Source organism: Delphinus delphis, chromosome 16 (assembly GCF_949987515.2).
Source record: "Delphinus delphis chromosome 16, mDelDel1.2, whole genome shotgun sequence".
Classification (NCBI taxonomy): Eukaryota; Metazoa; Chordata; class Mammalia; order Artiodactyla; family Delphinidae; genus Delphinus; species Delphinus delphis.
In genome coordinates this window covers 59,211,752-59,454,482 of record NC_082698.1, presented here as the reverse complement: position 1 = coordinate 59,454,482, position 242,731 = coordinate 59,211,752, and the positions used below count along the sequence as shown (strand labels likewise).

The 242,731-nt window shown below is 38.4% G+C and overlaps 8 protein-coding genes and 1 pseudogene across 12 annotated transcripts; 2 read left to right on the top strand and 7 right to left on the bottom strand.

Moving 5' to 3' along the window:
- Positions 1 to 8,984: 8,984 nt before the first annotated feature.
- Positions 8,985 to 12,644, top strand: NUDT13 (nudix hydrolase 13). Its single transcript, XM_060033483.2, is given in 5 exon segments — positions 8,985 to 9,071; positions 10,175 to 10,300; positions 10,465 to 10,571; positions 11,294 to 11,453; positions 12,507 to 12,644. Coding segments are annotated over 5 exon segments (618 nt in total).
- A 2,721-nt stretch (positions 12,645 to 15,365) lies between these two features.
- Positions 15,366 to 41,712, bottom strand: ECD (ecdysoneless cell cycle regulator). Of its 2 annotated transcripts, XR_009522460.1 has the most exons (15): positions 41,481 to 41,712; positions 40,040 to 40,257; positions 36,747 to 36,864; positions 34,506 to 34,593; positions 34,214 to 34,392; positions 33,077 to 33,269; positions 32,368 to 32,496; positions 29,782 to 29,910; positions 27,728 to 27,813; positions 20,230 to 20,336; positions 19,916 to 20,099; positions 18,766 to 18,833; positions 17,319 to 17,533; positions 16,092 to 16,242; positions 15,516 to 15,649 (listed from the first exon to the last, which is right to left on the bottom strand). XR_009522460.1 is itself a non-coding variant. In XM_060034801.1 (14 exons), the coding sequence occupies exons 2-14, from the start codon at positions 40,242 to 40,244 to the stop codon at positions 15,419 to 15,421; spliced, it is 1,932 nt and encodes a 643-aa protein (XP_059890784.1). In that variant the 5' UTR covers positions 40,245 to 40,257; positions 41,481 to 41,704; the 3' UTR covers positions 15,366 to 15,418. The 2 variants fall into 2 exon arrangements, 1 of the variants encoding a protein (XP_059890784.1); XM_060034801.1 differs by lacking the exon at positions 16,092 to 16,242 and having other exon boundaries at positions 15,366 to 15,649; positions 41,481 to 41,704.
- A 98-nt stretch (positions 41,713 to 41,810) lies between these two features.
- FAM149B1 (family with sequence similarity 149 member B1) lies at positions 41,811 to 102,488 on the top strand. Of its 3 annotated transcripts, XM_060034802.1 has the most exons (14): positions 41,811 to 41,987; positions 46,195 to 46,299; positions 47,240 to 47,369; positions 69,268 to 69,410; positions 70,195 to 70,311; positions 77,471 to 77,638; positions 81,136 to 81,323; positions 92,770 to 92,894; positions 94,720 to 94,826; positions 97,211 to 97,435; positions 98,920 to 99,043; positions 99,286 to 99,411; positions 101,207 to 101,285; positions 102,374 to 102,488. In XM_060034802.1, exons 1-14 carry the CDS (start codon positions 41,941 to 41,943, stop codon positions 102,445 to 102,447), a joined length of 1,758 nt encoding a protein of 585 aa, XP_059890785.1. In that variant the 5' UTR covers positions 41,811 to 41,940; the 3' UTR covers positions 102,448 to 102,488. The 3 variants fall into 3 exon arrangements, with proteins under 3 accessions (XP_059890785.1, XP_059890786.1, XP_059890787.1); XM_060034803.1 differs by lacking the exon at positions 97,211 to 97,435; XM_060034804.2 differs by lacking the exons at positions 41,811 to 41,987; positions 46,195 to 46,299 and having other exon boundaries at positions 47,252 to 47,367.
- A 1,981-nt stretch (positions 102,489 to 104,469) lies between these two features.
- On the bottom strand, positions 104,470 to 109,201 carry DNAJC9 (DnaJ heat shock protein family (Hsp40) member C9). The gene is given in 5 exon segments (XM_060034805.1): positions 104,470 to 105,146; positions 105,514 to 105,600; positions 107,462 to 107,716; positions 108,373 to 108,513; positions 108,686 to 109,201. Coding segments are annotated over 5 exon segments (1,098 nt in total). The 5' UTR covers positions 109,181 to 109,201; the 3' UTR covers positions 104,470 to 105,026.
- Positions 109,202 to 111,146: 1,945 nt separating this feature from the next.
- On the bottom strand, positions 111,147 to 112,780 carry MRPS16 (mitochondrial ribosomal protein S16). The gene is made up of 3 exons (XM_060033735.1): positions 112,572 to 112,780; positions 111,877 to 112,137; positions 111,147 to 111,389 (listed from the first exon to the last, which is right to left on the bottom strand). Exons 1-3 carry the CDS (start codon positions 112,582 to 112,584, stop codon positions 111,256 to 111,258), a joined length of 408 nt encoding a protein of 135 aa, XP_059889718.1. The 5' UTR covers positions 112,585 to 112,780; the 3' UTR covers positions 111,147 to 111,255.
- A 1,139-nt stretch (positions 112,781 to 113,919) lies between these two features.
- Positions 113,920 to 203,298, bottom strand: CFAP70 (cilia and flagella associated protein 70). The gene is made up of 28 exons (XM_060034799.1): positions 203,178 to 203,298; positions 201,474 to 201,576; positions 200,135 to 200,321; positions 183,734 to 183,832; positions 183,482 to 183,561; positions 182,105 to 182,284; positions 178,449 to 178,631; positions 176,016 to 176,110; positions 171,579 to 171,678; positions 166,806 to 166,940; positions 159,043 to 159,213; positions 158,042 to 158,122; positions 156,367 to 156,458; positions 153,816 to 153,876; positions 153,299 to 153,493; positions 151,152 to 151,283; positions 146,481 to 146,606; positions 144,292 to 144,425; positions 144,055 to 144,170; positions 143,632 to 143,856; positions 132,828 to 132,986; positions 132,145 to 132,266; positions 130,526 to 130,678; positions 129,847 to 130,008; positions 129,083 to 129,172; positions 124,491 to 124,592; positions 115,556 to 115,603; positions 113,920 to 114,210 (listed from the first exon to the last, which is right to left on the bottom strand). The coding sequence occupies exons 2-28, from the start codon at positions 201,534 to 201,536 to the stop codon at positions 114,130 to 114,132; spliced, it is 3,372 nt and encodes a 1,123-aa protein (XP_059890782.1). The 5' UTR covers positions 201,537 to 201,576; positions 203,178 to 203,298; the 3' UTR covers positions 113,920 to 114,129.
- On the bottom strand, positions 121,372 to 124,313 carry LOC132439627 (ADP-sugar pyrophosphatase pseudogene; annotated as a pseudogene).
- Positions 203,299 to 203,863: 565 nt separating the features above from the next.
- ANXA7 (annexin A7) lies at positions 203,864 to 231,437 on the bottom strand. Of its 2 annotated transcripts, XM_060034798.1 has the most exons (14): positions 231,359 to 231,437; positions 227,833 to 227,887; positions 225,416 to 225,638; positions 224,712 to 224,813; positions 224,039 to 224,103; positions 223,547 to 223,612; positions 219,291 to 219,393; positions 218,981 to 219,075; positions 216,059 to 216,172; positions 215,650 to 215,820; positions 212,561 to 212,731; positions 212,406 to 212,481; positions 211,215 to 211,327; positions 203,864 to 208,761 (listed from the first exon to the last, which is right to left on the bottom strand). In XM_060034798.1, exons 2-14 carry the CDS (start codon positions 227,884 to 227,886, stop codon positions 208,639 to 208,641), a joined length of 1,476 nt encoding a protein of 491 aa, XP_059890781.1. In that variant the 5' UTR covers position 227,887; positions 231,359 to 231,437; the 3' UTR covers positions 203,864 to 208,638. The 2 variants fall into 2 exon arrangements, with proteins under 2 accessions (XP_059890781.1, XP_059890780.1); XM_060034797.1 differs by lacking the exons at positions 223,547 to 223,612; positions 231,359 to 231,437 and having other exon boundaries at positions 227,833 to 227,906.
- Positions 231,438 to 235,147: 3,710 nt separating this feature from the next.
- On the bottom strand, positions 235,148 to 240,559 carry MSS51 (MSS51 mitochondrial translational activator). Its single transcript, XM_060034796.1, is given in 8 exon segments — positions 235,148 to 237,204; positions 237,509 to 237,602; positions 237,914 to 238,141; positions 238,144 to 238,479; positions 238,685 to 238,822; positions 239,641 to 239,783; positions 240,065 to 240,098; positions 240,101 to 240,559. Coding segments are annotated over 8 exon segments (1,377 nt in total). The 5' UTR covers positions 240,285 to 240,559; the 3' UTR covers positions 235,148 to 236,984.
- Positions 240,560 to 242,731: the final 2,172 nt, after the last annotated feature.

Genomic DNA, 242,731 nt, shown 5'->3' with positions numbered 1-242,731 from the left:
GCCCTGGTCCGGGAAGATCCCACATGCCACGGAGCAACTAAGCCCATGAGCCACAACTACTGAAGCCTGTGCACCTAGAGCCCCTGCTGCACAAAAGAAGCCACCGCAATGAGAAGCCCGCGCACCGCAACGAAGAGTAGCCTCCGCTCGCTCGCTGCAACTAGAGAAAGCCCGCGCGCAGCAACAAAGACCCAACGCAGCCAAAAATAAATAAATAAATAAATTTATTTTTTAAAAAAACCCTGCTCCTATGTTATGGGGGTATAAATTAATAAGAAATAAACAGTTTAAGTTTGATAATTTTAGTGTGTTATGGTTTCCAAACTATTATACTTAAAGGTGAAAAATGCATTTGTAAGTTATTTATCTATTTATTATTGAGGTATAGTTGATTTACAATATTATATTAGTTTCAGGTGATTAACACAACGATTCAAAATTTTTATAGATTATATTGCATTAAAAGTTATTATAGAGTCTCTGGGAGGGCTCACGCCAAGGAGTACTTCCCAGAACTTCTGCTGCCAGTGTCCTTGTCCTCACTGTGAGCCACAGCCACCCCCCACCTCTGCAGGAGACCCTCCAACACTAGCAGAGCCTTGGACCCTGAACCTTCAGAGACATGTCTGGTGCCCCTCATTGTCCTATGTTTTTAGAATGAAGAAGTTTAATTTCCGAAAAGTTTTGGATGGCTTAACTGCCTCCTCCCCTGGCAGTAGTAGCAGCAGTGGCAGTAACAGTGGTGGCGGGGCTGGAAGTGGTTCCATGTATCCAGGAGGGACTGCAGGGGTTCTCAGAGAGGAGATTCAGGAAACCTTAACTTCAGACTATTTCCAGATTTGTAAGCTTGTGCAAGTGAAAGCATGCAAGTGAAAGCTTGGAGTCCTAACCACTGGACCACCAGGGAAGTCCCACAATTGATAGTTCTGTTGTTAGTAGTAATACTAGTATTGTAGCTTTGAAACTATTTTACGCATAATATACATTATATATGTATATGTTATGTATATGCATAAGCAAATACGCAATCATGTTAATGTCATTAAAACCAAGATTTTCAGTGTGAAAGCAAAGGGATACAAATATAATAACTGATGATTTAATTGTTCACTTAAATTGGAAATATCCATATGAATGCAAGATTTAGTTTTCTTTCTGAAATTCACATATTTCCTAGCTTTATTTACTGAGAGGGCATAGAAATAATGACAGTCTGGTAGAAGTGAGCATCCCCAGTGCTGATCATAGTCTCTGAAAGCCATTTCCCAACAAAAGGAAGAAGGGCTCCTTGAAAAGAATGGCTGATTCTAGGTCTGGGGCAGGAAATGTACCAGATGAGCTTGATACCTCTTGCTATGCCAGAAAGCAGGAATGCTTTCAATACCACTGGGGTTGTGTGGATACACGGGTCAACTTCAAGGAGTTCACATTGGCCAAATTTGGGACAATTTGAGCCTTGAATACTGCAATGTATAAAGCATAACGTATACAGGCATACCTCATTTTACTGTGTTTTGCTTCATTGCGCTTTGCAGATACTGTGCTTTTTACAAATTGAGAGTTTGTGGCAACCCTGCGTCAAGTAATCCTCTTGGAACAATTTTTCCAACAGCATTTGCTCATTCCATGTCTCTGTGTCACGTTTAGGTAATTCTCACAATAATTCAAACTTTTTCATTATAATTATATTTGTTGTGATCTGTGATCTTTGATGTTACTATTGTAATTGTTTTGGGGCATCACGAACCTGTGCCCATTTTTTTTTTTTTTTTTTTTTTCGGTACTCGGGCCTCTCACTGTTGTGGCCTCTCCCGTTGTGGAGCACAGGCTCCGGACGTGCAGGCTCAGCGGCCATGGCTCACGGGCCCAGCCGCTCCGCGGCATGTGTGATCTTCCTGGACCGGGGCACGAACCCGTATCCCCTGCATCGGCAGGTGGACTCTCAACCACTGCACCACCAGGGAAGCCCCTTTTTTTTTTTTTAACATCTTTATTGGAGTATGATTGCTTAATGGTGTGTTGGTTTCTGCTGTGTGGCAGGGTGAATCAGCTGTACATATACATGTGTCCCCGTGTCTCTTCCTTCTTGTATCTCCCTCCCTCCCACCCTCCCTATCCCATCCCTCTAGGTGGTCACAAAGCACAGAGCTGATCTCCCTGTGCTATGCGGCTGCTTCCCACTAGCTATCTATTTTACGTTTGGTAGTGTATATATGTCCATGCCACTCTCTCACTTTCTCCCAGCTTACCCTTCCCCCTCCCCGTGTCCTCGAGTCCATTCTCTAGTAGGTCTGTGTCTTTGTTTCTGTCCTGCCCCCTAGATTCTTCATGTCCATTTTTTTTTTTTTAATTCCATATATATGTATTGGCATGCGGTGTTTGTTTTTCTCTTTCTGACTTGCTTCGCTGTGCGGCAGACTCTGGGTCCGTCCACCTCACTGCAGGTGGCTCAATTTTGTTTCTTTTTATGGCTGGGTAGTGTTCCATTGTATGTATGCGCCACATCTTTTTTATCCATTCATCTGTCGATGGACACTTGTCTTGCTTCCATGTCCTGGCTATTGTGGATGGAGCTGCAATGAACATTGTGGTACATGACTCTTTTTGAATTATGGTTTTCTCAGGATATATGTCCAGTGGTGGGATTGCTGGGTCGTATGCTAGTTCTATTTTTAGTTTTTTGAGGAGCCTCCATGCTGTTCTCCATGGTGGCTTTATCAATTTACATTCCCACCAACGGTGCAGGAGCGTTCTCTTTTCTCCACACTCTCTCCAGCATTTGTTTGTAGATTTTTTGATGATGGCCATTCTGACGGGTGTGAGGTGATGCCCCATTGTGGTTTTTATTTGCATTTCTCTAATTGATGATGCTGAGTATTCTTTCATGTGTTTGTTTTGCCTGGTCTCTTGAAATCACTTCCTAACTGATTTTGTCACCTCTTGTTTTACCCTATTCCAATTCATTTTGTTATAATAATGGTTATTTCTGAATTATAATGTAATTATGTCATTTTTCCTGCTAAAAATTCTATGTTGGTTTCCCTAGAGCAGTGATGATCTAGAAACAAAAGTCTTATGTAAAATCCCAATAAAATAACACCTATTAAAACAAATAAATATGGTACTTTATTGGTGTACATTTAAAAAAAAGTTATTATAAAATATTGGCTATATTCCCTGTGCTGTAAAATATATCCTTCTAGCTTATTTATTTTTTACTGAAGTATAGTTGATTTACAATGTTTCAGATGTACAGCAAGAAAATGCATTTCTAAAAAAGGTGTTCCAATCAAGAAGAATGCAAGGAACTTTTTGGATCTCAGTCCCAGTTCCAGTGAGGCCCCAGGTTTAAGACCTTAACCTGGATGCTTTTGTAGATGTTTTGCTTTTTAGGATCTTTAGGGCAAAGCACAGGTTGTATCACTGCTACTGTTCTTTTACAAAGTTAGCATTTTGTTCTATTGTTTATATTTGGTAACTTCTGAGTGGCACATAGCTCTCCTTTGACATACATTGAGACTTTGTCCCAGGAGGTTGCAGTCACTCGCAATAAGTATAAAAATATCATGAGTATTCAAATCTCAGAAAACTGTTTCTTTTGTCTTCTGTTTACAAAGCGCTCACTGCAATCGCTTTTATCATACAGTCAAAAATAGGTTCCTATAGATGCCACTAGGGCATGTTTATCATTTTACTTTTTAGTTTCATGTGGAGCTAACTCTACTGGTGTTACAAAAGCTCCCAGATCCTACAGAAAATATCTCTAAACTGTGTTTCCTACTTAAGTGACAAAATATGCCATATACCTGAGAGTCTGTTGTAGGGCTTTCAGCAGTCAAAATCATTATCCCTGGGAGTTCCCTGGTTGCCTAGTGGTTAGGACCATAGGCTTTCACTGCTGGAGCTTGGGTTCAGTCCCTGGTAGGGTAACTGAGATCCTGCAGGCTGCGCGGCAAGGCCAAAAAAAAAATCATTATCCCTAAGGCTGCAGAAGGAGAATCCACATTCAGTCCTCCCTGAATCACGCAGTTCCTGCCCTGATTCCCAAGTCTCTTGAAAGGATAGACTTAGGCCGTCCTTAATGAAGGTACAGAACTTGCTCTATTACGTTTTTTTTTTTAGAGAAACTAATTACAGGATGTTCTCTTTTTCTACATTTTAATTTTGGCTATAGAAAATATTACACTTTGGGGCCTCCCTGGTGGCGCAGTGGTTGGGAGTCTGCCTGCCGATGCAGGGGACATGGATTCGTGCCCGAGTCCGGGAGGATCCCACATGCCGCGGAGCGGCTGGGCCCGTGAGCCATGGCCGCTGAGCCTGCGCGTCCGGAGCCTGTGCTCGGCAGCGGGAGAGGGCACAACGGTGAGAGACCCGCGTAACGCAAAAAAAAAAAAAAAAAAAAAAAAAAAGAAAAGAAATTATTACACTTATTAAATAAGTGTATGTCAAATATGGCTTCACTTTCATCAATGATCCCTTCAGTAGAGATAAGAAGCTAACGGCATCCACCTGGGGGAATAGATGTTTGAAATAAGAGTGCATTGAAGATAAATTTGCTCTTTATCATCCCTAGATTGAATAAGGGTTTCTGAAGGTATACTGTTTGTTCCTTGTCTGCAATAATAAAGTCTGCTCCCATCTCTAGGTGCTCTGTGGTTGATGTTTTATCACTGAACTTGTTTTCCTTTCACTCCACTGCATGTAAATTCTTGCCTCACAGCATAATATTGGCAAAGTACCTTGAGGTTCAATTCAGTAAATATTTATTACCCTTGAAGTTCAATTCAATAAATACTTATTGAATTGAGCCATTCAATATGCTAATTACCCATGATACAGAACTAAGGCAGACCCTGCCCTTAAGAAGATCATAGTCATTTTTGATAAAGGAGGTAAGAATATACAATGGAGAAAAGTCAGCCTCTTCAGTAAGTGGTGCTGGGAAAACTGGACAGCTACATGTAAAAGAATGAAATTAGAACACTCCCTAACACCATACACAAAAATAAACTCAAAATAGATTAAAGACCTAAATGTAAGGCCAGACACTATCAAACTCTTAGAGGAAAACATAGGCAGAACACTCTATGACATCAATCACAGCAAGATCCTTTTTGACCCAACTCCTAGAGAAATGTAAATAAAACCAAAAATAAACAAATGGGACCTAATGAAACTTAAAAGCTTTTGCACAGCAAAGGAAACCATGAACAAGACCAAAAGACAACCCTCAGAATGGGAGAAAATATTTGCAAATGAAGTAACTGACAAAGGATTAATCTCCAAAATATACAAGCAGCTCATGCAGCTCAATATCAAAAAAACAAACAACCCAATTAAAAAATGGGCAGAAGACCTAAATAGACATTTCTCCAAAGAAGATATACAGATTGCCAACAAACACATGAAAGGATGCTCAACATCACTAATCATTAGAGAAATGCAAATCAAAACCACTATGAGGTATCACCTCATACAAGTCAGAATGGCCATCATCAAAAAATCTACAAACAATAAATGCTGGAGAGGGTGTGGAGAAAAGGGAACACTCTTGCACTGTTGGTAGGAATGTAAACTGATACAGCCACTATGGAGAACAGTATGGAGGTTCCTTAAAAAACTACAAATAGAACTACCATATGACCCAGCAATCCCACTCCTGGGCATATACCCTGAGAAAACCATAATTCAAAAAGAGTCATGTACCAAAATGTTCATTGCAGCTCTATTTACAATAGCCAGGAGATGGAAGCAACCTAAGTGTCCATCATCGGATGAATGGATAAAGAAGATGTGGCACATATATACAATGGAATATTACTCAGCCATAAAAAGAAAGGAAATTGAGTTATTTGTAGTAAGGTGGATGGACCTAGAGTCTGTCATACAGAGTGAAGTAAGTCAGAAAGAGAAAAACAAATAACGTACGCTAACACATATATATGGAATCTAAGGGAAAAAAAAAACGGTCATGAAGAACCTAGGGGTAAGACGGGAATAAAGACACAGCCCTACTAGAGCATGGACTTGAGGATATGGGGAGGGGGAAGGGTAAGCTGTGACAAAGTGAGAGAGTGGCATGGACATATATACACTACCAAACGTAAAATAGATAGCTAGTGGGAAGCAGCCGCATAGCACAGGGAGATCAGCTTGGTGCTTTGTGACCACCTAGAGGGGTGGGATAGGGAGGTTGGGAGGGAGGGAGACCCAAGAGGGAAGAGATATGGGGATATATGTATAGCTGATTCACTTTGTTATAAAGCAGAAACTAACACACCATTGTAAAGCAATTATTGTAAAGCAATTATACTCCAATAAAGATGTTAAAAAAAAAAGATCATAGTCTTTCAGGGGAGACACAGATTAACAAATAGCACCATGTAAGTGCAACCACAGAAGTATGGGCAAAGTATACAGTAGGACAAAGGAGGGAATGACCCCCTGTAGCCACCTCAAATCCTTTTTTAAAGAAATTTAGGATGTAAATAAATAAAAGGAATAACCATGGTAGGAGACCAGTGCAGGAACAGAATTCTCAAAGATGAATGCTGTAAAAGAAACTAAGTACGGTTTTGTAATGCTTTGATTATTTCCAAAACACAGGTATTTATCTGAGCTGAAGGAAGATGATGATGCATGTAAAAAAGCCCAGCAGACAGGAGCATTTTACCGCTTTCATAACCTGGCTCCTTTGGTTCAGAAATCAGAACATCAATACCTGGCCCCGCCAGCATAGCCTATTAGGTAAGCCCAGAGTAGACTAGTGAAGTAGACCAGGCTGTGGCCGCTAAGCAGAACTCGGTCCATATCAAATCCCTGAGAAGAATCCTCCGAGTTTAGAGTCCAGATTTTTCAAGCTTCTTCTGCCAATTAATTATTTAACGTATAAACCTGCATTGCCCAATCGAATATTTTTTGGTGATGGTTTGAACCACTATAGCCTTAAACCAAGGGTCAGGAAAACTGCTGTCCAAATTGGAACCCATGTCTGTTTTTTAAATACATTTTTATTGGAACACAGCCTCACTCATTCATTTACATATTGTTTATGACTGCTTTTGCACTACAATGGTAAAACAGAGTATTGTGACAGAGACCGTATGGCTCACAGAACTTGAAATATTTTGCCAACCCCTGCCTTGGACCAGCAATTTCCAGCCTCCAAGAAGCTGTTCACTGTTACACTGTTTAAGATTTGCATCATGACTTAATTTCTCCTTAGAAGGGTCAAAACTAAACGTGAACTAAAATTGTTTTGAGAACTCTTTTAAGGTATATAACTAGAGATATCTAAGCCATTGGGATTTGGCATTCAAGATGCTACCTTGAGTTTTATATGATGCCACTATGCAGAAACTTCTAAATACATTGCCAGGGTCAGATGTTGGAATACTTAGATAGGTAGTTTCTAGCAGTGCATAAGTACATGAGGATATTTATCAGAAGGCACTAAACATTATTTATAGATTAGCAATGTAATTTTGTATTATGAACAAATAAATATGAGCCCTTCATGCACAGGAGGATAGATTTTCTCCCTATACAGCACTTGTCTTTACAGACCAGGGTCTCAGATGAGTAGCCTACCCTGGCCCACAAAAGCAGCATGATCTGAAGAGTAAATTATAGACCTGCTTTGGGCTCTCTACCATTTTAAGTTTGACACTTATTTTTTTTTCAGTGCTTTAATAAGTCAACTATCATGTATCTTTAAAACTAGGGGATATGCTCCTTTCATGATACAATCATAGAGTAATACAGTGTTACACAGAAAGAATTCCTTTAAACTATTCAGACTGCTGATGAGAAAATGGAGGCCTTGAGAGGTTAAGTGATTAGGCCAAGATGATATAGCTAATTAGCTGCAGGGCAGTGACTAGAAGCCAGCTGTACCTACTTCAAGTTGAATTAGATGGTTTCCAATAAGTCTAGTATGGCTCTGATGGTTTAATTAAAACCCTTGTTTTCTTCCCTTCTCCTTCTGTGTTTCTTCGAGTTGGAAAGGCTCCTGGGTAAGTTTGGGCAGGACATGCAAACAACAGAATATTCCATGCTAACTGGATGCTCCGAACAGCAAGCAGCATTGTTTGCTCTGGATCTAGGTCTAAATAGCTCCTCTTCCATAAATGGTACATAACATTATTCCTGATGGGTACTTCCCAGTGGTTCTTAGACTTTGGGATTCCACATAATAGTAAAATTTCAAAGAACATTTTAAGAATACAAAACAATTTCAATTTTTCTTAAGTTAGGACCTTAAAAGATAGTACCATCTACCATCATCGTCACTTAAAGGACATTTTAATACTTTCTTTCTCAGCTAGGCGGTGGTACAAAGATGTTTACTGTATTATTCTCTGTACCTTTATACATTTACACCTTTATATGTCTTAAATATTTCATAAGAAATGTTTTAAAATTCATGACATTATTCTTATTTCTCTTATCAATGCAGGTGAATAAACATGTTACCTTGGAGTAGCTCTGGGTCTTCAGACCTGCATTTGGGAACTGGTTTGCTAGAGGCTCATGGCTCCTGTCAGGCTTTCCTTCTCTCTTTCACGGTGTAGCTGTAAAGGTAATGATGCTGGAATGGAGGTTCAGACAGGAGCTTAGAAGTCCCCTTTCATCTTTTTAGCCAGGGATAGTGTGTGGCTAGTGCGAATGTTCTTATTGCCCCGAAGAGGATCTTGGGAAACACTATGCTCTAATGTTTCCCAAATTTGCCTGAATATAAGAATCTCCTGGTGCTTGTTAAAAAATCAAGATTTCTGGGCCTCACTCACCTGCTATGCAGAATCTCCAGGCAGGGGTTTGAGAACCTGTATATTTTTTTATTCTCCCTAGTTGAGTCATATTAGGTGAGTTTGGGAAACACTGTTCTAACAGAATATACTTGAGAGGGTCCCTGAGGTAAAGCTTGACATTCATTTCATTTTGTTCTCTTTTCTAATTTTTTAGCTTCCTTACAGAAAACTGAAATGGAGACAGAGCTCAAGGGGTCTTTCACTGGGCTGAGGAAGGCTCTCTTTCAGCTGAATGTGAAGGATGCCTCCTTGCTATCCATGGTAGATTGATTTCTTGGTTCTGTAGGAAATTAAGTAAAGTAGTGTATATGGGAAACATTTGATTTTTTTTTTTTTCAGATCATAGTCCTTCCTACAAACCTTGGCAGAAGGACAATGTGCTGTAGGGAGATTGCTTATTCTTCTTTCTTTTACCCTGTTTTTGGCAGGACCGTTGTTAGTACCATTGTCTCCTGAGGGTGTGCAGATATATGGCAATATGATCTATCAGCCTTATAAACATTTTTAATGACCCACAGCATGACATATACATCATGAGGAGTTATTTTATATTGCTTTAACGACTTGTCCTCCAGCTTTAGATTTCACTTGCTAAAGTGCTTTTGACTGCCCATTTAAAGAGGTATCTCTAAACATTTTTAAAATTATTTATTTATTTATTTTTGACTGTGCCAGGTCTTAGTTGCGGCACACAGGATCTTCGTTGTGGCATGCAGACTTCTTTAGTTGCAAAATGCAGACTCTTAGTTGCAGTATCTAGTTCCCTGACCAGGGATGGAACCCAGGCCCCCTGCATTGGGAATGTGGAGTCTTACCCACTGGGCCACCAGGGAAGTCCCTTAACATTTTTTATTTGCAAAAAAATTCCAACTTTATTGGAGAGGAGTACATGTTGGGGTGGTAATTATACTGAAAATGTTTTCTTTTTAAGCTGGCTCATAAGTTCACGGGTGTTCATTATGATATTTTATATATCATATTTTTAAAATAATTCATAATACATTTAAAATATGCTTTTTAAAAATTCATACTTCAGAGAATTCCCTGGCGGTCCAGTGGTTAGGAGTTGGGCTTTCACTGTTGTGGGCCTGGTCAATCCCTGGTCGGGGAACTAAGATCCCGCAAGCCACACAGCACAGCCCCCCAAAATAAAATAAAATAAAATTCGTACTTCAGATGCTAGAGGACTATGTTCAAATAGTTTCCTTATTTTAAAGTTTAAATAGTTAATAAGCATTTAAAGTAGGTGAGCTGTAAAGGGATTGGTGTGTCCCTTTGAGTTGCTCTAAATAGTAGCCCCAGCACCATTATAATGAGCCCCACATACTCTCCAAATGAAACCAAGCTCATCTTTGTATTCCTAGGCTCAGGCTCTTCTCCATTGGCATGATGCTCATCAGTTCTGCAGCAGAAGTGGACAGCCCACCAAGAAGAATGTGGCTGGCAGCAAGCGTGTGTGCCCTTCCAATAAGATCATCTATTATCCACAGGTAATTATCGCTTTAAAAGGTCAGTAATCCAAGAAGGCTGTGCACTACTTTGTCTTGTGGATGGAAGCCTGTACAGCTAAAAGGCTTTCCTTAGTTACCCATTACTTTGTTTCATTAACAGGCCCCAAAGCCCTAGTGCCCAAGTTTCCATCCCCTTTTCCTAGATGACTCCTGTGGTGATCACTCTGGTGTCAGATGGGACTCAATGACTGCTTGCCCGCCAGAGTTCCTTTCCCAAGGGAATGTATTCTGCCTTGGCAGGTTTTTGTGATAATAGGTAAGGAATTTCGGGCATATACAGGTAACATTGAAAGACATGAAATCTTATAGTATGAAATAGTATGTATTTCTTATTCTTGTTGCCATAGTGTCTCAAGCACATTCTTCCCTATTATATCAAGAAAACTACTTTGTGGCATCAATTCTCCAATATTTTATAGGCAAATTTTCAAACATAAGCATAGCTGGAAGATTTATACAGTAAACACCCATGTACTCACCACCTAAATTCCATAATTACTATGTTTACTTTACCACATATCTGTCTATGCATTCCTCTATCCACCCATTAATCCATCTTATTTTTTGATGCACAGATTGCAGACATTAGTACACTTCCTCCTAAATATTTCAACATGCATATTAATATTATATTAACTAGAATTTAATATTTATTTACAGGTTTGTTTGGTTTTTTTGTCAGTCTATTGGGGTAAAATTTGCAAATGGTGAAATGTGGCATTTGAACTTTATTAAAAACCCGAGGGCAGCAGTAGCCTCTCCGACTCTTATTTTGTGTAACTAACCTAGTAGGTTCAAGTATTGTGGTTCAATACCCAACTTCAGACTTGATTCCTAGTGTAGAGACTCAGAGATTTAGGGCTCCCCCAAGAGTATTTCATTGACTTGGGAGCCAGTTTTGCGTTCCTTTCGCCAACAGGCTTCTGTATCACCCTTCCTGCTGCAGGGCTGTCCTGAATTAATCTGTGTGCTTATAGGTGAAAGTCTGGAAGAGGCTATCTGGCGAGAAGCTGCAGGAGAGGTGGGATTGGAGGTGGAAAGACTGCAATACTCTGCATCTCAGCACTGGCCCTTTCCTAATGGTGCACTCATGATTGCTTGTCATGCAACTGTGAAACCAGGGCAGACAGAGGTGAGTTCTGATGCTTCCCTTATGATATATCCTTTGCCTCATCCAAGCTGGTCCATAGGTACTTACTAAGCACCTGTCTAGTCCAGCATTGTTTAGATTATACAAAGACATGTAATATATGATTTATACCTTTAAGGAATTTGCAATCTTATAAACAACTAATCACCATAAAAATTGGGAGTGCCAACACAATCACCATTCTTCCTTGTATATATCTCAATCATGAAACAATTTATCTTTCATCATCAGGAAATTAACAGTCTTGCATAGAATAGGCACACAATAAATATATAAAATTTAATGACTGATTTCAGAATTGGTATTATTGCTCCAGTCAGGATGTTGGGGACTAATAATATAAAATCATAGGAACTTCTGATTGAAAGGGACTTAGATGTTGTCTTATCCCACCTCACCTTGCTCTAACATCCCTGACAGATGGTGTTGTGGTCCCTATGTGCCAAAGTCTATTTTGTGCTTTGGTTTCTATACAATGAATAATATCTAATCTGTCTCAGCTCCCTGTGGATGCAGTTTGCATTTTTGCTTCTTGCAAGGCAGATACTATGCTTTTGACTATCATTAATTAACACATCCTTTGAAGAAGAGTAACATGTATATGTTCTTTTTTTTAGTTATATAATTTTACCTCTCAATGTTAACCACTTTTTTTTTTTTTTTTGGCCACGCCGCATGGCTTGCAGAATCTTAGTTCCCCAACCAGGGATTGAACCTGGGCCACAGTAGTGAAAGTGCCGAGTCCTAACCACTGGACCGCCCGGGAATTCCCAAACCACTCAATATTTTACTATTTGAGCTTCCAGGATTTAAAAATTTTTTTTAATATTTAAAATATATACTTAACTCTCATCTCTTAATTATGGTACTTTTGCTTCTGGACCCTATCTAGAACTGATTATCTCCCAGACTATAGATCCCAGATATTACCTTCTAAGATTGCTCAGTTCTGGAATCATTTTCTCATCTTTGGCTGTCGTATTCTAAGTTTTGTATCTCCTAACCTTATAGCCTGTTTTTCCTTATGTCTTTCAGATCCAGGTGAACTTGAGAGAACTAGAAGCAGCTGCCTGGTTCAGTCATGATGAGGTGGCCACAGCCCTGAGGAAAGACAACCCATATTATCAGCAACAGAATGGGGCTTTCCCATTCTGGTTGCCCCCCCCAAGTTAGCCTTTACCCACCAACTGATAAAAGGAGTGGGTGGAAAAACCGACCTGTTCTATCCTGCCTGCTTAGCTCAGATCAGGCCACCTAATTAGATAAATCCCTCCTATCTCAGAGGGGCACATCAGAGATCAACTGATGAAGAGGTGGTGACGAAAGGTCATCTCCAGGCCAACATCATAAGAAGGCAGAGCAGATGGTGAGCCCCCAGCAAGGCACACCTGCCAGCAGTGTTAATAAAAGAAGTTCCTAATCACAGGCAATCAAAAATGCCAAAACTGATGAGATGACGATTGTCAAAATCAGAGGGAAAGTTGAAGCATTAGTTTGGATATGGGCCCTTGCTCATTCATTTTCTCCTGTGCTTTGGAAGCAAACATCTTTTGGCATGTGGCTTGTCAATGCTGGGTTTATACTAACTGCCAAAATGTGCCTGGTATAATTTTGGTTACAACTTTTATTTTAATATTGAAAATATATAGCAGATCTCAACCCTCTACTGAGTTCCTTTTTATCCTCATACAATTTAAAAAAATAGCACATATTTTTTAAACAAATTTATTTACTTATTTATTTGTGGCTGTGTTGGGTCTTCGTTGCTGTGCGCGAGTTTTCTCTAGTTGCGGCGAGTGGGGGCTGCTCTTTGTTGTGGTGTGCGGGCTTCTCATTGCGGTGGCTTCTCTTGTTGTGGAGCACGGGCTCTAGGCGTGCAGGCTCGGTAGTTGTGGCTTGCGGGTTCTAGAGCGCAGTCTCAGTAGTTGTGGTGCACGGGCTTAATTGCGCCGCAGCATGTGGGATCTTCCTGGACCAGGGCTCGAACCCATGTCCCCTGCACTGGCAGGCGGATTCTAAACCACTGTGCCACCAGGGAAGCCCAGCACAACATTTTTGAATTTGTGTAGAGGTAATTATTTTGTACATTGTAGTTAAATAAAAGTCATATTCCTTTAAGTCCTTCATCCCAGGAAAGTGGAAGTTAAGGTCTTCCTCAAAGTACTCTCTAGTAAATCAGAGGCAGTGATGTTCTATTGAGGTAACTGCATGCCAGTGGGGCTCAAGAGCGTAAGCCTTTTTTGCTGTTACTTGCTCAGTTTGTGACCCAGGGAAAAGATTATCACTTGCCATGCCTGTTTTCCTAAAGGTAAAATGGTTGCTGCCTTTTGCACACCCAGTAAGTGTAACTTCAATGAAGCGATCAGTGAAGATGAACCATTTCTTGAGTTTTATGGGATAAACTAAATTTAGGATTTCTTATCATTCATATATACCATTCTAAACCTTGTCATAGGGAAGAAGCACTTATCTGGAGGAAATGGAATAAATTTCTGTACCTTTGTTCAGATGTATATTTCTGTCTTATGAAGTGAGAAAATTGTAGAAAGTGAGAATTGGGGGTGGGAGTAATCTATTAGTGTGACAAACATTTAAGTCCAGATTCCAAGTCTGTGGAATGACTAAAGCAATATTCAGAAGAAATCCTGTTAGAGGTCTGTTTGAAAAGAGGAATGGCTGGGGAAAGTCTTATCTTCAGGTACTTTTAGGCAACTAACTAGTGATTAAAGACACAAGTGCCAAAGACCCTAAGATTATTCACACATCCAAGTCCCACAGGACTAAGTAAAAGAGATTCTAGAACTAGAAAGATTGAAGTGACTGAATTTCCTTTTGATCCCAAAAGGTTGTTACTCTCACCATTGCCAGCAAAACATCATTGCTTTGGGGAAATCAAACTGCCTTCATCAGGAAATATTGAGGGATAATATGTGATGGGACTTGATTGTCCTGTTAGATTGGCAGCTTGCCCTGACCTGGGCTGAACCTAGCATGTAGAAGGGAAAAGCACTCTCGAAAGAGAGATCCTGAGATTTCTTCATATCTTGCAGTTAGAAGAAAACAGTTCAGGGTCCATGTGTATTACCATCTCCCAATGTTTTCTATCTCTTTGTGGGTGTGTTTGTGAGCACATGTGTACACAGTATTTTCAGACTGGGGAATCTGAAAATACTGATAGAAAGGGGAGTGTGCAGGACTCCTGGTTGTGAGTTTCTCAAACTTACCATGGAGTGTTTACTTTTGGATTAATGTGTTGTGCTGGAAAAGAAAAAATGAGAATGGCTAATAGGAGGAGCTGCAACATTGAACTTTGTTTCCCAGCAGTGAGTGGGAAGAGGGCTTTGCTTCTTAGAACTCCAAGGATAACTGAAAGCAGAGGCCAAAGAGGGCAGGGTTGGGGCACTGAAAAATGGCAGATAAATAAAAGAAACTTTGGTGCGGGGCTCACCTGCCTGGAGAATATTTATGTGGCAATGAATCATGAAGGTGCTAAGGATAAAAAGAACCCAATGGGTCCATGAAGAAGAATAGCAAAAACAGGTAAAACGCTAAAATTATTGGACACCTGAGGGAGACAGACTCAAGGTCATTGGTAACTGGAATAAAAAAGCAACTCATTCATTCCTCATGTTTGCCTATCTACCTTCCTTCCTCTACCCAATATTTAATTCTTGATAAACTTAATGTTCTAAATATGGAGTGTACATCTTATCTCAAGGGCTTGATTCTCTCTCTTCTGCTGATTTCAAAACCTTGTGTGCATCCCAGAGTTGAGATCATAAAGACTTGTGCAGAGAGGGCAACATTTGGGGCTCACAGAGGAGAAGTTAATCTGTGAACTTAAAATGAAGAAAACATTTTTACTAAATGTGTAATCAAAACTAGAAATGAGCATAGACAGACTCAATATTTATTTAAGAAGAAAAAACAGAGGCTAGGTTTGCTGGCTAATCTTTTGTTGGCTTACTTATGGGTCCGTGATCAGCACTGTCAGGCAGCTGCACACCCATGCTTTGTAAAAGGTTGGAAGCAGGTCCTGCCAGTCCAGCTTGGGAACTATAGGATTCCAGTATGTTTGAAACCAGGTTCAGGTCTATATCCACTGGTGTCATAACAGATCCTCCTGCACCAGAATCTTCCTCCTCTGAATTGTTACTGGCAGTCTGGGATAGAGGCTCCTTGTTCATGGAGGGAAAAGAAAATCATGGTACAATATGCTATTAGGTTGGATGGTAGTTACATTAAAAAGCTAAGTAAGCAACAATGTAAAATTGATTTCCATATTAGAAAGGAAATTCCCTTGATAGAAAATAAAAATGAAGTCTAATAATAAACTATGTAATTGAACACACATATTAAAATTTGGTTCTGAAGATTAAAACACACTTCTTCCTAGGATAAGTTTCTGCAGATTAAATGGATTTCTTCCCGATTTTGAAATAGCCCAAGGGAGATAACCAGAATTAAGGAGGTAACTTTATAGCTTGCCTAAGAGTTTTAAAAGAAATAAACAGAAAAATGAACATAAAAAAAAAAGAATCTAAATTTTCTCTACGTGAAAGAAGTGAGATTTCTTCCCTACCCACAATCCCCACCCCAATGAGAAAACAAAATAAAAACCTGAGGCCTGGGCTTCCCTGGTGGCGCAGTGGTTGAGAGTCCGCCTGCCGATGCAGGGGACACGGGTTCATGCCCAGGTCCGGGAGGATCCCACATGCCGTGGAGCAGCTGGGCCAGTGAGCCATTGCCGCTGCGCCTGTGCATCCGGAGCCTGTGCTCCGCAGCGGGAGAGGCCACAGCAGTGAGAGGCCCGCGCACCACAAAATAAATAAATAAATAAATAAACAAAACAAACAAACAAAAAACCTGAGGCCTTGTGGGATCCAACCACAGAGACTGTGAATTGGTACTTGAGCCTCTGATTTCATAGGCTGAGGAAAGAATTTGAGAGATTGCAGCTTGATCTATAGATTTTTATATCTTTGCTACCCAAAGTGTGGTCCATGGACCAGCAGCACATCCATCACTTGGGAACTTGTTAGAAATATAAAATCTCAGGCCCACCCTAGACATACTTAACCAAAATCTATATTTTAACAAGATCTTCAGGTGGTTCATATTCACATTAAAACCTAATGTATGGTTTCTAGTAGGTTTTGGCAATACTAAAAGTGATTAGTTTTAAATGTGGTTAAGATGATCAAAGCAAGGGGAATGACATTAATTAAGGGCTCATTATGGGTTTTACTGTTGTCTCATTTGGTTCTCACGTTCATTCTATGACATGAAAATTATTGGTTAATGGATACATTCACAGTGGATAGCTGAGCTGGATTTCAAACCCCGCCCATGAGACTCCAGGGTCCATTCTCTTTCTATCTGTGGTTAGACAGTGCTGGTATAAAAACTAGGATAAAAACATGAGTGGAAGATAAATTCTAAATTTGGCTCTAAATAAGGGAAACATAAAAAACAAACACTATTAAGACTTGAAAATTACTTGGATATTTAATATCCCTTCTCTTTTTTTAAAATCAATTTAAGCTATTAGTAGGAATATGCAACCACATACTAATTTGAACATATCACATGACTTTAAAAAAAAATCCTGATAGATAACATAGAATAAGTAATATAGTCAAGCTTATGTTTAAGAAAATCAGTAATCTGTCAGCCTACCAGTGTTAGGAAAAAATTAGCATTCTTATTTATTCAAATTAAAAAATTCATCACAGAAAATTATCATGAATCAAATAGAAAAAAAGAAAAGAAAAACTAAGATAAAATATGGTTTTAGCTATCCTTTGTACTAGACTCAAAAGGGAAAGAGGTTGAACACACACATACCATTTGCTTCTGGGTGGTGAAACTTTTGCCAATGCTGGTATGTGCGAGTTCCTGGTCCATCTGGGCCATGTATGACTTGAGATCAGCAAGAGTTCCTTTTACAGATGCTTCTTCCCCAGGCTCCTGTGTTTTAAGATCCAAGTCATCATCACTATCTAAACATTCAGAGTCTTCCTCATCCAGTTCATCAGAGTCTGAGTCATGGGGCCTTGAACCTACATAGACCCCAACACAGAAAGAGCCACTCATTAAATTTTTTTGGAGTGATTACACATCTCAAAAGAATTAGAATGTTATCTAAAATGTTATCAAAAAAGAGTGAATATTAGGCAAACTACTTCAGAAAAATCCCCTCCAGAAAATAGTACTGCTGGCAAACACTTGCAGAAAAGTACACAGCCTGAGCTGAAAGATTCAGCTTTTTCTTTTTAATGTGAATTCAATTAATTAAAATTTTTTACATAAAAAATTTAAAAATTACGTAATCCAGGAATACATTTTGATGTAAACATTCAAGTTATGCAGAATTGTCTCACGCTTCACTCTCTTCCCAGAGTTAAAGATCTTTTCACAGTTCAGTGGGTACCCAGACCTTTATTTATGCAATTCTGTGTGTGTGTGTATATGTACATATATATAAAACACATTTGTTATATATATACATATTGAACTATGGTTTGCTTTTCTACCTTTTTTTTTTGTAAAACTGAACTATAATCCAATTTTTGCTACTACAATGTTGCAATCACCATCTTAGCATATATAACTTTTTCATAAATTAAATTCCTGGAAGTGAAATAGCTCAGTCAAAGTTTATGAACATTCTGGAGTACCAAACTGCCTTGAGAAAAGACAACTTACAATTCTACTCCCACAGTTTGACAGTGCTCATTTCTCCAACTCTTGAGAAAACTGGCTATTATCAATCTTTTAAATTTTTGCCAATATGGTGGGCAAAAAAAAAGTTCTTATTTTTATTGTGTATTTACTTGCTTACTAGAAACAGTTAACTATTTTCAAATATTTATTGATTATATTTATTCTTCAAGGCCTGTTTATATTTATTGATTATATTTATTCTTCAAAGCCTGTTTATATCCTTTGTTGATTTTTTTTAAAACTGGGCTATTTGTGTTTTTATTATTAGTGTATATGTGCAGTATGTCTAAAAGAGAAAAAAAAACAGTGTAATACAGGAGCCCATGTAAAACCCTATCTAAACACACAGCATTCATTCATTCAACAAAGATTTAATGAACAGCTATGTCAGGCACTAAGCAAAGCATCCTCTGCAAAATCATTCAATAGGGCAATAATTAATGGTTGAAAGCAACTCAAAATCATTAAAAAAAAAAAAAAGCAAATGAGATCCAATGCTCCAATGCTCTAGCAATTGCTATACTACTTACACTTGCAAAATGAAAATAAACATCACACTGTAACTCACCTAAGATCTTATCAAAATAATTAAGAAAAGAATCTGCATCAAAAGTGACTGGAGCCTCAGAATGTTCTCTGTAAGATTAAAGGAAAACGACAATTTATCCCAAACAAAACTCTTTGAAACTTTTTCTAAACTGGTGCCATTCTTAGGAACACTCCAGATATATACTCTCAAAAGAGGCACAGAAAGGAAAACTGTAGTTTCAGTTTTAAAAATTATGCTTACTGACAGGGCAACAGAAATGGGAAAGATTGATGAAATAAAAGTAAAAACTGCACTTTGATTATGCACATTTAATTTACGCTGATTTAGGGATCTACCCACCCTCCACCTCCCATAAAATATATCTAACATTAGCAGAAGTTGTTATTTATCCAAGTTCATTTAAATAAAGTTTATCTGGGCTTCCCTGGTGGTACAGTGGTTGAGAGGCCACAACAGTGAGAGGCCCGCGTACCATAAAAAAAAAAAAAAAAAGGCTTAAATAAAGTTTATCTTTTTTAAGAACCAAGTCTTTAAAAATAAGTAAGAACAAACCTTCCCTTATCTCTGCTTTCTCAAAGAGAGAATACTAAACATAAACTTTAATCTTCTCATGAGGCTAACGAGCATCAACATTAATGAAGAGATATTTGCTGTGCAAGTAACAATTCTATCTACCTTTTTTCCCTATTACTTGCCAAATGTAACATCTCATTTCTTCTGTTATTATTTCTTCCTCTGATAAACACTTTTATCCTCCTCTTTTGAGTCTGAAGCTTCCAATCTGCTTGAGGGTGGGAGATCAGAAGTCTGAGCTTGATGAGAACTAGAAGTTAGGAGTCCATAAAATTCTGAGTAAAAATCTAAAGAATAAAGTACATGGTTGCCCTGCACAGCTCTGGGGTGGTGGCCTTTACATCTGCTAAGTGGTCTCTTTGGCTTACTTCAAGGATCATAAGGGATCAGGTTACTAGAAATCTGACTCCAGATAAGTAAGTTATCATAGTACTAGGCACCAAAAGAGGAAAACAGAGCAGTAAAAATCATTTATTTAAAAAAAAAATTTAAACAAAGAAAAAGGAAAAGAAAGAGAGAGAGAACTGGCAATGACTGGATGATGTCAACATATAGGCCATAACCATTTAGGTATTTATACTTTAACACAAATTACCGAGGCAGCTCTGCTCCTTTGTGGGTTGAGACTTTGGATATGAAAGCTTTCATGCTCTCTGAGACTTGAGTTAAGTCATAGTTCTCCTCCTGCCCCTTGGAAACGGGCTCTGGTTCTTTTTTACCAGCAGCTTCCTGCAGCAGCTGCTCCAGCTGATCTGGTGAGAGATCTAACCACTGGTCATCTGAAAAAGAAGCATGACACTGCCATACTATACTCACATGACAGGTACTCTCAGGAAAGGACCCTCTGAGACTTAGTGGAATGTTTCAATTCTCTCTAACCCCTCTGCTCTATCCTGGTCCATCACTCACCATCTTCTGGGGGAAGATTAGCTTCTTCTTTCTTAAGCTCTTCTATATCAAATGGTATTGTCTGTAATAACGTTAAGATTTCTTCACCTGGGCTCATAGCATGAGAGCTATAAAAAATCAAAGACATGGGTATTTAATGAGAGCTTAGAATAATAATCACGAAAACAGAGTATTTTAAAGTTGGAAGGGATTATCTAGTTTAATTTGTTTTTAAACATTTGTTTAGGACACAGAATCCTTTTTCTCAAAATTCCACCAGAAACTCTAAAATATAAAAGTGCTCAAAGAAAAATTGCTCTGGGGAGTTCCCTGGTGGTCCAGTGGTTGCACTTGGCACTTTCGCTGCCGCGGGTTCAATCCCTGATCAGGGAACTAAGATCCCACAAGCTGGGTGATGCAGCCAAAAAAAAGAAAAACTGCTTTGTACAGGAAAAGAAATCATCAACAAAATGAAAAGGCAACCTACAGAATGGGAGAAAATATTCACTAACCATACATATGATTCAGGGTTAATATCTAAAATATATAAAGAACTCATAACAGCAAAAAACCTCCCAAGCAATCTGATTTAAAAATAGGCAGAGGAACTGAACAGACATTTTTCCAAAGAAGACATACAAGACACGAAAAGGTGCTCAACATCAACTAATCATCAGGGAAATGCAAATAAAAACCACAATGAGATACTACTTCACACCTGTCAGAACGGCTATCATCAAAAAGACAAGAGAGATCATGTGTTGGCAAGAATGTGGAGAAAAGGGGACTCCCTGGTGGTCCAGTGGTTAAGATTCCACTCTCCCAATGCAGGGGGCATGGGATAGATCCCTGGTCGGGGAAGATCCCACATGCCACGTGGTGTGGCCAAAAAAAAGAAAGAATGTGGACGAAAGGGAACCCTTGTGCACTGTTGGTGGGAATGCAAACTGATACAGCCACTATGGAATACAGTATGGAGGTTCCTCAAAAAATTAAAAACACAGCCACCATATGACCCAGCAATCCCACTTCTGGGTATTTATCCAAAGAAAATGAAAACAGGATCTCAAAGAGATGTCTGCACACCCGTATTCCCTGCAGCATTATTCACAATAGCTAAGACTGGAAACAAGTGTCCATCAACAGATAAATGGATAAAGATGTGAATAAATAGACGGATAGATAGTGATTACATACACACAATGGAATATTATTCAGCCATGAGAAAGAAAGAAATCCTGCCATTTGCAACAACATGGATGTACCCTAAAGGCATTAGGCTAAATGCAATAAGCTAGACAGAGAAAGTAAAATACTGCATTGTATCACTTATATGTGGAATCTAAAAGAAAAGTCAAACTCATGGAAACAGAATAAAAAAGTGGTTGTCAGGGACTTGGGATGAGGGATATAAGCAGAGGCTGGTAAAAAGACAAACTTTCAGCTATAAGATAAATACAGTCATAGGATCTAATGTAAAACATGGTTACTAGCGTTGATAACACAGTATTACATAATTGAAATCTGCTAAGAGAGCAAAAATTATTCTCACACACATACACAAAAAATAAATATGTGGGGCTTCCCTGGTGGTGCCGTGGTTAAGAATCCACCTGCCAGCACAGGGGACATGGGTTTGAGCCCTGGTCCAGGGAGATCCCACATGCCACGGAGCAACTAAGCCCATGAGCCACAACTACTGAGCCTGTGCTTTAGAGCCCGTGAGCCACAACCACTGAGCCTGTGAGCCACAACTACTGAAGCCTGTGCGCCTAGAGCCCATGCTCCACAACAAGAGAAGCCACTGCAATGAGAAGCCCGCGCACTGCAACGAAGAGTAGACCCCGCTCGCTGCAACTAGAGAAAGCCTGCGCACAGCAACGAAGACCCAATGCAGCCAAAAAAAAAAATAATAATAAATAAATATGTGAGGTGATGAATTTATTAATTAACTCGGTGGTGGGAATCTTTCCATAATGAATAGGTATATCAAATCACTACGATGACACTTTAAATATCTTATAATTTTGTAATTCTGTCAATTACACCTCAGTAAAGCTAAAAAAAAAAAAAAAAACCTGAAAGACTGCTTTGATTGAAATGGACACTGGAGGCTCAGAGACCTGCCCATTCTGCCTTCCCCTTTGGATCTGCAGCAGGCTCCATGGAACACTATCATGAAGCTGATGATTTACTATCACTCTTTCGATTTATATATATCATATATACGAGGAAAAGAAAACCCAGAAGAAAATATGAACAAAAATTAATCTAACATGCATAAAGTATGAACAAAATTTAATCTGTCAGGGCTTCCCTGGTGGCACAGTGGTTAAGAATCCGCCTGCCAATGCAGGGGACATGGGTCCGGGAAGATCCCACATGCCGCGGAGCAAATAAGCCTGTGCGCCACAACTACTGAGGCTGCGCTCTAGAGTCCGCAAGTCACAACTACCGAGCCCGCGTGCCATGACTACTGAAGCCCGTGCACCTAGAACCTGTGCTCCACAACAAGAGAAGCCACCGCAATGAGAAGCGCGCACACTGCAAGGAAGAGTAGCCCCCGCTTGCCGCCACTAGAGAAAGCCTGCGCGCAGCAGCAAAGACCCAATGCAGCCAAAAAATAAACAAAACAAAAATTAATCTATCATATATTAAATGCTAGGCTAGCACTTCAAATACATTTTCTTTATTATTAGATTGCTAGGCTAGCACTTCAAATACATTTTCTTTATTATTAGATTGACTTCCCCACCAGGGAAGTCCTCAAATACACTTTCACATTTAGCCTTCTACTTACTATTATGAGGAGGTAATAATCCTGTTTTACAAATGAGAAAACCAGAGCCCAGTGAATTTCTATAAGTTTTGAAAGGTCATTTAGTTGGACAGAGCAAAGGCTTGAAATCAAGTCTTCTGATACTATTTTGTGCTCCTCCTACTATAAACTGATAATGAAATACACACAGATTATTTACATGATGAGTGAGTTATTTTGTGATGGTGATGTGATTTGTTATATAAGTTCATGGAACCCTGTCTGAACTATTTATAATGGAGCAAATCAAGTTACATAATGGACTTGCATTCATTTAATAAACATTTGCACACCCTGCTAACTCATGTGGGTAACAGGAAACTGTCCCTACTCCATAATATGTAAATATTACTAGGAGAGAGAAAAGAAATATACAAATAATCATAATAAATTACAAACATATAAAGTCACAGACGAATAGCAAATGCTATCAATACAAAGAATCATAGGAGGGATTCCCTGGTGGTGCAGTGGTTAAGAGTCCGCCAGCCAGTGAGGGGAACACAGGTTCGATCCCTGGCCCAGGAAGATCCCACATGCTGCGGAGCAACTAAGCCCATGCGCCACAACTACTGAGCCTGCGCTCTAGAGCCCGCAAGCCACAACTACTGAGCCTACGTGCCAATAACTACTGAGTCTGAGTGCTACAACTACTGAAGCCCACACGCCTAGAGCCTGTGCTCCACAACAAGAGGAGCCACGACAATGAGAAGCCCATGCACCGCAACGAAGAGTAGCCCCCACTTGCCACAACTAGAGAAAGCCCGTGCGCAGCAACGAAGACCCACCACAGCCAAAAATAAAAACAAATAAAAACAAACAAACAAAACAAGAGTCATAGGAGAAGGTAATTATTCACTGGGGTGGAGGCAGAGAAGTTTAAAAAAAAAAGAGAGATAATGGAAGAAGTTGAGTTAGGCCTTAAAGAATCAAGAGGATTTTGACAGGTAAGATAGGGTAGAGAAACTATGCAAGGGGATAAATGAGCATTTGTATAGAGGCAGGGAAGTGAGGAACATGTTCAGAGAGCAAATGGGGTTCAGTTTGGCTTAAGGGTGGAATCCGAGGCTGAATAGATGGGCTGGGATGACAGCACAGCAAGCGTGAAATGGCTAAGTTTAGACTCAATGAAATAAGGAGTGGGTGATCACTGATGGCTTCTTTGTTATTTTTAATTTTTGTTTTATGAGATTTAAATAATATAGACAAGTTGAAAAGGTAATACAATAAATGCCCATATCTCTACCACCCAGAATTATAATATTGTTATACTTATCTCTAGTCTAATTATATGATTGCATTTATACATTTAACATAAAAACCAAACTAGTAATATGTGCGTGTACTTACAAAAAAATATGATAGATAAAGTTAGTTTCCTTTGATGATCAACACTCCCAGTTCCAATCCATTTCTCTGCTACCCAAAGGTGATTGCTCTCACAAGAATCCTCCTGGGCCACTGAGTGTGTGTGTGAGACAGAGAGACAGAGAGATAGAGATCGAGATAGAGATCGAGACAGAGACAGAGAGAGTGTGTGTGTACTATTTGTTGTATTTACTGTTTTGTTCTCTTTACCTGAAATGTTATTCCCTCAAATACCTGTCTGCCTCATTCCCTCACTTCCCTAGATCTCTTCTGAAAGAAAAACTCCTTGGCCAACCTATCTAGAAGAGCAGCCCTTATATCTCTCCCCCCAAACGCTGCTTTTTCTTCAAAGTACTCATTACCATCTAACATCATATAATGGTTTACCATCTTTCTCCTACACTAGTATATAAGCTCCATAAGGGCAGGGAGACTTTGGGTTCACTTGCTGCATTCCCAGTGCCTGGAATAGGGCCTGGCACATAGGAGATAATAAGTATTTATTGAGTGAATATAGATACATGTATCTATACATAATACATGATATTTTGTGTATTTTTACAATTTATATGCATAGCACCCGTATTTTACAAATTTACAACTTGCTTTTTCCCTCAACATTATGTTTCTGAAATCTATTCATTTAGACCAGTGGTTCTCAACTGGGGACAATCTGGCAATGTCTGGTGACATTTTTGGTTGTCACAATTGGCGGGGAGAGGGGAGCCAGTCCTACTGGAATTTACTGGGTAGAGGCCAGGGATGTTGCTTCACCTCATACTAATGCACAGGACAGTCCCCCACAGCAAAGAATTAAGTGGTCCAAAGTGTCAACAGTGTCAAGGTTGAGAAATCCTGAATTAGATTTATGGATATTTAGCTAATCTCTGATTAACTAATGGAAGTAGGCCATCATGTAAATACACTGCAATTCATTTATCTACTATTGATGGACACTTAGATTGTTTGTAATTTTTCACTATTACAATCTCTAATAATTTTTAGGAGACGGGAGTAACATGATTAAAGACATACTTCAAGCAGATTCTCCTGGCTCTAATGGTTGAATTGGAAGAGAAGAGTCTCTAGAGGTTGAGAAACAAGTTTAGGTGTAGCCATAGTTCAAGAATTAAAGTAAGTAGAGTAGCTAGCTGGGCAGTAAGGAAAAAGAATGCAAGACACAAGATAATAGTAGACAGGATCTAAGGACTGGATCCAAGGAGAGAGAGGAGGTCTGGGTGATAAGGAGGATGGTGGTACTATTAAAAGACAGTAGGAAACAGTCTATGATATTAATTCAGCTAATAAAAAAGAACATTGGGAAGTAAAGAGGTCTGGAGGGAGATGTGAGTTTGGTTTCAAACTGTTTAGAAGTTATCCTGGTTTGGTGAATGGGAGCCTCTTCTGCAACACTCATTAAAATGTTGGATATTTAAGCTATTTGCAATAAGTAAATTATGGTCCATTTGCTAAAATGCTGTGTGGTTATTTAAAACTATGCTTATCAAAACTTTTTAAGGTCATGGAAAATGTAAGATCGTAACGAGTAAAAATTATGAACAGGATACAAGATTTCTATATAGTATAAAAAATGTTTAAAAAATCAACCGGTTATGGGGAAAAAAATCCTGGAAGGCAGTAGATTGGAATAATAATAGTGGTTTACTCATGATATAAATTTTTTCCTTCTTACGTCTTTCTGTATTTGCTGTAATGAATGAATATGTTACTTTTATAACAACAAAAAACTTTATTATATTTAAAAAGAACTACCCAACCATCAATCTATCTTATTTTGTGGGAGAAGCCCTAACTCTCCTACATATGAGTCTCCCTCATTTCTTAACTTCTCTTCAACCTAAGACTATAAGGTAACACTTTTCAACAAGGGGAGTGGTCTCCTAGAGGAGACAGGGATCATCATAGGGGGAGATTCTCCTAACTATGAGGGCCACCTCCTTTACTTTCTTTCCCAAATTTTCTTAAAGGATACCCTAAGAAGGCAACACCTTTTCCAATTACTGAGATAAAACTGACGGGAATGGGACAAAGGCACCCCTAGACACTTAAAAAAGAGTAAAGACTGCTGTAAAGTCATTACCACCTCACAGACACTGAGGTTGGAGTTCTCTCAGCATCAACTTTGCTTCATGCAGTCTTCAAAGAACATTTTATTACACAAATATGTGATGTTTGAGATGCTGGCAAAATGACTGGGGTTCAAAACCACATTGGTTTGACCAAAAAAAAAAAAGCCCAATGACAAAACAAAAACCACACCCACGCACAACTCAGGACCTTTTAAACCATAACATATACAAAGTTATTTCTTTCATGTTATTTAATACCTTTATATCTTTCATGTTATTTAATAGCTTTAAGTATCTCAAATTCAATTTTGCAAACATAAACTGAACTTTTTCCAATATTCGAATTCTGACCTTTGATTCTTCAGCTCAATAAGACCTTCTGCAGGAGCTCCAATTTCCTTGAGCCACACTGACTAGAAGTACCCTCAAGGGACAAGTCAGACAAATGTGATTTTCTTCTTTCAATGATCCTATTCCCTCTGATTTTTGCCTGCTTTTGTTGTTTTCCACTGTCTTCAAATAATTGTTTTTTATATTCTGTCCAGGGTTTATCATTGTAATTAGCACAGGGTTACTCTGATATGTTACTCCACCATTACCAGAACTGAAACTCAATTTTATCAAATTTTAAAGGGGAGCCATTTCCTTCCAACCCTGTGTTCATTTCTTTCTTCCCCCAGAAAATGTATGGCAGGTTAGAATGAGATTTGATTTGGAAGGTGAACGCCTGCTTCATCCTGCATTTCAGATCCATCTGAAAAAATCTAAACACAGCCCAGAACTCCCATAGGAATTAAGCACATGGCTCAATACTAGACTGCCTGAGTTTAAATCCTAGGTCTGTCACTTTATTAGCTGTGTAACCTTTGGCAAATTATTTAATCTCTCTTGGCCTCGGCTTCTGAGCTGTAAATAGGGAAAATAATAATTGTACCTATTTCATAGGGCTTTAAGGGGGATTAAACAAGTTAGTGGCCTATGCTTTTAAGTACTCAATAAACGTTAGCCATTATATGATGATGATGATGATGATGATGATGACGGTGATGGTGGTGACAGCTGCCAGTGCCAGCAAACTTCTGTAACAACACTTCCTCTCCCTAACCCCTGCTCCTTCAGTAGTCACGAGCCTGGCCATTAACTGTTTAAATATGGAAACTCCAACATCTGCAACTATCTCAAGAGTAAGTAACTCCTTAACCTCTGGCAAGTAATCAATCTGTTCAGGTAGTGATAAACTCACCTTTCTGGCCGGTTTATGGAGAGTTGGAAGTAGTTCTTTGCCATTTCTAGCCTTTCCTGGTACTGAGCAGAACCTTTCATCAGTCCCTAAAAAAATAATAATGCCCATCAGAACATTATATATATGGTATCATTAAAATAACCTGCTCACCAGCAACTTTCAGGGAGGCAGTGTACGATATAATATATTGTTCAAAAATCATGAGGCCTGGGCTTCCCTGGTGGCGCAGTGGTTGGGAGTCCGCCTGCCGATGCAGGGGACACGGGTTCGTGCCCCGTTCCGGGAAGATCCCACATGCCGCGGAGCGGCTGGGCTCGTGAGCCATGGCCGCTGAGCCTGCGCGTCCGGAGCCTGTGCTCCGCAATGGGGGAGGCCACAACAGTGAGAGGCCCGTGTACCAAAAAAAAAAAAAAAAATCATGAGGCCTGAGTCCTAGTCCCTGTTTTGTCACTGATGTACCTGTTTGGGCTCCAGTTTCTTCAAAAAAGGGACTAGGTTAAATGTAGTGGTCCCTCATCCTTTTCACCATTAAGGGCCTCTTTCCAATTTGGAAGGTTTTCTATCATTTTCTATTATTTAACTCATTATTAAGAAATAATTGATTAACTAGTAATTAATTTATAAAGCAAAGTACAAATTGAGCCAAAAAGTAGCATAATCCCACCTTAACTACCATTTCTATCTTTCACATGCATGTTTATGGTGGCATTCATACTTAATATTTTATATTCTTTAAAAAATATACTGTAATATAAGCAGTTTTCCATACCACTACACAGTCTTTAAAATCATCATATTCTTAAGGACTTTTCTACTTCTTGGATGTTTCCTTAAAGTAGATGATTTATTTTTATTTTTTTAAATTAATTAATTAATTTATTATTTATTTTTGGTTGCATTGGGTCTTTGTTGCTGCGCAGGCTTCTCATTGTGGTGGCTTCTCTTGTGGAGCATGGGCTCTAGGTGCGCGGGCTTGGTAGTTGTGGCTCGTAGGATCTAGAGCACAGACTCAGTAGTTGTGGCACACTGGCTTAGTTGCTCCGTGGCATGTGGGATCCTCCCGGACCAGGACTCAAACCCATGTTCTCTGCATTGGTAGGTGGATTCTGAACCACTGTACCACCAGGGAAGCCCAAAGTAGATGATTTAAATTGAAGGTTCCAAGTTTGAACCTTTCTATAGTTCTTGGAATACACTATCAAATTACTTCCCAGTTAAGGTTCTAACTATTACGATGTTATCAGCAATGTATAGGTGTATTATTTTCACTATATTCTCAACAGCACTGAATATCATTCATATTCTTTTTACACATGTGAAAAACAGTCTTTATTATTATGTTAATATGGTTATCTTTACTACTTGTGAGAGTGAATTTTTTTTTTTCAGTACGCGGGCCTCTCACTGTTGTGGCCTCTCCTGTTGCGGAGCACAGGCTCCGGACGCGCAGGCTCAGCAGCCATGGCTCACGGGTCCAGCGGCTCCGCGGCCTGTGGGATCTTCCCGGACCGGGGCACGAACCCATGTCTCCTGCATCGTCAGGCGGACTCTCAACCACTGCGCCACCGGGGAAGCCCGAGAGTGAATATTTTAAGAGAAATTTAGTAGTTGTCTTTTTGCAATTTTTTTTTTTTTGGAGTATAGCTGCTTTACACTGCTGTGTCAGTTTCTGCTGTACAGCAAAGTGAATCAGCCATACGTATACACATATCCCCTCTTTTTTGGATTTCCTTCCCATTTAGGTCAGGTAAATTTTTAATCCATGTCTCTGCTAACTTTTCTATTTGGTGTCTTCATGTTTGCTTTATAGATTTGTGCAAGTTGTTCATCTGATACAAATAATAACTTATATCACTTTATATAGATGTTATTATTTCTTCTAAAATATTGGAAACAGTTTATAGACACTCCCTCATTACCACCAAGCTAGAATGGTGCCTTTCAACTCTAGTTCCTACAATTATGTCACACGTTAAATATGGACATAGAACTTTAATTCACTGGCTTGACTTACCCTGGATTGTCCAATTTAAAAAATGCATTGCAAGTCCTACCTTAAAGTAATCATTCTTTTTCAGACTTTCAAGGAAGCCAGCCCAGAGCGGTGAGGTAGTCACAAGAGATTTCTTGGCATCAGAAAAATGTGGGCTACATTTGGAGCATAAGATCTCAAATCCATGAGCCTAGATGGAAAAGATAGAATTTTTATTATTAGGTTAATTTCTTTCCATTTAACCACACTCAAGAACTAGGTGATTGGACACATGGGTATGTGGACATTTAAAACACTTTCTGAATTTTAGGAAAAAAAAAATCTGACTTTATTTCCAAGTTTCTTAATCTCTACAGATTAAAAATTATAAAGGGGAAGCAAATAATACAAAACAAAGATTCTTATTCTCCTCAAAGAGATTTCTTTTCTCACTAATTAAAAAACTAGAAATTTAAACTTATTTCTTGTTTGCTTAAAAAAGGCTTGCAAGGCAGAAATAGAGACACAGATGTAGAGAAGAAATGTATGGACACCAAGGGGGGAAAGTGGAGGGGTAAGTGGGGGGGTGGTGGTGGGATGAATTGGGAGATTGGGATTGACATGTATACACTAATATGTTTAAAACAGATAACTAATAAGAACCTGCTGTATAAAAATAAAATAAAATTCACAGAAAAAAGGCTTGCAAAAGGTTTCTTGTCTAACAGAATTATAAATGAATTAAACATAGTCTCAGGCATAGTAAACAGAGGGAATCACTTCATTTTAAGAGTCCTTTGGCTAAAAAATATAATAAATGCACATGGCAAAATAATTCTAATAGGGGGCTTCCCTGATCACTCTAGAGAAAACTGTCACCAATTCCTTACATATCCTTTCAGAAGTAATCTATGCACTCAAGCAGATATGTGTGTGTCTGCATATGTCCATCCTCCTACTCCATCCCTTTTATCACTAAATGGCAACATACACACTGCTCTGAACCCTGCTTCTCACTTAGTGATATACCTTGGAGATCATTTCATATGAGCATATATAAATTTATCCATCCCACTTCATGGACAGACCATAATTTATCCAACTACTCCTCTACTAACAGACATTTCGGTAGTTTCCAATCTTCTGCTACTATAAACAATGCTTTCATGAGTATCCTCGTACGTCTTTGTGCACAAGTAAAATATATGGAGGATAGATTTCTGGAAGTGAAAATGCTGAGAAGGGTTTGTGCATTTTAAATGTTATGGAAAGTGACAAACTGTTCTAAGAGACTGATTCAACTTATATTCCTATCGATAATGTTTGAGGGTACCTCTTTATGTATTTTTACAAACCCAGTATGTATTATCAAACTTATGGATACTTGCCAATCAAATGGTGAAAAATACTATTTTGTAGCTTTAAACTGCATTTCTTTCATTATGAGCAAGTGTCAACATTTTTCATAAAAATCATTTGTATTTCCTTTTCTGTGGACTGTTAATGGTTTCTGATGATTTTTTGATTGATTAGTACTATTTTTTTATATTAAATTGTGGGAATGCTATATATTAGATAAATCAACTTTTGTCATTTACTAGTTTTTTTACTCTTTGTCATTTAAACTGCAAATATAGGGCTTCCCTGGTGGTGCAGTGGTTAAGAATCTGTCTGCCAATGCAGGGGACACAGGTTCGAGCCCTGGTCCAGGAAGATCCCACATGCTGCAGAGCAAATAAGCCCGTGTGCCACGACTACTAAGCCTGGCTCTAGAGCCCGCGAGCCACAACTACTGAAGCCCACGCACCACAACTACTGAAGCCCGTATGCCACAACCACTGAAGCCTGCGCACCTACAGCCCGTGCTCTGCAACAAGAGAAGCCACACCGATGAGAAGTCCATGCACCGCAACGAACAGTAGCCCCTGCTTGCCACAACTAGAGAAAGCCCACACACAGCAATGAAGACCCAATGCAGCCAAAAATAAAATAAATTTAAATAAATAGCAAATATATTTTACACTTTCACCAAGTTTACTGTCTTTTGACTATATTTATGTTTTTTTCATACAGAAATGCTTTTTTTTTTTTTTTTTTTTGCAGTACGCGGGCCTCTCACTGTTGTGGAGCACAGGCTCCGGATGCGCAGGCTCAGCGGCTGTAGCTCACGGGCCCAGCCACTCCGTGCATATGGGATCTTCCCGGACCAGGGCATGAACCCGTGTTCCCTGCATCGGCAGGCGGACTCTCAACCACTGTGCCACCAGGGAAGCCCGCTTAATTTTTATATTATCCAATTTATCAATCTTTTCTTTCACAGTTTCTAGTTTCAAGTCGTGCTTAGAAAGGCCTTTCCTACTCAGATTTTCAAAGTTTTCCTATGTTTTCTTTCAAATTTTATGGTTTCGTTTTTTTCATTTAAATATTTGGCCCAACTGGAATTTATTTTGGCATAGGTGTGAGGTAATCAACTTTAATTTTTCAGATGGCTTCACAGTTTTATCATCACTTACTGAATAATCCACTTTTCCTTCTTATTTGAAATGCTACATTTTACTACATTCTCACATTAATAGGGTATATATCTAGATTTCTAAGCTCTGTCATTATTCTCTTAAGAGCCCTTTGACATAAAGGAAGAAAATAAAATTTTCTGGTTTAACATTACCAACTTCATGCCCAATTCGTGGGCTCGGTATTGCGCATGAGATGGAGGAGGCAGCCTGTATCCACTCCGCAGGTCTGGCACAAACCTTTGTTGCACCAACTGTGCATATAGACATTTAGTGAAAGTGACCTGGACATTGGGGCACAAAATATGTGAGTCTTTTCCTGAAATTAAAAATTTGAATATAATTTCATAGTTAATAATAACTTCATAGTAACTTCATTTATGGGCTTCATATTCATATAAACGCAAAGAAGATCCAACCTATTTACTGCCTACATTTTTTAGTAACAGCTTTACGGAGATATAATTCATATACCCATAAAATTTACCTTCACTTGTCTATATTTAGTTATCACTAAGGTAATTCAAATCATTAGTTACATTACACAGCAATTTTGGTGGGTGGATGATATAGAATAATTCTTAATTCTCTGGAAGAAATGAAATGTTTTATTGTTAAGAGGATATAACTACTCAAATAGGGAAAATATGGTCAGAAATAGCTAGGGAACATTGAAATACAAAATAAGGAGTCAGGTCTCTTACAATCTTCCTCCCCTGGATAGGAGAAAAGAAAAAATTTAAAAATGTATATTAACTTGCTATGAGGAAACAGAATATTTCCAATTTTTTTCTAGTCAACAATTAAAAATGTTCCATTTTATTTCCAGTGAGAGAAACTAAATGAACAAGAGAACTAGCTTACCGAAGTCATTATTCGTGTTTCAGGCAAGAATGTCTTGAATATACGACAGGCTCGCAGGTCAATGGGGTCCCGCAGGTAAAATGCCTGGACTCCTGCAGCCACCAATCTGGGGCGCTGCTTTAGCACTGCTACAATGCCAGCTGGAAGGAAGCAGTGTGCTTGATGAAGGGAGGCTTTAATTTTTTCTGGGTATCTGTGACAGGTAACATAATTATTTTTATTTTATGACATGTAAACATCCAGGATTCTTATACCATTTACTTCCCCCTTAACATTTTCTCTTGTCTTGGTTCACCAAGAGTGAGATGGAAAAAGTGACAAGAGAGGTGAAGATAAAGATACTGTAGGGAATTCCCTGGCAGTCCAGTGGTTAGGATTTGGCACTTTCACTGCCAGCGGCCCAGGATCAATCCCTAGTCGTGGAACTAAGATCCTGCAAGCTGCGTGGCCAAAAAAATTAATTAATTAAAAAAAAAGATACTGTATATACTAAAGACTACAAGACGGAAGAGAGATAGAAAAAGCGGGAAGAAATGAAAAATAAAGAAAAGGGATTAAGGTGGCCCAATAAAAAATAAAATCAGAATTTATTCTCCTAAAAAATGGTACAAAGTGTACTGAAGCGAAGCTAAAAGAAATGTTTAATACTGTTAAGACCTGAATGGTGCTAAACATTTAATAGGCACCCACATTTGAATGGCTGAATTATTATGTTATTAGACTAAGGTATTCTCTTCTGAATAGAGCCTAAGGTGCTCCACCTAGGTCAAAGAATCCCATATATACTCCAAGAACCACAGAAAAAGCCTGAACACAATTGTGCTCACTTAGGTTTCCATTTATAAAGGTCTGAAAATTTCTATCTATGGATCTACATAATACTTAGCCATAATATCTAAGGTAAATAAATGCAAAACTATTGGGCCTATGACACTTTTAAATGGAAATTAAAAGATACATCTGTTTCCTGATTTTAAAACACGTAAGTTTAATTTGTTGGTCAATTTCACGAAGGATGAAGACAGCATGAAAATTAGCATTAATTTAGGTGAAAGAAATTCCAGATTCAACAGAAGACTTGAGCAACATGAAATCAAAAGGCTCCTTGACTAGCAGTGAAAGTGTTATTTTTCTTACCCTCTGATGCGTCTATTCACAGCAGCTCGTATAGATTCTGAAGCCAAAATTTTTTCTGGGTGTGTTGAGATTATATTCAGTGCTTGTGAGATTGTTTGGAGTGTGGTCGGTAACCAGGATACTGCTCCAGGTTTCTTTGGTGCAGGAATAATGCACAACTCCCCATGATGGAAAAACACCTGCAAAATGATGTTTTAATTTTCATACCAGGCAGTGACAAACTCTCGGTGCATATGAAAATGTTGCAACATGATTTCACCTCTGTAGATTTTCCAAACTTGGATATACTTACCCTATTGGCACTATTATCAGGATCCAACCATTTAGGGAGAAAGTCAGCAGCTTCTATTAACAAGAATTCACCGTCATTGTCTTCAATCCTAATGCAAAAGAATTTCTAACTTTATATTCAAAAAAGCACATATTTGCTAATAATCAAACAAATTTGTTCTAATACATTTTCTCTTTCATCTTAGTAAATATATGAGTATGTACCATGTGTAGATTTCTATAATTAAGCAAAATGTTTAAGATACCACTAAGCACTGAAGGAGACTCTAAGATTGTAAGGAGGAATTCCTTAGGTGAGGGTGACAAGGAGAGAAAAATAAGTACATAAATAAATAACAATAGAAAAAATATGGAAAATATATAAAGTACTATGGGGTTTCAAAAGAAAAAAAATCACGTATAGCCAAGATTAGGAAAACCTTTATGGAGGAGGTATTACTGGACCTTGAAAGATAATTTTGTTTTGCCTCATTTGCATGACTTTTAAAAAATTTAAATTTCTGAATAGATAATACAGTCACATGGTTAAAACTTTAAAAAAATACATAAAAAGTTATACAATGAAAAAGTCTCCTTCCTGCTTTTGTATCTATATGCACAACCCCTCCACCATTGTTATTTCTTGTTTATCCTTCTAGAGTTTGCTTATGTGTAATCCATCCAATAGGAATATAAATTCTTTCTTCTCTTGTTGCACAAAAGGTAACATATCATATATACTGTTCTAGATTTTTTTTAACTTTTAATGGGTGGAGATAACAATATACGGAGAAAAGGAGAGATGTTCTTGGGAGAGAGAAGAGCATAAGCAAAATCATGGAGGTAGCAAAGTTAAGGTAGATATTTGAAGAATGACAACGAGTAAAGAACAAGACTAGAAAAGCACAGTTATATAATTTTGTGAAGAGCTTTAAATGTTGGCAGAATCAATGAGAATGAGTTGAATTTTATAGACAAAATGAATGAAAGGTTTTAGAGAAGCGTAGTAAAATGGTTCGAGCTCTACTTTAGGAATATTAATCTGGCAGAGACATACAGGAAAAACTTCTTCCTTTTTCTAATTTTTAAAAAAACCCCAACAAGACAGTAGATGCCTATTAAAGAGATTTAGGGGCCTAGTGTGTAGGTATGAACCATCATTACATGTATAAAAATCAGAATCAGCACATGAAAGGTATTGCCCCCTTCTTATTATCCTAGTAAAGATAGAAACTACTATTTTTGTGTCTGTTCATTTAAAATTCTATCATTCATTAAAAAATTATTGCTATGTATTTGTAGGTATGGTAACAGTAGTGTTTGTTATCTCTTAGATTTACATCCTGAAGTATTTAAAAATCAAATGGCATAATACTGGAGATCTGCTTTAAAATAATCTTGCTATGTGATGGGGGAGTGGGGAAGGAAGTAAATGAAATAAGAATCACCAGGAGTTGATAATTACTGAAGCTGGGTGATGGGTACATGAAGGTACCCATCTCTCTACTTTTATGTATGCCCGAAATTTTGATATAATAACAAGTTTCCAAAATTGTTGTTCTTTTTTTCTTCTTGTTCTGCTGGGGAAAAGACTGGGTGGATAGAAGACCAGAATTTGGGGGCCGATGAGGAAAACTAGGACATATGTTAAATGGGTGGAGCGCCCTCTGCTGGCAAAACTTGGGAATTACAGATAATTATCCATTCCTATTTTTAAAACTGAATTAGAATGCACTATCGTCTACTTTGCTTCCTGTCCATAAAATTGCACACTGATTTATCTTTAAATTTCTTCTGTATATGATTTCTCATAAAATATAGCTATAGTCTAATAGAGGAAGACACAGTAAAGAAATCTGTGAAATATGCATATCTGAGATGAATTTCTTTTTTTAAAGACACAAGAAATTTGACGGTGATTACTTTTGGGAAGTCAGAGCAGTACACCCTTTTGTATTGTTTGAATTTTATTTACCATGTGTATTTGTTCTTTCATAACAAGAAGAAAAAGAGAAAATCTAAAATAAGCAGGTTTTGTTTGAAATTTTTTTGAAGTTGAACTCTCAAATGATTCTTTAATTCTTCTTCAAGAAAAGGAAGTCACAAGAGAAAAGGAAGAAAATACAGAAGTCACGTTTAAAATCTACATCCCAAGTTTGTACAATTTCCACCAGACTACAGAAAAAAATACTACTAAATGGATAAAAATGTAGTCATTTTCAATAATAGAATTCCTTTAGAATTATTAATAAAGCTATAATACCTTGCTACTAACTCTGGAAATTCCTTTGTAATTTGCTTTACTATATAAACAATAAACCATTCATCCTCAATGTTATCTCCAAACTTTGTCATGCCAAATATATGAGCAGGAACACCTCCTAAAAACAAGAGAAAAGCAATCATATAACCAAATAAATATACCAGTGCAAATAAAAGTACAAGTAATCATTCAATTAAACAAACATTTATTGACTGGCTATGCTCCAGGTACTATACTGGGAGCTGGGGTTGCAATCCTGAACAAGATACAAGAAGCTTATTCTTGAGGAGCTTAGGGTCTAGACAACAGGAGATAGACAACCAAGCATCACAAAACAAGATGATGAACAGAGGTATACACTGAGGGCTATGTGAGCATAAAGTATGTGATATCGGAGCTACACTCATCTGGAGGAATGGCCAGAAGTAGGCTTTCCAGAAAGAGAGAACATGTGCATGTGCAAAAACACAGAGGCATGACAGACAATAGCGTGGTTCTGGGAATGTCAGCAGAAATTTTCAAACAAGTGCATTATCCAAAAATATGTAGAACTTAAACAAGACACTCAGACAACCAATGGGTCAAAGAAGAAATCACAAGGGAAATTAGACAATATCTTGAGACAAATGAAAACAAAAACACAACATGCCACAAAGATGCGATGCAGTGAAAGCAGTGCTAAGAGGAAGTTTATAGTTATAAAAGATGTCAAATCAACAACCTAACTTTATACCTTAAGAAACTAGAAAAAGAAGAAAAAACTAAACTCAAAGCTAAAGGAAGGAAATAATGAAGATTAGAGCAGAGATAAATGAAATAGAGAATAGAAAAACAATATTTAAAAAATCAACTAAACAGAGTTGGTTTGTTTAAAAGATCAACAAAATTGACAAAACTTTAGTTAGATTAACTAAGAAAAAAGAGAAAAGACTCAAATAACTAAAATCAGAAATGAAAGAGGGGATATTACAACCTATGCCACAGAAATAAAGAGGACTGTAAGAGAATACCATGAACAATTGTACATCAGCAAACTGGATAACTTAGAAGAAATGCATAAATTCCTGGAAACACACAAATTATCAAGACTGGATTGTGCAGAAATAGAAAATCTGAACAGATCTATAACTAGTAAGGAAATTGAATTAGTAATCAGAAACTTCTGCACAAAGAAAAGCCCAGGACTAGATGACTTCACTGGAGAATTCTACCACACATTTAAAGAAGAATTAACATCAATCCTCCTCAAACTCTTACCAAAAAACTGAAGAGGAGGAAACATTCCCAAACTCATTTTATGAGGCCAGCATTACCCTAATACTAAAGTCAGACAAAGGCAATACAAGAAAACTACAGACCAATACCCCTGATGAATAATGATGCAGAAATCCTCAACAAAACACTAGCAAACTGAATTCAACAACACATTGAAAGGATTGTACACCATGACCCAGTGGGATTTATTCCTGGAATGTAAGGATGATTTGACACAAGAAAACCAACCAATGTAATATACCATATTAACAGAATGAAGGTCAAACAAGTGTAGTGCGGAGTGTCTCAAGAGCTACCACGGCAAAAAGAATCCCCAAACAGGTGGGAAGAACTGCCCAACCAACTCTTCTCCCTACTCCAGATTTCCCAAGTTTCATCAAGTATAGAAGCTCCAGTTAGGGTGTCTATTTTTATCTACCTTACATATTAAACTTCAATTTGAATTTCATCCAGAAGCAATGAGGAACTCCTGAAGGATGTTAGGCAGGAGAGTGACATGATCAAATTTGTGTTTTACAAAGGTAACTGGCAACAGGGTCAGGAACTGCAGACACTGGAACCAGAGAGGTTAGTTAGGTGGCTACTGTAGTCTTCCAGATGAAGAGATCAAGGGGGCCTAGACTGTAGCCAAACAGATGTAGAGAGGGGTCATATTTTAGGAGTAATCACACTAGGATTTAGTGCCTGACTGAACATGGTGAAGTGAGGAGTTGAGGATGATTCTGAATTACTAACAAGCTTGATAACTAGGTGGCTAGCAATCCCATTAAGCAAGACAAGAAAACACTGTGTAAAAATGATTTTCTAGAAAAAAGGTAGGGAATTGGTTTTGGCTGTGCTAATGGGACAGTGTTCTTGCCAATAAATATGACGTGTTTCAGTGAATAGGTGTTTAATAAAATTAACGTTTTGCATTTGGCAACTGCTAGCCAAAAGGAAACAGATAAGCACTAAATTGAGAGCCAGAATGATGGTATCACAAGATGCCACGCTCCTGATCTGAAATAAGACCCCACAGAAGTCACTGCATGAGTAGAGCCTTGGTCACCTATCCATGATTCATTTTAGTAAAGTTATGAGAAATGACAGGACAAAGTACCATATTTGGCCAGAGGTCAGATCTCAAGCACTGACAATACAGGGAAGCAGTGAAGGAACCTCAAAATGCTTCCAAGTGGCAAATAATGGTCATTTAGCTCAATTATTTCTCTTTATAAGCCAAGCAGAGCCACTCTTAGATCCTCACCAAAACAACTATGTGAAAGGCAGCCTAGTAAACATACTATCAAGACTGAGGAATACAGAGTAACAGCTAAAAGAACTATGGTTAAGGAAGCCAGATGCCTGAACCTGTTTAGTATAGGTACCTAGATACATTATGGCATAGTAATTAAAGTTCAAAAGAAGAACCATGGCTTAATAATGTTGAATATATATTAGTTCCTAAGATAATGAGTATTAGAAAGCATTCATCAACATGAATTAAAAAAAATTTTTTTTAAGTTCAAGGGCTTAACTGAATAGAGGCAAACACCATAAAAAGCTCAGGATATAAATCTCCTGACAGGGTTTCCCTGGTGGCACAGTGGTTAAGAATCCGCCTGCCAATGCAGGGGACACGGGTTCAATTCCTGGTCTGGGAAGATCCCACATGCCGTGGAGCAACTAAGCCTGTGCGCCACAACTACTGAGCTTGCACTCCAGAGCCCAGAAGCCACAACTACTGAGCCCGCATGCCACAGCTACCGAAGCCCACGCACCTAGAGCCCATGCTCCACAACGAGAAGCCACCGCAATGAGAAGCCCGCACACCTCAATAAACAGTAGCCCCCGCTCGTTGCAACTAGAGAAAGCCCACACGCAACAACAAAGACCCAACACAGCCAAAAATAAATAAATTAATTAATTAAAAAAAAATCTCCTAACACTGAATGAACTATGGACTATTATACATCACTGTTGCCAGAATGACATTAAAAGTCACACATATCAAAGCAAAATAAGCAAAAGAGCCTTACCTTTCCCAGGTTTATATTTGAGATTGAAAGGCTGATTCTGCCAGATATAGGGGACCAGCATAGGTGCAAACTGGGTCATTATCTTCTCAATGTACTTTTGAAGAATCTCTCTGTGTTCTTCTGGGTCCCTTGGTTCATCTGATATCAGGAACAGGTGGTATTCTACAGTGTCTTCCACTGTAGCAAACTTCATATTTTCCTCCATTCTTCTTTGAAAGCTACATTTAAAGTTTCAATAATATAAACCGTATAGAATAATGTAGAAGTAATATCCCATTCCCTGAACTATGCTAGGCAATTCCATTAATGTTGTTTCCCAAAATTCAGTTATCCACATAATATCGTCATGATTTTTGCCTTGACCACATACCAACTATAATAACATTTATTTAACATACTTTTAATGACATTGTTATACTTACGATTACATTAAAGGAACTTTTGATATAATACAATAAATGGAAATCCAATACCACATTCCCAAACTAATAAGTATGTAAGAATAAAATAAAAACTGTTTGCCCTTGCACTAGCAGTGGTGTGTATAACACACTTTTAGAAACACTGAAATAACATCTTTTGAAACACTATCACAAGTCCCAGTTCTACCAGTAGTCCCAGTTGTGTTATTCTGGGCATTTCACTTTCTTCCTGGGGCTTTTTCCTTAATTGTAGATTAAGGCTGTTACTGTATCGTCTCTATAATCCGTACCTCGTTTAAATTTCTATTATTTAAATTTTCTGAAAAGCAATCTCCCTTACTCTGCAGAATAAAATCTCTCCCGTTGTATGGCATAGAGGAATTCAAAACTACAAAACATTCATGCCCTATCATTTCACCCCCAAATAATCTGCCCATGGCTCTTGATCCTACAACTATCTATCCTAAATTTTCCCCCTTCTCAGGTCTCAAAGGGTATAGCTCTGGTATATTAGGAGGTGGTAAATAACTATTTTCTAAGGGTTCCCTTTACAAACAAAAGTACTAGCTCACTATTGCTTCCAGGTGAGGCTTGGTAAAGGAAGACACTGTTTTGGATTATCCACTTTACGGCTGCAATTCGATTTTTAGACTTGTTTTTCTAACGGAGTAGTAAAACGAGGTCGAGAGGAACTTGCATCTTCTATCCAGACACTCATTCGCTACTTTCTGTTCAAATCATCATTTGGCCTTTTAACCCTGGTAGACAGATGCTAACTACCCACCCGAGGACTATAAGGGGCTTTGAGATCACTCAGGCTGACTCCACACTGTACATATGAGAAAACACTAGAAGGGTCTTTGAGATCACTCAGGCTAATTCCACACTGTACATATGAGACACCGGGAGCACAGCAAGAGAAGCAACCAAGCAGCAGAGGCCTGACTTGGGAGTCTAGAGCTTTCTACTCAGACTAGGCGCTCTCCTTCATCCAACAAAATGAAGCCAATTCCGCTTACGGTTCTAGGGCCTGGGCCTCTCCGGCAAGTCTCTGCTGTGGCACCTTTCCTCAGCCGCCTCTCCTATCACGTGAGCTGGTCGGGAGCTGCCAGCAGCAGCCAAAGCCTGGCTCAGACTGGGTCCACACGCTCCTCTGGGACCAGAAGACAGCAGAAACTCTGAAAGTCAGAAACCGGCTCAGCCTCGGAACCCCGGGCGTCGCCCCTGTTGCGCGTCGGCGAGAGCATTAGGTGGGTGCCCGTGTGCCTTCGTCACTTCCGGCTCCACGGGGAAGCAAGGAGGGCGGAAGACTAGGGAGGTGGGGATCCTGTGGGAGTGACGGCCCGGAGTCTAAGAGACGGGGCGTGACGGGGCCGGAAGGTGGCGGGAGGGAGCCGAACCGGAGCCGGCGGGAGGGCCAGGCCAGAGGCCCCCAACCTGGCTTGCCCGCCCCGGCCGCGGCTGAGGAGGAAGAGGAGGATGATCTCCAGATACACTCGGAAGGCGGTGCCACAGAACTTGGAGCTGTGAGTGGACTGCTCAGCCACCCCAGCCCGGCCCAGACCGAGGCGGGCCGCAGGCGCTTTGCGGACCCTCCCTGACCAGTTCCTTGCTCCTTTTTCCTTTCCCAGGGCGAGGGAAAGAAAATTTTCTTCGGAATTCTCTCCTCCCAGCCTTGCCGGACGTTGCCCCTTCTACCTCCATCTCCAGCTAAGGGCGTGTTACCTGTGCTGTCCCAGGACTTGGCCCTCTTGGGTTGCACTTCTTGAGCTCGGGGACTGGGTTTCCTAAGGCATTTTGTAGTTTCCGCAGTGCTTCGTGCCCCAGTGTCAATGACCATTGACAACTCGTGAAGCTATTAATAGCTGAGTGCTACAATGAAGTTGAATACGTCTAGTGCCAAGCACAGTGCAAAGCTGCTTACATGCATGCATTAGCTCACTTAATCGTGTCAATAAGGAGACCAGATAGGAACTATTATTTTGCCCTTTCTACAGATAAAGATCCCAGACTTAAAGACTGTAGCATGCCAAAGATCACACAGCTAGAGGGTGGTGGTGGAGCTGAAGTACGAACCTGTTGTCAATCTGTTTTTGAAGCTTGTGGTCATAACCATTACACATACTGCCTCTGCACCTCTGCAATTTAGTGTCAGAATCCTTAAGGATCAGTTTTGCTTTTGAGACTTTAGACAGCAAATATTTCCCGCTTGAAGACCCACCTCCCACCCCTAGTGAAGTGTTATAATGTAGGAAGTAATGATAATGTCATTCATTTATTAATGCTTTACACTTTAAAAAAGATTTTCACATTTTGATTCTCTTAACAACTCTGTAAGATGGGTATGATTATCTTTAGTTTTTCAGCAGATGAAAATATCAGAAAGGTACACATCTTAAGATTATATAACCAATAGGTTTTGAGCTTGGGTTTTTCAACCCCAAATACCAATATTTTTCCTCCACTAAACTATGTAATTTTAGCAACCATACATTTATTAATTAAATATTAACTATACAGGGCAATTAACAGGCATGGTATCTTCAGTCACATCTGGGTTTCTGTTTAGACTCTTCTGTAGCCTTGTTAATTTTAGGCAAATTACTAAATCTTTGAGCCTTCATTTCTGTAATATAGGAATAAGACCTTATCTAAAAGCATATCTAAAGTGATGGCATAGGGCTTGACACATAGTAGGTCCTCGGTAAATGGTAATTTCCTTGTCCCTTCCCATCTTTGCTTGGTACAATAGCCATACAAACAAAATCAGTCTATGATCTTTCCTTGCCTTTCAGAAGCTTATTATCTACTAAATAATAGGATAGGACACAGAAGCAGTTCAGTTAATAGGCTTTTTTAGCAAATAGGAAGAAGAAAGTCATTTACCAATAAAGGGAACAGGGCTTAGGCAAAAATCTGCTTTTATAATTAATTCTGACCATTCTGAGAGTGAAAAAAATATCATTTATGGAAAAAATTGTTGATAGCACTTATTGGGCCAGAATTATTGACCCAGTATGGTTATGTTACTTGTTCTCTATTGTTGACTTGATACTCCCTAAAGATAACTCTCCCAAAAGATGATTCTCTAGAAGTGTCAGAATAACGTGAATAATGATGATAATGAAGATTATATGCATCTAAATAACAGTATATATATATATATATATATATATATTTTTTTTTTTTTTCTCAATACACGGGCCTCTCACTGTTGTGGCCTCTCCTGTTGCGGAGCACAGGCTCCGGACACGCAGGCTCAGCGGCCATGGCTCACGGGCCCAGCCGCTTCACGGCATGTGGGATCTTCCCTGACCGGGGCACGAACCCGTGTCCCCTGCATCGGCAGGCGGACTCTCAACTACTGCGCCACCAGGGAAGCCCTAACTAACAGTATATTAAAAGTAATTTTTACTTTAGGTGTTATAATGATAATTTGCTTTGATGAAGTAATTTTAGTTTTCTCCCTAATAGTTCCAAATTATAGATATTGAAAAGAGGTTGGGATAAAATATACAGCTTAACATTTTAAAAATGGTAAATCTCAAGCATAAATGTATAGTGAATAATATAATGACCTACCCATCACCTACATTAAACAGTTATCAAAATTTTAATATATTTGCTTCATCTTTCATCTATATATTTTTTTCAGCCTGTCTGTCATCTGTGAAATAAGGAAGGAAAACCCCAGACACTATCATTTCACCCCATATACTTCAATATGCATTGCTAAAAATTATACACATTTTCATATGTAACCACAAAGCTATGATCAAATTTAATATTTCTTTGGTATTATCTAATTGTCACTTGATAACCAAATTTCTCTGACAGACTAAAATATGTTTTAAGTTTCTATTTCATAGCTGGAATCCACATTTCTGATCCCCGCCACTGTCTCAAAGACAAGCTTTTGGTTGTAAAATCATTGAATGAGAGAAGTACAAATAGCTCTACACAAATCCATGCCCACCATTTGAGAAATAGTTTAAAGTACAAGCTCTGCTGACTAGGTCTTTATATACAAAAATGGTACAATTTACTAAAATCTCAAACTATTCATTTGCTCTGAGAAGCCTCAAACAAACTACTTGGATTTGAATCCTGGCTCCATTACTTACTAGCCATATGACCTTAAGTAGGTTACTTAATCCCTCTGTGCCTCACTTTCCTTTCCTGTGAAACAAGAGTATTAGATTTATAATATACATTTGCATATTAAAAGCCCTGGGAAGACCTCTTGTAAAGAAACCTGTGTAACTTTGTTTAACCTATCATGTTATTTGACTACAGAATTTTGTGGGGAAGGAAAGTCTATTGTGGATGATTAGGACTGGAACATATAATAATTGACCCCATAGTTTATTCTAATGCACATGTTGAACTCTCTAGAACAGTACTGTCCTATAGAAATATAATACAAAACACATATATAATTTAAATTTTTCAGGTAGTCACATTAAAAAAATAGTAGAAACAGGTGAAATTAACTTTTTTACCCTTTTATTTTGAAATAATTATGGACTCACAGGAAGTTACAAAAATAGTACAAAGTCCCATGAACCCTTCACCCAGATTCCCCCAATGATGACAATTTACGTAACTATCATATAATTTCAAAGCCAGGAAACTGACATTGGTACAGAACTGTTAACTAGACTATAAACCTTATTCAGTTTTCATCAGTTTTTATATCTACTCCTTTGTATATATGTATATATAGGTCTATGCAATTTGGTCTCATTTACTGATATATGTAACTACCAATACAATAGAGATACAGAGCTGTTCCATCACCACCAGGAAACATCCTTATATATGCCTTTACAGTCACATCCATTCCGTTCTTCACACCCTGGAACCACTAATCTTTTCTCCACCTCTATAGTTTTGTCATTTGTGAATGTAATATAAATGGAATCATATAGTATATGTAACCTTTTGAGATTGGCTTTTTTCACAAAGTATGATGCCCTTGAAATCCATCCAAGTTGTTGCATGTATCAGTTCACTCCTTTTTTATGCTAAATCATATTCCATTGTGTAGATATACCAAAGTTTAACTATTCAGCTGTCAAAGAACATTTCAGTTGTTCCAACCTTTTTCAATTATAAATAAAGCTGCTGTGAACGTTTGTGTACAGATTTTTGTGTGAACATAAATTTTCATTTCTCTGGGATCAGTGCCCAAGAGTGCAATGGCTAGGTCTCATGATAAACACATGTGTTTAGTTTTATAAGAAACTGAAATTATTCCAGAGTGGCTGCACCATTTTACATTCCTACCAGCAATGTATGAGAAATCCAGTTTCTCCATATCCTTATCTGCGTTTAGTGTTATCACCATATTTTATCTTAGCTGTTCTAATAGGTGTGTGGTTATACCTTATTATATTTTCAATTTGCAGTGAAATTAATTTTAAGAATATATTTTGTTTAACCCAAATATATCCAGAATATTATCATTTTAACATGTAATCAAGATAAAATAATTAATGATACATTGTACATTCTTGTTGTACTAAGACTTCGAAATCCTATGTGTTTTACACTTAAAGTGCATCTCATTTCCAACTGACCACATTTTAACTGCTAGTGATTAATGGCTACTGTATTGTACAGTGCAGTTCCAGAACAGCAAGAAGTAGGTGACGAACTTGTAGATCAAGTTACTGAAAAGTATATATTTTTTCTTTACAGGAAATATAACTTTGTTTTTCTCTTTCACAGGAAAGGAATAACAAAACATCCTCTTAATCATCATCCCCTTCCAGAGCAGCTGGATGCAATTTCCTCTACCAATGACAGCCATGAAAACGACATAAGTTCCCAAAGGTAATAACAAAAATTGTACTTGTTTGCTTATTGCACTTGATAATGGCAAAAGTTTTGTTTTTTTGCCTTAGGATTGGTATCAAGCCTTGTACTAATGAAAGAAAACAAGAATTTTTATCACACTTTTTCAATACCATTCAACTTTCATTCTGGAACAGCTAATGGAAACACACTTATTTTTATAACCTTTGAAAAGCAGTATTATGAAGTAGTTAAAAACAGAGACTCAGGAGGAACCCAAACAGATCTGATTTTTAATCCTGGTTTTGTCATCTATTAGCTGAATAATAGTGGGCAAGTTACTTACCTGGTAATAGTATCTCTTAAAGGGTGTTCTGAATATAAATGAGATAAAATACAGTAAATGCTGAGTAAATATTAGCTGCAGTTATTATTTTAAGAAATAGAGGATACGGTAACTTCACAGAGGGTTCTGAGAAGCAATGTGGTATCATAGAATAATTACAGTCATAAAACCTAGTTTCAACACCTAGTACTAAATCTCAGATTCTTTGTCTTAAAAAAGGGGTTGAGTTCTGCATCACCAGGTCGTTGTGAGGATAAAATGGGGTTAATATCTGTGAAAGTGCTTGGTAAACTAAAAGTGCCATACAAGTTCACATACTATTCTATGTGAATTCCTAGACGTTTCTGAAATGTCTTTAGTTCTCAAGGGTAGATATTATAAGTGGAATGTTAAAGTATTCATTGTAAACTAAGACTAGAATTATTTAGAATGGCTGCCATCAATTCTGTAGGAATTAGATCCGACTTTACTATGATGCTTACATTTCAAGTCCTTCATTTATTTTTACCTCTGTGGATATATTTCTACACATGCTTATCACCTAATAGATTGCTGAGTAGTTAATGCTGCAGAAACTTGAGGAAATATAAGAATTTTTCTATTTTCTCTTCTCCTTCCAAATTGTGCATTTAGTGAGTCTGACATCACACAAGAATCACCTTTTACATCAGCTGACACTGGGAATTCAAGGTCTGCTTTTCCAAGTTATACAGGCACAGGGATCTCTACTGAAGGCAGCTCGGACTTCTCCTGGGGATATGGTGTGAGTTTTATGTTATTGGTCTGATGGATTGCTTGGGAGACTGTTCTGGGAGTTAGCATTTGTCAGTTTGGTCAGTATATTTCATGCCTTCCCTCTCCTACACTGTTTATTTTTAACTTTATTTTATTTTATTTGGCTGTGCCGCGCGGCGTGCAGGACCTTAGTTCCCCAACCAGGGATCGAACCTGTGCCCCCTGCAGTGGAAGCCCGAAGTCTTAACCACTGGACCACCAGGGAAGTCCCTCCTACATTGTTTATTTACTCTTTAAAATAGCTGTAAAGAAGCATCAGCTTCACCCTCTTTCAGTATTGCTCTGTTTTATGGATGTAGTAGTTGATCCTTAGAGATGCTTAGTGTTTGGCTTAAACACTTGCACGTTGGTATGGATCTGAGCTCTGGATCTACTCCTTCTGCTGTGCTCAGTCCACTAGTGTGTCTCTCCACTACTAATATTACCTTGTTGTTTAAAATGTTTTTGAAAGTTTATTACCAAGCCATATAGACTGGGAAAATGTTTATATGACTAAATGAAAAAAAGCACGTTAAAAATAAATGTATAGGGCTTCCCTGGTGGCGCAGTGGTTGAGAGTCCGCCTGCCGAGGCAGGGGACACGGGTTCGTGCCCCGGTCTGGGAAGATCCCACATGCCCTGGAGCGGCTAGGCCCGTGAGCCATGGCCGCTGAGCCTGCGCGTCCGGAGCCTGTGCTCCGCAATGGGAGAGGCCACAACAGTGAGAGGCCCGCTTACCACAAAAAATAAATAAATAAATAAATAAATGTATAGTGTAGTTCTAATTTTATTTTACAGATATTTTTGCTTATATATACTAGAAAAAAAGACTAAAGATATTTACCTAAAATGTTACTCCTTTATTAATTGGGTGTTGAGATAATGAGATTTATTTATTTATTCATTCATGACTATCTGCCATTATAAGTATTATTTTTAAAAGACCAACAACCTTAAAAGAAAATTTAAAAAACAAATTTTATGCATGTTTCTCACCTTGATGCAATAGGTATTTTTATTTCTGTATCCTCTTTCAATCTATATTTAATTTGGCCTAGCTATAGTCATGGTGTACATACAATACTATGCTCTGTTTTCTCACTTACTGTTATTTTGTAAGCACTCTTCCACAATACTGACTTTATACAATATTATTGTTAGCAACCTGCTTTCTTTACAAAAAGCCTGCTAATTGTTACAACCTTTTTGTCACTATGAGTTATTTTCTAGTCATTTTAAGTTGGATGTATATATAGTTGCCTTACATAGTTGTATGATATATGTGCATCCTGATCTGCTTCTTCATTCACCATTATTTCATATAGACATTTTCTTTTACTACTTCCATACTTGTCAATTTGAATAGTTATATATAGTTATATAGCATTTCCTTGTTTTAATATATTATATCATAATTTAGTAATTTCATTATTATCTGATACTTGGGTTTTCAGTTTTTATTTATTCAACAAATATTTATTGAATGCATTTGTTGTCAGACACTGTATTTGGGAATATGGGGTGAATGAGATTTACGTGATTCAATAGTCTAATGAGGGAGATTGACAAAAGCAAATGAACAAAATAACTACAAAAGGTCATAAGTACTATAAGGAAGACAACAGGGAGCTGAAATAGAACACTATAAGGGGGATTCACTTTAGGTAGGGTATCATGTAGGGTAGATCTGAGACTTGAAGACTGAAGAGTTAACCACGTGAAGAATGAGGAAAAGAGCTTCCAGCAGGTAACCAGCAGCATCTGCAAAGGCCCTAAGGAGGAAGAGATCTTCATGTTTCCAAGGGAAAGTGTTTGGTATGTTCTTGGAACTGGAAAAAGGTCAGGGTGGTTGAAGGATGGTGTACCAGGGGAGAAAGCGCTAATGAGACTGGAGAGGTAGGCAGCACTAGATCTTGTAAGGCGTTGTAGGCCATGGTAAAGAATTTAAATTTTATCCTTACGTAATGATTTAATTAATTTGATGACTTATTTTGAGGTTTTAGTGTACTGACTATATATTTCAATCAGTTATCTCTATATTTTAATTAGTATCTCTTTATAAGTTATGAATGTCATACAAATGTTTCCCATTTCCCTTCTTTCCTTTTGGTATTTATTGTGTAACAGATTTTTTTTAAAAAATTCAAATATAACCATTTTACTTTTGACCTTAATTTCTTTGCTAGTCAGGATTTTATCTTTAGAAAGATGGAATATTATAATATTCTTCTTCATAGCTTTTTAATAGAATTTTGCGTGTTTAACTTTTTAACTCACCAGACTTTTAAAATAGTATATGGTGTGAGGATAATTCTTTTACTGTTGAACCTACTTTGTTTGAACAATTTTTCTACATTTGACTTAATATCTTAGGGTTTTCATGATATTTTAAAAATCTTGGAAAATCTATTAGTGTTCATTAAAAAACATGTATTATTTAGTATTTGTGTCCTCTTTGCTCTTTCAGATAAATTTTATTTTCCCTTGTATGAAATTTTATAAAATATTCATGAGGGATTTAATTGATATTGTATTACAACATTATATTAAATTAGGTGCAGGGAGAACTAAAATTTATTGAATATTTAATAGGTGCTAGGCTCTGTACTAATCGCTTTATAAACACATTTCAGTCATTTTGTACCTTGACTGAACTTAGTATTCTACCTAGAAATATAGTTTACTTAGATCTTCCTTTAATTTAATCCACTTTATCATTTCATTATTTATTTTGAGTAAATCTCTTGTTGTAAGATACAACTGATATTAAAATTGAACTTAGTATTTAATTATACATTTTCCTTGCTTTTGAACTTAGGTGTTTTTGAGTTATCACTGGTATATAGGAATACAGTTTTCCCCCCAATTTAACTAATGGCCTACTACTTTGCCAAATATATTTATAATCATGCTGGCGTTTATATTCTTAGGTTTATTTCTTTTAAAATATTGTTTTAAAATTAACAAAGTTGGGGACTTCCCTGGTGGTCCAGTGGTTGAGACTTCGCCTTCCAATGTAGGGGGTGTGGGTTCGATCCCTGGTCGGGGAACTAGGATCCCACATGCCTCGGGGCCAAAAAACCAAAACATAAAACAGAGGCAGTGTTGTAAGAAGTTCAATAAAGACTTTAAAAATGGTCCACATTAAAAAAAAAAAAAGTCTTAAAAAAATTAACAAAGTTATTATAATGATGTGAAGGAAGACTTTCCTTTTTTATTCTAATTATATCTATTATTCAAAGTTTTATAGTCAACAATCATAAAAATATCTAACCCAGTTCTATTCTATTTTAGTTTTATCTAGTTCGGATTGATTTTTTTTTAAATAATCAAATAAGGTTTATTCTAGGAATACAAAGATGGGTCAATATCTGTAAATGTATTAATATGTTTAACATCAGTGAATTAAAGGAAAAAAATATGATCAAGCCAATAGATGTTTAAAGATACTTGATAAAATTCAAAAACCATTCCTTATAAAAATTTTCAATTAGATAGGGAAGGAAACCCTTGAAACTTGATAATGACTATTTGTCAGTTAAATATCAGTTTAAATGGCAAAACACTAAAGCTGTTTCAGTTACAGCAAGGAACCAGACAAGGATTCTCTATTTACAAATTTAATTGATTCCTTTGCTAACTTTGTACATTTTAATTTTTACATAAAGCTTGTCATCATACACTCTATCCAGGGCTATTTGTTTTTCCACTTAACACTATCAATATATTTTGAAGAATATATTACATTATAGTATATTATGTATATTATAGTATATTCAAATATATATATTATTAAAAAACTAACTGCTTTGTTCTTTGATGGCTGCATAGCCATTGCTATTACAAAAAAGTGCTGCATTTATGACTCTGTACATATATTATTTTACATATATATGAACATATCTGAGGATAAGTTTCTAGAGGTTGAATGCTGCTCAAAAGATACATGCTTTTGTAATTTTGAAAGTTGTTACCAAATTGACCTCTGTAAAAGTTATGACAATCTGCAATCTCACCAGGAACATATGAAAGGGCCTATTTTCTTACACTCTTGACCAAAACAGTGAATTATCAAACTTTTTCATCTTTGCCAGAGTTTTAGTTTTTTTTATTTAAAGGTATCTGATGCAATGGGGTTGATTAGAAAAGAAAAGTTGCACACCTTACAGAAAACTGCATAACTTACATATTGGGTGTGCATGTGTGTGTGTGTGTGTGTGTGTGTATGTGTGTATGTGTGAAAACAGTACACAGATCAAGATATAGACAATCAGCATCCCACAAGGCTCCTAGATGCCCTCTCCCAACCCCAAAGATAACTACTGTTCTGACCTCTATCATCAGGTTTACTTGTTCTTGCCCTTCATATAAATGGAATCCTACAGTATGTATTTTTTATATCTGGCTTCTTTTGCCTAGAACTGTTTGAAAAGTTCATACATGATGTTGCACATATTTGTAGTCTGTGAATTGCCTATTAATATTTTCATACTCATTTATTATTTTATTTATCATTTTCATATTAATTAGTAGGAGTTCTTTGTCTTTATTTTTAAATTTATTTTAACTTATTTTTTATTTATTTATATTTTGGCTGTGTTGGGTCTTCGTTGCTGTGCGCGAGCTTTCTCTAGTTGCAGTGAGTGGGGGCTACTCGTTGTTGTGGTGCGCGGGCTTCTCATTGCAGTGGCTTCTGTTGTGGAGCATGGTCTCTAGGCGTGCAGCCTTCAGTAGTTGTGGCATGAGGGCTCAGTAGTTGTGGCACAAGGGCTCAGTAGCTGTGGCTTGTGGGCTCTAGAGCGCAGGCTCAGTAGTTGTGGCGCACAGGCTTAGTTGCTCCACTGCATGTGGGATCTTCCCGGATCAGGGCTCAAACCTGTGTCCCCTGTATTGGCAGGCGGATTCTTAACCCCTGGTACCTCTTTGTCTTTTAGATTAGGGGTGGTGGGTGTACTTTTTGTGTAAAGGGCTAGATAGTAAATATTTCAGGCTCTGCAGACTCTGTCAGGACCCTCAACTCTCACTGAGAAGACAGCCATAAGCAGTGTATAAATACATGGGCATGACAATGTTCCAATAAATTTTATTTACAAAATAGGCTGTGGGCTGGATTTGTCCCACTGGTCATAGTTTGCTGACCCCTGTTCTAAATAGTTATATAATGTCCACTCTCCCTGTACAACTATAGAACTTTTGGTATTGTACCCAGTTGAAAATTTATTTACCAACCTCTGTTACAGGTAGAGGTAGGTAATGAATTGTACAATAAGTCAGGAGATGGGGCTTTCTGGAATGCCGTTTTTTTGAGAAAAAATTCTGGAAAATTCCTAATTCCTAATTCGGAAAATTCCTAATTAGGAATTCTCCTAATTCCTGCCTGGAACATGGAACTATGGCTAAAGGTAAAGCAGCCATCTTGGACCATAAAGCATCACTGAGGATGGAAATGATTGATAGAAGAAACTGAGTCCTTGATAACCATGGAGGCACCATATCGCTTTTAATGCCTACCCCTAGATTTAATTTTTTTGAGAGAGAAATTAAACTTTTATCTTGTTTAAGTCACTGTTGTTTTTATTAGTAGTAACTAAATGCAATTAATCACTGATACACTCATTCTTTGTTAAATGTATTGCAAATATCTTTTCCTGGTCTGTGGCTTTTGTAACTTTCACAATTCCCACGCTTAGGTCTTTAATCCCCCGGAATAGTTTTTTGTATATGGTATATAGCAGGAACATAATTTTAATTTTTTCATATGGATAATGAATTGTTTCAGCACCATTTACTGACTAGTTCGGGATTTCTAAGCAAGGGCATTTTTGGCATTTTGGATATGGCTGTTGTACAGCAATGTCCCATGTATAGCAGGATGTTTAGTATTAATGATCCCTGCCTATTAAATACCTGTAGCAACCTCTAGTCATTGTGATCACTAAAAATGCACATATATATTTCCAGCTTCTTCCATAAAAGGTAGCATTATTTCCGGAGAGTACTGTTGCATCCTTTCTCCATTGATTTGCTATGTTACCTCTGTTATAGATTAAGTTTTAAAATATGAAATGGTCTGTTCCTGGGCTCTCTAAACTGTTCTATTCTAAACTCATGCGAATACAACTGGCTTTTTTTGTTTGTTTGTTTTTTTGCGGTACGCGGGCCTCTCACTGTTGTGGCCTCTCCAGTTGCGGAGCACAGGCTCCGGACGCGCAGGCTCAGCGGCCATGGCTCACGAGCCCAGCCGCTCCGCGGCATATGGGATCTTCCTGAACCGGGGCACAAACCCGTGTCCCCTGCATCGTCAGGCGGACTCTCAACCACTGCGCCACCAGGGAAGCCCAATACAACTGGTTTTCATTAAACTATAGCTTTATAATAATCTATAATATGTGATAGGGAAGCCTTACTACATTATTGATAATTGTCTTGGCCAACCTTTTTTATGTATGTTAGAATCTGATTATTAAATTGCATAGGTCAATTTGGGGAGGACTGCTATCTTTATGATAGTGAGTTTTCCTAATCATGAATTTGATATATAAATCTTTCCATTTATTATCCATTTCTTTAATGTCTTTCAATACATTTTTATAATTTTATCCATAAAAGTAATATATATTTGTTGAAGATTTATTCCTAGGTACCTTGCATGGTATATTAAAAATCATATTTTTAATCTATTTGTTGCTGGTATATAGGTGTAGAGTTCATGTTTTGTTTTGTTTTTTTAAATTAATTTATTTATTTTTGGCTGTGTTGGGTCTTCGTTGCTGTGCGTGGGCTTTCTCTAGTTGCGGTGAGGGGGGGCTACTCTTCATTGTGGTGTGTGGGCTCCTCATTGCAGTGGTTTCTCTTGTTGTGGAGCACGGGCTCTAGGTGTGCGGGCTTCAGTAGTTGTGGCACACGGGCTCAGTAGTTGTGGTGCATGGGCTTAGTTGCTTCGCAGCATGTAGGATCCTCCTGGACCAGGGCTCAAACCCGTGTCCCCTGGATTGGCAGGCGGATTCTTAACCACTGCACCACCAGGGAAGTCCCAGAGTTCATGTTTTCTAAGGGAACTGAGTTCTAGGCTAATGTTGGCTTCTGGCAGAAATTTATATTCTTTGTCATGTGTTTAACTTTTGATATTTCATTTAAATGTTTTAATAGATTTCTCATCTGTTTAATACTAGATTAGACTTTCATTGGATTTATTATTTTTACTTTTTTTTACTGTGATAGTCACATACATAAAATTCACTCTTTTAAAGTGAACAATTAAGTGATTTGCAGTATATTCACAGAGTCGTGCAACCATCCTATCATTTTCATCACCCCAAAAAGAAACCCTGTCTCCATTAGCAATTACTCTCCATTTCTCTCTCCACCCAGCCCCTGGCAACCACTAATCTGCTTTCTGTCTGTATGGATTTGCCTATTCTGATATTTCATATAAATGAATCATACAGTATATCACCTATTGTGTCTGGCTTATTTCACCTAGCATATGTTCACATTTTATCCATGTTACAGCGTGTGTCAGTACTTCTTTTTTATTAATGAATATAATTTAATTGCATGGATATACCAATTTTGTTTATTCATCAGATGATGGACATTTGGATTGTTTCACTTTTTTGCTATTATGAATAATGCTACTATGAACACTTGTGTACAAGTTTTTCTGTGGACATGTTTTGAATATTCTTAGGTATACACCTAGGAGTGGAATTTCTAGGTCATATAAAAACTCTATGTTTAATATTTTGAAGAATACATTTCTCTTTGAAACTTATAGCTATAATTGTGATTGTTTTCAAGGTTCCTGGTTAGTATATAAATAATGTTGATATTTTCCTTGTATTACACAAACATTTCATTGCAGATTTCACATGTATGTCAGAGTAGGTAATTCCTGTGAAATCCATTATTAGTAATGGATTGTGTCTTAATCAAATTCAAGTTTTGTGATCAAAGTTGCAATTACTGCACATTGTGTTTTCTTAATAACTTGGAAACAACCTCAAACTTACAGAAAAGTTGTAAGTATAGTAAAAAGAACAGTTTTCCCTTGGTATCCATGAGGGATTGGTTCCAGGACCCCCTGTGGATACCAAAATCCAGGGATGCTCAAGTCTCACATAAAATGGTGCAGTATTTGCATATTACCTACGCATATCCTACTGTACACTTTAAATCCTTTCTAGATTGCTTATAATACCTAATACAATATAAATGTGTTTTACATTTACAAACCCATGAATATGGAGGCCAACTGTTTTTTTCCTGAATGGTTTGAGAGTAAGTTACTGACATGATACTCCCTTGCACCAAATATTTTAGTGTATATTTCCTTCAAGCAAGGACACACTACATTACTAGAGGGCAAGAATCAAATTCAGGAAATTAACACTGATATATTGCTACCACCTAATCCATAGATCCCATTAAAGTTTCACTAGTTGTCCCAATGATATCCTTTATAGCAAAAGTTTATATCACATTGTCAAGTCTCTTTAGTCTCCCTCAATCTGGAACAGTTCTTGAGTCTATGATACGACAGAAATGAGCTTGTTTTTCTCATTGCATTCTATTAGGTGGCACATAATTCCATTTGTCCCATTATTAATGTTGTTCACTTTGATCACTTAATTAAGGTGATTTTCCTTTGCATTTGAAAGTATTTTATTGGGGATATATGTATACGTATAGCTGATTCACTTTGTTATAAAGCAGAAACTAAAACACCATTGTAAAGCAATTATACTCCAATAAAGATATTTAAAAAAAAGTATTTTACGGGGCGGTACATTGAAATTATGTACCTACTATCCTGTTCCTCCTCAGACTTTCAATTTATGATTTATATCAGTGTAGACTCAAGGATTCCTATTTTGTTCTGTTAGTTATAATATATAATACATCATTATTTATCTTGAAGTTCCAATTGTCCCAGATTTGGCCCACAGAATTCCCTGCAAGCTGCTTCTGTGCCATTTTGACATGTTCCCATCCTTCTTTAAATATTTCCTTACTTTCTGGCACAAGATATCCAGGCTTATTTTGTACTTTCTTTGCCCCAACCCTGGAATCAGCCAATTCTTTAAGAAGCTCTGGTTCCTTTTATGCCATGTTTAGAAACAAAGATTTGGGTGCTAAGCGTGCTCATTGCTTTTTAGGTGTCACTTATTCCCAAACCCTCCCAGTGGACAGAACTAGGGAATATAAGTACTCCTCCTATCCCACTGTGAAATGACAAGGTTCATTCTAGTTTTTTCCTTTTCTAATTTGTAACTTCTTTCTCTGACAGTGATAAACGTGGCTTCCGTTATTCTTAATATATTTACTTATTTGATTAGTCCCCCTGAACATAACCAGTTCCCCACTAATCCACTGCCTCTTAACCTCTGCAAATGCTCTTCTCACTCCACATACGTTTCAACACCCTGTGCTGAGTCACTGACCCTTGCATTCTCGCACCCAATGAATGATCTCCTCATCCCACTCAGAGTCAGACACCCAATGTTGTCCTTGCCTCCGAATAGGCACCTTCCTCAGGCTGCTTGGGCATTACCCTGTGTGGGGCTGCCGACTCCCCACATGGTAACTTTCTTCTCCATTGTTGTTCCAACATTATAAGCTGGCTGCTCTCCCGCAAGGACATCCTCCTCATCTCACTTGTGCTCCATCACCCTGCAACAACCTGCTCCCCATGCAAACACCCACTGTGGCAGATTATATTTTCAAAAGTCATGCCAATATACATCCATCTGACATGCCCTTATTACAAGATACTGATATTCCTCCACTGAAGAGATAGGCTCTATGTTCTTTCCCTTTGAACCTGAATGGACTATTTAACTGCCTTAATCAGTAGAATGCAGTGAAAGTGATGCTGCATGATTTTTTAGGTTAGAAAGCAACACAGCTTCTGCCTGCCTCTTTCTGTTTCTCTCTCTCTGGATGCTTGACCTTGGAATTCAGCCACTATGTTGTGAGGAAGTTCAAACCACATGGAAAAGCCCATATAGAGAGAAACTGAAGCCCCCAGCTGAAAGCCAGCATCAATTGCTAGATATTTGAGTGAATGAACACTCAGATGCTTTCAGCTCTAAGCCTTTGAGCTTTTCAACTGATATCCCAGATGCTGTGGAGAAGAGACAAACCATTCCTGCTGTGAGCTATGTAAATTCCAGACACATGTAAACCTGCAAAGATAATACATGATTATTGCTATTTTGAGCCATTCAGTTTTGGAGTAATCTGGTACACTGCCAAAGTAATTAGAACACCCCTCTCACACTGCTCAGGGTCAGAAAAACTGCTTAGATGTTCTCTTTACCTCTCTTAGGCTCCTATCATACAACAGGCTGTCTTCCTACACAGATGCCGTCATTACTGTGCTTAGGTTCCAATATCTTATAACAGGCTGCCTTCCCAGGTTGATGCCTTCCTTATTCTGTTTTGGCTCTGAAACTCCATGTTGACTGTCTCTTGAGGCATTGGTTAACAGGCAGCCCATATCGATAATCCCTAAGAGAAAAGAAACTCATAAGGTAGGCAGGCCCCTGTTTACCCTGGCTCCCTGCCTGGGAATAATTTTCTGACTATGGAATTGTAAGATAGAGTCCAAACAAAGCACAGTGGTCCCATTTTGCTGAGTAACAGAGATCAGAGTTCGGGGCAGATGAAGCAGTTGGAATCTTTAGGACACAGGGAGATAAAGAACACGAGAAACTAAATAGGTGGGTAAATACAAAGTCTATATTTTTTAGTGATTTCTCTAAAGGATAACTGACTGAATAAAGCAAAACATGTGCAAGATGGAGTTTATATTTGTAGAAGTAAAAGCTGAGACAAACATAGCTCAAAGGATGGGTGAATATAAATGGAATTATACTGTTATACGATTATTACATTTGTGAAGTGTCAGGTATCAAGACAAGTGGGAAGTATGAAGAGGGAGGTGTGAAGTGGTAAAATATTGACTAACTAGACTTTGATAGGTTAAGAATGCACATTATTAGCCCTAGAGCAAGCATTAAAAAATTATAAGAAGAATAAGCTAAGATGCCAATAGGGGAAATAAAATGGAATACTAACAAATATTTGATTAACCTAGAATAAGACAGGAAAGGAAAAGAACAAGAAAGGCTCCCCCCCCCCGCAAAAAAAGGGACAAATGGAAAAGAAACAGCAAGATGGTAGACTACAACCCAACCATGTCAATAATTAAAACAAAAAAAATGGAATGGATAAAAAATGGATAAAACACAGAATGGATTCAAAAAAAAAAAACAAGACTCAACTATATACTATATGGAAGAGACGAACTCTAAATATAAAGACACAGATTGAAATTAAAAGCACAGAGAAAGTTATACTGTGCACACAATAGGCTTATATTAATATGAGACAAAATAAACTTCAAGACACAGAGTTGATTACTAGGAAAGAGGAATATTTTTTACGGATAAAAAGGCAGTTTGGGGGCTTCCCTGGTGGCACAGTGGTTAAGAATCCTCCTGCCAATGCAGGGGACATAGGTTCGAGCCCTGGTCTGGGAAGATCCCACATGCTGTGGAGCAACTAAGCCCATGTGCCACAACTACTGAGCCTGCGCTCTAGAGCTGCTACCCACAACTACTGAGCCCGCGTGCTGAAACTACTGAAGCCTGTGCACCTAGAGCCCATGCTCTGCAACAAAAGAAGCCACCGCAACAAGAAGACCGCACACCACAAGGAAGAGTAGCCCCCGCTCGCCACAACTAGAGAAAAGCCTGCACGCAGCAATGAAGACCCAGCGCAGCCAAAAAAAAAAAAAGGCAGTTTGGGGACATCCCTGGCAGTCCAGTGGTTAACGCTCCACACTTCCACTGCAGGAGGCACGGGTTCGACCCCTGGTCAGGGAACTAAGATCCTATATGCCATGCAGCCAAAAAAAAAAACTTTAAGAAAAAATGCTTGCATTCCTATACACTAATGACGAAAAATCAGCAAGAGAAACTAAGGAAACAATCCCATTTACCACTGCAACAAAAAGAATAAGATACCTAGGAATAAACATACCTAAGGAGGCAAAAGACTTGTACTCAGAAAACTATAAAACACTGATGAAAGAAATCAAAGATGATGTAAACAGATGGAGAAATATACCATGTTCTTGGATTGGAAGAATCAACATTGTGAAAATGACTGTACTACCCAAAGCAATCTACAGATTCAATGTAATCCCTATCAAACTACCAATGGCATTTTTCACAGAACTAGAACAAAAACTTTCACAATTTGTATGGAAACACAAAAGACCCCGAATAGCCAGAGCAATCTTGAGAAAGAAAAACGGAGCTGGAGGAATCAGGCTTCCTGACTTCAGACTATACTACAAAGCTACAGTAATCAAGACAGTATGGTACTGGCACAAATACAGAAATATAGATCATGGAACTGGATAGAAAGCCCAGAGATAAACCCACGCACATATGGTCACCTTATTTTTCATAAAGGAGGCAAGAATATACAATGGAGAAAAGACAGCCTCTTCAATAAGTGGTGCTGGGAAAACTGGACAGCTACATGTAAAAGAATGAAATTAGAACACTCCCTAACACCATACACAAAAATAAACTCAAAATGGATTAAAGACCTAAATGTAAGGCCAGACACTATAAAACTCTTAGAGGAAAACTTGGGCAGAACACTCTATAACATACATCACAGCAAGATCCTTTTTGACCCAACTCCTAGAGAAATGGAAATAAAAACAAAAATAAACAAGTGGGACCTAATGAAACTTAAAAGCTTTTGCACAGCAAGGAAACCATAAACAAGACCAAAAGACAACTCTCAGAATGGGAGAAACTATTTGCAAATGAAGCAACTGACAAAGGATTAATCTCCAAAATTTACAAGCAGCTCATGCAGCTCAATATCAAAAAAACAAACAACCCAATTAAAAAATGGGCAGAAGACCTAAATAGACATTTCTCCAAAGAAGATATACAGATTGCCAACAAACACATGAAAGGATGCTGAACATCACTAATCATTAGAGAAATGCAAATCAAAACCACAACGAGGTATCACCTCACATCAGTCAGAATGGCCGTCATCAAAAAATCTATAAACAATAAATGCTGGAGAGGGTGTGGAGAAAAGGGAACCCTCTTGCAGTGTTGGTGAGAATGTAAACTGATACAGCCACTATGGAGAACAGTATGGAGGTTCCTTAAAAAAACTAAAAATAGAATTACCATATGACCCAGCAATCCCACTACCAGGCATATACCCTGAGCAAACCATAATTCAAATAGAGACATGTACTACAATGTTCATTGCAGCACTATTTACAATAGCCAGGACATGGAAGCAACCTAAGTGTCCATCGACGGATTGAGGCCACTCTTCCTGGCTTACTGTCTCCTCACATGACCTTTCTCCTGGGCACAGGCACAGGTAGAGAGATCTCTGGTGTCTCTTCCTCTTCTTATAAGAACACTAATCCTATCAGATTAGTGCTCCACCCTTATGACCTCATTTTACCTTAATTTCCGACTTAAAGGCTTTATCTCCAAATAGAATCATGTTGCAGATTAGGGCTTCAGCATATGAATTTGAGGAGGACACAATTCAGTCCATAACAACGTATACCAGGAAGATGTAACAATTCTAAATAAGTAAGCATCTAATTGAGTTCAAAATGTATGAAGAAACACTGATGAAACTAAAGAGAGGACTAGGTGAATCCACAATTATTGTTAGAGATTTTAGTTATTAATAAAACAATTAGAAAATCAGTAAAAACGTAAAAGATCTTATGCTATACTGAACAAATGCAGAGTACATATCCTTCTCAAGAACATATGGAACGTTGACAAGGACAGACTGTATGGTGGGCCATAAAATATATCAGTATTGTTCAAAAGATTAAATCTGGGCTTCCCTGGTGGCGCAGTGGTTGAGAGTCCGCCTGCTGATGCAGGGGACACGGGTTTGTGCCCCAGTCCGGGAAGATCCCACATGCCGCGGAGCGGCTGGGTCCGTGAGCCATGGCCGCTGAGCCTGCGTGTCCAGAGCCTGTGCTCTGCAATGGGAGAGGCCACAACAGTGAGAGGCCCGTGTACTGCAAAAAAAAAAAAAAAAATTCAAATTTACGGATGCAGCTAAAGTAGTTCTTATAAAGACATTTATACCTTTAAATACCTATTTAGAAAAAGAAGAAAGCTTTAAAATGAGTAACCTAAGTTTCTACCTTAAGATGCTAGGAAAGAACAGTAAATTAAATCCAAAGTAGAATGAAAGAATTAAAAGCATAATTAATCAAATAGAAAATAGGTAAATAAAAGAGAAAATGAACAAGTCCAAGAGTTGATTCTTTGGAAAGATTAATAATTAATAAGCTCTCTAGTGATACTAGTCAAGGAAAAGCAATAAAATGCAAATTACAAATATCAGGAATGAAAGAGATGTCACTACAAATTCTACAGACATTAAAAGAATATTAACAGAATAATATATACAATTTTATGCCAATAAATTCCATAACTTAGATGAAATGGACAAATTCCTCAAAAATCTGAATAGTTGTAAAACTCTTAAACTAAATCAAGCAACTCTCACAGAGAAAGCTCTAGGCTTAGGTGGAAGAACATACATTTGTGGAAGAAATAACAGTCACACAAACTTTTCCCCAAAACAGGAGCATTTTCAATTCACTTTATGGGTCAGCATAATATTGATGCCAAAACCTGACAAAGAATATAATAAAAGAAAATTATGAGATGGGACTTCTAAATAGTGTGGCAGAGTGAGTAGCTTGACAAATCTTCCCCCAAAGCAACAATAAACTGGATATAATTGTCTAAAGCAATCATTTCAGGATTCTGAAAATTGACTAAAGGTACACAGCAAATGGAGTAGCAGTTATTCATGAAAATCAATAGAACTTTGAGTTAGGAACAATAAGAGTCTGTTCAACTTTAAAGGGACAAACTATGAAAACTAGCAGCTTCACCACCAGAGAGGGCTCAATAGATTTGGAATGGAACTTGGATGAACTCTAAGTTCAATAGCATTGTCAACAACAGTAGCACATTCGGTAGCATATGAACAAGGAAAAACAGTGGCTCAGATAGTCTGAGGTTTCAATACTAGCTAGGGCAAAAAATGGATTGGCAGACTATCCAGAAATTTATTAAGGAGGTCTGGGAAATAAGTCGTAGGAGGCCCTAATAAACTCTCCACATATCCATGCAGGAGAGACCAGAGAGGGCCCAAACTATACACACACAAATGGCTGACTATGAGTCAGCACACAAATGCAAAGGAGATGCGACGGCACAGAAATTAAGAGCCAAGGCAGCCATAAAAACTGCTTGAATTTGAACACAAAGTAAACTTTAAGACATAAAATACTACTAGAAACAAAAGGACATCTCCATAATGATAAAAAGGCCAATTCTTTAGGAAAATAAAGTAGTTATAAATGTATACACATCTAACAACGAAGCCTTAAAGCATATGAAGCAAACTATAGAATTTAAAAGAGAAATGGGAAACATAACAGTTGTAGCTGGAGACTTCAATACCCCACTCTCAATACTTGATAGAACAACTAAACAGAAGATCAGCAAGGATATTGAAGACTTGAACGGTGCTATCAACCAACTTGACCTAATTGATTCTATCCAATGACAGCAGAATATATAATCTTCAAGCATACAAAAAACAAGTTTCATAAATCTAAAAGGATTGAAATTGTACTAGGTATGTTCTCCAACCATGTTGGAATTAAGTTAGAAATCAACAATGGATATAAATTTGGGATATCCCCAAGTATTTGAAAATTAAACACTGTTCTTTTAAATAACTGATGGGTTAAAGAACAATCTACAAGGGAAGTTAGAAAATATTTTCAATTGAATGAAAATGGAAAAGCAGAATATCAAAATTTATAAGACATAACTAAAGTGGTGCTTAGAGGGAAACTTACAGCTTTAAATACCTATAGAAAAAGAAATCAAGCTTATAGACACGGAACAGATTGGTGATGATGGAGGTCGGGTTGCGGGGTTGGGTGAAACGGGTGAAGCATGTCAAAAGGTACAAACTTCCAGTTATAAAATAAATAAATCATGGGGATGTAATGTACAGCATGGTGACTATAGTTAATAATACTGTATTACATATTTGAGAGTTGCTGAGAGAAAAGATCTTAAAAATTCTCATCATAAGGAAAAAACTTCTGTAACTATGTATGGTGATGTGCTATGGAGATCAATTCACCAAATATACAAATATTGAATCATTATGTTATGAAACTAACATAATGTTGTATGTCAATTATACCTCAACAGAACAAAAGTGCCTACAGAAAAATGGAGCATACTGAATCAATAACATAAGCTTCCACCTTAAGAAACTAAAATAGACCAAATTAAATCCAAAGCAAGCAGAAGGAAGGAAATAAAATAATACAGATGAGAGTAGAAATTAATGAAACAGGAAACAGAAAAACAATAGAGAAACTCAATAAAGTTCTTTGAAGAGTCAACAAAATTGATAAGTCTTTAGCTACTTTGACCAAGAAAAAAGATGACATAAATGAACAAGATTAGAAATAAAAGTGAGGACATAACTGTTGACCTTACAGAAAGTAAAAGGACTAGGGAAATATAATAAGCAGCTTCATGTCAAGAAATTAGATAACTTAGATATAACAGGTAAATTTCTAGGAAGACACAATTACCAAACTGACTCAAAAAGACATTAATAATCCATACAGATATATATTAATTAAAGAAATTAAATAAGTAATTTAAAATCTTCCTACAAAGAAAAGCCCAGGCACAGATGGCTTTACTGGTAAATTCTACCAAATATTCAAAGAATAAATAATAACCATCTTTCATAAACCCTTTCAGAAAATAGAGGAAGAGACACTTCCCAACTCATTCAGTGAAGCTAATATTACCCTGATACCAAAGCCAGACAAAGACACCAGAAGAAAAGAATTCTGTATGTAAAAAATTCTCAGGAATTCACAAAATGAACAAACAGAACTGCTTAGCACCAATACATGAGTTTAACAAGGCCACAAGATACAAGGTCAGTATAAAAACGTCAACTGTATTTCTATATATGCTTAAATATTTAAAGAAGAAATAATACCAATCTTTCAGAAAAGAGGGAATGGTTCCTAAATCATCCTATGAGGCCATCCTATAACACCATAGTCAGACAAAGGCATCACATGAAGAGAAAACTACACATTAATATTCCTCTTGAAATTATACAAAAAACTTTAAATTATTAGCAAACCTAATTTAGCAACATAAAGGGATTATTTACCCTGAGTGGGATTTATCCATGAATGCACAGCTGGTTCAACATCAGAAAATTAAATTAATACATTATAGTAATGTGAAAAACTGACATGATTATCTCAATAGACACTTCGAAAAAGCATATGATAAAATCCAACACCCACTCATGATAAAAACTCTCACAAAACTAGAAAATAAAAGGGAACTTCATCAACCTGACAAAAGGCACCTAAAGCTAATAGTGTATGTAATGGGAAAAGACTGAATATTTTCCTCTTCAGATCAGAACAAGATAAAGATGTCCATTCTTGCCACCTTTATTCAGCATTGTATTGGAGGTTCTAGTCAGTGCAATAGACTAAAATAAGGAAGTAAAAGCCATCCACAGTGGAAAGGAATAAGTTAAACTATCTTCATTCACAGATGACATGATGTAGAAAATCCTAAAACTTTCCCTCCGCCCCCACCCCAACTCCATCTACTAGAACTAAGAAATGAGTTCAGGACGGTCACAGTATATCAGATCAATTTACAAAAATCAATTGTAAATGTGGTATATTTATGTAATGTAATATTATTCAGCTATAAAAAGGAAAGAAATACTAATACATGCTACACTATGGATGAACCTTGAAAACATGCTAAGTAAAAGAAGCCAGATACAAAAGGCCACATGTTACATGGTTTCATACATATGAAATATCCAGAGGAGCAAATCTATAGAGACAGAAAGTAGATCAGTAGTGGGCAGGGGCTGGGCAGAGAGAGGAATGGAGAGTGATGGCTAATGGAGCCAGGGTTTCTTTTGGGGTGAAAATGTTCTAGAATTAGATAGTTGTGATGGTTGCACAACTGTGCATATGCTACAAACCACCGGGAATACACTAAAACCACTAAATTTTACACTTTCAAAGGATGAATTTCATCGTATGGGAATTGTATCTAAATTTTTAAAACCTATTGTATTTCTACACATTAGTAATGTATAATCTGAAAGTGAAAATTAAAAATAAATTCAATTCACAAAGAACAAAAAATTGTTAGGGATAAACTTAATGAAAGGAGAACAAGACTTATACACTGAAAAATTTAAAACATTGCTGAGAAAAATGAAATATAAACAAATAAGAGACATTCCATGTTCATGGATTGGACGACTAAATACTGAGATGGCATTTCTCCCCAAATTGATCTATATATCCAATGCATTCCCTATTCAAATCCCATCAGGCTTTTTGTAGAAACTGATAAGCTGATCCATATTGACATGGAATTGCAAAAGACCCAGATTAGTCAAAACAATTTTGAAAAAGAAGACATGGACTTCCCTGGTGGTGCAGTGGTTAAGAATCCACCTGCCAATGCAGGGGACACGGGTTCGAGCCCTGGTCTGGGAAGATCCCACATGCCACAGAGCAACTAAGCCCGTGCGCCACAACTACTGAGCCCGCGAGCCACAACTACTGGAGCCCGCGTGCCTAGAGCCCATGCTCTGAAACGAGAAGCCACCACAATGAGAAGCCCGCGCACCACAATGAAGAGTAGCCCCCGCTCGCCACAACTAGAGAAAGCCTGCACACAGCAACAAAGACCCAACTCAGCCAAAAATAAATAATAAAGTAAATTAATTAATTTATAAAAGAAGACAGAGAACTTACTCTATCACATTTCAAACTTAATGGTACAGTAATCAAAACAGTATGGTAATGGCATAAGGATAGGCCTATAATTCAATGGCACAGAATAGAGAATCTAGAAATAAACTCATATTTATGGTCAATTGACTTTTAGTGATGACAATTCAACAGGGAAAGGATATTTTTTCCAATAAATGTTGCTGGGACAATTGGATATCCATATGCAAATTGGATGAATTCAGACCCTTACCTTACATCATACAGAAAACTTACTCAAATTAATTATAAATTTAAATGTAAGTGCAAAAACTGTCATTCTATTTTTTTTTAATTAATTTATTTATTTTTGGCTGCGTTGGGTCTTTGTTGCTGCGCGTGGGCTTTCTTTTTTAGTTGCGGTGAGCAGGGGCTACTCTTCATTGCCGTGTGCGGGCCTCTCATTGCGGTGGCCTCTCATTGCGGTGGCCTCTCTCGTCACGGAGCACCGGCCCTAGGCGCGCGGGCTCTAGAGCGCAGGCTCAGTAGTTGTGGTGCAGGGGCCTAGCTGCTCTGCAGCATGTGGGATCTTCCCAAACCAGGGCTCGAACCCGTGTCCCCTGCATTGGCAGGCGGATTCCTAACCATTGCGCCACCAGGGAAGCCCCTGTCATTCTTTTAGAAGAAAACGTATGAGAAAACCTGCAAGACTCTGGATTAGGCAACGAATTCATAGATATGACACGACAAAAGCACAAGCCTAAAAAAATGGATAAATTTGACTCCATCAAAATTAAAATCTTTTGTGCTCCCAAATACACTATCAAGAAAATGAAAGAACAAGCCACAGACTGGGAGAGAATATTTGCAATACATATATCTGACAAAGGTCTTGCATCCAAAACTTAAAACTCCATATGAAGGAGATAAATAGACCAGTTGAAAACAAATGAGCAAAAAGCTTGGACACTCTGTAAAAGAAAACATATGAATGGCCAAGTAGCATATAGAAAGATGCTCAATATGATTATCATCAAGGAAATGCAAATTTAAAACGGTCATGATACACACTCACTAAAATAGCTAAAACTAAAAAGACTGACCATACCTAGTATTAGCCAGGATGTGGAGCATATTTAATGCTCACACATTTCTTGTGGGAGTGCTAACCTGTACATTTATTCTGTGATATAGTTTTAGTAGTTTATTTTAACATTAAACATCCACTCATTATAAGACCAGTAATTCTACTGCTAGGTATTTATCTGAGAGAAATAAAAATATATGTCCAGAAAAAGATTTGTGCATGAATGTTCATATATTTACTCATAATAAAAAATATTGTAAATAATGCAAATGTCCCTCAACAGGAGAATGGATAAACAAATCGTGGCATATTCTTACAACGCAATACTATGTAGTGAATGTAATGTAATGAATACTAACACATGCAACAACATCGGTGAACCTCGAAAACATTCTGCTGAAAAACATTCCACCTCTCTCACTGAATCCGTCATCAAGTTTTGTGTATTTTATCCTCACAATGTATCTCATGTCTTTTCTTCTCCTTTTCTTTTTTCTTTTTAAAAATTGAGATATAGTTGACATATAACATTGCATTACTTTTAGGTATACAGAGTAATAATTTGATATATGTATATAATGCAAAACACAAAAAAGTACATCCTGCATGATCCTGGTTATATGAAGTTCTGTAACAGACAAAACTAATTTATAGTGCTATAAATCAGATCAATGGTTTCATGACATGGGGAACAGGAAACTTCAGTTGCACAGGGGTATGAGGGAACATTCTGGGGTATCAGAAATGTTCTTCTACATCTGGAAAACAATGGTGGTTACTTGGGTGAATACCTTTGTCAAATGTCATTGTGCTGTAGATACTTGAAATGTTATTGTATGTAAACTATTCCTCAATAAGGTTTATTAAACTTTCTAAATACTCAAAGAGTTAGGGATAAGATAGCATCCATTAAAATTATTGGAGGTTTTAAAACAAAGCAGGTAGAGATTTTAATTTAAGAAAAGACAGATATGAAAATTCAGTTTAAAATCTTAGGCATGAATAGCATTTGAAATATCTGAGTAGATAACTGGACATAACTACTATATGTAAACTGGACCCAGTGAAACAGAATAGTAGTGAATTGAATGAGAGAACTAAGAAAATCACCTAGGGGCTTCCCTGGTGGCGCAGTGGTTGAGAGTCCGCCTGCCGATGCAGGGGACATGGGTTTGTGCCTCGGTCTGGGAAGACCCCACATGCTGCGGAGCGGCTGGGCCTGTGAGCCATGGCCGCTGAGCCTGCACGTCCGGAGCCTGTGTTCCGCAATGGGAGAGGCTACAACAGTGAGAGGCCCGCGTACCGCAAAAAGAAAAAAAGGTGTAACTTTTCTTCCATCAGAATGTAAAAGGGAACATAAAAACAGATGAAGTAGAGAGTAAGCAGAGAATCAGATAACATGATCAGATTCACATTTTATAGCCATCTTTTGGCTGCTGCAAAAGGATAAATTATAGGGCAAAGATTTAATGTAAACTGTCAGGTGAAAAATGCAGACTACAAAGTAATATATATATGGGATTGACTGTCTACCTTACGCTCTAAAAAGAATACTGGAACCAAGCAACTATAATAAAATTAACAATCATTATCTTTGAGTGGTAGAATTATTGGTAATTTTTATCTTTCTTTATACTTTTCTGGATATTTTTGATGAAGAAAATGTTACTTTAAAAACGTAGATATTTCCACAAATTTTCTTTAAATAGGAATAGGGAGGCCATCTGAATATTGTAAGATCCCAAAACTCACTAACTTAACTTTTCTTTCACACAAGTGTACTAAATATTGAAAATAAAACAGAATCTGATTGCTTTCAACCTTTATGATTATTAACAGAGATTGAAGCTCATCTAAATATTTTGGGGTGATAATTTCTTTTAGGAACTTGATCAAAATGCCACTGAAAAAGTCCACGCAATGTTCACAGCCATTGACGAGCTCTTGTATGAGCAGAAGTTGAGTGTACATATTAAAAGTCTACAAGAAGAGTGCCAACAGTGGACATGTAGCTTTCCTCACCTCAGGTATTGGAGCCCTTGTATATTCATGGCTAATACTAAAATTTGAAGAGCAGATTTCCAAGAAAGCTTGTATTCTGAAATCTCTATGGGCATAGATTTATATAAATGAGGCAATGTGGTATAAAGCCTCAGATGACAGAAAACTCATGTTGATGGAAGTTTCTCAGAGTTTTCATAACTACCTATATTGTCCTAATCAAGTAAAAACAACTTCTATACCAGTAACTGTGATCTGTGTACTATGGCTGTCCAAACAGCCTTGCTTTTGAACAAGAGGGTCAGAAAATGTATTTGATTACACTGTTGTCTATAAGTAAATTCTTATGCATGTATACTTGAAAGCAAACATAGGCTATTAGGAAGCTTTCCTTAGAAACCGCATTAGTGCACTTACTACACATACTTAAAATTTATAAAGCTTCATGTTCTTAAGAATATAATTCAGTTTTCACTAATTTGGCCTGGCTTTCACCCACTTTGGCAAATTTAATGAAGATTGCTATAGGGGATGGAGGGAAAATTACAAATGTTTGCCCAGTTCCCTTGGATTTTTTTCAGTGGGGTGGAAAAGCTTTATCCTCTCTATCTCCATTGTATAGGAGAGAGATATACCTTTAAAAAGGCTCTGGATTCACATTTCTCTCAAGAATCATTCTAAATCAGTAACGGACTAAGTATGTACTAGACTTCTATGTAGAGCCATCAAATTTGTTCCAAAAATACCTACATTTTGTATGTATGCCAGGTGAAGGTGCTTAATTATCTCTTTATGTTCTTCACTTTGAAGGATTCTGGGTAGGCAGATAATCACTCCAAGTGACGGTTATGGACTGTATCCTAGATCCCCTTCTGCTGTTTCAGCTTCACATGAGGCAACAATGTCTCAAGAAAGAGATTCTACTATGTAAGTATTCTAATATGTAAGTACTTATGTATTCTAATGTGCAAGTATTATATTCTACTAGTTATACTAAGGGATTAAAATACTTCTTCCTATTTATTGGTATTTAGTAAAGCACAGCAAATTCTGTAAGATTGACCATAGTCTTTATGCATATTAGAATTTTGTTACTTAGTTTTTTGTTCAAAAGTAAGACATTCTCTAGGATTTAAGGGTTATTCAGATTCATATATATCTACGTCCATCTATAAATCTAGGCACTTCCCTCTTGGAATAAATGTGTAGATAGACTGGTTTAAAGAAATTCAGGGATCTAAGAAACAGACTTTAAAATTTTTTGAAAAAAATTCTGAAAAGTCATTTTCTTAAACATATAATACTAATTAAAACTTAATTTCTTTATAGAAGTTAAACTGGTATTAGTTTATCAGCTTAAAATGGGTAATTAGTACACTAGCTAAAATGGCTAATTCTTTAACACCTCAAACTCTTTATTTTTATTTTTACTTTTTAAAAATATTGGGAATTCCCTGGTGGTCCAGTGGATAAGACTCTGTGCTCCCAATACAGGGGGCCTGGGTTCAATCCCTGGTTGGGGAACTAGATCCTGCATGCATGCTGCAACTAAGAGTCCCCATGCTGCAACTAAGAAGCCCGCATGCCGCAACTAAAGATCCCATGTGCCACAACTAAGACCCAGCACAGCCAAATAAATAAATAAGTAAATAAATAAATTCCTTTACTTTTTCCTAAGACTGTAATTTTACTTATACTGATACCTTCTAAGAGTTGTAGTAATACTTTCTTTTGAGGCCTTTTGGGGCTTGTAGTAATTTCATCAGACCACAAAGTAAAACATTATTGTCTTAGGCCAGTTAAGGTTATGAGATCTGGGTTATCAACTGATTTTTGGTCAGAGAATGGGATTTGTTTACTTCTTTCAAAGTGATTTAAGCTCAAGCTTCTGGTCACTAGGCTGAGCTTTCTTTCTAAATTTAAACCTCATGTATTACATCAATAAGCCTTTTTAAGTTTACTCCTTTTATATAAAGGTCAGACTTTTACAAACTAATGTCTCCCACAGAAATGATGTATCCTTTAATTCTCACTGACCAAAATTACATAACTTATGTCCTGCTATTAAGATATATTTACCTGATCTATTAGTATAAACTTTATATATGCCTTATTATTTTATAACTATAAATAGCAGTTCCATTTAGAGATTCCAAAGAAATAAGGAACAAATCTGAGCAGTTAGCTCCTCCTTTTTTAGGACATCTGGCTAAATCATCATTCTGCAACTTAGTACAGGCAACCTTTCTTTCCTTTTTACTTGCTACCACCACTGCTGCTTGGTGCTTCTTATTTTTCGTTCTGCTTTTCTGGATTATTTGACTTACAGTTTTCAATAATTATCTTTCTTTACTATACAGATGAAACAATTACCTATCTATACTTTATATACAGAGATATTTAAATGAAACAAGTTATTCAGCTATATTAGCACTTCACTACTTATTGAAAATAATAACAAATTAAATATAATCCATATTTATTTTCCTATCACTACCACTTTGTCCATACTTGATACTTTCTATCTTGAGTACCATTAATGAACTCATTGCGTTTCAAAATATTTATATATTTTAATTAACCATAATTATTATTGATGCTCAAATTGTTACAACTTGGCCATGTCAAGCTAGTTCCTTTGTTTTTGTCTTGAATGTTTCCTTGTTTTCTGGTTACAATAGGATGCTCCAGGCCCATCCTGGAAAAAAATTGTTTCTTCCTTTAAGGCATGGTATCAGCTGAAATTCAAGGAAATCTGATTCCTTTGAGAGGCTACTAGTATTTGAGAACAAAATTTGGGTATGTAAGTTGGTGATGATGCTGCAATTCTGCCACTTTTTGTAGTAAGTGGTGTGAAAAAATGTGTCAAGAATTCATTTTGATATTTTTCAGTTTAACAAATCAGTTTTCCATAAAATATGAGGTTGATCATCTACTTTCTACAAAAATAACATTTCAAATTATATCCATTCTTGCCCCTCCACATTACATCAGATTCTCCTTTTAAAGTTCAGCGTTAATCCTTTCTGTCCCCACTTAAAAATCTTCAATAGCTTCCCAGTGAATTTAAGATACAAATCTAAAATTATATCATAAGCTGGCCCCAGCCTACATCTCTACCTTTATCTTCTGTCACTCTCTCTCTCATTCATTCATCCTCCCACACTGGATTTCTTTCAAATCTCAAATGTACTAAACAAGGTATTCGGTCCAGCTTCCATTCTTGAGGAGTTCTTGGGCCAGAGGAGAGTAGTATAATAAACAACACAAAAATACAGTCTCTTCCTTTTTGTATCTCTAACACCTCGTACAATGCGTAGAACATGGTTAGCATCAACTTATTTTTTTTTTACTAAATCATATTTATATGAAAACAAACTCCATGAAAATGAATTAATTGATATTATGGTGGCAAAACAATGTTATCAATCAAGACAAATTAGTGTCTAGGTCAAAATGGAATTCCAGGAACTTTATAACAATAGAAGATGGTGGCAGCATAAGGAGAAAACACAGCCCAGAAAAGGACCATGAAGAAGATGAGTCTGAGGACATTTCCATTTGAAAAGAAACTATGCAGTCATCTGCTTCAAGTTAGCTTAAGGGGCTTACCTACCCTTACTTTAAATACATACCTCAACAAAAATTAACTACAATATCTAATAAGTTGCTAAAGTATATGACTATATGCAGAATTATAACCCTTAAAAAATCATTAAAGAATGGAGAGCTCAGAAATAAACCTCTGCGTATATGAGTAAATAATTTTCAGCAAGGGCGCCAAGACTACACAATGCGAAAGGACAGTCTCTTCAACAAATGGTGCTGGGGAAAGAATGCAAAAGAATGAAGTGGGACCCTTATACCATATACAGAAATTAACTCAAAATGGATTTTATAGACCTAAATGGAAGACCTAAAACTATTAAAACTCCTAGAATAAAACACAGGGGAAAAGCTTCAGGATATTGGATTTGGCAATGATTTATTGGATAGAACACCAAAACCTTAGGCAACAAAAAGCAAAAATAGACAGATGGGACTACATCAAACTCTAAATTTTCTGTGCGTCAACAGAAACAATCATCAGAGTGAAAAGGCAACTTATGGCATGGGGGAGAATATTTGCAAATTGCATGTCTGATAAGGAGCTAGTATCTAGAATATATGAGGAACTTCTACAATTCAACAACAACAACAAAAATAACCCAATTAATAAATGGACAAAGGGGGGCTTCCCTGGTGGCACAGTGGTTAAGAATCTGCCTGCCAATGCAGGGGACACGTGCTGTGGAGCAACTAAGCCCGTGCGCCACAACTACTGAGCCTGCGCTCTAGAGCCAACGAGCCACAACTACTGAGCCTACATGCTACAACTACTGAGGCCCATGCGCCTAGAGCCTGTGTTCTGCAACAAGAGAAGCCACTGCAATGAGAAGCCCATGCACCGCCATGAAGAGTAGCCCTGGCTCGCCACAACTAGAGAAAGCCTGTGCACAGAACAAAGACCCAACGCAACCAAAAGTAAATAAATAAAATACAATAAAAAGAAAGAAAATGTGGTATATACATACGATGGAATATTACAGAAGGAAATCCTGTCACATGCTACAATAGGGATGAACCTCAAAGATATTATGCTAAGTGAAATAAGCCCGTCACAAAAGGACAAATACAATATGATTCCAGCCATCTTTAGTATCTAAAGTAGTCAAATCATAGAAACAGAAAGTACAAGCGGAGTTGCCAAAGGGAGGGGAGGAAGGGGAAGGGGCAATGAGTGTTTAATGGATATCAGAGTTTCAGTTTTGCAATATAAGAAAGTTCAAGAGATCTGTTGAACAATAATGTGAACATACTTAACACTGTTGAACTGTATGGTTTTAAATGCTTATGATGGTGTATTTAATCTTATATTGTTCACCACAGTTTTTAAAATATCATTAAAGTGACATGGTATGGTTTCTCCTAAGCCCACCTCCCTCATGTCACTCATTACAAATTATAGCTTTTGCTTTCATTTTCTTTGATTTTTTTTTTTTTTACAACTGTCCTAAATGCAAGAGCCCAGTCAAGCTAATTACAAATCAGACTTTTTCAGACATAAAGAGCTTTCTGAAGCTCTCCAAAACCATGGAGATGTTCTCTTTCCGTTTTTCTACTGGTGGGGCCATCCACAATCATATTTCCTTTCCTAGTGTACTAAGTTATATTTTCTTCCTTTTGGCATCATGAGATCACAACTTCATGTAACTTTCCTCTATTTTGATCATCGCTAGAGGTCCACTGGAAGATAAGTTGGTCTGAAATGGAGTTGAGAGTGGTTAATTGTACTTTTCAGATCCTAGTCAGGAAGGAGAGAGCTCTTGGCCACTTGTTCCTCCTAGCCAACCTGGAGGGCCTTGCAGTGATCACCTCCATGAAGGCTGCAGAATTCTGCCTCCTAAGGCCTACACCTGAGGGCTGGCTCCAAATTAAACTCTTTGTTTAAATAAGAAACCCAGCAAAGTCATTTTATCCTCCATGCATGTGGGAGAAGAATAAAGTGGCAATGATTTCTTTCCGCTCACAAGAAAACAGATCTGAACTTAAATATTACTATCAGGGCAATACATTATTAGATAAGACCACTGTTATTTTTTTAGTAAGTAAGAGAATTACAAACATTTTAGAAGTTAAAGGTTATTTTCCAGACATGGTAATCTCTGAAGTCTGATGATTTAAAAGATCCCTTTGTTAGAAACAACATTTGCAAAGACAGCTTTATGATGTAGAATACTATCTGTTCTTTGCTGCAGCTTTAGGGGAAATGGGAACACTTTTCCTTCTCATCTAACTGAAAATTTTTTTAACTGACAAAAAGGCCTATACTTTGTTAGAAAAGCCTATTTTTTTTTCAGAGCAAGTAATTCCATTAGTTACCACTGACTAAAAAATGATTGGTTAGTAATACAAATGGAACGATACAGTAGCACAATAACATAAGGAATGCTGGGAGTGCAGTGTTTGACATGGGTTTGACAGCTTTTAATTTTGTCATGTTGTCATGTTGAAAAAAAATACTAACACCACTGTTTTATAAAAGAAATGACATATTAACACAAAAAAGCATGTCTCAAAATAAGGACAGTCCTTTTCAAGAAAGGGCATTTTGTAGTCTTACTGAGCATTGTTCTTATTTTGCTCATTTTGATGTGGATCCGTAAAAATTTTGTCATGGATTGCCATAAATCTGTTGACTAGATTTTGGGTATCACTGTTTAGAATTTCAGAACAGAGACTTAAAAAACCTAAAGTCTCAAGTTTAGAGACTTTTATAAACGATAATACCAGCTGGTTTTGATATATTTGTTCTTCAAACTGTTTTCCCATCTCTTATTGTCTCTCTGTCCCCCATGCCTCCTGCCATGGTCCAGGCTCTACCAGCTCTTGTTTCATCTTTTGCACTAGCCTCCTAACCACATTATCCTCTTCATCACCGCCATAGTCATCTTTTAAAGCAAGGATGCTGTCATTCCCCTTCTTAAAAACTTCAATGCCATTGCTATCAATTAGCCAAAGTTAACAAAGTACTTCACAGTCTGGCCTAATACCCTTCCAACCACTTCCTATGAACAATACACCTTATTTAATGGCTTACATAACAGAGAAATTTCTCTTTTAAAAGAAGTCTGGAGGAAGGGTATCTAAAGATAGTACAGTGGTAGTATGGTGTTTTCAGGGTCCTAGACTCATTTCATCTTTCTGCTACATTGTGCTAGCCCAGGATACTTTTCCTGAGTTTTGGGGTTTTTCTTGGTGGTCCAAGACAGCTGATAGAGTTCCAAACATGACATTCACTTTCCAGGTAGCAGGAAGCAGGAAAGGCAGAAGGGCAAAAGGGCACCCCTTAAAGCTAACCCAGTTCTCTTTAAACAGCCTCCCCAGAGTCCCACATAACAATTCTGCTCATATCTCATTGGTCACATCTGGCTGCAAGGTGGTGGGAAATGTCATCTTTGAGGTGCGTGTATTGCTCTCCTGAATTAAATTGGCATGATGTATTAGGAGAGGCAGGGAGAATCGATATTGGGGGCACCTAGCGTTCTCTGCCACATATGTATAGAGTTTTTTGAAATTACTGTACATATTTTATAATCTTTTTATAATTACCATTTTATTATGGGAATCTTCCATTTTGTCCCCCAACATTAATTTAGTAACCTCATAGAATTCCACTGCATGAATATACCATTATTTAAACAACCAATCCCCTATCCTATATTTTGAAACAGTTGGGCCAGTTTTGAATTTTAGCAATTATAAGCAGTTCTGTGATGATAATTTTTATAGCTAAATCTTATAGGTCATATCCTCAAAGGAAATCCCCTACAAATGAAACCACTGAATCAAAGTTTATTTCTGTTTTAAGGTTTCTAATGCATATTTCCAAAATGTCTTCCAAAAAGATTTTCCCACTAGCCTTGCTGAAAAGTGCCATAGGTTTATTCTTTTTTCATTGTTTAAAAAATACTTAAGGTACAAAAAGGTATAAAGAATAACACAAAGCATACATTGGTTATATTTAATATTTGGTTAAACTGAGAGCCATTTAAAAAATTGTACTGCTCAGATTTGACTGACTTTCTCCAAAGTAAACCTGCTGAAGTGAAGGCGTCATCATATATTCGTTGAATACCTGGGTAGGATAAGAAATTTAAATAGAAGTAAGGGAAGATACTTGCCCTTTAGGAGTATACATTTTGAACAATGACGGAGTTATTGAAATAAGCATATAACCTCCTGAGGTACTTTAAAGAGCTAATTATGAATGTAAATATTATTAGATTTTTAAAAATATTTTATAGCCATAGCTGTTGTATCTGAAAAGATAGCAAGCAGTATTCAATAGTGCATAATATACCTAAGCAGAGTGGGTCTATGGCTAGTATTTATTTATTCCTGTTCTGAGAAATAACAGGTATTAAGGTTTAGAGTAGCCCAGGAAGGTGTCACTAGGGCAAGGGACCTTGAGCTGAAACTTGTGCGAATGAGTTCCTTTGAGAACTGTTTATGTTGAACATAATTAATATTTTTCCTCTTCCAGATTTGGTATTAGGGGAAAGAAGTTACATTTTTCATCTTCATTTGCTCCTAAAGCATCTTCCATTGCCAAATCCCCTAGCTTGTGTTCTATGGAAAGAGAAGAGGAAGACTGTATAATCTTCTCGGAAGGAATAATAGAGGAATACCTAGCATTCGACCACACAGATATGTGAGTATTATGTCTTTTAAACTTTTTACTCCCCTGCTATTTTGTTGTTAATATCTATTTTTTCTAAAGTATACTACCAATACTACCTATAATTAAGTTGATGTATATTTTCTTCCTACACACGCCATTTGCCTCTTCCTGAGATTACACATTTTTTAAATGAATTTTTTTCTCCACATAATTTGATTTTCCTCTTTGTAAAGTATCACCAGTAACTCATGAAAACTTTATTCATCTGATTCTAAATCCAGTGCTCTCCTCACTATTCCATGCTACTTTTCTGATATATTAAACTCTTAAATTATTCCTCTAAGCCTTTAAAAGCTCAGAATTGATAGTCACAGTAGTACATCTAGAAGTGAGAATTTCATTTTAGGCTGTGAGGCTGTGGTTAGGTCTAGTTAGTGTCACATGATTCTGGACTTCTTCCCATATTTCCTACTGAGCCATGTTTACTACATGCTCAAGGTACACAGTCCTAGGGTCAGGTAAACACAACCCAGATTTCCGAACATAACACCGTTGAGCTAGCTCATTGTTCCAAGGGAATCATAAGTATGCTGTTTTGGTTTTGCAGAGATTGCCCCCTTCCCTTTCACTTCATCTGGCCTGAGTCAAATTGTCCATATTTTCTCTTCCTTTTTCCTCAAAGGTCTTTTCCCTTCATTTTAGCTTATAAAAAATACAGTAGATTTAACTAATTTAAAATGTGATGTTCATGGCTCATAGGTGTCCCTGGGGCATCTCTTCCCCTTTCCTGATAGTAAACTGAAATAAATTTTCAGGTAAAATGGAAGATTTTTAGAAAGGCAGTCTTCTCTTTAGAGATATCACTGAGATATTGAGATGTGATGAATGAAAGCATGTAAGTTTGGAAGAAAATGAGATATGAAAGATTTTTTTTAAAATAACTTGGGAATAGGGAAGGTCTTTCTAACCATAGCACAAAATCTACAAGTCATTTAAGAAATTCTTTAAAAAACTACATAAAATAGTATTTCTGCATAGAAAAAATTCATAGAGTCAAAAGACAAATGACAAACTGGCAAAAATATTTGCAGTTCATGCATAGACAGAGGCTTAATTTCCTTAATATGTATATCAGTAAGGAAAAGATTAAAGATGAAACAAAGAACATGAATAGTTCACATTATAAGAAGATGGATTTTAAATATATGAAATGGAATTCATTCACAATTAGAGATACAAATTAAAACTATAATGAGTATTCTTTTACATGTCAGACTATCAAAGAACAAAAGATAAAGGAGGTTAATAATTCCTTGAATGAGAAAAGAGGCATATTCTTTCACTACTGGAGAATTATACCACCTATTTATTTATTTATTTATTTACTTAGGTTTATCAAAAATTTATTCTTCTTTATTGTCAGCACGTTCCATGGTATGGATGTACCACAGTTTGTGCACCTGTGGAAGGACACCTGGGCTATTTCTAGCTTTTGGCTATTATTAATAAAGCTGCTATGAACATTCACACACAGATTTTTATATGAACAAAAATTTTTATGTCTCTGGGATAAATGCCCGAGAGTATACTTTCTGGATCCTATGTATACCACCTCTTTAAATTGAAATGCACATACCCTTTGACTCAATAATTCTATTTATAGGAATTTATCCTACAGATATAATATCCATGTAGCCAAAGAAGTACATACATATTGTTCCCAACTTAAGATGAGTTGACTTATGATTCCTTGATTTTGCGATGGTACAAAAGTGATACATATTCAGTAGCAACTGTACTTTGAATTTTGATTTTTTTTCCCTTGGCTGGCGATATGCAGTATGATACTCTCTCGGGATGCTGGGCAGCGGCAGCAAGCTGTGGCTCCCAGTCAGCCACACAATCATGAGGGTAAACAACCAATATACTTAAAACCATACAACCATTGCTTTTCGCTTTCAGTAGAGTATACAATAAATTACATGAGATATTCAACACTTTATTATAAAATAGTTTTTGCGTTAGATAATTTTGCTTAGCTGTAGGCTAATGTAAGTGTTATGAGCACATTTAAGGTGGGCTACGCTAAGCTATAATGTTCAATAGGTTAGGCCTATTAAATGCATTCTTGACATGATATTTTCATAAGTTCATTGGGCTGTAACCCAATATGTCAGTTGAGGAATATCTGTAGAAGGGTATTAACTGCAGTATTGATTATAAAAGCAAAGGTTAGTTGATCAATAACTGTCTAGTTAGATATATTATGGTATATCCAATGGAATACTCTGCAGTTATTTTTGTTTGTTGCAGTTATTTTTAAAAAGAGGCAGATTTATATACATTGATAGGGATCATGGACAAGATACACTGACAGAAGAGTGAGGTGCAGTACAGTGTATAATGTAACTATCTCTCTGGACCTACGTGTTTGCTTCTGAGAATGGGGACTGGGGGACAGAGATGTAGGAGACTTATTTTTCACTACATACATATATTTCCTTCTATACAATATGAATTTTTATCATATGACTATGTTATCTCCTCTAAAAAGAAATATAAATTGAAATACATTTAATGCTAATCAGCCTCCTCTGCCACTTAATGCCAGGCTAGCTCTTCCTTGGGAAAGGAGAAGCAAAGGGAGTCTGGCTGCCCTGCTTAAATCTCTTAGCATCCTTCTTACCTGCCTACAGTTTCCTATTTCATTCTTGAGCACTTTGTTGCCCCAGGAGTAACTTTCACTGTAAAGGTACTTCTCTCCACCCAAGCCAGTTCCAGAATTTGCTTTGTCTTAGTTTATAATACATCTGTCATAGATAAGCACATCCATCAGGCAAATTTTCTTCCCCCAGAAATCTGGGGCTACTGGCACTCATTGCCAGAGAAGAGACAGACTTGCCTAACTGGAAGTTTCTGGATTATAGATACACAGTCTCCAGAAGAGTCTCAGAGTAGTTTCCTGTGCTGTTGGGCTTCCCTCTTTTTCCTTTACAGCCAATTACCAAATGTTTATTTGGATTAGTAAAAGTATACTAATTTTAATAATCTATGTGGACTACTTCCCTAATGAATCATTGCCTCAAATAATTATGCAGCATAATCACAGTTATATGCGCATCGTTAAATGTGTCAAGTTAATATTAATCTAAATGTTACCCAGTTACAACAAAAAGAGTATTTTTGTGTCCTTAATTGTCATAGGTTGCTTGTTGATCAATTTTAAATGCCCATCTATTTAAAGCTTAAAAAAGTACAATGATTCTGTCTTCTTTTTCTTGTTCTATTTTTTTGGCAGAGTAGGGGGGTGGGGTGGGATGGATGTAAAAAGGGAAATGCAGAGTCTCCTCTGTTGAAAACTCCCTTAGTTCACAAGCCTATTTAATACCTGTGCTATATATGCGGGGAGGAAGGGGGGGGTGGTGGCGGGGAGGAGCGTAAATCACACTCCTAAGCAGCCAAAAGACAGTGGTGAACACCCAGTGAAGAATAACCATGAAGTCTTTCCTTCTTGCTTCTGTTAACAGGGAAGAGGGGTTTCATGGAAAGAAATCAGAAGCAGCTACAGAGAAACAGAAATTAGGGTACCCACCTATTGCTCCATTTTACTGCATGAAAGAGGATGTCCTTGCTTATGTGTTTGACGATGTGTGGAGCAAGGTCCTAAGCTGTATGGAGCAGCTGACACGTAGTCACTGGGAGGGATTTGCTTCTGGTAAGGCTCTTTGTGAAAACAATATAAAAAAATAATTGTTTATGCTTTCCAAACCGTAACCAGTCTATTAAATTATATGTTCATTAGTACTAAAGAATCATATTTGTATTTCTCATAGAAACTAACAGATATTTGGAAAGTATCTGGGAATGAGTGCATAAGTAACAAGGCCTACTCTATGACGACTAGATAGAGATTGTGCTTTCTCTTTGAATATAATTATTTGTGAGAAAAAACATGTGCAAATACATTTAAAAAACTGCTTTATTGAAGAATTGATATACAATAAACCAATCATATTTCAAGTGTATTATCTGATAAATTGACCTATGTATACAGCCATGAAACCATGAGACAATCAATACAGTGAATATATCCATTACCCTCAAAGTTAATAACCTTGTAATCCCTCCCTCCTGCCCCCACCTGACCCACCATCCCCAAATGACAAGTTATCTGCTTAAATGGTACCATGTAGTATTTACTCTTCTTTTGTCGGCTTCTTTCCCTCAGTGTGATCATTTTGACAGTCATCCATGTCACTGTGTGTGTCAGTAATTTATTCCTTTTATTGTTGAGTTGTATTCCATTGTTCCACAACTTGTTTATCCATTTATCTGTTGATGGACATTTGGATTGTTTTCATTTTTGGACTATTAATGCTGTTATGAACACTAATGTACAAGAATTTTGACACATATTTCCTTTTCTCTTGGGTAGATTTCTTCAAGTGAAATCGTTGAATTATATGGTTAAATGTATATTTAACTTCTTAAGAACTGTCTGTATTGATTTTCTATGTTGCACAAAAATTATCACAAACTTAGCAGCTTCAAACAACACACATTTATTATCTCACAGACTTGTGGGTCAGAAGTCCAGGAACAGCCAGCTAGTCATTTACTTAAGATCACACAAGGCTGCAATCAAGGTGTTGGCTAAGGCTGGGTTCTCATGTAGAGGCTCAACTAGGAAAGGATCCACTTCCCCTTTTGTGTGTTTTTGGAAGCATCCAGTTTCTTGTAGCTGTAGCAGTCATGGCAGCTTATTTCTCCAAAGCCAGCAAGAAAGACTGAGAGCTAATCTGCTAGCAAGACAGAAACTTATATAACATAATCATGGGGGTGACATCCCATCACTTTTACCATCATCTTTTGATCTGAAGCAAGTCACAGGTCCTGCCCATGCTCAAAGGGAGGGGTTTAAACGAAGGTGTGAACATCAACAGCTGAGAATCATGGTGGGGGGGGTGGGGGGTGCACCTTGGAATTTGTCCACTAGTCTTCCCACTGGCCCTTAGTGATTCATGTGCTCCCACAGGCAAAGTACATTCAACTCCCTTCAAAGGTTTCCAAGAGAATCATCTATTACAGCATCAGCTCCAAAGACTTTGAATCAGGTCCTGGTATGAATGAAGTTCCTGGATGTAATACAGGAAGTGAAATTACTGGGGCACAATTCCTTTCCATCTATAAACCTATGAAACTAAAGCTTGTATACACAGGTATATAAACATCTAACTATATAATCCAGCCATTCTACTCCTAGAGACAAGTTATTTGACCCCAACACACCCAACATACAATAGTGGGCCAGGAAAAAGATAACCATTATAGACACTCCAGTTAAAAGGCTGGGGTCAGGGAGGTGAGAGTAAAAAAGGGTCCACAGCAATTCTGAAATCCAGCTGTGAAAATACTGGGAGTTCCTTCATTAAGTTTTAATTAAGGCCTGGAAATAATCCTCTCAGCTTTCTGCTCTACCCTCTGAGCTCTTGGTTTTGACCTCTGAGTCATCCTTCCTTTTTCATGAAACATAGCACATGTTTGTAGCTAAGTAATTTTATTAGGCTGCTTCCTGCCAGTAGAATTTTGGGGGTCTGATAGCCTTCCTTTATTTAGAATCTTTTGCCATCTAGAGAGATTGAGAATTTTCAAAATCATCAAGTCCTGGTTTCTTTATGTTTAATAGTTTTTCCCTCAATTTATCTCTCTCATCTCGTGTTTGATTATAAGCAGCAAGAAAAAAATCAGGCCTCACCTTCAACACTTTGACTGGAAATCTCCTTAGCTATACAACCAAGATCATCACTTAAAAGTTCTGCTTTCCATGTGACCACAGGAGACCATTTCACTAAGCTCTCTGCCACAAAATAACAAGCATCTCCCTACTTCCAGTTTCTAATAACATGTTCCTCATTTCCTTCTGAGCCCTCCCCTACAGCTTCCTCCAAATCCAGATTCCTACTAAGTCTGTTCAAGGTAATTTATGTCTTCTCTATCATGCTTCTCAAAGTTCTTCTAGCTTCTACCCATGAACAATCAAAAATGAAATTAAGGAAACAACTCATTTATAATAGCATCAAAAAGAATAAAATACTTAGGAATAAACTGAACCAAGGAAGTGTAAGACTTGTATGCTGAATACTACAAAATATTATTGAAAGAAAATAGAGAAGACCTAAAGAAATAGAAAGACATCCTCTGTTTATGGATTGGAAGACTAAATATCGTTAAGATGGCAATACTCCCTAAATACATCTACAGATTGAGTATAACCTTATCATAATTCTAACTGCCTTTTTTGTAGAAATGATCCTGAAATTCATACAGAAATGCAAGGTATCCTGAATATCCAAAACAATATTGAAAAAGAACAAATTTGGAGGATTCATACTTCTTGGTTTTAAAACATAATACAAAGCTACAGTAATCAAAACAGTGTGGTACTGGCATAAGAACACATACTGATCCAAGGAATAGACTCAAAAGTCCAGAAATAAATCCACACATCTATGGCCAACTGATTTTCAACAGGGGTGCCAAGACCATTCAATGGGGGAAGAATAGTCTCTTTAAGAAATGGTACTGGCAGGGAATATAGCCAATATTTTATAATAACTATAAATGGGGTATAACCTTTTAAAATTGTGAATCACTATGTTGTACAACTGAAACTTACAGAATATTGTAAATCAACTATATGTCAATCAAAAACAAATTCAGATAGGAAAAAAAAAGAAATTGTGCTGGCACAACTGGATAGCCACATGGTAAAGAATGAAGTTAGACTCTTACTTCACACCATATACAAAATATCAACTTGAAGTGGATTGAAGGTACACATTTAAGAGCTAAAACTATAAAACTTAGAAGAAAACATTGGAGTAAATCTTCATGAGCTTGGATTTGGCAGTGGATTCTGATATATGACACCAAGACCACAAACAACAAAAGAAAAAATAAATAAACTGGACTCCATCAAAATAAAAAACTTTAGGGTGTATCAAAGGACATTATCAAGAAACTGAAAAGACCGCCTACAGAATGGGAGGAAATGTACGTAAATCATACACCTGATAAGAATCTAGTACTCACAGTCTATAAAGATCTACAACTCAAAAACAAAAGAAAAAACAACCCAATTTAAAAATGGGAAAATAGGGCTTCCCTGGTGGCACAGTTAAGGATCCGCCTACCAAAGCAGGGGACATGGGTTTGAGCCCCAGTCCAGGAAGATCCCAGATACCGCAGAGCAACTAAACCCATGCGCCACAACAGCCTGCGCTCTAGAGCCCACGAGCCACAGCTACTGAAGCCCACATGCCTAGAGCCCATGCTCTGCAACAAGAGAAACCACCACAATGAGAAGCCCACACACCACAACAAAGAGTAGCCCCCACTTGTCGCAACTAGAGAAAGCCTGTGCGCAGCAACGAAGACCCAATGCAGCCAAAAATAAATAAATAAATTTATTTTTTTAAAAATGGGCAAATAACTCAAACAGACATTTCTCCAAAGAAGATATACAAATAGCCAATAAGCACATGAAAAGATGTTCAACATCATTATTCATTAGGGAAATCAAATCAAAACCAAAACCACAATGAGACACCACTTCAAACCCACTAGGATGGCTGTATTTTTTTAAAAAAAAGAAAAGGACAATAACAACTGTTCATGAGGTTGTGAAACTGGAACCCTCATAAATTGCTGGTGGGAATGTAAAGTGGTACAGCCACTGTGGAAACAGTTTGGCAGTTCCTCAAAAAGTTAAACATAAAATTACCATATGACCTAGCAATTCCACTCAAAGTTATATAATCAAGAGAAATGAAATATATCCACACAAAACCCTGGCATGAATGTTCATAGCAGCATTAGTCATAATAGTCAAAAAGTGGAACCAGGACTTCCCTGGTGGCGCAGTGGTTAAGAATCTGCCTGCCAATGCAGGGGACACGGATTTGAGCCCTGGTCTGGGAAGATCCCACGTGCCGCAGAGCAACTAAGCCCAGGCACCACAACTACTGAGCCTGAGCCTTAGAGCCTGCAAGCCACAACTACTGAGGCCGCATGCCACAACTACTGAAGCCCATGTACCTAGAGCCTGTGCTCCACGACAAGAGAAGCCACCGCAATGAGAAGCCTGCGCACTGCAACGAAGAGTAGCCCTGCTCGCCACAACTAGAGAAAGCCCACTCACAGCAATGAAGACCCAATGCAGCCAAAAATAAATAAGTAAAAAAATTTATTTTTTAAAAAAAGTGGAACCAACCTAGACATCCATCAACTGATGAACGGATAAACAAAATTTGGTATTCAAAACAAAATTTGGTATATCCATGTGTTATGGACTGAATTGTGTCCCCCTCAAAATCCATATGTGGAAGCCCTAACCCCCAATGTGACTAGGTTTGGAAATAGGGCCTTTAGGGAGGTAATTAATGTTAATTGAGTCAGAAGGGTGGGACCCTAATCCTATAGGGTTGGTATCCTTGTAAGAAGAGGAAGAGACATCACAGCTCTCTATTTCTGTGTGTGTAAAGAGAAGAAGTCAGGCAAGGACAGAGGGAAAAGGCAGCTGCATAGGAGCCAGGAAGAGAGATCACACTATAAACCAACCCTGACAGCACCTTGATCATGGACTTCCAGCCTCCAGAACTGTGAGAAAATAGATTTCTGTTATTTAAGCCATCCAGTCTGTCATATTTTATGGCAGCTTGAGTAACTAATACATCATGCAATGGAGTATTATTCATATATTAGAAGGAATTAAGGGACTTCCCTGGTGGCACAGTGGTTAAGAATCTGCCTGCCAATGCAGGGGACATGGGTTCGATCCCTGGTCTGGGAAGATCCCACATGCCACGGAGCAACTAAGCCCCTGCGCCACAACTACTGAGCCTGCGCTCTAGAGCCCTTGAGCCACAGCTACTGAAGCCCACATGCCACAACTACTGAAGCCCATGTGCCTAGAGCCCGTGCTCTGCAACAAGAAGCCACCGCAATGAGAAGCCTGCTCACCACAACTAGAGAAAGGCCGCGCACAGCAACGAAGACCCAACGCAGCCAAAAATAAATAAATTATTTTTTAAAGAAAGGAATTAAGTAATGAAGCATCTTAAAACATGGGTGAACCTTGAAAATATTACGTTAAACGAAAGAAGACATACATAAAGGGCCACATATTGTATGATTCCATTAAGGTGAAATTTCCAGAACAGGCAGGTCCATAGAGAAAGTAGTTTAATGATTGCCAGGGGATGGAGGAAGAGGTGCATTGGGAGGTATGGGGTTTCTTTTTGGAGTGATGGAAATTTTCTGAAATTAGATAGTGGTGGTGGTTACAGAAAATCATGAATATACTAAAAACCACTTAATTGTATACTGTAAAATGGTTAAAAATGGTGACTCATGTTATGCAAATTTTATCTCATTAAAAAATTTTTTTTTAATTCTTGCAACCTGAGAGATGTCCTCTAAAACTTTTTGTATGTGAGTCTGTTGGTGAGAAATGCTTTCTTTTGATATATGAAAATTTCCTTATTTTTCTTTCATTTCTGCAAGATAGTTGTGTGGTGTACTGAATTTTAGGTGGACACTTTTTCTCTTGGTACCTTTTTTTTTTTTAACATTCAGTGTATCTCATTTATTTTTTAAAAAAATTTTTATCATATTGGAGTATAGTTGGTTAACAATGTTGTGTTAGTTTCAGGTGTACAGCATAGTGATTCAGTTATACATATACATGTATTTCCTTTTTTTCAAATTCTTTTCCCATTTAGGTTATTAGAGTATTGAGCAGAGTTCCCTGTGCTATACAGTAGGTCCTTGTTGGTTACCTATTTTATTTTATTGGAGTATAGTTGCTTTACAATATTGTGTTAGTTTCTACTGTACATACAGCAAAGTGAATCAGCTATACATATACATATATCCCCTCTTTTGGATTTCCTTCTTCATACTTTAAAGATGTTGTCCACCGTCTTCTCACTTGCACAAGAAATCTGATGTCATCCTTTTCTTTGTTCCTGCGTTCATGTATTTTTTCTTTGGCTGCTTTTAAGATTTTTCTCATTTTCACTGGTTTTGAGCAATTTGATTATGATGTGCCTTGATGTAATTTTCTTCATGTTACTTCTGCATGGAGTTTGTTGAGCTTCTTGGATCTGTGGGTTTATTGTCTTCATTGTTTGGAAAGTTTTCAGCCATTATTTCTTCAGATATTTCTTCTGGTGCCCACCATCCCTTAGGACACCAGTTACTCATATATATTAGTCCATTTGCTTACTGATCCCTCAAATGTGATGCTTTAATTAAAGAATTTTCTTCTCTGTGTATTTCAATTTGGATGTTTCCTATTGTGCCTTCAAGTTCATTAATATTTTCTTTTACAATGGTGAATCTGCTGTTAAGCTCATCCAGTGTATTTTTCTACTCATTGTTTTCTGTGAAGTATGATTTAGGTGAATTTTATATCTTCCATGTCTCTTTTTGAAAAAGTGGGATAACTCAAACATATGTGTGAATTCTGGGTTGGTTTCAATGATTGATATTCTTCTCATTGTGAGTTGTATTTTCCTGCATGGTATTCTTTGGGTGCCAGACATGGTGAATTTTATCTTATTGGGAGTTTTTTTTTTTTTTTTTTTTTTTGTATGTATCTTCTTTGGTTTTTCCTGGGATGCACTTAAGTTACTTGGAAAAAATTTGATCTCTTCTGGTCTTGCTTTTATGATTTGTTATAGACAGGTCATCAGTCCAACTAATTATCCCCCAGATACTGAGGCAAGATTGTCCTAAGTACTCTGCCCAATGCCCCATTAATTATGAGTTTTTCTAGTATGGCTGGAAGAACCAGGCACTGTTCCTGGTCCCATGTGAGCAGCAGGCACTATTCCCTCTAATTCTTTCAGTTGGTTCTCTTTCCTAGCCTCAGGTGGTTTTTTCTCATACATGCAGTGTTCAATACTCCTTTGAGTACTCAAAGGACACCCCACACTCTACAGATATCCTGGGTTCCCTTTCTGTGCATTTTTCTTCTCTGATACTCTGTCCTATGAACCCTAGCAGTCTTGGTCTCTCTGGACTTTCAAATCAGGGAGTCCACCAGGATCTGCCTTTGTTCTCCCTCTTTGTGTCATGTCTTGGAAACTCTTTCAAGGCAGTTGCAGAGCTAGCATCATTTGTTTACTATCTCATGGTTCACTGTCTTTCATTACCTGATGCCCAGTGTCTTAAAAGCTGTTGTTTCACGGATTTATTGGTTGTTTTAAGCAGGAGGGTAAAGCCAGTCCCTGTTGCTCCATCTTGGCTGGAAGCACAAGTCCAGGAAATACATTAAAAAAAAACACTTCTATTAAAGTGTATCTAGGGGAGAGACTTCCCTGGTGGTCCAGAGGGTAAGATTCCATGCTCCCAATGCAGGGGGCCCAGGTTCGATACCTGGTCAGGGAACTAGAACCCGCATACATGCCGCAACTAAGAGTCCACATGCCACAACCAAGAAGTCCGCATGTCGCAACTAAGATCCCATGTGCCACAACTAAGACCTGGTGCAGCCAAAATAAATTTTAAAAATATATTTAAAAAATATAAAGCATATCTATATAGAATATTGCAAAATAAATTTACATCAAGCTTAATTTTTTTTTTTTTTTTTTTTTTTTGCGGTACGCGGGCCTCTCACTGTTGTGGCCTCTCCCGTTGCGGAGCACAGGCTCCGGACGCATAGGCTCAGCGGCCATGGCTCACAGGCCTAGCCACTCCGCGGTACGTGGGATCTTCCCAGACTGGGGCACGAACCCATGTCCCCTGCATCGGCAGGCAGACTCTCAACCACTGTGCCACCAGGGAAGCCCTTGATTAATTTTTAAAAACTGAGTCGACTTGTATGACCAATGCTCATATCAAGAACAGAACATTACCAACACTTCAGAAGCCCCTTTCATGTTACTAAACTCCTACCCCCCAAAAGTAAACCTATCCTGAGTTACAGCACCACAGATTAGTTTTGCCTGTTTTAAAACTTTTAAGAATGGATTCATATAGTATGTGCCCTTCTGCATTTGGCTTCTTAAACTCAACACTGTTAGATTCAACTGTTTTGAGTGTAACAATAGTTCATTTTCATTGTTATATAGTATTTTATTGTATGAATATATCACATTGTACTGTTGATGGACATTTAGGTAGTTTCCAGTTTATGTCTGCTGGCATATAGTGCTGTTATAAACATTCTTGTATATGTCTTTTGGTGAACATATGTAGTGGGTACATAACAGTGGCACTGCTAGGTCATAGGATATGCTATTCCCACTTCAGTGGATACTGCCAAATTTTTTTCCAAAGTGGATGCATCTATTTACACTTTCTCCAGTATTGTATGAGCATTCCAGTTGCTCCACATGTTTGCCACAGTTGATACTGTCCATGTGAGTTTTTTTTTTTTTTTAAAAGCCACTCTGTTGTATGCATGTTTAAGTTCCCTTTTAAAGCTGGTATTGGAGAAGAGTAGGTCTAAGACCCTTTCAAAACAAACTGCTTTATATTATGTGAGGTTAAGTTTTGGGAGATACAGGACAGATAAAGTCCAGAGACATATCCAAACCCCAATAATAATAAATCCTGGTAATAAAGGAATTACTTCAGTTTTCAGTATCAACCACTGAAAGTTTTCAGAGAAAACTTTCATTTTACCTTTCACAATTTTACCAATGTTAGGCTATGAATTAATATCCTTTTAGTTTATTTTTCCATGCATCCATAAATTTAGGTTATTTCATTGTATAACTATTGTGATTTTGAAACTTAAAGTTTGAAAAAAAGACAATGATCTTATAATGGAGCTGGAAGGTCTCTGACTGGTTTAGTGGGTTGATTGACCTAAAATAGGGATCAGCAAACTTTGTGTATAAAGAGCCAGATGGTAAATGTTTTAGTCTTTGCCAGCCATCCAGTCTCTGTTGCAACTACTCAACTCTGCCCTTGAAAGCAGCCATAAACAATGTGTATATGAGTGGATGTGGCTGCGTATACTACTATATACTCAGTATACATCTTCCCCAAGGACATATATAAGAATATCCATGACAGCATTATATACTGGAAAACATAAACTGGAAACTACCCAAACATCCCTCAACAGCAGAACGTGATATATTCATATGATGGAGTACTATACAGTAATGAGAATAAGCAAATTACTCTTACAGCTTTATTTACAAAAACTGGCAGTGGTAATGGGCATGAGGTTTCACTAGTTGTGTGTGGCTATTTAAATTTTAATTAATTACAATTAGGTAAAATTTAAATTGTTCTCAATCACACCAGCCAAATTTTTTTTTTTTTTACTTAAGTATAGTTGATTTACAATGTTGTGTTAATTTCTGCTGTACAGCAGTGATTCAGTTATATACATATGTACATTCTTTTTTAAATATTCTTTTCCATTGTGATTTATCATAGGATATTGAATATAGTTCTCTGTGCTATACAGTAGGACCTTGTTGTTTATCCATTCTATATATAAAAGCTTACATCTGCTCACCCCAACCTCTCACTCCATCCCTCCCCCAGTGCCCTCCCCCCGGTGACCACCAGTCTGTTCTCTATGTCCATGATTCTGTTTCACAGAATCACAAAGGTTCATTTGTGTCACATTTTTAGATTCCACGAATAAGTGATATCATATGGTATTTGTCTTTCTCTTTCTGACTTACTTCACTTAGTATGATAATCTCTAGTTGCACCCGTGTTGCTGCAAATGGCATTATTTCGTTCTTTTTTACAGAGGAGTAGTATTCCGTTGTATATATAATATATACCATGTTTTCTTTATCCATTCATCTGTTAATGGACATTTCGGTTGTTTCCGTGTCTTGGCCATTGTGAATAGTGCTGCTGTGAACATAGGGGCATCTTTTTCAATTATAGTTTTGTCCAGATATATGCCCAGGAGTGGGACTGCTGGATCATACGGTAATTCTGTTTTTAGTTTTCTGAGGAACCTTGATACTGTTTTCCAGTGGCCACACCAACTTACATTCCCACCAACAGTGTAGGAGGGTTCTCTTTTCTCCACATCCTCTCCAGCATTTGTTATTTGTAGTCTTTTTAAAAAAAATAAATTTATTTTATTTTATTTTTGGCTGCATTGGGTCTTTGTTGCTGCACGCGGGCTTTCTCTACTTGCGGCAAGCGGGGGCTACTCTTCATTGTGGTGCGCGGGCTTCTCATTGCAGTGGCTTCTCTTGTTGCAGAGCACAGGCTCTAGGTGCGTGGGCTTCAGTAGTTGTGGCATGTGGGCTCAGTAGTTGTGATGCACAGGCTCTAGAGCACAGGCTCAGTAGTTGTGGTGCATGGGCTTAGTTGCTCCGCATGTGGGATCTTCCCAGAACAGCGCTCAAACCCATGTCCCCTGCATTGGCAGACAGATTCTTACCCACTGCACTACCAGCGAAGCCCCCTGTAGACTTTTTAATGATGGCCATTCTGACTGGTGTGAGGTGGTACCTCATTGTAGTTTTGATTTGCATTTCTCTAATAATTAGCAGTGTTGAGCATCTTTTCACATCTTTTTCATGGCCATCTGTATGTCTTCTTCGGTAAATGTCTGTTTAGGTCTTCTGCCCATTTTTGGATAGGGTTTTGTTGTTGAGTTGTATGAGCTGTTTGTATATTTTGGAAACTAAGCCCTTTTTGGTTGCATCATTTGCAAATATTTTCTCCCATTCTGTAGGTTGTCTTTTCGTTTTGTTTATGGTTTCCTTTGCTGTGCAAAAGCTTGTAAGTTTGATTAGATCCCACACTAGCCATATTTTAAATGCTCTATAGCCACATGTGGCTAGAGGCCACTATACTGGACAGTGCATATGTAGAACATTTCCTTCAATCTCCAAATGTTCTATTAGACAGCTTTGCTCTAGTAATCTTTGCTTTTCCTTATGCCAGGTACAAACAGGAATCACCAGCCTGGGAAACACTTTAAAATAAATTCATGGTTTAAAGCGTTTTTTTGAACTGTGCAGGTGGTATGAAACTGGGCTGCAAAGCTGTGAAGCCTATCTTGAGATTATGAATTCTCATGAAAGATTTTTTTTCACAGTACTGTTGTTGTGGGTCTGAAGATATTCATGGATAATAGATTCTATTCCTTTGCTCAGATGATGACAGTAATGTTGGAATCACCAGACCTGCTTCAGAAAGCCCCTGTGTGCTGAATGCACCACAACCTTTGGTCTTACCTCGAGTGCCACAGTCTAAGGTGCTGTCCATCACCTCAAATCCGGTAAGTCGCACAGGGGAATGTACTGGAGAACCTAGGACTGTTCTTGTAGACGAAGTTTGCTCAGTTATTTGCCTTAATTGTATCACTATGACTCTTTTCCAGTAAAGTTATGTGTTTATCACAGTAATCCAGTGACTCTTTGCAAAGATAAGTTTAATTTCAGTTTAAAAAATAGCAGCGAATGCACTCATGTCAATGAATTGTACATGTGAAAATGGTTAACACAGTAATATTATGCTATGTATATTCTACCACAATTAAAAAAAATTTAACCTGTTAAAAAATTAATAGAAAATTAGAGTTGATAAGTAATTCTCAATCAGCTCTTTTGAAAAGGCATCTATAAGCTGTGCAATCTAGACTCAACTATATGGTCAACTTAAGTCTGCTTTGGAAAAAATGAAAAATATGAAAAGAGGGACCAATATCAGATCTTCTATGGCCTTAACATTCTGTCCTTTGAATTTCTTTTTGACTTCTTCCCTCTTTTTTCTCTTATCTCAGACTACCTGGTTTTTGTTTTATTTTTAGTATTTGAATCTGTTGACATTTTTGCTTTTTGGATGTTTACTAATCATAACCAGATGTAAAAGGCAAATCAAAGGGAGGAGAAAATGGTTTCAAATAAGTCTGTAGACAAGCATATAAAAATGGCCATTTCTTGCAGAAGGTTGATAAGCCTGGTCTCATCCACGTGTAATGATTTATGTAATCCCACTTCTTACAATGATAGCTTCCCAGTATTACTTGTAGCAAAAGAAGTGTGGGAGCAGGGGAGGGATAAAAAGAAAAAGGATTCTCATCCTTGGCCCATGCTCATCGAGCCTGGGTTTAGTACCACATCTAGTATTTGCTTTGTTCGTGTACTGGCCAGATATTGTGCAGCTATATTTTAAAAAGGGTTATTTAAAAGTAAACTCAGCTTGTGAATCACTATACTGTACACACCTGTAACTTATATAATATGTACATCAACTCTACTTCAATAAAAAAAAGTAAATAAAAATAAACTCAGTAAGGCCCATACCTTATCACACTGGAGTATGACCTAGGTAATAATCTAATATTCCTATGATGGTAATAAAATACTTCTACATGTTGAACTGGCCTGGTTATGACCTAGGTAGCCTAAGCCCTGAAAAGTTAACGTACACAGTTCTGGTTGTTAATGACCAAAGGAAGGAGAAGCAATAATCCAAACATTCTTAAGACAAAGTAGGAGGAAAATGCATACTGTGGCAGAGAAGGAGCTGGCCAGAAAGGGCACTTAACTGACTAACTGAGAGAGAAAATAAACAGGACACTAAGGTGGCGGTGGCAGTTAAGATTAAATCCTGCTAACATTAAAATACAATTAACTCCTTCTAATAAAGTCTTCAGAATTTACGTTATTTTTGAGAGCTGACTGCTCCAGGTGTAGTGAAGGAGAAAGCATTAGTTGATGCAGAGCATAGGATTATGTGATGGTAAAAGAGATAGCGTTTACCCCTATTCTCCCCATTTTTGTTCCATATTTTGTTTTCTAGTATAATGTAAATAATAATAATAAAGGTCCTCTCTCCCCTATGAGAGTGACTATTAATTGCTTTCATCTAAGTTGACCAGGCTTCCCCATTTAGAAATGGAGAGGAAAGCACTCTGATCTTGTCATCTTGACAGTGGACTTGGGGCTCCAGCTGGGGTACTGACCAAGATTTACAAAAGTTAAGGCATAGGAGAAAAATGTATAAATGACCTAATTTGGAAATACTAACTTCTGGCAAAGTTGGGAAACCAAGCTGCTATCTTCACCAACCAATGAGTAACACCTTCTTTTGATATGTAGATGAGTCTCTGTCAAGCAGCAAGTGGTCATCAGCCAAATGTGAATGGTCTCTTGGTTCATGGGATGCCTCTACAGCCAAGAAATCTCTCCCTAATGGACAAGCTCCTGTAAGAAGTATAAAACTTTAAGACTATAGAGTTTAAGTAGATCACTGAGAAATAAAAGGAAAGCAAAGTCAGCCAATCAACATGCATGTATTGAGTACGTACCAAGCAACCAGAGACATCTGGGGAGTAAAAACATATAAGGAAAATGGTCTCCACCTTCAAGGAGCTGATAAAATAACTGTTGAGAAGGCACAAAGGTAAAAAGAGACCTAACCATACAGGGCATTCCTGTGACTGAGGGCGAAGTTTGTGTACTCAGTGTGAGCACTATGGTAGTCCCAAAGAAGGGAAGCATTTTGGTGGGTAAGTGTAGGTTTTGAACGTGTCCTTGAAAGACAGAAGTTTGGATAAGCAGAGAAGAGCAGCAAGGCTATTCTAGGTAGGAGGAATGGTGTGGAAAAAGGTTTGGAAACAGGAAAATACAAATATTTAGAAGAGAAAGCCGTCCATTTTTGCTGTAGTAGGATAGGAAGCAATAGGTTAGAATTTTAATGTTCTGATCAAAGACCACTGACAATCTTCTACAACTAAAATAGACCATGGTGTGATTAGTGGGAAAGAAGACACTATGAAATTAAAGAACTTTGGGACCAGACTATGGAGGGTTTTGAATGTCATGTTTTTGAGATCCATCCATGTTGTTGCATGTGATTCTCTTTTATTGCCAAGTAGTATTCTATTGTAATAGTACACCACAATTTGTTTATCCATTCTTCCGTTAATGAACACTTGGGCTATTTTCCAGGTTGGGGCTGTTATGTATAAAAGGCACTATAAATATTCTTACACATGTCTTTTTTGTGGACCTATGGTCTCATTTTTCAGTATCTAGAAGTGAAAGTGTTACAGAATAGGTTAAGTGTATGCTTAACTTTATAATAAACTGCCATACAATTTTCCAAAGGAATTGTACCATTTTACATTCCCACGTGAGCAATGTGTGAGTCCAGCTGGGGAGCACATATATTTAAAACAGGAATCTGAAAGATAGATTTCACAGCAGTAGGACACAGATTGGATTGATGCAGGAGGAAATGAAAGTAAGGAGTCTAATGCAGGAGTTCAGGCTGCTATGGGTCTGTTCTCAAGTTGTAGCAAGACTAAAAAAAGGAATGAAATATTTTAGGAGATACTGCAAAAGAAATCACATTCTATAAAAATACAGGAATCAAAGTCAACTCAGATTTCAAGCTCAAGGAAAGCTTGTTTGGCAGGGGGAAAATGAGCTTAGGGTGTGTTGAGTTTACAATGATGGGCCATGTAGAAGGTCAGATTTGAAGGCTGATCTAGAAGTGTGGAGGTGATAAATCCAGTTATGAATGAATAGTCCAGAGGAAGAATAAAGATGAACAAAGAGCAGCTAAGGCCTAAACCCCTGTAATTAGAAAGCAGTAGGTTGTGTAAAGAAAAGGCTTAAGTGAATGGTTAGGAAGATCCGAAAGATCTCATATGAGTAATGCTCAAGGTTTAGCCCTATTCTGTGATGGGCATTTTTCCTTCAAAGTTCTCCAAACCCTGAGGCATATTTTGCACTAGAGGACACCAAAGTGGCCTGAAAGATTGAGGAACTTGCTGAAAGCCAAGAGCACATGGCAGAGCTTTATTCTTTCACTTCCCCTCCACATCACAGTGTAAATACTATCTCTTAGGTGCCTTACAATAGAATCAAACATTCTCTCATCTGCTTAAAACACAAAAACAAAGCCGCTGAATCTACAAGGCAGAGTTTAAGCTACTGAACTGTTGAGCATGGTATTTTATCAGAGTACTTACAGGAAAGTGTTATATTTCACAGTTGTTTATGCAAATGGGGATCTACTGCCCTGGGCTGTACAAAGCTCTGGACCCTTTGCCTGTTCCCAGCTTTCCAAGGAACCCCCTATCCCCAGCTAGCTCAGCATTTTAATCTCTGCAGTGGGAGCCACACTAGTGCCACACCACTACTAAGCAGCAATATTGGCCTTTCAACTAAGTCTTTCTGGTGACATTCCTTCAGCACAAAAGAATGCTTCAAACATGGTAGGAAGCACAGACCCTGAGGTAAACTTTTGGGAAGCACTTTGGAGTCGGTACCCTACAGGTTAGTCTTTATCAGTAACTGAAGAAGTGACTGTGATGGCAGGTGAAAAATGGACTTGCTTTCCCAAGTCTCCATTCTAGTAAATTATGTGTAAGATTGAAATGATGTCCTTCTTTTAGGTACACATTCTCATGCCTGAGCTAGATTATGTAACTTCTAAAACTAGGTTATTTATTGTTTTCTCTTTTCACTTTTTTCTCCCTTGAATGTATTTTATAGTCTAAGGCTTTTTACCTTTTGAGTTCTGTCTCCCTGTACAGAGCAATCTTGATCTCACTGTGGGTTTCTGATATTTGGACACTAGAGATCTTGATGACAAGCTACTTATGAGGCCTGGGTCCAGTACCATCCTTTCAACTCGAAATTGGCCAAATCGAGCCCTGGAGCTTAGTACATCATTTCTGTCATATACAGTGCAGTCCGCCAGGAGACGCAATCCCCCACCACGTACCCTTCATCCCATCAGCACAAGCCATTCACGCGCTGGAACACCAAGACCTATGGAAGAAATACTCAGAGGATCCCGAGTGTAGGTTTCAAAAGCAGAATATCTGGAATCTATGGTAAAACTAATGAAGAATTTTACATAGAGAATGAATTTAAATCTAAGATTGAAATATATGCCTAAACAGTAATCATTACATATTCTTATGATGAACTGCACACTGGTGTAAATCTAATACAGAAAAAATGGAGTTAAATTTGAATGAAATATAGATATACTGGATCTTCCTATTGATTTAGCTAAAGATTTATATTTCTACAAATAAAATGTTGGCTAGAATACTTCAGTAGAACTCACCAAAGGAATAAAAGACATATGTATTTTATTAAAACATTTTCCTTAGTGGGAACATCCTCAGTGAAATTCTTCCCCAAATAATAGTTAATTCTCCTTTAATATTTTTCTGTACCAGTAGGATCTACCTATTCCATTGACAATGAAAACTTTAAAACCTCAGATAAGTAGATGCTTATACACCAGGAAATATGTCCCTTGGCATGTCTTAGGAAGTAACACTAAACATGTTCTCTTCCCTTTTCCCACCTTTCATTCACTAGACACTCTGAGCCTCACTGTGCAAAAAATACCAAGCCAAGTCTTTAAAATAAAATTCTTTCATTAGTTGTTGACTTACAAAACATCTTAGGATAGTTAATTTCTAAGACTAAGAACAAGGGTGTGAGATGACAACACCATAACTGTGTTTTGAATTCAGCCTCTAAATCCAGGACGTCACTATACTTCTCTCCCAACACTTCTTGATTTTGACTTTTCAATTTCTTGTTACAATTTATCCCAATAGACTTACTAAAAGAGGTGTCCAAAACCACCAAAAATCTGTTAGGACACCAGGGTTCTCAGCTGCTCTCTATTTTGTTGATATACCTATATCTATACTGATATAGCTATACATTCATTTGAGTATGAGTGGTCTTGATGTATAATTAATCTCTCATCCCTTTGACAGTGCTTTTTTCCAAGTGGAAAAGTAAGCTGCTTTGTTTTTTCTGGGACATGAAAAGTATCATTCAGCTTTTAATTACTATCTTGGGCATGAGTAATACTGCAAACTGCTCCAAATCCCATGGAAGGAAATAAGTTTAGGAACTTTACCTGGAAATTATAGTTTTTAGTGAGAAGGACAACCAGAAAGCCCAGAACTGTGAGTTCCATCAGATGTGAAATTACAAATCCATAACTGTCAGAGAAATACAACACAATATAGGGAAAATTGTTTTATTCCAGTTCTCTGTGGGAGAAAGGGTCAACTTCTGCTGTATGCTCAGGATGAAGTTTCAACGATAAGAAAATACTATGAAGGAAACCCAAAACTTTAATTCTCCAAAATCCTTTCATTGAGATCTCTTCACTTAAAAATGTAGGCAGCTTAAAGCTTTCTGTGCATGAAATTAAACTCATCTGCTCAATTTATTTGATTCTAATCAGTTTGCTTATATTGTTATAACTTTATGCTTTCATGTCTTGGTTTCTGCTGATGGGATCTGCAGCCCAGTGGCGGCCGACTCACTCTCCTCTCCCTCACCACTGCCCCTGAGTCGAAATAATCTGCTGCCACCTATTGGCACAGCTGAAGTGGAACACCTGAGTACTGTGGGGCCACAAAGGCAAACGGTATGTCTTTCCTATTGCCTTTCAATGTGCTTGTAAAACCTCAGGGTCAGTAATTCTGCAGGGTCTGTGCTCTGGTCTTGACTTAACACTATATTTTGTCCAAAGTACACACTGAATTCTGATTCATAACGATGGCATTGGAGCTGCTTGGCCTGCAGTGACCATACCTGTTAGGGTTGATAAAGGACATGCACAGCTCCACTACGAATTAACTGTTTCTGTAATTTTTATCTCTTCTGCAGAAAACCCATGGCGATTCCAGTCGAGCTCGAAGTGCAGCGGTGGATGAGCCTAACCATCAGCAGCCCCACGAGAGGCTCCTTTTACCAGACTTTTTCTCCAGGCCCAACACAACTCAGTCATTTCTGGTAGAGTGACATACTTCCTCTATGGTCTTGATAGTTGAGGAAAGGGGAAAAAAAGAGTTTGGCAGACTTAAGGCTTTACATGGTGGCTTAATCAAACTCTAAGAATAAAAGATGAGGTTCTAATAAAAATAATGTTTTTAAGTTTTAAGTATATTTTGTTGAAACTCTAACTGGTCTCTGTCACTCATTCTTTTAACTTATACATAAATTGCAAGTTCTAAGCAATTTAAAGTTTAGCTATTTCTGAGAATAAGCAAAATGTTAAACCCCAGTGTGTATCAGATTAGCATTAACTTCATTCTCTAACACTGCTCTTAGGGAATTACACAAAAAATGGTATCAGATTATGTATGTGGACTGGTGGATGTGCGAGTTAAGACTTTTGGGGGTTCTTAGTTAATTGGTGTTTGAAATGCTGACAATGCCTTACCACTTAATGTACATTTACTAGCCCTTTTACTTTTAAACAATAGAAAAAAACCTGATTGGGAGACTGGAGATCATGCACTGACCTTGCCCAAAATTGTAAGCCAGGAGCTCAGCCCCACCTCGTTTGCTTTGTGCAAGAGGGCTTGGAGAGCCTAGGAAGTGACTGGGGCTACACTTATGGCCCAGGAACCAGGCACCAGGAACCCACATCCTATACCAGTTTTCAAGACAGTGGTATTTGCAACACACTTATCTCAACTCATAACCCTTAAAACTGTATCAGCCTAAAGCACTGTACGATTCTTCCTCCATTAGAAGAGTGGTGAGAGTAGTAAATGAATGGGACATTGTACTAGTTTCCTAGGGCTGCTATAACAAATTACCACAAACTGGGTGGCTTAAAACAATAGAAATTTATTCTCTCAATTCCAGAGCCTATTAAGTCCAAAATCAAGGTGTCAGCAGAGCCATGTTCCCTCTGCAGGTCCTAGGGAAGAATCTTTTCTTTCCTCTGTCCTAGTTCCTGGGCTGTTCGGCTTACTGCCTGTTTTTGTAAATAAAGTTTTCTTAGAGCAGAGCCACCATGCTCATTCACTGTCTGTGGCTGCTTTCCTACTGTAACAGCAGAACTGAGGAGTTCCACTGACAGTATGTACCACAAAACATAAAACGTTTACTATCTTGCCCTCTACACAAAAAAAAGTTTGCTGATCCCTGATAGAAAACATGGGGCTTCATCAGGAAAGAAAAAAAAAAAATCTCAAATCTCTTAATACCAGTGCTGACAGGAAACTGAGAGGGACGTTTTTATTCTAGAAGTACCAGTAGGATGGTATTGATAGCTTTTTTTAATATCTGCATTTAGGTATTTTAGTTGTATCTTAAAATCTTTAAATCCCTTGAGATAATTTTGAAATGTTTGAGTTCCATATTGAGAGTCACATTTCAAGCATGGAAGTAGTCATGGGTGTTTCAATGTTGCTGAAAAGGTTCTGGTTCTGTTGTTTTTTAAACAGTCAGCAGGCAATGGAAATCAGATAAAAATTCCCTTCACAGCCAATTTTAAGTATTTAGAAATATTAAACCATACGGATTATTTATAAATGCTAAGATTTTCTTAAAGACATATTAATAAAGTTGTAGAACTTGAAATTTTTACAAGTTAACAATGGCTCTGTGGGCTTCTGGCTTGGGATTTTTCTTACTTGGAGCGTAAGAGTACACTTAGCCAACTTGTCCCTCAGAATGTCAGATGATGTCGATTACATTGCTGTCCAACTTCAAGGTTTTCCCTCCTACCAAGTAACACATTATCCTCTGGGAGAAGTCACATCGTAAGAAGTGTCTCATCTTCTCTCTTTTTCAGCCGGACACACAGTATCGTCGTTCATGTGCTACTGAGCATCCTCATCAGGCCCGACCTGGTAGGGGATCTGCAGGAACAGGTCGGGCCATGGCTTTTATTTTACTACTATGTGGTTAAGACCCTGCTGTTTTCCATGTTTATTTTTCCTTCCTCCAGATTTTATTACATTTTGTTTTCCTACATCTTTGTAAATTACCTCAAATTCATTTTGGAATATGGGATATAATAAAAAAATTACAGAACTCCACTGCTCAAAGCCAGAAAGTTCCAGATTTGTTTTCTCATATAAAAATTAACCTCTTGCCATTCCGGCAAACTACTTTTTTTTTTAATCTAAAAAATTTAAGCCAAATTAACATTCAAACACTGCATGGATTTTATTACTTGGCAAACCCCATATTGCTATGGATTAAACTGATCTGGTCAGTTAAGCTGCTAGGCCAAGGTAAGAAAAGAAATTCACAATGTCAAGACACAAGGAGTCTGATTCTATCCCATTAACTTTTTTGTCTTCTAAGTTATATTCTATAGTTTCTATTTTCATGTGAGTGATGAGAGAAAATTTAAGGATGTCTTAATTCTTCCTATAATGGTCTCACCATCAGGGTCATTTTCTCCTTATGTTATAGGTGAAATTTAGAACTATTGGGCAGTTGAAATGTTTCCTGTAAATAATCAGATTAATCAGCAAGTACATTAAAAAGTAATCTGCCTCAAACCTTCTCTGTAATCCAAGTGAATTCTTTTAGTTCAGTTCCTAGTAGCATCATTTGGTAGTCTTTGAATGCTTTCAGTGGATTCGGTTCTTCGATCAGTTCTCAGAGAAGCACTGCTGCCTCTGAGCTAGTTATTACATTTGGCCATGCTGCCGGTCAAGTATAACTAGTATAATATTTAGGTAAGTCCTTTTAAATTAGTGGCTATTTTCTAAAATTAGGTTACTGCTTTCATATCTAAATATAGATTTTGTTTCTTTATTTTTACATTATAAAATACACAAACATGATTTTTATTGCCTTGGTAAATATATACTTTACTATTTAGTCACAGGCTCCAAATTTAAAGTCTAACTGATAACTGGAGCAAAAAAGCCCATACATGAACTTGAGACAATCAAATCTAGAATGTCTACTAATGTTACTCTATGATGTCATCTTTGTCTGACAGGTCCTCAGTTACATGGATCTACAAAATCTCAAAACAGAGGTGGACCTATCACTAGAACCAGGCAGGGACCATAGGGCAAGTGAGAAGAACCTGCCTCATGCTGCAGGGAACATGTGGGAAGATTTCACAAATCAGTGTTCAGTCATCTCGTGATGCAGAGCTTGTAAACAGGAGACAACTTGAAACTATCTTCATGAAGAGTTATTTTGGTACAACAGACTGAGAACAGTATCAGCCAAAGATTACATGGGTACTGCTTCTATCTCCAGTTACTGTCTTCTTTCAGCATAAGTTAACCATTTCACTGGACAGTAAAATTTGTACCCAAAGATGTAACAAAAGAGTAATATCCTCCAAATCACTGTTCATATTGTCTGTTAACAATGATCAGTTCAATTATTACAGGATTCTATCAGACTATACATACACAAAAAGTAGGAAATTGTTTGATAACATTATCACTGGCTTCGGAATACTTCTGCTTGTGTTAATTTTTGGACAGGTGTACTCACTTTTACGTCATTTTTAGGAGACAGTGCTGTCAAAAATCTGAGCTACTCATCAAACAGGTGAGTCGTTCCTAAAGTTTTCTCTTTAGATGTCCAATTCCATAGGCAGACAGATATGGCAGGGGTGAGTAACTAAAGACATAAATGTTGAGCACTGGTGTAAAGTAACCTATGTAATAAACCATAATGGATTTTTTTTTCACATAGGACGACTCAACCTCACAACACCTGCTTGACATCAGGTTACGCTTCTTTTCTTCTTAAAGTACTTTAGTGGTCGTATTTATTTCCAAATATTAAACTCACCTTGCCGATTTTCTCCTGCAGATCTAAGAAAGGCAATTTAAAAATTTATAGAATATTTCTATTAGTGAGCCAGCAAGACACAACTTCTTAAAATTTCAGAAACCCTGCAAATTAGTCCAGTATAAACATATCCTAAGAGCAAAGGAAGAGAACTTGGACATTCTTCCAATTTTCACATGGACCTTTCCTGAGTGCACTCATTAACAATGGTTTTAACTATGGCTTACATTTATTTTATTTAAATTTCACTGAATTTTAATTTTGATGATCATACTGGTTTTAGATCTTACTGTTAATCTTCAGAGTTGATCAATTCAATTGGGGTAATTTTATTATTTCGCACTTATCTAATGCTATCACATGAAGACAGATGCTTCAAACAACCTGCATTAAAATTGTATTTTTGATGCAATTAAAGAGTATTTTTTAACCTGTTTATAATCACAAACTGAAAACGTGTCATGGGCTTACCCCAGATAAATCATGATACATAAATCTCAGTAACAGAAGGCTTGTTTTATGTATATGGTATTGAATATATTAGCTTACAAATCAGAGGTTTTAAGTTGAACAGTCCCTAAAAAATTTCCATATATTCTAATGAGTTCATACCAATTCAACTAAATATAAGTGAAAATCTCTGTACCATTCTCACAAATCAATACCAGGAGTACATAATAACAAGCCACTGGATCAAGACGGCTTGCCTTTCAAGGTTAAAGTTAAGAGTCAGAAGGAGCCTCTAACAAGTCATTTAGCCCAGCTCCCTTACTCTTTTATAGAGGAAAGAAGTTCAGACAAGCTCAGTGACTTAAGGACATTCAGCAGTTACAGGCAGGACTACAACATCTCTTGAGGCAACTTAAACCAGGCTATCTGCTACAATGCTGACTACGACTACTTTTCTTCTCTCTTCTTTATCCTAAGCACCATTCATATCGTTTCTAGATCATCTTTTAAATGATCACACTGGGATCATTTAAAAAGCTCCTGGAACTTAACAGTCATTTTTTTACTTGTTTATTTAATCATGTAAGATGCTTGAAGTTATCTGAACACCTGTTTCTCCTATAAACCTCAAGCAAAGAGTGCAAAACTTAGTTGTAAAACAAAAAGGAGAGGGTCTATGCAAGAACATTAAGAAAGCAGGGGTTTCCCTGGTGGCGCAGTGGTTGAGAGTCCGCCTGCCGATGCAGGGGACATGGGTTCATGCCCCGGTCCGGGAAGATACCACATGCCGCGGAGCAGCTAGGCCCGTGAGCCATGGCCACTGAGCCTGCGCGTCCGGAGCCTGTGCTCTGCAACGGGAAAGGCCACAACAGTGAGAGGCCCGCATACCACAAAAAAAAAAAAAAAAAAAAAAAAAAAAAGACTGAAAGTAAATTGGCAAGTATTTGGAAGACAGATGTCCAGCAAGTGTGTTGAAGGCTAGGTAAAGTACCTGTTCTAATAAACACACACCACTAAATACCCTGCAGCTCACTCCTGTGTGGCAAAATGACAACTGCTAAATGTGGTAGGGATAGATCTGCATTATAGGTACAGTTCCTTGTACAGAAGACCCATAGAAGAGTGCTGTCAGGAAGCATATACCCTTCCGCTCCCTCAATGATCACCACCAAATTCCTTCATAGGAGGACCTCACAGAATGTCATGGTGTTTCCAGGATATACTAACATCAGGTTGAGAGATTCTGTTTGGTTTATGTAGTTGATCTGAATCATTTAGGCTTGAAAGATAACTTTTCTCAAGGGTTAACTTTTGTCTTCAAATCTTGACGGCACCTTGCCTACGATGGCATCAATTAACACCTAAGGAGTTTTGAAGAGAAAATTCCATTATTTCTTTTCTTTCTTGAGAGTTGTTTTTTTCCCCCCTCGTTTGGAAGGTTTGCAGTACTTTGCTTCCATCTGAGCCAGAAAATTGTCCATTTCCTTTTGCCGATCCTTTTGTCTGCTCTGTTTGAGAAGTTAAAACACAAGCTTTCAAAACACAAGACTGTCCACAGAGATAAAAGTACTTAGCAGCTTCCAGGGGCTGGTGGAAAGGGAGAATGGGGAGTGACTGCTAATGGATAAGGGGTTTCTGTTTAGGGTGATGAAAATGTTCTGGAATTACTGCTGATGATTGTAAAACCTAATAAATATACTAAAAACCATTGAACTGTACAATTTAAAAGGATGACTGTATGGTACCTGAATGTCTTAAAAGAAGAAAACAAAATGCCCACAATACTGTACATACACTCCAAAGAAAATATTAGCAGTAAGAATCAGAACATGAAAGAAGTGGTGGCAACCTTCACAGACAACCTGCCAGGTTTACCTGAATGAGTGCTTTCAAGTTATCCACTCCTTCATCAAGCCCCAACTCCTTCCTGCTCATTTCTGCTTCTTTAGCCTCTTCCTGAGCCTAAAACAGAAACTCATGTGAGACGCTATGGCAATCTAGCAAATACTAAAAATATACCCTATTTCCCCAAAGCAAATTTAAGACTCCTTCAATTTGAAGATTATATAAATTAAAAGGATAAAATTGCATAAATATGACACTCACTAAAAGGCAGCATTGCTGACATCAAGCAGTAGATCCTCTGATTCCAATAAGCATTTCTGACTGCTCCCCATTTGTATTTGCTAGGGGTAAGCAGGTAATTTGGTTTCATAAACCACATGGTGACAGGAAGGAAACCAAAATGCTAGAAGAGCTAAGAAAGGTCACTTAGCCAAGGATGCCCTCAAAATTCTGCCAGGATATAGGCACCTCAGATTCCTCCTCTGGAAACCCAATTTACTACATGTGACTTGGGGCAGCCTTGAGAGCAACCCTGGTTTAAAATTTCCCCTGAGTAGTTAGGATAAACTCTAACAAATTCAGTTTTAACCTTTCTTTACCGGATTTCAAAGCCACCTCCTCTTGCCAAATGTTACTAGGGCACTGATTCCAAAATACCACAAGAATACCTTGGGAAAGGTTAATAAGTTCATTCTTTCCTTCAGGGCAACAAGTAAGACTATAAGAGGCCCCAACCCCCAGTGAATTTTCTAAGTAGCAATGAATACTATTAATACTGAGAGTTATGATACATTAGGACCCTGTTATTCCAATAAAGAGACACAGTTTCCATTGTCTACTTTCAGTCCCTGTATTCAATTTATTTCTTTTAATACTGTATTCCCCTCTCCAAGTTTGTGGGAGTCTCACTCAAAAGTATTCCAGCCTCCCGCCCCACTCCCCCAAACTCTAGGGAAGTTTCTCAAGCTAATAGCCTATTACTGAATACAGCTGTGCTCAGTTTCACCTAAAAAATGATTACCAACTTAAGATAAACTGTCAGCTTGAATCTAGACAGATGTAGCCTATGAGCCAAAATGATGATCTTGATACATATTCCACTTCTCTCAACTCAGCACAGGTGTCAGGTTTCTCCTGTCTCTTTACCTAAAAGCTGCAGACCTACCTCCACCCCCATTTCAGCCATACAAAGTAAAGTACCCACCAAAGAGCTACAGTCTTACACTGTTTGCTCTCCGTGGAGCTCCCATTATGAAAGCCAGGTTGAGGCAATGGTGCCTTTTAATACCAAAAGACCAGAGGCACAGATGTTTGTTACCTTGGATCCACTCCCTCCCTGAACCCCAGATATCCTTAAGCTCCTTTCCCCTGCCATCATCCTTACCCTCACCAACTCCACAGTTTAATATGGGTATAAAGGACACACAAGCCACAGTCCTTGATACTCCACAAAAGTGTACCTCAGAGTGTGTTTGGAAAGACACTGTTATCAAAATAAACTAAATTGTTTGTTTAAAAAAATGTATATTCTGGGTCCAACTCAAGAATCAATCTGGCAAGAACAAAGGAATCTGAATTAACAAGACACAGTTTTAAAGGGACAGCCTCTGTCACCCTCCCCGCCACGCCTTAACCAAGTGAGAATCACTGTCTAGCCTGTGTATCTGGACTCCATTATTTTATCTCCTCAGGAATGCCTCAGCAAGGTTACAAGAATTGGCCCATATGAAGAATATTTCAGTGGTACTTTAAAATGATATTATCTAAATAATCCATGCAGTAAAATCCTCTTGAGCACAACACAGTAGAAAAAAAGGTTCTCTTAATGAGCTGATCTGCTCATTTTATTAGATGAAAACTACAAATCAAGTTAAACCTAGTCTTTATTTCAGCAGTCTTGTATATATTTTCATTATTGTAAATATCCTCAAATTCTTTTTGGAAGCAGTCAAGATATAAACAGCATTCAAAATCTTACCCTCCTTTTCCTTGCATTCATCTTTTGCTTTGCTTCTTTGACAAAGGCATTATAGGACGGGACCTCTCTGGCATCAATGGCTTGTTGAATAATGTTCCTTATCCTGGGTTCCTCTGTGTACTGCACACACAGCACAGACTCCATGATCTGATCCATGTCACCCTTGAAGTCCAGATAGGCCTGTTTAATATCAGCCAGCTCTTCTTCTGAACCTTTGTATGTCTTCTCAAAAGCTTGAATGTCTTCTAGAGATATCTGAACAAATGAGAGGCATATGCTTTAACTTTGAGAATTTTATTTTAAATAAAAGAAATACTAGTAAAAAGTATATTTAGGTGTTGAAATGTTTCTCCTCAACTCAGTTACTTGAGTTGAAATTGTTGCAAGGAACCAAAGTTTCTATGCCAAAGATTTTCCAGAGTTCTCCCTAATCCAACCTTTACAACTGCTAAGCTACAGACCAGGAAAATTTAAGTGAAGTTTCCAAGCTAGGAAAAGTTTCAGGACTTACATCGGAATATGTAAAATAAAGCACATCTTGTAAAAAATCAAATGCCCCCATTTCACTACAAGCACTTTACATCAACGGAAAATTAAAGACCCATTTCAGTAAGAGTGTGTGTGTGTGTGTGTGTGTGTGTGTGTGTGTGTATGTAGGTGCATGTGTTATGGATACACACACACGGTTCAAACTAACAGTGAGATATGTCTTCCCTTCTTCAAAGATCGATAAGTAGATAGGTATCTCCTGAGGAACGCCGGTGTGTATGTGTGTGTTTATTGATATTTCGAGGCCAAATAAAATTCCTCATTCTTACACAACACAAAATGCAAGGCCTTAGAGGCATTCAATAAACGTTTGTTGAATGAATGATGAAAACAGTCACAAGGAAATCTCCAGAGTTCTTTACCTTTTTAAACAATAATCTCCAATAGGCCTCCCAGTCCCGATCTTGGCTGAGCACATCAGAATCCTCGTCCACTGTTCCCTGCTCATCGTACACTGCTCTCTGATCTTTGTCACTCAGAACGGAATAGACCTTCCCAAGGATCTGCGGGAAAGAGCATCCAAAAATCAACCCTGCGCCTCTCACTGAAACCGCGCCGCGAGAAATAAAGATTAGAAAACGCCAGGCCGGGTTCGGCTCACTCCACCTGGGCGGGGTCGGGCGGCCAGAAGACGGAGAAAAGCCCGGGCAACCGGCGGACCGGGGTCTAGCGCACCTGGAAGCGGCGGGTGGCGTCCTCCTTGTCGCCCTCGCCCACCCGGTCCGGGTGCACCTGGAGGGACACCTTGTGATAGCCGCGTCGGACCTCGCCGTCTGAGGCCTCGCGCCGCACGCCCAACACTTGGTAAAGGTCGGCGGTGCCGAACACTTCCTCGCACAGCTCCAGAAGGCCCATGGCCGGCAGCGGCGCGGAGCCGGCGGCGACCTCAGCGAAATAAGCCTGACTCCAGTGACGCTAAGCAGACGTGGGCGACACCCTTTTCCCGCGCAAAAAGCCCAGGGCGCCGGCGCCACAAGAGGCGCCGAAATGGGCGGGGCCACGACACCACACTTTACGGCGGTTGCAAAGGGGGGTGTGGCCAAGCTTGCGTCGGCCAGAATTGAGGCGGAGAGTGGAGCCGGCGTCCCTGGTTTCCTCTAGCGCCAGGACCTCCTTCCACCACGCCCTCTCCTCCGCGGCCCTCCTCCCGATGCTCTGGAAATCTCGCATCTACCTTTTCCCCAACGTCCTAGCTCAGTTTATGCAACAATATAAGGAACGTTTATATTAGGCTGAACCTATGCACTGTTTTCTTTTTGCTTTTACAGGGTATCATCGGCATTTGGCAATTTCACATGGTTTAAATTTAACCTGAAGATTAAACAGATTTGTTCTTTTCCAAAGATGATCTGACAAGAGTACATAGAGCTCTGAGGCCCAAATAATTTTGCAACCTACAGGTTGGGACCGCTGGGTAGGGACTTTCCCTTGAGCCCTGCAATTTAAAAACCCTACATTAAACAAAAAGACAAAATACTGGTCTTTTAAAAATTCTTTGTCTGATAGAACTTCTAGATTTGACATTTATTACAGAATCATTGCCATTCACCTTCCAGCTCCTAAATCACCTTCCACTTTGCTGGAGATAACATGGTCCAAATGCTCATCTTATTAAAACCTAAACTTTGGAAGCAAAAGCTTTCTCAAGTGCAGTCCTGGGTTTGAGCATGCTGGACTTGAGTGGGTAGCAAGACAGGCTGATGCAATCATTCAAGACTTGGTGAAAAATCTGGGCCTGGAAATCCAAAGCAAGGCTAGGGCTAGAGAAAACTTTGGAAATCAGGGAGAGGATGAGCTCACATAGGAAGTTTGCGTATATAGATCTTAGACAAAAGATAGACCAGGGCACAAAGTGAATACGTGAGCTGGAAGAAACTCAGTGGCTCAAAATACCCATTTCACATCAGTTCCCCTCACTGGACAATACTTTCCAGAATTACATTCTCCTCTGCTCTACCAATTAAAGCTTCTCCAAAGACCTCAAACTCTCCAGGGTAGATTATTATCTTTTAAACTTTGAAATGGTTTTCAAAACATTTCTCTTTCCTAGTTCCAAGATCAAACCCAGGTAAAGTCAGTTGCTCTCTGCCTGCTGTGCCTTTAAAGTCGCCCCAAAGTAAGTGGAAGCCAACCAGTGACAACCCTGGGAGAGCCTTGATGACCTCAGATTTTGAGATGGCTGGTAACTGTTCTCAGAATATAAAACCCAGAGAATAAAATAGTTTGGTACATTGATAGGGCTATAGAATCTCCTCTATAAATCTCCTATGTTTTAGTTTTATGTCAGATTATGAAATCTGTATTATCCAATGTGCACTAAAACCATCTAATCCTGCTGCACTTCTGGTGGAACAGAGTATGTGCTATTTGGGTTTTGGGGGACACAACCAGTCATCTGTATTACAAAATCATGATACCTAAACCTGATTCTGTCACTGACTTTTTAAATGGATTTTTGTAAAGCCCCTCATCTTAGCTCATTTCCCCGGCTACAGACAATACGACATGTTAGAAAGGGCTCTCCAGGTAGGAACATTGGGGTCTGACTCAGCTCTGCCCAATATTAAAACTATGTGGCCTTGGGCAAGTTTCTACTGCTGAACTTCAGCTTCCACTCCTATAAACGAGATAATCCTACTTAATTTCATGATATCTTATAATTCTCACAAATAACCTTGCACGGAAAAGGCCTAAAATGTATGTGGGTACTTTACAATATTATCTTTCTTCCAGTTATTCCTAAAAAGCAGGTTGTTAGAGCCTAAAAGCTCATAACAAACCTACCTTTGTAAATCTGAAATTTTGCATTTACAAGACAATGTAAATCTGCAATTACAAAAACAGTAAGTGAAGTAACTGTGTTCCTGAGCTGGTGGGATGACCATAAATGACTAAAGTAGGAATTAGTTGGATAGGACACAGACATGCTGGTTGGGGACTTTGAAACACAGGGAAGTCCTGGAAGGTAGCAGGCTGTAAAGTTGTCCAAGAGACCCAGAGTCCAATCCACCCCACAGCCACTGTCTTTCCCCAGATGAAGGCTGAAAAAGCTAATTAGTACCTATACCCAGCTTTATGTCAGTCAAGAACAAACCTCTCCCTGGGCCCTGTTCAGGTCAGGCCAGAATACCATGGATGACTTAAAAAATTCCATTTATTGACCTCTAAATATAATAAAACTAAGAGACCTGCACAAATATTTTAAGAGGACTTCGACCTTGTTCCCAGTGCTATGATCACTGAAGTCAGTTTGCTTTTGTTTCTGTAGCCTCTGTATCTGTTTTCTGAGCCGCTAAGAGGACTTCTCGTGCCCGTTTCCGTCGCAGCCTCTCAGCATTTGTGATCACCATCGGATGCAGAGGGAAAAAGCCAGAAAGACCTAAAAGTAACAGTATTTTCATTCATTATAACAATACAAGCTAATGTTTCCCTGGGAACTCAGCATCACTGAACTGAGGTCTAACAGAGACCTGATCTAGAACATAGATTCAAATCAAGTTCGTCACTCAACAAAATGTTTTACCTCTTCCCCCAACTCACTTCCTTCCGTTTACTGCAAGGTCACAGTGGATGTTGTCTACTTCCTAACACTATTTTCCTTACTTGGAAACAAAAAAGAACTGACAGATAGCCATTCAAGACACACCGTTCCCATTTTTTAGCATAAAATCTCAGTCATCCAGAAAGTCTCATAAAGGAGTCTACAAAAGGAATCGCCAGATTCAAAATGGCAATCAGATCAATTTCAGTTCTCACTCCAGTCCTGATTAGCCTGGAGATAATGAAAATCGTTCTTAATTCCCATCATCTTGGAGCTGATTTCAATTTAAAATCCCCTCAGAGAGGTAAGGCTAGAGCTGAGTTACCGAGAAGCTTTTCCACAGGCTTAGAGAGGTGGGCTCCACAGCCAATCCAATGCCGGATCCGGTCCAGGTTGAGAGCAACGATTTTCTCTCCATGACTGTTGGGCAGTGGATCATAGGAGCCCAGCTGCTCCACGAAACGGCCATCCCTGGGGCACTTGTTGTGAGCAGCCACGATGCGGTAGAAAGGCCGGTTGGTACAGCCACCCAGGGTAAGGCGGATAGTTAAGTGGCCTCCATGGTAAGCCTTGCAGAGCAGAGTACCTGTAGACAAATAAGTGGTTAAGACACAAGAATCGAGGGCACAAAACCGACAAAATGAGATAGATGAAATGAGTCCCCTTCCTCCACTGAAAGGTCCTTACTTCCAACCAATTCTTGTCAATCTGACTTAGATACCGTTTCTTTGTGAAACTCCTCTTATGCACTCCAGCCATCCCCCAACGCACTCAACACTGGCTCTGGACCATGTCGGAGTCCAGCTGCCTCATTTATAAAATTGATGCCGTTTATCTCATAGGGTTTCCGCGAAAACTTAAAAACAAAACAAGAAAACCACTGAGGAGAGGGTCAAAAATGTGCAGTTTCAGGTACTGGTTGCCTCTAGCTCGTCTACGAGAGCGCCGCTCCACCCAGTCCCGCACGCCCCCTACCCCCGGCGACCGCCTTTAAGGTCTCCCGGGGCCCCCATCACTCACTGAGCTGGACCATAGCGCAGCCGGCAGGCGCCGGGGCCTGTGCACCAGCTGCGACGCCTCGGAGCTTCTCGCCTCCCGCGCGGATCCGCTCTACCGCCTCGGTGGCGCGGAGGACAGCCGGGAAAGGTCAGCGTTGAGGAATGGCCGGCCTCCAAGCTCCGCGACCCCAGGCCGGGCGCCTCGGTGCCGGAAGCGAACGGCCCACTCGCCCCGCCTCTTCCGCTTTTCGCCCCTACACTTCCCGTAACGCAACACAGTGGAACCTAACGTACCTCAACTGCCGCAAAGGAGGGGAGCTACAGTTTGGGGCCGGATAAGTGCGAGAAGAGCCCTGTGGGGTCTCCCGGCCCTCACTGGCCTTTGGGTTCCTGCCAGAGGGAGGAGTAGTGGACAGTCCTGGGAGCGGCTAAGAAGTGCTAAAGTGCTCCACAAATCCATCCTTCCAGCAAACTTTCCGAGCACCAGTTAGGGCCAAGGCGAGCTGCCGAGAACGCAAAGATGCGCTGTCCTTGCCCCCAGGAAGCTTGACAGTCTGGTAGGGGAGATGGTGAGGTTACACCAGAGTAACTAGGGGTGGTCAGTACACAGTCCTGGAGTGAGCGGAAGAGAAGGTGAACCTGATAATTCCTTTGTGCCTCAGGAAGACTTCATAAAGGAGGTAGTGTTAGGACTGAGAGTAGAAGGACTATAAATGAATGTAGAGTTGATTTTACCGTTCTGTGTTTACTAATATGCCTCTCACCTTCCCTCCTGCTCTACCTCCCTCCTATTATCTCAACCGCCTCCTTTAAAAAATGAAGGAGGGGAGCCTTTATTTCTGGTTTTGCTGTAAACTGATCCGGAGGACAGGGGTGAGGTATGGTTCCTTTGTCATCTCTAGCCCTAGAATAAATGGCCTCCGTTGTGAGGAGTTTTGCATCTGTTATAGGGTAATGGACTCTTCATGGAGCCCTTGTGATTTAGATCCATGAAGATACCTTCAGCAAAGACCAGTCTATTAAGCTTCTCTGTTCACTGTTGGATCCAAAGGATCTGGCCAACTCATATGCTCTTTGCTCTAATGCAGTGACCCAGCACAGCATTCTTCCTTTCCGCCCACCTTAGAAATGATGCCTTAATTCCCAAGTTCCAGTAAGTGAACCTGGCCAACGACCTTAGCAGTTGACCTCTTTCAGGAGTGATCCTGATAAGCTTTCACCAGAAACCCTAATAATGAAGCTACTATACCTTACTTATATACACACACACACACACACACACACACACACAGAGTTATATTCTTATATATACCTCAGTATACCTTAACTGATGAATTCTGAATCTCTTTTATTTAGATTTTTTTATTGCCATCCAGTTTACTGTCAACCACTAAAACATCCAGTAACATAGACATCCAGTAAGATAGCCAATGGAAATAAGTGAATGGGTTTCAGTTTGTGCTGAAGATCCTTTTTTCTTTATCCCAAGCCCTCATATGGTGAAACATCCAGGGTATAATTTCTCTGGGAAGGAAAGGAGCTCAGTGTCCCATACAGAAAATTCTTCAGGTGGAAGGATGTCAGAAAGATGGATTTCCAAAGCCAACTGTCTCCTGTACCATGTGGATCTCTGCAAGCAGACTCTCATCTTTCAATTTCAGCTGCATGAGAGGAGGAAGGGAAGGACACATGTCATACCTGATATAACTATGTGGAGACCCCACTTTTGCGGAACGACAGCTAAAGAACATAGTTCCTCAGGATGGAATTGACTCTTCCTGTATTCTCTATTTCACAATAACTCCATTAAAAAGACCTCAAAACATCGTGCTGGTTACATGGATGTGTTCACTTTATGAAAATTCATCACGTGGTATGAACACTCACAATTTGTGTATGTTTTTGTAAAATAACTTAAAGTTTATTTTTAAAACTGTTTACCTTATCACCCAATATATCTTAATTAATGAATAATGTTCCTATTTGGCAAGTGAGAGAAAGGAATGAAAGACACAGGAATCAAAGACATTAGACTTTAATTTTAAAATCTAGATGTGTAGTAGACACATCTAGTCGCCTACTGAAAACCCACTCTCTCCCTTCTTTTACTAACAAAATCATTTCTTTCCAGGGCAGCAATGTAACCAACTAAAAAGCCACATTTCTTGCTTCCCTTGCAGCTAGGGGTAATTTCAGTTGTTGCCAATGAAATGTAAGGTAAAGTCATATCTCTTTAAAGGGAGGTGAAATAGCTAGCATGGTCCCTTTGTCCTTTCCCTGCCTTGTTCTTTACTGTGCCTGAAACATGGATATGATAGCTGGACCTACAATGGCTGTCTTGCAACTATGAGGGATGGAAACTGCATGTTATGATTGGTGAAGCAGAAAGAAAGAGGTTGGGGCTCTGATGACACTGTGGTACCAATTCTGGACTTTTCATTAGATGAGAAAAATAAAACTCCTAATTTGTTTAAGCCACTGTCTTCCAAGTCAAATTACTTGCAATCATAACTGATAGACTAGACCAGGGGTTGGCAAGCAATTGCTCATGAGCCAAATCCAGCCTGCTGCCTATTTTGTAAGTAAAATTTTATTTGAAATGCAGCCATGCTCATTAGTTGGTGTATTGTCTATAGCTGTTTTTGCACTACAAGGGAAGAGTAGTAGTTACAATAGAAACCATGTAGCCCACAAAGCCTAAAATATTTCCTGTTTTGCCCTTTACAGAAAAAGTTTGCTGACCCCTGGACTAGAGCAACACCTTCATTTTATATGTGAGGAAAATGAGGCCCAGGGAGGTTAACAAAAGATCCCGCATGGTAATATGTGGGTTTTTATTCCAAACCCAGCAGCCCCATGATAATGGCCAAAGATGGTAAGAAAATCCTCTAGAAAAATATTCATATCATGAAATGCTGTAAAGTCAAGTCCTGAATTAAGCCAGCACCTTCCCTCCAGTTTACCAACCTCAGTACAGTATGAACAGCAGAGGTATCTGCATCATACCTTCATCGTGTACTTGTAGGCCTGCTCAGCTTCCAGTTGCCGTCCAGCCTGAAAAAAAGAGCACCGCCTGGTGATGAGGACATATCATAAATATTATGAAGGGAAAGTACATAAGCAGAGGATTTATACCTTCTTAGTTAAGAACCTCTGAATTCAAAGGGGGAAGCAGGAAAATGAAAGATGGTAGGGAAAAGCAGATGCTCATATATATATAATATATATATCCCTCCTTCATTTCAAAAAGCTTAAAGACAACTTGACCTCTCTTTTTTTTTTTCCTGAAAGCACCATGAGTCATTTGTTACTCTCAGGATTGAAGCTATTCTGTTAATAACAGCTAACACTTACATAGTGCTTGCTTTGTAGTTTACATTGTTTTTAACTGTTTACATTTTTAAAGTGCTTTACTTTCATACATACCACTATTATTTATATTTATATTGTATCAATATACTATTGATATTTACATGCCACTAGTATCTATAGTTCCCAGTTTACAGATAGAGAAACCTGGGCACAGAGAGGATAAATAACTTGCCAGGGTTATGAAGCTAATAAGTGGAAGAGCCAGGTTTTAAAACAATGCAGCTTGGCTCCAGAGTCCAGGTTTTTAACTACTACCATTTATCCTGTCTGTATGCATTAGAAAAAGCAGATACTGCAATTACTTCCATGAAGATCTGGATATGAGGTGAGAACACTACTTCTCCTAGTTATTTCTTGTATGAAGTAATCATGTAGGACTTAAATGAGAATAATATGATTTCACTAGTATATTTCATAAGCTTGTGCATAACAAATTAGCTGCAGTATTGAGTCACTTCAGAAATTTTAAATACATAAATATGAGAACCACAGACTGTTCAGGTTAGAAGGGAATTTAGAGAATATCAAGTCCAATTCTCTGATTAGTGCTAGTCCATGGTAAATTTTTACTAGTTCACAAAACACTTCATTACCGTAAAGACTTTCCTAAAATATTTAAACTTTCAAGTGTTCCTACCTGAAGTTCACTGAATTCCAGGGGCATTTTCCAGTACATCTTCCTTTCCTATCATTATTACTTTTGTTTCACTTCTGTCATAGGGAGGCAGAGACCCAAAGGATGGAATGATCCAGAACAGGCAAAATTTTGAAAAAGAATTTTTTGTTTTGTTATTATGTAAAATGCTGCAGTAAACATCCTTGTTCATGTTTTCTGGTATTTTCCTTAGGAATGTATCTATATATAAAATTGCTAAGTTGTAGATATGAATGTGACTAAATAACGCCATATTGCACTTCAAAGTAGTTGTACCACTTAACATCCACTAGCAATTAGGACAATCCTTATCAATGTTGGTAATATCAAACTAATTTTTCCCAATCTTATGGGTGTGAATTTCTGTCACATAATTATAAATTGCATTTTCATGGTTACTAGTGAAGCAGAACTTCTTTTCTTATATTTATTGACTTTTACAATTTCCACTTCAGCAAATTATATATTCCTATCCTGTGACCATTTTTCAATCAGATTGTGTGTAGGGTTTTTTTCTTATTGTAGGAAATATTTATATATTCTGGATATTAATCCTTTATTAGTTATAAATGCTGCAAGTATTTATAATAAAGTCCTTAAGCTTTATTTTAGTGCCTTTTGTTGTACATGAATTTCCAATTTAAAAGTTGTTAATTTATTGATATTTTTATCTTTGTCTTGTGCTTTTATAGTCATAAGGAAACCATGCACACCCAAGGGCAAAGAGGTATCCTCCATATTTTCTTCTAAAGAGTCTAAAGTTTTAGGATTTAGACCTTTAAACCAGCTGGAATAGTGTGTGTCGGGGGGTGGGGTGGGGGGGTGAAGTAATGACTACTTTTTTTTTCATATGGATAGCCAATGACTCCACCACTATTTATTGAACAGTCACTCCATTTATTCCTCATTTTGGTGGGCTGTTTAATTTTTTTTGTTTTGTTTTGTTTTTTTTTTTGCGGTACGCGGGCCTCTCCCGTTGCGGAGCACAGGCTCCGGACGCGCAGGCTCAGCGGCCGTGGCTCATGGGCCCAGCCGCTCCGCGGCATGTGGGATCTTCCCGGACCAGGGCACGAACTGTGTCCCCTGCATCGGCAGGCGGACTCTCAACCACTGCGCCACCAGGGACACCCTGTTTAATCTTTTTTTTTTTTTTTTTCTGTTTAATCTTTTAAAAATAGATTTATTGAGGTATAATATATGTACCATAAAATTCACTAATTTTAAGGTTCAACTGTGCAACCATCACCACAATCCAGTTTTAGAAGGTTTCTATTACTCCCCAAAAGTTTCTTCGTGCCTGTTTTCAGTCAATCCCCATTCCAACCCTTGGCCCTAGAATCACTGATCTATTTTCATCTCTATAATTTTCCTAATTTCATATAAATGGTATCATATAATATACAGTCTTTTGTGCCTTCTCTTAATTAGCATAATATTTTTGAGGTTCATCCATATTGTTGCATGAATCAGAATTTCATTTTTATTGCTTAATAGTATTCCATTGTATAAATATACCATATTTTGTTTATCCATTCACTGATGGTGTCATTTGGAATGTTTCCAGTCTTTACCGATTATTAAATGCTGTAATGAAATAGAGAAATCTTTGTGTAGACATATGTTTTCACTTTTCTTGACTAGATACCAAGAAGTGGAATTGCTGGGATATATGGTAAGTATGTATTTAACTTTTTAAGAATCTGCGAAACTGTTTTCCAAAGTGGTGTACTAATTTGCAATCCCGCCAGCAATGTATAAGGATTCCGGTTTCTCCACATCCCTGTCAATAATTGCCAGTCTTGGGCTTCCCTGGTGGCACAGTGGTTGGGAGTCTGCCTGCCGGTGTGGGGGACGCGGGTTCGAGCCCTGGTCCGGGAGGATCCCATATGCCGCGGAGCGACTGGGCCCGTGCACCACAACTACTGAGCCCACGGGCCACAGTTACTGAGGCCTGTGCGCCTGGAGCCCGTGCTCCGCAGCAGGAGAGGCCACCGCAGTGGGGGGCCCACGCACCGCAGCGAAGAGTGGCCCCTGCTCACTGCAACTAGAGAAAGCTCACGCGCAGCAACAAGGACCCAATGAAGCCAAAAATAAATAAAATTAAATTTAAAAAATTAAAAAAAAAATTACCAGTCTTTTTGATTTAAGCCATTCTAATGGGTGTGTAGCGTGGTATTAATTTATGTTATCTTAATGAATTATCTTTTAAATTTTGACATAATTTCAGATTAAAGTTACAAGAATAGTTCTCTCCTCTCTGTATATACACACATGCACACATATATACATGTGTACATGATACATAAGTATATATTTTAACTTTTCCTGAACCATTTGAGAGTAAATTGCAAACACGATGCAATTTTAGACTTTAGTATGTGTTTCCTAAAACCAAGGACATTCCCTTACATAAGCACAGTGCAATTATCAAAATCATGAGATTAGTACAAATATAATACTATTATCTAATCTGTAGACTTCATTTAGATTTTTCCAAATGCCCCAGTAATATCTTTTATAGCAAAAGAAAATCCAGGATCATGCCTTTTACTCAGTATTCATGTCTTCAGTTTCTTTTAATTGGGAGTAGTTCTTGATTCTTTTTGTTTCATGGTATTGGAATTTCTCAACATTATAGGGCAGTAATTTTGTAAAATATTCCTCAATTAGTGTTTGATGTATCTTTATGATTATATCAGGTTATGAACTTTTAGCAGGAATACCTCAAAAACACTGTTGTGTTGCCCTCAGTGCGTTCTGTATTAGGAGGCACATGCTGTTTATCCCAATAATGGTGATGGTAACCTTGATTATTTGTTTAGATTGTTATCTGCCAGGTTTTTCTACTATGGCATTACTGTGTTCCCCCTTGTAATTAATAAATATCTTGTTGTGAAATACTTGAGACTATGTAAATATCTTCTTCCTCCTTAAGCATTCATCAGTAGTTTCAGCATACCTTGTTACCATATGACCCAGCAATCCGACTTCTGGGCATATATCTGGAGAAAACTCTAATTTGAAAAGATACATGCACCCCAATGTTCATAGCAGTACTATTTATAGTAGCCAAGACACAGAAGCAACCTAAATGTCTGTCAACAGATGAATGGATAAAGAAGATGTGATATCTATCTATCTCCAATGGAATATTACTCAGCCATAAAAAAATGAAATGATGCCATTTGCAGCAACATGGATGAACCCCAAGGTTATCATACTAAGTGAAGTAAATCAGACAGAGAAAGACAAATATCATATGATATCGCTTATATGTGGAATCTAAAAAATTGTAGAAATGAACTTATTTACAAAACAGACTCACTGACATAGAAAACAAACTTATGGTTACCAAAAGGAAAGATGTGGGTGAGGGATTAGCAGATACACACTACTATATATAAAATAGATAAACAACAATGTCCTCCTGTATAACACAGGGAACTATATTCAATATTTTGTAATAAACTACAATGGAAAAGATTATGAAAAAGAATCACTTTGCTGTACACCAGAAAACAACGCAACACTGTAAATCAACTATACGTCAATTAAAAAAAAAAAAAGTGGCAAGAGTGAGAATCCTTGCCTTATTCCTGAATTTAGCAGGAAGACTTTTAGCTTTTCACCAATGAGTATGATGTTGGCTGTGGGTTTGTCATAAATGGGCTTTATTATGTTGAGATATAGTCCCTCTATACCCACTTTGATGAGAGTTTTTATCATGAATGGATGTTTACTTTTGTCAAATGATTTTTCTGCAACTATTGAGATTATCATGGGAGTTTTAACCTTCCTTTTGTTAATTTGGTATATTACATTGATTGATTTGCAAAAGTTGAACCATCCTTGTGACCTTGGAATAAATCCAACTTGATGGTGGTGTATGATCCTTTTTATACATTGGTGGATTTGGTTTGCTAATATTTTGTTGATGACATTTCCACCTATACTCATCAAAGATACTGGCCTGTAATTTCTTTTTTTGTAATGTCTTTGTCTGGTTTTGATCTCAGGGTAAATGGTGGCCTCACAGAATGAATTTGGGAGTGTTCTGATCTCTTAAATTTTTTGGAATAGTTTGAGAAGGATAGGTATTAGTTCTTCTTTATTTATTTTGTAGAATTCCCTTGTGAAGCTGTCTGGTCCTGGACTTTTATTTGCTGGGAGTTTTTTTTTTAATTTTTGAATTTTATTTTATTTTTTATACAGCAGGTTCTTATTAGTTATCTATTTTATACATTTTAGTGTATATATGTCAATCCCAATCTCCCAATTCATTGCTGGGAGATTTTTAAATTGCAAATTCAATTTCAATTCTAGTTATCAGTCTGTTCCGATTGTCTATTCCATCTGGACTCAGTGTTGGCAGGTTGTATGTTTCTAGAAATTTGCCCATTTCTTCTAGTTTGTCCAGTTTGTTGGCATATAACTGTCCATACTATCCTCTTATGATTTTTTGTATCTCTGTGGTATCAGTTGTTATTTCTCCTTTTTCATTCTTATTTTGTTTATTTGGGTCTTCTCTCTTTTCTTCTTGGTAAGCCTGGCTAAAGGTTTATCAATTTTGTTTATCTTTTCAAAAAACCAACTCTAGGTTTCATTGATTTTTTCTATTATTTTTTATCTCTATTTTATTTACTTCATCTCTGATCTTTTTTTTTTGCATTTGGTGTTGCTTTTATTTTATGAAAAAGCTCATTTCAAATCTACATTAAAACTAAGCTGAATACAAAGTCTTAGCGAAGGGGGTCTGGTGATTCTTTTTACAAAAACATGGCCCTGTCCTTTGGCCTTAAAACTTCAGGAAGGGCACTTCAAATGGCTTCATCTTTGCACGTTTCAATGCCAGAGTATAGGAATAGACCTAGCGTCTACTGTCAGATGTTCATCAGCTACCAGAGCATCAAGTCTCTTCAGCAGGTCATTCTTTGGTAAGGAAATTACTTCCACAAATTCTCCAACTCCTGGCTTTGGCTCAGGCCTTAGGTTTTCAGCATCATCTCCATTGATAGTTACGGTCATGATGTGTGTGGTACAATTTGACAAACCTGGATCCATACATACAGCTGGAGAACATACAGCAACATCTCCTTTATAGCCAGTTTCTTCCTCTAGCTCCCAAAGAGCAGCTGCTTCTAGGCTTTCGCTGTCATCAATGAGACCACGGGGAATTCTAAGCAGTAGCCTCCCAGTGGTGGTCAGAACTGCTTTACCAGAATGATACATTCATAATGAAGGGTTCTTTGAAGCACTGGGATAACCGGCCACACCATCAGCAGACTGTCCTTTCCTAGTTGTCCACCTCACAGTTTCCCAAGTTCTTGTTTTACCAGTAAGATCCCTGTCAGTTGTTTTATCAAGCCTGACCCAGGTTCCTTCTGAAATAATAGCCTGGTGTTTTGAGAAGAATCTGCTGGTTCTAGTTTTCCCATTTTCAAACTAGTTAGTCTTTATAGTCCACAGGCAAGAAGTTCACGCTACTCCCAGGCATGGGACAAAGGGATAGGTACTCCTTTGGGCGGGGGGGGGTGGGGGGAGGTGAAAGCATGGGTCTGAGGCCGTAGTCTGAGGAGATGTGGTGCTACTGCTCTCTCTAATCTTTATTAATTCCTTCCTTCCACTGACTTTGGGCTTTGTTTGTTCTTCTCTTTCTAATTCTTTTAGGTGGTAGGTTTGGTTGTTTATTTGAGACTTTTCTTGTTTCTTGAGGAAGGCCTATATTGCTATGAAATTCCCTCTTAGAACTGCTTTTGCTTCGTCCCATAGATTTTGGAAAGTTGTGTTTCCATTTTCATTTATCTCAAGGTATTTTCTGAATTCCTCTTTGATTTCATCATTGACCCATTGCTTTTTTAGTAGCATGCTGTTTAGTCTACATGTGTTTGTTCTTTTTCCCATTTTTCTTTCTATAGTTGATTTCTAGTTTCATACCACTGTGGTTGGAAAAAATGTTTGATATAATTTCTATCCTCTTAAATTTGCTGGGGCTTGTTTTGTGGTATATTAGTGTTTCAGGAAATAATCTTGGGGGAGGTCATCTTTAGAACTCTACCTACCAAAAGAAATTGTATATGATTTTCTTTTTGATCTATGAATTAATTAGAAACATCTTTTTAAGTTTACAAATGTATGTGAGTCTTTTGGCCTATCTTTTAGTTGTTGATTTATAATTTTACTGAAGTGTGATCTACATGTATTCATTGAAGCTCTCTTTGTGGTCTAGCATATGGTCAACCTTTATGAATAATTCACTTGTGCTTCAAAAGAATATGTATTCTATGAGTAAGTACAGGGCTATATAATTAGTGTTTGAGCTCAACCTTGTTGTTTTATTCAAATCTTACACATCCTTAATTTTTTCCCTATTTGATCTAGCAGTTTCTGAGAGAAGTGTATTAAAATCTTCCATTTTGACCCTTTTAGTTTAAAGATGAAGAAACTGAGGCCCAGCAAGTTTAAGTAACTTCCCCAGTATCCCACAGCTAGTTGTGGCACAGCTGGGGTAAGAACTCAGGTATTTCTCATATTGATATTTACTCCCAAGAGAAAGTCCAGTAATTTTTATTCTGTTAGTTTCTCTTATAATCACAATATTCCCTGTCAGTTCTGTGTTGTATTGGCCAATGGAAAACTGAGGGCCACTCTCTTTATTCCCAATTTGAATCTTAGGCTAATGTGCAAGTTATTGAAGCAAGTTATTTTAATTATGGGAGGGTTACTTTCTATAGGTAAAGCAGCTATCACAAATTCCCACAATTACACACACGCACACAATTTCCCATCTATTTCAAGGATAAGCACCCTCAGCCAGCAGTTCAACAGGATGGAATGATTCAGAAACACTAGTAGAGTATCTCCTTTGCTGGTCTTTGACCTTGTTACATTCTGATACAATATCACTCCCGTTTTAAATTTTTTTAAAAGGAAAACAACTTTAATGAAAAAGGAACTCAGGTCATTAAATATAATTAAATACATTTTAAATATAAATACCATGTCTTTCCTGATTAGTATCAGGTAAATATCTAAACTATGTGTCTGAATAGCTAAACTATCTGTCTGAATTCTGGTCTCAAAGAAAAATCTTAGAGACAATTACAAAGAAGATGCTTCATAGCATCAGGTGCATTTTTTAAATGATGGGACCTTTTGGGAAAATAACTTCAGTCTATTAGATTTCTGTTGTTCCTATTGTTGGTAATTCATTTATGGCTACACCCTTATAGTCTACTTTGCCTTTCTTTTTATCATTAGATTCTTATATAGTTTTCTAGACCATATATGACATTTTTGTAGATCCAGAGCATAAATAGGATGACTATACAATCCCAGACTTGAGGTCCTAAACATGAGAGTGAAGGCAGGCAGAGTGGTGCTGAGGAGGGCAGAAGGAGAATCTCTCACCTTCCCCAAGTCTAATCTGCCATCCCACTGCACAGCCCTTGCACGTCTCCTAACTGCAACCCCAGACCAAGATCTGATCTGTACATGCTCCTTCATCTTGAGTCAGGGCACACACTGGGCTGGGCTTAGTTTGTGTGGTCTGGGCTGAGGCCTGCTGAGCAGCTCAAAAGTGCCACAGGGAGCCCACCCCATCTGAAACCCCCACTGACGGTCAACCCCAATCCACCCCATTACCACTCACCTGAGACCACCAAACCCAAATGCCTCATTCCCATTTTTAGAATCTCCTTTCCAGACAAACACACCTAAGTATATGATTTTCAAGCACATCCTAAGTAGAGGCTTCCCAGACATGAACTCTCCTTCATCATCAGTATAATGACCACATCTGAAGCTCATCAAACCTCAACTATCATGCATTGGTGGCCTTCCCGCTATCTCTTTCTTTACTTGGTCCCTCACCCCTCTGCTCTACAAGGGCATTGTGTAAGGATAATAATCACTCACTTTCAGGCAGACCAGGGCCAGATATGCCCATACTTCAGCATTGTAGTTGTTCAGTGCATTGGCTTCAGAGAGAGCATCCTCAGCCTCTGTGAGCTCATCCAGCTTGATAGAAAAAGAAGATAATGTGATTTGTTAAGTCAAAGTAGTTTTCACTTAAGCCAGCTGGAATCTGTTTAGCTGAAAATGCTATGTCCAAATAATATTGATATATGTGACCCATACTAATAATTTTCAACTTAAAAAATTTTTAGCAACAGAAAAAAAATTTTTAGCAACAGAACTCTTTCTTCAAACAAAATCATATGTGGTGGTGTTCCAATATATGAATGAGTTAAAAGTAGAACTGCTCTGATTAGAAAGTCAGGTACAGGAATCTGGAGCCCTGCCTGCTGGGCTCTCGAGCTACACCCCTCCCTTCTTCCTTCTCTCTATAGCAGGCCCATCAGGGCATCCATGAACCATAGAACTTCAGGTGCCAGGGTTGGAAAACCAGAAGTATTCACTATCATGTGTGCCTCATTCAGTGATTTCCCCATACACAGTGGGCTGTCAGATACATTTGTAGTTTTACATTGTACATCCCTTTCTTAAGTTAAAGTCCTATTAGCCCATCAAAATACTATTGTTTAGAAAGCTGCTCTTTCCCCTAATATTAGTTATTGACAGCACAATCTTGAGCAATCAATACAACATTCAGAGATTCTAGGGCATTCCCTGAGCTCTGGGCACATGGATATCATTGCTGCTCCCTAATACTGTGAGTCTGTTTTGTAAAATCTTCCAAAAGGCCACCTAAGGAAAGGATAAGATACCTCTCTCTCCCCAGTAAAATCGTTCTTCATTTTTCATGTTTTAGAAAATAAAATAACTGGTTTCTAGGCCCAAGACAATATGAAGAATGGCCTTTTGGCAATGCCCATACCTTGGTCCACACTTTAAATGTCTCAGAGATATTGATTCATTATTTAATCAACCTATACTTGCTAAGGATTTATTTTACTCTGTGTCAGGCAGTATGCCAGATATTTAGAATAAAAAGAAAAAATACAACTTTTGCCCAAAGAATTCACTGACAGATACGTAAAAAATTAAGACAAAATGAAAACTCAAACACATAAAGAGTTCTGATAGAAAATAAGCATTTCTATAATAAAAGCATATATATATATATACATATATATACGTGTATATATATACATACATATATATACATAAATAATCTAGTGGAGGGACAAAGGAAAAGAGGAATAATTGTACCCCGAGATTAAGGGATGGCTTCAGAGAAGAAACACTGCTGAAGTCAATCCTGAAGGATAAATAGGAGTTTGTTAGCTATACTTCAAGGCATTCCAGGTAAGAGGAACTTCATATACAGAGGCACAGAGGCTTCAGAGAGCATGGCATGCTCAGGAAACTCTTAATATGCTTGTGTGGCTGGAGAAGGGAGGGAAGGGAGAGACAGAGAGAAAGCGAGAGAGAGAAGAGAGAAAAGAGAGAAAACAAAGGAAGTGATAAGACCAAGGAGTTAGGAAGAGACCAGATCATTCAAAAAAAATCTGAATATTATTCTGAAATAAGGGGTAGTCACTGAGGAGTTTAAATAGGGAAGTAACCTTGTATTTGCATATTTTAAAGACCACTTTGGTAACAATGCAGGAGATGAATTGAGGGAGGACAGGAGAACACCCTAGCAGGTAAAGAAGGCATGAGGCTTGAATTAGAGCAGTAAAAACACAGATGGAGAGGAGACAGTAGACTCAACAGACATTTAGGAGACAAAATCAATAGGATACTTGATGACTAATTAAAAGTAATAGAATTAGACTAGGATAGTTATTAAGTTTCTGGCTTGGTTGACTGGATTCATTATAGTCCCATTTACTAAGACAGGGAATACAGGAGAAGGTACAGGCTTAAGGAATGTGAGAATCCTTCTGAGATAAGTTAGGTTATATTTTGGATATGTACATTTTGAGGTGTCTGGGGGACCATCAAATAGAGCTGTCTATTACATTGTTTGATATAAGGGTCAGAACATGAAAAGTGTTATGAATTGAAGCTTTAGGATTCATTGGGGCACAATTGGTAGTTAAGACCACTGGGGTAGATGATATTTCTTAGGGAGAAGAAGTAAGGTGACAGGAGAAGAGCTGGCTATAGAACCCAGGAGAACCCAACAATTATGATGGGCAAAAGACTAGGAGCCAGCAAAAAAAGGCTGAGAAGGACACCAGAGAGGAAGGCGCGGAACTGGAAGGATGTGAATGCAATATTGTGGAAGTCAAGGGAAGAGAGGGTTTCAAGAAGGAGGCAGTCAGCAGGGTTAAGTGCCACAGAGACTTCATCGGAGGGTCTATTGCATTTGGCAATTAGGATGTTATAGGGGGCCCCCATCAGAGAAGTTTCAGCAAAGCGTTAAGGGGTATACACCTAATTGCAAGGAATTGAAGGATAAATGGTACCTGGGAAAGGAACAGATAATTCACATGATTTCAACTTCATTAGTGATGAAAATGTAAATTAGGATATATATCAAATTGGAAAATGATAGTGCCCATTGTTGATGACTTAACAGTAAAATGGACTCTCACACCTGGCAGAATATACATCAGTTTACAGCCTTTCTAGAAAGTGAGTTGACACTATACTTAAAAATTTTTCTACATTCTTTATGAATGTATCCTAAGGAAATAACAGAATTAAGCACAGAGATTTATGTCTTAAGAATGTTTATTTCTGCTTTATTTATAATATATAGATGTAGAAACTAATGACATGTCCAATAAGTGGTTGGTCAAATAGATATGGTATATCCACACATAGGTATAGCATGACTAAAACATTGACTGAGGGGCAGAGATTACTTGGATACCTTAGCAGTGGGACTTAACCCAAGTTTTTTTGAGTTTCTATATCAATGAAAATATTTTTTATGCTACTTAAAACAAATAGAAGCATGATTGGTTTCTTGTTCTTTTGAAAGTGCTGTTAGGTTTCTAACAGCTACGGATGTTTTACATCCTTTCTGGGAAGGTGGAGTGGGGGCATATGGCTTCTATATAAGTGATCATGTGTCCTGGTTGGCCTGGGACACTACCTGTGTCCCAGTGTAATTATTAATATCACCCTTTTCATTCTCAGAAGTGTCCTGGTTTGTATGATAAATTACATGATAACCTTACTTATGCATCCAAACCAGGGAATACCATGCAGTTATCAAAATTTATGTTTTAGACTATTTGATTATGTGAGAAGGTACCAATGCTATACTGTTAAGTAGAAAAAAAGATTCCAAAGAAGTAAATATATTATTTACAATTTTATACATTAAAATTACTTCCAAGGCTTCTCTGGTGACGCAGTAGCTGGGAATCCGCCTGCCGATGCAGGGGACGCGGGTTCAAGCCCTGGTCCGGGAAGATCCCACATGCCGCAGAGCAACTAAGCCCATGCACCACAACTACTGAGCCTGCATTCTAGAGCCCATAAGCCACAACTACAGAGCCCGAGTCCCACAAGTACTGAAGCCCACGTGCCCAGAGCCCGTGCTCCACAATAAGAGAAGCCACTGCAATGAGAAGCCCGCGCACTGCAACGAAGAGTAGCCCCCGCTCGCCACAACTAGAGAAAGCCCGCATGCATTAACGAAGACCCAATGCAGCCAAAAATAATAAATAAATAAACAAAAGAACTTTAAAAAAAATTACTTTCATATACGTACGAAAAAAGACTGGAGGAAAATGCATTCAAATGTTAATAGTGGTTATCACTTAGTGGTGGGGATTATGGATACTTTTATGTTTTCTTCATATTTTGTATCATCCAAATTTCTATAACTATCATATTTTACCTTTATGGTTAAAAAAACAGCAATGAGGAATAAGAGACAAGGAATGTAAACAATTCTTTTGGTTAAGGGTAACAACCAGGGAGGTTGTTACTGTTGTTATTGTTTAATAAGAAGGGGAAAAGTACAGGGAAAGAGCTGATTGGGAAGGAAAGCTTAAAAATGTAAATCAAAGAGAAAGAAAATATTAAGAAAGTGAGGGATTAGGAGAAAAGGAGAGGGATAGAATCAAGAATACACATGAAGAAGTTAGACAAGAACAGAAGAATGCATGCGTCTTTCAAAGATTAGAGGAAAGGAGGGAAGGGTGACTAAAGAGTTTATGGGGCAGTGGAACAAAAGATCTACCAGAAGCTGTAGCAACTCCTCCTGAATATAGAAGGGACACAGAGCCTAATAAGTATCAATTAGTTTCTTTAATTTAATTGAGTAGATTCTTTATATCTCATATCACTTTTCTCTTCCAGATAACATAATAAAATTACAAGCTTATGTACCAAATAACATGAAATTTTTTATTATATAGCTTCATGCTTCAGTTTTTGTGGGATTTTTAAAGAATGTTTTATTTTTGTAGTTCAGATTGACCTTCAGTTTACTGAACAGCTTTGAAGAGCAACTTTTCATTAGAGAAGACTGCCCTGATAGCCTTCCTACCACCATCCAAACTCCCAGGATGCCTGGAAGGCCAAGGAGTCAAGGTCAGCTGTATGCACAGGCTAGTCTCAAGACCTGATCCTCTTACCTTATAACAGGCGATTCCCAGTCCTAGCCAGGTAAGGCATGAAGGCGATCTCTTACAGACTTGCAGGTAGGTTTTCTTCGCCTTTTCGTACTGTAGAAAGAAAGCACCACTAAGCTATTGATCTGGAAGCTTCAAACACTGCATTTCTAGGATAACCATGAGGCTTCTGTAATTGTACTCCACACCAATCTAAGTTAGATGAGTTCTTGGATTATGTATATATATGTTTATATATATATATATATTTAAATATATTTTATATATATATATTTAAAATATATATATATTTTTTAAGACAACTTTTTAAGAGAAGTTTTATGTTCACAGCAAAATTGAGAGGAAAGAACAGAGATTTTCCATTTACCCACTGTCCCCACACATGCATAGCCTCTCCCATTATCAACATCCCCGACCAGAGTGGTACCTTTCTGTTAGTTAAGTCAAGCTAAGAATGCTTCTACTACTTTTAATAAAAGAAAGCTAAAATAATAGCTAAAATAACACTTACTGAGTTCTTAACAACTTTTTTAGTATCATAATGGTTAAAACCACAGACTCTAGTATTAGACTGCCTGGATTTGAATCCTGCTTCTATTAATTACTGGTTATCTGATGTTGGGCAAGTCACTTTACCTTTGGATGTAAAAGTGTCATCATCATATTACTATTCTTACTCCACAAAGATGGATGTTAATGCTTGAACTGTAATCAGGTCCCAGACAATGACCTGATTTACATAGTTACTCCCTATCTCTATTCCTCACCTCTTTCTCTTCCAGATATATCTGCCCCAGTCGCAGGAAGATGAAGTGCATCTCAGAAGCATCCACTACAAAACTAATGGTTCGCTCATAGCATGCCTTGGCCTCAGCATGATTTCCACTCAGAAAATAGAGATGGCCTTTCACGCCCCAGACGTTAGGGTTCTAAGAAAGTGAAGAACAAGTAGTACATGGGATGAGGTGGTATTTAAAAGTACATTAATGATCTTTGTTTAACATTTAAATTTAGATGAAGTCCATGTTCTTTTGCAAATTAGAAAGAGGGCCATTCAGTTGCACTGGGAGATACTGTTCTAGGACTGCCCTCTCATTTTTTTCTTGCATTCTTCAAAGCCATTTTGTCTTTGGGGAAAATATTAAGAAAAATATTCATGCATAACCATGATGATGTTCACAATGAGAAAGTAGAAGTTCAGGAAACTTGAAATAGATAAAGTGTCTGCTAAAGAGCTGTCCTTATCCTTTCTCTGTCCTTTGTAAAAGTCATGATTGATTAAGAAAAACAAATGGAAGGAAATTAGATAAATGAGTTTACTGACAGCTGATGACCCCCACCTCTGGTAACCAGAAATCTACCTGTGATATGGCATCACCACCTTTAAGAAGGCCTACTTGTCCCTTCTCCAAACTAAACTTAAGACACTCTAGCAAAAGTTATTACCAGGTAGTCCATCTGAGCTGCTTGCTGAAGGTATTCCTCTGCTTTAGCAAAATCCTTCTTGAGTAGGTGTGTCTGGGCCAGCACCAAGTAATACTCACAGCTGGGGCCTCCATGAGGGCATAATAACTCATGTGCAAGCACTCTGTGTACATACTGCAAGGAAAACTCAGATTATAAGAAACATGTAAATGACTGTATGCTGTCAATTCCATAGCTCTCATGGTTGAAGATTATGTCTCTGATAATAAATAATAAGGAACATATTATAGAATGAAATGATTATCAATTTCAAAAGGTTAGAGGTGAATTATAAACATTCAGTATATCATGGTTCCATTACCAGCTATTCATGTAGTAACATTTCCAAGTGAATTATCTACAGTACTGTATAATTCTGGTCTTGCTGGTCATACTAGATGAGTTTTAGCCTATTGTGTAGCAGACAAAAGCATTTCATCAACCACCCCATTTTCATACGAGGTAACATTTTCAGGCATTTGTATTTATACGGAAACTTAGAGTGAGGCAAAACCTCCCTTTCTAAAATTCTAGACTCAGGATCTTAGAAACATAAATGTCTGTTTCTGCCACACTCTCAAGCATTTGTTATGTTCACCAGTTTTATACTTTGGGCTATACTTTGTTTTTAATATGATATAAGGCCTGCAAATTTGACAAAGTCATATGTACTTGCTAAGAAGAGGGGAAACCCTTCTTCTCCCTTTGTTCTCATCTCAGCCTATAATATAGAAACTTCCACTAATAATGAAACCTTCTTAAGAAAATACTGACGGGGAGGCTCTGCAGCTGTTCCCTCTACCTGCATACTGACTCTTGGACATGGGGGAAAAGTGATTTATTTAATTAGGGAGACAGAGAGACTATTTCTCTATTATGAAAGGTTAGTATATTAAAGCCTCCTGTTTAACGTGGCCCACTCCCACCTAGTTCATAATTCTTGCCCTGTCTTGAGTTGCCCACCCTCAAGTGGCACATGCACTCTATAGGTTGAGGGCCAAATCTCTTGCCTCCTGGATCTTGCTCTCTCTCTTACTGCTCACTTCATGGATATGTTTCTCATTTCCTATGTGGTAGGTAGACCTTACAGGATGCTCTTTTTCTCTGAGAGGAGACAGCAATTCTCCAGCTGTTCTACCTGTGACTGCATGGGTAAATCATATCTGGGACCAGTCACATATCCAGCCCAGTTATATCAATAAAAAATTAGTATTTTTATCCCCCCATATAGCACTGTGTATCTGTTTCCAATTGGTTCAGAACCTGGAAGGGAAGAAGGGTGTGCTTAGGCTCCTGTGAACCCCCAACACTCACATAACATGAGTTCCCACAATAAAGTAACATCAGGCTACATATGACTCAGAGTCTGATTTTGCTTTGCTGGTATTCTATAGGGAGCAGACATGCAGTGAGGTCTCCTGATGCTCTCTGCAGAGAGTAGTTCATGTTTGAATGTTTATTCCATTGTGTCTATAGTGTGCTCTCAAAGCATGTTTGATTTCTGCATCATACACAGTTAAGTTTGCGAAGACATCGCTATGACAGAATAAGTAGTTCATTAAAATCTTTCCCTCTACTTGCCCTTTTTCAAATATTCTGACCTGCACAGCATTGACCTTCATCAAGAAGCGTATGGTCTCCATGAAGATGGTGGCAGGAGTTTGGGAAACACTATAAAGGGTGGGATGCAGACAAGTAGATGACTCTTGACATTCTGATGCTTCTGAAAATATGATATTAAAATAATAGACAATTAGATATAAAGGAAAAATTCAGAAGTTCAGACACATAGCAGGGAGAGTATTCTACTCTAATATATGAGAGAAATTATAATCTTGAAAGCAATAGATTATTCTACAGCAATGGCCCCCAAGGAGATCTTAAAGGTTCTTGAGGTTATTCTACTGGTGGTTCCAAATGCAAGCTGAATGAATAAAAGCTTTTTTTAAAAAAAAAAGTATTCAGATCTTCCTGAATGTGAAACAGATTTGTAGATACTTTGAATCTTTAGATACTGTAAAAATGAAAATTCATTGCCAGAAAATCATAGGTCTATAGTTGGTTACTTCTCTGAGCTAAATGTAAATCCTCACTACAGAAAGAGTTGCATTACTGAGACTGGATTTCAGAGTCTAGCCTCACATGAAGGAATTTAGACAATATTACAGATAAATTAATCAACTTCAAACAAGTTAAGATTGCCATTTTGGTCAGCAAAAGAGTTTTCAACATTGTCTAGTTTGTTTATCCCCTTCGTCCAAGTGGAAATCTTTATTCTAATTACCTTTTTTTGATGGTATCTCCTTCATAAATGTGTTGGATGGTTTTTGGCTGGTAGTTGGATCCTGAGACTGTACAGACAAAATGGGTTCATGTGACTCAGACTGCAGGTTAGAGGATTCATCAAGAAATTCATCTAGAATGGATAATGGAGCTCCTAGTCCTAAAAAGATTAAATTTTAATGAGATAAAAACCTACCTTCCTACATTGTATGTTAAAAGGTTATTACAGGAGATAAATACAATTAATTTCCAAAGCATAGGAAACATAACCCCTAAACATTGCATGGAAAGACTTCTTTTGCAGATTTTTTATATTTCTGAATAATTTAAAGAGTGCAAGCTAAACAGACAGCACAGCTCCTGCCACTATGACCCCCCAGTCGAACCCTTCTGCCAGCCCAAGTCATGATAGTGTCAAACAAATACCTATTACAAAAGCTATATGCTAAGCCTAGAATCTCAAGAATCCAGAGGAGAAGATTAATATTTAGATAATATTAAAACCCTTTAAGAACAGGAATTCTATTTTATTTCACTGTTCAAAAATCACATCATCGGGCTTCCCTGGTGGCGCAGTGGTTGAGAGTCCGCCTGCCGATGCAGGGGACACGGGTTCGTGCCCCGGTCCAGGAAGATCCCACATGCTGCGGAGCAGCTGGGCCCGTGAGCCGTGGCCGCTGAGCCTGCGCGTCCGGAGCCTGTGCTCCGCAATGGGAGAGGCCACGGCAGTGAGAGGCCCGCGTACCGAAAAAAAAAAAATCACCATCATCATAAGTAGTTATATATGAACATGGCTATATGCCAGGTATTATATTAAGGATTGTAATGTACAATCTTATTTATTTTTCACAACACTATGAGATATACTTATTATGCTCCATTAAACAAAGTGAACCACAGAAAAGTTAAAAAATTTGCTGAAGCTCTTAAACATTCCAAGCTGCCTCTCACATAAACAAATGTTTTAGGAATAAAAATAAAAAGCAATGCTGGTTAGGAAATGATCAGTGCCAGCTGGTTCTGAATCAGAAGAGGTCACTCTCAACTAGAGAAAAAGATATGGCTTTGAAAAATAGGTAGAAGTTGGATAGGTAGAGAGGTAGGGGCTAAAGCATGGAAGTAGCAAGGTAATTATTTTTATGGGTATTGAGGATTGCATAGTAAAAATTAAGGAAAGGTAGGTTGGGGGCTAGACTGTATTGATATTTGAATGCTAGGAGTTTTCTTCTGTAGGAAAAAGAAGAGGTTTACAATGAAGAGTTTTGAGCAGAAAAATCAGAGGATGAAAGTGGGATTTTATGAAGATTACTCTAGCAGTACTATGCAGCAAGGAGAAAAAAAATGTTGATGGAGACAAAGAAGTCTGTAATAAGGCTGTTATAACATTATGGATATTGGTAATGGAGAGTAGTGTAAATATAAAAGGAAGATGTAGGGAGCATTTTGAAAGAAAACCAAATGGTCTGGGAAATCAACTTGATATTGGGATCGGGGGAAGCTCAAGCAAGCAAGCAAGAAGAAGCAGGGATGACTCTGAGATCATGAGCTTGGGTGCGTAATATAATGATGTAGAGTCAGTTTGAGATATGAGGAGATGAGTTAACTAGTGGAAAAATCCAACTGTTGGATTCTGGAGGGATGTCAAGGTTAAAGATAGAAATCTGGGGCTTCCCTGGTGGCGCAGTGGTTGAGAATCTGCCTGCCAATGCAGGGGACACGGGTTCCAACCCTGGTCTGGGAAGATCCCACATGCCGTGGAGCAACTAGGCCCATGAGCCACAACTACTGAGCCTGCGCATCTGGAGCTTGTGCTCCGCAATAAGAGAGGCCGCGACAGTAAGAGGCCCACGCACTGCGATGAAGAGTGGCCCCCGCTCGCCGCAACTGGAGAAAGACCCAACACAGCCAAAAATAAATAAATAAATAAAAATTATATTAAAAAAAAGATAGAAATCTGACAGTTATCAGAAGTGAAAATAGAAACTGTGAGGGTAGGTGAGCTCCTAGAAAGTACGACAGTATTACTGGGAAATGATTACATCTAATGGGTATGACAAGAAAGTGAAGCAATCAAAGGAAACCCAAACTATTGGAGATGGAGTTAATCCAACATGTATTTCAAGAAAAGAGAATGGTTAAATATGCAGACTGATCATTGAGAAGTGATGATCTTAATGAAAAAAATGAAACTGGAGAGGTGGCCAAAATGGCAGAGTAGGAAGACCCTGAACTCACTGCTTCCCATGGACACACCAAAATTACAACCACTTACAGAACAACTATCTATGAAAATGACACGGAGACTAGAAGAAAATATTTTCCACACCAAAGACTTAAAAAAGGAACCTCAGTGAGATGGTAGGGGGGACAGGGACATGGTATAGTCAGGACCCACACCCTCAGGTTGGTGACTGACATACAAGAGGAATATCACAATCATAGAGGTCCTCCCCAAGGAGTGAGGGGTCATAGTCCTATATCAGGCTCCTCAAACTAGGGATCCTGAACAAGGAAGACAAGCCCCCAGAACATCTGGCTCTGAAAACCACTGGCACTTAGGATCAGGAGAGCTGAAGGACTACAGGAAATACAGACTCCAATTTTAAAGGGAGCGCACAAAATCTCTCATGCTCCCAGTCCCAGTGCAGAGGCAGTAGTTTGAAAGAAGCCTGGGTCAGACCCACTTGCTGATCTTGGAGAGCCTATTGGATGGCAGGAGGCAACTGGTACTCCCTCTGGGGATGGAGACACTGTTGACAGCCATTTGGGGATCATTCTACCATGATAACACTGGTACTGGCAAGTGCCATTTTAGAATCCTCCCGCTAGCTTACTACCACTGGGGACTGAACCCACCCACCAGGGGGTTGGCACAAGCCATGAGCCCTCCTGGAGCTCACAGACAGCTGCACAGGGATACAGCCTAGCCCACCAGTGGGCCAGCACCAGCCCCAATTCCCGCCAGGGCTGCACAGCCAACCACACAGGAAGCCTACTGTGCCCTCCATTGGGCCCTCAGCCACCACATGAGGCACTGCCTCACAGACAACTGGGCCAGGGCCCAGCTCCGCCTACCAGCATGCCCACATTAGTTCACCTTGCCACAAAAGAAGAATGCATGCAGCCTACATACAGGATACCTCTAGAGCACATAGCTCTGGTGACGAGAATCGAGTGCCCTGCTGGGCCCCATTGGACATCTCCTACATAAGGCCATTTCTTCAAGATTGGGAAGTGTAACCAACTTACCTCCCTACCACACAGAAATAAACAGAGAATTGGGCAAAATGAAGAGACAGATGAATATGTTACCAATGAAAGAACAAGACATAACCTCAGTAACAGAACTAAAAAAAGTGGAGATAAGCAATCTTTCCACTTCTTTGAATCATCTTCAGTTGCCTTTATCAGTTTTTTATAGTTCTCAGCAGATAAGTCTCTCACCTCCTTGGTCAGGTTTATTCCTATGTATTTTGTTTTGTTTTCTTTTTTGGATATGATTTTAAAAGGATTGTTTTTTGTTTTGTTTTGTTTTGACTTTCCCTTTCTGATATTTCATTGCTAGTGTAAAGAAATGCAACAGATTTCTGTATGTCAATCTTGTATCCTGCTACCTTGCTGAATTTGTTTATCAGTTCTAGAAGTTTTTGTGTGAAATCTTTAGGGTTTTCTCCATATAGTATCATGTCATGTGCATATAATGACAATTATACCTCTTCCCTTACAATCTGGATACCTTTTATTTCTTTTTCTTGTCTGATTGCTGTGGCTAGGACTTCCAATACCATGTTGAATAGAAGGGGTAAGAGTGGGCATCCTTGTCTTGTTCCAGATTTTAGTGGGAAGGCTTTTAGCTTTTCACCGTTGAGTATTATATTAGCTGTGCGTTTGTTATAAATAGCTTTTATTATGTTGAGATATGTTCCCTGTATACCTACTTTGGTAAGACTTTTTATCATGAATGGATGTTGAATTTTGTCAAATGCTTTTTCTGCATCTATTGAGATGATCATGTAGTTTTTGTCTTTTCTTTTGTTGATGTGGTGTATCACATTGATTGATTTGCATATGTTGAACCGTCCTTGTGAACTTGGGATAAACTTGGTCATACTGTATGATCTTTTTTTACGTGTTGTTGGATTCGGTTTGCTAATATTTTGTTGAGAATTTTTCATTAAATACAAAGTTAAAAGAAAAGATATGATAACTATATAAGCAGAAATCAATAAAATTAAAATTGAAAATTAATAGAGAAGATTAATGAAACCAAAAGTTGGCTCTTTGAAAAGATTAATAAAATCAATAAGTCGTTAGCCAGGCTAACTAAAAAAAAAAAAGAAAGAAAGAAAAAGAGGACATATTACTAATATCAGAAATGAAAGAAGAGACATCACTACAGATCCCATGGACATTAAAAAGATAGTAAAGGGCTTCCCTGGTGGTGCAGTGGTTAAGAATCCACCTGCCAATGCTGGGAACACGGGTTTGAGCCCTGGTCCAGGAAGATCCCACATGCCGCGGAACAACTAAGCCTGTGTGCCACAACTACTGATCCTGCACTCTACAGCCCACGAGCCAAAACTACTGAACCCTCGTGCCACACTACTGAAGTGCACGCACCTAGCGCCCATGCTCTGCAACAAGAGAAGCCACTTCAATGAGAAGCCCACACACAGCAACAAAGAGTAGCCCCCACTCACCGCAACTAGAGAAAGCCCACGTGCAGCAATGAAGACCCAATGCAGCCAAATAAATAAATAAATTTTTTAAAAAGATAGTAAAGGAATATTATGAACACTTATGTGCCCACAAATTTAATAACCTAGATGAAATGGACCAACTTCCTAAAAAACATAATCTTCCAAAACTTACACAAGGAGAAACAGACAATCTGAATAGGACTATATCTGTTAAATATACTGAATCAGTAATTAATAACCTTCCAATACAGAAAATACAAGGGTCAGATGGGTTCACTGGTGAATTCTCCCAAACATTTAAATAAGAGATTATACCATTTCTATACAATATCTTTAAGAGGACAGAAGCAGAAGGAATACTTCCTAAGTCATTCTATGAGGCCAACATTTTCCTAATACCAAAACCAGACAAAGACTTTACAAGACAAGAAAACTACAGACTATTATCTCTCATGAACATAGACTCAAAAATTGTCAACAAAATATTAGCAAATCAAATTCAACAATATATAAAAGAATTATACACCATGGCCAAATAGGATTTAACATAGGTATGCAAGGCTGGTTGAACTTTCAAAGATTGACTAATGTAATCCAGAATATCAACAGGCTAAAGAAGAAAATCATATGATCATATCAATAGATGCAGAAAAAGCATTTGACAAAATCTAACGCCTCTTCAAGATAAAAACTCTCAGTAAACTAGGAATTGAGGGAAACTTCCTGGACTTGATTAAGAATATATACAAAAAACTATAGCTATCATCATACTTAGTGGTAAGAAACTTGAAGTTTTCCCACAAGGTCAGAAACAAGGGAAGGATGTCCCTTCTCACCACTGCTTTTCAACATCATACATTATACTGTAAGTCCTGGCTATGCAACAAGACAAGAAAAAGAAATAAAAGAAATACAAATTGGGAAGGAAGGAATACAAATTGAGAAGGAATAAATACAACTGTCTTTGTTTGCAAAAGATATGATTGTCTATGTAGAAAGTCCAAAAGAAGTGACCAAAAATACTCCTGGAACTAATAAGCAATTATAGCAAAATTGCAGGATACAAGGTTAATATATAAAAGTTAATCTATATACCAGCAACAAATAAGTGCAATTTGAAATTTAAGCACAACACTATCTATATTGGCATCCAAAAAATGAAAAACTTAGGTATAAATCTGACAAAATATATACAAGTTCTGTATAAGGAAAACTACAATCTATGATGAACTAAATCAAAAAAGAACTAAATAAATGGAGAGATAGTTCATGTTAATGGATAGGAAGATTCACTATCATCAGGATGTCAGTTCTTCCCAATTTGATCTATGGATTCAATGCAATCCCAATCAAAGTCCCAGAAAGTTATTCTGTGGATATCAAAAAACTGATTCTAAAGTTTATATGGAGAGGCAAAAGACACAGAACAGCTAACATAATATTTAAGGAGAACAAAGTTGGAGAACTGACCCTACCTGACTTCAAGACACACTATAAAGCTTCAATAATCAAGACAGTGTGGTACTGCCAAAAGAATAGACAAATAGATTGGTGGAACAGAATAGGGAGCCCAGAAATAGACCCACATTAATATAAACTAATCTTTGACAAAAAAACAAAGGTAATACAATTGAGCAAAGATAGACTTTTCAGCAAATAGCAGTGGAACAATTGGACATCTACATGCAAAAAAATGAATCTAAACACAGACATCATAACATCACAAAAATTAACTCAAAATGGATCACAGGGCTTCCCTGGTGGTACAGTGGTTGAGAGTCCGCTTGCAGATGCAGGGGACATGGGTTCGTGCCCCGGTCCGGGAGGATCCCACATGCCGCGGAGCGGCTGGGCCCGTGAGCCATGGCCGCTGAGCCTGCGCCTCCGGAGCCTGTGCTCCGCAACGGGAGAGGCCACAACAGTGAGAGGCCTGCATACCGCAAAAAAAAAAAAAAAGGATCACAGAACTAAGTGTAAAATGCAAAAACTATAAAACTCCTAGAAGATAACATAAGAGAAAACCTAGATGACATTGAGTATGGCTATTTAGATAGAACACCAAAGGCATGACCCATGAAAGAAGGAATTGACAAGCTGGACTTCACTGAAACTAAAAACTCAGGCTCTGCAAAGGACAATGTGAAGAGAATGAGAAGACAAGCCATAGGACTGGGAGAAAATGTTTGCAAAAGACACATCTGATAAAAGACTTAGTCAAAATATACAAAGAACTCTTAAAACTAACAATAAGAATATAAAGGACTTGATTAAAAAGTGGCCAAAGACCTTAACATACATCTCACCAAAGAAGATATACAGATGGCACATAAGCTTTTAAGATACTGCATATCATATGTCACCAGGCATGGTGATAATGGGGCAGAAAGACTATGCATGTGTGGAGGCAAGAAGTATATGTGAAATCTCTATACTTTCCTTTTAATCTTGCTGTGAACCTAAAACTGCTCTAAAAAATGAAGTGTATTTAAAAATAAAAGATTAATATGAAAAATCATATTCTAATAAATTTTTAAAACTAGATGAAATTGATGAACTCTTAAAAGTATAAAATACCATGAATAACACAATAAGAAATACAGAATGCAAATTCTTAAAGATTAAGAAAATGAAATGATAGTCAATACCTCCTTTGCCAAAAACCCCAGGTCCCAGTTGTTTTATGGTTGAGTTCTGCCAAATGTTTAAGTCAAAATCAACTGTATCATATATAAGTTGATACAGAAGAGCAAAGGAAAGGTGCCAAATAATCTTGATTATAAAAATAGACGACAGGGGGCTTCCCTGGTGGCGCAGTGGTTTAGAGTCCGCCTGCCAGTGCAGGGGACATGGGTTCGTGCCCTGGTCCGGGAAGATCCCACATGCCGCGGAGCGGCTGGGCCCGTGAGCCATGGCTGCTGAGCCTGTGCTCCGCAACGGGACAGGCCACAACACTGAGAGGCCCACGTACCGCAAAAAAAAAAAAAAAAAAAAAATAGACGACAAAAGAAAATTACCGTCTATTTCATTTATGAACATAGATGCAAAGATCCAAAATAAAGCATTAGCTATTCAAATCCAAAGGTATATTAAAAACTAATACATTATGATCAAGTAGGATTTCCAATTATTGCAAGAATTGTTCAATATAAAAGAAATCTGTCAATGTTGTTCACTGTATTAATAGATAAAAGGAGAAAATTATTTTTTTCAACTGATGCAGAAAAAGAATTTGATAAAGATCAACACCTATTAATGAAAAAAACTCTTTGGAAATTAAGAATAGAAGAGATCCTCCTTAATTCTGTAAAGGTTTTTCAGAAAAAGCTTACAGCATATTTTACATTTAATAGACAAACTTTAAACTCATTCCCCTTAAGACAGGAAAGAAGACAATGCTGAACAACACAACTAATATACAACATATTATTGTAGATAATAAAAAGACATGAGTAGTATGAGGATTGGGAGGAAAACGTACACTGTCATTATTGGCAGATGATATGATAATCATATTCTGGAAAAAAATAACAGAATTAATAATCTATTTGAATCAATAAGAGTCAAATAAGATTGTCATATACAAGTTCAATCTAAAAAACAACAGTATACACTAAAATCTAAAATGTAGGAAATCAACAGCATACACTAAAAAATACAGCAATAACCAACTAGAAAACATAATTAAAATAAGATACTATTATGATAGCAATGGAATCTATAAAATATCTATGAATTACTTAAACAGGGCCTCACTGGAAAAAAATGTTATAACTTTAATAAAGAACCCAGAAGATGACCAGAGTAAATGGAGAGATCCTCCACACACTTGGATGTAATGGTTTAATAATATGTAGATGTTAATTAGCCCTAAATTTATCTATAAATTCAATACAGTCCAAATAAAATTTCCAACTGGATTTTTAATGTACTTGATAAACTCACTATAAAATTCATACAGATGAATAAACATTCATGAATAGGTAAGTCAGGTATAAAAAAGGCAAGTAAATGGGAGAACCTCATATGTCAGATACGAAGGCATACTATAACACCACAGCAATAAAAAGAGTGTGATATTGTTTTAAGATCAGACAAATGAGACAGAACACAGAGCTCAGAGACATATATACCTTAAATCAAAGGATAAAAGATGATGGTTTAATAGACGGTTTTGAGAAAACTAGATCTATATGTGGAGAAAAATAAAATTTGATGCCTACCTTGCATCACAGTCAAAGATGGAATCCTGATAGATTAAAGATCTAAGTAGGGACTTCCCTGGTGGTGTAGTGGTTAAGAACCCGCCTGCCAATGCAGGGAACACAGGTTTGAGACCTGGTCTGGGAAGATCCCACATGCCGCGGAGCAACTAAGCCTGTGCGCCACAACTACTGAGCCTGCGCTCTAGAGCCCGTGAGCCATAACTACTGAGGCCGCGTGCCACAACTACTGAAGTCCACACACCTACAGCCCGTGCTCCACAACAAGAGAAGCCACCACAATGAGAAGCCCGCATGCTGCAATGAAGAGTAGCCCCCGCTCACTGCTACTAGAGAAAGCCCACGTACAGCAACGAGGACCCAAGGCGGCCAAAAATAAATAAATAAAATAATAAAAATAAATTTTTAAAATGATCTAAATGTAAAACTAATATTATAAAGTTAATTGAAGAAAATGTGACTTGAGGCAAGAACTATTTAAACAAAACTTCAAAGGCACAAAACTACAAAGCATTTGGAGAGTTGAACAACACAATCAACTAATTAAACCTACTTATAGAGCACTCCACTCAATGACAGCAGAATACACACTCTTTTCAAGTGTATATGGGATCAAGACAGATCAAACACTAGACCATAAAACAAGTCCAAATAAATTTAAAAGGATTCAAATCATGCAAAGCACATTTTCTAATCACAATGAAATTAAATTAGAAATAAAAAACAAAGACATCTGGAAAAATCCCCAAATATTTAGAAAATAAAAAACATACTGTTAGATAACCAAGGGTCCCAGCTATTCAACTTCTAAATATTTACCCAAGATAATGAAAGTATATGTCTATACAAAGACTTGTACACAAATATCCATAGCAGCTTTATTTTAATAGTCCCAAACTAGAAACAACCCAAATATATATCAACAGGTGACTAAATAAACATACCGTGGTATCTCTGTATATCAGGATATTATTTAGAAATAAAAAATGACGAACTACTGATATGGGCAACAACATGTTTGAAACTCAAAATAATTAGGCTTAATGGAAGAAGTCAGACAAAAAAGAGTATATACTGTGTGATTCTGTTTAATTCTAAAATTCTAGAATATGCAAACTCATCTACAGTGATAGAATATGCAAACTCATCTATAGTGACAGAAAGTTGACTGGTGGTTATCTGGAAATAGGAGCAAGAGAAAGAGATTACAAATGGGCACAAGGGAAGTTTGGGGGATTTGGGATATGTTCATTATCTTGATTGTGGTGATGTTTCCATGGGTGTGTTCATATGTCAAAACATCAAATTGTACATTAAATATGTGCAGTTTATGAAATGTCCATTATACCTCAAACTGTTGAAAATACATGTTCACAAAATAACAATGTACAATAACTTATAAATAAAATAACATATGGAAGAAACACATAAACAAAAATACACACATTAAATACATTAGAATGACTGATTTCCTAAAGTGGAGGAAAGGAGAATGTCAATGAAGAACAGGAAAAAAATACAGTGTATAAATAAACAAATAAATTTAACAATCACAAGAATGGGACCTTACATACTGGGGAAGAGAGTGAGGGGAAAAAGAATGAAATTTACTCAGCTAAAATGATACCCCTTTTAGGGATACACAGAGACAGTAAATTCTCTCAGTCTCAAAAAACTGAATAGCAACAAGTAGAAGCTTCCAACTTTCTGTCACATGAATGAGGAAACACTTAGAAGGACTCTTTCCTGGTATCCCTGGAACAACTCAAAACTCCACCTTCTCATTCATTTAACAGCTATTTACTGAGTACCTACTATGTGCCAGGTCCTACTCATAAGGCCAGTAATTTTTTCCAATAGCCACTCATCATCTCCCTGGTCCTACCTGCTGGGACTTCCACCTTGACTGCTGCTGTAGAAGAACCACTGGTTATTCCCCAAGGGCCTAAACAGGAGTCGTCTTTCCCTCCTTCTTCAACATACTCCACAGTACCGGTGCTCCTCTGCTTTGTAACTTGTGCCTGAAGCACTCGTGCCTGAAGCTGTTTGAAGGCTTCATGAAATGCCATTTCCATTCGAATATCATTGTTTTGAATTTCATAGTACAAGCCTGAAGAAAAAAAGATGTTGAAATAAATGTGACTAATTTCCCACCATCATATGCTGAAGAATGACAACATTTCACTTAAATTTCCCACACTTTTACTAAAGTTTAAGAACTACACAATGAGCCATTTAAGAGTGGAAAGAGAAAGGGAAAATCTTCTAATGAAAGAAAACACATTCATATCACAGGAAAATATCAAACCAAGTAAAGTCCAGGCTACAACATTAGTTGGCTCCAAGCAAGTAGCATCTTCAAAGAAAATTTCTGCCTGTTCATAGTTCTCCATCAGGACAGCCAGGACACCACACAGCAACAAGCTGAGAAAAGACCACCAATATGATTAACAACATGGTCCCATGTCACAGTCATGGAACGAAGACAATTTCATATAGAAGCTTATCTGCTCCTACTCATTCCTTATCTCCCTTCCAACCATACCTGTGGATATGATTCTGGTTCAGGGAAAGGGCTTTCCGAAAACACTCTTGTGCTTTGATATTGTCTTCAGTTAGGAGGCAGAAGGCACCGTAGTCCAGCCAGTGCTCCAGGTTCTGGGGCTCACGAACCAACCTCTATCACATGAAACATCAGGAGGACCAAGGTTATTGTGACGCTATGTCATATTCTTTATGCACACAACATCACACAGTAAGCACTCCATAAATACTATAAGCTCTATGAAAGTAGAAACTATGACTAAGAAGTCATAGAACAGTCCAAATGCCTAGAACAGTCACTTCTCTGGCTTATAGTGTGTGGTCAATAAATATTTGATGAAATAATGTAAAAAATGAATCCTCAACTCATTGCTTCCTAGTGTCAGTGTTCTGGTCATCATACGCTCATCCAATTACTTGGGAACCAAAAGGTTCATTTTATATTTCATTTTAAAGATTTACATATAATCATTTCTGTCACAGTCTTGAGAATGCAAACATAAGCTTATCCACAAATACGTAATAATAAAAGCAACTCATAATGAGTTAAAACTATAAAACATTGCTGAAAGAAATTAAAGAAGACATAAACAAATGGAAATACATTCCATGTTCACAGATTGCAAGACTTAATATTGTTAAGATATCATACAGTCCAAAGCAATTTACAGATTCAATGCAATATCTATCAAAATTCCAATGCTGTGTTTTGCAGAAATATAAAAGCCCATTCTAAAGTTCATATGGAATCTTAAGGGACCCTGAATATCCAAAGCAATGTTAAAAAAGAGCAAAACTGGAAGACCCACACTTCCTGATTTCAAAACTTATAAAGCTATAGTAATCAGCCTGATACTGGTATAAAGACAGACATAGAGACCAAGGGAATAGAACAGAGAGCCCAGAAATAAATCGTAGCATATATGGTCAAATCACTTTTGACAAAGGTGACAAGACCATTCAATAGGGAAAGGACGGTCTTTTAAGCAAACTGTGCTAAGAAAACTGGATATCCACATGCAAAGATTGAAGTTGGACCCTTACCTAACACCATATACCAAAAATAACTCAAATGAATCAAAAACTTAAATGTAAGACCTAAAACTATAAAACTCTGAGAAGAAAACAGGGCAATAGCTTCACAACATTGGATTTGATTTTTCCTCCAGCTGGCTATGTTCCCATTAAGTACACATTTTCCCCTCTCCCCACACCAAAACCTTTGCACCAGAGGAGGGGTGTCCTGAAGCAACTGGGGCCCATGTGCATACAGAGGTCCAATGCACTGCCTGTGTAGGCATCAGTGGCTCTTCTCAGATGCAACCCAGGGTCGAGTCTTTTCCCTGGTTGTGGTCCCCAGATCCAATGCTGCTGTGGCATGGTCTAAGTGGGGCTGGAACATTGGCTTGGCCTGGGCCCAGGTGCATGGTGAGGCAGCCATGGGAAACCTGGCAGCCAGTAGGGCAGACCTATCTCTGCCTTGCCTCAAGGGCAAGCCAGGACGCTTGCACCCCTCAGGAGCGGAGTCCAGGCTTCTCCAGCCTTTTTATCCGTCCCAGCAGTCCTCCAACCAGCCAAGGTGGCTTGTCTCCTCTGCATAGGAACCCAGGACTGGGATACCCAGTCTGTGGCTTGACCTACTTACTCCCCAGTGTGGGTATACACCAGTGCAATCTCCCCTTTCCTCTGAGTCCCCTCCGAGGGGCACAGATCCTAACCAGATCTCCCCTTCTACTTTTCTTCCCCTTCTACTCAATTGTGTGTGTATCTTTCTCAGAGCCTTGGTTGTACAGGAGTCCTTCTGCCAGTTTCCAGTTAGTTTTCACTGAGAATTGTTCTACATGTAGATGTATTTTTAATGTGTTCGTGGTGGGGAAGTGAGTTCCATGCCCTCTTACTTTGTCATCTTGATCTCTGCCTCTCGAGGTTCATTTTCTGCATATGGATAACCAACTGTTCTAACACAATTTTTTGAAAAGACTATCCTTTCTGCATTGAATTTGTAAACAACTTTGTTGAAAATATAATGGCCTTATTTGTGTGCACCTATATTTGGACTCTGTTTTATTGATCTATGTGTCTATCCTTTCACCAATAAGGTTGGATTTTAAACAATCAGAAACTACTCTTTATTATACCCATATTGTACAAATAGCAGTAATGACAACCACCAGAAAGATGTTTAATTACCTCTTCATAGTACACTGTTGCCATTTCATAGTTCTCATTGACTTCTGCTTCAAATGCAAAGAGTCGAAGCTGTTCACTGCTGGTATAAATGGTTGAAGGAGTGCCTTGGACATCATCTGGCATGGCCTTGTCATCATCAAGATATTAGGCAGACGAAATGAAGCAATTACAAGTAGAGAAGTTTTATAAGAATAAACCAAATGTGAGACTCTAGTCAAGATGTCAAAAATGATATTGAGGTTTCATACAGTCTTGCCAATACACTAAGAGAGTGAGAGTGAACCAAAGGATGAATATCAAGGGTGAAATAGAATCTCAGGGATCTGAGTACCAACAGTCTAAGCTCATGGAAGTGAGTAAAAAATTATTCAGGGCACAACTGCTCTCTTCAACCCTTAGGGCAGCCAGAATCCCTAAGTCACTTCTAACCTTAAACAGCTTCTTTCACTTTCTCTAGTGTACAGACAAATATTATCATTTTTTAGGTGTCATGACATGAAAAGGGTTGGCAAGAACTAGCTAGAGTCTTTAAACATCAAGAAAACACGAGCCCAGGGTAAATCTTTGGCAGCTACATCTACGTTTTCAGTGGGATATATAGACAGATAGATTCTACAAAGGAGACATTTTAGAAATAGCCAGAAAGGTAGAAGGAAAAATAATATATCCTATATACCCAGATAGGAAACCAAGTCTGGTAATAACAAGTAATCTCTTGGGCCAGACGCTATGGCCAGGGAAGACCCCCACCCCACCCCACCAAATTCTTTAACTACAAATAAAAATAATACCACTGACTTGAACAAGTCGAGTTACTAAGGAATGTGAAGAGTAAAGCTAAATTTGAGATGGGCCAAAGTAAGCTTTTGATCATTGATTAATGCCTCTGTTCTTTGTTCTTTTTAATTTTGGTGACTTTGACCTCCAAATCCCTACAGCAACACACTGCCATGCCCAAACCAGAAATATTATACCTCTAATATCCACTCCCCAAACCCACATTACAAGCCTTCTCCCTTCTTGTCATTTAGTCCCCTTAAAACTCCTCTCTGACTTCCAATATGCTGATCATTTCCCAAATGGATAAGCCTGGACCTCATGATTTCTACTCATACTACTCTCTCACCAGCACACTCAAGTTCTGGGCATCCTTGTCCTTTTCCTGCACTTGCCCGGAAAACTCCCAAATTAAAACAATCCTACAATCGGATTTCTTCATTCTTAGACAGGAGCTGCTAACTGATCCTGAAGAAAACCGCATGCAGCTTTAGCTGAAGGCCTTTAATGCTCTCAGCAATCTATGTATTTGTCCTTGTTCAGCAACATTTTTCATAATGCTGTGCAGTATCTAAATTTTCTTCAAGCTTTTCATTCAACTCTTACCCCTTCACTTTCAGTAAAGGCGTTACTTCACAGAAGAAATAGAAATCATTAGGCAAAAAACCCCTCAGCTTTTGAATCCTACACCTGAATTGTTTCTTTTCAACTTCTCCCAGTCTGCTGACTCTTCCTAAACCTGTGGATGTTCTAAAGACTTTTCCATCTTAAAAAGAAAGTCTCGGGCTTCCCTGGTTGCGCATTGGTTGAGAGTCCGCCTGCCGATGCAGGGGACACGGATTCGTGCCCCGGTCCGGGAAGATCCCACATGCCGCGGAGCGGCTGGGCCCGTGAGCCATGGCCGCTGAGCCTGCACGTCTGGAGCCTGTGCTCCGCAACGGGAGAGGCCACAACAGTGAGAGGCCCGCGTACGGCAAAAAAAAAAAAAAAGAAAATCTCTAATTTCTAGCTACTGCTTTCCTACTTCTTCCCTTCATCTTCCAACTTCCTGAATTAATATTCCACCTGCTTCCTAATCACTCATTTACTCTTCAATTCATTATCATTTGAATCCACATCATTAGCCCAATGAAACTGCTCTGTAAAGGTAACAACAACCTCCTTATTGCCAAATCCAATAAAAACCTTTCAGATTTTTTTCTTTTTTCCCCAGGTTTATCAAGATATAACTGACATATATCACTGTATACGCATATATTGACTTAACATATATTGTGAAATTACTACTGCAGAAAGTTTAGTTAGTGTTCATCATCTCATATAGATACAATAAAAAGAGAAAGCAAAAAAAGAAAAAAAAATTTGTCCTTGTAATGAGAACTCAGGATTTACTCTCAACAGTTTTCATATATACCACACAGCAGTGTTAACTATAGTCCTCATACTGTACATTACCTCCCTAGTACTTATTTATCTTGTAATTGGAAATTTGTACCTTTGACCTCCTTTCTCCAATCTCCCCTCCCCCTACCCCAGATCTTGTTTTTCTTGAACTCCTCAGAGTATTTGACAATGGTGACCATTTTTTCTTCTTAAAATTTTCTTCCCTTAGATCCTGAAATACCACTGTCTTCTGGGTCTTTTGCCTTTTCAACAATTTACTTGCCTCCTTTATTAATTCTTTTACTCATCCATCCCTTAAATGTTGGTGTTTCCTAGGGTTTTGCCACCAGCTTGCTTTTCTCTCTACTCGTGCTTTTCTTGGCAGCTTCATCTATGACCACAGTTTGACTAGCATCTATATACTCAAGGCTCCCAAATCTAATCTCTAGCCCAGATCTCTCTCTTGAGCAAAACCCCACAAGAGTCAATGTTTAAAACTGAATTCAACATCACTTGCCTTCCACCAAATTTGCTTATGTTGTATTTCTTGTCCTAGTCAATGGTATTGCCAACTACCCAGTCACTGAGACTTAAACTTAAGAATCTTTGCTCTCTTTTCCTCCTTAGTATGTAATAACCAGTTAACATCACCAGTTCACCACCTCTAACCTCTAACTGGTTAACATCACCAGTTCACCACCTCTAACTGCTATCAGAGTGCTTTTTGTAAAATGTAAATCTAATCATATTATTTCCCAGTATAAAATAATTAAATTTATTGCATCTAACTGCTAATAAGGGAAAAAGCCAAAACTTCTTTGTGTGGCATATAAGGCCTCCATCCACGCTCCTAGCTCCCCTACCAGGAACTGATCCCTGGCTTCATCGCCATTTTCTCTGTCACTCAACTACTTCAACCTCTGCTCCTGAACTATATGCAGTTTCTGTACATGCCATATTCTTCCAAGCTTCTAAGCCTTTATGATGTTCTCTATGACTCAAATGCTCTAAAACATCTACCTGGTGAGCTTCTTTTTAGCCTTCAAGGCCCAGGTCGAGTCACAGCTCCTCTGTGGATCTCAGGGTGAAGTTGATACTTTCTTTAGGCATCCCCTAACCTGCTCTACCATGGACACACCTTTGTCACAGCACTTACCTCACTCTACTGCAGTTATTTGTATTTTGTGCCTCTCTCCTCTACTAGACAGGGGCTCCTTGGGGACATAAGGCAACAGTAATTACCATCTCATGCTCAGTTCTCAATTGCTTTCCAAATCAAATCATCCAAATCATCTGTGCAGGATTGTTCTCTTAACCCTAGGATACTGGACACTCCTACCTCTTTCAGGAAGGCTGAACAGGTAAAAGAAAAAGTGACGGTGGCCGAGAAGAAAAAAACAGTGAAGGAAAGAACAAATAGAATAGAGACTTTGAGGGACTTCCCTGGTGGCACAGTGCAGTTAAGAATCCGCCTGCCAATGCAGGGGACACAGATTCGATCCCTGGTCCAGGAAGATCCTACATGCCGCAGATCAACTAAGCCTGTGCACCACAACTACTGAGCCTGTGCTCTAGAGCCGGCGAGCCACAATTACTGAGCCCATGCGCCCTAGAGCCTGCATGTCACGACTACTGGGCCCACGTGCCGCAACTACTGAAGCATGTGCACTCGAAGGCCCGCATGATGCAACTACTGAGCCCGTGTGCTGCAACTACTGAAGCCCACATGCCTAGAGCCCGTGCTCCACAGCAAGAGAAGCCACTGCAATGAAAAGCCCGCGCACTGCAATGAAGAGTAGCCCCCACTCACTGCAACTAGAGAAAGCCCTTGCGCATCAACGAAGCCCCAACGAGGCCAAAAAAAAAAAAAAATCCACCCTTTCCTTTAACAAAAAAAAAGAATAGAGGCTTTGAGGATGCACAGCTGGTTACAGACTACCAGGGGGACAAAAACACTTTGATTTTGTCTTTGTTTTCAAACAAACCACAACTGCATACATAAAAAATGAGCAAATGAAGGCAAGATGTACGATGTACAAATATAAACAGACAAGTGGGAGGAGACCAGTCAGATAGAAAAGGCATATATGAAGTGTCATTGTCATTCAAGTATAATATCTGAAAACTCATAGTTTTTCTTTGTTTTGATTGTCAGTCTTGAAGAAAAAGTTGAGAACTGCACACATTCACAGAATAAATAGAATGATAATTTTTTTCCACAATTTACATAGCTGATTTTATTTATTTTTTATCCATCAAATTTATGAGTTATGAAATTAATATTTCTATGAAGTTAAAAGAGGATATCCCCTTATTTTCCCTAAAATTAGTCTTATAACTTAGGCAGTTTCTTATTCATCTTTGTGTTTTCAATGCCTAGCACAGAGCAGACACCCCAAAAAATGTTTGTGGAATTAAGGAAGAAAAGAAGCAAGAAAGGAAGGAATCATTGAGAGGAGACCCTGATGACCTACAGAGAAAAGGAAGGGTTTTTAGCTCTGAAGCACCTACTTGATTTAAGGCCACATGCATCTGATCCACCAAGAAAACGTAGAGCTCACTAATAAATTTCTGCAGCTCCTCTTGGCTTTCAAATGCTGTTGTCTTCAAGTACTTCTCTCTCACAATCTTTACCACAGCATGCTGCAAGAGACACATATCACCATCTGATAACGCAGTCTAGCACCATGCTAACAGCACAGGCCTCCCTTGAGTTTCTGATCTAAGGCTCATCAGAACTCCAGGAGGTGATTGATTTTCCCTGGTGACTGCTAGACTATTGGTTCTCTGATTTTCCCCCAATCAACATACTCCACATGGCTTTTCTTTTTTTTGTGTGTGTGTGTGTGTGTGCATTTTTTTTTTAACATCTTTATTGGGGTATAATTGCTTTACAATGGTGTGTTAGTTTCTGCTTTATAACAAAGTGAATCAGTTATACATATACATATGTTCTCATATCTCTTCCCTCTTGCATCTCCCTCCCTCCCACCCTCCCTATCCCACCCGTCCAGGCGGTCACAAAGCACCGAGCTGATGTCTCTGTGCTATGCGGCTGCTTCCCACTAGATTTCTACTTTATGTTTGGTAGTGTATATATGTCCATGCCTCTCTCTCGCTTTGTCACAGCTCACCCTTCCCCCTCCCCATATCCTCCAGTCCATTCTCCAGTAGGTCTGTGTCTTTATTCCTGTCTTACCCCTAGGTTCTTCATGACATTCTTTTTTCTTAAATTCCATATGTATGTGTTAGCATACGGTATTTGTCTTTCTCTTTTTGACTTACTTCACTCTGTATGACAGACTCATCACCATCATCACCAATATGGTCAATGCAGGATTCATACTTTGTGAAGAGAGCCATAAAGCAAAAAAAACCTTAGCATTATGTTTATGCATTACATTTCTCATGGTGGCCACATGATTCAAGGGAGAAAAGAAGAAAGGCCTGATTTGAGAGTTTGGAGAATGGAATCCTGGTTCTAATCCTGCCACTGTGCAACCTCATAAATTATTTTACACTTGGTACTTCAGTTTCCTCATTTGTTAAATGGATATGTACTCCTGGTATTCCTATCTTACTTCAGAAGATGATTGAGAAGCCAAAGAGAAATAACAGGCGATGAAATTTAAAATGTTGTACAAATAACATTGCTATAGCCAGGACAGCATCTTCTTTTTTCTCCCCTAAGTTAACATTATTGCCAGGCTTTGTACTAAGCACTTTCCATGCATTATCTTATTTAATTCTAATAATGACCCCATGTGATCATATTAATATCCTCCCTCATTGTTAGGCAAAGAATTGAGGCTCAGAGTGGTAAGGTCACTTGAGACACAACTGAGATGTGACTATGCCACCTGAGAATAGCCTCTTGCCTCCATGGATATCAGCTGTTTTTCCCTTTGTTACTTCCACGTGCTTTCTTCGTATCTGTTTGGTATAGTATAGGGCACATAGTAAATGTACATAGAGAGGCAGTGCAGTGTAGCAGATGAGAATGTGAGTCTGGAGCCAGACTGCCTGAATTTGACCTTTGACCTTTGACGGGGTGACCAAAGACACCCCGTCTTTGACCTTTACTAGCTCTGTGATCTTGGGCAAATTATTTAACCAACTAATGTTGCAATTCTCCATCTGTAAAATGGGGGTACCTATCTCATAGGGTTGTTGTGAGGATTAAATTAGTAAAGTATGAAGCATTTAAAAATTTGTCTGGTATACAACAAATACTCAATAAATGTTAGCCATTATTATTTGGGAAATTATTATTAAGTAAATATTTCTCAAATCTTAGTGATTCTATGGACTAGGAAAAGGTTTGTAATGGGAGACAGAGATAATTAGTCATGGAATCAATACCAGGTACAGAGTTTCTGCCTGCTAGTGCAACACGAAATCTGGCCCCAAATCTGGCCTACTTCAAGTGAAGAATTAGTTTCTTAAAAGCTTACACTCAGGACAGATACTGAACCATTCCAAGCCTCTACAGGAGTGGAAGGATGTCTCCAGACATTCTATCCTAGAGAACATAGCTCTTTGCACCAACAGCAAGAAAGGTAGAGCACAGCTGAACATAACCAGAGAAAAAATAACTAGGTATGTAGAGAAGATGCTTCATAAAAATCCATGGAATCATTAAATAAATTAATATTTACCTTGAGTTGTTCTTTGAAAGCAAAGTATTTTCCAGAGCAATTAAGTTCATAGTTGAGCTGGCACTTCTGCTCCTCCAGGGTTTCACTATCCAGATCACTCCCCACTTTGACTGCCTGTTTTCCAAACATCCTGTGATACTCATTCAGAATGGCTCTAGAAATGTTCTTGATCTGCATGTGGTAGTCACTCACCGCCTAGAAAAATACAAAATGTCTGGTAAAGAGGCCTCAAAGAGGTCAAGACGTGGAATGGAAGTCTGAAACTGGATTGGGCTTTACATTCAATAATACTTTAGGTATAAATTGCCCTTTTCTTCCCAGCTCAGAAACCATCAGCCAAAGATTAAACACTGTATACTCTTCACTGAATGCCACTGGTCACAAATAGAAGCAGGAAGGAAAATATGTGAAGCTACAATTTCTCACCCCTTCTGGAAAACATACTGAAGAGCCCATGCATTATTTTCACATGGGTGTACTCAACATCTTAGAGTTTCACCTTGGCTTTTGTACTTGCCTTCTGAGCTCCTCCCGTCCGACGGGTAAGAGGCGGCCTTGGAGGTATCATTTCCTTGACCCTGTATCAGAAAAAAACAAAACAAAACTTTATTATATTCAGATTTATGTTCTTTTATTTCCCACCTCTTAAGGTCTAGGCGAGGGAGATCTAAGGTCAGTTGCCCATCACACTTGAGCACTGAGCTATTCTTTCATGTAAGAACCTCGACGTGAACCTCAGAACAGTGTATGGCTGTGGACTAGACAAGAAGAAAGGCCACTAAGCAGCTAGCTGGAAAGTAGCTAAGTTGCACTTCTGGCTAATTTGAGCCCTGGCTTTACCCTTACACATTTTTTTAAACTGTTGTACACAAGCTGCTGGACTCAGGGGTTAGAAAGAGATGGGTGTTAACGACTTTATATGTACTCAGTAGAGTCTCTGAAAGCACAAAGTTTTGGAAATATAAATGGTACAGGCAAGTGAAAGCTTTTCTTTCCTTTCCAACAGGACAAAATGTGTACTCTTGGTCATAATTTATAAGACTGCATTAAACTACAGTAATGATATCAAACTTTATGGTGAATAAGAAAATATATTTTATCACAGTCAAACTACTTATGCCAAAACCTCTACCTTCCATTTTCATGAGCTCTTACAAGAACCTAAAGGAAATTAAGTTATAGCTCTTTCTTCTTACAGTTTCACATTCCTACTGAGGTATACTACACTGCCTTGAAGTTTACAAAAAAATTCACAAATTCAATTTTTCTTTAATAGGTCCTGTGTATGGGAGAATCCCCTGGCGGTCCAGTGCTTAAGACTTGGGGCTTTCGCTGCAGTGGCATGGGTTCAATCCCTGGTTGGGGAACTAAGACACTGCAAGCTGCATGGAACAGCCAGAAAAAAAAAAGTGAGAATAGGTCCTATGTAATTTTATACCTTGCTCATAATTCCTAATTTTAATTTTATTTATTTTAATAGATAATATATCCACATGATTCAAAACTTAAGACGTATGAAACAATATACAGTAAATTGTCTCCTTCCAACCTTGTTGTCCAGCCACCCAGTTTCCTCTCCAGAGACAACGTTATTCACTTATTCAAAATATATACTGAGTGCCTATTACCCATCAGGTACTTTTCTAGGTGCTGGGGATAGAGCATTAAACAGAGCAGACAAAAATTCTTGCCCTCATGGTGCTTACATTTTAGTCGGGGAAAATAGACAATAAATAACATAAATTGGTTAGTGATATGTGCCATAGAGAAAAATAGTGCAAGAAGGCAGATACACTATGTTGGGGGCTGGGGGTGGTGGAGTTGGGGAGCATATTTCACCAGGGAAAGACTCAGTGAGATGACAGTACTTGAGTATGACCTGATGGAAGTGAGGAAACAAGTCATGTAGGTACCTGGGGTAAGGAAATTATAGGCAAAGCAAGCAACAAGTGTAAAAGCCTTGGTGCAAGAGTGTGTCTGGCATGTGTGAGGAATAGTGAGAGGTCAGTTTGGCTGGACCAAAAAAAATGAGGACAAAATATATGCAGAATATGTAGGCCCTTGTAGGCCACTGTAAAGCCTTTGACTTTTACTCAGAGTGTGATGGGGAGTTGCTGGTAGTTTCTGAACAGAGGAGTCACATGAATTGACTTCCATTTTAATACAATCATTATAGAACTCTATAATAAGAATAAGTTGCCCAAATGTCCATCAACTGAAGACTAGAAAAACAAAATGTGGTATATTCATAGAATAAAATACCACTCAACAATAAGGAAATGAAGTACTGATACATGCTACAGTTTGGATGAATCTTGACAGCACTATGTTAGATAAAAGAAGTCAGTCAACGAAGACCACATATGGTATGATTCCATTTATATGAAATGTCTCAGAGTTGGCAAATCCATACAGACAAAAAAGTAGATAAGTGATTGCTTAGGACTGGGGTGCAGGGTGTTGGTGGGGAAATGGCATGAGAGTTGGAGGAAATGCAGAGGGATTGAGAATGTATATGGAGACATTACTCCCCATTTTATAGAGATAAAAAGGATATAAAGGAATGCTATGAATAATTACACATCAACAAACTGGATAATCTTGATGAAATGGATAACTTCCTAGAAACACAATCAAAGCACTGTGGTACAATATAAAAATAGTTCTAAAAAATTACATATATTTACATGTGACAAGGGTGCGTGTGTGTGTGTGTGTGTGTGTGTGTGTGTGTATAATATAGGGACTTTACAATAACTCCAGAAGGATAAGTACCAAGGTGTTAAAAGTGGTTATCACTGGGTGAGTAGAAAGAAATCTGGGTATTTTTAGATACTTTCTTGTTGATTTTTTTTTCCTTGCCTATCTTGAAATTCTCAATTTTTTTGTAATTGGCAACATACTGCTTTTATAACAAGAAAACAAAAGAAACTTATCTGAAAAAATAAAAACAGAAAACTGTCTGCTGCTTAGCCCAAGAAAAATTACATTTATGTGGACAAAATGACTTACTTTTATTTATACCTAAACTGTCTTGCAAAGCAAGTATGAGAACCATTGCTACACACCTTCTGGCTAGTTCCTCCGGCATTCGCTTTGGAACCAAGGCTTTGTCCAGCTCAATCTCCAACACAATGTATGTCCCTGCTTCTACATATTGCTGTAAAGACATTTTTCTCTAATTTATTCTTTCCAGAAAAACATATATTTATGAAAAAATTTTAGTAACATAAGATAATGCTCACAATATAATAAGTGAGAAAATTGTGTATATAACTATATATAGTGTGATTCTGACTTAAAACATTTTTTACACAGAAAAATAACTGGAAAGAGAAATAGTAACACTGGTTATCTCTTGCAGAAAAAGGTTTTCAATTTTAATCTTGGAAACTTCTACCCCAGCTGAAGTCTTGTTTAATTTGTTCGATACTGTTCTTGGAATTGTTTCAAGTGAATGCAATTCTTTCTTCTACCAAACCTTTCAGGAGTCATGAAGAAATAACCTCATAACCGTCTGACATTCCCACCCACACCCTCTTAAGTGCCATCGATCAACTTCAACCTCATGGACATTTCTACCCAGATTCTTGCCAGCATCCTAACTATCAATACAACATGTCCAAAACTGAACTTATCATTTCCCCTATATCCATCTCTATTTTTACTTTCCTCTTAATGATTCTGTCATCTTTCCAGAAAGTGAGGCTTGAAACCTGAGTTATCTTTAACTTTTCTTCCTCAACACCCCAAAGCTTTCAAATTCCACACCCTGCCTCCACAGGTTTTTTACTTTCTTTACTACAATCCCTTCCCTAGATTAAACTGTCATCAACACTCATCTGTACTGTAAATAAAACCTATAAACTGACATCTGAAGATCCTACCACAACTTCAACCTCTTTCTTCCATATCCTGGCAAGAGTACTGCTCTGAAACACTCATGAGGTATTTTTTCTACGTGACTTAAAAAACTTCAGTGTGAGTCTCTACGATAAGGCTTAACAGTCTCTCATCGTCTATACAATGAAGCCCAAACTTTCTAGCAAGCCTTTCAAAGTCTTTCTAAAACTCAACTCAGTCTCTGTCCTCTTTATCACCTCCTTCTAGAACCATTACTTTCATTTCTCTATACCATACACTGAATTAATTGATGTACCCTGAATTCTGCTACCTTCTTCGTGCCTTGACTCAAGCTGTTCTCTGGCCCTGAAATTCTTCTCCTGAAATTCATTTGGCAAAGGGCTCTCTTTATCTTTCACTACTTAGCTTCGATACCACCTCTTCCTGAAGTCTTCTGAGACTGCCCCATCTGACTCCTCTGAGGCCACATAGCACTTTCATTTGTACCTCTACTACAGCATTCATCAAGATTCTTACAGTTAGTTATGTACCAGTCTGTTTTGCCCACCAGAGTGTTGAGTGTCCTGAGGGCAAACAAATAAATGCTGCAGATGATGCATCTTTGCATCTCTCATAGTGCTTAATATAGCATAATTAATAAAAGACATAAATTTTTAGTGCTAGAAAGGACCTTGAAATTAATCTGGTATCCACTCCTTTTTGAGAGTCTCAACAAGACAAAGAATTTTACCCAAGGTCATAAACTAGTCGTGGCAAATATGGGATGGTTACTCAGATAACGAGCATTTTCCTGAGCATTTTCCACTATATCATACTATCTTGCTCAGTAAAGGACTGATGAATTTAAATTTAATTTTCAAACTCTTCATGCATAGTTACCTGTCCTTCTGGATTGTTGCAAAGAGAGGGTTCAACTTCCAAAGGAGTATCTGAGCTCTGAGATTTTATACTAGGTGCTTGCTGAAAGAAAATAAGCACACCTCAAAAATTCAATTCTTGGGACTTCCCTGGTGGCTCAGTGGTTAAGAATCTGCCTGCCAATGCAGGGGACATGGGTTCGAGCCCTGGTCTGGGAAGATACCACATGCCGTGGAGCAACTTAGCCCGTGTGCCACAACTACTGACCCTACCTTTTAGAGCCCACGAGCCACAATTACTGAAGCCTGCGTGCCTAGAGCCTATGCTCCACAACAAGAGAAGCCACCACGATGAGAAGCCCACGCAACACAACAAAGAGTAGCCCCCGCTCGCTGCAATTAGAGAACGCCCAGGTGCAGCAACGAAGACCCAACGCAGCCAAAATAAATAAATTAATTAATTAATTTTTAAAAATTAAATTCAATTCTTGGAACTTCCCTGGTGATCCAGTGGCTAAGGCTCTGCGCTCCCTATGCAGGGGTCCCGGGTTTGATCCCTGGTCAGGGAACTAGATCCCACATGCTGCAACTATGAGTTCATGTGCTGCAACTAAAGATCCTGTATGCTGCAACTGAAAGATCCCACATGCCGCAACTAAAAATTCCACATGCTGCAACTAAAGAAAAAAAAAAAAGATCCCACATGCTGCAATGAAGACCTGACACAGCCAAATAAATAAATATTTTTTAAAATAATAATTTTTTTTAATTATTAAAAAAATTCATCTAGCCCTCTCAAGTCCTCCACTTTGGGGAGCTTGTCCAGAAATTAATAAAGCTGGTTCTTTGACTTCTAAAAAAAAAAAATTCAATTCTTACATGGTCTCCACAATAGCAGAAGCAAGGACCATTATGTTGCATCAAAACGCAAGCTAAACTGAGGCAATTCACCAAATGAGAAATCAGTGCAAGCCTCTGGAATGTAACAAAACCAGCAAAATCATCACCTTCTCAACAACCTACCACATCCCCAGGCCTAGACCTTGCTTCCATATCCTTTTCTTTGACTGTTTTCTCTTCTTTCAGGTTCTTAGAAATAACTGGTTTGGACACTGGAGAATTAATTCCTCCTATTTTATTATTCTGAATCAAATGATGGCCAGTATCCCGGAACAAGCTAAATGAACACTTGGTCTGAAAAGAAAGAAAGAAACAAAAAAATGTAATAACTCACAGGCAAATGAAACAAACTCAGTAAAAACCCACATTATTCATTAATATCATTTAGTTTTCTAGACAATTTCAATATGGTACAATCAGAGATGGATAGGAGAAGCAAAAAACAATTGCCTTGTCGTACTTGTTGAACAGGTGAAACCATCACAGAAACATAGCTGCCTACCCTGTTTTTTAAATTAATAAAAGAACTTTCAACCTGGCTTGATTTGGTGTCTCATAACTTATTACCAGAAAGCTTTTAAACTTTGACACATAATTTCAGATTAACTTTAAGTGGTAGAATTTATTTCTGTATAGGAAATATCATCTGTCTAAATACTACTGGCCTATCAATTATAATTTGAAGAATAGTGCAAGTTTAAAGTAAAAATTTGTATGGGAATATTCAAACTATAGATAAATAACTGGAAAAGAATCTTAAAATAATTTTTAAATTAAACAACATGGATGAATCTAAATGTAATTTATGCTAAGTGAAAGAAACAAGACCAAAAAAAAACAAAAAACAAAAGAGGGGGAGGAGTGGACAGAGGTGGGAGAGAAGGTTAACAGATGAGGATAATGGATATTTTCATTATCTTGATGGTGGTGATAGTTTCACAGATGCAAACCTACGTCAAAAGTTTTAAATTGTACACTGTACATATATGCAATTTATTGTATGTCAATTATACCTCAATAAACCTAAAAGACAGTCAAACAATATTAAAGAAAAATTATAAATAGTAAATATCACTCACAATCTTACCACCTCTACAGTAATTGCTGTATTTCATATATTCTAAGATGCAAACTTTTTCAAATTTTAACATCTCTGGAAGAGAGAACTTTACATGTAAGTGGTATTATACAATATGTAGTCATTTGTGTCTCCCTTTCATTCAGCGTGTTTTTGAGGTTCATCCATATTATAGCATGTATCAGTAGTTCACTTTTTTTTTCTTAATAAATTTATTCACAAAATATGGTGAGACTGTAGAGGGTCTGGGGGCTGTACACGGGCAGGGCCCTGGGGAGCTCTGTATATGGGGCCGGGAGACAAGGGAGCCTCCAGGTGGAAGGGTATTTTTTAATAAAAAAAATAATGGGAGGTACAACCACCCCTCCCCCCTCCCTGATTAAAAAGACACAAAAATAGACATCTCTGAGGTAAATGGGGAGCCTGGGGGCTTAAGGGTGTTGAAAGGGTACTTCGTGTTTTCTGCCGACACCGGTCACACACTGGAGCATTCTCCAATTCTAGCTCTTCTTCCCTGGTGAAAAGGCTGAAGCTATCCCGCAGAGACACCTTGCCCCCAGCAAATCCTTTCTTGGGGATGGGCAGGAACAGGTCACAAAAAACCTCGGAGGTCGTGGAGTGATACCCACAGGTCTGGCACTTGAGACAACTTTTCAACTGGCCCACAAACAAGTCCACAATCTTGCTGTCCTCTCGCTCGAGGTAAGCTTCCCATTAGGTTGGCTCGGTTGTCACCGCTTAACTCAGGTTCTGGCAGAGCCCCTCCGCAGCAGGGTGGGTAGGGAGCTGGACTATTGGCCAGAACTGGTGGAGCCCGGCGGCCTCGTCAGTTGATTTCGAAGTGTAGCAGCTCCATGAGGAGCTTCAGAAACTCTTGGGCATCCTGCTGGCTGTATCCAGAGAAGGAGGGAACATATTTCTGGAAGACACCTCGGAATCGAGTAGGATTCACAGCTTCGCAGGAGTCAGGGTGCCACAGGGCACCAATCACATCTGCAAAGCCTTCAGAGTTCACTTTTTTTTTTCTTTTTTTTTTTTTTTTTTTGCAGTACGCGGGCCTCTCACTGTTGTGGCCTCTCCCGTTGCGGAGCACAGGCTCCGGACGCGCAGGCTCAGCGGCCATGGCTCACGGGCCCAGCTGCTCTGTGGCATGTGGGATCTTCCCGGACCGGGGCACGAACCCATGTCCCTTGCATCCGCAGGCGGACTCTCAACTACTGTGACACCAGGGAAGCCCAGTTCACTCTTTTTTTAAAACAGCTTTACTGAGATAAAATTAACATTCCATACAATTCACCCGTTTAAAGTGTAGTCAAAATTCAGTGACTTGGGAAAAAAAAATCTGATTTACAGGCCTAGGCAGCACCTTCCTGAGGATGTTTTTCTGCTTGGTTGAAACACAATGAAATATTTATAATTTTGGATATTCTCTGTTTAGGCTAGGGGTACTATAGACTGCTAGCCCATGAAGATTAAAATGGAATTCACTGGGCAATATCTAACCAAGTATCAGAATGGAACAGGCCACCAACAAGGGTGAAAGCAGGTTCTGTTTCAGCAGCAAGTCCAACAGAGACAAGGAAGTAAATTATTCCAGTTTTGCTCCAGGAAAAAAAAAATTCAATGATTTTGGCATATTACATTAATTGTAGTTCATTCCTTTTTTACTGCTAAATAGTATTCCCTAATATAGATATGCCACAATTTGTTTATTGATTCACCAGTTGTGGGCATTTGGACTGTTGTGAGTTTTTAGCTATTATGAATAATGCTGCTATGAACATTCATGTACATGTCTTCATGTAAATGCAGGTTTTCAGTTCTCTTGGGTAGGTTCCTAGGAATGATTTTCTGGGTTGTATGGTAAGTTTATGTTTAACAGAGATTTTCTATATAGTTGTTCTGCCAAGTATTGAGAGTGGAATATTGAAATTTCTAAATGTTACTGTCAAATTGTCTATTACCCCTTTCAATTCTGTTGGGTTTGGCTTCATGTATTATGAGATTCTGTTGTGTGTATTCACTTATAATTTACACATTATATATAATAATTTATAAATCCTATCTTTCTGATTAATTGACCCTTTAATTATTATGACATGCCACTCTATGTCTTTAGTAATATTACTCATCTTGAAGTCTATTTTGTCTGATATAAATATAGCTACTCAGCTCCATCATGCTTTCTATTTGCATAGTGTATCTTTTCCATCCTTTTACTTCAACTTATGTGTGTCTGAAGCAAAATGTATTTGTTATAGACAGCATATCATTGAATCTTGATTTTTTTAAATTGAAGCATTAGTTCAATTACCATATTGTATCAGTTTCAGGTGTACAGAAAAGTGACTCAGTTACATATGTTTTTCAGATTATTTTCTATTAGAGGTTATTACAAGATATTGAAAACAATTCCCTGTGTTCTGAAGTAAATCCTTGTTGCTCATCTATTTTATGTATAGTAGTTCATGTCAGTTAATCCCATACTCCTAATTTATCCCTCCCCCCACTTTCTTTCCCCTTTGGTAACCGTAAGTTATTTTCTATGTCTGTGAGTCTGTTTCTGTTTTGTATATAGATTCATTTGTATTATTTTTTAGATTCTACATAAGTGATACAATATTTATCTTTCTCAAATCTTGATATTTTTAAAATGCAGTCTCATAATCTCTTTCATTGGGGTGCTTAGACTACTCACATATAATGTTATTGTTGAAATATTTACATTTATTATTTGACATTTTGCTATTTCTTTTCTATTTATCTTGTCTTTTTTGTTCCTCTCTTCCTTCTTTAAGTGCCTTGTTTTAATGTTAAATATATATATACTTGAGTATATGCATATGGTATATGTACACAAACACAAACACACACATACACACACACACGCTTTTCTTAGTGGTTGCTTTAGAGATTACAATATGCATCTGAACTAATCACAATCTATTTCACACTGAGACTAATTTAATTCTGATAAAATATATAAACTTTACTGTGCTATAGCTCCATTCTATCCTCTTTCCTTTATGCTACTATTATCATATAAATTACATCTATGTATGTTACAAACCCAATAATAAAACTAATGCTTTATATAATCACATCTTTCAAAGAAATTAAGAGCAAATATGAGAAAAACATATATTTCTAAAATCTTTTATACTTACTTACATTTAACCATTTCTAGTGTTCATTTCTTCTTGTGGATTCAATTTATCATTTGGTTTATATTCTTTCAAGCTGAAGGACATACTTTAGTAATCCTGGCAAGACAGGTTTATTAGCAACAGATTCTTTCAATACTTGTTTATCCATGGATGTGTTTATTTCACCTTCATTTTTGGTTGATAGCGTTTTCATTCAACACTTTGAATCTGTGTTTCCATTGCCTTCAGGATTCCATTGTTTTGGATGAAAAATCAACTGTTAACCATGTTGGTGCTCCCCTGTAAGTGATGAATCATTTTTCTCCTGTTGAATTCACAATTTTCTTTTTCTTTCAATAGTTCACTATAATGTGTATACTATAGACCTCCATATGCTTTTCCTACCTGGAATTCTCTGAAATTCTTAGGCATGTAGATTAATGTTTTTATCAAACAGGGGACATTTTCAGACATTATTTTTATATACATAACTTCTGCCTCTTTCTCTTTTCTCCTAGGACTCTCATTACAATATGTTGGTTGCTCTCCACCAAGATCTCCATTTCAACCAACGACATTGTCAGCCATGGGTCCTTCACCCAGTGCTCCAAATTTTGTGAGCCCTCTCTGTGGCAGCAAAGTTGCTGGCCCTCACAGCCCATCCTGCCCTAGAAGAACCACCTCACTGATTAAGCTAAATTAGAGAAGAGGTAGGGGGAGGTGGTTTAGGAGCAGATCTAGGCAAGAATGCCTCAAACTCCATTGTTTTTCATGCATGAATACTTCTCAGTTTGTTGATGCCTTTGGTCAATTTCCAGAGCACTGAAATGGCATTTTGTCAATTTGTCCAGCTTTACAGTTGCTTTTAGGGGGAGAAAATTTGACAACCTCCTCACTCAGACATACCCAGAAACGTTTCCTCCCCAGTATTTTTCATATATTTAAAAAATTATGATTATATATTTTTAAAAAGTTGTGATCATAGTGGATGTAGTTTTATATCCTTTTTCATTTAACAGACTATCACATGCATCATCTGTTTTTAAAGTTTTCATGAGAATAATTTTTAATATATGCACAATATTCTCCTTCATATGGGTATAATAAAAGTAACAGGCAAAAATGTTTGTGTGTCAACTATATCCCTAGTTCTTTACATATTTTATCTCATTTAATATGTAAAACAATTCTAGGAAACAAGCAGTGTCTCCATTTTACTGATGAATAAAGTTAAGAGAAATTTAGTCACTTGCCCAAAGTCAGTAAATGGCAGCCTGTCTGGCAGTTCCAGAATTCAGTCTAGAAACTGGCCTGACATCAAAGCCTATAACCTTTCAGTTAATATATTGTTTCCCTCAGATTCACCAAAAATATCTTGATATGATTGATACAATAAAGTGCTTTATATTTTAGAAATAGTAGCCATCTTCTGATATGTATTCAAATATTTTTCCCAATTTTTTAGTTACATTATAATTTTGTTAATGATGGTTTCTTCTATGTATAGAAGATTTTTATTTTTTGGCAATCTAAATCTTTTATATCTTTCATTTGTTTTCAAGCACAGGAAGTCTTCCCTTAATTCATATCTTTAATTAATAGACACTTCTATTTTTATAGACTTCACATTTAACTTATTTTAATAAACTCACTTGGAATTTATCATGATCTATGCTATATGTAAAATTTTTGCTTTCTTTTTTCATTTAACTATCTACAAAACATTAATGATTATCTTTTTAATGGATGCATATTCCACCATTTTTATTTACAATAATTTATTAATCCTTTCTCTATTATTAGACATTTAATCTTAATTTTAGTCTTGCTATTATTGATCCCCAAAAGTTTTCATGAATAGGAGGGTTTTGATCCTATTAAATGATTTATTTCAGACAAATCCTTATAAGTTTGATTTCTGATTCAAAGGATACTTATATAGAGTTTATGACTCAGTTGGTTTTCAAACAGCTGATGGATCTTTCATGACTCTGTTATTGAGAAATACTTGTCCTAATAATGATAAAATAGTAATACGTTTTTGTTGTTATTACTGTTGTGTTTTACAAAGCCTCACTTTCTCCTAAGAAGAAACATGATAAAGTTGATTTTTTGCTTAAATAAATAAATAAATAATGTGTATTTTAACACCTGAAAATTGCAAGAACTATATTATAGCTCATTAATCAGTACATATATTTAAGTTTTTGCATACTTAACACACAATACTTCATTATTTGGAAGATTTTCTTTCCAACTTTATTGAGGTAAAGTTGAAATACAGGCTTACTCTGGAGTTATTACAAGTTTGGTTCCAGACCACCTCAATAAAGCAAATAACTGCAATAAAGCAAATAATGGTTATCTTGGTTTCCCAGTACACATAAAAGTTATGCTTACACTATACTGTAATCTATTAAGTGTACAATAGCAGTGTCTTAAAAAACAATGTACAGGGACTTCCCTGGTGGCACGGTGGTTAAGAATCCACCTGCCAATGCAGGGGACATGGGTTTGAGCCCTTGCCCGGGAAGATCCCACATGCCATGAACAACTAAGCCCATGTACCACAACTACTGAGGCTGTGCTCTAGAGCCTGCGAGCCACAACTATTGAGCCCACGTGCCACAACTACTGAAGCCCACGCGCCTAGAGCCTGTGCTCCACCACAAGAGAAGTCACCGCCGCAACGAACAGTAGTCCCCGCTCGCCACAACTAGAGAAAGCCGGCACACAGCAGTGAAGACTCAATGCAGCCAAAAATTTAAAAAAAAAAGTAAAGATCTTAATTTAAAAATACTTTATTGTTAAAAAAGGCCAAAATGATTACACTAGTGACAACACAGATCCCAGATCACAATAACAAATATAACAATAATGATAATGTTTGAAATAGTGTGAGAATTAATAACATGCGACACAGAGACACAAAGTGAGCAGATGCTGTTGGAAAAATATCACCCATAGACTCGCTCATCATCTCAGGGTTGCTGCAAACCTTCAATTTGTAAAAAAAAAATGCAATATCTGTGAAGAGTAATAAAGCAAAGGGCAATAAAATGAGGTATGCCTGTATAATAAATTACATATTTAAAGTATACAATTTGATCAATTTTGACATGTGTATACACATGTGAAGCCATTACTGCAATTAGAATAACCAGTATTTCCATCATCCTTAAAACTTACCTCATATTTCTTTTGTAGTCCATTCTTCCCTCTATCCCTGTCCCCAAGCAACCACTGATCTGCTTTCTGCCACTACTTTCTGATAATTGTATTTCATTGGCAGTATACAGCATGTACTCTCTTTCGTCTGGTTTCTTTCATTTATCATAATGCATTTGAGATCCATCCATGTTGCACGTGTTAATAGCTCATTCCTTTTTATTGCTGAGAAGTAGTCCATTGTATGGCTATACCATATAATTTGTTTTTCTGTTCACTTATTGATGGAGATTTGGGTTGTTTCCAGTTTTTGGATTTCATTATCCTAAAGTTTTTAAGGTTCAAGGGCAGAAGACTTCAAGGTTCCATATTTAACATCCCAGTATACCAGCTGGTTCCAAATATCAATTGCAAAGCTATGTGTGCTAAAGATGTAGGTAAACACATACATAAGAATAAATTAGGATGATACCTTCTCTTCAAATTTTTCTTACCTTTTCATAGACTGTGCTACCTAAGTAAGGGTAAACATGAAAAGCTCCCCGAATCCTCTTCACACCTGGATACAGCAATGGCACCATATTAACATAAGCCACACCATGAAATGAAAGTCGACCTTCATCATCAGTCTAAAGGAATAAAAACAGAGAGCTGTTAGTGCTACAGAGTAATGTAGCTAAAGTATGGAACTCTGACTTAGCAGTTCAAAGACCTGACTTTAGGACTAGCTGAGCTACTTGATTTGGGTCAGTTACGTAGACATTTTGGGTCTCTGCTCATTTATCTATTTATTTATAATTGGGTTTAAAAACACCATGATCCCTGAGATAACGTACACTAACACTATGAACAGTAAAGATAATAGTTGGATCAACACATATGCAAACTAATTAATAATATATATTCAACCAAAATGTCAATTTCACCATGTTGCTTCTTAGAAAAAAGTGAAGCTTTGCAAAAATCAGTAATAACAACAAAAGCTTAAAAGAAAACAGATTGTGGCCTTAGCTTTAGTTTACAGATTCATATGAATGAGAGGGGCCTTACAAATCATCTGCATCATTGACGACAAATAGGACTTAATTTATGCTTAAGTTCTAACCAATTAGTGGAGGTGTTTTAGAATACTGTGTTGAGAAAGATTCTGTGTCCTTATTTGGGTTCAAAAGAAAAGAATGCTTTGATTGATCAGTAATATCTGCCATGGATGAAGGAGGATGACTGACAGTCTGCTGTCATGTATTTGCCAACCCTAATCTCATCTAAGTTCTCATTACAAAGATGAAGAACATGTCAGTAAATATATTTTAACATAATTTTTAATGGTTGTATGGTTTGCCATAGAAAACTTTTATAAGGAAAAAAATCAGTGAAAGAAAGTTTAGTGAAAGAAAAAAATCAGTTTAGTGAAAGAAAACATTTAATTTCTACAAGGTTAAAAGTAATCTCTTTGAGGGACTTCCCTGGTGGTCCAGTGGTTAAGACTTCACCTTCCAATGCAGGGGGTGAGGGTTCGATCCCTGGTTGGGGAGCTATGATCCCACATGCCTAGTGGCCAAAAAACCAAAACATAAAAAAAGAAGCAATATTGTAACAAATTCAATAAAGATGTTAAAAATGGTCCACATCAAAAAAATCTTTAAAAAAAAAGTAATCTCTTTGATTTAGCTGATTATAACAATAATTAGAAATTAGATTAAAAGCCCTATCTTCATGTGATAACATTATATTGCTTTAGAAATCTAAGGAATGTTAGCCAATACATATTATATATTACAAAGATACCAAAACCAGACAAAGATATCACAAGAAAAGAGAATTACAGGCCAATATCCCTAATGAGCATAAATGCCAAAATCCTCAACAAAATATTAGCAAACTGAATTCAACAATACATTAAAAGAATCGTACACCATGATCAAGTGGGATTTATGTCAGGGATGCAAGGATGGGTTAATATCCACAAATCAATCAATGTGATATACCACATTAACAAAACTGAAGAATAACAATTATATGATCACCTCAATAGATGCATAAAAAGCATTTGACAAAATTCACCATCCATTTATGATAAAAACTCTCAACAAACTGGGTATAGAGAGAACATACCTCAACATAATATAGGCCATATATGACAAATCTAAAGCCAACATCATACTCAAAGGTGAAAAGCTGAAAGCATTTCCTCTGAGATTGGGAACAAGACAAGGATGCCCACTCTTTTTTTTTTAACATTTATTTTAATTTATTTGTTGATTTATTTATTTATTTTTGGCTGCATTGAGTCTTCGTTGCTCTGCACGGGCTTTTCTCTAGTTGCAGCGAGTAGGGGCTACTCTTTGTTGTGGTGCGCCAGCTTCTCATTGCAGTGGCTTCTCTTATTGCAGAGCACGGGCTCTAGGCATTTGGGCTTCAGTAGTTGTGGCACGCAGGCTCAGTAGTTGTGGTTAGCAGGCTCTAGAGCACAGGTTCAGGAGTTGTGGCGCACGGGCTTAGCTGCTCTGTGGCATGTGGGATTTTCCCAGACCAGGGCTCAAACTCGTGTCCCCTGCATTGGCAGAAGGATTCTTAACCACTGCATCACCAGGGAAGTCCCAAGGATGCCCACTCTTACCACTTTTATTCAACATAGTATTAGAAGTCCTAGCCACAGCAATCAGACAACAAAAAGAAATAAAAGGAAAACTGGAAAGGAGGAAGTAAAACTGTCACTGCAGACAACATGATATTGTATATAGAAAATCCTAAAGACACCATCCAAAAACTACTAGAATAAATGAATTCAATAAATTTGCAGGATACAAAATTAACATACAGAAATAAGTTGCATTTATATATACTAACAACAAATTAGCAGAAAGAGAAATTAAGAAAACATTCCCATTTTAAAATGCATCATTGGGATTTCCCTGGTGGCGCAATGGTTAAGAATCCACCTGCCAATTCAGGGGACACGGGTTCAATCCCTGGTCCGGGAAGATCCCACATGCCACGGAGCAACTAAGCCCATGTGCCACAACTAAAAATCCTGCATAAAGAAACTAAAACATGCCGCAATGAAGATCCCATGTGCTGCAACTAAGACCCGGTGCAGCCTAAATAAATAAATAAATATTTTAAAAAATAATAAATGTTTTTGCACAGTGAAAGAAACTATGAACAAAATGAAAAGGCCACATACTGAATGGGAAAAAATATTTGCAAACTATATTTCTAAAAAGGGGTTAATATCCAAAGAACTCATACAACATCAAAAAAAACAAACAACTTGATTTAAAAACGGGCAGAAGACCTTAATAGACATTTTTCCAAAGAAGGCATACAGATAACCAACAGACACATGAAAAGATGCCCAACATCACTAACAATCAGGGAAATGCAAATCAAAACCACAATGAAATACCGCCTCACACCTGTCAGAATAGCTACCATCAAAAGACAACAGATAAGCACTGGCGAGGATGTGGAGAAAAAGGAAGCCTCATGTACTGTTGGTAGGATTGTAAATTGGTAAGATCCTATGGAAAACACTACAGAGGTTCCACAGAAAATTATAACTAGACCTGCCATATAATCTAGCAATTTCACCTTGGGGCATTTACCCAAAGAAAACAAAAACATGAACTTGAAAAGATATATGCACTCCAATGTTCACTGCAGCATTACTTAAAATAGATATGGAAGCAACCTAGTTGTCCCTCAAAAGATAAATGAAGATGTGGTGTGTGTGTGTGTATATATATATATATATATATATATATATATATATATATATATACACACAATGGAATATTACTTAGCCATAAAAATTGAAATCTTGCCATTTGTGACAACATGGATAGATCTAGACAGTATTATGTTAAGTGAAATAAGTCAGACAGAGAAAGATAAATACCATGTCATCTCACTTATACATGGAATCAAAAAAAAAAGAATAAAACAAAACAAAAACAGACTCAGAGATACAGAGAAAAACGGGTGGTTGCTGGAAGGGGTGGGAGAAACAGGTGAAGCAGCTTAAGAGGTACAAACCACCAGTTATATAACAAATAAGTTACAGAGATATAATATACAGCATAAAGAACGTGGTCAATAATATTGTAATAACTTTGGGGACAGATGGTTACTAGACTTATCACGGTGAACACTTCATAATGTTTGCAAGTGTCTAATCATTATGTAGTACACCTGAAACTAGTAATATTGTACAACAACTATATTTCAAGTTTTAAAAAAGACTTTTTGCAGGGGACATTTCTTAGGCTATTTGCCATGGTTTTCTTTTTCAGCATGATAGGAAGCAACTGTTGGCATAGTAAGTGGGATGAACTGGAAACACAGTCATTTGGACAAATGCATTTATTTTGATCATAAACAAACAAACAAAATACAGTAGAGAACTTTTCTAGGCTCATCAAAGCTGTATCTTTTCAGAATAGTAGTACACCTATGAATCCTATTACTCTAATTAGTGGGCTAAAACAATTTAAGTAGGTAAATCTAAAATAAATTTAGAAAGATGTAGTAGGTTGACCCATATTGCCAATATTTAACTACTTTTGATGTATTAAAAGGCTATTTGGGGGCTTCCCTGGTGGTGCAGTGGTTAAGAATCTGCCTGCCAATGCAGGGGACACAGGTTCGAGCCCTGGTCTGGGAAGATCCCACATGCCGTGGAGCAACTAAGCCTGTGCGCCACAACTACTGAGCCTGAGCTCTAGAGCCCGCGAGCCACAGCTACTGAGCCCATGCTCTGCAACAAAAGAAGCCACCGCAATGAGAAGTCTGCACACTGCAACAAACAGTAGCCCCCACTTTCCGCAACTAGAGAAAGCCCGCACACAGCAACGAAGACCCAATGCAGCCAAAAATAAATAAATTAAATAAATAAATTTTTTTAAAAAAAGAAAAGAAAAGCATTAAAAAAAGCTATTTTTCATGGTTTTACCCATGTTAAAACTATAATAAAGAGCTAGAGGAAAACAGGATAACTGAGAATAAAGCCTAAATAATTGTTAGTGGACAATAGGGAACTAGGGTTACCAGTCATCCTGATTTGCCAGGAACAAGGGAGTTTCCTGGGATATGAGACTTTCAGCACTAAAACCGAGAAACTATTAAGCAAATCAGGATGAGCTGGTCACCCTAGGGAGTAGCCACACAATTCATACTTTCCTTTGGTATCAGAATTAGAAGCAGAAAAACAGGTTGGGTCTGACCCAGCATTTCTTATATAAATATTTTTAAGTAAACTAATTTACCTTCTCAAATTTAGCAGATTTCCCTTTGGGTACAGTAACCAGAGGAACCCTTGTGATCTCTACAGGCCAAAATCGGCAATCAGCAATTCGCTTCTGAAAACTGCAGATCAAAAATCAGCCCATTAGCATTACATGCAAAAATGGGGTTAGTATAATTTAGGTCAAAAGGAAGTATTCCTCACTTAAAAAGTAATGGAATGCGCAGAGAGCTTCTGTGAGCTGAGAGCAGGCAGACATACCACGGCTGAGTGGGAGCAGGGCCAGCCCCGCGGTGATGCTCCTGGCCAGGCGGGCCTCTCCGCTGCCTGGCACCCTGTGGGCAGGTGCATCCCGTGCAGATCACGGGCAACCGGCCGTAAACTCAGACCTCGTTTCTACCGTCCCGAAACGTGTGTTCGAAATGAATTAAATTATAAAGGTTAATAAATTAGATTTCTTTTGTAAAAAAAAAAAAAAAAAAAAAAAAGTAATGGAATGCACATATGTAAAAATTCTTATTAGGCGTGTGGGCTTTTAAAATCTTCTCATAGGGCTTCCCTGGTGGCGCAGTGGTTGAGAGTCCGCCTGCCGATGCAGGGGACACAGGTTCGTGCCTCGGTCCGGGAAGATCCCACATGCCACGGAGCAGCTGGGCCGGTGAGCCATGGCCGCTGAGCCTGCGCGTCCGGAGCCTGTGCTCCGCAACGGCAGGGGCCATGACGGTGAGAGGCCCGCGTACCGCAAAAACAAAACAAAACAAAAAAACCTTCTCATAGCAATAAAATTCCAAAAATAATTATACTATACTGCTAGCAGAAGCAAATTGTATATTTTTGAGAGCAGTCTGACAACATGAATCAAAAGTCTTTAAAATGTTCATAGCCTTTGACCCACAAATTCCACTTCTAGTGATTTATTCTAAAGAAATAATCAGACAAGTATCCAAATAGTATAAAGTACATTTATTTCTACTGTGAAAATAATCATAGTAAGACTTCCATTGTCAGCTCAAATACATAAAGAGCTTGGAAGCTATCACTCCTGTCCTCACAACAAGAAAAGAGCTGGTCAGGGACTTCCCTGGTGGTCCAGTGGTTAAGAATTCACCTTCTAATGCAGGTGATGAGGGTTCGATCCCTGGTGGAGGAACTAAGATCCCACATGCCACAGGGCAACTAAGCCCGTGCACCACAACTACTGAGCCTGCGCACTCTGGAGCCCTAGCGCCACAACTAGAGAGACTGTGCGCAGCAACTACTGTGCCCGCGCACCACAACTCGAGAGAAGCCCACACGCCGCAACAAAGAGCCTGCGTGCCTCAACTAAGACCCAATGCAGCCAAACAAATAAATTAATTAAAAAAATAAAGGCATATGTAAGAAAAAAGCTGGTCAAACTGAAAATCAATGACTTTTCTTAGATCCATCTAAGAATTAAGTTCACAGGGCAAATTGCCACCTGGAAGTTTAGAGAAACAGGCAAGTACAGAGAATCACAGCTGAGATCAGCTTACAGGCATCAGAAGCCATTAGAGCCAGTAACTGGTAGAAACACTTTAATGATAATTTTGAAAGATTGTTGGAGGCTGAGAGTGAACTAACCAGAGAGTTAAAAACTCCTGGGTGCCCAGTCTTAGGGTGTCCCCACACGTTCTTGGGTTTTAAATCAAGGAGCTCCATCAGATTCTCATTGTGAAAGCAAGAGAATAGCCTTAGGCAGGGAGAAAGGAAAGGTAACCATATTAAAATATGTCCAGAGTATTCTCCATAACAAAGGCCTGCTCTGTAAGGGAAACTACTTCACCAGAGTTTTATCTGACCCAGGGAAAGGGCAATTAGACAACTCCAGTCCTATTTAGCCTTCCTGTCTCACACGAAGAGAGGAAGAAAAAAAGACTATTACACACTTATGAAGTCACAACCTACGGGCTCAAACCCATTAAAATACTGAGATTTAATCACAGGATTATAGAACACTTCCCTTCCCCCACACCTTACCGCCACACATCAACAGGATCCAGTATAATAACAGTGAATTATAACTGAGAATCTGCAAAACACAAACCCTGTTTAGGAAAGAGCTCTTAGCAAAATCAAAGACAACAGGGAAGGAGCAAAAGGACACTGAAGCCTCTAGCATCTACAGCTACAGCAAGTGTTAAACACAGCCTACCTCCTAGCCAGGTTAACATAAAAACTCACAGTAAAAAACCTAATTACCACATTTCTTACTACCCAAAACATAATGTCCAGTTTTCAATAAAAAACTACAAGGAATGGTAAAAGGCAAGAAAAAATACAGTCTGAAGAGACAAGGCTAGCATATGAACTAGACTCAGATATGACACAGATTTTGAAATTACCAGATAGAAAATTTTAAATAACTATGATTAGTATGTTAAGAATGCTAATGGATTAAGCAGACAAAATGCAAGAAAAGATGGGTAATGTAAGCAAAGAGATGGAAATTCTAAGAAAGAATCAAAAGGAAATGTTAGAAATCAAAAACACTAAAAAAAAGGAACAATTCTTCTGATGGGCTTATCAACAGACTAGACATAGCTGAGAAAAGACTCAGTGATCTTGAAGCCACTGAGCCAATAAAAACTTCCCAAACTGAAATGGAAAGGAGAAAAAAATTTAAAAATCACAACAGAATATCTAAGAACTGTGGGACAATTACAAAAGGTATAACAGGAATACCAGAAGGTGAAGAAAGGGAGAAAGAAGCAAAAGAAATATCTTAAGTCATAATGGCTACAAATCTTACCAAATTAATGGCAGATACCACAGATCTAGGAAGCTCAGAGAACACCAAGCACAATAAATACAAAAAAAAAAATCTACACCTAGGTATATCATATTCAAACTGCAGAAAACCAAAGAGAAAGAGAAAATCTTGGAAGAAGTCAGAGAAAAAAACACCTCACCTATGGAGGAATAAGGATAAGAATTACATTGGGCTTCCTTTCAGAAATCATGTAAGCAAGAAGAGAGTGGTGTAGAAACAAACCACCAACCTAGAATTCTGTATCTAGTGGAACTATCCTTCAAAGGTGAAGGAAAAATACTTTCTTAGTCAAACAAAAATGGAAGGAATTTGTGGCCAGTAGACCTGCCATGCAAGAAATGCTAAAAGTTGGGGGCTTCCCTGGTGGCGCAGTGGTTGGAAGTCCGCCTGCTGATGCAGGGGACACGGGTTTGAGCCCTGGTCTGGGAAGATCCCACATGCCACAGAGCAACTAAGCCCGTGCGCCACAACTATTGAGCCACGTGCCACAACTACTGAAGCCCGCATGCCTAGAGCCTGTGCTCCCCAGCAAGAGAAGCCACGACAATGAGAAGCCCACGCACTGCAATGAAGAGTAGCCCCCGCTCGCCGCAACTAGAGAAAGCCTGCACACACAACAAAGACCCAACACAGCCAAAAATGAAAATTTAATTTAATTTAATTTTTTTAAATGCCTATTAAAAAAAAAAGAAATGCTAAAAGTCTTCAGAGAAAAGGAAATGATGTGGGCCAGAAACGTGGATCTACATAAAGAAAGGAAGAAAATCAGAGAATGAAACAGATTAAAGTAAAATAAATTAAAAATTTTTTCTTATTTTTAATTAGTCAAATAGATAACTATTCAAAGTAATAATAGTAACAATGTGTCCTTAATAACATATCAGCAAATCAAATCCAACAAGGTACATTAATATTATATACTACTGTCAAATTGGGTATATAGGAACTCTGAAATATCTGATCAATTTTTCTGTAATCCTAAAACTGTTCTAAAAAATAGTCTATTATTTGAAAAAACAGAGATTTTCATTCAGATTATACATATATTGATAATCCTCTATTTCTCACCTCTCCCTAATCTCCAGGTCACTGTGACAGAGACCGATAGTTACCCACACAAAACTGTTCATGTTCTGCTTTAGTATATAAATCCTGATCTAGTCTGGGTGACAATGTGTCCAACAAAACCATTATTTCCTAAGCCTCTTTTGCATCGAGAGATGGCCAATGAGATGTAAACAGGGGTTGTCAGATTCCAGGAAGGTTCTATAAGAGGGGCTAATACAGCCAGCATGTGTCCTTTTTTAATCCATAAGCACTCCCCTCTTCCAACATTCTGACAGGAATGTGAAAGTGCTGGCTGGAGCTCCAATAGCCATCTTGAACCATGAGACAACCTTGTGGATGGAACGTACATGTTAAAGAAGGTAGAGCAAAGAGGAAGATTGAGCCTGGATATCTAATAATACTGTAGAGCTACCACACATACCAGCTCTGAACGAAACAAGAATCCCCCATGGTTAAGCTACCATCACTAGAAGCCTGCTATTAGCAGATGTGGTGGAAGAGAACCTCAGGATCACCTTAACTCAAATATAAATAAACAAAAGCAACATTTCTTCCCACCTACATCTCTGTTGGTTAGACATATTCCCTCCCTCTTCCTACCTGATCACTGCAGGAGGATCAAGGTAGCAGCGACTTTCCAAGTCCCAAGTAATCCTTTTCTTTATGCACTCTGCTTGGTTCCTAAATTCCCTGTCCTATAAAATCATAAGACAGAGACTTTTACTCTCTCAGTATGCCATGGTTGTCTCCTGCTCCATCTGTGGGGCATTCTTTTAATGGATTTGGTCACAATACTTTTATTACTACTACTAATACTACTATAAGTATGACTACTACTGAAAATACTACCACCATCTTAAATTTTAGGGTACTTTACTATTAATACAGTATATAAAATAAAATACTTGTATTATCCTTATATCAATCTAATACTAACTGCCAAATATTCACTCACATAACCTTAATCAGTGATTCTCAACCGTGGATGCATATTAGAATTATCTGGGAGCTGATAAAAAAAAAATCAAAAACTGGGCATTGGTATTATTTTAAAAGTAAATTCCTATGTAATTGATCTGGGTTAGAGCTTGGCCATGGTTACTATTTTAAAAGCTTTCCAGGTGACTGTGATGAGCAACCAGGGTTGAGAACTAGTTATCTAAATTAAAATGCAATATAAAATCTAAATATCTAAAATAAAATATCTGATCTAAATGAAAACATTAATGTAAGAAGAGCATGAATTTTTAGTAATCACAATGATGAGAAAAGACACTGCACAATGTTTTTAAAATATTGCTAGCCTTATCCCTATTTAAAATATTTAGAATCAGATACTGAAAGTAATTCAACCACTCATTGTAAAATTACTTTATTGAATGTTTCCACTAATGATTATCAGCTCATTCAAAATACATTTGCAAATGTGTTTACAACATTTTCTATGCTCTTGACAAACATAGGTTGTAGAAAAATGTGAAGTAAGAGTGAAAGAGAAAGAAAGAAAGAAAGAAAGAAAGAGGAAGGGAAGGAACAAGAAGAAAATAATTTCAACAACTGAAATGTTCACCAACAGGAGACTGGTTAAGCAAGTTAAAGTATGTCTATACTTTAAAAAAAGTATATCATAAAGCAAGTGTTAGCGCAAGTTCGTGTGCCGAATGCACAGCGAGGCCAAACAAACCAAAACGTTGGAGTTTGGAGCAGAGAAAAAAAGGTTTATTTCAGGGCCATGCAAGGATACGGGTGGCTCATGCCATAAAAACCCCAAGCTTTCTGAAGAGTTTCAGCAAAAATTTTTAAAAGCCCGGTGTGGGGGGGGCAGGGGGGTCGCAAGGTATGTGATCAGCTCATGCACAATTCTCTAATTGGCTGATGGTGAGGGAACAGGGTGGTGTCACAGGGGTTAACATTTTCAGTACTTAGGCTCCAGGAGGCCTGGGCCTATGTGCTTATGGTCATCTTCCATTTGGTGGGGGGTTTTCACATCTGTAAAACAGCTCAGGAAATGTGCCTCAAATATTATTATCTAGGTACTTCAGAGAGGAGCTAAAGCAGAGGATTTGGGGGAAAGGCCTGTCCCCAGAAGGTCCCATAGGGTCCTGCTCTGTTATACAAGTACAAATAAAGAAAGAAAAAGAATGTGGAAGAAATCTCCAAGATACACTATAAAGCGAAAAAAGCAAGTTGCAGAAGTGTGTGAGTATGCCACCATTTATGAAAAAAAAAAATGACAGGGAAAGAATACATGTAGGTATATGTGTGTATGGGTATGTGAAGAAAAAACACATTTTCCCTACTTCCAATATGATTAAGCACTTATATATACTCAATTAAAAAGAAATAAATAAACATTTCACACTTGAGATAAAGCAAAAATAGCAGAGTCTTCTTGACAGGTTCTAGATCTCAAAACAGCAAGACTTTGAATACTTCCTATAAATCTGGACTCCCTAAAGAAAAACAATTTGATCCCTGACTTTTACTACACTGATGTCTTTGAGCCAGTCTTTCTGAAATCTGACTCCCTTGCATCCTTTTCGAGGAAACTTTACTTTTCTAAATGTTTTTGCTTCTGAGTCTTCTTTTGACTATTTACTTTTGCTTTTATATGCGTAAAAATGTAACCAGAAGGAAACACAAGAAACTATAACAAAGGTTAACTACCAGGGTGATGGTCTGGGAAGGAATTAGGAAGAAGAGACATGGAGGAGGGGGGAGACTTTAACTGCATATCTCTTAATGTTTTATTTTGACCTGTAACTGTATTATAACCTACTCATAAATAAATAAATTTCAAATAAAATAAAGAATAAATATGAATTAAATCAATGATTTTGTTTGTTGGACTTAAGAAGTCAGGAAATATTTTAATCAGAACTTTATAGATAATTGTTTTATTTTGACATACACCTGTTTTATTTTAAGAGGTGATGGATGTATATGAATTACAGTGATTTACAAACTGTAAACATATGTTTTATCATATGTCAGTGCACTGAGATTATCACCAAACCCGCCTAATTCTCTCACCTCAGGATGGTTGAGTTCCCCTTCTTCTTCCTCATAGGGCCCACCAACGATGAAAGCATCAGGAATGTTATTAGCTCCTGGAGCCAGAATGTTGGCAATAGGCCATTTTTTGGGCCGAGGAACAGGTTCTCTTTCCCCTCCAAGCTTCAGAGTTCCATTCTTGAAGAAAATGGGATAGTCTTTCTACAGAAATAAATACCATGTATCAGGAAATTTTGTGAAAGACTTTGAAGTGGACAAAAAAAGATTACTGAAGTGTCTTTTCAATGGAATGCCAGGTGTTGTCTAACAGATCCTTCTGTGATTATCTGTTTCTAAAGAGGGGCCTGTGTCCTTCATTGTCTTGCTATTTTATAATTCCATAATTTATAGAAAATTGATAATAATGCAAATTATTCTTGTCCATAGATATGGACATGTATTTTGTCCAGTGGAGATATAATTGATCATTGCACTATGGCTGATAAGTTTTGAATTATTAGCAAATATATTTCAAGATTCCTAGTTGCTTGTATATATGGGTCATTTGTTCAGATTCTCCTTTTTCAAAAATATTTCTTTATTTCTTTATTTGGCTGGGTTGAGTCTTAGTTGCAGCATGTGGGATCTTCACTGTGGCATGTGGGATCTTTAGTTGTGGCATGAAAACTCTTAGTTGCCACATGTGGGATCTTTAGTTGTGGCATGAAAACTCTTAGTTGCCACATGTGGGATCTACTTTCCTGACCAGGAATAGAACCCGGGTCCCCTGCACTGGGAGCACAGAGTCTTTAGCCACTGGACCACCAGGGAAGTCCCCAGATTCTCCTCTGAACTGGTTTAAACACTTTATGTCATTTTATATTTATATGAGAGTCATGATGTACCTTTTTAAAACTTATCTTTTAAAAAATAAACAAATCTGACAAAGGGCTAAAAATATAGGCATTTTCATATCTGTAATTTATCTAAAATATACTTGCAATAGAAGATTGATAAAGTTATAAACAGACAATTTATAGAAAGAGAAATTCAAAAATCCAACATTTAAATAAAAACATGCTAAAAATCATTAATAATAAGTGAAATGCACATTAAAACCATGAGATACTATTTTAAACTGTAGATGGGCAAAGTCAAAGTCTGAAAATATTGTGTTGACAGCATTGTGAAGAGAACGGTATGCTTATACATAGTTGATGGAAGTGTAAATTTGTACAACTATGGAAAGCAATTCTGTAGCCTCTTATAAAAAGTAAAATTGGCATAACCTGTAACTCAACTATTCTAGTTCTTTGGGTTAAGTTTTAAAACTTCTGTGAAGGAGGGGCATTTCTAGAATAGCAGAGTAAGAATCTTTGAAAATCTGCTCCTCAAAAAAAACCCAAAAAAACCAATGCCAGCAAAAATTGTCAAAATTAAGGATGCCAAGACCACTCAGGGCTTCCCTGGTGGCGCAGCAGTTAAGAATCTGCCTGCCAATGCAGGGGACACAAGTTAGAGCCCTGGTCCGGGAAGATCCCACATGCCGCAGAGCAACTAAGCCCGTGTGCCACAACTACTGAGCCTGCGCTCTAGAGACCATGAGCCACAACTACTGAGCCCACGTGCCACAACTACTGAGCCCACATGCTACAATACTGAAGCCTGCACACCTAGAGCCCATGCTCGCAACAAGAGAAGCCACTGCAATGAGAAGCTCGCTTACCACAATGAAGAGTAGCCCCCACTCACCGCAACTAGAGAAAGCCCACGTGCAGCAACAAAGACCCAATGCAGTCAAAAATAAATAAATAAAATAAATAAATTTATTTAAAACAAAAGACCATTCAATAGGGACAGGACAGTCTTTTCAACAAATGGTGCTAAGCAGGTGCTAGTTATTCACGTGCAAAAGAATGTAGTTGGTTCTTACCTAACACCATATACAAAAATTAACTCAAAATGGAGCAAAGGCCTAAACATAAGAGCTAAAACTATAAAACTCTTACACACAAACACAGGGGGAAAAGCCTTGTGACATCAGATTTGGCAATGATTTCTTGGTTACAACAACAAAAGAAAAAAATGGACAAATTGAACTTCATCAGAATTTAAAATTTTGGGGTATCAAGAGACACTAACCAGGGACTTCCCTGGTGGTCCAGTGGCTAAGACTCCATGCTCCCAATGCAGGGGGCTGGGGTTCGATCCCTGGCCAGGGAACTAGATTCCACATGCTGCAACTAAAGATCCCACACGCCACAACTAAAAGATCTCACATGTGGCAACCTAACGAAGAATTTATGTGCCGCAACTAAGATGCGGCATGGCCAAATAAATAAATTAATTATTTTAAAAAGACACTAAACTTGGGCTTCCCTGGTGGCACAGCGGTTGAGAGTCTGCCTGCCGATGCAGGGGACACGGGTTTGTGCCCCGGTCCGGAAAGATCCCACATGCTGCGGATCGGCTGGGCCCGTGCGCCATGGCTGCTGAGCCTGCGCGTCTGGAGCCTGTGCTCCGCAACGGGAGAGGCCACAACAGTGAGAGGCCCACATACCGCAAAAAAAAAAAAAAAAAAAAAAGATACTAACCAGAGTAAAAACGGCAACCAATAGAATGGGAGAAAATATTTGCAAATCACATATCTAATAAGGGAGTAATAGCTAAAATATAGAAAGAACTCCTAAAACTCCAACAACAAAATGACAAACAACCCAATTCAGAAATGGGTGAAGGACTTGAATAGACATTTCCCCAAAGAAGATATACAAATGGCCAATAAGCACATGAAAAGATGCTCAACATCATTAGTCACCAGGGGGATGCAAATCAAAAACACAAGGAGATGCTACTTCACATCTATTAGGATAGCTATTATCAAAAAACAGAAAATAACAAGTGTTGGTATATGTGGAGAAATTGGAACCCTTGTGTACTGCAGGTGGGAATGTTAAATGGTGAAGGAGAATTGGAGATTTCTATACGAAAAATGTAAAATGGCAATAAAGCAGGTAAGAGTATTAACTAATTACATTTTTTTAGCAAGCAATTTGGAAATCTCAAGAGCCTCAAAAGACCCATACACAAGCATTCTATAGAAATATGGACTAAGAAAATAACCTGGAATTAAAAGAAAGTTTTGTATAATAAAGTACATTATATAAAATATATGCATAAAAGTAATCTGTGTAGAAATACTACATCCAGGGCTTCCCTGGTGGTGCAGTGGTTGACTGCAGGGGACACGGGTTCGTGCCCTGGTCCGGGAAGATCCCACATGCCGAGGAGCGGCTGAGCCCATGAGCCATGGCCGCTGAGCCTGCGCGTCCGGAGCCTGTGCTCCGCACTGGGAGGGGCCACAACAGTGAGAGGCCCGCGTACCGCAAAAAAAAAAAAAAAAAGAAATACTACATCTAAAATTGTCAGATTTTAAATGTGTTATATATTTTCCATCATAAATATGTATGTATTGATATAAATTATATGTAGTATATATATATATACATGTATATAACATGTAAACTATAAATATTAACATGCATGTATAAAACAGAAGCAAACTTTATGCTTTTGAGCCTAAAATAAATCTCAGCCATTAACAGAGCCTGCTTTGAATGAAATCTTAGAAGGTGAGGAAGAGATGACCATATGAGTGTTTAAATCTCTATAAATATCTTGCTGTAAGTCTTTACCTCTCCAGCTGATGGAACTTGCAGACCAACCATGAAGTTCTGCAGCAGCCCCATTGGAATGAAGGATTCAGGCACAGAGTAGGCAGCCTCCAATGTGACCTTCAGGAGATTGCCTCCTGAGATCTGGGCTGTGGTCAATAAGGGCTCCGCCACAAATACTTTAACTTCAAGACTGCACTGCTGTATAAGAATAAAATTACGCAGACATTTGAAAATGCTAGAGGCCTCCCTTTTTTCACATTATCTCATTTGAACCTCACATCATTGCTCAAGGTAAGAAGGTCAGGTTTAATTATTTCCATACAGAGGATTCAAATAGCGTTTTTAAGGTCCCATGAGTTAGAGATAAATCCAAGAAGAGAACCTTATCCCTAAGCTAGAGCCCTTCCCTTCTCTTCTTCTATAAGATCTAAGGGAAATCAACAGTACATAGACTGGGACACTGGACCAAGGAAGGCAGATAGAGCCCAGATATCTACCTCTTTCCAGCACAAATCACATGGAATGACAGAAGGATATTAAATGATTATCTTTATATCCAATAAAACAATAATGCTACAATAGCCCTGGAAAACAAGAAATGCCATCACTGGACTACACATTTTTAGGAATCATTGAAAGACAGAAAGCAAATTAAATCAGATCTACCAAAAAAACCTAGAAGAAACCAATCACATCCTAAAATAAGAGGAGAGAATCACAGCAGATGTAGGAGTGGATTGTGGCAGCTCGAAGGTCAGAATCAACAAGAATCAGGAAGGGGCTTACATCAACAGTTAAGTAAGGAACTGCATTCAGAATAGTTGGGGCAGTTGGGTCTTACTTGTGCAAAACTGAAGACAGCTGTGGTATCTGCTGAGAGTGAGTGTACTTGCACAAGAGTGGCAAAAGCAGTGCCCCAAGAAGCTACTGATCCCAGGAGGAACTGGGAAACAAAGTCCAGGACACAAACCAGTAACACAGCCTACCAATTCATGCTTCCCCTCCTCCAATGACCAGAGGCAGGCTACCATGCCAGAAAGTGTGTTAGATGCATTCATATACTATTTAATTTAATTCAACAGGTCATAGTTAAAGAGGCATTTCCATGGTTAAGCCTTCCCTGCATCTACCCCTGGGCAAAGTAACAGATACCTACTCTGTGTCCATATGCCCCAACCCACCATTTAATCACACTGGTCATAACCTCTGATGTGTAGATTATGAACTCCTAAAGTAGGAGTTTCCTTATTCATCTTTGTTTCCCAGAACCTAGCACTATGTGTGCCTGTGAAAAGAAGGTGCCTGATGAATTGGACTCAGCTAAATTTAACCTTAAGAGCAGACAGGCTTGACTGAATATCAGGCTGATATGTTAAGAGTTAAAACTCTAATTACCTTAATACCTGATCGAAGAGCTTCCAAGGGCGAGCCTGGCACAGGGTGCAATGGGACCATCGTTTCAAACGAACTCTCTCCTGCGAAAAGAAGGCCAAGTCAAGCCAAAGAAGGAAGGGTTAGGCAGAAATAACTGTGCTCATCTTTCAGTGAATCCCTCAAACTCACTGAGGCTGATTTTTGCACTTCTCTGGAACTAAGTTTTATGAGAAATAAGTTTATTTCTGCTTTTGAGCAAATCACACATCTGACCTTCCAGTAAAGGAAGAAGGTCCACCACAGCTTGACCAAGAATCATGGTCTTCTCCTCTTTCTGTTTCTTTTCCTTTGGTAAAACTTCAGTCATCGTTACTAGAAAAATCAAAACAAAGAAAATGAGAACATGTCTAGCTCACACATCAGATAACCAAGGTGCAACAAACAAATCATTGTCAGAGAAATTCAAGTTAAGAGAAATGAAACTTGAGAAGGCACCATTATTAGTGACTTCCAGTGGAAGATACTGGACCTCCTCAGTGACTTATTAATCTTTTTGCATGCAAATTATTTTTAAAAAGGATTTTTACATCATAATCATGTACACACATATGTATAAACTTACTGATACATATGATTATAACAAAGTTTCATGTAATATTCATCCTTAGCTCAAAATCCTTAGGTATTTTCTATTCTATTTCATGTATAAGAAATTACTGGTCATGACTCCCTCAATCAATTTTAGGAAAGACTAAAAATCATCATCTGGGACTTCCCTGGTGGTGCAGTGGTTAAGAATCCGCATGCCAATGCAGGGGACACGGGTTCGAGCTCTGGTCCGGGAAGATCCCATATGCCGCAGAGCAACTAAGCCCATGTGCCACAACCACTGAGGCTGCACTCTAGAGCCTGTGAGCCACAACTACTGAGCCCGCATGACACAACTACCGAAGCCTGAGCGTCTAGAGCCTGTACTCTCCAACAAGAGAAGCCACCACAACACGAAGCCCGTGCACCACAACTAAGAGTAGCCCCCGCTCGTCACAACTAGAGAAAGCCCACGTGCAGCAATGAAGACTTAGTGCAGCCAAAAATAAATAAATAAATAAATTTTAAAAATAAAATAAAATAAAGAAGGAACCTGAAAGTCCCTTTTTCCTTTTTTTAAAAAATATTTATTTATTTGGATGCATTGGGTCTTCGTTGCGGCACGCAATATCTTCATTGTGGCGTGGGGGCTTCTCTCTAGCTGTGGCACGTGGTCTCTAGAGTGTGTGGACTCAGTTGTTGCAGCACACGGGCTTAGCTGCCCCGTGGCATGTGGGATCTTAGTTCCCGACCAGGGAATAAACCCATGTCCCCTGCATTGGAAGGATTCTTAACCACTGGACCACCAGGGAAGTCCCCAGTCCCTATGTTTATTTGTTTTAATTCCATGATTTCTTATGGTACCTACTTACATGGTTTAACTTTGTACACATTTTTATCCACGTAGAATTTATTTTGGTGTAATTCTGAGATATTAGTTACATCTTTTTCCAGAGAGCTACCCAGGTGTCCTTACACCATTGATTACATAGACCACCTTTTTCCCTACTGATGTGAAATGTCATCTTAATCAGATGCTAACTTACCAGAAGTACTGGTGACGATCTCTGGACCTGCTAGTCTGTCCTAATAATCTGTAAGTCTCTGCATGCACAAACACCTCATTGTTTTATTATGGTCTTACACTATGTTTTACTCTCGTGTAGGATTAATAATCCCTCATTAACTTTTTCAGAAATTCCTGATTATTCTTACTTTAAAAACTTTTTTCTGGGCACTTCCCTGGTGGTGCAGTGGTTAAGAATCCTCCTGCCAGTGCAGGGGACATGGGTTCGATCCCTGGTCCGGGAAGATACCACATGCCACAGAGCAATTAAGCCTGTGTGCCACAACTACTGAGCCTGCGCTCTACAGCCTGTGTGCCACAACTACTGAAACCCGTTTGCCTAGAGCCCATGCCCCGCAACAAGAGAAGCCACTGCAATGAGAAGGACGCACACCGCAGCAAAGACTAGCCCCCGCTCGCAGCAATTAGAGAAAGCCCATGTGCAGCAATGAGAACCCAATGCAGCCAAAAATAAATAAAATATAAATTAAAAAAAAAACTTCTTTCTGTAAGCATTCTATAATTAAAAAAATAATGTTGGCAGATTTACAGAGATCATGTTAAACTTATAGGTAAACTGAGGGAGAATGACATCTTTGTTATGTTGAGCATTCCTGTTTAATATGGTATGCCTTTCCTTTTGTTCCACCTCATACCTCTCAACAGCATTTTCTTTGAATCAGGATCCAAATAAGGTCCACACATTGTGATTAGCTGGTGTCTCTTAAGTCTCCTTCACTCTACTGATGTGTTTTCCATTTCTTTAGGTTTTCTAAATTGTCCATTTTATCAAAGTTTTCATGAGTAATGGCAGAATATTCTTTTTTATGTCTTTTTAAAATTGTTTTAAAATACACATTACATAAAGTTGATCATCCTAACCATTTTTAAGTATCAGTCCAGTGGTACTAAGTATATTCACATTTTTGTGCCACCATCACAGCTATCCATCTCCATAACTCTTCACCTTCTAAAACAGAAATTTTATACCTGTTCAACAATAACTCCCCATTTTCCCCTCCCCCTGGAAATCACCAGGATACTTTCTATCCCTATGCATTTGACTACTCTAGGTACCTCATATAAGTGAAATCATACAGTACTTGTCTTTTCATGACTGGCTTATTTCACTTAACATAATGTTCTCAAAGTTCATCCACGGTATAGCATATGTCACACTTTCCTTCCTTTCACAGCTGAACAACATTCTACTGTACGTATATACCACATTTTGCTTATCCATTCATCTGTCAATGGACATGTGGATTGCTTCCACATTTTACCTTTTGTGAATAATGCTCCTATGAACATAAGTGTACATATATCTCTTTGAGACCCTTTCAATTCTTTTGTATATATTGCCAGAAGTGAAATCGCTGGATCATACGGTCATTCTATTCTTAATTTTTTGAGGAACCACCAGTTCCTACAGTAACCACACCATTTTACAGTCCCACCAAAAGTACACAATGGTTCCGATGTGTCTACATCCTTGCCAACACTTGTTTTCTGTTTCTTTGACAGAAGCCATCTTAATGGGTATGAGATTGTATCTCGTATTTTTGGTTAGCATTTCCCTAATTAGTGATGTTGACTATTTTTTCATGTGTTTACTGGCCATTTGTAGATCATCTTTGGAAAAAAGTCTATTCAAATCCTTTTCCCATTTTTGAATTAGGTTGTTTGGGGTATTTTTGGTATTGAATTTTAGGAGTTCTCTATATATTCTGGATATTAACCCCCTATCAGATATATGATTTGTAAATATTTTCTCACATTCTGTGGGTTGTCTTTATACTCTGTGGATAGTGTCTTTTGATGCCCCAAAGTTTTAAATTTTGATGAAGTTCAATTTGTCCATTTTTGTATTTTGTTACCTGTGCCTTTGCTATCCTATCCAAGAGTCAATGAGAAATCTAATATGATGAAGTTTTGACCTATGTTTTTTTCTAAGTGCTTTATTGTTTTAGAACTTACATTTAGGTCCTTGATCCATTTTTGCATTAAGTTTTGAATGTGGTGTTAGGTAAGAGTACAACTTCATTCTTTTGCATGTGGATATCCAGTTTTCCTAGCACTACTAGTTGAAAAGACTCACCCTCCCTATTGAATGGTCTTGGCATCCTTGTCAAAAATCATTTGACCATATATGTTAGGGTTTATTCCTCAGCTCTCTATTCTATTCCACTGTTCTGTATGTCTCTGTTTCTGTCAATATCACCCTGTTTTGATTACTGTAGCTTTGTAGTAGGTTTTGAAAACAAAGTATGAGACCCCCAACTTTGTTCTTTTTTAAGACTGTTTTGGATATTTGGGGTCTCTTAAGATTTCATATGAATTATAGAAAGGGTTTTTTTTTTATTTCTGCAAAAAAAATGTCTTTGGAATTTTTATAGGGATTGCACTGAATCTGTAGATCACTTGGAGAAGTGCTAACATTTTAACAATATTAAATCTTCCGATCCATGAACATGTGATATGTTTCAATTTATTTGTGTCATCTTTAATTTCCTTCAGCAATGTTTTGTAGTTTTATATTTATGTAGATATATCTTTCTCTATTCTTTTACTTTTTACCTTACCATATGGTTATATTTTGAGTTTCTTGTATATAGTGTATTTCTTTATCGAATTTGTAATCTCTGTGTCTTGATTATATTTAATGTAATTATTAATATATTAGGGCTTAAGTCTGCTGGGTTTTGTTTGGCCCCTCTTTTTCATTTCTCTGTTTTCTTTTCTCAGCCTTTCTCTGGATTACCTGAGCATTCTTTAGAATTCCATTTTTATTTATCTATAATACTTTTGAATATATCTCTTTGTATAGATGTTCTAGTCATTGCTATAGGTATTGCATTATATATATACTATTTATTACAATCTACTGATGTCATCATTTCACTAGTTTGAATGAAGTATAGAAACCTTACCTCCCTTTATGTCCCCTTGCCCTCCCTGTTTATAATTGCCAAAAATACTTTCTCAATATACAGAACCACATCAGATAGTGTTATACTTTGTTTCAAGTGTGAAACACAATTTAGAAAACTCAAGGAGAAGGAAAGCTTATTTTATCTGTCCAAATTTTTGCTTACCATATTCTTTCTTCTTTCCTGATGTTTCTAGGTTCTTTCTTTTATCATTCCCTTTCTGTTCAGAGAACTTCCTTCAACCATTCTTTTAGGGTAGGTCTTCTGGTGACAAATTCTTAGTTTTCTTTCATTTGAGAATATCTTGATTTCCACTTCATATCTTTTATTTAGGTATTCCATTCTAGGTGAGCAGTTCTTTTACCACTTTGTAAATATTGTTCCATTTCCTTTGGGCCTCCATGTTTTCTGATGAGAAACTGATACCATTGTAGTTGTTTTCTCCTGCTTTCAATTTTTTTTTTCTGTGTCTTCAGTTTTCAGAAGTTTTACTATGGTGTTCCTTAGTACAGATTTCTTTTGGGTTTGTCCTGTTGGGACTTTGCTCAGCTTCCTGAATCTGTAGGTTTATGTCTCTAGCCAAATTTGGGGAGTTTTCAGGCTTAACTTCTTTGAATATTTTTCGAGTCTCACTCTCTTTCTTCTCTCCTTCTGATACTCCAATAACACTGTTAAATCTTTTGGCATAGTCCCACAGGGCTCTGAAGTTCTGTTCATATTCTTTTAGTCTATTTCTTCTACATTACTCAGATTGAGTAATTTCTATTGTTCTATCTTCCAGTTCACTGATTCTTTCCCCTTTTTCCTCCATTCTGCTGTTGAGCCCATTCACTGAGCTTTTCATAGCAGTTAATATATTTTTCAGTTCTAAAATTTCTACTAGATTCTTCTTTATATCTTCTATTTCTTACTGAGACTTTCTATTTCCCCTATGAGTCTATCTATTGTTTTTTCATTTGTTTCCAACATGTTTACAATTGCTCATTGAAGCATTTTTATCATGGCTTCTTTAAAATCTTTGTCTAATAATGCTAACATATCTATCATCTTGGTGTTACCATCTACTGATTATTTGTTTAATTCAGTTTGAGATCTTCTAGTTCTTAGTATAATGAGTGATTTTCAAATGAAACCTGGAATTTTTATATTATGCTATGAAACTCTGAATCATACTTAAACCTTCTTTTTTGCTGGCATTTTTTGACACCGCTCCTACACAGGAAGGGGAGAGGCAATGCCTCATTATTTTCAGGTGGAGATAGAAGTCTAGGTTCCCCACTCAATCTCCATTAATACCTGAGTGGGGCAGCTCCTCCGTACTGCTGAGGGAAAATGGGGGTTCTGATTCCTTACTTGTTCTCTACTGATACTATAGTGGGTGTAGATGCATTACCACTAGGTGATGGTGAGTTTTGATTTTACACTAGACCCCGTTTGACACACGCCAGTGGGGAGTGGAGGAGCACCTCATTACTGCCAGATTGGGGCAGAAGCCCTGGCTCCCTGTGTGGTCTCCATTAAAACCACATGTTAAAAAAAAAAAAAAAAAAAAAAAAACCACATGTTGAGGGAATTCCTTGGCAGTCCAGTGGTTAGGACTTGTTGCTTTCACTGCCTGGGCACAGGTTCAATCCCCGGTCAGGGAACTAAGATCCCACAAGCTGCGTGGCATGGCCAAAGGGAAAATAACAAAAAACAAAAAACACATGTTGAGAGAGGGGGGTCATTACCATAGAGCACAAAAGTCCTGGCTTCCTACTTGGTCTTCTCTGACACCACTCAAGTAGGGTGTTGAGGCATGTTATTTCAGCTTTGTGCGTGTGTAAGCCTAGGTTCCCCACTTGGCTTGGGTATGGGTGGGGCCACAGTTTTTTTTTCTGGGCATTTGACTGGAGTAGAGCAGTTTCTGTCTAAATGTTTTCTGTCATGCTAGGCTGCCCCCTTTCCTGGTCTTTTGATTAGAGAGAGCACTTTTGTTGGTGGTTGGTTGGTTTGATCTGTACCCATTTTTGTTTCCAGGCTGCTGGCTTCTTCAGCATACAGTTTGGGATAGATGAGGCGAAAAGAAAACCCAAGGAACTCATACTGTCTTTCCTCAAGTCTCATTTCTTTCTTCTCTCTACCTTTCAGAGTCTGTTATATAAATAATGTCCAGGGTTTATAGCTCTGAGAGGAATAGAGGAAAGTGTATCTAGTCCATCTTCTTGGAGGCAGAAGTTCTGTTTAAAATTCTTCTTGATGGGCTTCCCTGGTGGCACAGTGGTTGAGAGTCCACCTGACGATGCAGGGGACACGGGTTTGTGCCCCAGTCCAGGAAGATCCCACATGCCCCGGAGCGGCTAGACCCATGAGCCATGACCACTGAGCCTGCGCGTCCGGAGCCTGTGCTCAGCAATGGGAGAGGCCACAACAGTGAGAGGCCCGCGTACAGCAAAAAAAAAAAAAAAAAAATCTTCTTGATTTCTAATGACTGTACTTAAGATTACAAATGTATCTCTAAGCACTACGTTAGCTATATCCCACAGTTTTGGTATTTGGTGTTTTACTGTTGACTTGATTCTAACTGCTTTGCAGTTTTTATTATGATTTCTTCTTTGTCTCATGAATTATTCATAATTTTTGCTATATATTTATTATTTATTTTTTTGACTGTTGTATTTTGGTCAGAAAGCTTTGTCTGTATGCTATTGATTCTTTGGTATATGGCAGGACTTGCTTTGTGGCCTGGTAAGTGGCCAGCTTTTATTATACAAATGTTCCTTGCATGTTTTAAGAAAATACATATTATTTAATGATCAACATAACTCTATGATTACTAATTCTTAGAGAAATTTTTTTTGTCTACCCAGCACCTAGACAGATATGATGGTGAGTGAACTTTTTTTCTAGTCCAATCTTTTTGAGAGTCTCAGCTTACGACGAGGTAGGTGGTCTCACTCTCAACTTCCCATCTACAGCAGCCCAAGTCTCTGTCTCTGTAAGAGCATTAAAATCCAAGCCCCTGGGTTTTAGAATACTGCCCTCTCCCTCCACACCACCACACACCAACGGTAGCTGTTCAAGAGTTCCAGGTTTCAGTTTCTGTTTTGTTTCTGGAACAAAGGAACTACCATTTCTTTCTCACGAGTTCAGTGACATGCTTAAAATAAGGGTCCAGTATTGCCTTTCCTATCCAGTATGCTAGGGAAGAAGGCAATTGAGATACAACTATTACTTGGGGTGACAGAGAAGCACAGAAGAAAGAAGAAAGAAGTAGAAGAGAGTGGGTGGGATAAAAGAGTGCAGGTCAGATGGATGCCTCCGTGGTTGACTGATTCCCACCTATGCCAGAGCTAGGAATCACTGCTCTTGAACTGTGTTTCCCAGTAATCACCTGAGACATTTTTTTCCCAAGGTACAGCTACCTAGGCTCTTCCCATGGCAATTGTGAATTTAGTGGTATGGGGTTGGACCCTGAAGATTATTTTCTCCCAGATTACTTTCTCTCAGGTGACTGTTATGGAAAGAAAGGTCTGGAAAGCATTGCTCTAGAATACTGTATAGATTCTCAGGTCCACCTCTCCGGGTTTGGGATCTTGGAATCTGTGGGTTTTCGCAGGCACCTTAGGAGATGTGCCACTAAAAAATAACAAAAACAAAAAATAACAAGTATGGGTCATCAATCGGATCAAGATTGCAGAGGAATAGGATGGGGAGCTCACCTTCTGCCACAAATACATCAAAAATACATCTACATGTGGAATGATTCTCACAGAACATCTACTGAATGCTGGCAGAAGACCTCAGACTTCCAAAAGGGCAAGAAAATCTCCACATAACTTGGAGAACAAAAGAAAAGAGAAAAAAAAAAAGAGAGAAAGGAATCAGGATGGGACCTGCGCCCCCAGGAGGGAGCTGTGAAAGAGGGAAAGTTTCCACACGTTGGGAAGTCACCTCACTGGTGGGGAGATCAGCCAGAACAGAGGGGGAGCTTTAGAGCCTCAGAGGAGAGTGCAGCAACCGGATTTGCAGAGGGCAAAGCAGAGAGAAACCTGCACAGATGGTTGGTGTCACCACCCGGCACTCGCCAGCCTGATACGCTTGTCCACTGAGGTGAGCGGGGGCTGGGTGCTGGGGCTCAGGCTTTGGAGGTCGGACCAGGGGAGAGGACTGGGGTTGGCTGCGTGCAGACAGCCTGAGGGGGCTAGGGTGTGGTGTGCCTCAATCAAGGGAGTACAGGAAGAAGCCTGGGCCCACGAGAGAGGCAAGACGCCATTGTTGGGGGTGCGAGAGGAGAGAGGCGGGACCTCCATAGGAGTTTCTTTCTCCACACACACTCTCAGGTGGCAAGGCACTGCCTACCTGAGCTCCAGGGGCAGGTACGAGCCGCCACTGCCATCTCGGACTCCAGAGGTGGGCGCAGACTGCTGCCACTACCAAGGGTCCCACAACTGGGCATCAACCGCTGCCCCAACCGCTGCCTTCCTGGGAGTGTGCTCGGGCTGCGCACCCGCACACCCACTATCAAGGGGATAACGGCCAGCACAAACTGTGGAAAGAGACAGCAAGCATCCAAACCAAAAACAGCCCTCGTGCCAAAAATATATTTAACCCACACAAGCTATGCAGGGACATTCCCACATATAAATAGCCCTCCAAGACGAGAGTAGATAACCATTTCTCCTAAACTCACAGAGTAAGAGAAATATAAGCAAAATGAAGAAGCAGTTAAATTGCTTCTTTGACTCCCAGTTAAAAGACCAAGAGAATTCCCCAGAAGAAACAAACAAGGAAACAGACCTCTTCAGTCTAAGACACCGAGTTCAAAAAGGTAATGAAAATACTGAAAGTATTAAGAAAGGCTATTGGCAGAAACGCAGATTACGGTAAAAACGAACTAGAAATTACGAGGAGGAGCCAAGAAAAATTAGAAAATTCATTTGCCAAGACAAAAGCTGAGCTAAAGGCAATGAATAGCAGAATGAATAATGCACAAGAAAGAATAAGGGATCTGGAAGATAGAATAATGGAAATTACCCAATCAAAACAGCAGAGAGAAAACCAAATGAAAAAAAAAAAGAAAGCAATATAAGAGACCTATGGGATAATATAAAGAATGCCTATCTATGCATAATAGGTATTCCAGAAGGAGAAGAAAGAGAAAATGGTATTGAAAATGTATTTGAAGAAATTATGGCTGAAAAAATCCCAAATCTAAAGAAGGAAACAGATATCTAGATACAAGCAGCACAGAGGGTCCGAAACAAGATGAACCCAAACCGACCTACACCAAGACATATTCTAATAAAAATGGCAAAAGTTAAAGATAAAGAGAGCATTCTAAAGGCAGCAAGAGAAAAACAAATAGTTAATTACAAGGGAACTCCCATAAGGCTATCAGCTGATTTCTCTACAGAAACGCTGCAGGTCAGAAGAGAGTGGCAAAATATATTCAAAGTTTTGAAAGGGAAAAATCTGCAACCTAGAATACTCTACCCAGCAAGATTATCATTCAGAATAGGAGGGGAAATAAAGAATTTCTCAGACAAGCAAAAACTAAAAGAATACAGCAATACTAAACCTATCCTAAAAGAAATATTGAAAGGTCTTCCCTAAATAGAAAAGAAACAAGAAGATATAGGAAGGAGGAAATCACAGTTTACAGTTGGAAAGTAAATCACTTAAATTAGTCAGTATACAGATCAAAAAGAAAAAAAAAACTTATTTGTGAAAGTGATGATAAACACAAGGAACAGAAAAAGGATAAACATGAAGATGTAAAAAAGGACATCAAAATCCTAAAATGTGGGAAAGGAGGGTAAGAAAATGTAGATTCTTTTTTTTAGAATGTGTTTGAACCTATATGACTATCAGTCTAAAGCAAGCAGATATAGGAAGAGGTTACCATACTTGAAAAGCAGGGCAACCACAAATCAAAAATATACAATAGATTACTAAACCCAAAAAGAAGAGAACACAAGCATAAAATAAAAGGAAATCATCAAACCACAAAAAGAAAAACTGAAAGAAAGAGAAAGGAACAAAAAAGAAACATAGAATCAACTGGAAAACAAGGTTTAAAATGGCAATAAAGGACTTCCCTGGTGGCACAGTGGTTAAGAGTCCGCAGCCAATGCAGGGGACATGGGTTCGAGCCCTGGTCCAGGAAGATCCCACATGCCGCGGAGCAACTAAGCCCATGCGCCACAACAGCTGAGCCTGCGTTCTAGAGCCTTTAAGCCACAACTACTGAGCCGACATGCCACCACTACTGAAGCCTGCAAGCCTACAGTCTGTGCTCTGCAACAAGAGAAGGCACCGCAATGAGAAGCCTGCGCACTGCAACAAAGAGTAGCCCCCACTCGCCACAACTAGAGAAAGCCTGTGCCCAGCAACGAAGACCCAACACAGCCAAAAATAAATAAATAAATTTATTTTTTTAAATGGCAATAAATACATATGTATCAATAATTACCTTAAATGTCAATGGACTGAATGCTCCAATCAAAAGACAAAGAGTGGCAGACTGGATTAAAAAAACAAGAGCCTACAATATGCTGCCTACAAGAGACACACCTTAGGGCAAAGGACACACACAGGTTGAAAGTGAGGGGATGGAAAAAGATGTTTCATGCAAACAGAAATGACAAGAAAACAGGAGCTGAAATATTCATATCAGACAAAATAGATTTTAAAATAAAGGCCATAAAGAAAGATAAAGAAGGATATTATATAATGGTAAAAGGATGAATACAAGAAGAGGATTTTACACTCGTCAACATATATGCACCTAATCCATTCACGATAAAAACTCTTACCAAAGTAGGTATACAGGGAATATATCTCAACATAATAAAAGCCATTATGACAAACCCACAGCCAATATAATACTCAACGGTGAAAAGCTGAAAGACTTCCCATTAAAATTTGGAACAAGACAAGGATGCCCACTCTTACTACTTCTATTCAACATAGTATTGGAAGTCCTAGCCACAGCAATCAGACAAGAAAAAGGAATAAAAGGTATCCAAATTGGAAGGGAAGAGGTAAAACTGTCCCTATATGCAGATGACATGATACTATATATAGAAAACCCTAAGAACTCCACGCAAAAACTACTAGATCTAATAAATTCAGCAAAGCAGCAAGATACAAGATAAACATTCAGAAATCAGCTGCATTTCTTTACACTAACAATGAAATATCAGAAAGGGAATGTAAAAAAACAATACCTTTGGGAATTCCCTGGTGGTCCAGTGGTTAGGACTCCATGCTCTCACTACAGAGGGCCTGGTTTCAATCCATCCATGGTTGGGGAACTAAAATCCCACAAGCCGCTTGGTGCGGCCAAAAAAGAAAAAAAAAAAAAAAAAAAAAAGCTTTTTAAAATCGCACCAAAAAAATAATACCTAGGAATAAACTGACCAAAGAGGTGAAAGACTTATATGCTGAGAACTATAAAACATTAATAGAGGAAATTAAAGATGATTCAAAGAAACAGATATCCCATGCTCTTGGACTGGAAGAATTAATAGTTAAAATGGCAATACTACCCAAAGCAATCTACAGATTTAATGCAATCCCTATCAAATTACCCATGACATTTTTCACAGAACTAGAACAAATGATCCAAAAATTTATATGGAACCATAAAAGACCCAGAATTGCCAAAGCAATACTAAGGAAAAAAACAAAGTAGGAGGCATAACTCTATCAGACTTCAGACAATACCACAAAGCTACAGTAACCAAAACAGCATGGTATTGGTACAAAAAACAGACATACACATCAATGGAACAGAATAGAGAGCCCAGAAATAAACCCACACACGTATGGTCAATTAATCTTCGACAAAGGAGGCAAGAATATACAATGGGAAAAAGAAAGTCTCTTCAGCAAGTCGTGCTGGGAAAGTTAAGACAGCTGCATGTAAATCAATGAAGTTATAACACATACTCACAGCAGCACAAAAATAAATTCAAAACGCCTTAAAGACTTAAACATAAGACAAGACACCATAAAACTCCTATAAGAAAGCATAGGCAAAACATTCTCTGACATAAATTGTACCAATGTTTTCTTTGGTCAGTCTCCCAAGGGAATAGAAATAAGAACAAAAACAAAGAAATGGGACCTAATCACTCTTACAAGCTTTTGCATAGCAAAGGAAACCATTAAAAAAAGAGAGAGAGAGACTTCCCTGGTGGTCCAGTGGTTAAGAATCCACCTTCCAATGCAGGGGATGTCGGTTCAATCCCTGGTTGGGGAACTAAGATCCCACATGCTGGGGGACAACTAAGCCCGTGTGTCGCAACTACTGAGCACACGAGCCACAATTAGAGAGAAGCCCGTGCACCACAACGAAAGAGCTACATGCTGCAACAGAGATCCTGTGTACCGCAACTAAGACCTGACACAGCCAAAAATTAAATAAATAAATAAATAAAGATTGGGACTTCCCTGGTGGCACAGTGGTTAAGAATCCACCTGCCAATGCAGGGGATAAGGGTTCAAGCCCTGGTCTGGGAAGATCCCACATGCCGCGGAGCAACCAAGCCTGTGCACCACAACTACTGAGCCTGCGCTCTAGAGCCCATGAGCCAGAACTACTGAGCCCATGCGCCTAGAGCCCATACTCTGCAACAAGAGAAGCCACAGCAATGAGAAGCCTGCGCACCGCAACAAAGAGTAGCCCCCGCTCACCACAACTAGAGAAAGCCCATGTGCAGCAACAAAGGCCCAACACAGCCAAAAATAAATAAATAAATATTTTTTTAAAAAATTAAAATAAATAAATAAATATTAAGAAAAGAAAAAGGAAAAAAAAGAAAAGACAACCTACAGAATGAGAGAAAAGATTTGCAAATGATGCAACCAACAAGGGCTTAATCTCCAAAATATACAGCCAGCTCATACAACTGAACAACAAAAAAGCAAACAACCCAATAGAAAAATGGGCAGAAGACCTTAATAAACATTTCTCCAAAGACATACAGATGGTCAGTAGGCACATGAAAAGATGCTCAACATCACTAATTATTAGAGAAATACAAATCAAAACTACAATGAGGTATCACCTCACACCAGTCAAAATGGCCATCGTCAAAAGTCTACAAATAACAAATACTGGAGAGGGTGTGGAGAAAAGGGAACCCTCCCAAACTGTTGGTGGGAATGTAACTTGGTGCAGCCACTATGGAAAACAGTATGGAGATTCCTCATAAAACTAAAAATAGAACTACCATATGACCCAGCAATCCCACTACTGGGCATATACCCTGAGAAAACCGAAATTCAAAAAGAGTCATGTACCAAAATGTTCATCGCAGCTCTATTTACAATAGCCCGGAGATGGAAACAACCTAAGTGCCCATCATCAGATGAATGGATAAAGAAGATGTGGCACATATATACAATGGAATATTACTCAGCCATAAAAAGTAACGAAATTGAGCTATTTGTAATGAGGTGGATAGACCTAGAGTCTGTCATACACAGTGAAGTAAGTCAGAACGAAAAAGACAAATACAGTATGCTAACACATATATATGGAATTTAAGAAAAAAAAAATGTCATGAAGAACCTAGGGGTAAGGCAGGAATAAAGACGCAGACCTCCTAGAGAACGGACTTGAGGTTATGGGGAGGGGGAAGGGTGAGCTGTGACGGGGCGAGAGAGAGTCATGGACATATACACACTAACAAACGTAGTAAGGTAGATAACTAGAGGGAAGCAGCCGCATGGCACGGGGATATTGGCTCGGTGCTCTGTGACAGCCTGGAGGGGTGGGATAGGGAGGGTGGGAGGGAGGGAGACGCAAGAGGGAAGAGATATGGGAACATATGTATATGTATAACTGATTCACTTTGTTGTAAAGCAGAAACTAACACACCATTGTAAAGTAATTATACCCCAATAAAGATGTTAAAAAAAAAAAAAAAAAAAAAAAAGTCTACAAATAACAAATACTGGAGAGGGTGTGGAGAAAAGGGAACCCTCCCAAACTGTTGGTGGGAATGTAACTTGGTGCAGCCACTATGGAAAACAGTATGGCGATTCCTCATAAAACTAAAAATAGAACTACCATATGATCCAGCAATCCCACTCCTGGGCATATACCCGGACAAAACTATAATTCAAAAAGATACATGAACCCCTATGTTAATAGCAGCACTATTCACAATAGCCAAGACATGGAAACAACCTAAATGTCCATCAACATATGAATGGATAAAGAAGATATGGTACACATATACAATGGAATACTTCTCAGACATAAAAAAGAATGAAATAATGCCATTTGCAGCAACATGGATGTAACCAGAGATTATCATACTAAGTAAAGTAAGTCAGAAAGAGAAAGACAAATACCATATGATATCACTTATATGTAGAATCTAAAATATGGCAGAAAAAAAAGTGGATATATGTGTATGTATAACTGACTCACTTTGCTGTACAGCAGAAACTAACACAAGATTGTAAACCAATCATACTCCAATAAAATAATTTTTTTAATTAAAAAAAAGTCCTCATAAGTCAAATTACAGTATATCTTAATGTGAACATTCAAAATGACAATTCTAATTTAAACATATCTCGAGGTTACTAATGTTAATAGTAAAAAGACAAAACAAAACAAAAATAAATAAATAAAATATGGCACAAATGAACCTATCTACAAAACAGAAACAGATTCACAGATATAGAGAACAGACTTGTGCTTGCCAAGGTGGAGGGGTGAGGGAGAGGGATGGACTGGGAGTTTAGGGTTAGTAGGTGCAAACTATCAGATTTAAAATGGATAAACAACAAGGTTCTACTGTATAGCACAAGGAACTATATCCAATCCCCTGGGATAAACCGTAATGGAAAAGAATATTAAAAAAGAATGTATGTATGTGTATAACTGAGCCACTTTGCTGTACAGCAGAAATTAGCACAACACTGTAAATCAACTATACTTCAATAAAAAATAAATTAAATAAATAAAGTTTTAAAAACCACACTACCAAAAAATAAAAAAGAGTATGGGTTAAAACAAACAAAAAAGACTTAGCCTAGAATACAGGTTTAGGAACAAAGTATTTCAGAGATAATATTATGTAGTTAGAAACTGTAAAAGTGTGAATACGGAAACTATCCATCTATTTATCCATTCATTCATTCATTCAACAAACATTTTTTGAGCCCCTTTCTATCCCAGATATTTCTAAGCACTAGAAATTCTGAAATAAATAAGATACAGCCCTGATTTCAAAAAGTGTCTCCTCTAACAAGGGAGGCGAATTAATAATTGCTATACAGTTTGGTGAATATACAGAAGTACAGATATGGCTGCCAGGTAAAATACAAGATGCCAAATTAAATTTGAATTTCAGATAAACAACAAATCATTTTTTTAGTGTAAGTATGTCCCAAATTTGGTTTTTGGGTTTTTTGTCTCTTTGTTTTGCTTTTTTCCCCTAAATCTGGCAACCTTAAATATAGGAATACAAAGGAAAAGCTCACAAATCAGCTTAGGAGACGAAGGCTGCAAATTTCAGTTATATGTCTATTCATATACACCCATGGATTGAATTGAGCATTATCTACATTCTTACTTGTTTGACTGTTAATAAGAATTGATTAGTTACTAAAAAGTTATTAAATAATATTTTTAGGGAAATTAAAATGAGTTGTACACATGAATAGATCAAATTATCTATATATGATTGGTCTTGTTTCAAACTGGGGGCTGTTTTTTTCATAAAAGAGCATGTTTGCTTCATGTTATTGCTTATTGTTCTTCAAAATTGTATAAATATTCTTTTTTTTTGATCATATGTATGTTTTACTATCAGCTGCTGGAAAAAATAAAGTCAATTTGGAAAATAAAAAAAAATTTTTTTTTAAAGTTCAGTTATGTGTCAAAAGGTCTTCAATACAAACTGATTAAAATTAGTAGGTCATGGTGACAGCTGCCAGAACCAGGTGGGACTCAAAGTATACTGTGTTATTCCCAGATTAAAAAGGTAAGGTGTGTTCATCTGTCCCTACAACAGCTACTAAATATCTCAGAATATCCTGATCACTCATGTAATTAACATATTTAGAATCCCAAGCACTTACAGAACACAGGTTTGTGGGCGAGGTCATGTAAAGTGACTCCTCCTTCAGGATTGAACTCAAAACTGCAAGTGAAGTTGTATTTTGCAGTTCCTTCTGGAGAAACAGCAATTTTTGCAGAGTCTCCCAGAACCACCTGATTGAATTCTGCACGGATAAAGGTAACTGGAGTATCTCCTTTAAAACCTTTCTGTTGACAGAAAAATACTTTACAATTATATTCAAATAGAGAATTTTCCTACATATCTGGCAACCCATTTTGACTTTATATAGCATTTTGCACGTTTTCCTAACAAGCTATGTTACAAATACAAACGGGGGAAGTAGAAAGTCATTAAACAAATCTAGTTGTAGCTAAATGCAACATTCTATTTAAAGGCCGTTAAGTTGGAAGCTTTGAAAAATAACAGTAATTGTGTTTATATGATTATATAATTGTGGAAGATTTGAAAAAGTGAGGAAAGCACATAGGAAGACATTACCTGTAATAATATATTTTCTAGTGTTTTGCTGTGTGTGTGTGTATATATATATATATATATATATATATATGCACACACATTTATATATACATTTTTATATATACCCTTTAAAAGAAAGTAGAGGTCATTTATTACATCCTGTTTTGGAATAAGCTTTTTGACTTCATAATACTGAATGAATTTTTTTTTTTTTTTTTTTGCGGTACAAGGGCCTCTAACTGTTGTGGCCTCTCCCGTTGAGGAGCACAGGCTCCGGATGCGCAGGCTCAGCGGCCATGGCTCACAGGCCCAGCCGCTCCGCGGCATGTGGGATCTTCCCAGACCGGGGCACGAACCCGTGTCCCCTGAATCGGCAGGCGGACTCTCAACCACTGCGCCACCAGGGAAGCCCCTGAATGAATATTTTGACGTTTCATTATTCTTGTAAATTTTAATACTTATATCATATTGTAGTTTTATTATTTAAATTCATCAAATGAAATTAATCACAAGAGAAGTTCTGGAGGAATTCAGATCCTTTTCAGGAGAAAGGAACTGCTGTCTAGGAAAATGAAAACCAGTTGTTTCACCCCCATTAAATTTAGTATTCAAATTGCCAGATATTTTACACATTAATATGACTTGCTGATTATAGACTAACAATAAGGAACACTGAGAAGGAAGTGCCATTGCTATGTAAAGCCAGGAGGTTTGGTGGTACAGAATAATGCAGAACTCCATGCCTCCTGCTAATGTTCCCAACACATCTTCCCCAAGCCACAACTGGATGACTGACAGGGAGACCTGAGCCCAGAGACAAAAGTACATTCAAGGAGAATGAATAAACTAAGGACTTCCAGGATTCCCAAAAATAACTTTACCAAGTCATATCCATCTGTCACAGTGATCTGCACGGGTCTGCCTGTTGATGACACCTGCTCCATATCAGCACCTGGGCAAAGTCTCTCTGGTCTTCTTTGATCTCTGTGAACATAATGAACGAACCTGTCCCCTTATATACCATAGTTGTACAAGTATCCACATTATATCATAACCAATACCAGGGGAGAACCTAGAGAAATGCCCTAGTCCAGCACTGTTTTGTGCACTTTCCAACCTTTGTTGCCAGATAGGCAGTGCCTTAGGGACCTGGTCACAAGGATGACTCTGCTGGTTAGTGCTAAAAAGATTCTTATACATGTAACTAACCCATTAAGCACAAATTATCACAAGGCAAAGAGGGTAGGAATGCCATCACCCCACCTCCCATCCCTCACCTCCTTCAAAGTGTTTTTTGGTAGCTTTTTTTTCTTTGTGATGTGCAAAACTCCCCTCAAGCGTTACTTAACCTCTCAGTTTTAGAAAAATATATTTTGATAACAAGAAAGAGGCAGCCCCACAGAATGTTAGTCCACTGGAAAAAGTCCTGATGTATGTCTTATTTAATCAAAGGTATTTTCAAATTATTTTACAACACTAAGGATACAACTTCAAAAATAAATTGGATATATGTTAAGGAAAAAAAAAAGGTCATGTTTTCTGACTCAATTCAAAGTGGAACTTAATGCAATTCAAATATTTACATCGGCTATACTATGCTAAGTGTGTCTAGGACTGGTGGTAGAAAAAAGAAAGAGATATCTTGCTGTCTCCAAGCTTTATAAGTATTCTGCATCTTTCTAGCGACTCCCTCATTTTCCCTGTTACCTACAAGTCTCAGATCACTTGTTCAACGTTATGTCTCCAGGCTCATTCAGGGCCTAAGTGGCCCTGACAACTTTCTTATCAAGTTTACATTTGAAATGATCTTTTACATTAGTCTCCTTTCCTTTTCAATAGTAGCATGTGAATTACGCCTTCACTAGCCTGACCCTGGACAAATGCTTAACTTCTCTGAGCCTCAGTCTCACCTTCTATAAAACAGATAACATAACTTCTGACCTGTTTCACATTTGTTGCGAATATCCACTAAAACAGTAAAACTGCTTAACCTATGAAGCACCGCACAAATGGTGTTATTAATAAGCACTACGTTTCTTGAATGCTTAATTACTTCTTTAGAGACAAGTAATCTATCATACATTTCTGCAGTCCCTGAATGTCTGGCACCATGCCTTGCCCGCAAGAGGCATTAGCAGCATATCTGTTGAACAACGAGTGCAAGAAATCTGGCTAGTTAAAAGTTATGGTCAAGGCAGTTAAGTGGGGGCTCCTGTTGCCGCTGACAAGGCACGCATTTCTTGTCATCTGCTCAGAAGAAGGGGAAAAGTCAGATTAGAAAATGGTTAGATGCACAACACTGTAAATCAACTATACTCCAATAAAATTTTTTTAGTTTAAAAAATTAGAAAAACAAAAAATAGCTTAAACAAACAAACCCCAAAAAACAAAAAGAAAGAAATCGTTTAGGTGAAGGAGATGATGTGACTGGGAGTGGTCTGGGGACAGGAGCGCAGTCTGCGCTTACTGTAGGGGAATCTCGGCGCAAAGTGGGAAGTGGGGTCTCAGTCTGGCTTATGGGTGGGAGGCCTGGGCTTGGCGAGAGCGTCCGCGCCTAGCGGGGTCGGTGGCGTTCGAGTCTGTACCGGAGTACAGTAGTGCAGGGATGCGGTGTGTGCGTTTCAGCCTGGCCGAAGCTTAGGGAGAAGAAACTGAGGTAACACGGTGTGGCCGCAGGACCGGGGTGGGGAGGCCGGGAAGAGACAGTTTTCTAAGGAGTAAGAGCAGACTTACCTGACTTAGCCGCAGAGGTGTGGTTTTTTTTTGCAACTATAGCAACCAATTACATCTCGCGAGAAATTTGTCTCCACAATCACCGCAAGTTTAACCCAAGACTCGCGATAACATTGTCCGGGAGGGAAAGGGGGACGGGGCGCAAGGTGAGTTTCTGCGCCTGAGTTCCGGAAACCGTGCTCCTCAGCGACAGCCTCTGTATTTGCGGTCACTTGTGTTTTCGCCGATGCCACTTTCCCTTGGCATAAGTGTTGGCTAAGTACAAAGATTTCCACCTCTCGAGTTTGCTTTTTCGACCCCTTTCTTTCAGTATCTCTCCATAAATAGGAGAAAAACCAAAAGCAAATTTATTTAAAGATAAAATAAAAGCCTTTATTAAACGGTTTTGAAAACAGGTCATTTAAACCTTTCTCCGTGAAAAATGCACATAAGACAATACTTTAAAAGGGAGCCTGTGTCTCACACACTGTTGGGGAGGATGCAAAACCGCACTGCTTCTAGTGCTAAATATTTATACAATAAACAGACTCAAAGTATATGATGTTAATGCAAAAATTTAATACGTTTGAAATTCAACATTACTTTAGAGTTGGAATGGCAAAATACAATGGCAAAAGCCTGGAAACAACTCAAACGGAAGAGTGGATGAATACACTGATATATATTCACAATATCACACATTACAAAGGAGTCAAAATGAATGAACTACAGCTCTTCACAACATGGATGAATCTTAGAAGTATACAACTTTAAAATGTTGCACTGCTAAGAGCCAGCTTGAAGGGGCTCCTGGCCAAATCACAGACAATTTGAGGATCAAGATAAACAATGATAATAATGGATTACAATCCATTGAATAAAATAGGAATACACAAGTTCACATTGATATAAATAAATGAAGAGAAAGGAAAGCTCTTTCTAACAGTAGAATGCCAACCCAATGATGGAAATAGAGAATTACCATTTGGCACCAACTATAGAAGTGGATGATTTAGACATGAGTCTTCAGTGGTAAGATTGGTGTGTGGAGGTTTGATGAGGAATAGGATACTGGCATGATTTTGGAATACTAATCAATTACAAAGGGAAAAACAGTGAATTTAAGAAACCAGCATGACCAAGTGATCAACGTTAACATCACCAGTGTTGGGAGGGAGTCTACATTTTGTGCCTCCTGATGAGACTCACTGGGAAAAGCAAAGCATCATTTTGTGGTACTCCTGCAAACAAGGCACCTCGGTTGTAAGCCGTCCTGTAGAAACTAAGGTCTGTACCCTTTAATAAAACTGTCAAGGCCATGAAAGACTGGCAACTCTTGCAGATTAAAGGAGTCTGAAGATACACAACAACTAAATGCAATACTTATTCCTGTATAGCATGTTAACCCAGAAAGGAAAAGAAACATTGTTGGGATAGTGGGCGAAATTTGAATGGGCTTAGTAGATTGGGTAGTAGTGTTGTACCAATACTGATTTCCTGGTGTGGAAGATTGTTTGCTGTTATGTAGAAGAGTGTCCCTGTTTGGGGGAAAATACCAACTGGAGTGTTTAGGAGTGATGGGACATCATGACTGCAGTTTGCTCTCTCAACCCTCAAAAGTTTCAGAAAAAGACTAATAACAAAGGATATATGCGCGCACACACACATACTCAAGAGTGAGCAATGAACCAACAACATGTTAACTATATGAGAATCTGGGTGAAGAGGAAATAGGAGCATGGAAGTTCTTTGTACTGTTCTGGCAACTTTTCTATACATTTGAAACTATTTCAAAAGAAATTATTAAACTATACACACACCCACACACTACTCCCCATGGAAACTCTGCTTAGGATACAATTACCAGAGCCAAAATTTAAAAACAAATTGTATTTCTGCTAATAAACATATTAAAATTATAAAAATTAAGAAAAAGATTTTTTTAAGTTGCAGTGTTATAAGTCATAACAGTTCTCTAAATAAAACTATGCAACTGTTGAGTAAGGCATTTATCTCTGGATTTTTCCCCCAGTGAGGGTTGTGAGTGAATCTGCGCTGAAATAACTATCCTACCTTGTGCACACATACCTTTTTTTTTTCGCTGTAAGGCTTGCAGGATCCTAGTTCCCCGAATTTAAAAATGGGTATTTGAATAGACATTTTTCCAAAGATATGCAAATGGCTAATAATCTCAAGAAAATATGCTCGTTAGTCATTAGGGAAATGCAAATCAAAACCGCCGTGAGATGCCACTTCACATCCACTAGGATGGCTATATTCAAATAGACAATGATAGTGTTGATAAGAATGAGGAGCAATTGGAAGCCTCATTCATTGCTGGTAGGATCGTAAAATGGTGCATACAGCTGCTGTGGAAAATAGTCTGGCAGATCTTCAAAAGGTTAAACATACTCTCTCTGTGTGTCTCTTTCTTCCCCCCAACACTTTCTTAGTCTCTTTCTCTCTCCCTTTTTTTTTTTTCAGCCTCTTTGAATCTTTCAGTCTCTCTCTGAGTCTCATTTTTAAAACTGCTCTTTTAGAACGGGAAACGGTTCAGGTCCTGCTGTGGCATGGGGCTTATGTCTCAGTCACGTCTGCTGTGAAGCACACGATGCTCTATTTATTGTAGAAAGTGACTTTATTTGCTTTCTAGAATTGTTTCTAACAGATGGTATAAGAGAGGTAATAAAGAGAAAAATCTATGCCTGTAAAGAATACAAAAGTTAGTTTTACTTACTGTAATATGACTGTCTTAAACTTATTTTCTGAGAAATAAATGTTCTAATGAGCAGCAAAAAAAAAAAAGTTAAACATAAAAATACTGTATGTACCAGCAATTCCACTCATAGTACTATAGCCAAGAGAATTGAAAACATGTGTCCACAGAAAAAACTTGTACATGAATGTTCATAGCAGCATTATTCATAATGGTCAATAGGTGAAAACAACCCAAATGTCCATCAATTGATAAATGGACAAGCAAAGTGTATATCCAACAATGGATTATCCAGCCACAAATCAGAATGAAGTATTGATTCACGCTACTACACACGTGAGTCTTAAAAACAGTATGCTAATTCAAAGAAGCCAGACACAAAGGGCAACGCATTGTATGATTCCATTCATATGAAAAACCCCAATAGGGAAATCCAGAGAGACAGAAAGTAGATTAGTGATTCCCAGGGGCTGGGCAGGAGGAGGGGAAAGGGGGAATGACTGCCAATGGGTATAAGTTTTCTTTTTGGGTGAGGAAAATGTTCAAAAATTGATTGTGGTGATTGTTGCACAAATGCATGAATATCCTAAAAACGACTGAATTGTACACTTTAAAAGGATGAATCGTATGATATATGAATTATATCTCAATTTTAAAAAATAATTAATTAGTTATGTCTGTGCTGGGTCTTCACTGCTGTGTGCGGGCTTTCTTTTTATTTGCAGCGAGCAGGGTCTACTCCTCACTGTGGTGCGCAGGCCTCCCATTAAGGTGGCCTCTACCGCTGCGGAACATGGGCTCCAGGCGTGTAGACTTCAGCAGTTGTGGCACATGGGCTCAGCATCTGTGGCTCGAGGGCTCTAGAGCACAGGCTCAGCAGCTGTGGCGCACAGGCCGAGCTGCTCCACGGCACGCGGGATCCTCCCGGACCGGGGCTTGAACCTGCGTCCCCTGAATTGGCAGGCGGACTCTTAACCACTGCACCACCAGGGAAGCCCTCAATTTTTAAAAGTTTAAAAATATATAGCTCATATCTTTCCCTGGTACCTTACACCCCTCTTTCTCACCTTTACCAAATCCCATCACTGTTACTTACTTTTCCAAAACCTGTATCAAAAATCTATCTTAGGGCATCCCTGGTGGCGCAGTGGTTGAGAGTCCGCCTGCTGATGCAGGGGACACGGGTTCGTGCCCCTGTCCGGGAAGATCCCACATGCCGTGGAGCAGCTAGGCCCGTGAGCCATGGCCGCTGATCCTGCGCGTCCAGAGCCTGTGCTCCGCAACGGGAGAGGCCACAACAGTGAGAGGCCCGTGTACTGCAAAAAAAAAAAAAAAAAAAAATCTATCTTAGCCAGTGATCCTTCTACCTATGTATCTTGCTTTTGCCCTGCGCTACAATTGTACATAGGTCTATCTCTCTAAGAGTAAAGTTGTGTCTTATACCACCTTGTATGTATGTCCCTTGGTACTTACACAAAACAAATGTTTATCGAAATATAATTGATAATTACTATTCTCCCCCTCAATTTTTAGTACAATCATTCACCAGATCTGTATTAAATATCTGCTTTGTACCGGGGAGCTCAACACAAAGAACAAATAGGGTTATTACCTTCAGCAGAATTTATAATCTAACATTTACAATTTCCTTGTATCCTAATTTTTGTTTAGAACCCCCCACTAGATTACAAACCTCCTTCCTTTGTATTGATACTTTCCCTAACCTACTGTAATGCTCAACATACTCGATAAGTAATTGCTCAGTACTGGGAATAAAGCCAGGTTTGAAATCACTGACTCCCTGAACTACTTCTCCAAAGAGCTAGTATTCAGTCTCCCAGGAAGATGATTTAAGCCTCGTTTATTCATTAATTCAGCACCTCTTATGTGTCAAGCTTCACTGTCTTGAATCACGATTAAATTGCAACTAAAATTAAAGTCTTTCATAAATTTTTTTAAAAAATCAAGGGCCAATAAAGATCTCTAGGCAGTCTCAGTAGACGTAAAAGTAGGCTATATATTTTATGCACATAAACACATAATCCCTCTTTTAAAAGTTATTACAGGCAATACTAAACTATTTTCTATGTGGGAAGTTTAGTGTTTATGAATATAGAATACCTATTTATGTAAAGTAAGATGCAAATTGCTCTTCTAGGTCAAAAGAGCTGAATTTTTTAAAAAAATAATACAGTTTTGACATATTACCAACTATAACTGTCCAATGGAAGGCAAGGGTTTTTTTTAAATTCAATATTTATTCAAATTTATTCAATATTGAATTTTTTATTCAATATTATTACACAGAATTACAGACTGTTGTGACTTTTATTCAATTTGGTATCCTGTTTAGAATAAGAGCAGTGAGAATTATGCTTTACAAACATTGCATTATTACTTCATCATTGTGATATGGCTTTACTTGATCGTATATAGAGAAAAAAATAACATTGGAATTAAGGCAATAACCACATGTGCAAACCAAGCACAAATACCCTGACACAGTCTTTAGTACAAAGCTCTTTTGGGTAGGTGAGGATTGATGTTGCTGCATGCAGGTCAGTCATTGCTTTGAAGGATAAGCTCTGAATAGCTTCACTCATTTAAAAAAATCTCTCCTACTGGCCCACAATGGCCAGAAGAAGCCTTCGGTAATCTCCACTCGTATCACTTGCAATCCTTTTGCTCAGGGTCTTCTGATACATCTGACTGAACATCTGTTTTATTTGTACAAGATCAATCTGCATGCAAGACATGATATTTTTGATATTAGAAAACAGCTGTTAAAGAAAACTGATATTAGAATTATTCTTTAATAGTGAAAAGATCCTAATTATAACCAAAGCAGAGGGGAAAAAACACCAGATGACTGGCATTTTATAGCTAGCATTCATACCAGTACTAGCGTCACCCAGTGAATGTCTGATTCACTGTTCTGTAAAGATATTGAATAAGGGTGATACTAGTTTCATCTACTATTCCAAATATATTAGTCATTTAAAAACCATTTGATAGAATGGCTATTATCAAAAACACAGAAAATAACAAGTGTTGGCAAGGATGTGGAGAAGTTGGAACTCTTGTACATTGCTGGTAGGAATGTAAACTGGTGCTGCCACGGGAAAATGGTATGGTAATTCCTCAAAAAAATAAAATAAAAACAGAATTACCATATAATACAGCCATTCCACTTCTGGGTATACACAAAAGTGAAAGCAGAGACTCAAAATTTGTACACCCATGTTCACAGCAACATTAATCATAACAGCCAAAAAGTGGAAGCAACCCAAGTGTCCACTGACGGATGAATGAATAAACAAAAAGTTGTGTATGCATACGATGCAACATTATTCAGCCCTAGAAAAGAAGGAAATCCTGACACATGCTACAATGTGGATGAACCTTGAAGATGTTAAAAAGGACAAATACTGTATGATTCCACTTATATGAAGTATCTAGAGTAGTCAAATACATAGGACAGAAAGCAGAATGGTGGTTGCCAGGAGTTGGGGAGCAAGGAGAATGGTGAATTATCGTTTAATGAGTTTTCAGTTTTGTAAGGTGAAAAAGTTTTGGTGGTGATGGTTGTACAACAATGTGAATGTACTTAATGTCACTGAACTGTACACTTAAAAATGATTAAAATGGGAATCTTGTGTTATGTATATTTTATTATAATTAAAGAAAAAGGGATCCTGCTTAGAAAATTTAAGTCTAAAAACAAATACACAAGAAGGTTTTTCCAAATACTGTATTACGGTTCTCTTTTAAAAAATGATTTACCTTCTTTCATATAATTTCATAGCATATGTTTTCTTTTGATTAAAAAGAAGTCCACTAAATAAACAAAGTCAAAGAAAGGAATACATCTGAGGCTATATTTAGGTAAAAAGATAAATATAAAATTTTTTACAGTTATTTCATAATTAAGTATATGCTAAATTTTAAGAATTTTTATGTCCAATGGGATTAACCTGCATAGGTCCTTCATACAGTTCTTTTTTTTTCCCCCCGCACCTCGTGGCTTTCAGGATTTCAGTTCCCTGACCAGAGACTGAACCCAGGCCATGGCAGTGAAAGTGCCAAATCCTAACCACTAGACCACTAGGGAACTCCCTCATACAGTTTTTTACATAAGCAAAATGAAAACCAAAAAATAAACATCTGGAGTTCCCTGGCGGTCTGTTTCACTTAAGCAAGCCTCTCTCACAGCATGAGGAAAGTGAACACTGTGCTTTATACAATCGCTACCAGCCGTGAGAAAGAGAGCCCTTTCTTAATGTCAGTCCTGAGGGATTGACAACCAACTAAGGAACTTTTAAGAAATTAACATTCTAAGTCAGACAGAGAAAGACAAATACTGTACAATTTTACTTATATGTGGAATGTAAAAAAACAAATGAACGAACATAACAAAACAGAAACAGTTATAGACACAATGAACAAACAGGTAATTGCCAGAAGGGAGGGGGTTGGGGGAAGGAAAGAAATAGGTGAGGGAGAGTAAGAGGTACAAACTTCCAGTTGCAAAATAAGTAAGTCACAGGTATGAAATGTACAGTGTGGGGAATATAGTCAATAACTATGTAATATCTTTGTAAGGTGACATGTCATAACTAGACTTATCATGGGGATCCTTTTGAAATGTATAGAAATATCGAATCACTATGTTGTATAACAGAAATAAGCATAGTGTTATAGGCCAATTATACTTCAAAAATGAACAAACTCATACAAAAAGAGATCAGATTTGTGGTTACCAGAGGTGAGGGGTTGGAGAGGAAAGATTGGAGAAAGACAGTCAAAAGGTATAAACTTGCAGGTATAAGATAAGTAAGTACTAGGTATGTAATGTACAACGAGATAAATATAATTAACACTGCTTTACATTATATATGAAAGTTGTTGAGAGTACATCCTAAAAGTTCTCTTCACAAGGGAAAACATCTTCCTTTAATCTTGTATCTATATAAGATGATGGATGTTCACTAAACTTACTGTGAAAATATTCATGATGTATATAAGTCAAATCACTATGCTGTATACCTTAAACTTATACAGTGCCGATTATAAACTTACACAGTGTCAATTATATCTCAATAAAACTAGAAGAAAAAAATGTGTTTAATATTGCTAAGAAAAAAGGATCAACATTCAAAATCAAGTAAGATCAGACAAACAGAGAAAGCCTCACCTCACTTCGAGTGACCACAATCCTGACCAGGGTGGAGTCATCTGTGCCGGCACCTTTCATAGAATGGTACAGCCTCTCAGCGAAGAAGGCAGGGCGGTTCAGGGCACACTGCACTGCAAGTGAGAGACGCTTCAGACGTGAAATGACTTGAAAAAGGTGTGCACACACCATCTATCACTTCTAGCTGCTTTTGATCATTTTCTACGTAATCATCTCAGAAATCTGAGGTGAGCTGAAGATATTGTCCCCTTGATTTTTCTCAGCCTCCACCTTTCTTTCCAGCAGCATCAGACAGGCTACCTTCAATTCTACAAGATTCCCTCTGGCCAAAAAATCCCATTTTCTCTCCATAGATGCAGTCATTAGCCTCTTCACATTTTCCCCCTTAAAGTGAGAAAATCTGTAGCAACTGTGCCCTGGTAATATCTTACTTAAAAGGAATAATGACTAAAATCTGAATTCTAGATGTCAAATATATCATTTGACTGAGAGAAGGATGTAAGATACACTCCAATATAAAAAAAGAAATCACAGATTTGAGCAAAGATTTGAGAATGATAATAAGAAATCTGACATGTTTTCTCTTAGGAAAATTAAATTAGCAAAGTCTCTTCCTGCAGATGGTAGAGATGTACTAACTATACATCATTACGTTAGCTACAATTACTATAGTAGTATTTGTAAGATATTCAATTGCTAATATCAATGTGTTACTAATAGTCTCTTTAGTTTTATATTCTCCATGAGAATGAAATTTCCATTTCATTAAACATCTGAATGTCAGGACACCAAAAACTGGGTTTTTAATTTCCAAATGGAAAAGGGTCTCATTGGGCTAAGTACTTGAAAGGTGTTTTGGAGAGCTCAAAATGACGCTTTGTGTGGTGGCACTCCGTAGTTCCTTAGGGCTTTCCTATTCACGTTAATGGAAATGCCACAATCTATCATATACTTTTGTATACTCCTCAAGAAGGGCATAGAGAATAAAGACCAAATAATTTCAAAACAATCCTATTTGATCACACCACCAACCATTCATAGAGAATTGCATATAAAAACAGAGGGTTAGCTTGGCCTCTGCCTAAGCAGATTCCAGGGAGGCTATATTAATAATCACCACTTAATGGGAACAACTATTCAAAGCCTCACTCATTTACAAACAAAACAAAGCAAAACACTAAAGTATCTTACAGATGGTCTTCAAACCACTTTCAACACTTCCAGAAAACTCACGGCCGACACTGCTTAACAAATCTCGATTAGCCACCTGTAAACAAAAAGTATAGTGGTTAAAATATTTTCACACCTTAAAATAGAAGCCAAATCTTCAAAAGAAAAGCTCATACCCTGCAATAGGCCTCCATGGTAGCTTTCAGCTGAGGAAAGCTTCTTGTGGCAAGAATCATGTTAAAGCAAGATTCATCTGTCCCTAATTTCCCCTCACCAGCCTGATAGAGACGCTGAGCATCTTCCTGAGCCAGCTGGTGGTTAACATTCTGGTTCTCATCGCGATTTCCCTGCAAAAGAGGAAGGCAGGAATTAGAAGAAGGTGATACAAGTTCTATTAAAAAAAATAATAATTTTTTTCTGGGACTTCCTGGTGGTCTGGTGGTTAAGACTCCGCACTTCCACTGCAGGGGACAGGTCCCCATGACAGGGACACGGGTTCGATCCCTGCTCAGGGAACAAAGATCCTGCATGCCATGTGACAAAAAAGTAAAATAAAATTGTAAAAGAAAAAAAAAAGTTTTTCCAATCTAGTCACTTCTGGATTTAAAGGGACAATTTACTAAAAATTAATGTATAAAGTTTGTCACACTTATCTTTCATTTCCAAAGAAACTATACTAGTGTAACTAGTACTTTATTACACTGCCAACTTTGGATTTTATATGACCATGGTTTAATGAGGTTATATTAAAATGAGAGGTTTTCAGGGCTTTGAGAGCTAAATTAAATCAGAAAAGTTTTCCATGAAAAATCACACACACGTTTTATTTTTGAAAGTGTGGAAAATTTTATTAACATTCACTTTAAAAAGCTTTCTCTTGGTACACCAAGAGAAAGGGGTTCTTAAAAAAGTTACTCTTCAGGGTTTGGTCCTTGGTTTAGAAGTTTTGGGGTTTTTGTTTTTGTTTTTATTCAATAAACATTTATTAACAGGTATTAAGAGACTAGGCATGATAGAAACCACAAGAACTGGAAGTGACTATGGCCACTCCATTCTTCCCATTAAGGAGATAAAAGATGCCTCCACAGTGGGATTAGGGTTATAACTGAGGTCTCTGGGAATTAAGTGCAGGCTCAGAGCAGGGAATGACAAATGGCCCAGGAGAGTCCAAGAATGCTTCTCTGAGGAGGTGGCTTGAAGGGTGGTAATTGGGCCAGGAGAAACAGAATGGTGTGTGTTGAGACTGCAAAGTATGACACCTCCAGAGGCTGTGGCCACACACACACACTCGTGATCTAGCAAGTCCTGAACACTAACAATGCAGCCACTTCTATCCTCCGGGAGAAAGCCTTCTGCCACGAAAGGAATTTCATTTTTCACTTCTCTTGTGATAGGGTCTACTTCTATCGGTTCATGTTCTGAGCCAATAAGCACCGTCCCCTGTTCAGTTCGGAGAGAGAAGCACTGAGGTTTCCTGGAGGCTGGATATCCCTGAACTCCAGGGTCTGAAGTAACTTTAGATTTCTCATGATGAAGCGACTACTGAGCCACGCTGAGGACCTCCTCTAATAGGAGATATAAACTACCACTCAAATAAATTATGAGTCTGCTTAGCTGGGATTTAAGATCAATATGCATTATACTGAGTTCCGCTTTGTATTCATCCATATAACTATAAGGTATGGAGCACTTGCTTTGTACCAGGCTGTATTAGTCAGGGTTCTCCAGAGGAACAGAAACAACAGGATGTGCTAAGTGGTGGGGACACAAGAAAGACAGGGCCCCTCCCCTCAAGGAATTTAAGTCAAAGGAGGGAGTATATAATATGGAGGTTTCATGAACGTCCTTTCATTCATCCAAGTGTAATCTTAATATACAAGTATTTATTATGAATGTATACACGAAAATGACATGTGAGCCTTTTAGAAGAAGTTATAAATAACTCAAGTACTGCTAGCCTGTACCAATTTATAGACCAAACTCTTCACTGGGAAGAAGAGAGGGAGGGCCTGGGCCTGAACAAGAGTAAAGCTTAGATGGGTAGTTGGTTTCTCTCAAAAATATCAATAGAAACACAAACCCAAACAAAGGAAAGGCTGCCCTCTGGAGTCTCAGTGTCTGTCTGAGCAACAAAATGGAGAGGTGTTCCTTGAAGGTGAAAAACTGTCTCCTGAAGAGCACTGGGCACAAGGCATGTGTAGAAGCATATTCTAAATGGACTACTGAACACAGCACAGGCAAAGGAGCTCAGGAACAACTCCCCAGATGATTGCCTTTGGATTCAAGCACATAATACAGTCCCATTTTCCTAGGAAGCCACTCCCTGGAATAGGGACCTTTACTTTGAAAGATGGCTGGGCCTTGAACCCTGCATAAAGAAATATTCAGCACCTCATTAAAGTCTTAATAATCATTTTTTAGCATTAACTCTCTGGTCCTGATTTTCTTTTCATGCTAACCTACTCCCCTGCCCTGTTATTCTGTTGTGGGTAAATTCAATGTCCTCCCATCCATTTGCTTTCTTTTCTCATTTCCATACCCACGCACTTTGGCACACTGTCTTTTCTGCAACTACCTCCCTTTGCTGTGAAGAGCCTCTCCTCTACTTTTAGCATCTTCAAGACTGTCCAACCTGTGCACTAGCAGGATAGCCAACAACTCCTGATACTGAATCAGTGTGCTAGTATTTTGCCTCATCTCTTTCAAATATACCCTGATTATCTCATTCTAAGTGTATTTGTAGTATCATTCCAAATACCCTATTTGGAGAATTTTCTGCCACTTTTCCAGCACATTTGGGGAATCAGAACAAGGAGGGTACTAAGCACAGTACCCACAGTACTAAGTACTGTGAACGCTGAAACATTTTCTGCATTTCTGGCTCTCCTCACAGTCCTCACTCTTGTAGCACTTGCATGGCGGACCTACATACCTTCAGTTGATGGTCCGACTTAACTGGCAGTACAATGCTAAGCTCAAAAGTACAGATTCATCGCCATTCTAAGACACAGAGCCTCAAGTTGATTTCTGATTTCATACAACCTCAAAGAGGTTAATTTCTGATTCCTTACAAAGGCCAGATTTGCAGAAATAAATTTCAGTAGTGACTACAAAGAAACCTGTACAGTGGATTCTGCATTGTCCCTCCTAAAGATGTCAAGATTCCAAGGGGGCTAAATATTAAAAGGAATAAAGAATGGCCACTGGCAACAGGCAGTAAAAAATGTTCCCTCCACCAACACCCAAACTTTCATGCTATACTCACCTGGCACATGGATACAAGTAAACGTTCAAAATGCCCTGATGTATCTGACCTAATGTCCTTTTCAAGGTCTCGTCCAAATTCTGATTGATAACATCTGACAATTTCTCTGATTTCCTGATTTGTTCTTGTGCATAAAATTTCAATCAATACACGTTCCTGAGTTCCTACTCCCTATGTGAAGTGAAGAAAGGGAGAATTATACAACAAATCATGAAATTTCTGAAAGTAGTTAAATCTTACTGTTCCATCAAATATTTCTTTAGCCTCCAGACCTAAAAAGCTCTATATATTCAGATGATATAAAATAATGTACTGATTTAGCTGTCACTATAAATTCAGAACTGCCAAAATTTATGGGGCTTTACATTTGAAATAGGACAAAATACTCAAAGTAAATGCCATATACTACCTTCATTGCATTCTGTAAACTCCAGGCATCATAATACGTAGGTGGCATGAACAGGGCAAGGATCAGTTCTTCCATATTTCCACTTAACTCTGACTTAAGATCTTTGATTAAATCCTGTTAAATTACAAATACAAACTAAGTATATGTGCTCTCCAAATTTTGTTTTGCTTAAATTTTTTAAGGACAATATGAAAAAATGGAATTGAATTGCTATATGAAAGCCTCAATTGCTGTTCTGAATATTATATACTAAGGAATAAATATTTAAGTTTATTACACTCAAGCAGATATATTTTACTCATTCTATCAATAAACACTTAATAATAAATTTATTATAGTTCCACCACCACACTAGGTACAAAATAAGAGGTATAGGAAACAAAGAATAATTCAAATTAACAAAATGATAAACAGATATTTACTTAGTATAAGAAACTGTTCTTACTCTATGAGGAAACAGAAATTGTCATCATCGTGTTCTTATTTGAAAAGATAAGATAAACATTTTTAAAAAGTTAATATAAAGCAGCCTGTACTCCAGCGTGAGATGAGTAAGTAGCACAGAAATAAGCTGAAATAGGAAAAGTTAAAGTGGGCTAGAGAGCTCAGAGAAAACTTTTAGTCCAGATCTTGAAGAATATGTAAAAATTAGCAGGCAAAGAGAAAGAAGAAAGGTATTTCAGGCAAGGAGAAAGAACACAAACAAGGAACAGAAAAGTGGTTCCCAGCCTTGGCTATATGCATTAAAATCATCTGCAGAATTTTTCTAAAAAAAAAAAAACACAAACAACACTTATGTCAAGAATGAATACCCAGAGATTCTGCGTGTGTTTTTAAGTTTGAAAAGAGATTATGATACTCAGCTAAGATTGAGAATCAACAGTATAGAGGCAAGAATGAGCAAAGCTTGTTCAATGGAACAACAAGACAACCAATTTTGTTAGAGGGTAATGTTTTCAGAGATTAGTAAAACAAAGTTGTAACTACATGCTTGGATTATTACCTTGAATACCAAGCTAAAGAGTGTGGATCTGATTCTGCATGTTGGGAGGAGTTGCTGGAAACTTTTACGTAAGAAAATGGCATTGATATAGCAACAACAGGCAGTATCAACAGGCAGGACGGACTATGACGACAGAGGCTATAAATGAAATTTAGGCTACTGGAATATTTAGGTAAGAAGTAATAAAGGCTTGGACTTGAGTGGTGGAAAGAAAAAAAGGAGACAGAAGACACATTTTTAAAGAGCTCTTTTACAGATTAGATCAATAAGACATAGTCAATAACCAGTTGCTAGGACAAAGCAGTGCCTGGCATACAGTAGGCACTGAAACAATATTCACTGATTAATTGACAAAGAAGAGTGTGGAATCAAAGAAGACTCCAAGGCAGGCTAGAGGAATAGTATTTTTATTAATAAGAAGTCAAGAGAAAAGGTGGCTGTGGGTAAGGAAAATAGGCTGGGAATTTAGTTTTAATTCAAAGGTGCTGTATGAGAAAATTCAGGACAACGAAGCACAGACCACATGTGAACTAAAGAAATTCATAATGTGGAAAATACTTTTGCGAGAAAAGTGAGTCTGATGCTGAGCCCTAAGAGAAACTAGAGTTTGTGTCACTTAATCAGCCTTAAGACTAAGGAAGTGGATTTTGGGTTGGGCAGGCAAAGTAGAAAAGATGAGGTGGGACCAGCCAGTGGAACTCTACTTCCATTCTGAGAAAAGTAAACTGGATTCAGAGGATATCGGAAAATGTTTAGGATTCCTATCTAAATGGCAAACCAATGCTACCCAGTCTTGCCCTTTATATTTGAGAAACGATGACACCTTTCAGCCACAGAATCTTGCTGGATTTAGTCACTGATCATCCACTCAACAAATATTTAAGTGGCTATCTGTTAGTGTTCCTGTACTTGGTACTATAAATACAAAGATGAATATGACATGGTTTGCCTGATGGGAGCTCACAGTTTTGGGGAGCGGGCAGTGACGTTAGTTACAGCAGAGGTTTTACAAAGTGCTATGGGACCACAGTGGAAGAAGCAGCCAAATTATGCCAGAGCAATGAGAGAAACTTCACAAAGTAGCTTAATCAAGACAAATCCTGGAGAATTTGTTTGCCATGCAGGAAAAAAGGAAAAGTTGTTCCAGGACAAGAGAACAACATATACCAAACACAGAAGTATGTGTGCAGGGAATGGCAAGAAGTTCTATGAAGTCATAATACAAGATATGTTTAGAGGGAGGAAGAGGAGTGAAAGATGATACCAGGGACCAAAAATAAGCAAGGGCTACATAAGAACTCCTTGAATCCAACTGTAAGGAGCAAACTGAGAACCAAGCTACTGATCAGGATTGTGGTCATTATCTACTTTTTACTGAACATGTGTCACCTACCAGACATAGTAAATAGGTATGACTGTGAGATCAAGGACTACTCTAGAATTGGAAAGCCTTCTAAGAGAAATAAATATTGATGGGACTTCCCTGGTGGCGCAGTGGTTAAGAATCCGCCTGCCAATGCAGAGGACACAGGTTCGAGCCCTGGTCCAGGAGGATCCCACATGCCGTGAAGCAACCAAGCCCGTGCACCACAACTACCAAGCCTGCGCTCTAGAGCCCACGAGCCACAACTACTAAAGCCCGTGTACCTAAAGCCCATGCTCTGCAACACGAGAAGCCACCACAATGAGAAGCCCACGTGCCGCAACGAAGACCCAGCGCAGCCACAGATAAATAAATAAATTTATTTAAGAAAAAAGAAAGAAAGAAATATTGAATACACCTCTCCTGGGGTCTCTGAAATCTAGTTGTCTCTTCTTTGTACTCACCAGTATGAGTAAAAAGATAGTAAACAACCTGACAGAATGCAGGGTGTAAGGCCACTGTTCATGCTCACTCCTGAAAAGGAAACAAAACATACCTTGCCATACATGGTCTTAAAAGCTGCTTTAATTTTTTGCCTTTGATCATTGGAACGATTGGCCACAACGTCTACAATTGCCTGTTCGTCTGTACCTGAAAGAACCATACATGTCTAAGTAAGGATGAGGTCTGTGTGGGGTGCTCCTTGATGACATCTTTTAGATGCTTACAAGGTGTCTGGTGCCAGATTAAATTGAGGGATGTGCACACAGGCTCACATATAAACTTGGTTTATGATATAAAGCTTATTTTTACTCTACAATCACTTGAATTTGATTGTAAATGAGACAAAAATATGTTTTCCTCACCAAAACCCTTCATTGCTTTACGAAGAATTTCTGCATCTCTCATGGCATCGAAGTTGGCAGCAGGTTGGATTGTTCCTTGAGTTCCCTGAGTCATCGAAGCAGGCTGAGAACAAGAGGCATAAAATCCAAATCAGTTATTGTGGTAATCATTTCACAATACATACATATACCAAATCAACATGTTGTATACCTAAAACTAATACAGTGTTATATTTCAATTGGGTCTCAAAAAACTGGAAGAAAAATAATATGAAAAAATGTTCAACATCTTATTAAAAAAAATACTAACTTAAAAAAAAAAGCCAACTCCGGTTTCTCTGCTTACAGGAAGACAACTTAAGACTTCTCCGATTATGGGACTTCCCAGGTGGCGAAGTGGATAAGACTCCACACTCCCAATGCAGGGGGCCCGGGTTTGATCCCTCATCAGGGAACTAGATCCCACATGCATGCTGCAACTAAGAGTTTGAATGCCACAACTAAGGAGCCCACCTGCCGCAACTAAGGAGCCCATGTGCTACAACTAAGGAGCCAGTGAGCTGAAACTAAGAAGCCTGCCTTCTGCAACTAAGACCTGGTGTGACAAAATAAATAAATAAATATTGGGGGGGAAAAAAAAGACTTCTCTGATCATCACTCTTAGGCAAGGAAGCCAGTACTTAGGTTTTAGGATAAGGATATTTATTTTCATGGCTCATTCTGGAACAGACAGAGACTATCCTTCTCCCACCAAAAGACAGCCAGACACCAAACTTTCAGGAAACAAGAGAGTCAAGCTTGTGAAGATAGTCACAATCTTTCCATGCCTTGGTTTCCTTCTTGGTAGAACAGGAGGGCAAAAAAGAGATTGATCCCTGGATAGTGCGAGTGGCAGTGTTTTATTTAAAGAATATAATAATGGCTTTAGTGAGGTAGAGCCAGACTTGCCCAATGAGATTTCAAACAAGCAATATACTTTTGGTAATAGCTCTTCATTTCCTGTACGGGCCCTGATTATTAGACATAAATCATTTTATAATAAGAAAAGCATGAAAATGAAATTGATGACTACAGACTCTGGGAGTTACAATATTCTTCATCAATTTTATAAGGAAATAAACCAGAAAGCAAAACAAGGACTATATGTTTTTAAATACAAATCTATAAAGAAATTTAAAAATCACCATATGACAAAGACCACAGTACTAAGTGTTTCAGGCAAGAATCATCAATGGATGCTAAAATCAGTGGGTAAAAGTATAATGAGAACCAAGATATTTGCATACTTTGTAACATTACAGCAGAAAACCTAGCAGACATCATCTGAAGCAAATGATCAAAACCAATTATCACCAGGAATGGGGTAAATCAACAACTAGTGCCTCCTGATATGATTCACTAGGGACACGACATCATTTCTGTGGTATTCCTGCCAAAATGGCATAACCTAGATTTAATCAGGGGGACTTATCAGACAAACACAAATTAAGGAATATTTTACAAAATAACTGGTAGTATTCTTCCAATGTATCAAGGTGATTAACAACAAAGACTGAAGAATTATTTCATATTAAAGGAAACTTAAGAGACATGACAACAAATGCAATGTTTCATCCTGGATTTGATCCTGAACCAGAAGGACATTACTGGGACAAGTGATGAAGTCTAAAGGTTGGGTAATAGTATTATAAAACTGTTATTTCCTGTACTGTATTTATGTAAGAATCTGAGTAAACTGTATGTATACAGGAATTCTGTACACAATTTTTACAACTTTTTTATAAGTCTGAAATTATTACAAAATTAAGTTTAAAAAAGTTTAAATACAAAGCTATGAAACAATTCATTAGTTTTCTTAAAATATTCGAATCAGGGTTTAAGAGAGATGGGATACAGCAAGATGATATCCCTTCACATTTTTTTTTTAATTTATTTATTTTTGGCTGTGTTGGGTCTTCGTTGCTGCACACGGGCTTTCTCTAGTTGCAGCGAGCAGGGGCTACTCTTCGTTGCGGTGCGCAGGCTTCTCACTGCAGTGACTTCTATTGTTAATGGAGCATGGGCTCTAGATGCGTGGGCTTCAGCAGTTGTGGCACGCGGGCTCAGTAGTAGTGGCTCACGGGCTCTAGAGCGCAGGTTCAGTAGTTGCGGCGCACAGGCTTGGTTGCTCTGTGGCATGTGGGATCCTCCCGGACCAGGGCTCAAACCCGTGTTCCCTGCATTGGCAGGTGGATTCTTAACCACTGCACCACCAGGGAAGTCCCCCCATCACATTTTTTAAAAATTAATTTTAATAATATATTTTATTTAACCAAGTATCTCTAAAATATCATTTAAAGATGCAATCAACATCATTTCAAAACATAAAATGATTCAGTTGCTTTCTAGGCAACTGAAACGGTATTTCGAGTTATACCCATTGAATACAGCAACAGCAATATGCCAACCAATATGCCCCTTTGTAGGGGCAAAGTGATTGGGGAGAAGGAGACCAGACCCTTCGACAAACATTTTTATGGTCAGTAATTCCTCCCACTCATCTCTACTCTCACGCCAACATTTTCTTCTACTAATAAGCCCTAACAATCATCCTTCAGTAGTTTCTAAGCCAGGAATGTAAGCAGAGAACTAACAAGAAATATTTGTATATTGGTTTTAAGGAAAAACTAAAATTATTCTACTTGTAGCAAATATTCAAGCAGAAAAAATTTTTCAACATATTGCCTTTACATGAGGCTTAATGTATCAAGCACTGATGAAAGTTTTCTTTGATGTAACCACTGTCACTAAAATCCTAAGCAGGGCAGAAGCTTCTGTTTATAATACACTGAACTAGACAGTAAGAGAAACTAACCCTCATCATGCACTATTTGACGACTATCATTTTCTGTCATCCTCTTGTTTCTAAAAACGAACAACCACCAAAAGACTTATTCCATTTTTCATCTAGAGGGAAAAATGGTTTTGTTTTATTCTTTGTTGAAAGTCTAAGTTTGAAGTGAATCTTCATCAAGAATACTATCATTCTGCAGGCATTATACTGAACTCAAAGAAATCAGGGTCTATATTCTTGAGGTCAAAACTCTAACTACAGAGGATTTCTCAGTACAGCAAAGCCCATACTATCTGCCACCAAAAGTGCCACCCTTTGCCTTCCATTTCATTCCGATCTTCCTGATGAAAAACTGCCATAGAATTAGAATTGGGTCAATCAGGAGAGGTCACCTGGCCCCAAGACAAAAACTTTCTTTACATCTTCCTATACACACACACACACCTACACATACACACACACCAACTTCTATCAGGGGATTTTCAGTGACAGGGAGCTCACCCCTCACAAGGTAGTCTATTTCACTTCCATCTATTCCACTTTCCATCTCCCAAAATCTACTGCTCTGTAACTTCCTGGTTTCAATTTAGGGTTGTAATTGTTATGCAAGATAAGCTGCATGTGTATTTTACTTTTAGTGTTTTTATGTTTAAAAATCTTTTATATTCAGTCATAAAATGATGTCTTTAAAAGCAAATGCATGCTTAAACTAAACTAAAATAAAAATTCTCATAACAAATGATTAGAATAACTACAGATTTATAATATGATTAATAATCAACAATTTTTTTAAAAAAAGATTGAAAGCTATTTACTATGGGCTTTGGAGGAATATCATTTACTGTATCAGCAAATTAGCACTGTATAACAGAGACCACTGGTCTAAGAGGCAGAAGAGCTAGGATCTAGTCTCAGCTTTGACTTTCACTAGCTGTGTGGCCTCTCTGGAGCTCAAAAATTCCTCAAATCTGGAAAGGAAGCCAGAAAATGGCTAAGTTTTTTTCTTCTAATTCTGTAACCCCTTACCAATCCCAGCCTAAAAAAAGCTTTAAAATGCTAGATCTTTATGAACAGACAATATGAAATGAGAAAATCAAGATAAGGTAAACATAAAACTGCTTATGTTCCTATTAACTTGCATAGGATATAAAAGAATTAACAAGTCAATTAAAGAATAAAACTTAATATTAAAATAAGGAGCTATATTGAGATAGGGCAAAGATTTGATATACAGGAGACCTTCTGAGACTCCTGAAAAATCAATTTAACAGACATTAATTGACTACTGTATTTAAACCCCTGCCAAGCACTACAGGGACATAAAGATAAAAACAGATACAATGAGCCCTCAAGGAAGTGGTGAGAGACAAATACAGGAGAAATTAGAAACAAATGAAGGCATATATAGGAGATCTAGTGATTAGTGAACATTAAAAAACCTTACTTCACTGCTATAATCCACAGAAACAGGAGAGAAAACAGGATAGGAAGGTAAGGATTCTGTATTGATCTGAAAGAAGAGTGGAAAGTTATAAAGGTAAAAAAGGAAAACAAAAACATACTTCATAAAACACTGCCAGAAATATCAACCACCCAGTAAGTTCATAGTTATACTGCCAGCAAGGGAGGAGGAAAAAGAACTAAAACCAACGCCAAGAGTCCAAGTGAATCACTATGAAAAAGAGTATGGGTGTCATCACCTGTGAGAAGGGACCTATGTTTGTCTTATTAAAGTCATCAGGACAGTACTTAAAAGCAGGTGGACCAAAGAGCATGGAGTCTAACAGAAGCAAAGATTAAAGTCTTAAGTGAACTGTTTTAGACCATCTCCTCTGCTTCATGGAAACCTCTAATGTTAGCAAAGGAGTAGTGCCCTTCCTTAGCATTATCCAGTTACCCAGACTAAATTTAAAAGGTAGGAAAAAAAAAAAAATACCTGACTAGGGTAAGGAGATTGTCCTCCAGGGTACTGAGAAGGCATCGGTCCCCCAGGAAAACCACCTACATATTAAGAAAAAATACAGCAATCAGGTCTTAACTGATTTAATTTTTCAAAACAGCACTGATTTATTATGAATATGGAAACATATGAGAATATTCACACTATTCACTAGGATAATTTTTAAGTTTTATAATTTACTGAATCAAAAACCAACTTTGGTCACAAGGACCTTTTAAAATATTCCATGTCCTAATTTCTTTAAAATAATTTAACATAATTTCTTTATAAACAATACTCTAAAAAAAGAACAAAACACTTGAACCAGATTAAATTCTGATTCCATCTGGAAAGGATGACAGGACATAGTTCTGGGGGTTGTTTCCTTTGTGCTATACTAATGAGCAGAAAAGTTCCTGAAGGTTTTGCTTTTTGGCTTCAGGACAGGTAATTTTTTTTTTATTGAAAACATAGGTCCTTATTACCATCTTGCTGATTAAACTTTTTCATCAAATTAATACACTTCATGAAACCATATACTACCTAAGAAGTATTTAGTATAAACGTTTACTAAAGACGATTCCAAACATAAACTACTAAGTTCCTTCAACAGCAACTGCAAGATTCAAAATATCAAGGTACTGTTTTTCTCTGGACAGTTAGTACATACCAGGTAGTGGGACCTGGGATGGGCCCCCGCCATAAGACTGTGAGGGTGCCTGTGGATAGCCAGAAAAGCCTGCTCCACTTGGTGGGGCTCCAAACCCTTGGCCTGGAGGAAGAACAAGAGAAAAAAAGAAACAAACTACAGTGACAGTTCTCATGATTGAAGTGAAAACTTTAGAAACAGTAGAAGAAAATATACTATTAATGCTATAGCAGTAGTCCCTTTTGGTCTAAATTCAATTTCTCAACAAATCCTTCCCCATTAAAAAATAAATTTAAAAAAAAGGTTACTTCATTCATCTGCCTTAATAACTTATAATACAAAAGTGCTAAGATTTTTGTTTGTTTGTTTGGTTGGTTTGGTTTTTTACATACTGTGGACAAAGCTGTCCTAAGGTCACAATCATGCCAAATGAAATATCTTAATCAGTTCTTAAGATTACAAATTATCAACCAAACCATTATATATTGGTCCTTTATTACCATGAGATTTATTCTAATTCCTTTCACAACAGAATTTTGGAGACTGCTCCCAGCTTTCATGCCTCCTTAGAACCTTTATCCTTCATCTTGCCAGCTAGGTCCTTACTGTCTAAGGTAGAAAGTAGGCTAAGAGCAACTCTGACCTCGTACAAAACAAGAAGGAACCGAGAGGATTAAAGAGAGAAGAAAAAAAATGCTATACTAATTCCACAACCCAGGACTCACCTCCAGGATAGGATGGAGCTCCCCCTGGCTGTGGGGCACTGGGATAGCCTCCAGGGGCAGGGTAGCCTCCAGCTCCTGGGTAGCCTCCAGCTCCTGGGTAGCCTCCAGCTCCTGGGTAGCCACTACTTGGTGTTGGTGGGTAGGCACCTCCTCCCACTGGAGGAAAGCCACTAGGATAAGAATACTGACCAGGAGGAGGAAAAGATGACTCCTGACCCGCAGGCTGAAAAACCAGAAAAATTTTCAAATGAATGTGATCACCGAGAAATAGAACCTAGCTAAGGAAACAAACAAAGATAACTGTTAAGGTCTAGCTTATTCTTTTACATATTAAAAAGCCCATTAGAAGTCCTGGTATCTCATACTAGTTTATCAGCATACTAGTTTTTCAGGACACTTGTTTGTCAGAATTCAGTTATATATAAATCTACCTGTGTTAGGCAAGAAGGGTCTGTTTCTCTATTTGGGAGTAAGAACCAGGCTCTTTCCAAACCTCAAGCCTTCAGGAACAACTAGCAAAGCTCATTAGTTCCTTCATTTTCCTAGCACCTGGAAATAATAGGAAGATTTGCCTCTCTACCCTAAAGAGAAGAATTCATGGCTTTCTTGCAACACATCTGGACCTGTGCATAACAGGGGGAAAAAAAAATAAGGTGACCTGAGTCATACACTGGGTGTGACATTTTGGACCTCAGTTCAGATCACACAATGTCTAAGTGTGGAGAGACTGTTACATGTTCACTAAACTTTTTCCCAGGCCACAAAACTAGACTACATTTCCCAGGACCCCGTTACAGTTAAATAGGACCATATGACTGAATACTGGTAAACGAATGTGGACAGAAGTAACATACACGACTTCCAGCCTGGTCCCCTTAACTTTCTGCCCAATCCTCTAAGCTCTCTCTTCCCCTCTCTTTTCCTTCATCTGCCAGCTGGAAGCAGAAGATCCAGTGGAGGACTCCAAGGCAACAGAGGATGGAAGGAGCCTGGGAACCCTCAAGACGACATGGAACAAAGCCTCCTAGCTCCCCACCACACCCTTCCCCCGGCCACCCCCACCACTGACTTCCAGGAGACTGAAGTAAGCAAGTAATAAGTTTTTATTGCTTTAAGTCATTGGGATGTTAGGGTTGTCTGTTTTAACAATTAGCTGATATTGACTGAAATGGTGGTCAGAGTCCAGTTTAGTACATAGGGACCTGGGAACATATTCATAATTCTCATCTCTTCAATGATAAATTCAGGAGAGCTATATATTCACTTTACATAAGAATATACACTAATCTGTATAGGCCCCTCTTTCTATTCTCCCAGAGTTAGAAAGAAGCCCTGCATACTTATGAGCATAAAATTGAAACACAATTCTTACTTATGCCTCAGCTATGAGGTTAGTCCTCAGAATAGTATAGACATCAACAAGGCAGAACTTGGTAGCACATTTATAACATGCACTCCAAATACTAAAAGTCTCAGAAGTACTAATCCAGGGACCTCTAATCCACTGCAATTTGTTACCTATGAGTCAAGCTCCTCTTAAGTTTTTTTTTTTTAAAGATGTTGGGGGGTAGGAGTTTATTAATTAATTAATTTATTTTTGCTGTGTTGGGTCTTCGTTTCTGTGCGAGGGCTTTCTCTTAAGCCCCCTCTTAAGTTATTTTAAATCTTCTAACACAAAGATTAAAAACCAGTAACTCAGGACTTCCCTGGTGGCACAGTGGTTAAGAATCCGCCTGCCAATGCAGGGGACACGGGTTCGATCCCTGGTCCGGGGAGATCCCACATGCCGCTGAGCAACTAAGCCCGTGCACCACAACTACTGAAGTTGGCGTGCCTAGAGCCCGCACTCCGCAGCAAAAGAAGCCACCATAATGAGAAGCCCACGCACCACAACAAAGAGTAGCCCCCGATCTCTGCAACTAGAGAAAGCTCACGCACAGCAACGAAGACCCAACGCAGCCAAAAATAAATAAATACTTAAAAACAACAACAACAACAAAAAACCCCAGTGACTCAGGATCGATTTAGCTTACCTACATGTTGTACTGAATCATACAGCATTTAACATTTTAAAATATTCATTTCCCAATTTTAACAATTGGGCAATTTCACATAAAATCCAGATTGTTGGCTTTACTTGAAGATATGGAATTATCCAGCAACACTGGGTCAGCCTCCCTGCATGGACACATGCGGCTTAACCTGACTAACTGCTGCCTTTCCACAGGTGAGCCAAGTCCCTGTAGTTCCCCACAACACCTGCCTTCACTCATGAACTCTACTCAGTACTTCTGGCCATTTGAATTTATGACCCCTGCTCTAGCATATTTGTAAGATCTGTCATGGGCTGGCTAGTTCTATACAAGATCTGTGCCAAGGACATGAGCTATTTTAGTATCATAAGTGGCAATACTTACAGGATATCCAGGGAAAGCTGGGTAGCCTGTGGGGGGATAGCCCGGGTACGACATTCTGTAACAACAATAAAAAATGTCTTCTGTAATTTCCTATAAGGATTAAGGCCTTTGAAGATATATTTTGTCATAGGGTTTAATCAAAACACACCTTCTGTCAAAAGAGTCTAGCAGGCAGACTGATTCAGTAGTTCTGAGATGGGGCCCAAGATTCTGTATTCCTAACTAAGCTTCCAGGTGATGCTATTGCTGCTGGTCTGTGAATGATATTTTGATACCAGAATATTTTGGCATTTCTGAATCTACCACCTAATTTGCCAAATTTTTCAATATGTGTTTTGGCTCGTCTCCCCAATACAGCTATAAATGATTTGTATTTCATTTTATCAAGACCCCAAACAATGACATATACACACTATTATATATAAAACAGATAACTAATAAGGAGCTACTTTATAACACAGGAAACTCTACTCAATACTCTGTAATGGCCTGTATGAGAAAAGAATCTAAAAAAGCGTCAATATATGTATATGTATATGTATAACTGATTCACTTTGCCATACACCTGAAATTAACACAACATTGTAAATCAACTATACTCCAATAAAAAAATTTTTTAATAAAGGACCCCAAACAAATCCAGTTCAACACTTACAAAAGCCCACTATTTAATAAGCACTGTCCTAGGTGCTGATACAGAGATGGGGGGGGAGGAAAATGAGAAAATAAATTTAAGTTATTATAGTGCTCCTTATGACATAAGCACAGTATAGAAGCTAAAAACTTGCTAAATTGAGAATGAATGGGCATATATTTAGTCGAAGTTGAAAGAAAATAAGAAAACTGATCCAGTCAGTTTTAAAACAGTCATTTGGAATCCAAAGACCTGGATGCAAAGGATGTTAAATCATTTTTTGCTGTCTTCTTCCCCAAGCCCAGCTGATAAAAAAAAAAGGAGTAAAGGAGAAACAATATCATCCAAGAACAGTCAGATGGACCAAGGGTAAAAGAGGTCAGGGTCAAAATAAAGTGAAGAAGTCTGAAAATAATTTATGGGAGAAATTAATAATTATTTTATTTATTATTTTTTTTTTTTTCCAGTACACAGGTCTCTCACTGTTGTGGCCTCTCCCGTTGCGGAGCACAAGCTCTGGACGCACAGACTCAGCGGCCATGGCTCACGGGCCCAGCCACTCCGCGGCATGTGGGATCCTCCCGGACCGGGGCACGAACCCGTGTACCCTGCATCGGCAGGCGGACTCTCAACCACTGCGCCACCAGGGAAGCCCAATAATAATTTTAAAGGCAACAAGTTTTATAGCACCAAAGACTACAAAAACAATTTAAATTTCTAAATCTCAGGAACTGTTCCAGTGACAAAGTCCTATTTCTACAGCCTTTAGCTACTACATTAAATCTTACCTTTAAAGGCACTAGAGGAATTACGTCAACAAGAGTTTCTGAACAGAATGAAGATAAAGACTATCCGTACATGAGAAAACTTAAAGCAACTTTAAGAAAATGAATCTGGGTACATTTTGAAATATAATTATATAAAGGACTAGAATGCAATTCTATTTCCAGGATGTACCTCATAAAAATACTTACACAAATGCAAAATTATATACGTTCAAAGCTATTCATTACACACTATTTGTAACAGAAAAAGGTTGGGAATTCCCTGGCAGTTCAGTGGAGAGGACTCAGTGCTTTCACTGCCATGGGCTGGGTTCAATCCCTGGTCAGGGAACTAAGATTCCGCAGGCCAAGTGGCACAGTTAAAAACAATCTAAAAGTCCATTAATAAGGAACAGGTAAAACAGATTAAGGATAACCATACAATGAAGTGTTAGGCAACTATTAAAAATGAGCAGCTCTCTTTTTACTCATATGTGAAACCACTCTAAGTCATATTCAGTGGGAAAAAAGCAAGATGAAAAACTACATAATTTGCAACCAAATGTGTAAAAATTACATTTATTTGCTTGTATATAGAGAGAATATCCCTGAAAGTATACTCAAGAAAGTAGGAAACAGTACTCCACTGCTGCCTCTGGAGAGGAGAGCTGGGGCATAACAAGGAGATTTTTCAATGTACTAAAAAAAAGTGCTAAGTGTCCTTTTGGAATTATGCATGTATCATCTATTCAAAACGCAGATTGAAAAAGCTTTTGTAAAAAGCTGAAACAAACCCGAGTTTGGTGACTCAACAAACTACTCAACTTTGCCCAAGGAATAATCAGACTATACCAGTGAACCAGAACTTTTATTTCCTTTTCAACATCCTCCGTCAGCAACTACTTTTAAAAGACTAGAAAAGCATTCTTGGTTTTCCAAACCATCTCCACCCAGTGAGTCAACTACTAAAAGGGGTGGGTCTCACTATTCAAGTCTCAGAGATGGCATGAAGCCCAGGAACACAGGAGGCAGCTGTTGCAAATTTATGAAACAAATACAAAATAGAAAGGGTGTATGAAGATGGCCAACAGCAGATACTACAATTTTCCAAAACCTGCCTCTTGATTGGGAAAGACCATTTAAATCTGTCAGCAAGGGCCCTTCAATAAAGAATTGGAGGCACGACTAGGCTCTGCATGGACAGGGTAGGCAGTCACCACCAGTGAGGACTGAAAGGAGGCTTCACTTTGCAGTGGTCAAAATTCTCTCTTCTACCTCCCTATCTAGTACTTGAACTCCTTCCCTGCCTGATAGGTAACTCATTACACTCATTATCTAATTAGGACAGATTATCAGATCAGCTCCCCACCAGCTGGCAGAAATTAGAGAGTTTGAAGGCAGTTGGACGACTTCTTTTCATTTCTGTCACTTTATGGTAGACATCAGCCATCTCCTGTAGAATTGTTCACACAGGTTGGGCTCAAATCAGCACACGTTTGCTGCTGCTAAGGTACTAGGAATCTAATCTGGAATGCCACTTCCCTGAATAGTTTCCAAGAATTATAAACCTGAACCAGTGTACAGTTTTAGGCTTCCGCATTCTGTCCTAGGTTCACTAAGCAAGTACAAACGTCCCAAGTTTCCCTAAATTTGCTGTGTCACCAGGAAGTCTAGTCACCAGCCGGACTTAGCTTTCGGTGCTGCTCACCGGTTTTCCTACTCAGCCCTCCTTGGGGTCGCTTCAGCAGGGCCATCCTCTGGCCTCAACCCCTCCACCTGTGGTCCACCTGCCTGCGCGGGAGGCCCCTCGGGCAGTGAGCTCCCTCGGACCTCCGGACAGCCAAGGGGCACAGACGACCGGCGAACAGGACTTCCCGTTGCCCGGCCGCCTCGCCGATCCCGCCCTAATGCGCCCCCGCCCGAACGCCCCCACCAGGCAGCCCGGGTCCCAAAACGCGCACACCGAGTCACCGGCCACTCCCGGGGCCCACAGGCTCCTCCAGCGCCCCCCTGCTCGGGGACACACGCGGGGCCCCGCCCTCTCCCGGCTGGCAGGCCTCAGAGCAGGCCGGGGCGAGGCGACCGAGGGGGACGAGGGATGGCAACGGTAGGGTACGCCGTTCCTCACCTGACCCGGTGGAGCAGCGTCTCGTCCCAAACTGATCTCGGGCAAGATGGAGCCGGGGGCGGGCCCGGGAAGGGCGGGGCGCCGAGGGCCGCCGCCCGAGGCCGTTAGGATCGCAGGGGGCGGTGCCGACAGGGCCAGTCCAGGCGGCTGTCGGTGCCGCTGCTCCGGCTTTCCCTTCCGCCCCGCCTCGCCGCCCCACCTGCGAGAAGACGCTCTCTTCGGGTGCACCAGCCAGTTTTATCACAGTTCCTTCTGGGCTCTCTCAAGCCATTTGGGAAGTTGAAGCCGTCCTGAGGAATCCCGAAGCCCCTTCAGTGGTGGGCGGCAAAGAAGGGCTCGAAACTGGGAGGCCAGGGGCAGCCTCTCCGCCTGATGTGCCATCCTCCCTATCTTCTGAGGACAAAGACGGTGTCTTTTATTAGTCCTTTGTGAATTGAATTAATATTTATGAGGCTCCTAGATAGTGGGAACAGGAGATGCACTAATCAAAACCACTCCAGAAGGGAGTTGTTAGGTGATTCCAGGCTCCCCTCACACTAGAGCCCTACCATTAAACATTTGAGGCAATTTCAAGGGCCCAGACCAGTATCTTAAACTCATTAAGAAAGTTTATATTCCAGAGCAAAGAACCAGTTGGCTACCTTTTACAGTGGTTCTCAAACTGTGGTCCCCAGACTGGCAGCCACCACATTACCTGGTAACTTGTTAGAAATGCAACTCATTGGGCTCCACCTTAGACCTAATGAATTAAATTCTAGAGATGAAGCCCAGCAATCTGTTTTAACAAGCCCTCCACGTGGTTCTACGCACACTAAAGTTTGAGAACTATTAACCTATTACTCCACATGCTTTCCTACCCAAAACCTTCCTCATGGGGGTGGGATAGGGTGGATTAAATTTTTAAGTGGCAAAAACAAGATATACATGGCCCTAAAACAGGGGTGAAGTGGAAGGTACTTGAGAAAGGTCACTGCCAAATTTGAACAAAACTGCACAACACTCTGGATACCCAGCATTAATTCCCCAGCTCTCACCAATCGGTCTGGAAAATATTGGGCCTTTCTGTCCAATCTGCCTGGAGACCTCTGGAATTTAAGCATTCCCTAAGAAGCCTGTCCTTACTCCTTTGCTCTATATTACTACCTAGGTGATCTCATCCCCACCCTTCCCTCTGCCTTAACTATCAGCTTGAGAGGTTATTTTCCAAACCTCCTATTTCCCGCCCACTTTCCTGAGCTATAGGCCCAAATATCCGATAGTCTATTCAGGTAGATACCACTAGATTTCCCACTTCATCCTTTCAATTTGTCCTTCTTTCTTGACATACAAGGACCTCCAGGGCCAGAGACCCTTTCCTCATGCTGCCTCTGCCTAGAAAGCACTGCCTGCCTTTTAACAATTATGAATCTATTAAGACTCAATTCAAAGATCACCCATCTCCTTCCTGCCTCAAGAAGCTTTTCCTGACCTTCTTTTCTTTACCTTCCCTTGGGTAGACTCCCTTTTTTGCACCCAAGAAAACCTTTTATAGATGTCTGCTGTGACACATTTAACAGGAGTCATAGGCTTCCCTGGTGGCGCAGTGGTTAAGAATCTGCCTGTCAATGCAGGGGACATGGGTTCGATCCCTGGTCCGGGAAGATTCCACATGCCACGTAACAACTAAGCCCGTGTGCCACAACTACTGAGCCTGCACTCTAGAGCCTGCAAGTCACAACTACTGAGCCCACGGGCCTAGAGCCCGTGCTCCACAACAAGAGAAGCCACCGCAATGAGAAATCTGCGCACTGCAACAGAGTAGCCCCCACTCACCGCAACCAGAGAAAGCCTGCGCGCAGCAACAAAGACCCAACGCAGCCAAAAAAAAACCCAGTAGTCATAGCACATGAGTATTTAACTTGCCTGTATTCAACCACATGAACTTAGCAAAAACAAAACACCTCTGAAGGTCATCATATGCTCCAGAGTTCACATAAAATAGGAGACATTATGCTTCTCCTAATGTGAATATTGCACTGTGTTTAAACACACATACCGGACTTCCCTGGTGGTCCAGTGATTGAGACTGTGCTTCCAATGCAGGGGAGCGTGGGTTCAATCCCTGGTCAGGGAAGTTCTGCATGCCAAGCAGTGTGGCAGCAAAAAAAAAAAAAAAGAAATATATATATATATATATATATATATATATATATATATATATATATAAAATTAAAATAAACACACCTACGTTTTGTACAGACAGAGCAGTAATTTTGTCCCCAAAGGGACATTTGGCAATGTCTGGAGACGTTTTTGGTTGTCACAACTAGGGAGGAGGGTTTTACTAGTATCAATGGGGAGAGGCCAGGGATGTTACTAAACATTCTACAATGCACTGGACATCCCCCTACAACAAAGAATTATTCAGCCTGAAATGTCAGTAATACTGAGGTTAAGAAACTCTGAGTTAGACTAATCTTCCTAAATAACGGATTTGGTCATATAATTCCCTGATTAAACTCCTCCACTAGCTTCCCACTGGAACCAGAATAAAATCCAAACTCCTAGCCATGGTCTATTAAGCCCCACATAATCTGGCTACTGCCTACCTCTCTGATCTCATCCCTCTTCACCTTCCTTCTCAAGCACCAAACTCTGGTCAAAATGGCCTTCTGTCTAAACATACCAAGCTTGTGACCAAACACACCAGAGATTCCCAGGATCTTTACACTTGTTATTGCTCCTATTTGCAATGTTCTCTATTGCATGTTACATCTCAAATGTCATCCATCTCCTCAGAGAGGTATGTATTCCCTGAACATTGTAGCATTAGTAGCCCCACTGTCACTAACACCACTACCAGTTATACACACTAATCACCCTATTTAATTTTCTTTGTAGCACTTAAAAGCATATAAAATTCTGTATTTACTGTTTGTCATCTCCCCCTGCTGCCCTCGGAATGTACACTCCTTGAGAACAGGGATATCTCTAGAGTCTAGAAATAAAATGTTCAGTAAATACTTGGTTGACTACAACAGGGCCTCCCAGACTCAAGCCAATTATTTCATCCAGTGATCAACTAAATAAACAGAGGTCTGTTTCCAATAGTGGAGGAAATAACTGGCTCTGATAGACTTGTTGAGATAAGGATATGTTGGAATCCACAATGGAGTGTTATCCTAAGGGAATTTCAATGTAGTTTTGAAAATACAGCTTTTTCACTTCATATGCTGACTTTAGAAAATGTAACTCATTATATTGCCCCTGCTTAACATCAGTCTTTTATTAAACTGTAAACACTCTAAGGGTAAAAGCCATTTGGAATCCTCAGCATCTAGCATGAAGCTAAGGCACTTTTATGTACTGTCACCACCACTCTAAGCTGGAAATTTTTGTGTCACCTGTTACTGTGTGGTTTCTGTCTCCTGATTAGACTCTGATAGATATATCACATTTCACCCAAAACAATCAGTAATTAAGCCCTATAGATTTTACTTTCACATTCTAGCTACAAAATATTATCTACCTGTTTACTTTCCTTGTTATAGCTAGACCTCTTCTTTTCCCTAACTACTACCATTGGTCACTTTAGCTGATACATGCATTACATCATCTGAACCACAAAAATGGCATTCTGACTGGTTTTTCCATTGTCGAACCATCTTGCTCAGTAAGTTCAATCTATTTATGTTACTGAATAATATTCAAAGTGGTATGTATTCAATAATAGCTACCATTTATTAAATACATACTATATGCTAGACACTGTTAAGCACTTAACAAATATTCTCATTTTTTACACTCTGATTTAAAAAACTGTTTTTGGTAACAGCTTTATTGAGATATAATTCACTGATGTAAAGTGTACAATTCAATGGTTTTTAATATATTCAGAGTTGTACCATCACAATTTTAGAACATTTATATCACCCCAAAAATAAAGCCCATACACTTTAGCCATCATCCCCAATATGCTCACCATCCTCATCTCTATGCTGCCACTCATCTACTTTCTGTCTCCATAGATTTGCCAACTCTAGACATTTTATATAAATGCACTCAGATAATATGTGGTCTTTTATGACTGGATTTTCACTTAACATGAACATGGATGAGCGTATTTTCAAAGTTCATCCATGTTGTAGCATGAATCAGTACTTCATTCTTTTCTATGGCCAAATATTTCATTATATGTATATGCCACATTTTGTTTATTCACAAGTTGATGGACACTTGGGTTATTTTTACCTTTTGGCTATTATGAATAATGCTGCTGTGAACATTTGTGCACAAATATTTTCATTTCTCATGAGTACACACCTAGGAGCAGAATAACTGGATCAAATGGTAACTTAATGTTTAACTTCTTGAGAAACTGCCAGACTGTTTTCCAAAATAGCTGCACCATTTTACATCCCTACTAGCAGTGTACGAGGGCTGCAATTTCTCTACATCCTCGTTAACACTTGTTATTATCTGTCTTTTTTATTGTTGTCATCCTAGCAAAAGAAGCACTTTCTTTCATTGTGGTTTTGATTTGTATTTCCAGATGACTAACGATGTTGAGCATCTTTTCATGTGCTGATCGATCATTTGTATATCTTCTTTGGAGAAACATCTGTTCAGATCATTTGCCCACTTTTAAATTGAGTTATTTGTCCTTTTATTATCGAGTTGTAAGAGTTCTATATATATATTCTGGATGTAAGTGGAGAGGCTGAGGTCACAGCAAGTTGTAGAAATGAATATCCAGGGAATATCCTAATCCTGAGAGTGTGATAAGAGAAGGATGACAATAGACAGGGTGTGGTAGAATGGCAGACCCAAAAAGAGAGCTGATGTTAATCACTCCTTTGGCAAGAGAGAAACCTCCAATCTTGAGATGTTCTGTGTAGACAAGTAACACTTGGCAGTGAACAGGAAATAAGATAAAACAAGTGACTTAAGAAGCCCCAAACTGAGTTTATTGTGGTATAGACCAGGTGATAACAAACTCCAGTGTATTCAAGTAACCCTGATACACCCTGGGATACCTAAAATACAACACAAGGGCAAAAAGCTGCTCTAAAATTAGAAGTCCCCAAGAGAAAATAGGAAAATGAGACATGTATCTCGAAAAAGCCAGGAAGTAGAACAGTGTGCCAATACTCACAACCTCCCCCACGTTCCCAACCACTTCTCTACTTCCTCATTTTTCCACTACTTCAAGTCATTAAGACTTCTGCATTTTTTAGCCCAAATTGCTGTATAAGAAGAAAGTCTTTTTCAGAAGAATAAGGTGCCATTCTTCTCCTTGGTGCCATCCGGTTAAAGTCAAAACGTATAACTTTCTCATGAAGGAAACTCTTAGGAACTTAAGGCTCTACAAAGACTGATACAAGGGCCTTTTGTCACACACTAAATCTAGAATCCTGTCTCCACACACTAAATCTAGAATCCTGTCTCTAGAAGCTACATGTGGCTAACCTCTTGGAAATGAGTCACATCATACAGGAGCTCCCATTCAGCTTAGAATCTACCAGGACAAGTGAATTAAGTTTACGATATAGTGGATTTGAAAGTTGGCAATAATCTGGCATCAGCAGGTAATTTCATCACAATCTCTGCATTTTCTAGACATCCAGTCAGGATCTGGCTCAGCTATTTATACCCTGCCATTTACTTTCTCTTCCAATTGCCTCTTATCCAGCTGGCAGGAGCTTCCAAGAAACGTGATATAGTAGGCACTGCAGTATACTGGCTGCTTGTTGGGGTTGGAGTAGACCTGTTCAGGTTTGAGGGACGCAAAAGGATTAGCTCCACAGGCTGTGATGTGTGTATCCATGTCCACCAGAATCTGCAAAGAGGCTGCCAACTCCTGCTGGCTATGGGAGACAGATAAGAAAAATTGCCCTGCTGATTATGAAAGAGATAGGAGAGGAACTGCTCATCAATCCCAAAAATTACCTAAGGCTGGACTAACGCAACAGCTATCCCTCCCTCCCAAATGTCTAGACTAACTACTCAATTAACTAGCATAGCACTTTGAAGGGATGAGAAAGCCAAGCATGGGAAGGAAGAAAATCCTCACCAGAAGGCAGAAGATGAGCAAGGGGGAGAGAAATGAGCTCATCTACATAGAGGTGTGAGTGAATTGGGGAGGTATCACAAATAGGAGGAGGTCAAAACCTGTAAACAGTAATCACTGTAGGGATCTCATAATCACAAAGTAGCAAGAGGGTGGGCAGCCAAGCCTCCATCAGGTCCAGGGAAGCATGGAAACCTATGGAACAAAAATGGAGATGGAAATAGAAAGGGGAAATGCTAAGGCAGACCCTAACCAACATACTTCTTTGACTGCGTCCACCCCTCACCTTGCTCACCTCCAATGCTCATTTACCACCATCACCCGCCCCAGATTCTTTAATGGAAAATTATGGACCCAGGTGTAGCACATATGGCTAATGATCAACCAAGGTCTTCATTATATTACGCTCAACCTGACCAAGTGAATGGTGTTCCAAAGGTACAAGAGCCAGGATGGAAAACTCCCAGAGGACCGACCCTGTATTCCCCCAAACAAATGACTCTTACCTGGATGGAATGCCACCACCAAATCTGGATGGGCTATCTGCCCAGACTCTACCTGCTCCTCCCAGAAGTCATGATAGAGGCCCCTATGGCTACTAAGCTGAACTGTGCCAGGTTCCAGGAGTGAAGGTGAGGCACTCTGTGAAAAGCCAGCAGCTACATCTACACCAACCATGATTACATGGAGGCCAAGGTGCCCAGGAAACATGTAGCCAAGTTCATCATAGTCCCAGGGTGAGTGAGGAATGTCTCTGCATGAGAAGCACCAACCACGTGCACTGTGCTTCCCCCGACCCTCCCAACATTTATCCCCAAGGCCCGAAGCCCAAAGCCCAGTGTCAAGGGCCGTGACAGGGCATCTGTCAGCAACCGCTTCAAAGAGCCCTGCAGGACATCTGGATCTGGCCTTGGCCATCCTACATTGGCCCACAGGGTGGTCATGGCCTGACTACCAAGCATAGCATCCAGAGTAGCCTCTAGCTGTAAACGTCACATAGAAAACCAGGTGTCCCAGCCCTGTGCTCCTTCAGTCAGCCAAGACCAAGGTCCTGAGGGAAGGACAAAACCACCTGCAGGAAAGAAGGAATAAGAAATGACCTAATCCTTCCCTGGCTTCAATATTCCCTCCATGTTCATTCTCCCAACCTGTCCCCAAGACTGCCCTGTCCCACTCAGTTCCTCATTTTTTCCTCAAAACAACACACTTTCATATATTTCTCCAAGTACCATCAACTATGACCATTATGGCAAAATTCCCCAATACTGTCACTCCACCTGTGACCAGAGGCCATTCCATGAGACGGTCCACAGCTACAAGACGCAGCTCTTGACAAACCCTCCTGTGTGCTGGCCAGTCTGACCTCTGGCACTCTGGACCACAGTAATAGACACTTCTGCACCTGAGAGAATGAGGCCCAGAAACAGATGTTCCTATACCTCAAAGGTGAATGGGGGACTCCTGGGGAAGGGAACTGATATTCCTGCACCTGGGAAGAAAGATCACCGGGTGAGGAAAGTAGGGAGAGGAATGACAGCTGCTGCAACAAATTTGGGGACTATCTTTGGCACAGGAGGCAGGAGGGAGTGGGAACGTAATTTTTCTCTTGGGTTACAGTGACACCTCAGCCTCTGTCTAGAACTAACTTTTTACATCCCTTACAGAAACAAAAAAACAGCAGGAGTTTGTGGCTGCCCTGTTATCACAGGTGTGGCTTGACCCCAACCTCCCCAGACAGATACGGTCTTACCACTTAAGTGCTCAAGAGAAGAGAGGTAGGGCTTCCCTGGTGGCGCAGTGGTTAAGAGTCCGCCTGTCGACGCAGGGGACACGGGTTTGTGCCCTGGTCCAGGAAGATCCTACATGCCGCGGAGCGGCTAGGCCCGCGAGCCATGGCCGCTGAGCCTGCGCGTCCGGAGCTTGTGCTCCGCAACGGGAGAGGCCACAACAGTGAGAGGCCCGCGTACCACAAAAAAAAAGAAAAAAAAAAAAAAAAAAGGAGGAGAGAGGTAGAAAGGATTATACTCTGGTCTAACCTCCCCATAATACCAAAATAATCAGGAGTCTTATAAGCAACCCTTTTCTAATTTCTCTGTGGCCTAGATCACACAAAATGAGGAGCAAGCCTGAAGTTATTCTGAAAATTCTCAGACCTTTCCTCCTGCAATGAGGTCTTAGAATAGGATCATTCCGGATGTCTCCCCTATTAGCCCCCAACTAATCACCTCTTGCCAGAGGACCCTGGAGTTTGAAAGGCCACTAGGGAGTACTTTACAGTGAGCACAGAATCGGAATGTGTCCTCCATCTTCTGGAACATTTCTTGAAGGCATCGATATCCAAAGCCTGATACAGGAGTATCCCCATCTAGCACCAACCTGCAGAAACAGCATGAAGTAGGAGTGGCAATAGGAAAAACACCTCCAAAATTTCTCATGACTCTTACCTTGTCTCCTATATATTTGCACCTCTCCTACTCCCATTGTTTCTCTTTTAAGCAAATTATATTTCTTCTATAGTAATAAAACTGGCAAAAGTCAGGATGAGAAAATCCCTCATTGCAAATACCCCATATTCCCCAAGCTATACTCCCTCTCCACCTTATGAATCACTTCTACCAGTGACAATATATCACTCTTCCATAGAGTTAGTCACTCACTTGTATTCTTCATAGCTTTTCATGTTCAGCTTTGAAGGATCAGCTGGGATAGGCCAGGAACATTATTCTCCAAGGAGAAGAAGCCAAGTGTATCAATGCTAGGTCCAGGTTTTGAGAGGGTCAGAGGCACAGGAGTCACAACTGTGGGTGGGGTCACAACCACGGGAGCCACTGATGAGGGGAGTTTCTTGTGCCTTCGTCATCGGGACCGTGGAGCCATGGCCTGTCCAGTGATACCTGGGGACTATACGTAGAACAGATATGGAATGGAATTTTGTAAGTTGGACACATATGATGCTTTTTCATATGTTTGACCTTTCACTTGTCATTCCAGTCTCTCAGGCCCAGGTATCAGTAAGATTTATTTCATATCTACAGATTATTGATCACCACAGGCAGTTGTGAAAAAGAGAAATAATTATATGTGACTATAATTATACATATATGTATTATACATGAAGTTCTATATATAATATAGATGCCTAGAAAAGTCTGGCAGGGCTCTTATAAAATTGATAACAGTGATTAACTCTGAGGAAGGGAAAAGGCACTAGGATGGGAATTGGATCGATAAAAGGGAACTTTAGACTTGTTTGTAATGTGTGACTTTTTATACAAAGAATATATTCGTATACTATTTATGTATTTTAAAACATCAACTTAGAGGAAAAAGCAACAAAAGTTTTGGTTGGGCTTCCCTGGTGGCGCAGTTGTTGAGAGTCCAACTGCCGATGCAGGGGACATGGATTCGTGCCCCGGTCCGGGAAGATCCCACATGCCGCGGAGCGGCTGGGCCCGTGAGCCATGGCCGCTGAGCCTGCACGTCCGGAGCCTGTGCTCCGCTACGGGAGAGGCCACAACAGTGAGAGGCCCGCGTACTGCAAAAAAAAAAAAAAAAGTTTTGGTTGTCCGAAACTACCATCTAACTAGAGAAACAGTCAATCTAATCTAGTTGGGGAAGGAAAACATTCATTTTAAAAGACCTATCATCACATTTATAAGCAATAAACCAAAAAGTAGAAATCAAATGCAATACCAAATTAGCACTACAATGCCAAGTTATGCACATTATTAGGAAAATTTTCTAAAAAGGTGAGTTCTGAAGTAGAACTAAACCCACACCCACTCACTACCTAGAGAGAACTCTTGTGGTGTCCTCCTTCCCTGGCCTGTCTTTTCCCATTCCTTCCACGCGGGTTGAGTAAACAAAAGGGACTATACTGGAAAAAATAAAACATAAATATTTATTGATAAACAGATAAAATCATTTGCAAAATACTATAACAGAAACAAATGTGAAAAAACATACTTAACATCTATATGTCTTAGACGTTAGATATAAACTATAATATAAGGCAGTGTATAAATCCTACAAGAAAAGTGAAACTAGAGCACTAATGGGAGATCAGAAGAAGAGAGTCTCTCAGTTGGTGAGCTACAGACAGACTTTATGAAGCAGCAGTTGGAACAGACCATGAAATATGGCAATACTGTGAATACACAAAGATAGGGAAACAGGAACTCTAAACACAAAGAAGAGTGTGACCATAACAAATGTAGATGGGAAAATTCTGGGAACTAAGGAACTAGAGTGGTTTGAGCTGGATTATTAAGTCTAAAGATCTAAGTGTAAGAGAGAAAAACTATATATAAAGTCTTAGGGGCTTCCCTGGTGGCACAGTGGTTAAGAATCCACTTGCCAATGCAGGGGACACGGGCTCAATCCCTGCTCCGGGAAGCTCCCACATGCCGCGGAGCAACTAAGGCCGTGCACCACAACTACTGAGCCTGCACTCTAGTGCCCATGAGCCACAACTACTGAAGCCTGCGTGCAGCAACAAAGACCCAACACAGCCAAAAATAAATTAACTAATGAAAAAAAATTTTTTTAATGGTAACTTTCATGTTAAAAAAAAAACCACTATAAAGTCTTAGAAGAACACAGGGGAAAAGCTTCATGATACTGTATTTGCCAAGTTCTTGAATACGACACCAAAAGCACAAGCAATAAAAGAAAAAATAGATAAACTGGACTATATCAAAATTTTAAAACTTTTGTGCATCAAAGGACAAAGTGAAATGGCAACCCATAGAATGGGAGAAAATACTTGTAAATCATATATCTGATAAGAGATTAATATCCTGAATATGTAAAGAACACCTGAAACTCAACAACAACAAACAGCCCAATTACAAAATGGGCAAAAGACTTGAATAGACATTTCTCCAAAGAAAATATACAAATTTCCAAGAAGCACATGATACTCAACACGACTAATCAAAGGCAAATCAAAACCACAGACACCACTTTACTCCCATTAGGATGGCTATCATCAAAAAACTAGAAAACAACAAGTGTTGGTGAGGATGCAGAAAAACCGGAACCTTCCTACACTGATGGTAGGAATGTAAAGTGGTGCAGCTGCTGTGCAAAACAGTATGGCAGCTCTGCAAAAAGTTAAATAGAGAATTATCATATGACCCAGCAATTTCACTCTTAGGTATACACCCAAAATAACTGAAAACAGGTATGCAAACAAATGCTTATACACAAATGTCCATAGCAGCACTATTCACAGTAGCCAAAAGGTAGAAACAAACTAAAGGTTATCAAAAGATAAATGAATAAACAAATTGGGATATATATATATATATATATATACACAC

Coding starts and splice junctions, on each gene's coding strand:
- ECD (XM_060034801.1), bottom strand. CDS start 40,244: ATGGAGGAAAATATGAAGTTTGCTACAGTGGAAGACACTGTAGAATAC. Junction 33,270..34,213: donor GTGAATAGACGCATCAGAGG/GTAAGAAAAATA, acceptor TACCTGTCACAG/ATACCCAGAAAAAATTAAAG. Junction 15,650..17,318: donor TCACCACCCAGAAGCAAATG/GTATGTGTGTGT, acceptor TCCATGAACAAG/GAGCCTCTATCCCAGACTGC.
- FAM149B1 (XM_060034802.1), top strand. CDS start 41,941: ATGATCTCCAGATACACTCGGAAGGCGGTGCCACAGAACTTGGAGCT. Junction 94,827..97,210: donor TCCCTAATGGACAAGCTCCT/GTAAGAAGTATA, acceptor TTTGGACACTAG/AGATCTTGATGACAAGCTAC. Junction 97,436..98,919: donor ATACTCAGAGGATCCCGAGT/GTAGGTTTCAAA, acceptor TGGGATCTGCAG/CCCAGTGGCGGCCGACTCAC.
- MRPS16 (XM_060033735.1), bottom strand. Junction 111,390..111,876: donor GCCTGTGGAAAAGCTTCTCG/GTAACTCAGCTC, acceptor TGTTACTTTTAG/GTCTTTCTGGCTTTTTCCCT.
- CFAP70 (XM_060034799.1), bottom strand. CDS start 201,536: ATGGAGCAGGTGTCATCAACAGGCAGACCCGTGCAGATCACTGTGACA. Junction 144,171..144,291: donor AACCAGAATCATATCCACAG/GTATGGTTGGAA, acceptor GTCTTTTCTCAG/CTTGTTGCTGTGTGGTGTCC. Junction 115,604..124,490: donor TGGCCCTGGTCTGCCTGAAA/GTGAGTGATTAT, acceptor TCTTTTTTTCAG/GCTGGACGGCAACTGGAAGC.
- ANXA7 (XM_060034798.1), bottom strand. CDS start 227,886: ATGTCGTACCCGGGCTATCCCCCCACAGGCTACCCAGCTTTCCCTGGA. Junction 212,482..212,560: donor CCATGGAGGCCTATTGCAGG/GTATGAGCTTTT, acceptor TTTTGTTTACAG/GTGGCTAATCGAGATTTGTT. Junction 208,762..211,214: donor TTGTGGTCACTCGAAGTGAG/GTGAGGCTTTCT, acceptor TCTTGCATGCAG/ATTGATCTTGTACAAATAAA.